This window comes from Salvelinus alpinus, chromosome 16, assembly GCF_045679555.1.
Source record: "Salvelinus alpinus chromosome 16, SLU_Salpinus.1, whole genome shotgun sequence".
NCBI classification, from domain to species: Eukaryota; Metazoa; Chordata; class Actinopteri; order Salmoniformes; family Salmonidae; genus Salvelinus; species Salvelinus alpinus.
Genome location: NC_092101.1, coordinates 1,983,823 through 2,272,180, shown reverse-complemented (window position 1 = coordinate 2,272,180; position 288,358 = coordinate 1,983,823). Strand labels below are relative to the sequence as shown.

The 288,358-nt window shown below is 42.4% G+C and overlaps 3 protein-coding genes and 1 pseudogene across 7 annotated transcripts; 1 reads left to right on the top strand and 3 right to left on the bottom strand.

Moving 5' to 3' along the window:
• Window positions 1–87,845: 87,845 nt before the first annotated feature.
• ttll7 (tubulin tyrosine ligase-like family, member 7) lies at window positions 87,846–213,843 on the bottom strand. Of its 4 annotated transcripts, none has more exons than XM_071344487.1 (22): window positions 213,566–213,842; window positions 202,293–202,366; window positions 191,824–192,165; window positions 191,128–191,259; window positions 179,368–179,489; window positions 168,095–168,162; window positions 167,775–167,933; window positions 154,135–154,357; window positions 153,375–153,539; window positions 147,042–147,200; window positions 134,479–134,573; window positions 131,468–131,615; window positions 124,822–124,895; window positions 122,453–122,588; window positions 120,406–120,492; window positions 117,297–117,531; window positions 114,741–115,039; window positions 113,774–113,908; window positions 110,845–110,925; window positions 106,140–106,300; window positions 104,006–104,179; window positions 87,846–93,125 (listed from the first exon to the last, which is right to left on the bottom strand). In XM_071344487.1, the coding sequence occupies exons 3-22, from the start codon at window positions 191,846–191,848 to the stop codon at window positions 93,005–93,007; spliced, it is 2,799 nt and encodes a 932-aa protein (XP_071200588.1). In that variant the 5' UTR covers window positions 191,849–192,165; window positions 202,293–202,366; window positions 213,566–213,842; the 3' UTR covers window positions 87,846–93,004. The 4 variants fall into 4 exon arrangements, with proteins under 4 accessions (XP_071200588.1, XP_071200587.1, XP_071200590.1 ...); XM_071344489.1 differs by lacking the exon at window positions 202,293–202,366 and adding an exon at window positions 103,502–103,516 and having other exon boundaries at window positions 93,002–93,125; window positions 213,566–213,843; XM_071344486.1 differs by lacking the exon at window positions 202,293–202,366.
• Window positions 213,844–225,295: 11,452 nt separating this feature from the next.
• prkacba (protein kinase, cAMP-dependent, catalytic, beta a) lies at window positions 225,296–249,763 on the top strand. Of its 2 annotated transcripts, none has more exons than XM_071344484.1 (10): window positions 225,296–225,640; window positions 240,394–240,455; window positions 243,759–243,887; window positions 245,214–245,312; window positions 247,160–247,242; window positions 247,408–247,534; window positions 247,739–247,834; window positions 247,985–248,107; window positions 248,411–248,575; window positions 248,916–249,763. In XM_071344484.1, exons 1-10 carry the CDS (start codon window positions 225,595–225,597, stop codon window positions 249,039–249,041), a joined length of 1,056 nt encoding a protein of 351 aa, XP_071200585.1. In that variant the 5' UTR covers window positions 225,296–225,594; the 3' UTR covers window positions 249,042–249,763. The 2 variants fall into 2 exon arrangements, with proteins under 2 accessions (XP_071200585.1, XP_071200584.1); XM_071344483.1 differs by lacking the exon at window positions 225,296–225,640 and adding an exon at window positions 237,845–238,110.
• A 20,437-nt stretch (window positions 249,764–270,200) lies between these two features.
• uox (urate oxidase) lies at window positions 270,201–280,647 on the bottom strand. The gene is made up of 8 exons (XM_071344485.1): window positions 280,513–280,647; window positions 277,867–278,079; window positions 277,321–277,437; window positions 276,903–276,981; window positions 273,608–273,794; window positions 271,760–271,883; window positions 270,831–270,914; window positions 270,201–270,544 (listed from the first exon to the last, which is right to left on the bottom strand). Exons 1-8 carry the CDS (start codon window positions 280,531–280,533, stop codon window positions 270,470–270,472), a joined length of 900 nt encoding a protein of 299 aa, XP_071200586.1. The 5' UTR covers window positions 280,534–280,647; the 3' UTR covers window positions 270,201–270,469.
• Window positions 275,497–276,383, bottom strand: LOC139540661 (DNA-directed RNA polymerase III subunit RPC7-like pseudogene; annotated as a pseudogene).
• Window positions 280,648–288,358: the final 7,711 nt, after the last annotated feature.

Genomic DNA, 288,358 nt, shown 5'->3' with positions numbered 1-288,358 from the left:
GCATAGTATCTACATCGCATAGTATCTACGTCGCATAGTATCTACATCGCATAGTATCTACATCGCATAGTATCTACATCGCATAGTATCTACGTCGCATAGTATCTACGTCGCATAGTATCTACATCGCATAGTATCTACGTCGCATAGTATCTACGTCGCATAGTATCTACGTCGCATAGTATCTACGTCGCATAGTATCTACGTCGCATAGTATCTACGTCGCATAGTATCTACGTCGCATAGTATCTACATCGCATAGTATCTACATCGCATAGTATCTACGTCGCATAGTATCTACATCGCATAGTATCTACGTCGCATAGTATCTACGTCGCATAGTATCTACGTCGCATAGTATCTACGTCGCATAGTATCTACGTCGCATAGTATCTACGTCGCATAGTATCTACGTCGCATAGTATCTATGTCGCATAGTATCTACATCGCATAGTATCTACATCGCATAGTATCTACATCGCATAGTATCTAAAGATGAATATTTTTGCTTAGAGTATTATTATATTGTTGATTGATTGTGGCTTTCCAAATATCCCAACAGTGCAATTTGTAGGGTTAGTTTTAGGTAAATGGGATTTTTCAGCCATTCCTGAACCTGTGACCAGAAACCAGCTACATACAAGAATAAAGGATCTAATGATTCTGTCTCTTTGCAGCAAAATCTGCAGTCCCGAGATGATTGTATGCCGCAAATACATAACATTCTGTTGGTGGCACGAATTTTTTATAATAATTTACATTGAAAACTAAGTTTTGTATCAGTTCATAAACTACGTGCCATGGAATCGGCACATCGGAAATCTCTTCCCAACTATTTTACAACCTGTATGGCACCGCTGTCAACAATTTGGTCTTCAAATGAAACTGGTCTGTTTTTCTATTTATGACAAAAACACATTCCCAATTTTGGTCTTTAATAGAGGGCAGACAAACAAGTTCCCTACCTTCTCCCCCTTCCATCTGCGTCCTCCATTTTTGAGTTTAACCATAATATTTGTTATGTCTTTTAAGAGAGATGAAACTGGAATTGCCACCAGCTTTGTATGGCTTGTTATAAAGGGCGATATTTTTTAAATGGTTCCAATTAAGAGGTTGTAATCTGAATAAAGGGAAAAAGGCAATTTCTGAACAAGGGGTGAGACATTCTTACTAATCTACTGGAGAACCAGTTTGGGTTTCAATATCACTTCTGTATGACTGAAGCTTTTAGTGAGAGGTGCATCAATCAACATTAAGTCTAAAAAAAAATGTTTTTAAAGGGCTATAGTAGTAAAGGCCAAATTCAATATTTTGGCAAATCATTCTTAAGTATATATTTTTCTATACCTGCAGGGTTCCTAAAATTATTTTAGAGGTTAATATTTAATCATTTTAGTCCCTGATCTCATATTGATTGTATAAATAAGCTCGTAAAAAAAATTCTGCTTGCCACTCCAACTAAAATTAAATATTTTTTGCTAATAGAATATTTTTTTTAAACTTGTAGTAGGCAGGTCCATAAGTAAATAAGTAAACTGTGATATGACTAAAGAGTTAATCAGGGTGATTTTTACACAAATAGACAGGTATTTATTTACCTTTCCATGGTTGCAAAATCGTATCTATTTTTGCTAACTTTCGATAGAAATGTGTTGTAATAAGTACATTTATTTCTTTAGGGAAATGAATACCAAGTATATTAACTTCACCATAAGACTATTTTATTTGTAAACTATAGGGTAATGTAAAAGCTTCGTTTTTTATCGATCCAATACGTAATATCTGTACGTGCTGTACGTGCCAGTTTTTATAGTACAGATGTGGGTTTTGCTCAACACTGTTGCTGTCACATTTTTACTAGAGTGGGTTTTTATAGCTACAAGTGATTTTGCAGATCCCAATGATCAAATTAATGCTCGTAATTAAAAAAATATATATTGCGAAGGGTCTCAATGCTTCTCTGGGTGGCGATGAGTGAGGGGTAAGTTATTATGCTTTTGAACTCCTGCGGTGAGGGGGCCACAACGTGGACGTTTGGAATCAGCATGACGTTCTCTGTTTGTTGTTTCTTCTGTACATTTTTAATTCCTTGCCTTGAGATTTATGGGTTGATAAGCACCCTTGAACTTTTCCAAGGGGTGATTTAAATATCCCTCTCAGGCAAGATCCTGTCTCTCCTGCATTTCTTCTCTCCCCTTACCCGCTTTATTGCTTTCCTCTCCGTCATAGTCAGGAGTTGCTGCGTGTGCTATCCGGCGCTATAGTGGCTCTTGTTTTTCACATTGCTTTTCCTGCTCTCTGTGTGTCTGAATAGGATTAAACCATAGAGTTCAAATCTTCCTGACAGCGCTCTCACAATACTGTGCCGCTATCATGAAAAATACTTCATACTGCCGTTCACCAGGGGGGAAAAGGCCAACATGACTAAGACATTGACTGCATCCCAAATGGCACCCTATTCCCTGTATAGTGCATTACTTTTGACCAGGGCCATAAGGCTCTGGTGAAAAGTAGTGCACTATAGGGAATAGGGTACTATTTGGCATGCACCCATTTTTTTGCCCTGAGACGTTAAGATGATCTATTGCAGCATTAAAATCACGCACTTAACCTAAAGTATTCTCAATCATGAAACCTCTATGATTTTTACGGTACAATATCACTAAAACACATTTTGCGATACTACAAGTGCAGTGAACAGTCAGCAAAACAACCCGAGGCCCAGAAATGGTCTAGAGTAATGGCAGAAAAATCACAGATTAAAAGATTTGTCCCATTTCTGTGGAGATTCCAAGTTCCAACCCACTAACACGAGACAGGAACACACATCATTTTTTTCACACCCTGGCTACAGATTTCAATGACTCCCCTAAAACTTTGAGCACGCTTTTCCCACTGAGCTGTGTAAAAAAAAAAAGTGAAAGTCATTTTCCCATGGATATAGGTCAGAGATTTGGACCGAATGTATTTCCCATGGATTTCCTGTTGTCTGCCTCTGCCACCTTGCCTGAAAGCCATCTGCAGCTGTGCCCGCTGAGATATAGCTGGACCCGCTTTCCTCGTTGGGCCATTACATCATCTGTTTCTACTTCCCATAGAGCGTGACTGCTCGACAGCCCATCTGTATAATTGAAATGACCTTTAAATGATTTGCTGGGAATTTTAATATTTTTGTTATTCCCCCTCGCACTAGACACATCATGTCACGAACACTCCAACATGACAGAGAAGTTGCATGACAGCATCTCGCAACGATTGTTCATTAGCTAAAATATTTGGGTGTTTGCAGTCAGGTTTACGATGGAGTTTTTGGCAAATTTATTCGCTCAAGTGTCAGTTTCTCAGTTACTTAGACAAATGTATGTTACAGCCTAACTCCTCTAAATCCTGAATTTTATAATATACACAACCTAGTAACTGAGCCTGCAGAAGGTAATTAATCACTATACATCTGATCAAAAAGCAGTGGACTGTTACTGTTGCCTCTGAAGTGAAGACAATGGAGGCCTGTGTCAGATCTTGTTCAGCTAATTGAGTTACACTAGCTAATGGCCATTTAGATCCAGAATAACAGAGGCCTTTTTCACCTGAAATGTTGGCGACAGAAAGCACAAGCCATGCTGCATTTGAATTAGTGTAGGGGGGGTGTTGTGAAAAAATAGGGGTGGGTTGACACTTTTTGCTTTGGGGAGGGTTGTGTGTATTTTTTATTGGGCACAGGGAGGGTAGTGTGTTTTTTCCCTGGTTTACATTCACTCTTTTGCAGGTTCTACTATATAATTTTCTTCCATCCTAGCCAAATGTCCTCATCTGCCTTCCCTATATCAAGGTGTTCTGGTACTTCCCTTATGCATTACGCTTTTCTGTGCTAACTTTTACTATACTGCAGGTCAGTATAGTCTACCGGATTAACGGTCTATCCCGCCCTCTATCCATTTATAGTGACAATTGTCCTACCTAGACTAGCTTACAACACCACAATGCAATGAGTAATTGCATTATTCTTTTCAAGTACGTAAACATTCTAGCCTACTCTGGGGTGCGGTGGAAATATCATTTGAATAATGGTGCAAAAGCCCTGTGATTTGAGTGTTTCATTCGATTTGGATCGGTTTTTGAGATACTACAAAAATGGCCCCGTGGATCTACTCTGGACAGTTTATAGGTCTAGAAGTGCTCGAAAGACACAGCAGCAGGTCAGTCTGGCTGTATTTTTTACTTCTGATACTGAATGCGCTGTCTGTTGCAGATCATTGTTCTCCCAAGTCGTCCTATAATAAATGTGGCCACATACTGTATGATCCCGGCAGGCCCAGTTATTCAGCGAAGCTTAACACACGCTCATGCCTCCTCTACAATCTGAGCAGCTATTCCTTGCGCACTTAGAACCTAATGCTTCAATATAACCTAAATATTTATCATGACCTTTTATATGTGGTATGAACACAACCAGTCACGATGTTGTCATCTGATTAGGCTACTTCAAAGGTCTCCTGTAGGCGTGCGCACGTTCATCCAAAATATAATTGAAGTTTTCTCAAAATGGCTTGACATTATACAATGAGGTTCCTGTCCAATCTTTTTATGTGAGTAAAGTAGCCTACGCGTCTGATTTAAAAAGAATTACTACATCATGGGAAAGTGTGCCGTTTTATTACTCTACAGATTAAATAAATGATGATGAACTGAAAGTGCACGGTGGTGAAGTTGATGCTCTTTTCAATAAATATTGAGGGTCTTATTCTGGTGACATGATTAACGATTAGACAAATAACAATAATCTCACACTTTTGTCCATAATAATCTCATAATGTGTGTGTCACAGGGGTGGGCAATTCCAGTCCTCGGGGGCCTGATTGGTGTCACAGTTTTGCTTGCTAGGGATGGAGAAAAAGTGTGTCACCAATCAGGCCCCCGAGGACTGGAGTTGCCCACCCCTGGATGTAGGCTACACCTGCACTGTATCTGCAAGCAGTTGGCTAGAGCGCAGGTGCCAATACCAGAGTGGGCCCAGTCGCTATACCTGCACAACATTTTTTTGTGACAAAAAAAACCCAACAACAGTACGCCTAGAGTTGAAAATGCGATGGAATTTAACCTCCAAAGGTATTTTTTACACTACCATCAAATACCAGGGTTGATACCATCTTTAGCTAATGATGGGAATAGGCTACGACCTGGTAACAACAATTGCAATAAGGCACACCCTTTCATCAACTACTGGATACGTTCAATTAGTTTTTTTCTGTGTTATTACCTGGCTCAAAAGGTATACCCGAATAAAGTGTAATGTGAGAACAATGTAGTTACATACTGGAGGATATACTTGTATCATGCACCTACCCTGGAGCAAGCGACGCAACGTAACCTGAAACCCAGTAGGGTAAACCTTTATAATGACTATGTAGTTACAATGTAACAGCCTTTGCAGACAATAGGCTAACCAGGAGAAATTAGGAGACAGGAGAATATTAGGTATAGCTAACCCTTTTAGTTATTTTGTACTTTTGTACTTTTAGTTATATTGTACATTTACATTTAAGTCATTTAGCAGACGCTCTTATCCAGAGCGACTTACAAATTGGTGCATTCACCTTATGACATCCAGTGGAACAACCACTTTACAATAGTGCATCTAAATCTTTTAAGGGGGGGGGGGGGTCAGAAGGATTACTTTATCCTATCCTAGGTATTCCTTGAAGAGGTGGGGTTTCAGGTGTCTCCGGAAGGTGGTGATTGACTCCGCTGTCCTGGCGTCGTGAGGGAGTTTGTTCCACCATTGGGGTGCCAGAGCAGCGAACAGTTTTGACTGGGCTGAGCGGGAACTGTACTTCCTTCCTTGTACAATATAAAGATCTTTAACAACCAACTATGTAACTACCACGTTGTTACAATGGATATACATGTATTTCCAATCTACTTACCCAGGAGCAAGCAATTTAATGTAAAGTGAATTGACATTTTAAGTACGTTGTAGTTACAATGTAACAACCTCTGCAGACAGTAGGCTAATCAGAAGAAATTAGGGGAACATTTTTAAGTTGGACTTTTCTTTAATGAATTTGACAATATTCATATTCAAACCATTCAAATTAAATTAGCCTATTATCTGCAAAGGTTGTTACATTGTAACTACATAGTAATTCAAAAGGTTATACCCTACTTTACATTAAGTTGCTTGCTCCTGGGTTGGTACATGATAATTGCATGTATATCCTACAGTGCCTCTATATCCTACATACCCCTTGACTTATTCCACATTATGTTGTGTTACAGCCTGAATTCAGAATGGATAACATTTATTTTTCTTCTCATCCATCTACACACAATATCCCATAATGACAAAGTGAAAACATGTTTTTAGAAATGTTTGAAAATGTATTGAAAATGAAATACAGAAATATCTCATTTACATATGTAAGTATGGTCACCCCTAAGTCAATACTTTGTGTTGCACCTTTGGCAGTGATTACAGCTGTCAGAACTTTCCACACCTGGATTGTGCAACATCGGCCCATTATTCTTTTCAAAATTCTTCAAGCTTGGTCAAGCTCTGGTTGTTGATCATCGCTAGACAACAATTTTCAGGTCTTGCCATGTATTTTCAAGTAGATTTAAGTCAAACCTGTAACTTGGCCACTCAAAAACATCCACCCAGAAACATTGGCCACTCAGAAACATTCTTGGTAAGCAACTCCAGTTTAGATTTTGCCAGTAGTGGAAAAAGTACCCAATTTTCATACTTGCGTAAAAGTAAAGATACCTTAATGCAAAATGACTCACATCAAAGTGAAAGTCACCCAGTAAAATCCTACTTGAGTAAAAGTAAAAAAGTATTTTGTTTTAAATATACTTCAGTATCAAAAGTACATTTTATTGCTAAAATATACTTAAGAATCAAAAGTAAAAGTATAAATAATTTCAAAGCAGGCGGTACGATTTTCTTGTTTTTGAAATTTACGGATAGCCAGGAGCACACTCCAACACTCAGACATGATTTACAAACAAAGCATTGGTGTTTAGTGAGTCCGCCAGATCAGATGCAGTAGAGATGACCATGGATTTTCTCTATAAGTGTGTGAATTAGACCATTTCCTGTCCTGCTAAGCATTCAAAATGTAACAAGTAATTTTGGTTGTCAGGGAAAATGTATGGAGTAGAAAGTAAATTATTAGCTGTAGGAATGTAGTGGAGTAAAAGTAAAAGTTGTCAAAAATATCAATAGTAAAGTAAAGCACAGATACCCAAAAAAGCTAGCTAAGTGGTACTTTAAAGTATTTTTACTTAAGTACTTTACACCACTTAATTTTGCCTTAATTCATTAATCTCCCAGTGTCTGGTTGAAAGCAGACTGAACCAGGTTTCCCTTTAGGATTTTTCCTGTCCTTAGCTCCTTTCCGTTTATTTTTTGTTCTGAAAAACTACCGTACTTAATGATGACATGCATACCTATAACATGATGCAGCCACCACTATCCTTGAAAATATGGAGAGTGGTACTCAGTAATGAGTTGTATTAGATTTGCCCCAAACATAGCAATTTGTATTCAGGACAAAAAGTTGGAAAACATTGGAAAACCTTCCTGGTCTTTGTGGTTGAATCTGTGTTTGAAATTCACTGCTCGACCGAGGGACCTTACAGATAATTGTATCTGTGAGGTACAGAGATGAGGTAGTCATTCAAATATCACGTTAAATACAATTATTGCACACAGAGTCCAAGCAACTTATTATGTGACTTGTTAAGCACATTTTTACTCAGGCTTGCCATAACAAAGGGGTTGAATACTTATTGACTCAAGACATTTCAGCTTTTAATTTTTTCTTATTAGTAAACATTTCAGAAAACATAATTCTACAATGGGGTATTGTGTGTAGGCCAGTGACCAAAAATCACAATTTAATCAATTTCAAATTCAGGCTGGAACACAACAAAATGTGGAAAAAGTCAAGGGGTGTGAATACTTTCTCATGGCGCTGTATCTACATTGTTCTTATATTACACTTGATTCGGTATAGCCTTTAATCCAGGCCATAACATATAAGTAAACAAATTGATAATGACTGGGAGTTCATGACAGGTTGTGCCTTGTTACAATATTGTCGTAACCAGGTCCTAGACTATTTATCAACCCTGGTGTTACATGTAGATTCGATGGTAGTGGCAACTTGTCGCTAAATGTAACAAGGTCAGATTTTGGTTTCAGTTATTAACCAGGGTAATTCACAGGTGTCTTTCAAGCAAGTAATTACAAAACATTAGTTACACAGTGGAACAAGAAAATATGTTACGTTAGTAATTACACAAGTGGATGTATAATTACACATTCCTTGTTCCAACTGTGTAGTAACTGATACCGCTACAACTCTATTGCCATGTAATTACATAGCAATACCTATGTAATTACCATGTTGTTACTACAGTTATTACTGTGTAATTACATAGTAATAGGGGCAACGTAATGTAAAGTGTTGCCCAAAAGCCAAACTCACTATATAAAAGTATGTCAGAAATGTGTTGTACAATATATGCCAGAAACAAAAGTGGCACTCAAAGCATTGTGGGTTATACATTTGATAAATTCTTAGTGAAATCACACCAGGCCATTTTCTTAAAAGGCTATTTTCCTCATCCCTTGCTGTTTTGAGTTGGTGTTCCCCAAAAAACGTTTAATTCAAACTCCTTTAGAAAAGGAACAACAGCGAATTGTAGAGCACCGACACGGCCGTGGGAATTGAGAGTGGAATTAATGACAATACCTGCATGCCCAGCTGCCGACCTCAAATTGCTCAGCTGTTATATGCCTCTCTATGCAATATCCTGCCATTGAGCTCTGTGAGGCATGTTAATAAACCTGTCTCTGCTGTATGGATTTCTTAACGTGGCTCGGGAAAATGCGAATAGATCACCGGCTGTATGGTCTGAATTTTTAGCACTATTTCCTCTGAAACTGTTGTTAATGGTGCCCTGAAAAATGACTGCATGCTTGCTGCGATTAAATGGGAGTCTTCGACTATACCCGAAACATTTCAAACTTAAATTACCCGGTTATATCGGAGAATGTCTACATGGCTATTTAAGCAAAATCACAAAATCAAAACAAAGGTTGCGTCTTTCGCTTGAGTGTAGCTCTGGGTGCAGTTTTTGTTTGCTTGCCAAAGCATTTTCTGCCCCTGTTATTGCCTCCAAATGAGAAAGAAATGTAGTTCCTCCCCCACGGTGAGACAGGGCCCGTCGAGATGAGGAATAGGCAGACTGCATCGTGGAGACTAACACGACAGGCCACACGATATCACTTAGCCAAAATGCATTGCCAATCTAACACGGAACCAAACTTGAAGCCACTGGAAGGAAATAATTGTAACCCAAAAAATATTGAATGTTGCTTTGGCAGTTTTAGTTCTCTCAAAAGTGTGGTTGCCTGTGGGTGGCAGTTGTTGTTGTTGTCGATGATATGATCTTGTTTTTGGTCGTTCATATTTGGGGCGTTTTCATATTTGTAAGATCAAATTAGAGCTGTCTATTTTAGATTAGTGGCCCATCCTCATAAAGGGCTTTAGATTTTGAGATGCCCCTGCCCGAGGTAGAATAAAACACAACCATGTTTTTCACATCTCTTATGAAAGTGTGATTGATAGATATTGTGACACACCCCCTAAACTCAAAAAGTGCAGAATATTGCCTGGGTGATGGCTCATGTAAGCCAATATTGCAAGCACTGATATTGCTAAAATTTGTAATAAAAGTAGTCAGGATATATTACGATATCTTAATGTATCTTGGAAATATACAGTTGAAGTCGGAAGTTTACATACAGTTAGGTTGGAGTCATTAAACTCGTTTTCAACCACACATTTCTTGTTAACAAACTATAGTTTTGGCAAGTCGGTTAGGACATCTACTTTGTGCACGACACAAGTAATTGTTCCAACAATTGTTTACAGACAGATTATTTCACTTATAAGTCACTGTATCACAATTCTAGTGGGTCAGAAGTTTACGTACACTAAATTGACTGTGCCTTTAAACAGCCTGGAAAATTTCCAGAAAATTATGTCATGGCTTTAGAAGCTTCTGATAGGCTAATTGACATCATTTGAGTCAATTGGAGGTGTACCTGTGGATGTATTTCAAGGCCTACCTTCGAACTCAGTGCCTCTTTGCTTGACATCATGGGAAAATCAAAAGAAATCAGCCAAGACGTCAGATAAAAAATTGTAGACCTCCACAAGTCTGGTTCATCCTTGGGAGCAATTTTCAAATGCCTGAAGGTATCACGTTCATCTGTACAAACAATAGTACGCAAGTATAAACACCATGGGGCCACGCAGCCATCATACCGCTCAGGAAGGAGACGCGTTCTGTCTCCTAGAGATGAACGTACTTTGTTGTGAAAAGTGCAAATCAATCCCAGAACAACAGCAAAGGATCTTGTGAAGATGCTGGAGGAAACAGGTACAAAAATATCTATATCCACAGTAAAATCGAATCCTATATCGACATAACCTGGAAGGCATCTCAGCAAGGAAGAAGCCACTGCTCCAAAACCGCCATAAAAAAAGCCAGACTACGGTTTGCAACTGCACATGGGGACAAAGATTGTACATTTTGGAGAAATGTCTCTGGTCTGATGAAACAAAAATAGAACTGTTTGGCCATAATGACCATTGTTATGTTTGAAGGAAAAGGGGGAGGCTTGCAAGCTGAATAACACCATCCCAACTGTGAAGCATGTGGCAGCATCATGTTGTGGGGGTGCTTTACTGCAGGAGGGACTGGTGCACTTCACAAAATAGATGGCATTATGATGGAGGAAAATTATGTGGATATATTGAAGCAACATCTCAAGACATTAGCCAGGAAGTTAAAGCTTGGTCTCAAATGGGTCTTCCAAATGGACATTGACCCCAAGCATACTTGCAAAGTTGTGGCAAAATAGCTTAAGGACACCAAAGTGTATTGGAGTGGCCATTACAAAGCCCTGACCTTAACCCTGTAGAAAATATGTGGGCAGAACTGAAAAAGCGTGTGCGAGCAAGGAGGCATACAAACCTGACTCAGTTACACCAGCTCTGTCAGGAGGAATGGGCCAAAATTCACCCAACTTCTTGTTGGAAGCTTGTGGAAGGCTACACGAAACGTTTGACCCAAGTTAAGCAATTTAAAGGCAATGCTACCAAATACTAATTGAGTGTATGTATACTTCTGACCCACTAGGAATGTGATGAAAGAAAAAGAAGCTGAAATAAATCATTCTCTACTATTATTCAGAATATTTCATATTCTTAAAATAAATTGGTGATCCTAACTGACCTAAAACAGGGAGTTTTTACTAGGATTAAATGTCAGGAATTGTGATAAACTGAGTTTAAATGTTTTTCCCTAAAGTGTATGTAAACTTCCGACTTCAACTGTACACTATCGTGCAAAAGTTTGTGGTCACTTAGAAATGTCCTTTTTGAAAGAAAAGCAATTTTTTTGTCTATTAAAATAACATCAAATTGATCATAAATACAGTGTAGACATTGTTAATGTTGTAAATGACTATTGAATCTGGAAACGGCTGATTTTTTATGGAATATCTACATAGGCGTACAGAGGCCCCTTATCATCAACCATCACTCCTGTGTTCCAATGGCACGTTGTGTTAGCTAATCCAAGTTTATCATTTTAAAAGGCTAATTGATCATTAGATTACCCTGCAATTATGCTAGCGAATTGAAAACTGTTATACTGATTTAAAGAAGCAATAAAAAACTGGCCTTCTTTTGACCAGTTAAGTATCTGGAGCATCAGCATTTTTGGGTTCGATTACAGGCTCAAAAATGGCCAGAAACAAAGACCTTTCTTCTGAAACTCGTCAGTCTATTCTTGTTCTGAGAAATTAAGGCTATTCCATGCGAGAAATTGCCAAGAAACTGACGATCTCGTACAATGCTGTGTACAACTCCCTTCACAGAACAGAGCAAACTGGCTCCAACCAGAATAGAAAGAGGAGTGGGAAGACCCGGTGCACAACTGAGCAATAGGACAAGTACATTAGAGTGTCTAATTTGAGAAACAAGTCCTCAACTGGCAGCTTCATTAAATAGTTCCCGCAAAACACCGGTCTCAGCGTCAACAGTGAAGAGGCGACTCCAGGATGCTGGCCTTCTAGGCAGAGTTGTGAAGAAGAAGCCATATCTCAGACTGGCCAATAAAAATAAAAGATTAAGATGGGCAAAAGAACACAGACACTGGACAGAGGAAGATTGGAAAAAAGTGTTATGGACAGACAAATCTAAGTTTGAGGTGTTTGGATCACAAAGAAGAACATTCTTGAGACGCAGAAAAAATGTATAGATGCTGGGTGAGTGCTTGACGCCATCTGTCAAGCATGGTGGAGACAATGTGATGGTTTGGGGGTGCTTTTGGTGGTGGTAATTGTAATTGCTGCAAATGGAGGATTCTTTGACGAAAGCAAAGTTTGAAGTACACTATTTATAACCTTGTCAACGTCTTGACTATATTTCCTATTCATTTTACAACTCATTTCATGTATGTTTTCATGGAAAACAAGGACATTTCTAAGTGACCCTAAACTTTTGAACGGTAGTGTAGACTTGTAAACACAGATATACTATAGGTGGAAATATAAACTACTAAAATAGATAAATGGGCTCAGAGACTGAAACTTTCATTTTTCTTCAGTCAGAGGTTCCTCTGTGGATTTTATTTGTTCAGCCCCTACTCTTGCAATATGGCTGCCACAATACGTTGTGGTTTCATCACCTGTATATGTTTTAAATAAGAGATATCTTTCAGATTTGTGTACTGTTCTTATGACCTGTACTCAATACTATGTTTGTGCAATTCAACTACTTTGGGAATATAATATGCCTGCCATAATTACAGTACACTCAAACACCTTTGATTTTAGAAAAGGCAGCAGACCGCTTGGCATGGTAACACCAAGTATTCACAAGCCTCTTTGAGGATCAATGAGGCAACTCGGAGGCTCCACGGAAAAGGAAAGAGAATCCAACTCTGGACTATGACACCATATCTCTAGCTCTACAACTTGCCCCCACTGTGGTATAGCTAGCGCCTCCAGGATTGGGCTCTTAAGTCGCCTCCTTATCATTTAGAAGTGAGCTTTGATGCATGGCTAGTCCAATATGGCTGCCAGAATCCAACATGACCTTCCGCTGGCTCACTGCATTTCACTATCCTGGCTGTCTGCCCTTGAGTTGCTGTATATGTCCCATTATGGTGTATGGGGAGAATGCAAAACACACATGATGAAAATCACACAAGGCAGGTGTACAACACATTAAACCAACACAACCTGACACTCATTGACAAGAAATACCATGAACTTAGAGAGTCTTCACATGATGATAGAAATTGCTCCTCTCTAATGTCAATGCCATCCTGAATATCCCAAAACTGTCCTTGATAGGCCCACTCCAAGATCAAATTCCCCTCTGGAAGTTACTACAGACAGAGACACCAAGGAACTGGACTGCCATATGTCAGTAGGCCATTCAACAGTCAAAATGTCATCTGGAAAGTGCTGGTGTGCATTGACATCACATGTACCTATTTTGATACCACTCATGGCCAGCCAATGTGATACCTGAAATGGACTCGCATGTAAAAAAATATTTAAAAAAGAGGTCTCCTGTTGGGTGACTCGTTCAATGGTCTGGCAAACTATTCAGTAATCCCAACATCCCTTTAAGGACATATGCATCTATGCCAAACAGGAGGCCCCTTGCGATCATCAAATGGACTATCTTTTCATAAATTAATGGAGGCGGTTTCAGTCTGAGAGTCTCTCTTCTCTAGCACCTTAGTCCTGCATCAGGAAACAACAACAAAAAACTGTCGGTGGTCCTGGAGTTAAGAGAGAACTTGGGTAAATACAATGGGGGAATTTCACTTGACATGTGGACTGACAATTTTCGAAAAATAGACACGGTGGGCTTTTGGTTTCTCTCCCTCTAAAAACAGAAATAAATTATTCTAAATAACAAACTGGCTTTATTTCGAAATGAGTAAGAATGTCTCACCCCTTATTCAAGAATGGCCTTTTTCCCTTTATTCAGATTACAATCGCTCACTTTCAGTTATTTGAAAACTAAATAATCTCCAAAATATTGTTATTTTTTAAACAAACCATAGAAAATTGTTTGCAATTTCAGTTTAATCCACCAGAAAAGACTGAACAAATAATACAACAAATATTGTGGTGTCACGATCGTGTGGAAGAGATTCGGACCAAAACGCAGCATGAGGAAAATAAGCCATCTTCTCTTTATTATTGAAGAAGGCAAAACAAAACAAAACACTTACAAACTACCAAAACAACAAACGATCGTGAAGCTAAATAACGTAGTGCACACACACAGGCTACAAACGTTCTACATAGACAATTCCCCACAACAAACTAAAGCCTATGGCTACCTTAAATATGGCTCCCAATCAGAGACAACAGAAACCAGCTGTCTCTAATTGGGAACCCATTCAGGCAACCATAGACTTTCCTAGACAACTACACACAACATAGACACAGCTAGACAACTATACTAAACATAAAGCCAACTACTCTAAATAAACCCCCTAAACCTTACAATCACCCTGGACACTACAAAACCCACATAAATACCCATGTCACACCCTGACCTAACTAAAATAATAAAGAAAACAAAGAATACTAAGGCCAGGGCGTGACATAGCCTCCCCCCTTAAGGTGCGAACTCCGGGCGCACCAGCACAAAGTCTAGGGGAGGGCCTGGGTGGGCATCTGACCACGGTGGTGGCTCAGGCTCAGGGCGAGGTCCCCACCCCACCATTGTCAATCCCAGCTTATATCTCCCCCTACAAATGACCACCCTCATATTACCCCCACTTAATCTTTTGGGTAACATCGATACAAGGGGCAGCACCGGGATAAGGGGCAACACCGGGATGAGGGACGGCAGCTCCGGGCTGAGGGACGGCAGCTCCGGGCTGAGGGACGGCAGCTCCGGGCTGAGGGACGGCAGCTCCGGGCTGAGGGACGGCAGCTCCGGGCTGAGGGACGGCAGCTCCGGACTGAGGGACGGCAGCTCCGGACTGGCTGGCGGATCCTGGCTGGCTGACGGCTCTGGCTGGTCATGGCTGGCTGACGGCTCTGGCTGGTCATGGCTGGCTGACGGCTCTGGCTGGTCATGGCTGGCTGACGGCTCTGGCTGGTCATGGCTGGCGGAAGGCTCTGGCTGATCCGGTCTGGCGGAAGGCTCTGGCTGATCCGGTCTGGCGGAAGGCTCTGGCTGATCCGGTCTGGCGGAAGGCTCTGGCTGATCCGGTCTGGCGGAAGGCTCTGGCTGATCCGGTCTGGCGGAAGGCTCTAGCGGCTCCTGTCTGGCGGACGGCTCTAGCGGCTCCTGTCTGGCGGACGGCTCTGTAGGCTCATGGCAGACGGGCGGCTTTGCAGGCTCATGGCAGACGGGCGGCTTTGCAGGCTCATGGCAGACGGACAGTTCAGACGGCGTAGGGCAGACGGGCAGTTCAGGCGCCGCTGGGCAGACGGGCAGTTCAGGCGCCGCTGGGCAGACGGGCAGTTCAGGCGCCGCTGGGCAGACGGGCAGTTCAGGCGCCGCTGGGCAGACGGGCAGTTCAGGCGCCGCTGGGCAGACGGGCAGTTCAGGCGCCGCTGGGCAGACGGCAGACTCTGGCCGGCTGAGACGCACTGTAGGCCTGGTGCGTGGTACCGGAACTGGAGGTACCGGGCTAATGACACGCACCTTAAGGCTAGTGCGGGGAACAACAACAGGGCACACAGTTCTCAAAGCGCACTATATGCCTGGTGCGTGGTACCGGACTGAGGGCACGCACCTCAGGACGAGTGCGGGGAGAAATAACAGTGTGTACAGGACTCAGGAGACGCACAGGTGGCTTAGTGCGTGGTGCCGGAACTGGAGGCACTGGGCTGGAGACACGCACCATAGGGAGAGTGCGTGGAGGAGGAACAGGGCTCTGAAAACGCACTGAAAGCCTGGTGCGTGGTGTAGGCACTGGTGGTACTAGGCTGGGGCGGGAAGGTGGCGCCGGATATACCGGACCGTGAAGGAGGACACGTGCTCTTGAGCACCGAGCCTCCCCAACCTTACCAGGTTGAATGGTCCCCGTAGCCCTGCCAGTGCGGCGAGGTGGAATAGCCCGCACTGGGCTATGCAGGCGAACCGGGGACACCACCTGTAAGGCTGGTGCCATGTACGCCGGCCCGAGGAGACGTACTGGAGACCAGATACGTTGGGCCGGCTTCATGGCACTCGGCTCGATGCCCAACCTAGCCCTCCCAGTGCGGCAAGGTGGAATAGCCCGCACTGGGCTATGCAGGCGAACCGGGGACACCACCTGTAAGGCTGGTGCCATGTACGCCGGCCCGAGGAGACGTACTGGAGACCAGATACGTTGGGCCGGCTTCATGGCACTCGGCTCGATGCCCAACCTAGCCCTCCCAGTGCGGCAAGGTGGAATAGCCCGCACTGGGCTAAGCACGCGTACTGGGGACACCGTGCGCTTTACCGCATAACACGGTGTCTGACCAGTACGACGCCCTCTTACTCCACGGCAAGCCCGGGGAGTTGGCTCAGGTATCCAACCCGGCTTCGCCACACTCCCCTTTAGCCCCCCCCCCAAGAAATTTTTGGGTGTTACTCACGGGCTTCCAGCCACTCTGCCTTGCCTTTGCCTCATAAAACCGCCTCTCCGCTTTCGCTGCCTCCAGCTCCGCTTTGGGACGGCGATATTCCCCTGGCTGAGTCCAGGGTCCTTTGCCGTCCAGGATCTCCTCCCATGTCCATGAGTCCTGTTTACTTTGCCGCTGTTGTTGGTTCCGATCATGCTGCTTGATCCTGTTGTGGTGGGGAATTCTGTCACGATCGTGTGGAAGAGATTCGGACCAAAACGCAGCATGAGGAAAATAAGCCATCTTCTCTTTATTATTGAAGAAGGCAAAACAAAACAAAACACTTACAAACTACCAAAACAACAAACGATCGTGAAGCTAAATAACGTAGTGCACACACACACACACACACACACACACACACACACACACACACACACACACACACACACACACACACACACACACACACACACACACACACACACACACACACACACACACACACACACACACAACATACACATACACATACACATACACATACACATACACATACACATACACATACACATACACATACACATACACATACACATATGCTACAAACGTTCTACATAGACAATTCCCCACAACAAACTAAAGCCTATGGCTACCTTAAATATGGCTCCCAATCAGAGACAACAGAAACCAGCTGTCTCTAATTGGGAACCCATTCAGGCAACCATAGACTTTCCTAGACAACTACACACAACATAGACACAGCTAGACAACTATACTAAACATAAAGCCAACTACTCTAAATAAACCCCCTAAACCTCACAATCACCCTGGACACTACAAAACCCACATAAATACCCATGTCACACCCTGACCTAACTAAAATAATAAAGAAAACAAAGAATACTAAGGCCAGGGCGTGACATGTGGTTAAACTCAAATATACTAATTGGTGAAAAACTTAATCAATTGGAACCTTTATCAAGTGGAAAGGGGGAAAAGTAAGGACCAACAAATGTACAGCTCTGCCATATAGACTGCAAAAGTACAAAACAAGAGAACACACATGGTTAATAGTCTGAAATGTTTATATATATATATATATATATATATATATAATGTCTTACAAGGCCTTTTCATAAGTCCACTCAAGTTTCTTCAACTGTCTTCTGACTGTGATTAGAGCAATGTTGATGTTGTGCCGTGATGCCAGGAGAGTCCAGATTGCCTTTGCCGATCGCTCATCATCTTCAACCATTAGTGAATCGATGGCTTGAATAGTCTATTTGGAAATGGAATACAATGTAAAAATGTGCAGCATACCGTAAAGACCAGCAGTCGATATATTTAAGCATTATTTCTAGCATTATTAGGCCTATTTTACAGTATTGTAGCCTAGTGTATCTGTTCACTTTCCTGGGCTTTCGCGTTCGGCGTAACACAGGCGAATAGCACTGTCCGTGACCATAATCTCCAAGTCTAACAGTATTTTACCGACTTGTGTAATTATCCTTTCTCTTCTTTGTGTTGGACAATAGACTCTTACCGAGTCAACCAAATGCATTATTTTCTATTCATAATGAATTACTATGTGAATAAATAAAAATATCAAAAATATCACTGAATGACAGAAATATTGGAATAAAGTAGGCTAATGAAGGCAACAAATTGTTGCTTACTGGAACACCCAAAGTCATCCAATTGTTATAATAGGAGTTGAAGCAATAGCCAACCTGCGTGTGGTCAACTATTTCAGCACCATTTTGCGCTGCTCTGAGACAAGCATGGGGACTTGTCTTGATAAATCAATGAGCTTTTTTATTTTCACTGAATCTCCATTTGGGTATTTTTAGACTACAATTAGGGTGTGGAAATGTTAGGATTATTTTTGCTTCACTCTTAGTCACTTAGCAGCCAACTCCCGACCGGTCACGTTGTACAGCGCCATATTTACATTTTTCTTGGAATAGAAACATGACAAACTAAAGCAATATGTAGGCTATAGCAGCCTATAGGTAGGTAAATGGTGGTTTCTTCTCTGTCTTCTCTCTCTCTGGCGGTGGCGCAATTGATGAATAATTATAAGCCTGCGCAGAGGCCCGTCAGTCACAGGCTTGATCACTTTGAGTGATCCAAATCCGACTTAACAAGAACTGCCACAGATGGAAAACTCCAGGGGTTGCTAAAATGGCTGTCCTCAAAACAGTTTGTTATGCACTTGAACTCCCCCTACTGTCCAAGTGCTTAGCTTACAGAAACGTACCACCTCCGTTGCGTATGCCGACAAACTGATCCACCGCATGAACCTTATCATCACACCAACGACATCTAGTATCCAAATTCAACATGTGTCTTCCTTAATGTTTTAAAAACTCCAGGGACACCCTCTTATGTTTATTTAAATTTGATTTAACCTTAGGCCTATTTAACCAGCCGAGTCAATTAAGAACAAATACTTATTTACAACTACGGCCTGGCAAGGGGCAAAAGGCCTGCTTGTGGGGACGGGGGATAAATATATATATATATATGTTAGACAAAACGGACAACACAGAAGACACTGGCAACAGCACAAATACAACAGCAAACCAACAGTGGATGTGCGTGTGTGTGGAGGCATGTGTGTGGTGTGTGTGTGTGAGGTAAAACAACATGCTTCCTTACATAAGGCTACGTACTGACATCGGGTGACAACTAGATACAACTGCATGTCTCAACAATCTGTTCATCTATTTGTCATTTGAACTCCTCCAGGGACACCAGGTCCTGTAGTTTTAGGTTGGCTTGGAGGGAATTCTAAGACCACCGGGCTGAGTAATAAAAGGACCTTTTTCCATACTCTGATCATTTTTAGGACTGTTAGCATAAAACAAGACTGAGATCTGAGATTGTACAGAATGTGTTTTCATTTCACGCTAGAAGAGAGGGTAGATAAAATGGCAGTTTCCCTAATAATATGTGACCAGTTGGTTCCGGTGCTGTTCTTTCAGCACAAAAATTCGAAGGGTTCTCAGATCGCTTAAAATAACCCTCATCATCAAGATCTGTTGCCGATGCCTAATAGTAGTCCTACTCGTTATTATTATTATTATTACAAAATAATATGTTCACTTCTCACAATGGTGCTTGTTTAATTAAGTTAAATCAAAGCTGAATGAATGTCTAGCAAGATCACATAATGATGAATAAGTATTTTAGATTTTAGAATAAGTATTTTAAAATAGCATATACTATAGCATAGTGCACCAAAAACACCTCAGTCGTTTCTTATCTAAAGCTGAGGAGTCAACATTTTTTCCTCATGTAGCCAACACTTAACAGCGTGCTCCACTAGGCAGGATATATGTGTTGATTGAAACAAAATAGACCTACAAGAAAGGCTTATAGTGAAATACATATTCCCATGAGACTGATTGAGATCAAATGATTGACATGCAGTTTTGACATTTCACCAGTAATTGACAGTGACGATGGCCTATTTTGAAATTAGGTATGCCTAACTTGGTGTTTGAGGGTATTAAAAGTTGACCATTTTCATGAGACAACAAGTGTGGGCATAGGCAGCCAATTGCAGTTGGAGGCTGCATTTTATGCACTGTCCTATTCTACATCTGTCGGTACAAACTTTGATTAATAAAATGATGACGTAATTTATTATATATTTTTTGCACTCCCTCACTTAAAAAACTACACTACACCACTGCATGCAGTGCAAGCTGCATCTCCTGAGAGTCTTCACCAGGGTTTCCATTAGGAAAATGTGGCACCGGACATTTGACCGGCAGCATTTTCATTTACCAGACAAGTGAGAAATTAATGATCAGAATGACAGAAATCACATTTAGATTATGGTAATTCATCTTACCAAAATATGCAAGTCGAGGATGCAAGACGTGCGTCCTTCTTACCAAATTCCAATGTTAGAGTAACTGTCCATATTTACTTTTCTTCAAGACGAGTAACGAACAGAAAAATCACTAGCCTGTCTATCTACAGATTAAGGTTTTTAATTTGAGCTAGTCAGCTACAGCAGGAAGATAATCCTGCAGCATCAGGAAATGTGAACTATTATGTGGATTATAATTATTGGGCATTCTTGTAGGGTTTGCTAGTGCAAATTAAGTCTGAAATTTCAAAGTGGAAATTGCCAACTTTAGAATACTTTTTAAAACTCAAATACACTTGGCAGGAAAATTCTCAGCAACAAAAGAGTGATCAAATTAAGATCCTACATCTGTACTATCCCTGTAGTAGAAAAGTGTCCCTATTCTATTGGTCAGCTTGTCGAGAAAGAAATGGCCTATTCCAAACAAACTCTGGGACAGTTGTGGGACGATAGATCCCAAAAGCAATGAGTCTGATCCAACTGATCAGAACGTTTATCTTAATACCTTGATAAACTATTATTTCTTCACATTATAAGTGCAGCAATGTGCAGAAGGCAGTAGACTCCCCACAAATGTTTGTTCTTTAATGCACTCCAGCCAGGTGATCTGCACATGCTCTGAGTACTCGGCTTGGGATGCTGTCTGGGCCGGCAGCCTTGTGAGGGTTAACACGCTTAATGTCTTCTTCACGTCGGCCACGGAGAATGAGAGCTCACAGTCCTGGTGAATAGCGTTGGCTCGGGTCGGCGGCACTGTGTTTTGCTCGAAGCGGGCGAAGACGGTGTTTAGCTTCTCCGATAGCAAGGCTGCAACATGGCTGGCTTTCCCCCTTATAATTCGTCATTTTATGGAGTCCCTGCCACATACGTCTTGTGTCTGAGCCGTTGAATTGCGACTCCACTTTGTCCCTCTACTGTCATTTTGCCTGTTTGAATGCCATACGGAGGGCAAGAGTCTGCCAAGAGTGTGCAAAGCTGTCATCAACGCAAATGGTGGCTACTTTGAAGAATCTCAAATATAATATATATTTTGATTTGTTTAACACTTTTTTGGTTACTACATGATTCCATATGTGTTATTTCATAGTTGTGATGTCTTCACTAGTATTCTACAATGTAGAAAATAGTAAAAATAAAGAAATACCCTTGAATGAGTAGGTGTGTCCAAACTTTTGACTGGTACTGTATTTGGGAGAGATTTGTGTTTACTACTACTGTGTGATCTTACTGGTGTGCAGGAAACCGCTAGCAGCTCTACTCCCAGTTCTGCATTACTCACTGTGACCTGTGCACCATTCGGGCCCAGGGGCCTCAGGCATACACACTGCCCCGCTGCTCCTGACCACTTTCAATTTCACTCCCCCTCTCTCACATCTGGTCTCCAGGACGGCTCCTATGAATGCTGACCTTTTAGCTCTGACTATGAGGTCAACCGATGGTGTTAATGATGGGGCCATGCTTCAGCTCCCCAAATCAGAACGGGGGGTGATGTCGAGAGGACGCAAAAAGAGAGGCTGCTTGTGGGTGTTGGAAGTTCGGGGCCAATCGGAGGTAACACGATCTGGCCATGCAGTGCTTCTTGTGTACGTACAAAGAGGCTGAGGAGTTTACCTGAGATCTCAGGGGTCAGGGCTGGATGCAATGCCACTTGGTATGTGCCAAGTCACTTCCTACCAAAGCAGCACAAGGTCAGAGCAATTTCCCCAAGTCAGGGGAGGGTCAGTGTCCCCATTTCCCTTTCATATCAGTCACTGAGGGACAGGCAGGAGAGCAAGCCCTGGCCATTGTAGAATTACTGCCTAAGTCCCAAGAGTGGTAGGTTGAGAAACATATACGGCTGTTGTTTTGTGGGTGGAGGGAAAGAGGGTTACACACTACTAAGCAGAACCCAGTCAAACCAAGCTCCCATAGTGATGGGAAACGGGCTGAAAAAGACAATGTGAAAATAAAATGGGACCGACCGGCTTAAATCGGTCTTAAGTAGCAAAATGTGAAATTGTGTTTTTTACATTGGATAAAAGTAGAGACTACAAAATGGTATGTCATACACTGCATTTGAGGAACAATGGGAAAGTAATTTTGCTTTGAAAGTTTACAAACTTGTAAACTCACCAAGAAAATGGCCTTTGAATGTTTTGGTAATACTGCTAGAGAGCCCTTCTTTGTCTTCACCCATTCAGCATTGTTCACACCCTCTTAAGCTTTAGCCCCACCCATCTCTTTAAGGGTTGATCTGAGCATTCTGTACTAACAGCAGTCAAGCAACACTGTAAAGACCTTTATTATACACAGATTCAAAATAGTTATTGATAACAAATGTGTATTTTGTGGTTATGACCCAGAGACTCTTGACCATTTCTTTTGGGACTGTCAGAAGATTTTGGAGTGAGTTCGAAGATGTTATTTTAAAAGAAACTACTATTCATGTTAATTTGAAAGACTGTGATATTATTTTGATCCAAATGATATGGACCCTGATTTAACTTTAATTGTTAATTTGTTTATTTTTCATGGCAGATTATTTATCCATAAAATTAAGTGGACTGAGAACAAACCCCTCTTCACATTGTTTGAGATATAATTTAAATATTATTTTGAGATTATCAGTAAGTGTAAAAACAAAAAAGCAATACCATAAAATTGAAAATGTATCTTGATATGTAATACCCATGTCTGTTAGGTTAATGTACTCTTGTTTGTATATTTCTGTTTTGTATTTGTTTTGTTCATAAAAATAATACAAAATAATACAAAAATAGCATTCAAGCACCCAAGCTAACTTGCTAGATACTTCCAGACACAAATGAGAGAACAGCTCACTGAACATTACTCGCCCTAGCAGAGCTGGTTAGGCTGTTATGTTATCCAGAGCATTGGTGACTGCAACTGTGCTGTCAGATTGTCCGTTCGTAAATTCAGAGCGTTTTGCTCTCGGAGCGTTAAGAGCACACACTGGACGCTCTGGCCGATGAGTGGGGTTAATCCGAACTTTCTGACCTCACAACGGCAGACAAGCACCCAAGCTAACTGGCTAACATTGGCTAGCTTGCTAGCTACTTCCAGACACATAATGAGAGAACACCCCACTCTGACCATTTTACTCACCCTAGCAGAGCTGGTTAGGCTGTTTTCATGTTATCAAGAGCATTGGTGACTGTAACTGTGCTGAAGGCAACAATTTAATTACTATTTTTTCCTGACGTTTACTGACACCGGCCATATTCAACTGGTGTTGAGCATTCGTAAATTCATCAGTTATTCTGCGCTCTGGCATATTCAGACAAGAGTGCTCTGAAATCGGAGTAGATGGCTAGACTGAATTTACGAACGCACCTGAAATTGTTACTTGCATAGTGGAGTCTTTTGTTAAGACATGTAGCTAACTAGCTAGCTAAACAATTAACCATAATCACAACTCATGATGTTACTACCCTGCATGAATCTGCAGGTAGCTAACCAACATCTATCAACAGTTGTCGCAGTGACATTCTATTGAAATGGTTACTTGCACAGTGGAGTCTTATGTTAAGTCATATAGCTAACTAGGCAGCTAAACAATTAACCACAATCACAACTCATGACGTTACTACCCTGCATGAATCTGCAGGTAGCTAACCAATGTCTATCAAAGGAGGACTGAGCACGCCCCCATTCTCATTGACGGGGCTGTAGTGGAACAGGTTGAGAGCTTCATGTTCCTTGGTGTCCACATCAACAACAAACTAGAATGGTCCAAACACACCAAGACAGTCGTGAAGAGGGCACGACAAAGCCAATTCCCCCTCAGGAAACTAAAAAGATTTGGCATGGGTCCTGAGATCCTCAAAAGGTTCTACAGCTGCAACATCGAGAGCATCCTGACTGGTAGCATCACTGTCTGGTACGGCAATTGCTCGGCCTCTGACCGCAAGGCACTTCAGAGGGTAGTGTGTACGGCCCAGTACATCACTGGGGCTAAGCTGCCTGCCATCCAGGACCTCTACACCAGGCGGTGTCAGAGGCAGGCCCAAATTGTCAAAGAGTCTTTTGTGGAGTCTTTTGTTCAGACATGTAGCTAGCTAGCTAGCTAATTTCCCACCAATATCGGACACCAAAAAAAGTAATATATATGCACATTTTGTCAAACACACTGTATATGGAAAAATCAACTGCGCGACAGACCACACATCATTTAAAATCCAACTTTTCACCTAAATTATTCATACTCATTTATATATTAGTATTAAATTGTTATCTACTTTCTCAAAACATAAGATTAATCTGTAAAACAAATAATGGGACATTATTTGGTTACAACACTGAAGAAGATGTTGGTGAAGAACCATTTTTAGAAGTCTACAGGAGGACGCACTAGGCTACGCAATGAAAAGCTGACAGGCAAGTCATATTTTTTTTTCTGGAAGGTTAGCCTACAAGGCAACTATCTAGTAAACACTTCGGATACGAGGTTGGTGTCTCTTTTTTTAACAAAATTAAATGGATATATCTTGAAATTGAACAAAATAGTAAGGTGGCCAATAACTGGGGACCGTATGCTGATAATATGGGACGTATTGTTTTTGCTAAACCACTTATCAAAAAGCTGAGAGTAGTAGTATTTCCACTGAAATGTCAAACACGCTAATTGGTAACCCGTTAGCTAAACAATGAATCATAATCCCAACACATGATGAAACTACCCTGCAATAATCTGCAGGTAGCTAACCAACCAGGTTCAATGTTAGCTAGCCAAGCAAATGGCTCTGAGATATGAATAATAAGATCATACACGTAACGTTAGCTAGCGCGCCAGCAAGCTAATGTTAGCTAGCTAACAGTACACTTTAACTTCAAATGAAACCACTTTCTTACCTGTATACATCATAGATGGACGTGTCTCCTGTCACGGATGACATGGTTGTTACGGAGTCTAGTTGATAGGTAATCGACTAGCCGGACTGTTCCCCGGACTCCACGTGTAGGGATTTGTACAATGCATGAACAAGGCTATTGAACTTGACATTGGTGTCTGTCTTTATTCCTTTATCCAACATATCATACTGAAACATGGTATCAGAAGTGGCTCGAAAAACACACGTTTGTTTTTTTTGTAGCTAAGTACAGTATAGGCACAGTTACATTCCATATGCGAACACACGTCGTTTCCTACTCCTAGTCACAACACTGATCAACTCGTTGTTAGCTGTCTAGCTAGCATCACTACCTACCTCGATGACTGAAGGCAAAGAAATCTCCTATTCCATCGCTATGGCAGCAAACATTCCGCCACCAAATCCCATGGTTCTCACAGGGGACTGGAATACTAATTGGGACAACTTCAGGGATGAATTTGAGGACTATGCGCTGGCGACCGGTCTAGAAACCCAACGAGGTCCAAGAGGCAACTCTGAGGAGTTTAATGGGCAGCGAATGCAGGCATATCTACCGGCACAATATCACCCGCACAGCACGACAACAGTGTGATGCAAAGGCTATATTGGATGCATTGGAGAATGACTTCAAACCCGCCAGAAAGGTCATTTACGAGCAGTTCGTTTTCAGAAGCTGCAAACAGGAAGAGGATGAGTCAGTACGCAGCTTTGTGACCCATTTGAGAGAAAAATCCGCCACTTGTGAATACGGGGGATTGAAAGATGAATTGATTCGTGACAAAATAGTACTGGGAATTGCAAATGAGGATACGCGCCAGCGTCTACTGAGAGAGAGAGGCTTAACATTAGTAACTGCCATCGAAATGTGCCGCACTGCTGAAGTCACTGACATGAGAATGAGAGCAATGGAAATCGAAACCCCACACTCCGACGTTGATACTGTTCACGCTGTTGCTAGGCAGACATTCAGACAAAACCAATCGAGGCAGAGTAATTCACCACGAACGGTGAACACAGAGAACCCCGTAGCATGTAAATACTGTGGGAATACACACACACGTGGACAGCACTGCCCTGCCTACGGAAAACCATGCAGAGCTTGTGGAACTAATAATCACTTTGCAAAAGTGTGTCTCAAAAGCAAAAGAAGGGTGAGTGAGGGCAAGATTCACTGTGTTGATGATGTCACTCAATGTTCAGAGCTGAACAGTGAGTGACATTTACATGCATGAATCCATTGGGGCTGTACACTCAAAAGGGAAGAAATGGTTTGTGACACTACGATTACACAACAAGCAACAACAATGTCAACTGGATTCCGGTGCTACATGCAACGTAATGAGCTACAAAGACCAAATCAATCTGGCACCTGACACACATCTGTTGCACAGCGATACTAGACTAAAGCTGTACTCAGGAGAACTAATGAGCTCTATGGGCACCTTTGAGACCAAATGTGTTATTCGGGGACGCAAACACAAGCTGGAGTTTGAGATTGTGAAAACCAGTCAACATCCTCTCCTCTCAGGCTCTACATGCGAACGCCTGGGACTGATGCAGTTCACTGTACCAAATGACCTGCACATTGTGGATCATGTCCAGCATGGACCCCTGTCCAAAGAACAACTACTCAGCAGATATGACGATGTATTCAAAAGTCCCGTTGAATCAGTACCTGGGGAGGTACACTTTGAAGTGGATGAGAGCATCACTCCAGTCCAGTGTGCTCCTCGCAATGTGCCCATTCCAATGAAAGTGGCTGTGAAGGCCCAGCTGGACAAGTATGAGGCCGATGGCCACATGACATCTGTGACCGAACCAACTGACTGGATCCGCAATATGGTCATAGTGAAAAAAACAGAGAAGCTGAGGGTCTGCATCAACCCAAAGCATCTGAACCAAGCACTGAAACGATCCCACTACATCATGCCGACACTAGAGGATGTCCTCTACAAGCTTCCCAAGGCCAGGATTTTCACCTTGGTGGATGCCCGAGATGCATTCCTTCAATGCAAGCTGGACGAAGAAAGCAGCTTCATGACTACCTTCTGGACCCCCTGGGGTCGGAAACGCTGGCTCAAGCTCCCGTTTGGTGTCTCAGTGGCGCCTGAGGTATACCAACGCAAGCAGCACGAGTTACTGGCTGGGCTCAAGGGCATTGAACCCATCGCCGATGATGTCCTGATCGTAGGCTGTGGTGACATAGACAAAGAAGCAGAATGCGACCACGATGTGAAGCTCCTGGCACTGATGGAGCGCTGCCGATCAGTTAAGCTTCGTCTTGGCCTGAAGAAGCTGCAGTTCAAGGTGAAAGACATCCACTTCCATGGCCACATTCTCTCGGCAAAAGGCCTGAAGCCGGACCCAGACAAGGTTCGAGCGATCCTCGACATGCCAAACCCGTCTGATGCAAAAGGAGTACAGCGTCTCATCGGTTTTGCAAACTATCTTGCAAAGTTTATGCCACACCTATCAGCAGTCTGTGAGCTTCTGCGCCGGTTGCTGGACAAAGACACACCATGGCACTGGCTAACCAAGCACGAGGCGGCAGTGCAGGAGATGAAATCTCTGGCTTCATCCATGCCAGTGTTGCACTACTACGACGTCACGAAGCCTGTCACAATCCAGAGCGACTCTAGCCAAAGGGGACTTGAATGCTGCCTTATGCATTAAGGCCAGCCCGTTGTGTTTGCCTCGAGAGCGCTCACCCCCACTGAACAAAACTATGCACAAATTGAGAAAGAGTGCCTCAGCATCGTCTTCTCCTGCCAGCGATTCCATCACTACTTATATGGTCGAGAGCTGGTCACCGCTGAAACTGACCACAAACCACTCATTGCCATATTCAGTAAACCTCTCCTCAACGCGCCCAAGAGGCTTCAAAGCATGCTCCTGAATCTGCAAAACTACAGCCTGAAGGTCATTTACAAGCCAGGACCAGAGATGTACATCAGCGACCCACTGAGCAGGGCAACAGCACAATGTACAGGCAGAGGCACTGCCTATCAGCGGCAGGCCATCTGTTCGCTACAGCAGGAACAACAAGATGTTCAACAGATCAATCAGGCAGACTACTTGAACGTCACAGGTCACTGCCTAGCCCAGATCAGGCAACACACTGACAAGGACGAACACCTACAGTCACTGAAGTCCATGGCTCTCGCAGGTTGGCCATACCTGAAAGAGGAGACACCTTTCACAGTGAGAGAATACTGGACCTTCCGAGATGAGATCAGCGTGCAAAATGGTGTCTTGTTCAGAGGTCAGAAGGTCATTATTCCCAAATCACTACGTCCAGAGATGCTTACCCGCATACACTCCAGTCACGTTGGAGGTGACGCATGCTACCGCCAGGCTCGTGAAACATTATACTGGCCAAACATGCGAGCAGAAATTAAAGACTTTGTCAGCAACTGTACCACATGCAACGAGTACGCTCATGAACAGCAAAAGGACTTATTCAGCCACAGACAAAAGGACTATCTTCTCATCGTTGATCACTACTCTGACTTTTGGGAAATTGAACTGCTCCCTGACTTGTCTGCAGAGACGGTCATAAAGTGCTGCAAGGCGCAGTTTGCAAGGCAAGGTCAACCTGACAAGGTAATCACGGACAATGGCCCACAATTCACTGCACAGTTCAAGCGTTCCCCCTCAGAATAGGAGTTTGACCACGTGACCTCCTCTCCAAGACACCCAAAAGCAAATGGCAAGGCAGAATCAGCTGTCAAGATTGCAAAAAACCTGTTAAGCAGGGCCTTGCGCGACAGCAACGACCCATGGAAACGATCTTACAGTGGAGGAACACACCCACTGAAAACATGGACAGCAGCCCAGCACAATGCCTTCTGTCCAGACGTCTGAAGACTACCATCCCCGTAGCTAACAAGCTACTTGAGCCCTGCGTCATGGTTGGCGTCACGGACAAACTGCATCACAGAAAGCAGCTCGCTAAGTGCTTCTACGACCGGACTGCTCGAGACCTACCAGAGCTGGAGGTGGGTGAAACTATAAGGATGAAACCGCTGCCGGGAGACCACACAGGACTTTGGAGGCTGGGCACATGCCTACAGAGAGTTGCACCACGTTCTTACCTGGTGGATGTTGGTGGCTCCCTCTATCGTCGCAATTGGGTGGATCTGCGCATAGCAGAGCAGACAAACCAGAACACACCATACACTCACCTAGATGAGCTGGATCACAGTCCAGGCCTAAGGGTAAGGGGCGCAGAATTGAGACATGAGACAACTGAAGGTGAGGCTTCTACCCCACCAAGCTCTCCAGCTCGTGGCCCTAATCCTACCCCTGTCAGAGCCAATACTTACTCACGGGTGGGTCGGCTGTGCAAGCCACCGGACAGGCTTAGTCTGTAAGCAAGAGACTGTGTTAACTTGTCCTCTGTTTATAAAAAAAAAAAAAAATGTAAAAGGAAGATGACAACTGAAAAAGAAAATGTCATGCTTTTTCAAATGTTTTGACTTGACTGTTAAGAACTTAATGTTATGCCGTTATGTTTGCACTTTCTATTGAAAAGGATGATGTTACGGAGTCTAGTTGATAGGTAATCGACTAGCCGGACTGTTCCCCAGACTCTGCGTGTAGGGATTTGTACAATGCATGAACAAGGCTGTTGAACTTGACATTGGTGTCTGTCTTTATTCCTTTATCCAACATATCATACTGAAACAATGGTTGCCCTTACAGTAGTTTGAATATGTAATCTGGAGACAGGTGTTTTCTCCATCTCCTTAGCTATCATACTCAAATTCTACTGAACTCGGTCCTCCAGAAAGTGGAGAGCAACACTTACGCAGTTTACTACGCAATATATATAAAAAAAACTGCGTTAGACAAGATTACCAACACATACTGACCAGCTCAAATAGACAGAACCATGCTATATGGTAGACCAATCCAAACTCATCTCTCGGCATGTCCAGCCCACTCATTATCTCAGCCAATCATGGCTAGCGGGAAGGTTGATCTCTTTTTCTGTGGCTAAACCAACTAGGCTCGTAATTGAACAATTGTATTTGTATTTACAGATGACATACAAGTTTGTTATTAAAGCTCAAGAAAGTTCCCATGTTCCAGAAGGCATTTCTGCCAAAAAACACATGTTGATAAAAAAAAGTTTACGTTCAAACGGCAAATATCCAAGCCAGATGTTGGTTCAGGACGGCACTGTCCAAGTAATTTTTATAGTCATGGTATAGGTGTCGAGGTTGGAGGAATCATCCATTTCCAGATTAATACATTCCCACACCGCGTTGGAGTTAAATTCAACCTTTTTTAGCATCCCTTCACCTACTTTGTAGGTGATACTGTAAGTGAAGGTGGATATATTACTGAGAATCAAAAAAACTATACATATATATTTTTTTAAATAGCTCATTTATGATTTAAGTAGCTTGACGTCGTGAGGATTATTCTGCTGAATATTATGGAGTGGTTTACATTGACCCAAATAGCAGCCTCCCCACTCGCTAACTTTTAAATCCCCAAACAAAGCAGCAGTCCAAACATAGTCAGTCCCTATTCATTGGACTGGTGTCACTTAGTCAAGATGCTTTGGAGAGGTCTCCAAAAGGCTTCTGTGAAGTTGATGGAACTGACGATGCTCACCTAAAACCTGCCACGGGCGACATCGGGAGACTCCATTTGGAGGATAATACTACTGATAAGCACCTTGATCCCCCAAGTTCCTTTCTCGTCTCTCTTCCCGAATGCAAAATGTAGTTTGGGGCTCTCGGCTCTGTACGTATTTCAGCAGGTTGGGGTATAATTAACAGATTATGATGGGCTAAATAATTTCCCCTTCGGTCAATGGAGCTTCCTCTCGGCTTCCAGGGATTGGAATGTGCAGGTGATATTGGTTTATCAAAAAGTGTGACTCTAATTGAGGCCCTGAAGAAGTGTTCGTTTTGTGAGCTGGGAATCTCAAGGTTACTTGTGTAACCTAGGTTCTCTGATATTATCAGTGAGATATCTCGAAGAGCCACAGGTCGAGTGGTGAATGAGGTGAGCCCCTCCCCTCATAAGTTTTTTGTTTTATTGTCACGTGCACACGTACATTAAAACGCCTTTCTTGCAAGCTCTTTCCCAACAATGCAGTAATCAATATGAGTAGGTATATAAAATAAAGTAAAATAGAACCAAAACCCACAAGAAATAGAAATAAGAAGAACACAAAAAGTTCCAAGGTCAGTGCCAATACCGTATTTACAATGTGCAGTGATACTGGAGTGGTAGGGGTAGATATGTGTAGGGGTAAGGTGACTAGGTATCAGGATATATGGTAAACAGAGTAGCAGCAGCGTAAATTAAGATTGTGTGTGTGCGTGTGTGTGTGTAGAGTAAGTATGAATGTGTGTGCATGATAAGTTTGTGAGCAAATGAAGAGTGTGTGTGGTTTTTGTGTGTGTGCGTGTAGTGTGTGTGTGTGCGTGTAGTGTGTGTGTGTGTTTAGAGTAAGTATGTGTGTGTGAGCAAATGAAGAGTGTGTGTGTGTGTGTGTTAGTGTATGTGTGTGTTTGAGTGAGTGTTGTCGAGTCCTGTGAATGTGCGTAAAGTCAGTGCAAAAATAAAAAGGTCAATGCAGATAGTCCTTGTAGCCATATTATTCACTATTCAGCAGTCTTTAACAATTTTCCAGGGCTTTCTTTCACACTGCCTGATATAGAGGTTCTGGATGGCAGGGAGCTCAGCACGAGTGATGTACTGCATGTAGCGCCATGCGATTGAGGACGGTGCAGTTGCCATACCAAGCAGTGATGCAGCCAGTCAAGATGGTGCAGCTGTATAACTTTTTTAGGATTTGTTGGCACATTCCAAATATTTTCAACCTCCTGAGGGGGAAGAGGTCTTCTTCATGTATGTGGACCCTTTTAAGTACTTAGTGATTTGGGCACCAATGAACTTGAATCTCTCGATCTGCTCCATTACAGCCCCGTCGATGTGGATGGGGCTGTGCTTGGCCCCCAGTTTCCTGTAGTCTATGATCAGCTGATTGGTTTTACTGAAGTTGAGGTTGTTGTCCTGGCACCACTCTGCGGGTCACTGACCTCCTCCCTGTAGCCTGTCTCATCGTCGCCGGGGATCAAGCCTACCACCGTCTTGTCGTCAGAAAACGTACTTTATGGTGGTGTTGGAGTCGTGCGTGGCCACGCAGTCGTGGGCAAGGCGCACACCTCTGTGGGGCGTCCGTGTTGAGGATCAATATGGCAGAAGGGATGTTGCCTACCCTCACCACCTGGGGTCGGCCCATCAGGAAGTCCAGGATCCAGTTGCATGGAGGGGACTATGGTGACGAGCATGGAGGAGACTATGGTATTGAACGCTGAGCTGTAGTCAATGAACAGCATTCACACATAGGGTATTCCTCTTATCTTGGTGGGTGAGGGCAGTTTGAAATGTACAATTTAGATGTCATCATCTATGGATCTGTTGGGGCAGTATGCAAATTAGAGTGGGTCTAGGGTGTCTGGGATGATAGAGTTGTGTGCCATAACCAGCCTTTCAAAGTGCTTCATGATTACAGATGTGAGTGCTGCAGGGTGGTAGTCATTGTGGCACGTAGCCATAGAGCTCTTGAGAACAGGAATGATGGTGGTCAGCTTGAGGCGGGTGGATTCCCTCTGTCCATAAGGTCTTGCAAAAAGCATAATACCTCAGACACAGAGCATTGGTAAGGAATGATCTGTTTTTGGTCACACCACTTCTTAAAAACACATTACTTGTTTCCATATAGTGAGTGTGTTGAAGGAGCCTTGGCACTCTGGATAGTCTAAATGACTCCGAGAAGCAGGCCTGTCACATCCAGATTTAACCTCTCATGGGCCAGGCACAGAGGGTGGAAAATCTCTGTTTGCTTGGGTCAGAAGATCCATGTGTAACAGGAGTTGCTAGGACTCGTCGTACAGCAGGAGAATGATCTCCGCTACCCAGCTTGCCTGGCCATTGAGGGGCTACTAAGATGAGGTATGAGTCTTCTTCCCTCACTCTGACTAGGGTGAGAAGTATAAGGCTCAGAGGAGAAAAAGCGTAAAGCAACGCGGAACGAGAGAGAGCTCGGTTTGTTGTTTTGAATGTTTCTGAAAAAGTTTTACCTTAAAAAATGGTTTGTTTGCCAGCCTACCTGTTTAATTTTGATCCCACGTATGGCCTAATAGCATTGGTTAATTCTCAAATATGAAAATAACATACAAAGAACAACATACAAAAAACAAATAGATAGCATCCGATCATAGATTCAATTTAGACTACATAAGCCTACAAACAATTACAAAGGCAAAGTCACTATAATCACAAGAATGGCTTCAGATCAAAGTCAACGTTGAGATTGAAGGGAGAAAGGGTCTTTAAAATAAAGATCCAGGCAGCCTCTCGTTTTAACAATAAATTATTGAGGTCACCCCCTCTTCTAGGGAGGGTGACATGTTCGATGCCAATATAATGCAGAGACGAAATCGTGTGGTTTGCTTCCAAAAAGTGGGCCGCAACTGGTTAAGTCGAGTTTGCCCCTATTGGTGCTATTTGTACTCAAGTAGTATTTTAATGAGTGACTTTCATTTTCTATTAACGTATCTTTACTTTTACTCAAGTATGACAATTGGGTACCCTTTGCTGACGTAAAAGCTGCCCAATCAGTTTCATGCCTGTTCTTAGTAAATTGATCAAAGCCAGCGTTATGAGCCTTAGGGGGATCTGGCCCGCCTTACCATACCTCCTTCCCCGTACAAATAAAATATTGATCATTTATGTGACCGAGATGCGCAACGACAGAAAGGCACATCAATCTCAGATGAAGCATCGGAAGGAGTGAAACAGCGGCCCTCTGTCTCAGTATGTGTAGACGATGTATTTGATGCTGTCTAGGCAGTGAACCAGCGGCCCGCTGTCTCAGTATGTGTAGGCCATGTATCTGATGCTGTCTGGACAGTCAAACAGCACCTGTCTGTCTCAGAATGTGTAGACTATGTATCTGATGCTGTCTGGACAGTGAAACAGCGGCCCTCTGTCTCAGTATGTGTAGACTATGTATCTGATGCTGTCTGGACAGTGAAAAAGTGGTCCTCTGTCTCAGTATGTGTAGACCACGTATCTGATGCTGTCTGGACAGTGAAACAGCACCTCTCTATCTCAGAATGTGTAGACTATGTATCTGATGCTGCCTGGGCAGTAAAACAGCTCCCCTCTGTCTGAGTATGTGTAGACCATGTATCTGATGCTGTCTGGGCAGTGAAACAGCAGCCTTCTGTCTCAGTATGTGTAGACCATGATTCTGATTCTGTCTGGACAGTGAAACAGCGGCCCTCTGTCTCAGTTTGTGTAGACCATGTATCTGATGCTGTCTGGACAGTGAAACAGCTCCCCTCTGTCTCAGTATGTGTAGACCATGTATCTGATGCTGTCTGGACAGTGAAACAGCGGCCCTCTGTCTCAGTATGTGTAGACCATGTATCTGATGCTGTCTGGACAGTGAAACAGCGCCCCTCTGTCTCAGTATGTGTAGACCATGTATCTGATGCTGTCTGGACAGTGAAACAGCGCCCCTCTGTCTCAGTATGTGTAGACCATGTATCTGATGCTGTCTGGACAGTGAAACAGCGCCCCTCTGTCTCAGTATGTGTAGAACATGTATCTGATGCTGTCTGGACAGTGAAACAGCTCCCCCCTGTCTCAGTATGTGTAGACCATGTATCTGATGCTGTCTGGACAGTGAAACAGCGCCCCTCTGTCTCAGTATGTGTAGACTATGTATCTGATGCTGTCTGGTCAGTGAAACAGCGGCCCTCTGTCTCAGTTTTTGTAGACCATGTATCTGATGCTGTCTGGGCAAAAAGAGTATGGCATGTCATACTATGTCTGGCCATACACAATCATGTACATGTACTTTCTACAGAAAGACAGAGGGGCGCTGTTTGGCACACTCGGATGCTTTCTCCTGTGATAGTTTCAGCAGAGGGGAAGAGGCAAAGCTAGAGGGCTTCTTACAATGCTCTTTTATGGGCATATTATGCAGACCTAAGCTTGTAGCCTGCTTTCCTTCCTTTGGGACAACGACTCCCATTGTTAGGGTGGAGACATGAGCATCTTGTTATTATTTACAGATCTCTGGTTTCAGCCTCTTGCAAATTGGAAAGGAAAGTTGGCGATTGCACAGTGCACTTAGGATGCCCCTTAAGCTCATTGATGTTTTGCCAAAATTAGATCATTTCTCCTGTGTAAATAAAAATCTGTTTCAAGTGCTTAGGCTATGCCTGTTTGGGAAGCATGACTTTTGGGCAGCACGTGTGGCAATAGGTCTAGCTGATTGAGTTGTGGCTGTCAGTGAAAAGCATCTAAAAGATGTGTGAAGATAATGTGTCTTGAGTCTTTTTTACAATGTTGCAACAAGAATAAAGGGAGGGGCGTGTGGTGTGTGGTGAAGTCTCTCTCCAGAAAGCATGCACTAGGCTCTGTGTGAAATGTTCTCCATTTGATTGTATATCTTTTTTTTTTTTTATCAATTCCCAATAAGTTACCAGTAAGCTTAAATTCATATTTATTAATTACAGTCTTTTAGCCTACCGTTTTCAATACCGGAGTGGACACTTTGTTTGTAGAGTTCACAACCTGCTACAGTTGTGAGAAGCAAGTTCTGGTTTATTTCATAACCGTAATTTATGAGTTTTGTTAATTGTTCCATTGTCTTTTGTTTGGAGTGCGCCATGTGAGCAGTGAGCATGTGTCTGGTTTCTCTCTAGGAACATACAGAGGGAGCACACGCCTGAGCAAGCATAGAAGTAGGCCTACCTGGTCTGCTGCAGTGCAAATGTAGGAAAGTCCCCATTTGGGATGTCTGATTTCTGATTGTCTTAACTCACCACGTCCACCACTAATAAGCTGAGCTTCTCATTCATTCTCATTCATTCACTCATTCATTCATTCTTCACCTCACAAAGTCAACAGAGTTAACTATTTGGCTTTTATCCTTTGCTAATAATAGCCAAATAGTTCTTGACAGTATTTGAAAAAATCTTTCCAACACTCTCCCGGCCTCGATAATCACCAACACTCGGTGTGAAAAGAGAAACATATCATGATCTGATGATCCCATACACTCTATCCAGTAGAAAAAACAGCTGTCTGTCCCAAGCTCACTGGTGCAGGAAACTGTAGGCAGGCAGGCGGAGTAGAGAGATTAATATTATTTGAATGAGATGGAATTTTCATCATATTTTATTTGACTTAGTTGATGATGGAAGTTAAAGGCGTACTGCTGCAAAGGTCTATAGGCTATCTCTGAGTTCCATGCGCTAATTTCTTTAGCCGCCAATGTATCACAGTGTAGGCTATCAACGTGTCCACATGACAGAGGCTGGTGCTCTCGCCTTAGTTGAATTTAAACTTTTAGAATTGTAGAATTTTTTATTCCGATTTGTATGACTACCCACGTGACAATGATTTTGAAAACCAAAAACGTAATTATTGAAATGAAACTGTTCCAGGAAAAAAATGTGCATATAAGAATACTGATAACTGGCACGCTGATCAGTAGAAATGGTAGGATAAATTGTAAGCTTCCACAAAATGTAAACTTACTAGCTGCTTAAGGTCTTTACCATAACACCCATAAAAAAAATCCCTTCAAATAATGTGCCCACCTATAGAAATCAAAGGCCTGTCATATTGATTTGTTCTGCCAACGGCCCTGAAACTGATGGAGAGAATAGTTTTTGACCAAATACAATGCTATTTCTCAGAAGAACAAGATGTAAAATCCCCTGTTTAGGATACCTGCGTGTTTCTGGTACCGGTTCCAACCCACATTTTCACTTATAAATCGATGTGTGGACAGATGGAAATGGAAAGGTCTTGCATTGAGTGATAGCCCTGATTCCCATGGACATGGTAGTATATTTTCTGAGCCTGTGTGACGTAGGATGTGAAATCTGAAACCACATGAAGCTGGGATGTCCCTCCTACCATCTAATTCGCTCTTCTGACTGTTCATCAATTCCTGGCTGAACACTATGTCATAGCCACTGACAAAAGCCCCTGACAATGCCTGCAATCCTTACATCGTAGTGCATCAGGAGAGAGTGGTTTGTAGCACATTCAGAGATCGATTTATAGACATAAAAATTGATTTAAACTAAACACACTTTCTGTTCGTCATAGACGGACAATATTAATATGAGATGAAAGGCGAGTTCTTATCGAGTTCAGGAAGCCAAGCTAGATCTCTGTGAGACATTCACAACGATGGGGGCAGACATTTTGATCAAGAGAGACCTTTAGAAAATATGCACATTTTGTCTGACACTAAACATACAAATACTAATTTTAAAGTTATAAGGAAGGGGAAATCTTATAGCTAGTCATTTTATAATTTGAATATACTATATTGAGAACGCATATAAGTAATTTCAAGCCTTATTCATGCAGTTTTGTTGAATAGGAAGTACATCATATAAAATGTTTCATATTTTCATATTTTTATCATATTTGTACAGTGTACTTGTGTCCTCAAAAGTGGCTACACCTCAACAATTTATAACTATTTTTACCAAAAAGGTGAGATTTTCTTGGAGTATGCAGAATTACTAGTTATTGTTTGTGGTCCTCTCATGATAAATAATTACTTTTGGGGATTACGTAGATTACATTTCTTATTACATTTAGTCCATTACATATAGTTAGTTAACTGGTGCATTACATATAGTTAGTTAACTGGTAACTGGTGCAACTAGTGACTTTCAGCATGCATTTAGAGAAGGGCACTCAAATGTTGCTGCACTGACTCAGATGACTAATGACTGGTTGAAATGAATGTACAATAAGATGATAGTTGGAGCTGTATTGTTAAATTTCAGAGCAACCTTTATGTTATTGATCATGAATTGTTTTTGAAAAACTCACTTGCTATGGCTTTACATCACATGGTTGGAGAGTTATTTATCCAATAGAAACCAGAGAGTGTTCTTCAATGGAAAGTTCTCTAATATCTGATATGCACAGTGCGGTGTCCCTCAGGACAGTTGCCTTGGGACGTTACTCTTCTCTATTTTTACAAATGATTTTCCACTGGTCTTTCACAAAGCATAACTTTGTATGCGGATGATTCCACACTCTACATGTCAGCACCCAAAGCTAGTGGGAGTTACTGTCAGCATCAGAATGGGTGATTACTAATAAACTGGTCTTAAATACATCCACAACTAAAAGCATTGCATTTAGTTCAAAACATTCTCTAGGACCTAAACCTCAACTGGAGTTGTACATAAAGGGTGTGATCATTGAGTAAGTTGCGGAAGCTAAACTCCTAGGTATAACACTGGATGGTCAATTATTATGGGTATTTACAAAGTTGCTATGAAGATGGGAAGGGGTGTTTCTCTTATAAAAATATGTTCTGCGTTTTTTACACAAAAATCAATTGTACTAGTTCAGGCTCTGGTCTTGTCACATCTTGATTATGATATGATATATATAATATACTTTATTGTCCCAGAGGTGACATTTGACTTGGACAATAGAGAGTGCTGCTGCTCTCACATAAATACATACAATCAATTGAGAATAACAACCCATCATATACCCCCGTCCCCAACCACACAAAAAGTTAATAAGTTAACGTCAACAAGGTTGTGACTAGGTGGCAGTTCCACATGATGAAGGCTCACGGGCCAGGCTCCAGTCCATCATTGCCAACTCCCTCGTCTGCCTCGATGTCTCCACTGCTGTTAAGTAGTTTTATTGTCAGGGGTACAAACAAATGTTTTTATCTGTTCAGCCTGCATATGGGCACGCTATAACGCCTCCTCGATGGCGTCAGCTGGAACTCTGTGTTCAGTGCATGTGTGGGGTCCGATATGACATTTCTGGCCTGTCTGATGATAGTCTCCTCGATAATGTCCTGGAGAGACGAGGGAAGTGCCATGCCTCTAATCTTCCCTGCTGTCTTGGTCCGTCTGTAGATTTGGGCTGCACTGTCAGGTTACCAAACCCTGCAACAATGCCATATCTTAGGATTGACTCAAAGCTGTATCTATAAAAGAGGACCATGCCTCCATAGACCCTGAGTAGATGCAGGAACTGCAAGCGCTGTTGGATGCATGAGCGAACGCTCTCCACATGGGTGCACCAGCACAGCTCACTGTCAATGTGAGCTGTGCTGCTCAATGTTCACCCTGTGTAGCACTATGGGGCTGTGGTCCCCAATGGACTTAGGGTCAAGGATAATATCCTCTGTTTTTCTTCACATTCAGTTATAGGTGATGTTCATCACACCATCTGACGAATCCTTTGATCTCTGCCCTGTAGCCATTGGTGTCAGAGCCTTTGTTTAAGAGCCCGAGGACAGCGGTGACATCCGAGAACTTAACTCTTTGTGTACAGCGTGAGAAGGATAGGGGGACTCACACAGCCCTGGGCGCCCCCCGTGGTGGTTGTCAGGGCATCAGAGAGCGTAGAGTTAACTCTGACTTGCTGCATCCTGTTGCTAAGGAAGGAGTGGTACCACCTTATTGTGAATGGGTTCGCTTTCATCTGTTTTAGCCTTCCAGTAAGATATGCACTTGGATTACATTAAAGGCGGAGCTGAAGTGAATTAACTTGAGCCTTGCGTATGCTACTGGGCTTTCTAGGTGTTTTAAGATAAGATTAACTATTGTACTAATAGGGTCATCCGTGCCACACTTCTCCCTGTAGGGGTGTCATCTCCGAAGAGCGGATGATTCTCTACCACAGGTCGACCCAGCGAACCAGTACCCCAGTCCGTCCTGATCAGCGATGCCCGATTGTCTCTCCTGGACGAATATGAATAGACTCCATCAAAATGCTGTGGCTTCCTATTCCATTTCTCCCTTCTATTTTGCTCATCAGATGGGAGCCCCTAGCACCGAGAGGGTCAAGGTTGCCACAGTTATTTCTCTCTTGACCGGATGGGTGTTTGAGTGGACCATGGCCGTCTGGGAGAGAGGAGAGGAGCCTATGAGGGTTTCATGGCTCTGTTCAGGGGGGGGGGGGGGGGGCTTTGACCCCCCCCCAGAGGGCAGAGAGGGGGGTGAGCGCCTAGTCCAACTATGGCAGGATGGCCAGACGGCGGCGGAGTACGCGCTCCCCTTTCGGACAGTGGCAGCATCCAGAGAATGGAATGACCCAGGGCTCCGCACTCTATTCAGAAGAGGATTGCGCAAAGAGGTCCAGACGGAGTTGGCGTGCCTATCCCTATTGTGAACAGGAGGGGCACTAGCTTCAACGGTGTCTGGTACGTTCTAACCAGGGATCCACGAGAGCAGAGGGACAGACCCTCGTCTCCACCCCTTAACATCACCTCATATGCACTCTCTTCTCCTTGTCCGGTTCAAGCGTTGGCTAGTCAGCCACTAGGATCCGGGACAATCACACATATCACAGCACCAGTCACCTTCACCGTGGAATCCATACATCAAGAAAGCCTTCCCTTCCTCATCATCAGTGCACCCGTACACAAGATTATCCTCAGCCTCTTATGGCTTCAACATCATTATCCCACCATCTCATGGCCGAGGATGAAAATCACTGACTGGGCACCCGAATGCCCAGAAGACCTGCCCAGAAGACCTGCTTTTCCTTTCCTTGTGGTTCCACGTCGGTTGAGAGTTTTATGGTTGCCCTTCAACCCAACATCCCGGAGGTATACCAAGATCTTTGGGAGGTTTTTTCCAAAACCCGCGCCACCTGTCTCCCTCCTCATCGCCCTGGGACTGTGCAATCAACCTGCTTGTAGGCTCTGCGCCTCCGCACGGTCGGTGGCTGAAACCAAGGCTATGGAGGAGTACATCCAGCAGGTGCTCCAGCAGGGTTTCATTCGCACGTCCACCTCCCCTACATCAGCAGGCTTTTTCTTCGAGACCATGAAGGACGGAGGGTTACGCCCGTACAGCGATTATTGAAATCTGAATTCCATCACCACGAAGTACCGCTACCCTCTCCCATTGGTGCCGGTCGCGATCAAACAACTCCACGGGGCCCGTTTTTTGGGACCAGCGGAGTGCCTACAATTGATCCGAATCCGGGAGGGGGATGAATGCAAGATGGCCTTCAGCATGATGTCTGGTCACTACGCGTACCTGGTGATGGCTTTTGGGTTAGACAATGCTCCGTCAGTGTTTCAGTCATTCGTCAATGAGGTGTTCCGGGACATGCTTGGACGGCAAGGTGGTCGTGTATATCGACGACATCCTGGTCTACTCGGCTACCTTGGAGGATCATATCGCTCAAGTCCGAGTAGTTCTGGAACACCTCCTGGCCAACCACCTATACGTCAAAGCAGAGAAGTGCCAATTCCATCAGTAGGATGTTTTTAAGTTATCAGATCGACCCACAAGGAGTCATGATGGATGAGAAGAAGATGGATGCTGATGGATGCTGTCAAGCCATGGCCAGTCCCAACCGTCCCAACCGATTCATTACGAACTTTAGCTTGATCGCCTCTCCTCTTTACTTCTCTCCTCAAGGGTGGTCCCAGGACGTTGGGGAGGAATCCTGCAGCTGACGAAGCCTTCCGCCTACTGAAGGGATGTTTCACGTCCGCCCTGCTGCTCAAACATCCAGATCCTAAACTGGCCTTCATGGTGGCGGTGGACGCTTCAGAAGTAGGGTGTGAGGGTTACCCTGTCCCAACGTCAAGGTAATCCACAGAAATTGTATCCATGTGCATATTACTCTGAAAAGCTGTCTCCTACTGAGAGGAACTATGATGTTGGCGATCGGGAGCTCCTGGTGGTGAAGTTGGCATTAGAGGAGTGGTGGAGCCAGACACTGGCTGGAGGGCGCCCAGGACCCATTTCTCATCCTCACCGACCATTAAAAACTGTATATACGGACAGCAAGGCAACTGAAACCGCGCCAAGCCAGGTGGGCCCTTTTCTTCACCAGATTTGATTTCACGCTGACATATCGCCCAGGTTAAAAAAAAACATAAAAGCCGATGCCCTGTCCTGTCTCTATGATTCGGGAGAGGTTCCTGTTTTGAGTGCACCAATAATAACGCCTTCTCGAGTTGTAGCCTCCGTGCTCTGGGACGTAGATGTGGACATTTGCCAGGCCCTGGAGAGGGAACCCGCACATGATACCTGTCCTCCTGAATGCACCTACGTTCCCACGGGGATAAGGGATTGGCTGTTGACCTGGGCGCACACAGCTGTAGTCACTGGACATCTAAGTATCACCCGCACCATTCAGTCCATCTCTGGAAAGTATTGGTGGCCCACCTTGGTGAAAGGACGTCACTCGTTATGTCAACATCCTGTTCCGTATGTGCCCAATCCAAATACCCCCGGAATGCTCCAGCAGGGAAACTCCTTCCCCTTCCCGTGCCTCAGCGTCCCTGGTCTCATCTGTCCTTTGATCTCCCTACTCTGGTCTCCCTACCGCTAGTCAGGTCACTGAGACAGCAGGTCTTCCGGCACTATGGCCTTCCTGAGGAGCCACTGCCAGGACCGGCAGGGGTAATGGGCCCAATTCCTGCCCTGGGCTGAATACACATAGAATTCATTGCGACACTCCTCCACTGGGCTGACTCCCTTCCAGTGTGTTCTGGGTTATCAGCCAGCCCTGGCTCCGTGGACTCCGAGCGAGACCCGAAGCTCCTGTAGTGGACGAGTGGTTCAGGCGCGCAGAAGAGGTATGAAACCCTGCCCACATGAGACTCAGCTGTCAGAAAGAGCAGGCAGTGTTCGAGACCCTTGCCTGATACGGTTGCCCCGCATGGACACGGATGTTCCGGTGCTGGGGCAGGGACCGTTGGCCTTGCGCTGTGCCCCTTGGGCCGAGCTAGCAGGCTCTATGGCTCCAAAAAACAGCTACAAAGTGAAACGTAGCCACATGGGCCAATAGCCTAGCTAATTAGCACAGTGCCAGCTGGAGAAAGCTAAAACTTTAACAATGTGAACGTAGTTAGCTTTTGCCTCGTGTGCTAGTAGCCTAGCTAGTTAGCGAAATGTTAGCCAAAGGAAGCTAGCGCTTTGTTTGTCTTACGCCGAACAATGTGGTTCTTGACCAATAACTAGTGAAACTAGGACGGTCGGTCTAGTCAATGCTGCACGGTATTGGGTTCAGCTAAACGAGAGAGTGAGATCGTAATTCTACCCTTCCAGGTAGAAAAGCTAGTCGGTAGGATAGCTAGCCTTCTGGTGAGCTAGCCAGGCTAGCTAAGCCTTGCAGCTACGCTAGCCAAGTCTCAGTAGCTAGCCGTGTGATGCTAGCTACCACCAGAGACAAAGGGAAGATAAAGCTAAATCTTACCCGAAGCGAAAACTTTACTTTAGGTAAAGTCACCCAACACAGACGAGAGCTGAAAAACCTGCGCTTAGTGGCATAACCTCGCGGCACACCTGTGAAAACTTGAACAGGAAAACAGGTATCAAGTCATGCTGATGATAACTTAGAGAGTAGAACTCTTTCTGAGTAAGAGAGGTGAGAATTACCAGAATGTGGGCGAGTGGTTCAATATAATAAGGGGAGGGGTTTCAAACTTCTGATATTCAAGTGAATCCCACATGTGAAATATCGAAACAAATAATTGAAAGAGAACCCCTAAGACTCAACTTCCATGGATGTGTGACTGTCCTAATATGGACACCGTACCTGACAATTACATCCTAATATAGACACTGTACCAGCCAATGGCTGAGACATTACATCTTTAAGATTGGTCTTAACGAGAGGTCATAACGGACCTTCAGGGAGCTTTTCAATGGCATACCTGATTAAAAACTCTGAACGTATAGCCTTGGCTGTCATTTACTGTATGTGTACTTGCTTCTCATCCCATTTCTTCACAATGGCATTGCACTCTCGAGTATCGTCCTTATTCTCTTTTCCCGTTCCATTTCTAAGGAACTCCATACCACATGATTGATGGAATGACAGTCAGGCTATAGACAAGAAAACACAGCCATTGCCGCCATTGCATCCAGCACCACTAAGCCGTTAACACATGATTTTATGAGAGCAACCCTCATTTATGAGAGCAATCAGTGTAACCCAATACCCCAATGGATGTCTCTGTTAGCACCCCTCTTTGTCCTATGATGATATACCGTCTATATAATGCTTTTATTGTAGCAGTGTAGTGGAGCCCAGGGAGTCATACATTGATAACAACATCAGTTCATAGAGACGATAGAGACGGTCCCCGTTCAGTAAAAGGTCACTCTCTCCCCTCTTTCCCTCCCTCCCTCTCTCTGTCTTCCCCCTCTCTCTAGCTGTCTCTCATCCCTTTTCTCTCTATCTCTCCATCTCTTCCTAAATCTGACCTCTCTCCGTCTCTCTCTCCCTTTCTACATCCGTCGTCTCTTTGGGTGATGATGAGTACCTCTCTGTGTCAGGAAACTGGATTGTCATGTTTTAACTCCACTCAAGGGATGCGTCCCAAATGGCACCCTATTCCCTACACAGTACACTACTTTTGACCAGGGCCCATAGGTAGTGCACTATATAGGGAATAGGGTGCCATTTGCACCGCCGCCGAGGTGTGCTGACAGGCGAGACAGAGGCAGCAGATGGCAGCCTGACATGCCCAAGGTCATCTGGCAAGGCGCTGTCTGAGCGCTGGATTTGAAACCCAACACTTTCTGCCCACCTCCCTTCCCTCGCTCTCTCTCTCTCTTTGCATCTCTAACTTTCCCTTCCTTTCACTCTGTCTCGCTGTCTTACACCTCTGTCTACCTCTCTTTCTCTAACTCTAACTCAACTCCCTCTTGTTTTGTCTCTCTGTCAAACACCTCTGTCTAGCTCTTTAACCCAACCTCTGTTTATTCCTTCTCTCTCCTCTACCTCTGTCTGTCTTCCACCTCTCAGTCTGTCTTTCCCCTCTCGCTCTCCCTCTCTCTTTATCCCTCCAACACCGACCATGGACCATGGAGCTACACCGCACAACCCCCCCCCAAAGGTGCCCACATGCTTTTGTTTCTAAAATGTTGCCCCGAACAGCCCTGAAAGAAGAAACAGAGAGGAAGAAGGAATACAAATCTGCTTTAATGGCCTTAACAGTGATGCAGTGATGCCTGTGAGGTACAAACACCTGAAATCCCAAAACCACACGACCACAGTTTCTGTGCCATGATGAAACACATTATTTTTGTCTTCTGGCTAATTTCTAACAGGAGTGGAGAATAGAAGTAGACAGGGTGGGAGAAAGAGAGAGAGATGCTATTATGAAATGCTGGCCCGCACTGTCCTCAACGTGTATTTGGGAGTCTCTGTTGTAAAGGCAGAGGAGCACAAGCTCACCTCACCAGGCTACAGTCAGAACTATCTGATTCAAGCTTGACATAGAGTATACAAGCAGTATTCCGAACAGAACCTAGACCACTCTAGTGTCCCAGAGAAAGTCTATATTGTGCTTTTAAATAACAAACACATGAATCTATTTTATTCTCATTAAGGAGTTGTCAAGTTGAAGGAGCTATCTTTTCCTCTGCGTGAATGAAACCTATTTAGTCTATTAATTAGTTTTGTCACAGAAGCCACTGCCATGCCGTTGCCGAGCGTGTCCATAAAACTCCATTCGCCATCCTGCCAAGAACCTGGAACCTCTCTATATTTTCAGTCTACCCTTGTGAGATTTTGCTGGTACATGACTTTATTTGCAGCTTTCACAAGCCCCCTCTCAACCACACAAACAATGTCCCGTAAGTCCACTAATGAGGTGAGACTGATACTCTGACGACAGCGAGCCTCCAAACGTGACATTTCCTCAACATGAGCAGCTCTCAAATAAATAGACAAAATTCAACCAAGCCCAAAAATGTGGGTTACTTCTTTTTTTCTATTTTTATAGCAGTCCTCTCTCCCTTAGATCACTCACTCACTACTGTTAGCCCACCACCCCCATTACTTTTTTTTATTCACATGCGTTTATCTAGTTCTATTTTGTCAAGGCTGGTGTTGCTTGAATGAGCTCTAAATGGGTTGCTGTCGCTCAGGCTTTGATGATGTCTGTCCTGCATATGGCTGCAGATGCTGTGAAAATGAACGGCACAAGAATGCAGTTGGCTGATAGGTCTTGAACCATATCACAGTGAACACATTCAATCTGTGGTGATACAGCAGTAAAGTCATGCTGAGATAGAGACAGAGAGAGAGGGGGAGAGAGAGAGAGAGAGAGAGAGAGAGGGGCAGAAGGAAAACTCTCCCTCAAATCTTCTCATCTACAAAGGTTATTTTCTGAATAGTAAGTATTCTGGCAGAAGCCGCATGTTTTTTGTTTTTCGTTTGAATAGAAATATGCATAGCCACAAACAGAAAGCATATGGAAGTATTTATGGAGACTCTTTGTTCTCGCAGTGTTGAATGTGTAATGTCAAGTCTTAAAAGCCTCTTTTCATGTGTTTTTTCCTCCATTCTCCTCCTTTTGAAAGTTTTTTACTCTGACTGTGCGAATTGTATTATAAGGTACAGTATATTACAGGCGAGCATTTGTGTAATTTGTTGCAATTAGATTTTATAAACCAGCCAGTTACTTTTGTTCTGTCCAGCCCTGCAGCAATTCACTTGCGGGAAGCCAATGTTCAATATTCAAAGTTTGTCATGCAAAAAAAAGTTTGTGCCAATAAAAAAGCAAAATGTATGTGGGCTGGGACAGTGGCAATTGTAGTTTTATCAGGATTGACATCTCATGGAGAAATGGGATTTTCTGAAAATCTACAAAGTTGTTTCTTTGCCCATTAATCTTCTGCCTCTGGAGAGCAGAGTTTGGTGCAGCATAGTCTCTTTCTGTTGTCATGTGTCTCAGAGCTGCAGCGAGCTGACTGGGAACAATAGCTGCCCCAGTGAGACACCATTTTGTTACACTCTGTGTGATTGGGGATGGGGACATATTCTTGAAAGTACAGTGACACCTAAAGGTTAATCCTACAGGCCCACTGTACCCCTGTCAGTGAAGTAAGCAATTGTCAGTGAAGTAAGCAATTGTCAGTGAAGTAAGCAATTGTCAGTGAAGTAAGAAACTTACCCAAGAACGTGTTGAAATTTTGGGGAAAGTGATGAGTTTTCACTTCTACCGCACTTAATAGTTGCAAGCACTGGCGTGGGGCGTCACATTCCCTTCCTAATGACATGCCTCGGGCTGCCTGCAGGAGAAGTGGCATTTTCATCTCACAACCTGAGAATCTGATTGGCCACAAAAATGATATATGTATTCTTTTCTTTTTTCATCGGGTTGGTGAAACCATGTAAAAATAAAAAATAAAATAAAAAGTTTTATAGTGTACGTGCCCTGAAAACCTTAATTTAAACTTTCTATTATCCTTTTATTATTTATTTTGTAAATATGTGTGTGTGTTTGTGTGTGTTAGTGTTTGTGTGTGTGTGTGTGTGTGTGTGTGTGTGTGTGTGTGTGTGTGTGTGTGTGTGTGTGTGTGTGTGTGTGTGTGTGCGTGTGCGTGTGTGTGTGCGTGCGTGCGTGCGTGCGTGCGTGTGTGCGTGCGTACGTGCTTTACCAATACAGTACAATTGTAGTATAGTATGCACCAGGCAGTCATTTGATCTGAACTTATGTTGTATTTGGTTTCAGGCACAAGCCTGCGTGCAGTCCCAGTTTTTAATATGGCAGAGCACTGTGGGTCCTAGTGTAACAATAAACTTTGTCTGAACTGTCAGCAGGTCTTAATCACTAGGATTACTGCAACACTAAAATGTTAGAATCCCGTTAATAACCCCAGTGGTGGAAAAGGTAAACAGCATTAGAGATACAGTTTAAATATTATTTTGAAATTTCAGTACTTAATTTCATCACTTGCAAATATGTCAGGTGGGGGGCATATAGACGGTGAACATCGTCAGCTGTAAGGTTTCCTCAGTTAAGAGCCAAGTGAATGGTTTATTGACTTACAAAAAAGGAATAGAATAGGTAAGACATATAAACTAACAAGAATTGACTAGTAATAATAATAATATTATTTCTGTATTAACCACAAATTTTGCATTACTGTACATTTAATAATATCTGTTATTCTTTGTGTTATTAACCTAATAAATTACATTTTAAATAATATTTTTTTCTGTGTTGTGGTTTAACTAAAAATAACTGCCTTGTTTTGTTTTAGGTCATGTTCACTGCCAATCGATTTCAACATAGATTACCCCTATAAAATAGTCATTATGGAACTTCTCTTTAAACTCTAAAACTGTCAAAATGGAAAATAAATATGTAAAAGATATGAGCCGAATGGTCTACACACTACAGTATGACACCCATATATTTAAATATCATGAATGGTGTCTAGGGGAGTGTTCACTCCTTTAAAATGCACTCTGGGATCTTAGCCACAACATATCACACAAAATGGATGGCGTGGTACACAATTGGATGACGTAGTACACAAAAACCGGGGACCCATTTTGGCATTTTCAAAACTACTGGCTATTTAAAGTTATTTAAATGTAAGTCCCTTCACTGATGGGCCCAAATATTTTACTATAGCTCCACTAAAATCTGCACTTGTGTGTACTCTATTGCCCCCTTATCTCGATTTTAAAAAGCCAGTGGATTGAAGGGCAATGTTTCAGGGAGTAAAGCGGCTTGACTCCATGGCGATAGGGTATCATGTCAGAGCCACAGCCAATGCTTACATTTTATGAAATGATTACAAATTAAGACAGAGTGTTATGATTGTAGTCTCTATTTATGTTCGGGATGCTCGTGTGTATATGAACATATTTCCATTTATGTTAGTCTCACTGTTCAGGCTATTAGGAATGGAAAAAAAGAGAAGTGGGGGGGGAGAAAATATAATTTAATTAGTTGACTGTGATGGAAATAAAGACTTAATCAATCCTCGCAATTATTTGGAAAACAATCCCTTAGCAGTAATGAGAGTACAGCCTGAGAAAGAGAAGGGGGAGTGTGAGAGAGAGAGAGAGAGAGAGAGAGAGAAAGAGAGAATGTGAGGAAGAGATGGAGTGTGTGTGTGTGTGTGTGTGTGTGTGTGTGTGTGTGTGTGTGTGTGTGTGTGTGTGTGTGTGTGTGTGTGTGTGTGTGTGTGTGTGTGTGTGTGTGTGTGTGTGTGTGTGTGTGTGTGTGTGTGTGTGTGAGAGAGAGTGTGTAAGAGGGACTGGGAAGGTAGAGAGAACGAAAAAGAGAGTAGCCTATCTACGGCGATTGAGAGAGAATGAAGGAGAAGAGAGTAAAGAGAGAGAGAGGGGAGAAAGGTAAGAGTAACATGGAGATAGTAAGTGAGAGAAAGAGAACAGGAGTGATAAGAAAATGAGAGAAAGTGAGAGAAAAATAGAAAGATACTGCTAAAATAAAGGAAACACTTCAGTCAATGAGGGATATAAAGTACTGTATATTGAAAGCAGGTGTTTCCACACAGGTGCGGTTCCTGAGTTGACTAAGCAATTAACATCCATGCTTAGGGTCATGTATAAAAATGCCCAGTTGCCCGTTAATGTGGCTACCACGGCTAGAAGAAGAGATCTCAATGACTTTGAAAGAGGGGTCTCGAAAAAGAGCATAGAGGGTTTAAAGGATGTGTGTGTGTGTCTCAGTCACCAGATCCCAAATGCATCCCATATGACACCCTATTCCCTGTACATTGCACTACTTTTGACCATGGCTCCGGTCAAATCTAGCACACTATGTAGAATATCGGGTGCTATTTGACGTGCGGAAAGAGAGTAAAATGCAATGAATCGGGGCTGTGAGTCAGCCTATCAAAGTGGAGTATCATGAAGGAATGCCCTAGACAGACATCTGCTCTGCAATGTTGCCATGTTGACAGAATCAGTTGAGCATGGTATCTTTATTTCCCAGAATGTATCTCCTTGCTAATGAAATATTCTAACCACTCCAATGTCTACTGACGTGATGTGAGCCACATGGTATTGCGATATGTGTCACGCGCAAACCCTTCCCTTCGCGTTGCTCTCAAACCCTTCCCTCTGCCTTTTGGTATGAAAACTGTGCCTGACTGGGAAGAGAAACCCTCTAGCAGCAGCTATTTATAGGAAGGATCTTGCATTTGCATCTGGAGCTTATGAGAGAAGCATGAAGGAGACAGTCAATTTGAAAATAAATAATGTACTCCGCGAACCAACACATTTGTTTTATGGACAAAAAATATATAATTTCTTCAGGATTTCTCATCTCTGCTCAAAAGGTGAAATAGACCTTAATTGAATTAAACTCTGTGAATGTTGTTCCTGTATTGCTGCTTGTGTAGGTTATTTTCTGGGACAGCTTTACAGCAAGCTAAAATCACTGGAATGCTTTTCCAACAATCTTGAATGAGTTCCCACATATCCTGAGCATTTGTTGGATGCTTTTCCTTCACTCTGCGGTCCAACTCATTCCTAACCATATCAATTGGGTTGAGGTCGGGTGATTGTGGAGACCAGGTCATCTCATGCAGCACTCCATCACGCTCCTTCGTGGTCAAATAGCCCTCACACAGCCTGGAGGTGTGTTGGGTCATTGTCCTGTTGAAAAACAAATGATAGTCCCACTAAGCGCAAACCAGATGGGATGGTGTATCGCTGCAGAATGCTGTGGTAGCCATGCTGGTTAAGTGTGCCTTGAATTCTAAATAAATCACAGACAGTGTCACCAGCAAAGCACCCCAACACCATCACACCTCCCAACACCACACATGAGGATATCATCCGTTCACCTACTCTGCATCTCACAAAGACAGTTGGAACCAAAAATCTCATATAAGGACAGATTTCCACCGGTCTAATGTCCATTGCTCGTGTATCTTGGCCCAAGCAAGTCTCTTATTATTATTTGTGTCCTTTAGTAGTGGTTTCTTTGCATCAATTCAACCATGAAGGCCTGATTCTTGCCGTCTCCTCTGAACAGTTTATGTTGAGATGTGTCTGTTACTTGAACTCTGTGAAGCATTTATTTGGGCTGCAATCTGAGGTGCAGTTAACTCTAATGAACTTATCCTCTGCAGCAGAGGTAACTCTGGGTCTTCCTTTCCTGTGGTGGTCCTCATGAGAGCCAGTTTCATCATAGCGCTTGATGGTTTTTGCGACTGCACTTGAAGAAACTTTCAAAGTTCTTGACATTTTCCGGATTGACTGACCTTCATGTCTTAAAGTAATGATGAACTGTCGTTTATCTTTGCTTATTTGAGCTGTTCTTGCCATAATATGGACTTGGTTTTTTACCAAATATAGCTATCTTCTGTATACCACCCCTAACTTGTCACAACACAAATGATTGGTTCAAATGTGAGGTGGGAAAAAATTAATGGTGGGAAATGAAAAAAATAGAATCATAAAAACAAACATTTTAAACAGTTGTAAAAAACATTCCTAGATCCTCTATCACAGGCCATAAGGATATTGCAGGTAAATCAAAGTCAGTGTTCTTCGGTTCATCACATAATGGCAAGGATAAGAAGAAAAAAACCTTGATGGATTAAACACGTTATTTGTGTTCATTCCCGCTGTTTGATATTTTGCGTGACCGCATGCATGTGTGATTTTGTATCTGCATAAGCTCAAACTGTATGTTCATCCTGCCAAAGACAAAAAAACGATGAGCCCACTGAATCCATCGCGTTCTATCTCACAAAGGACGTTACAGTGAAATATCACTGGCCCTCCCAATATCAGAGCACCCACATCCCTCTCTCTATACGCTCATACATACCGTGATATGCTTTCCCTGTGATCGCACAGCATCACATTCGTTATTGAACGTGTTAATGGGCAGAACCTAGAATGGCCATCTTCAGAGATGGCCATTCCCAAATGTCAGACGCCGGTTCTGTCCTCCCCGAACACATTAAATAGCATAATTACGGGGCTGAAACGGGGTGTGAAAGGAGTTGGGTGCTCAAGGCTTCAATGGCATGCATTTACACTTGTGTGTTGTCACATTTTGGTAGCAGCAAAGTATAAATATGTTAATGTGTGTTTACCCCATTCACCACAAGGGCACGGGTGTATTGAGAGAGGAGTTTGGTGGAGCACACTGCAGCTTTTGGAAAGAGGGGGCCGAGGAAGAGGGAGAGGCGGGGAAAAGGGGGAGGAAAAAGTAGGGGGATGTATACATTATTAAATATGGCTTCATCACATGTTCCTAGTTTCTTAGGGACTTATTATTCCGCGCCGCTTTAATGAATAACAAGAGCTAGAGAGAGGGAAGAGAAGAGAGATAAGGGCGTGATTCATGTAGCAAGTGCAGAGACCACCACCATCTGGCTTCCAAAGGTACTGCTAGCACAACAAACACATACTGTGTTGGAAATGTAGAAACAGCAACCTCCGCTGTGGCCCCGGCATTAGCATCCGACAAGGTCCTTGCCTGCCGCGAAACATACAGATTGCATTTGCTTTTGTGAAGGGTACTTGTCAAACCCATGACAGACAGATTTTATGAGCTTTCACGTTGATGTTGGAAGTCCACGTCTCATGCCCTTCTAAATGTGAGATGTTTGGGGCTTGAAGTTATCGCCGTGCCCGTATCCAAGGTGACTGGAAATAAATAAATAAACGTTTAGAGGGGGTGGGGGCAATTCTGATTTCCAACTGACCTACTTTTAGGAAGTTGACTCTCTCGCTCTCTTTAATTCCCCGATATATTATTCACTGTCTTTGCAAAATGTACATTATTAAAGTGCTTCTAGTTCTTTATTTCCAATTTTACAATCTTGGGCGTTGTAGCTCTGCTGTATTCCAACCGTTCTCTTTCCGATAATGTTATCAGTGGAAGGTGGTGCGAGAGAAAACAAGTAGCCCACGCCTTTCAGGGTTATTGAGAAAAGCTCCAGGGTTCTTTCAGTGATGCAATAGCAGAGGTTGTCAAGTCCGTTTACAGGACAGTGTGATTTGAGCTCACGCTCCCTGTTTCCCCCCCCTTTCATTTCTGCTAGGAGAGCAAAAGGTAGTGTCAGTGAAGAACCAAAGGGGAGGCTCAGCAGCCAAGAAGAAAGGCCTTAGCCTCTCTCCCCCACCATTCTACCTTCATCAAAGTCCCAAGACCTCTCGCTTGCCTTGCCTCGTGCCAGACAGCTACTGTGGGTATACGTGTTGTTGTTGTAAAAACAAAGCACATTATCCACTTTAAGTGTACATTTCTGCACTTTTCCCCAACCACTTTCCATTAGCGTTTGATAAGGATCCAAATTGTGGTTCTAGACTTGATGGTTTTGCATGGTATGGTTGGCTATGGTTATCATGGGTTAGACAGACGACCATTTATAAGTGATATTCTTCGAGAATCAACGGGTATATTTCATTCAATTGGTTAGAAACGGCTGTGTAGATCACAAAATTCAATTTTTTGCTGGGTGACAATGAGTGAAGGCCATTTGAAGAGAGTTGGATTTTCAGTGTGTGAAACACTACCTTGAAATGGATCACTGACAGTCTCCATAATATTAGACCAGTCTGCTCTGTGCCATGTCAGCTTCATTCTGTAAACCCATTTGCAGCTGTTTTAAGGCCCTTTGATATTTTATTCCCCAACACCCTTGCCAACTGGATGTCTGAAGGGCTGTTGTGTATCCACTCTCACGGGTGACAGCATAGCTATTTATTTTGCTTGGTCGAGCCTCCGAGGACAGCAAACGAGCAGATAAGCCAAAGGGATTCGGCCGGAAACTAATGGCGCACAAAGACTTCATAGACATGGCTAGCTAATGTTTATCATCACTATCAAAGGTTATGCCTCGCCATAATCCGAAGAAGGACTGTCTGTCGTGGCTGATTGAGAGGCCAAGGTGGTCGTCGGAGGGAACAGCTGTCTCGGATAGAGTAAAGGAGGAAGAGGCAAGGGGGGGTTGCGGGGGGTGGGCAGACACCTGTAACAAGTCACTCAAAGGCTGTCATCACACATCAGAGTCATTCATCATGTTTATAAAACCATTCATCTCACTCAGCCAAGGAGCAACTGTTTGTAGACTTGTAGATCACAGACTGGACCTGTCTGCTCAATGACAGGCTCGAGGCCTAATAGATCTTTTGAGAAGTCTAAGGCGTAATCCATTTTACCTTAATAGGCGTGTGTGAGCATGTGTGTGAGCATGTGTGTGAGCATGTGTGTGTGTGTTTGTGTGTGTAAGAGCATGTGTGTGTTCGTGGTGTGTGTGTGTCCATGTAGACATGAGATTATGAGAAATCAGAGATCTGTGTCCTCCTGCAATCATCAATCTTCTCTCCCTCTGATGTGCTTGGGTTATGCCGCATAGCCAGCAATCAACGTACATCAGCTTCTGTGGACCTTACCTTTGCCTGTAACCAGATGCCAGGACCTAAATCAGTCCCCTTTTGTCTGGGATGAACGATTATCCACATAAGCCAGTGTCTGCACATTTGTTGGAGGTAATCTCACAAAACATGGTTTTATTACTCTCTGTGCCTAATGGAGTTAGGCCTCTGTCCCTCGTTCACTTTGCTCCTCTCCCTCCCCTGTGAACTCATGTCATGGCTGGGAGGGTCATGTGAGGTGGGGAGGAGGAGTGTAGAGACTACTGATATTGACGTGGAAGGGGTAAGCCACTAATAATGAGAGGGAGGGGGCAGGGTAAATATTTCCATTAATAATCTAAACCTTATCTTTACAAGGCTACCATAACAGTGTACCCCCCCCCCCCCCATATGAATATCTATAAAAACAGAGGAGATCAGTCTTAAAGCTAGAATCCTTAGTTGCTATATCATTTTTTGGACTTAATGATTAATGATATATACTGATTGATTCTTGAAGAATATAACTCATATATGCACCATGAATTTAGTTCAACCGCCATACCCCATGATAACGCAAAATATGCTAGTTTTACTCTTTTTGTAAACATAGCCTAAAAACGTGGTTAAAACTATCATTTTGATATCATGGATGGTCAGTCCTTGCATCCATAGCTCTGTCTATGAATTTGAGAGTGGTTACATTTCTCCAGGTCCATCGCTCAGATGTATACCAAAACAGAGGTGGGGTGACTGCTTTGTTATTGTTGCAATGAAGGAGTCTAGCTTCAAAGTAATAACAGTGTGTTCTGAGGGGTGGGGGAGGACAGTTTAGTGCATGTTCCTGTATGTCCAACAGCATAAAAAAAATTATGCAATTACCTAAAAGCCGGTCAGCCATCAAGCGACCAGTAAACATCCCTTTTCTAAAAGCACATATCTGTGTGTGTGTGTGTGTGTGTGTGTGTGTGTGTGTGTGTGTGTGTGTGTGTGAGAGAGAGAGTGTGTAAGAGGGACTGGGAAGGTAGAGAGAACGAAAAAGAGAGTAGCCTATCTACGGCGATTGAGAGAGAATGAAGGAGAAGAGAGTAAAGAGAGAGAGAGGGGAGAAAGGTAAGAGTAACATGGAGATAGTAAGTGAGAGAAAGAGAACAGGAGTGATAAGAAAATGAGAGAAAGTGAGAGAAAAATAGAAAGATACTGCTAAAATAAAGGAAACACTTCAGTCAATGAGGGATATAAAGTACTGTATATTGAAAGCAGGTGTTTCCACACAGGTGCGGTTCCTGAGTTGACTAAGCAATTAACATCCATGCTTAGGGTCATGTATAAAAATGCCCAGTTGCCCGTTAATGTGGCTACCACGGCTAGAAGAAGAGATCTCAATGACTTTGAAAGAGGGGTCTCGAAAAAGAGCATAGAGGGTTTAAAGGATGTGTGTGTGTGTCTCAGTCACCAGATCCCAAATGCATCCCATATGACACCCTATTCCCTGTACATTGCACTACTTTTGACCATGGCTCCGGTCAAATCTAGCACACTATGTAGAATATCGGGTGCTATTTGACGTGCGGAAAGAGAGTAAAATGCAATGAATCGGGGCTGTGAGTCAGCCTATCAAAGTGGAGTATCATGAAGGAATGCCCTAGACAGACATCTGCTCTGCAATGTTGCCATGTGTGCTTGCTCATGTGTATTGTCTGCTGAATTTATCATGCCACATAAACACTGTTGTTAAGCTCTTCGGGGGCACTTTTAAGTGTGCAGAGAAAAACAGGTACCCAGTCCTTGCTTCGGGTTCAGCAGTTCACGCGGCTACCTCATGAACACGTTTTGTAACCTCTGAGAGACATTGATGACCCTCTGCTCTCCAGAGCCAAAGAAGGATTTAAATGAAATAATAAATATCCCGATATGGATCCTGAGCACACTGGGTCACACTGACCCTTCTCAGGAACCTCCAAGCCGAGCAGGAAGAGCCAGGGAAGGGGAAGGGCCACCCTGGCCGCATGCTGCTCAGGTGACCAGGAACCAGGAAACGTCTGGCCACAGGCTTGCCACCATCTGGTCTGGTCAGCATGCGAGCAATGCCAGAGCAGAGTGAACTAGAGCCGTGGAATCGGAGGGCTGAGCTGGTCAGCTCTGTTGGCGGGGACACAAAGAACATGCTGGGAGCCTGGGATTGTAGTGTGTCCAATGGTTTATATTCAGAGAGAGAGGAAGTGGAGAGAGAGAGAGAGAGAGAGAGAGAGAGAGAGAGAGAGAGAGAGAGAGAGAGAGAGAGAGAGAGAGAGAGAGAGAGGAAGTAGAGAGAGAGAGAGAGAGAGAGAGAGAGAGAGAGAGAGAGAGAGAGAGAGAGAGAGAGAGAGCGACAGCGCGAGAGAGAGAGCGACAGCGCGAGAGAGAGAGCGACAGCGCGAGAGAGAGAGCGACAGCGCGAGAGAGAGCGACAGCGCGAGAGAGAGAGCGAGCGCGAGAGAGAGAGAGAGAGGAGTGATAGAGAGCAATGATGATAGAGGGGGAGGGAGAAAGAGAGAGAGAGAAAGAAAGAAAAATAGATTGCCAGCCATTTATGTTTCATTCAGTTATGCACCGCTAAATAATTTGTATCCATTACCTGATGTACAGTATAATAAAACCTGTATGAATCCTTAGGCCCAAATTGAGTCCAACGTAAAGGCCCCAGATGATATTCTTTGCTATGCCCTGTGAAAACACAACATAGCCGGGCGGGTTAAACTCCGCAAGGGGTCGAGTTCAGGCTGAAGATGAGAGGAGCGAGGGATCATGGAAGCCTTACAGCTGGGACTGGGGGCTCTCAGGTTCACTCTCTCTCTCTCTTCCTTCCTCTCGCACTCTCTCCCTTTTCCTCTATTTGACAGGACAAGACAGGGACCTGTTTTTTTTTGTCCCTCCACTCTCTCTCTCTCTTTATTTATCCCTCTCTCTTTCCCCCTGAGAGGCATCCTGGGACATGCGGACTTTAGCGAAGCGCATCTCCAAACACCCTGTCTGTGGGCGAGCCTGTTTCTTTTACTGGCCCTGTAGGAGGCAAAGGACCAGTCGACTAGGTTCAAGAGAAGCTGAGAATGCATAGCTTCAATTTGGCTCGGGGTGGGCCATTCACCTCCGACGCCAGATTGGTTTTCAACAGCAATACTAGCTTAGCAGAGATATAGTGTTTGCACAGGGAAGGACTTGTATGAATACAGTGGTAAAACGCTGTTCTCACATTGTTTGATCTCACAGCTTAAAGGGATAGTTCAACCCAAACAGCTTAAAGGGATAGTTTAGCCCAAACAGCTTAAAGGGATAGTTTAGCCCAAATACATTAGATGGTGATAATCTGTGTAATTAATTTGAAAATGAGGCCTGCTGTAGGTTCCTCCTAATGTCTACCTGTATGTAGACAACAAATTGTGTGGGACATGGACTCAACTTAACTTTTGAGTTATGAAAATGCCAGAAAAATGTTGATTTTGGGGTGAGCTTCAGGTATTACAATAACCCTTCATATAAAATAGTAGCATGTATAAGGTCGGCACAGATCAAGTTTTAGGGCATATTGAGGATATAGCTAAAGCGTTTACTGCACTGTCTTCTCTTCTCTCGCGTATGATTTCCCTCTGTCCCCGCTACCCCCTGGAGAATGGATGGGGAGGGAAGTTTACTGGCGTCACGGACAGCTTTGGCAGATGTGAGTAGCTGTGCTCTTGAGAAGGTTTACTTAAAGGGGCCTTACAGGTGTCGTAATCAGGAGTTTCAAATCCTCCTGCTGCCTCTCCCTTAATCAGCCTCCAGGCTATTTTTACCAACCCCTTGGGCTCTTCAGCTTTTTAACTCAGAGCTGTGCCTGAGAAGGTGATCCTCTCTCTCTCTTTCACACACAGCCACATATCCAATAACCAGACCCAAAGCCAGGCAGACACAATAATAGTCACCTTCAGAGGAGTCTCAAAAAAAAATACCTTTCTCCGTTTTTTTATGTCTTTAGAATATAATAGTATAATATAATAGTTCTCTATTAAATGTGTGGAGGTGATATTGTCAGGGTAGAGACTCATCAATTTCAGGGAGACTGCAGTAGTTTATTTTCTTCGAATTTTAATATTCATCAAACGGATATTTCAGCAGCCTATTTTGAGTCGCTACTAGATCCTAACATGCAACTTTGTATACCTAACACCCCCGGAAACCTTCGTAGAACACCCCAACCCAGCCTCAAGAGTTTCCTTTTTCTTTCTCTCGCTCTCTCCATCCCCCAGTTTAATTGACATGGCTTGCGATTCAGAGAGAGGAAGAAGAAAACATGGAGGACCAGTTATCCGCTGCCGAAAAACCATAATACTTTCATCTTGGGAGAGGATGCAGAGGAGCCGGAGTCCCCGAACTCTCCTCTCACCTCTCCCTAACTCCGGCTCTGTTATGTCTGATGTCTGAGCGGAGGGTCGGTTTTATCCTGCTAAAGGCCCACTGAACGCTTGACCGTCTTGGGGCTTTACGACTCCCCCAACTCCAGAGCTCGAGACAAGTCGCTCTCCCAGGGAATGAAGTGCTCAGACAAGACAGAGGAGAGCACAGACACAGACAGTGGGATTTTGTTTTGATGGCTGGGTTTAGGCAACGAGTCAATTACACTTCCCCTGGGTTTAATACTCAGTGTAGTCTACACGTTAGTTATTAGTCAGTTGAGGATTGGGCCTTTTTTTCACTCTCTCACCCCCTTGTCTTCTTCTGGCAATTGTGAGAGAGCAGGAAGAGTATTTGTCCTCTGCTAGGATATCCTCAGAGGAAGAGACTGAAGGATGGGATCAATTAAACATCAGTGGATGCGCTTAAAGAATGGAATTCTCAGTTGAAGGAAGATGTTCTCTCTTTCTCTCTCTCTCTCCTTCCACCATCACCAAGGTTTTGAAGCTGATAATACCTCAGATCATCTGAATATTGAAGTCAGTGTGTTCAGCAATTGAAATAATTACGTGGCAAACGGAAAAACATTTTTTTCAATGATCTCCGATTTTAATGCAGAGTTGAAATAATTTCTGTTCTTTTTTTTTCTGTATGTTTGTACTCCATTTGAAGTTTCAGTGTTTTCAACTCCGGTTGAAAAGGCTTATCATCATTTCCTCTCTGAAGATTTTCCACCACCGCAAAGTCTGTGCTGAAGACTGGGTGCCTGAAAAAGTCCAGAAGCGTCAAACAAATAACTACTGTATGTGCAAATATATCTGGATCATGAAATGGCAAACAAAAATAAATCAATAATCCCGTAATGTATCTTAATATGACAGACTGTGATATAATATCGTCACCTAGAGTAGATAGTGGGTTTTATAGCAGGGTTTATCCAATAGCTCAAGGCAAATGTTGTCCTGATACTCAATGCCAAAATGCCATTTTCCTAGCATCCTTTCCTCCAGAATTATAAAGCAAACCATTCTTTCCTCATCTTCCGTGCTCTGAAATGTGAGGAGGATTCTTATGTAACACTGACGAAAAGGTTCCTTCTCTCTCTAGCCTACCTTCAATGGCCCTTGACACCGCGGTTTCGATATTAGGACGGCCTCAATCTCAGCAGGAACCTTTTCAATCGAGTTTGTCCTAATATGCACATCATAGAGTTCAATACATTTAGAATGGATCAAAGTGTAATTTTCATTGTGGATATCTATTCAATCTGAATAACAACAAATCAATGTATTTGAAGCACAGTACATTAATCCACCTCTGCCATAGGTCAATATGTGTATGTCCAAGAAGGGTAAAAACACCTAGCTAATTAAAAATAAACGATGTACTCTCATTGTAATCAAATGAATAATTGAAAGGTTGCATTAGATGTGTTACCTTCACCAGCTGTTTTACAGTACGCACATTCAATGAATCATCTGATGGAATGAGCATAGAGATCCTATTAAATTACTAGAAGGGCTAAACCCTCAAAGTTACATAATGGGGTGAAAATGGCAGCCATCTTGGTCAGAGAGAAATCCAAAACCTAAATGGAATGAATGGCAAAAGAAACATTGGTGATGGATTTCCAAGTAAAGCATGTGTTCTATCATAAATTGTGTAATGAAATTATAGTCAACCTAAAATAGTCATATAATTATAAATGCAGTTCTTCACAAATTTTTTAGCAACCCTCTGACCAACATGGCTGACCTTTGGACCATCATAACAAGGTTCGTGTCCTTTCCAATATTCTAATTCTATGGGAATGAATATGAATTAAACAAAGTGATGACATTCAATATTCACATCCCTCAATGATTGAGAGTAGGTATGATTTTTTGAACCCACCTAAGTTATTATTTATCAGTTTCTAAATCACACACCATATACGGTATGTGCAGTTGAAAGATAAGTCTGCCGTGGGTGATCTAAAAGATACTCCGACAGCAGAGTGAGTAGGAACATTCCGGCAATTATTGAAGTCTTGATTTGCCCAGGTTTGCTAAGAAGCTGGAGAGAATGTGCAGAAACAAATAACAATATTGAGTTATAAGCATAATTGAGTTCAGTTTTACTATCAAAACGTTCTTACATGATCTGGGGTGCCTCTCCCAAGTTAAATAAATAATGTAATTTCAGGAAAGGGGTCTCCATCCTTTTCTAGCATGAGAGCTACTTTTAAAAAGCCTTTTTTCCCTTCTGTATAGCTTCATAAAAGGCACATTGTTCTCTTCTCTTCTAACGAGCAACTGTTATCTGGTTCCTTGGTGTACAAGATATGTTTTCTGTTTATACACATGGTAAAAGAATGGTTACTAAACATGAAATTATATTTAGTATTTTCCTGAATTCAGTTATTTAATTTTTTTTTCTCCTGTTTTTTACTCTGAACATTACAATTATTCATAGACAAACAAAGAATATTGATGTTCTGATTCCATGTCAATGCATACAGTTTACATACACCTTAGCCAAATATATTTAAACTCTGTTTTTCACAATTCCTGACATTATATCATAAAAATGCAGTCTTAGGTCAGATAGGATCAGCATTTTATTTTAAGAATGTGAAATGTCAGAATAATAGTAGAGAATGATTTATTTCAGCTTTATTTCTTTCATCACATTCCCAGTGGGTCAGAAGTTTAGATACACTCAATTAGTATTTGGTAGCATTGCCTTTAAATTGTTTAACTTGGGTCAAACGTTTCGGGTAGCCTTCCACAAGCTTCCCACAATAAGTTGGGGGAATTTTGGCCCATTCCTCCTGACAGAGCTGGTGTAACTGAGTTAGGTTTTCAGGCCTCCTTGCACATGCTTTTTCAGTTCTGTCCACAAATGTTCTATAGGATTGAGGTCAGGGCTTTGTGATGGCCATTCCAATACCTTGACTTTGTTGTCATTAAGCCATTTTGACACAACTTTGGAAGTATGCTTTGTCCATTGTCCATTTGGAAGACCCATTTGCGACCAAGCTTTAACTTCCTGACGGATGTCTTGAGATGTTGCTTGAATATATCTACATCATTTTCTTCCCTCATGATGCCATCTATTTTGTGAAGTGCACCAGTTCTTCCTGCAGCAAAGCACCCCCACAACATGAGGCTGCCACTAGGAGACTGAACGTGTCTCCTTCCTGAGCGGTATGACGGCTGCGTGGTCCCATGGTGTTTATACTTGCGTACTATTGTTTGTACAGATGAACGTGGTACCTTCAGGTGTTTGGAAATTGCTCCCAAGGATGAACCAGACTTGTGGAGGGACACCATTCTTTTCTGAGGTCTAGGCTGTTTTCTTTTGGTTTTCCCATGATGTCAAGGTAAGAGGCACTGAGTTTGAAGGTAGGCCTTGAAATACATCCACAGGTACACCTCCAATTGACTCAAATTATGTCAATTAGCCTATCAGAAGCTTCTAAAGCCATGACATCATTTTCTGGAATTTTCCAAGCTGTTTAAATGCACAGTCAACTTAGTGTATGTAATCTTCTGACCCACTGGAATTGTGATACAGTGAATTATAAGTGAAATAATCTGTCTGTAAACAATTGTTGGAAAAATTACTTGTGTCATACACAAAGTAAATGTGCTAACCGACCTGCCAAAACTATAGTTTGTTAACAAGAAATTTGTGGAGTGGTTGAAAAAAAGATTTTAATGACTCCAACCTAAGTGTATGTAAACTTCCAACTTCAACTGTAGATTCCATCAGAAGACAATGTTTGAGGTCTGAAAAAATCCCCTTTAACTGTGCATCTAGCTGCAGCACGTCATGGCAGGTTTAACAAAACAATCGCCACCTAATTGATAAAAATAATCATGTGGTAAGCTTTCTTTGCAATTAACATTTAATTGAGAATGTTTCTGGGGAAAGTCTTTCTTTCTACCCACAGACGGTTATCATTAGCATCACTAACTGGCTACATACGTGATAGAGTGATAGACAAATGTGTGCACAAAACAGACAGACGAGGGCAAAATTGTGATTGGATAGCAGCTGGGAGCATTATGTTTATGACAGTTTGAGATGGAAGACATAAAAAATGAACGTACTTTCTGAATTCCTTGGCGAACTAATCATACATAGGTGGGCTGTGAGCTACTGGTAGCTTGCGATCTACCTGTTGGAGACCCCTGCACTAGAACAACATACTGATTTAACAATTTAAACTCAAGTCCATTTTATCCTCAGATTTAGGCCTTTGAAACTGCAAATATAACCAACAACTCTTCACCAAGAACCTGAAGAAGCAGTTTTATGAAATAGGAAAGTACATTTAAGTTTCGGAAGACCTTCAACGGTTAGAATTGTCCTCGGGGGATGTCTACCCGAAGTGTGAGCTTTAGAAGACTAGCGTCTGACTCATAATAGCAAAAAAGATAACAGCTATACTTACTGAAGTGAATTCATGCAAAATTACTACACATCATCACAACAACCAGTCCATCACAAATACACAGGTTTTCCTCCATTCTAATATGCGAGCACACGCACACACACGCAGGTGTGTGTGGAAACTACCCAGAACAGACTTGTAGGGTTGGGTAAGTTATCTGTAAATGTAATCCATAACAGTTACCTGCAGAAATTTCTAATCAGTAACGGAATTTTTAGATTACCCAAAGTCAATAACGTAATCTGATTACTTTGTTAATTTTGGATTACTTTCCCTTTAGGAGGCCTTAGAAGTAGACAAAAAGGATCCATCGAACGCATTCGGTGTGTCATCATAGTGGTCTCTGACTTGTGGTCAGACTCACTCAGATGGAACAAACTTAAACTTGCGCCTTTTTTCAATGCTGAATTGAATGTCAATGAGAAAACAGAAAGGTGTCATAATGTCTTTTTTTTCACAAACATCCTTTCTACATTTAAAAGTAATCCAAGAAGTAATACATTTTTGCTGGTATGTAACTAATTACACTAATCAGTTAATCCCCAACCCTGTGTGTGTGTGTGTCTGACTCAAATAGCTGAGTCATCCGGGAGGAGTAGCAGTGACCCGTGTCCGTCATATTGTTGTGACCAATGCGCAGCGTCCTCCTCAGACTGCACCAGAACTAATGATGACGGACAGGTCCTTGCGGTGGAGCCACACAAAGAATGAGGAAAAACTCAGACAGAAAGAGGGTGTTTTTGTAACCAAGGTTCATTTGGTGGGGATGCGCTTTTAAAAGTCCACTCTGTTTAGAGTGGATGAGGTCACAGTCTGTTAAAGCGATTCAGATCCCCATCGCTAAAATACCCACAACTGGAGTCTGGAGTAAAATAAATATGTCAAGTACTCGTCCAGCTGAGTCAGAAGAACTCAGAGATTCCCAAAGCGAGTGCTGAGCCCAGATTAACCAAATGTTTTGGGACTCTGTATTGCAGCCAGGTCAGATTAAGAATTGGGAGGGAGATGGGGGTGACAAGTGCAGAAATAAGCAACACCAGAGACTGACCAAAGGTGGAATTGGACATTTTGAAGTTACATATGCTATAGGAACGTTTGAGGGTTAACAACACCTTTGAATACGTTTGTATTTGTATAATTTGTATTTTTTTAAGATGCAAAACATTTGCTCTCCCCATAACGCCGAAGCAAAACGTTTATAAAACGGCAGATATCAAAAATAGTAGAAGAACAACTGCTTGCCTTAATTAATAACAATTAAGAGTCGATGGATGACACTGGGAAACTAGGAAGCGTTTAGTGACCTAATAGAGAAGATATAATAGATAATATGCCATTTTAACACGAGCAAAAGAGCTGAAGTGATGATTGAAAAAGAAACAGAGATCATATCCCACTGGGCACAAATTGGTTGAGTCAATGCTGTTTCAACGTAATTTGTCAACGTATTGTGACATGGAAATTTAGTGGAAAATGCATTGATTTTTGAAAAAAAAATCTGTAGTTTTAAGGGTGACGTTTCAACCACAGGATTATTTCATCATTGTAACAAATTTTCAACATAGACAAAATACACTACATGACCAAAAGTATGTGGACACCTGCTTGTCGTACCTCTCATTCCAAAATCTTGGGCATTAATATGGAGTTGGTCCCCAATTTGCCTTTATAACAGCCATCACTCTTCTGGGAAGGCTTTCCACTAGATGTCGGAACATTGCTGAAGGGACTTGCTTCCATTCAGCTTCAAGAGCATTAGTGAGGTCGGGTACTGATGTTGGGCGATTAGGTCTGGCTTGCAGTCAGCGTTCCAATTCATCCCAAAGGTTTCGGATGGAGTTGAGGTCAGGGCTCTGTGCAGGCCAATCAAGTTCTTCCACACCGATCTCGACAAACCATTTCTGGCATTGTCATGTTAACACAGGAAAGGGTCTTCCCCAAACTGTTGCCACAAAGTTGTAAGCACATAATCGTCTAGAATTGTCTGCTGTAGTGTTAAGATTTCCTATCACTGGAATTAAGGGGCAACGCCCAAACCATGAAAAACAGCCCCAGACCATTATTCCTCCTCCACCAAACTTTACAGTTGGCACTATGCATTGGGGCAGGTAGCGTTCTCCTGGCATCCGCCAAACCCAGATTTGTCCGTCAGACTGCCAGATGGTGAAGCATGATTCATCACTCCAGAGTCCAATGGCGGTTAGCTTTAAACCACTCCAGCCAACGCTTGGCATTGGTGATCTTTGGCTTGTATGCAGATGCTTGGCCAAGGAAACCCATTTCATGAAGCCTCCGACGAACAGTTATTGTGCTGACGTTGCTTCCAGACGCAGTTTGGAACTCGATAGGGAGTGTTGCAACTGAGGAAAGACGCGTTTTACACGCTACGAGCTTCAGCACTCGGCAGTCCCATTCCGTGAGCTTGTGTGGCCTACCACTTTGCGGCTGAGCCGTTATTGCCCCTAGACGTTTCCACTTTACAATAACAGCAATTACAGTTGACCGGGGTAGCTCTAGCAGGGCGGAAAATTGACGAACTGACTTGTTGGAAAGGTGGCATCCTATGACAGTGCCACATTGAAAGTTACTGAGCTCTTCAGTAAGGCCATTCCACTGCCAATGTTTGTCTATGGAGATTGCGTAGCTGGGCTCGATTTTATACACCTGTCAGCAACGGGTGTGGCTGAAATAGCCAAATCTAGTCATTTGACGGGATGTCCACATACCTTTGCATATATAGCGCATGTTGAATTTGTACCTTTGAAACAACGTCAGATCTTCAACGTTATATACACTATAGGCTGGGCAGCACCTTCTACTGGAGAGTTAATCTATAGCCATTAATTTGGTCTCCCATCCAGGGTTTTAACCAAGCCCTGCTTAGCTTTTATATTTGTCACTGACTACTACCAATGTACTATTGCAAGAATTACTATCGCAAGATCCTGACCAATTGTGCTATTTTTTTTGCGCTGATTGTAACTTATTTTGTACATCATGTTTCCGCCATCGTTTCCTATGACCGAAAAGAGCTTCTGGACATCAGAACAGCTATCACTAACTTCGATTTGGACGAGGATTTCTACTTCAATGAGTCGGAGGCAAAAGTCATGGTGATTATCCTGGACCAGGCCCAGATCCCCAACATTCGAAGAAGGAGGAGACGGCGTTATAGAGGCCGGAGTGCGGGATACCTGACAAAACTACGTCGGAGAGTGGATAAATCCCATCTACCCTCCGTTCTATTGGTGAACATGCAATCCACTGGAGAATAAATTGGATGAGCTCTGTCCAAGACTATCCTATTGTTAGCAGTTTAAGTTATTCTTCAATAACACAGGCCTCAAAGCAAATCAGGGGGAGGAAAATAGGTTTATTCGAAGAGGACAAATCATACGGGGAGGTAGATCGTCATTCTCCCCTGTCCTCAGTGATGCTCTCCAGTGATTCTCTCCCAATGTGGTTCTCTCCATTGAACAAAGGGACAGCATGTAGTTTATTACCCAGCCCTAGCCTCTGGTTGACTAATTAGAATTCATTTCAATAAAACTCTACCCTATTTCAGGTTGGGCCAATGAGAACGTTCCACACCATAAGTTCCGGACTGACATTCCTAACAGATGTTGAACTGAAAACCAACTATTTCCATTGATAATTCCCTAGTACAGAAAAAACACTATTTCCATTGATCTTTAGTACTCGTTAGTAGATTCCTGCATCAATCTTAATTGGACCAATAGAAATTGACAATGGTTTGGTCTGTACATTGAGTCTGGAGCAGGATACTTGTTATTTCGCCATTGGCCAGTTTTATTGCAAGGAATGCTAATTCGGGTTTTATTGCAAGGAATTCTAATCAGACAGCTGATGTTCTGAAAGAGCTGCAAGACCTGGATCCCTAAAAATCCACTAGGCTAGACAACCACTCTTTCGTATCGCTGAGATTCCTAAAGATTGGAAAGCGGCCGCGGTCACCCCCCTCTTCGAAGGGGGAGACAGTCTAGACCCAAACTGTTACAGACATACAGCTGAAGTTGGAAGTTTACATACACCTTAGCCAAATACATTTAAACTCAGTTTATCACAATTCCTGACATTTAATCCTAGTAAAAATACCCTGTCTTAGGTCAGTTAGGATCACCACTTTATTTTAAGAATGTGAAATATCAGAATAATAGTAGAGAGAATGATTTATTTCAGCTTTATTTCTTTCATCACATTCCCAGTGGGTCAGAAGTTTACATAAACTCAATTAGTATTTGGTAACATTACCTTTAAATTGTTTAACTTGGGTCAAACGTTTCGGGTAGCGTTCCACAAGCTTCCCACAATAAGTTGGGGGAATTTTGGCCCATTCCTCCTGACAGAGCTGGTGTAACTGAGTCAGATCTGGAGGCCTCCTTGCTTGCAAATGCTTTTTCAGTTCTGCCAACACATTTTCTATGGGATTAAGGTCAGGGCTTTGTGATTGCCACTTCAATACCTTGACTTTGTTGTTCTTAAGCCATTTTGCCACAACTTTGGAAGTATCCATTTGGAAGACCCATTTGCGACCAAGCTTTAACATCCTGACTGATGTCTTGAGATGTTGCTTCAATATATCCACATATATTCCTGCCTCATAATGCCATCTATTTTGTGAAGTGCACCAGTCCCTCCTGCAGCAAAGCACCCCTACAACATGATGCTGTCACCCCCGTGCTTCACGGTTGGGATGGTGTGCTTCGGCTTGCAAGCCTCCCCCTTTTTCCTACAAACATAACAATTGTCATTATGGCCAAACAGTTCTATATTTGTTTCATCAGATCAGAGGACATTTCTCCAAAAATCTTTGTCCCCATGTGCAGTTGCAAACCGTAGTCTGGCTTTTTTTATGGCGGTTTTGGAGCAGCGGCTTCTTCCTTATTGAGTGGCCTTTCAGGTTATGTCGATATAGGACTCGTTTTACTGTGGATATAGACACTTTTGTACCTGGGTCCTCCGGCATCTTCACAAGGTCCTTTGAAGTTGTTCAGGGATTGATTTGCACTTTTCGCACCAAAGTACGTTCATCTCTAGGATGTGTCTCCTTCTTGAGCGGTATGACGGCTGCGTGGTCCCATGGTGTTTATACTTGCGTACTATTGTTTGTACAGATGAACTTGGTACCTTCAAGCATTTGGAAATTGCTCACAAGGATGAATCAGACTTATGGAGGTCTACAATTATATTTCTGAGGTCTTGGCTGAATTCTTTTGATTTCCCCATGATGTCAAGCAAAGGGGCACTGAGTTTGAAGGTAAGCCTTGAAATACATCCACAGGTACATTTCCAATTGACTCAAATTATGTCAATTAGCCTATCAAAAGTTTCTAAAGCCATGCCTTGATTTTCTGAAAATTTCCAAGCTGTTTGACATAGTGTATGTAAACTTCTGACCCACTGAAATTGTGATACAGTGAATTATAGGTGAAATAATCTGTCTGAAAACAATTGTTGTAAAAATTACCGACTTGCCAGAACTATAGTTTGTTAACAAGGCATTTGGGGAATGGTTGAAAAACTAGTTTTAATGACTCCAAACTAAGTGTATGTAAAATTCTGACTTCAACTGTATATCCATCCTGACCTGCTGTTCTAAAGTCTTCGAAAGCCAAGTGAACAAACAGATCACAGACCATTTCGAATCCCATCGTACCTTCTCCGCTATGCAATCTGGTTCCCGAGCTGGTCATGGGTGCACCTCAGCCACGCTCAAGATCTTAAACAATATCATAAATAAAAGACAGTACTGTGCAGCCGTCTTCATCAACCTGGCCAAGGCTTTCGACTCTGTCAATTATCGTATTCTTATCGGCAGACTCAACAGCCTTGTTTTTTAATGACTGCCTCGCCAGGTTCACTAACTACTTCTCAGATAGAGTTCAGTGTGTCAAAGCGGAGGGCTTGTTGTCCGGACCTCTGGCAGTCTCTATGGGGGTGCCACAGGGTTCAATTCTCAGGCTGACTCTTTTCTCTGTATATATCAATGATGTCGCTCTTGCTGCGGGTGATTCTTTGATCCACCTCTACGCAGACGACACATTTCTGTATACTTCTGGCCCTTCTTTGGACACTGTGTTAACTAACCTCCAAACGAGCTTCAACGGCATACAACACTCCTTCCGTGGCCTCCAACTGCTCTTAAATGCTAGTAAAACGAAATGCATGCTTTCAACCGATCGCTGCCTGCACCCGCCTGCCCGATTAGCATCACTATTCTGGACGGTTCCGACTTAGAATATGTGGACAACTATAAATACCTAGGTGTCTGGCTAGACTGTAAACTCTCCTTCCAGACTCACATTAAGCATCTCCAATCCAAAGTTAAATCTAGAATTGGCTTCCTATTCCGCAACAAAGCCTCCTTCACTCATGCTGCCAAACATACCCTCAGAAAACTTGAGTTTGCATAACTATTCACCCCCCCAAAGTCAATACATTGTAGAGACTTTCTGCAGCAATTACAGCTGCAAGTCTCTTGGGGTGTGTCTCTATAAGCTTGGCACATCTAGTCACTGGGATTTTTGCCAATTCTTCAAGGCAAAACTGCTCCAGCTCCTTCAAGTTGAATGGGTTCCGCTGGTGTACAGCAATATTTAAGTCATACCACATATTCTCAATTGGATTGAGGTCTGGGCTTTGACTAGGCCATTCCAAGACATTTAAATGTTTCCCCTTAAACCACTCAAGTGTTGCTTTAGCAGTATGCTTAGGGTCATTGTCTTGCTGGAAGGTGAACCTCCGTCCCAGTCTCAAATCTCTGGAAGCACAACAGGTTTCCCTCAAGAATTTCCCTGTATTTAGCGCCATCCATCATTCCTTCAATTCTGACCAGTTTCCCAGTCCCTGCCAATTGGCAATCTGCAACCACCATGCTTCACTGTGGGGATGGTGGTCTCGGGGTAATGATAGGTGTTGGGTTTGCGCCAGACATGGCATTTTCCTTGATGGACAAAAAGCAAAATTTTTGTCTCATCTGACCAGAGTACCTTCTTCAATATTTTTGGGGAGTCTCCCACATGCCTTTTGGCGAACACCAAACGGGTTTGCTTATTTTTTTCTTTAAGCAATGGCTTTTTTTCTGGCCACTCTTCCGTAAAGCCAAGCTCTGTGGAGTGTACGGCTTAAAGTGGTCCTATGGACAGATACTCCAATCTCCACTGTGGAGCTTTGCAGCTTCTTCAGGGTCATCTTTGGTCTCTTTGTTGCCCCTCTGATGAATACCCTCCTTGCCTGGTCCGTGAGTTTTGGTAGGTGGCCCTCTCTTAGCAGGTTTGTTGTGGTGCCATATTTTTCTATTTTTTTAAATCATGGATTTAATGGTCCTCAGTGGGATGTTCAACGTTTCGGCTATTTTTTTATAACGCAATCCTGATCTGTACTTCTCCACAACTTTGTCCCTGACCTGTTTGGAGAGCTTCTTGGTCTTCATGGTGCTGCTTGCTTGGTGGTGCAGACTCTGGGGCCTTTCAGAACAGGTGTATATACACTGAGATCATGTGACACTTAGATTGCAGAAAGGTGGACTTTATTTAACTAATTATGTGATTTCTGAAGGTAATTGGTAGCACCAGATCTTATTTATGGGCTTCATAGCAAAGCGGGTGAATAAATATGCACGCACTAATTTTCCGTTCTGAATTTATTTTTATTTTTTTAAACAAGTAATTTTTTTCATTTTACTTCACCAATTTGGACTATTTTGTGTATGTCCATTACATGAAATCCAAATAAAAATAAATGTAATATACAGGTTGTAATGCAACAAAATAGGATAAATGCCAAGGGGGATGAATACTTTGCAAGGCACTGTACAGGGAGGAGGTACGACACCTGGCAGAGTGGTGCCAGGACAACCTCCCCCTCAACGTCAGCAAGACAAAGGAGCTGATCGTGGACTACAGGAAACGGAGGACCGAGCATGCCTCCATCCACATCAACCTGTAGTGGAGCAGGTCGAGAGCTTCAAGTTCCTCGGTGTCCATATCACATTCTTGAAGAAGGCATGACAATGCCACTTCCCCCTTTGGGGGCTGAAAAGATTTGTCAGAAAGTTCTTCAGCTGCATCTTGATTGGCTGCATCACCGCTTGGTATGTAAACTGCTTGGCATCTAACCGCAAGGCCCTACAGAGGGTAATGCGTACATCCAAGTACATCACTTGGGCCGAGCTCCCTGTCTTCCATACCTGGCGGTGTCAGAGGAAGGACCTAAAAATTGTCAAAAACTCCAGCAATAAACTGTTTTCTCTGCTGCCGCACGGCAACCAGTACCGGTGCACCAAGTCTGAAACCAATAGGAACCTGAATGACTTCTAACCCCAAGCCATAAGACTGCTAAATAGTTAGTATTTTGACTCATCGCATACACTGCTGTTACTGTTTATTATCTATCCTGTTGCCTAGTCACTTTATCCCTTCCTATATGTACATATCTACCTAAATTACTTCGTACCGAGGAACATCGACTCGGTACTGGTACCCCGTGTACAGTATATAGCCATGTTATCATTACTCATTGTGTATTTATTCCTTGTGTTATTATTATTATTATATATATATTTTTTTATATTTCTCTTTTTTATCTCTTTGCATTGTTAGGAAAGGCCCGTAAATAAGCATTTTACTGTTAGTCTACACCTGCTGTTTACGAAGCAAGTGATAAAAATAAAAAATTGGAGGGGGTTTGAATTATATTCACTGTTGCTATGGAAGTCATTCCAAAGGGTAGATTTAACAGTGCAAATGAAATGTCATATATCATACATTTATTTAGGTCTATATAGCATTTGCAAAGACATCAACAGCTATTGTTTCAATTCAACCCAGGGTTCAACTAAAAATAGACTACATATTGGCCTAGGTTTTGAAGCTCTGGTTGATTGCAAATGTAATCTTCAAGTTAATCACTAACACGTTGGATTCACTTCTCAATCTCAACCAAAAATCGAAGTTAATAAAGAATAGGACTAAATCAAATCAAACTTTATTTAAAGAGCATTTCAAGTTGGAGTAGCTTAGATTTAGTCCTATTCTTTAATGTATATTTTTGGTTGAGGTGGAGACGTGAATCCATTATTCATTTGTAGACAAACTTGATATTGAATTGTGTTTGGTTGTCAATTCAAATAGATATCTACATTTGTAGGAGAGTGTCACGTTCTGACAATAGTTCTTTTGTATTTTCTTTGTTTTAGTGTTGGTCAGGACGTGAGCTGAGTGGGCATTCTATGTTGTGTGTCTAGTTTTCCTGTTTCTGTGTTTGGCCTGATATGGTTCTCAATCAGAGGCAGGTGTTAGTCGTTTGTCTCTGATTGGGAGCCATATTTAGGTAGCCTGTTTTCTGTTGGGGTTTGTGGGTGGTTGTCTTCAGTCTTTGTGTGTCTGCACCAGATAGAACTGTTTCGGTTTTCACGTTTGTTTGTTTTGTATTTTGGAAGTGTTCAGTTTATTGTCTTTTTATTAAACATGATGAACACTAATCTGAGCTGCGCTTTGGTCCTCTCCTTCTTCCACAGAAGAAAGCCGTTACAGAGAGGAGATGTATCTTCCTCTTGGATAGTTCCATCTGTGCCACTGACTTAGTCTGGCTTGAATTCCAGTTTGTCTAAAAAGGTATAATTGATATGTTGTATTCACATCTCCATCTCAACCAAAAATCAAAGTTAAAGCATAGGACTAAATCAAATACATTTTTTAATGGATTTTAAATAAACATTTCCAGGCCATTTAGTTGTTCTATTAGATGAAGCACAGTGATAACGCAATACATTATTGTATAAATGCAAAGTATCAGACATTGTATTCCCATTTTAACTTTGTTTAAATGGTTGAAAGCGCAGACAACACATTTAGATGACAACTAAACCAAAAATCAGGCATTGTTTTACCATTGGAATGTGGTTGTGATGTTTACATTCCGTTTACATGTTTACATTCCGGCGCCGAAAAGAGATGGCCGCCTCGCTTCGCGTTCCTTGGAAAATATGCAGTTTTTTGTTTTTTTATGTGTTATTTCTTACATCGGTACCCCAGGTAATCTTAGGTTTCATTACATACAGTCGGGAGGAACTACTGAATATACGATTAACGTCAACTCATCATCGTTCCTACCAGGAATATGACTTTCCCGAAACGGATCCAGTGTTTTGCCTTCCACCCAATACAATGGATCTGATCCCAGCCGGCGACCCTGTGCGACGCCGAAAAAGGGGCAAACGAGGCGGTCTCGTGGTCAGGCTTCGGAGACGGGCACATCGCGCTCCACTCCCTAGCATACTACTCGCCAATGTCCAGTCTCTTGACAATAAGGTTGATGAAATCCGAGGCACGGGTAGCATTCCAGAGAGACATCAGGGATTGCAACGTGCTCTGCTTCACGGAAACATGGCTAACTCAAGGGACGCTAACGGAGTCGGTGCAGCCAGCTGGTTTCTTCATGCATCGCGCCGACAGAAACAAACATCTTTCCGGTAAGAAGAGGGGCGGGGGGGTATGCCTTATGATTAACGAGAAGTGGTGTGATCATCATAACAACACACAGGAACTCAAGTCATTCTGTTCACCTGATCTAGAACTCCTCACAATCAAATGTCGACCGCATTATCTACCAAGGGAATTCTCTTCAATCATAATCACAGCCGTATATATTCCCCCCCAAGCAGACACATCGATGGCCCTGAACGAACTTTATCTGACTCTTTGTAAACTGGAAACCACACACCCTGAGGCTGCATTCATCGTAGCTGGGGATTTTAACAAGGCTAATCTAAAAACAAAACTCCCTAAATTCTATCAGCATATCGATTGTGCTACCAGGGCTGGAAAAACCCTAGATCATTGTTATACTAATTTCCGCGACGCATATAAGGCCCTCCCCCGCCCCCCTTTCGGAAAAGCTGACCACGACTCCATTTTGTTGATTCCAGCCTACAAACAGAAACTCAAACAACAAGCTCCCGCGCTCAGGTCTGTTCAACGCTGGTCCGACCAATCTGAATGTAAGGGCTGTTGTCCTCCTCCTCCTCAGATGAGGAGAGGAGAGAAGGATCAGTGGACCAATACGCAGCAGTAGGGAAATAAGCCATCTCTTTATTTGAATACGACGGCAACACGAAAACAAAACACTTACAAAATTACAAAACAAGAAAACGACGTAGACGAAACCTGAACATGAACTTACATAACTAAACGTAGAACTCACGGACAGGAACAGACTACATCAAAACGAACGAACAGCCAAACAGTCCCGTATGGTACAGACATGGACGAAACAGGAGACAATCACCCACAAACAAACAGTGAGAACACCCTACCTAAATATGACTCTCAATTAGAGGAAAACGCAAAACACCTGCCTCTAATTAAGAGCCATACCAGGCAACCCAAAACCAACATAGAAACAGAAAACATAGACTGCCCACCCAAAACTCACGCCCTGACCATATACACATACAAAAACAACATAAAACAGGTCAGGAACGTTACACTGAATCCACGCTTCAAGACTGCTTCGATCACGCGGATTGGAATATGTTCCGCATCGCGTCCAACAACAATATTGACGAATATGCTGATTCGGTGAGCGAGTTCATTAGGAAGTGCATTGACGATGTCGTACCCACAGCAACGATAAAAACATTCCCAAACCAGAAACCGTGGATTGACGGCAGCATTCGCGTGAAACTGAAAGCGCGAACCACTGCTTTTAACCAGGGCAAGGTGACCGGAAGCATGACCGAATACAAACAGTGTAGCTATTCTCTCCGCAAGGCAATCAAACAGGCTAAGTCCCAGTACAGAGACAAAATCGAGTCGCAATTCAACAGCTCAGACACAAGAGGTATGTGGCAGGGTCTACAGTCAATCACGGATTACAAAAAGAAAACCAGCCCCGTCGCGGACCAGGATGTCTTGCTCCCAGACAGGCTAAACAACTTTTTTGCCCGCTTTGAGGACAATACAGTGCCACTGACACGGCCCCCTACCAAAACCTGCGGGCTCTCCTTCACTGCAGCCGAGGTGAGTAAAACATTTAAACGTGTTAACCCTCGCCAGGCTGCAGGCCCAGACGGCATTCCCAGCTGCGTCCTCAGAGCATGCGCAGACCAGCTGGCTGGTGTGTTTACGGACATATTCAATCAATCCTTATCCCAGTCTGCTGTTCCCACATGCTTCAAGAGGGCCACCATTGTTCCTGTTCCCAAGAAAGCTAAGGTAACTGAGCTAAACGACTACCGCCCCGTAGCACTCACTTCCGTCATCATGAAGTGCTTTGAGAGACTAGTCAAGGACCATATCACCTCCACCCTACCGGACACCCTAGACCCACTCCAATTTGCTTACCGACCCAATAGGTCCACAGACGACGCAATCGCAACCACACTGCACACTGCCCTAACCCATCTGGACAAGAGGAATACCCATGTGAGAATGCTGTTCATCGATTACAGCTCAGCATTTAACACCATAGTGCCCTCCAAACTCGTCATCAAGCTCGAGACCCTGGGTCTCGACCCCGCCCTGTGCAACTGGGTCCTGGACTTCCTGACGGGCCGCCCCCAGGTGGTGAGGGTAGGTAACAACATCTCCACCCCGCTGATCCTCAACACTGGGGCCCCACAAGGGTGCGTTCTGAGCCCTCTCCTGTACTCCCTGTTCACCCACGACTGCGTGGCCATGCACGCCTCCAACTCAATCATCAAGTTTGCGGATGACACTACAGTGGTAGGCTTGATTACCAACAACGACGAGACGGCCTACAGGGAGGAGGTGAGGGCCCTCGGGGTGTGGTGTCAGGAAAATAACCTCACACTCAACGTCAACAAAACAAAGGAGATGATTGTGGACTTCAGGAAACAGAAGAGGGAGCACCCCCCTATCCACATCGACGGGTCAGTAGTGGAGAAGGTGGAAAGTTTTAAGTTCCTCGGTGTACACATCACGGACAAACTGAATTGGTCCACCCACACAGACAGCGTTGTGAAGAAGGCGCAGCAGCGCCTCTTCAACCTCAGGAGGCTGAAGAAATTCAGCTTGTCACCAAAAGCACTCACAAACTTCTACAGATGCACAATCGAGAGCATCCTGTCGGGCTGTATCACCGCCTGGTACGGCAACTGCTCCGCCCACAACCGTAAGGCTCTCCAGAGGGTAGTGAGGTCTGCAGAACGCATCACCAGGGGCAAACTACCTGCCCTCCAGGACACCTACACCACCCGATGTCACAGGAAGGCCATAAAGATCATCAAGGACAACAACCACTGCCTGTTCACCCCGCTATCATCCAGAAGGCGAGGTCAGTACAGGTGCATCAAAGCAGGGACCGAGAGACTGAAAAACAGCTTCTATCTCAAGGCCATCAGACTGTTAAACAGCCACCACTAACATTTAGCGGCCGCTGCCAACATACTGACTCAACTCCAGCCACTTTAAAAATGGGAATTGATGGAAATTATGTAAAAATGTACCACTAGCCACTTTAAACAATGCCACTTAATATAATGTTTACATACCCTACATTACCCATCTCATATGTATATACTGTACTCTATATCATCTACTGCATCTTGCCATCTTTATGTAATACATGTAACACTAGCCACTTTAAACTATGCCACTTTATGTTTACATACCCTACAGTACTCATCTCATATGTATATACCGTACTCTATACCATCTACTGCATCTGCCATGCCGTTCTGTACCACCACTCATTCATATATCTTTATGTACATATTCTTTATCCCTTTACACTTGTGTGTGTGTGTAAGGTAGTAGTTGTGGAATTGTTAGGTTAGATTACTTGTTGGTTATTACTGCATTGTCGGAACTAGAAGCACAAGCATTTCGCTACACTCGCATTAACATCTGCTAACCATGTGTATGTGACTAATAAGATTTGATTTGATTTGATTTGATTTAGAGTGTTGAAAGCTTAGTGATGACACATTGGGAATTCAACAAACTTCTGGCTGTCTTTGAGTGAGTGAATAAAGGCTGAAATCGCAGTGATCAATGTCTCAACCAAATATTACCCAATTATCCACACCAATTACGTGGTGTGCCCAGTGGGATGTGTCTGTGCAACGGTATGGTATTCTGTCTGTTAATGTGTTAGTACATTTTTCACACAACCACGGGCCATGTAAGATCTGTCGAGCAAGGTCCAGACTCAATCAAGCCGGTAATGGGGAACGCCAGCACATTACGTTTACCACAATGTGGGTTTGAATAAACAGTCAAGGCAGGCGGGTTGGTCCAATATGCAAGGAAAATGAAGAATCTGAAATATAAAAGATATTTTGATTTGTTTAACACATCTTTGGTTACAACATGTTTCCATATGTGTTATTTCATAGTTTTGATGTCTTCACTATTATTCTACAATGTAGAAAATAGTAAAAATAAAGAAAAGCCCTTGAATGAGTAGGTGTGTCCAAACTTTTGACTGGTACTGTATATTCATCAATCTAACTGTCCACCTACTGTATCTCTTCCTATAATGGCTTCACAGAATTGTTCTAACCTAAGTTCAACATATACAGTAGACAATTAGCATCTAGTCCTCTACGTAAAAGTAAAGCAGTCTAGGCTTCAGACAGACAGAATAACACAAGGATGTCATCCTCAGTAGACAGAGGGCATGGTCAACAGCAACCCCTGGTTTAAAACCAGACCAGACAAGAGGGAGAGACAGGAGTCAAAGGTAAAAAAACACTATTGCGGCTAATTGGTCAATAAAGCCGTCCGTTCCCATTCAGAGGAGCATCCTTCACTGTGAGACCGGGGCCAGTGCTATCCCTGTGAAATTAGACATTTTTAATTACTGGAGCGAGCGTGTAGCTGTGCCTCAGCACAAGTCGGCAGCAGTACAGCAGTGAGGAAGGGAGATAGATGGAGGGATAGAAAGAGGGAGAGAAGGAGTGAGTGTAGGTGTGCTTTGAAACAGCAGCAGTCTGGCAGTGAGAGACGGAGGTATAAAGGGAAAGAGGGAAGGAGAGAAGAATTGAGTGTGGCTGGCAGAGAAGGGAGAGATGGAAGGTAGGAGAGAGATAGAGGGAGGTATGGAGCGAAAGAGAGAGGGAAGAAGGATGTAGGTGTGCCTCCAGTCGGTGGAGGAGGGAGGTAAGTAAGGGAGGGAGAGATGGAAGGAGGAAGGGAGTTATAGAAGGAGTGAATGAGTGTGGCTGGCAGAGCTAGGAGCCAGCCAGACAGCTGCTCTCCTTGTCCCCGCGCTCAGCGGTTGACTAATAGGCAGAGCGGCCCTGTCTCATGTCTCGCAGCCTGGCTGGAGGGGATGTATTGATAATATCCGCCAGGATGTCTCAATCCCCCCTAAAGGGAGCGCTGGTGGAGGGGCGGGCGAGCGAGGGAGAGGACAAGGAGTCCCTGGGTAGCCGTTTGGCTGGAAGAGAGATGGGGGAGGGGAGAGGGCGATAGAAGGGAGACAGAAAAAGAGAGAGCGGAAAAGAGACGCATGCCAATAAAGCATTTTGAATTGAATTGAGAGAACAAGTGAGAGAAATAGAAAGAGGCAGAGAGGGAGAGGGGGGCTCGGTAGAACGAGAGAGGAGGAGAGGATAGGATGCAGTCTAAGAAATGCTGGGTTGCAGGCATTGGGTCACATTTGTAGCCAATGTTGGGATAGTTAGCACTTTTTTACAATATGTATATAATAATTGTATTAATGTTATATTAGAATATGTAATGTGCAACAACATAAGGAAAGTTGAAATTTGCAGTGTACACACGTAACATGATCAACCGGAAGGACATTTACTCTCACGGGTGGCCAAACAATCGGAAAGCCACGGCCCTAATAAGCCACACCTCCTGAAAATAACCTATAGATTACATTAAAGTGAATAAAAAGACAATTGATGATTAAATTAACACATGTTTGGGTAATCCCAACAACCCAACATGTTGGGTTATTCACGCAACCCAGTGTGTGTTCTGTCCAATATTTACCCAGCACTGGGTTAACAAATAACCCAAATTGGGTGATACGTGGTGTGATAAGGAGGGGTTTTTATTCCACCGATTTTATTGAAAAACATTTCTTAAAAAGAAGCAAACAGAACGAAATGGGGATAAACATACCTGAATTTGTCCACACCTCCTCCATGCTTCACAGTGGGATCCACGCATGCGGAGACCATCAAGACTCTTCATAGAGCTAGCCTTGGTCAGGGAGGTGACCAAGAACCTGATAGTCACTCTGTCTAGAGTGGTCTAGAGTTCCTCTGTGGAGATGGGAGAACCTTCCAGAAGGACAACCATCTCCGCAGCACTCCACCAAGCAGGCCTGTATGGTAGAGTGACCAGACGGAAGCCACTCTTCAGTAAAAGGCACATGACAGCCCGCTTGGAGTTTGCCAAAAGGCACCTAAAGACTCTCAGACCATGAGAAACAAGATTCTCTCGTCTGATGAAACCAAGATCGAACTCTTTGGCCTGAATGCCAAGCGTCACGTCTCAAGGAAACCTGGCACCATCCCTACGGTGAAGCATGGTGGTGGCAGCATCATGCTGTGGGGATGTTTTTCAGCGGCAGGGACCGGGAGACTAGTCATGATTGAGGCAAAGATGAATGGAGCAAAGTACAGCAAGGATGAATGGAGCAAAGTACAGAACCTTAGACTGGGGCAAAGGTTCACCTTCTGACAGGACAACAACCCTAAGCACGCAGCCAAGACAACGCAGGAGTGGCTTCGGGACAAATCTCTGAATGTCTTTGAGTGGCCACAGCCAGAGCGCGGACTTGAACCCGATCGAACATCTTTGGAAAGACCTGAAAATAGCTGTGCAGCAACGCTCCCAATCCAATCTGACAGAGCTTGAGAGGTTCTGCAGAGAGGAATGGGAGAAACTCCCCAAATACAGGTGTGCCAAGCTTGTAGCGTCATTCCCAAGAAGACTCAAGGCTGTAATCGCTGCCAAAGGTGCTTCAACAAAGTACTGAGTAAAGGGTCTGAATACTTATGTAAATGTGATATTTCATTAATTGTATAAATTATTAAAATTAAATTATAAAAAATCTGTAAAAACCTGTTTTTGGTTTGTCATTATGGGGTATTGTGTGTAGATTGATGAGGGGGAAAACTATTTAATACAGTTTAGGATAAGGCTGTAACCTAACAAAATGTTGAAAAAGGGTCTGAATACTTTCTGAAGGCACTATATGCATGGGAGCATAATGTATTTACTGTTTTCTTCACATTTTCAAGTTCTGGTGACAAATCATGCATTCCAATTCTTGCATAGATTGTAATGGACACATGATGTGTGTAAAATACTTATTATAATGAGCTGATGCTAAGCTAATTACCAGCTATGTGTGGCACCTTGTTTGTTGACATCATACAATGCATTTTGGTTGTCACGTAAACGTCTGTCAGACCAAAGATATTATAACTACACTCCCTTCAACATGCATACTGCAAAAATACCCAGTTCGTCTTGTAACCTCTTATCTTTGGTTGATGCGAAAAACATTGCAGCGCACACAAACTACCCATTGTCAGATTACTTTCGATTTTTGTAAATAGTAATTGCTATTAGCCCATTCCTATTATGGTTTCTGTCAGCCGAGAGTTAGCTAAATACACTATAAATACAAAAGTATGTGGACACCCCTTCAAATTAGTGGATTCAGCTATTTCAGCCACACCCGTTGCGGACAGGTGTATACAATCATGCACAGTGCCATGCAATCTCCATAGACAAACAGTGGCTGTAGAATGGCCTTACTGAAGAGTTCAGTGACTTTCAACGTGGCACTGTCATAGGATGACAACTTTCCAACAAGTCAGTTCCTCATATGTCTGCCCTGCTAGAGCTGCCCCGGTCAACTGTAAGTGCTGTTACATCTAGAAGCAACAACGGCTCAGCCACAAAGTGGTAGGCCACACAAGTTTACAGAGCAGGACCGCCGAGGGCTGAAGCGCATAAAAATCGTCTGTCCTCTGTTGCAACACTCACTACCGAGTTCCAAACTGCCTCTGGAAGCATCATCAGCACAATAACTGTTCGTCGGGAGCCTCATGAAATGGGTTTCCATGGCCGAGCGGCCGCACACAAGCCTAAGATCAACATGCTCAATGCCAAGCGCCGGCTGGAATGGTGTAAAGCTCGTCGCCATTGGACTCAGGAGCAGTGCAAACGCGATGAATCACACTTCACCATCTGGTAGTCCGACGGACGAATCTGGGTTTGGCGGATACCAGAATAATGCTACCTGCCCCAATGCATAGTGCCAACTGTAAAGTTTGGTGGAGGAGGAATAATGGTCTGGGGCTGTTTTTCATAGCTCGGACTAGGCCCCTTAGTTCCAGTGAACGCTACAGCATACAATGACATTCAAGATGATTCTGTGCTTCAAACTTTGTGGCAACAGTTTGGGGAAGGCCTTTCCTGTTCCAGCATGACAATGCCCCCATGCACAAAGCTACGTCCATACAGAAATGGTTTGTCGAGATTGGTGTGGAAGAACTTCACTGGCCTGCGCAGAGCCCTGACCTCAACCCCATTGAACACCTTTGGGACGAATTGGAATGCTGACTGTGAGCCAGGTCTAATCACCCAACATCAGTGCCCGACCTCACTAATGCTCTTTTGGCTGAATGGAAGCAATTCCCCGCAGCAATGTTCCAACATCTAGTGGGAAGCCTTCCCAGAAGAGTGGGGGCTGTTTTAGCAGTTAAAGGGGGACCAACTCCATATTAATGACCATGATTTGGAATGACGAGCAGGTGTCCACATACTTTTGGTTATGTAGTTTATGACCGCTTGTGTTAGGTCACTATTTACTCAGTTAGCGCTTTGACTAATGTAGCCTACATTTTCTGGTTTAGATGAGTATTGTGTTATGTTCTGTGATTGTCTGAACATTGCATCCAAAAACAAACTGCTCACATTGAGGACATGATTTTGTAAAGAATGTGTTTGTGCAACATGTTTCTGTAAAAAAAAACAGTGACCAGCTTAAAAGCGGACTGTTGCATCAATCGTAAATGGATGTTCTAAATAAGTGTCCTAATCACACTGGTTTGAGCGTATGCTGCAATGACCACTGTAGAATGATCACACCTGTGTGTTTGTAAGTGTTAAAGGTCCTAAATTATGTCAGCACTGCTCTTGATGTTGTGCTGCTATATTTATTGACTTGGCCAAAGCTTTCAATAGGTAGACCATTCCATTCTGGTGGGTCAACTAAGAAGTATTAGTGTCTCTGAGGGGTCTTTGGCCTGCTTTGCTAACTTCCTCTCTCAAAGAGTGCAATGTGTAAAGTCAGAACATCTGCTGTCTCAGCCCCTGCCTGTTACGAAGGGAGTACCCCAAGGCTCAATCCTAGGCCCCGCACTCTTCTCAATTTACAAAAACAACATAGCTCAGACAGTAGGAAGCTCTCTCATCCACTTATATGTAGATGATAGTCTTGTACTCAGCTGGCCCCTCCCTGGATTTCGTGTTGAACGCTTTACAACAAAGCTTTCTTATGGTCCAGAAAACTTTCTCTGCCCTTAACCTTGTTCTGAACACCTCCAAAACAAAGTAATCACATACACCAGTGTGATTAGTACCTCATGCAAGTACTTATCTCAGCACATATCTAAGCTGCAGGCAAAGATTCAATCTAGACTTGGTTTCATCTATCATACTCACCCCTCTTTCATCCCAGCTGCCAAACTAACCCTGATTCAGATGATCATCCTATCCATGCTAGATAACAGAGGTCAGCGCACTTCAGAGGTTCCAACCAACTCAATGAACCATGTACACATATCGCACAGGAGCTCTCTTGGGGCAGTCCCGTTAGATCTCGTATATACAGAGAAGGTATATTTGCATGATTTAGCTTATTCATTTATAATAAATTAATCATTAATGTTTGCTTCATGTGACCGACCAATACTGGGTCATGCATGTGACAGACCAAACCTCACGAGACTTCTTCTCTCTAAGCTAGACCTTGAAACTGAGATATCTGAAAACATTTTAATGTAAGCATTTAGATTTTAGCTTCTATATAAAAATATTTTATACTCCTATTAAATTAAGGAAAATCAACACTTAAAAAAACCCAGACACTTCATAATTTCAAACCCTTAATTCTGGGTTATACAATCTAATTAGTATGGTAATACTATTATCATAATAAAGGTTATACTTCTATTAACGGGAGTGAATTTATCAAAAATACACACACATACACAGCATGTTAAATAGCACAATATAGACAAACTAAGAAAACAACACATACTGCAGCCCATTTGGCAATTTGGGATTCCAACTTCCAAACAGGGATTCCAATCAAGTTGCAGGAGTCCACTTTGGTTGTGGGGAATTATTCTTACCTACAGCGGCAATGTATTCAGCGAGATCAGTCATATAAGAAGAGAGATCTGGGACAAAGGCAATTACGGGCACAGTTGACATTATTACAACTGCCTGATTCAGGAAATCCAGACAATTGATTTACTGTATGATAAATTATTACTACTACCAATATTCTTAATACATATTTCTAACACAGATGCAAAGCGAATAACAACACAGAGTTGAAACCATTTTTTTCTCTCCCAAATTGGCTTATACTCCCCTATCATCGTGGCGATCTCACTGCAGAGTTACAGGTCGGGGAGGTAGAGGGCTAATCCTTAGGGAGAAATCCCCACCATCCAGCAGACCCAATCTGGTGAGATTTGTTATTGAAGTAAGACAAAACAACAACAGCAATACACTTCTTCATACAAAACTAGAGGTGGGGAAAACTTCAATGAATTTGGAGTAACTGTCAACCATTACCAACACATATTTCTTCCTTTTACAGGCAGGCATGTGAAGAAAATCAATTCGCATATTTACCAAAGGGCCTCAGGGGACTGGTAATCCCCCCTTTGGACACATGACTCACATCATGATTCATGCGTCCAAAAAACAACAGCACTGCCTGTTAAATCAAAATTACAATTAAAATCAGAATTACAACCCTTGATGACTCCATCTTAACTTAATTGTATCCCATAAGGTAATGGTAAAATAGACTAGAGACAGATGTCCCTCATTTAGTGGCAGCGCTCTCTCTCTGTCCTTCGCGTAGTCCGAATCACACATAGGACTATTGCTAAATTATAAACTTCTTCTTAATTATTTACACAGTGTTTACGAACCCTGACAATAGAAACTTCAGAAAATGTAATTTGTGTACAGCATTCTTTCTAACCCGTGTAAAACTCACTAAAACAAAAACAAAAATAAAAAGACCCCACACCATAAATCAAACAGAGTATTAACCACAAATAAATATTAACAGATGGGTTGTGTGGGGGTGCTGGTGTGTATGTGATAAAAAATCGTAGTTTAAAAACAAACAAAATGGCCAAGCCTTACTTAATTTGGGAGCTCCCTTAACAGCTGGATCCGGGTACCTTTAACTGCTCTCCCAAGGCACTTGCCTTAGGAAGCCTTTCAAAGGGAGAGATACAGCATCATTTATAAACATGTAAAGAAAAATAATTGGTAGCGGACATTCCATCAGTCGTATACAGAATTATACTTCAGACACATCAGATGATACAGTGTCGCATCAAGCTGAAGGCACCTTTGAAGGTAAACAATCCCAGAGCCCCTGTCTTGTAAGCATTTGGGGCGGCAGGTAGCCTAGTGGTTAGAGCGTTGGACTAGTAACCGAAAGGTTGCAAGTTCAAATCCCCAAGCTGACAAAGTAAAAATCTGTCGTTCTGCCCCTGAACAGGGTACTTCTTATGGCTGGGGGCGCTATTTTCACATTCAGATGAAAAGCGTGCCCAGAGTAAACTTCCTGCTACTCAGGCCCAGAAGCTAATATATGCATATTATTATTAGTAGATTTGGATAGAAAACACTCTGAAGTTTCTAAAACCTGTTTGAATGATGTCTGTGAGTATAACAGAACTCATATAGCAGGCAAAAACCTGAGAAAAATATCCAACCAGGAAGTGGGAAATCTGAGGTTTGTAGATTTTCAAGTATATGCCTATCCAAGATACGGTGTAAATTTGGTCCGATTGCACTTCCTACGGCTTTCACTAGATATCAACAGTCTTTAGAACCTTGTTTCAGGCTTCTACTGTGAAGGGGGAGCGAATAAGAGCTGTTTGATCCAGGTGTCTGGCAGAATGCCATGAGCTAAGTCATGCGTGTGGCCGTGAGAGCGAGCTGCGTTCCCTTTAATTTCTAAAGACAAAGGAATTTTCCGGTTGGAATATTATTGAAGATTTATGATAAAAACATCCTAAAGATTGATTCTATACATCGTTTGACATGTTTCTACGAACTGTAATGGAACTGTTTTGACTTTTCGTCTGGGCTAAGTGAAGATCATCAAAGGTAAGTGAATATTTATCATGATATTTCTGACTTCTGTTGACTCCACAACATGGCGGGTATCTGTATGGCTTGTTTTGTGGCTGAGCGCTGTACTCAGATTATTCCATGGTGTGCTTTCACTGTAAAGCTTTTTTGATATTTGACACAGCGGTTGCATTAAGGAGAAGTATATCTTTAATTCCATGCATAACACTTGTATTTTCATCAACATTTATGATGAGTATTTCTGTAAATTGATGTGGCTCTCTGCAAAATCACCGGAGGTTTTGGAAACAAAACATTACTGAACATAACGCGCCAATGTAAACTGAGATTTTTGGATATAAATATGAATTTTATCGAACAAAACATACATGTATTGTGTAACATGAAGTCCTATGAGTGCCATCTGATGAAGATCATCAAAAGTTAGTGATTAATTGTCTCTATTTCTGCTTTTTGTGACTCCTCTCTTTGGCTGGAAAAAAATGGCTGTGTTTTTCTGTGAATAAGTCCTAACATAATGATATGTTGTGCTTTTGTCGTAAAGCCTTTTTGAAATCAGACACTGTGGTGGGATTAACAACAAGTTTATCTTTAAAATGGTGTAAAATACTTGTATGTCTGAGGAATTTTAATTTTGAGATTTCTGTTGTTTTGAATTTGGCGCCCTGCAGCGTCAACTGGCTGTTGACGAGGTGAGACGCTACCGTCCCACATACCCTAGAGAGGTTAAAAGGAACCACCAGCTTTCATATGTTCTCATGTTCTTAGCAAGGAACTTAAACGTTAGCTTTCTTACGTGGCATATATTGCACTTTTACTTTCTTCTCCAACACTTTGTTTTTGCATTATTTAAACCAAATTCAACACGTTTCATTATTTATTTGAGGCTAAATTGATTTTATTTATGTATTATTTTAAGTTAAAATAAGTGTTCATTCAGTATTGTTGTAATTGTCATTATTACAAAAAATAAAAAAATCACAGATTAATCGGTATCAGCTTTTTTTGGTCCCCCAATAATCGGTATCGGTATCGGCGTTGAAAAATCATAATCGGTCGACCTCTAGTCCTGAGATGGTTATGTGGTGTGCAATGTGGAGTGTGTGTTTGTCAGTAGACGGCCCCCAGCTGCGACGACGATGCTGTAAACCACTGCCTCCTGATAAAGTCCTGTGAAGCATGTCATTGTAGATGCACACACGCACATGCACACATGCACATGCACACGGTCAAAGTGTACCGCTTTATCACATTTGAGCAAACCACCTCTCACACTCTGCTCCCAAGCCAATTTTCACTCAGGTCACAGGGATGGAGAATCAGAGATGAGGGGCATGTGGACTTGAGCGTACACTGGACCCTGGCTGCCTGCACAACTGTCTGGACCAGCATCCAGGACAGGTGAGGGTGGGAGAGAGAGAGAGTAGAAGGGGGAAAGAGGTCAAAAGGACAGTGCAGCGCAATAGCGCAGGGGATATATTTTTGGGACTAGTTGAAACACAAGGCTGGCTGTCAGTGTCTGCCTGTTTGGTGCAGAGGCCTCTGACCACGATGCAGTAGGAACTCAAGGTTGTGAACTCATCCACCTCTTCTACTAACAGAGAGAAGAAGGGAGGGAGGAAGGGATTAGGGGGAAATTCACTGCGTCATCTGAGAGGCCAGAGGAAGCTGGACGCCAGTCCGGTGTAGAGATGGCAAATAAAGGCCGGGCTCACCTGTCTTCCCTGGGGGTCCGGGTCAAGACAAGACAGGGCTGGGGGTCTCTCTCTCACACACCTTGACATGAGTGACGTTTGACATTTCCAAATGGGAAATGTGGTCCAGGTTAGGGCTAACATGGACAGCCTGTCATAGCTATGTGTCGTGTAGTCACTCTGTCAGGCTATCAAAGGCACAGAGACCAAGCTCAGTCACTCAGATGGCTCGCTTCATACTGAATATGGCAGTCAAAACGTTTCTACATGGAACCGCAAAGCACCCTTATGCCGATATAGGATAAATAATAATAGAAATTGAGAACCTCTTTTGTTTTAAGCATTTTATTGCTATGTAAACTTAAAAATCCATACCTCAACTGAAAAGGTATTACTCTTAAATAACATAAAGTTCAGGCAAAATAAAATATTTGGCATTGTGAATTAATATTCAGCAAAGTGTAAGGGGAAAATACATTTTTAGCACAGAATTCCCGCCACACCTATTAGTAAGAGAGTTGTTGTAAAACGTACAGTATACTTTATCATGAAGTCTGACTGCTTCCTATTACCGTTGAAAATCAAACCCATAAATTATGTGAGAAAAGTAACACAATCTAGCCTAGACACGTAATACTGTATTTCTCCCTATTAACATTTAAATAGTTCCTAATGAGGGTTTCTACTGTAATTGATCACATATGAACTTTAATTAACCTTAATTAAAGACCAATGGAACACATTAGTGAATGGATATGCGGTGTATTGGCACCTCACTGTTTGCACTGGCACTTGTACCTGCGGGAGTGGGAAATAGGACACAGATGCTAAAACACGCAATGGCAGCTCCTCGGGCGAGGCAAAGCACTGCAGTAACAGTACGACTTACAGAGAATCGCCAAAGAGACTCAAAAATGGACATGTGACATCATAATGATGTCATTTTCTAGTTGTAGATTGAGAACGTCTACAACCAGGTGAAGATGTCTTTCTCATGACGATATCACGTCATGGAAAATAAATCATATTCTTGTTGTTATCTGTTAAGATTTGTTTTACATAACAAGACATTTACAAAACTTCCTATTACAACCAACAGGGGTTCAAACCGGTTCAGGGAACAGAGCCGAAAACGAACAACATTGTCAGAGGAACGGAAACAGAACCAGGAACGAAAGTGATCTCCAGTGTTCCGGAACAGAACCGCTATCTATAAATCTTGAAAAACATTTAATAATGTTATTTTTACTTCAAAAAATATTCCTAAAGTCTAGTATATAATTCTGTAATTCGTTGATGTTATAATGCTACTAACAGTCTAAACATATTCCAATTCAATTCCCCACCCGTGAAAATTCAGTCACATCTCGCGCCTGCATTTATCTGACCAGTCAAAACTATTTTACTCTTTCCAGAGCAAACTACACTATCAGCGCTAATTGGAGGAGTAAAATAATGAGCTGAATGTAAAAACAAAGTTGATTTCCCATGTTCCATTTATATATGAACTATATGAACCATTACTTTTATGTGTTCGAATCGGTTCAGAACTTTATTTTCTGGTGGGATCACCGGAATGGAACATAAAAATAAGGGCTCTGCTCGGAACGATTGGAAAATAATTTTAGTTCCAACCTCTGACAACAAGTATGACATCAGAGGTGCAAATGACATAATTACATTATCGCAACCACTTTTGCCCCCCACTCATAAATAACACACACTAAATCATGTGTCATACAATCCATATGTGATACAACACATACAGTACCAGTCAAAAGTTTGCACACACTTACTCATTCAAGGGTTTTTCTTTATTTGTACTATTTTCTACATTGTAGAATAATAGTGAAGACATCAAAACTATGAAATAACACATATGGAATCATGTAGTAACCAGAAAAGTATATTTTATATTTGAGATTCTTCAAAGTAGCCACCCTTTTGCCTTGATGACAGCTTTGCACACTCTTGGCATTCTCTCAACCAGCTTCATGAGGTAGTCTCCTGGAATGCATTTCAATTAACTGGTGTGCCTTGTTAAAAGTTCATTTGTGGAATTTCTTTCCTTCTTAATGCGTTTGAACCAATCAGTTGTGTTGTGACAAGGTAGGGGTGGTATACAGAAGATAGCCCTATTTGGTAAAAGACCAAGTCCATATTATGGCAAGAACAGCTCAAATAAGCAAAGAAAAACGACAGTTCATCATTTACTTTAAGACATGAATGTCAGTCAATTCGGAAGATTGAGAACTTTTAAAGTTTCTTCAAGTGCAGTCGCAAAAACCATCAAGCACTACGATGAAACTGGCTCTCATGAGGACCCAGAATTACCTCTGCTGCAGAGGATCATTTCATTAGTTACCAGCCTCCGAAATTGCAGCCCAAATAAATGCTTCACAGAGTTCAAGTAACAGACACATCTCAACATCAACTGTTCAGAGGAGACTACGTGAATCAGGCCTTCATGGTCGAATTGTTGCAAAGAAACCACTACTAAAAGACACCAATAAGAAGAGGAGACTTGCTTGGGCCAAGAAACATGAGCAATGGACATTAGACCGGTGGAAATCTGTCCTTTGGTCTGATGATTTGTGAGACGCAGAGTAGATTAATGGATGATCTCTGCATGTGTGGTTCCCACCGTGAAGCGTGGAGGACGAGGTGTGATGGTGTTGGGGGTGCTTTGCTGGTGACGCTGTTGGTGATTTATTTAGAATTAAAGGCACACTTAACCAGCATGGCTACCACAGCATTCTGCAGCGATACGCCATCCCATCTGGTTTGCGCTTAGTGGGACTATCATTTGTTTTTCAACAGGACAATGACCCAACACACCTCCAGGCTGTGTAAGGGCTATTTGACCAAGAAGGAGAGTGATGGAGTGCTGCATCAGATGACCTGGCCCCCACAATCACCTGACCTCAACCCAACTGAGATGGTTTGGGATGAGTTGGACTGCAGAGTGAAGCGAAGCAGAAAACAAGTGCTCAGCATATGTGGGAACTCCTTTAAGATTGTTGGAAAAGCATTCCAGGTGATGCTGGTTGAGAGAATGCCAAGAGTGTGCAAAGCTGTCATCAAGGCAAAGGGTGGCTACTTTGAAGAATCTCAAATATAAAATATAATTTGATTTGTTTAACACTTTTTTGCTTACTACATGATTCCATATGTGTTATTTCATAGTTTTGATGTCTTCATTATTAGTATAAAATAGTAAAAAAAAAAAAAAAAAAACCTTGAATGAGTAGGTGTGTCCAAACTTTTGACTGGTACTGTATATGTAATTTAAGATACCCAAAAATCTAAATTAGTGTATTTAATGCGAGCGCAGACCAAAAGATTTAACAACACAAAAATTCAAGTATTTCCCATAATGCAGTTGTTCTGTCTATGGACAACGTCTGGGTGTAGAACTATAATCTATGCATGCAAGAACTACTGCTTACAGCATCATAAGCAGTATGTGGAGTAAGTCATTGGTCATGTTCCAGATCACCAATATTGCAGTCTCGCTGCACGCAGCAACCATGCGTGCCATGTCAACGACTTGGCCCAGTCGGGCGTCAGATTTCTATAAACACCTATCCAAACGTTGTGAGAATTGGCAGGCGACTGCAATGTAGTCGACCCGGTACCCGGCCACGGTGTGATATACTGCAAGGTGCATATTCAACAGGACAATATCCGAGACTCCATTTTGGCTCCCTACGGTGAGGCTGCAAAGTCAACTCATTCACTAAGTAGCAGGGATGCTTGGCTCGCTAGTTGGAAATAAACATTCTAGACGCTCTCTATACTGTGCTGCACTTGTCATTACAGACCCAAAATATAAGCTATAGTTAAAAGTTTAAGGGTCAACTGCAACCAACATTGAGCACGGTCTCAAAATAAGGTGATCTCTCGTTAAACCATCAATATGCCCTAGAATCACCCACACTGCTGATCTCAATTGCAACCACTATTGGCGTCCATATTACCCCTCCCTAAAGCTGATGTCGATGTTAACTTTAAGTCCCGGATGCTGCCAAACATGTTCAAGACTATTTAGCCCTCTGGGTATTATCTTCGGTATAAATGAAACCTAATATTTGAGCAGATTAAGCACAGATTTAAATATCTGACAATCATTCCGCACAACTGAAATTAGGTAATTCCTCGTTTACCAGCGATAATCTCTGTGGCAATTTACGCTATACATTTTATTAATGTGAAGCTTGTGTTGGTATACTTACTTTTCATTTCCAATATTTAATCCATTAATAACTTGTCTTAATACAGTATGGTAATTTCAAAAGGGGAAAAGAAACTATTCCTGAACTAAAATCAACTTAATCAAACCAATAATGATTTTGTTAATAGAAACCTATATTTTGTATTAAATTAGAGTCTAATCAAGGTATGTCAAATTACAAATTTTATTCTAATGTGGCCCAAACATAAACTTCTATAACGTACTGTATTATACTTTACTGTACTCGAGTAGAGTATAATCTCAGTAGAGTTGCAGAATAGTGCAGTTGCAGTTTAGTACTCTACTGTACTCTACTGTAATGTACTATACTCTACGTCCCTGTACTGAACTATACTCGAGTTTCTTACAATTCACTGGGTCTATATTCTTACAATAAATATTGATTCATTCAACTGATCTGCTGGTTTATTCTGGTAGTTTTTTGGTTGCAAGCTAGTTTGTTTTAACACGCAAGTGCATGTAATCTCCCATTAGTAGAGTTTTATGAAATCCAGCGCTAACCTGCAGCTGCGCATTCTACCTGTTGGTTGCAATTGACCCGATGGTTTTAAATAAGTTAGTCTTTCCTCGCTCTACTGTACTTTGGGTTGTATTGACAGGAGCATAAAGTGACTGTTAAAACAATGTAAACTAAAGCATCACATTGAAATAAGTTAAACAAATAAATTAAATACAAACAGCACCAAAATACATTTAGCAATTTTCATAGCCAGCAAAAAAAAAGCGTATTTTTTTTCTCAACAAAGGGATAACCTGTTAATCTCATTCCATCTGCATACTGCATCAGCATTCACTGCATTCATGGAACATTTTACAAAATAAATGTAAGAAACCTTGTTCTGTTAGTTTTTTCTCCTTTACAGTACCTTGACTTGTAACTGTACAGTGAGCGGATATAATACAGCAATGTAAGGTACAATGAGAGAGAGAGAAAGAAAGAAAGAGAGATAAAGCGAGATCGAGAGAGACAGAGATACAGAGAAAGACTGGGTCGGGGCACATGAGAATGACCCATTGTCTGACACTAAGTGGCGCTCAGATCAAGAGTCCTGTTGGAACATTGGAGTGTTCTGGGCTGAGCACGGGTGTCACTAATCTCGCGCATATGCTCTGGCCTTTGTGGGGCCGCTGTGGGGTCCAAGGTCCGCCAGTTCAGCCCTCTCAACGAGTTAGTTGAGGGGAGGAGGGATTGGCTGGGGGTTACAGCTCATGAGGGTGGGCCTGGGCGGTCAGTCAGAACTGACCCATCCGGGTGGTGAACAGACTGCGTGAGCGCGGCATGGCCGAGGAGACATGGCCGAAGCTGGATGAAGGCCACTTCATGATGAACTGGGAGGTCACTGGCAGCAGATACCTGCACAGACGGAGGGAAGGATGGAGGGAAGAGAGGAGGGGGAAGGTGGACAAGGGACATAATGAGGGGAGGATTAGAGGCCCAAAGGGTCACAGTGAAGAGATCATGGCCGCATTAACCCATTATCCCTGCAAGCTGACGACACATTCACGAGATGAGGATACGTCTCCCCTTTTGTTCCAGCCTAGACTAAAATACAGCACCTTTCTAATGACGAGCTATGACTATGAGATCCGCAGCCATCAAATAGACACCTGGCAAAAATATATACAGTAGGTAGAGAAGGTGGGAATAACTCCAGTGTGAGGTGAGATGGCGTGAGCAAGTGAATCTAGAGCGCCTGGATCAGTTCTAATTAAATCAAATGTTATTTGTCACATGCGCTGAATACAACAGGTGTAGACTTTACCGTGAAATGCTTACTTACAAGCCCTTAACCAACAGTGCAGTTCAAGAAATAGAGTTAAGAAAATATTTACTAAATAAACGAAAGTATTTTAATTTTTTTTATTAAATCATAAAGTAACACAAGAAAATTACATAACAATAACGAGGATATATACCTGTATCGAGTCAATGTGGGGGGTACATGTCAGTCAAGGTAATTTGTGACTATGCATAGATAATACAGCGATTAGAAGCAGTGTAAAAACAAAAAAAGGGGGGGGGGGGGGGTCAAAGCTGTTCAGGAGTCTTATGGCTTGGGGGTAGAAGCTATTTAGGTGATTCTTAGACCTAGACTTGACATTCCGGTACCCATTGCCGTGCGGTAGCAGAGAGAACAGTCTATGACAATTTTTAGGGCCTTCCTCTGACACCACCTGGTGTAGAGGTCCTGGATGGCCCCGGTGATGTACTGAGCCGTACGCACTACCCCCTGTAGTGCCTTGTGGTTGGAGGCCGAGCAGTTGCCATACCAGGCAGTGATGCAACCACTCAGGATGCTCTCGATGGTGCAGCTGTAAAACCTTTTGAGGATCTGAGGACCCATGCCAAATCTTTTCTGTCTCCTGAGGGGGAATAGGTTTTGTCGTGCCCACTTCACGACTGTCTTTGTGTGCTTGGACCATGTTAGTTTGTTGGTGATGTGGACGCCAAGGAACTTGAAGCTCTCAACCTGCTCCACTACAGCCCCGTCGACGAGAATGGGGGCGTGCTCGGTCCTCCTTTTCCTGTAGTCCACAATCATCTACTTTGACTTGATCACATTAAGGGAGAGGTTGTTGTCCTTGCACCACACGGTCAGGTCTCTGACCTCCTCCAAATAGGCTTATACAGCTCATTTAGTGCCAGCATCAGTTTGTGGTGGTAAATAGACGGCTACGAATAATATAGATGAGAACTCTCTTGGTAGATAGTGTGGTCTACAATATATCATGAAATTGTTGCATGTTGCATTAATATTTTTGTTCAGTGTAATAATAAATACACAATGGGTAACAATAACTTAGTTATATACACAGGGTACCAGTACTGAGTCGATGTGCAGGAGTACAAGGTAATTGAGGTAGATATGTACAGTACATATAACTTGGAATTAAGTGACTAGGCAACAGGATATATAATAAACAGTAGAAGCAGCGTATGTGATGAGTAAAAACTAAAGCTTGTGCAAAAAGGGCCAATGCAGATAGTTAAATAGTTAACTAATAGCTACCCGGACTAACTATTTAGCAGTCTTATGGCTTGGGGGGGTAGAAGCTGTTCAGGGTCCTGTTGGTTCTTGACTTGGTTGAGAAAGCTGACTGGTGCATCAGTACTGCTTGCAGTGCGGTAGCAGAGAGAACAGTCTACGACTTGGGTGTCTGGAATCTTTGAAAAAATGATCAGCCTTCCTCTGACACCACCTGGTATAGAAGTCCTGGATGACGGGGAGTTTGGCCCCAGTGATGTATTGGGCCGTACACACTACCATCTGTAGCCCCTTGCGGTAGGATGCAAGCAGATGCCGTACCAAGCGGTGAAGCAGCCAGTCAAGATGCTCCCAATGTTGCAGCTGTATACATTTTTGGAGGATATGAGGGCCCATGCCAAATCCTTTAAGCCTGAGGGGGAAGAAGCATTGTCGTGCCCTCTTCATGACTGTGTTGGTGTGTGTAGACCATGATAGATCCTTAGTGATGTGGACACCGAGGAACTTGAAGCTCTCGACCAGCTCCACTACAGCCCCGTCGATGTGAATGGGGGATGTGCTCGGCCCTCCGTTTCCTGTAGACCACAATAAGCACCTTTGTCTTGCTGACGTTGAGGGAGAGGTTGTTGCCCTGGCACCACACTGCCAGATCTCTCACTGTCATCAGTGATCAGGCCTACCACAGTTGTGTCGTCAGCAAACTTAATGATGGTGTTGGAGTCGTGGGTGAAAAGAGAGTACAGCAGGGGACTAAGCACGCACCCCTGAGGGATCCCCATGTTGCGGGTCAGCGTGGCGGATGTTTTGTTGCTTACCCTCAGCACCTGGGGGCAGCCAGTCAGGAAATCTAGGATCCAGTTGCAGAGGGAGATGTTCAGTCCTAGGGCCATTAGCTTAGTAATGAGCTTGGTGTTGGCACTATGGTGTTGAACGCTGAGCTGTAGTCAATGAACAGCATTCTCACATAGGTGTTTCTCTTGTCCAGGTGGGAGAGGGCAGTGTGGAGAGCAATAGAGATTGCCTCATCTATGGATCTGTTGGGGCTGTATGCAAATTGGAGTGGGTCCAGTGTGTCTGGGATGATGGTGTCGATGTGAGCCATAACCAGCCTTTCAAAGCTTTTCATGGCTACAGAGTGCAACGGGGCCATAGTCATTTCGACAGGTTACCTTGGGGTTCTTGGGCACAGGGACTATGGTGGTCTGCTTGGAACATGTAGGTATTACAGACTGGGTCAAGGTGAGGTTGAAAATGTCAGTCGGACCCTTGCCAGCTGGTCAGCGCATGCTCTGAGTACGGGTCCTGGTAATCCATCTGGCTCTGCCGCATTGTGAATGTTTACCTGTTTAAAGGTCTTACTCACATCGGCTACGGAGAGCTTGAATAAAACAGCAAACTGTGATTGATTTGCCCATTTTTGTACTTTGAAATGAATGCTGTAAACCCATTGATTGATGAAGAATATAACTTACAAATGCCTAATGAGCTTAGATCAACTGTCCTACCCCCATCAGAACCTAAAATATGATTTTGTTTAAATCCCTTGTTTGTAAACAATGTAATTGTAAACAAACGCTGTATAGCCTCAAAACATGGTTAAAACTATAATTCTGAGATCATGCATGGTCAATCCTTGCATCCATTGCTCTGCTTATGAATTTGAGAGTGGTTACATTTCTCCAGCCCCATGCCTAAGCTAATTACCAAAAAAAGTGGCGTGTTCACCACTTTGTTATTGTTTGAACTGCAGATGTCCTCTTTAAATACGAGTACAGCTCAAACAGAAACAACTCACTGTAACACTTTGCTTTCTAACTTATAAGCATGTATGCACCTGTATAATGTCTTATAACAAGGCGTATAATATGTTATTTAACTATATGTATCAACATTTCAACTCATTCAAAATGGCAAGGGACATCAATGAAGTATCTCAGGGAGAACAAAAATGGCATTTGAGTAAAAAGCTTGATCGAATTCTACAGATTTGAATGGCTAACTAATAAAACAGTTTGTCAACTAAACCATATGGATTATGGTGTGAATTAATGTTCTTCTGTTAGCTGGCAGATAACACTGTTCACTCTGACATACTTTCCCTGTAAAATATCTCCTGGACAAATTAGTCAAGCTGCTTCTTCTTCTTCTTTTTAAAGTCGACCAAAAAAAGACTTGCTGCGTCGAGGGCATCTGCCGCAACAGAGCCAGACCCAGGAGAGTTGGGCAGGATTCAAATTAACTTCATTTAGTTCAAGTAGAATGTCCTTGAAAACCACTCAAGTGGGCCGGTACTTTCGATTGCGGTTGTTAAACGACCCACCCACAGTACTACTTGGCCTGTTCTGGAGCTCAACCATTCAATGGAGCAAGGCCGGAAGAGAAGGAGAGCGAGGGAGGGCGGATTACTTAGCCAATACCCTCTCGAATTGCTGCACTGCTTCGCTACATCCTCGCAACTTCAGGGGCACTGCTTACAATGGTTTCCGATGGGACATTGACTTTTAAAAACTTACAGTAGGATGGTGTTGCAGGATTTTCTGTCACCTTTCGGGTTCATCCCTTTCCTCGTTTCTGATTATGTTGGTCTGTGTCCAAAATGGCACCCTATTCCCTAATCTGTTTAAAAGTAGTGCACTACATAGGGAATAGGGATCCATTTCTGGAAGAAGCTTTGATTTCTCCTGAAGGCTTTCCTCTGTATCTGATATCTGTTCTGTTTGAGTTTTATTACAAACCCACTAGACCGTGTTTGAAGGGGATCAGTCTGAAACGTTGGTGTGTGTTACACTTCCTGGAAGGCATAACCATATTTCTTCCACGGAACACTTGTTGGCCAATGTATGGAAATTCCACTGCAAGAAATGGAATTCAAACATGAACTATGCGGTGACGCTTGTGGGTGGTGGTTAGTGATCGTGTGTACTATTTTCCCTTTCTATTTCTCATGAATTCACACAGAGAACATTCTGTCCACACTAGGTAGGCCAATCGTGTGATATGGTCCCGACACTTTCCGAGCCCTGATCACTCTGCGGGCGATAGTTAATTGGACCCTCTGTAACACGTCTTCCAGGTCCTGGGCTTTTGATCATGGATGAGCTTCTTGCAGTAACCTGCCAGTTGAAAGTCCAGGAGAAGCCACTGCTGTGGAGCCCTGCTTCAATTCAAATCGTCAGTGTGAAGAGAACGAGCTCCAAAGTCGCAGCTGCATTATGTGGAGTACCTCCAACAGGCCCTGCACTGTTCAAGGTCTCTGTTAGCGACACAACTGCCGAGCGGAATAACAGAGTCTTGACTAAGTAAAAGAAGTGAACATGATCAAAAACCGTACGGAGAAGGTCATCTGACCGATTCCACAGACAAAACCCAATTAACCTGATTGTTATTCATAAAAAAAAATGGGGGGAAAATGAAATAAGGTCCAAAACCTTAACGGTACTGAACAGAATAATTCACATTGTACTTTTCAGCTGGATTCAAGCAACTATGGTGGATGTGTAACCAGACCAGCTCAGTACATCTTGGTCTGTTCGGCTTGGTTCAATTCACTAGCGTGAAAAGCCATCTAGGCTCACAATAATACTGTTGCGTGACTATGTCCATATGTTCTGCCCACACAGAAAGAGAAGACCTGTTCTCAGACCTACTGTATGTGATCACTGACACGTGTGCTCTGTACTCCTACCATGAGAAGTGCTTAAGTTAGAGAGTCTCTCATCACTGAGACCCACTCCAGTATGTGTGTGTGTGTGTGTGTACTGCAGAATGTATGTCCGTGTAAAATGCGTATGCGAGAGTGTGAGTGTGTGTGTGTTTGGCATGCGCGTGTGTGTTGCATATGTGTGCATTTGCGAGCACGTTAGTGTGTGTGTGTGTGTGTGTCAGGTAAGCAGGCAGCATAAGGATGCAGGTCAGGGGGTCCAGACACAACGGCAGTGAGTAGGGTATGAGTCACAGGCTAGCAGAAGGAGGTGACAGGTGCAAGATGGTGCTCTTCTCATAGGCAGACATAATGTCACCCCATCGAGACAAAGCATGTGGCTAATGACAAAATAACCGTAACCAGCCCCATGGTGGCCATGGGGCATTCACAAGTGTCTGATGGAATCAAAGGAAGGATGGCCATCGTTGTGAAACTGTGCTAAGCACGCAGTGCAATGGAAGCCATTCTGTGTCAGTGACGAGAAGAGGTTAGGTTATTGGCCGGCCAGGGCTCGCAGTCTCTTGCGATTGCATGTTGACAGGCTGCTTCCCAACAGTCTCAATTTGTTTACTTTCCTTGCCTCCTTTCCTACATAACCTCTAATCTGTCCTTTCACCAGTCAGCTGTCTTGACCTTTAGACTAAGTCTGACGAAAAAAGGAGACAAGGTGAGGAATATATCTGAGACTATTGGGACACACAGTTAGCAGGAAGGTGTGCAGTGGGGAATTGGGGGAGGGCTCAATTCCATTTTTATTTCAGTCAAATTCAGATGATGAATTGAAAGTCCAAGGGTCCAAGATGTTTGGACTCTTGAATTTTTTTTTCTTCGATTCCTGTCCAGAGTTGACTGAATTTAAATGGAATACACTTGGAAAGTGTAAACACAACTGGAGACACCTCATTACCACGATTTTGAAAGCATTATGGTAGCTAGTGAAAGAGTGTAGGAGCAGTTGCTAACTAACTGTAAATAACTTTAGCTAGCTAACTAACTAACTTGGCTAACTGTGGGGTGAAACTATTCACGGTTAGCTACAGCAATGCTCTTCGCTAGCAAACATAACGCTGCCTTTGGCTAGCTAGCTAACAAACTTGGCAAACTGTGGGGAGAAACAATGAACTTATTCACAGTTAGTTAGCTGCCACACTGCTCTTTAATAGCAAACATAATGCTGCATTTAGCTAGGTAGCTAACTAACTTGACTAGCTGTGGGGCAAAACAATTAACTTATTCACAGATAGTCAGCTACCACACTGCTCTTTGCTAGAAAACACAAAGCTGCCTCCAAAACTAGCAAGCGGTCTCTACTAACATTTGGATGTTTGGAACGTGTGGTCTTTCCAAGCATATTGAGATCAACCCTGGTGAGGACTCAGTCAGACTGTAGGCAGCAAAGGGGTGAGGCCAGAGTGAGGGGAGGAATAGAGGTCACTGAATCGAGCATAGACCTGCGTCAATGGGCGAGATGGCAGAGCAAGAGGAAGAAGAGCCATGGGCGGAGGTGGCCGTTCCAGCAGCCAATGGTGAGCTTCCGTGGTGAGCACACACACACACACACACACACACACACACACACACACACACACACACACACACACACACACACACACACACACACACACACACACACACACACACACACACACACACACACACACACACACACACACACACACACACACACACGAAGTTGAGAGATAGACCAATGTGTTATTTGAATGGACAGAAGGAAGGATACCCCTCAGGGGCTAAGCAGGTAAATAGTATTAATTCAGGCAGGTTGCTTCATTCTCTTTCATATGCATGAATTCCCCATAGGAGTGCTAAACGTGGGCCGCTGGCTGGTCGGTGCCGAACCACATATTCCCCTGGCGGTAGAGTGGTTCAATAACTGTTCCGCCATTCACTTTTCCATGCTGTATCCCTCTCATCTATCTCCCCATCTCATATTCTAAAATAATACCTGTCAATAGAAACTTCAAAATACCCTAAAAATAATTGTTTAGTCCGACACACACAAATACACACACCACCCCACACCTACCCCTGCCTCTTGCCGTTGAAAGGCGTCAAGTTCCTCAAAGATAAGGCATGGAGCTCTTTAAAAGAGATTCTTCGACAAAGTCGACTATTATGCTCTGGTCCAAAATAGTTCACTATATAGGGAAAAGGGTATCATTTGGAACGCAGACTAAGTCGGTGTATCCAGACTACGGATGTGACAAATGGAAACACTTTCTTTAAACTGCCGGTTTTCTGTTAAAACTATAAGAAAGAAATCAGACAACTCCATGTGAATTCACAATATAGATGGTCTACATCATGCTTCCCACAAAGAAAGAGAGATATTTTTTATAACTTATGCTGCTTTTGCTTTTCATGACAGTGGCGTGTGTAGCTTGCTGTTGTTGTCGTCCAATCACAAGTCATAAAACTGGCACTAGGCCACAGTCATAGAGCTAGAGCCTCAAGTTATTCGGAGATATCTAAACTAATCAATGGAAGATGGATTTAAAATGACAGAACAAAAAGTCAAATGAGAAGGACCGGCGTAAAAACAGGTAGGCTGCTACTTAATAATCTGAATGGAGTTGTTATTTACTGTAGGAAGGGGAGAAAGCGCACAGTTAACAAAGTAGCTAAAGTTACTTTTTTTTGGAAACTAATGTAGGTATTTGTTACATTTTTACTTTTCTCTTCATGATGATGATCGGGACCTAATCCAGCCTATCCAAAATCCCCCCGACCCCCCCACCCTTTTTAATGACTAAATTAGAAAGTACAAAGTGATAGCCTGTTAAATATACGCTGGTTATGAATCATCTAAAGCGTTCTGGGGGAAGGAGCAGGCGTAAGGTCATTTGTGGCGCGCCTCATCTGGCTCATAATTGAATTAAACTGGCCTCAGGGGGCTTGCTAACCTGCACGCTAATCCCAAGGTCATTACTTCCTGTTAACATTGTAGCCCTGTGTGTTCTTAGCTTGTGTTCCAAATAGCACCCAATTCCCTATATAGTGCACTACTTTTGACCAGGGCCCATAGGCTATGGTCAAAAGTAGTGCACTATATATATAGTACCAGTCAAAAGTTTGGACACATCTACTCATTCCAGGGTTTTTCTTTATTTTTACAATTTTCTACATTGTAGAATAATAGTGAAGACATCAAAACTATGAAATAACACATGGAATCATGTAGTAACCAGAAAAGTATATTTTATATTTGAGATTCTTCAAAGTAACCACCCTTTGCCTTGATGACAGCTTTGCACACTCTTGGCATTCTCTCAATCAGCTTCATGAGGAAGTCACCTGGAATTCATTTTAATTAAGAGGTGTGCCTTGATAAAAGTTAATTTGTGGAATTTCTTTCCTTCTTAATGCGTTTGAGCCAATCAGTTGTGTTGTGACAAGGTAGGGGTGGTATACAGAAGATAGCCCTATTTGGTAAAAGACCAAGTCCATATTATGGCAAGAACAGCTCAAATAAGCAAAGAGAAACGACAGTCCATCATTACTTTAAGACATGAAGGTCAGTCAATGCAGACCATTTCAAGAACTTTGAAAGTTTCTTCAAGTGCAGTCGCAAAAACCATCAAGCGCTATGATGAAACTGGCTCTCATGAGGACCGCCACAGGAAAGGAAGACCTAGAGTTACCTCTGCTGCAGAGAATAAGTTCATTAGAGTTAACTGCACCTCATACTGCAGCCCAAATAAAAGCTTCACAGAGTTCAAGTAACAGACACATCCCAACATCAACTTTTCAGAGGAGACTGAGTGAATCAGGCCTTCATGGTTGAATTGCTTCAAAGAAACCACTACTAAAGGAAACAAATAAGAAGAAGAGACCTGCTTGGGCCAAGAAACACGAGCAATGGACATTAGACCGATGGAAATCTCTCCTTGGTCTGATGAGTCAAAATGTTAGATTTCTGATTCCAAAAGCTGTGTCTTTGTGAGACGCAGAGTAGGTGAACGGATAATATCCGCATGTGTGGTTCTCGCTGTGAAGCATGGAGGAGGAGGTGTCATGCTGTGGGGGTGCTTTGCTGGTGACACTGTCAGTGATGTATTTAGAATTCAACGCACACTTAACCAGCATGGCTACCACAGCATTCTGCAGCGATATGCCATCCCATCTGGTTTGCGCTTAGTGGGACTATCATTTGTTTTTCAACAGGACAATGACCCAACACACCTCCAGGCTGTGTAAGGGCTATTTGACCAAGAAGTAGAGTGATGGAGTGCTGCATCAGATGACCTGGCCTCCACAATCACCCAACATCAACCCAATTGAGCTGGTTTGGAATGAGTTGGACTGCAGAGTGAAGGAAAAGCAGCCTGCTCAGCATATGTGGGAACTCTTTCAAGACTGTTGTAAAAACATTCCATGTGAAGCTGGTTGAGAGAATGCCAAGCTGTCATCAAGGCAAAGGGTGGCTACTTTGAAGAATCTAAAATCTAAAATATATTTTGATGTATTTGACACTTTTTTGGTTACTACATGATTCCATATGTGTTATTTCAAAGTTTTGATATCTTCACTATTATTTTACAATGTAGAACATAGTAGAAATAAAGAAAAATGAGTAGGGGTGTCCAAACTCTTGACTGGTATTGTAGGTGATAGAGTGCCATTTGGGACGCATCTTAAAAGTTTACACGTTCAAAACCAATCCCCCACCAAGTCTTATGAGGATCGACATTAAAAATAGAAGAGTTATAGAAGGGGTATAGAGGCTGGGGTCAGTTGTTGGTCAGGTGAGATTCCTGTGAAGAATCGTAGTTAGGGCGGAATGGGGATTTTTCGGGGTACAAAGGTTCGGAAATAACTTTGTGAGCTGCCAGCATTGAAAGTTTCAAATGAAAACCGTACTTTTTTAGGGATTAGGAAGGGTAGACGTGTTGGGGGTTTAAGTAGTAATATTAAAGCTTGGCAGGGGGGGGGCAACAAAGTTAGGCAGGGAAGTGGGGGGTACCACCTAGCCCAGGTATTGTTAGGAAAAACACTGAGAGAGAAAATATAAACACATACCACTTGGTTCAGGTGCTAGATAGAGAAGGAAAATGAATGAAAAAAATAATGATGTAGTGGTGTGGTGCACAACACTTGCGTAACATTCTGATCCCTACTAGAATTTTCATCAGGTCTGAGATTCGAAACATTGCAATACCCAATGGGAATCATAACGTTGTCCAAGTCTTGTGTGTTCTCTCACTAACAACTCCATATTGGGAGTTGGAGTAAAGAATTCCTTCATTTCACAGGTTTTTTCAGAAATCCCGTTTGAAGGCTTCCCAGAATCAGGAGGGGAATTAGCATAGAGACCTCCAACCAGGAATTCTGTAAAACCTGGGAACTGGGAAAGTTTCTACCTCCAACCAGGATTTCGGGAAAAACCCAGGAACGTTTCTACCTCCAACCAAGATTTTTTGAAAAGCGTACAGAATTTTACAACTCAAGATGGAAGCATATCAGTTGCAAAAATGATTTGTTTCATCAGTAGAAAACAAAGGAAGAATGGACGTTGATCCTCACCTAGTGTCGTCCCATTCGGGGCTGAGGCCGGTGAGCGAGCCCCGGGACTCGGAGACAAATTTGTAGACAACGAGGAGGCAGTCTCTGCACAGCTGCACCAGCCTCTGGCAGCACTGGAGCTCCTGCTGCGACACCACCTCGCTGCTCTTACTGAAGATGGTCTCCCACGACGAGCTGCGCCACAGAACACACAGGCACAAAGACATAAGAGGGGATAAAACAAATGCTGTACATTTAACCCCCTTTATCACACTGGCCGTTCCCCCCCGACTGTGAGGCGCTCAGAACTGTGAGAGAACTGAGGGGTCGGGGCGTTTTAATGTCTCTCCTCTCCCTCTCAATTCTTTGGGTTTTTGAACGGTTTAGAGACAGTTTTTTCTTCTTTCTCTTTCAAAGCCCTTTTCAAATTCCGACCGCAATAGTCACGGCGGCGTTTGATTGTCGAAGTTGCTCAGATGAAATATCAAACGAGGGGTCTCGTGGATCTCGAGTGTACGTTTACACCGCCTGGTCTTAGCGAGTAGCGAGGTGGGCTCCAACGCTGCATGACGCCGGGCCCCCCTGCAGCGTTTATCCTGTGGCTACGGCGGCCCACGTCCTCCGGAGCGCGCTCCCTAATTAGACGCAAGCAGCATGTGGTGCCTGAGACGCATCTGCTGGCTAATCCGCCCGGAGACTCGGACTCTCATCAAGTGAAATAAAGCCACTCACTGACTCGAACAAGGCTACAGTACGGCGCACTCGGTCATTGACAATCAATTACCAGCTGTGGCAGTTGCGGGGCAGCTATACAAAAACCCACGTAGCCCCCCACGACGAGCGCTGCTAACTGCTTACAAAAAGAATATGGAGAGGGAGGAAAAGGTTGAACCTTTATCAGCAACGAGATGAGAAGCTGGCTGCACCACAGCTGGCTCTTGAAGATGATATAATATAATGTATGTGTGTGCGTGTCTGTAGATATGTGAATAGGAGTGTGTGTGTTTCTATAAGGATGCAGTGAGATGAGTCACTATGTAGAAAGCCACTTACAGTCGGCACAAAAATGGCACACAAAAAAAGTCGGGAGAGACATCAAAGGACCTTTCTACAAACAGAAGTGAGTGAGGAAAGAAGAGTACGGGACCTACTTTAGCCCTTCCTTCCTTCCTTCCTTCCTTTCTTTCTGACACATAAAAAGCCCCGATGATAAGAAAACAAGATCTGTGGCCACATTATGCAGACTGAGAAATGTGTCTCGACTCTGATAGACACGTGTTGCTTTCATCCCTGTAGCTCTTTTCAGGATGAGAGGGACTGTCTGTCTACCCTGTCTGTCTATACGGTCTGCCTGTCTGTCCGTCCGGATGTCTGCCAGTCTGTCTGTCTGCCATCTCCACAGCAGTGCATGGCTGGGCCTGTCAATAAGTGCACCAGCTGTCATTCAAATATGCATCGGGCAGAATGTGGAGCCTAACAAATGCTGATATCATCATGCTGTATGTAGCATGGATTTCAGTTGTTACATACTTGATTGCTACATACTTCCTGGACATTTGTTACTGAAATATGCACTTAACAAGGCAGAAAAAGACACGCACAATCCCAAATCGATCCATAGTTCCTACCCTCTATGCACTTGGGGTGATCTGAGAGAATTGGAAAGGTGTAAGAACAATGGTGAAAATTCCACTTAGTCTATCAGAGGTACTGTTCTTATATTTATCACAAAAAGGGTAGCGGGTAAAGAAAAAAAACATTAAAAAAAACAAAAAAAAACATCGACAACAATATTTGAAAATAACTTTTTTTTAACTGAAACGCCACTTCAGTCTGAGTGTGTTTCAGTGTAGAAGATAGAGGGAGAGGGAAAAGTCTGTGTGTGTTTCAGTGTAGAAGATAGAGGGAGAGGGAAAAGTCTGAGTGAGAGAAAAAAAAGGGCAAGGTGGAAGTATTACCATATTGTTAATACTCTCATATCTTTGCAGGCGCGTAGGGGATAGTGGGTGGAGGTCGATATGGGATTGAGCACTACAGTGTACCAAGTATTGAAGAGAAATCAGGTATTGAGAGAGAGAGTGACAGACAGAGACAGAAAGAGAATGAGAGAGAGAGATTGATTCAGAGAGACAACAAGAGAGAGAAAGAGACCTACCCAGTGTTGGAGAACAAGTTCCACAGGCCCTGTCCGTGGCTCCAGAGCAGTCGGTTAAAGACGCGGTTGAAAAGGCGATACAAATGTAAACTGTCCACGTCCGGCTCCCTCCAAAGCCGCTGCAGCACCGAGCGTACGTTGGTACGGACGATGTCCAGAACCTTCATCAGACATTAAAGAAACAGACGGAAAAAAAGGGAAAGTGATAGGAAGAGAAAAAACGTTAGTACGTACGATGTCAAGAAACTTCATCAAACATTAAAAAAAAAACGCACAAGATAGAGGGAGGGAGAGAAACAAAATCTAAATAAATCAAGGTTTCAACAGACGCCAGAGGGACAGCATGAAAGACCACCGCAACACAATAATTAATTAAGAGTGTGTTTCCAAAGCAACACACTACTGTTATTCGTCATACTTCAATTACTTCTTCTTATTATTATCATTATTCCCACCGCTACTCCTCCTGCAGCTTTTATGTGAAACATACCATTTAACTGTATAATGTGCAGAGAGGTCTAACTTGAGTTGCTGACATATGATTTTTATAGTCATCATACTTTAAAAAAATTATAATCACTTAAAAATGCTAATTTTAACACGGAGGTCTTGGGTGAACAAAATATTACATTTTTGAAACATTGCTATTGATACACCTTTTACGATACAGAACACTCCAAATTACAAACCCTGAAAAAATCATCATCAGAGGAGGAGGTATAATAGTTAACTTTTTGTCATTCCAAAAACTCCCATTAGTTAACATGGTGGTTCAAAACTAAACGTAATTGCCTAGCAACTCAGGAACCCGTTTTATATGAACAAGTAACTCCTTTTATAAGCTGAAGTACGCAAATATTGTCAAAATAACACTTGTAAATTCAATACTTGATGTTTCCTATAGTCCTACTAATGCTTTTTTTTACTGATAAAATAAGCCGTTTATAGGGCTGCCAACTTTTGAAGAGAGCTCGGGATGAGATTTGCTGTGAATTTCAGTGGCACAACTCTTAGACGGTGGAACATTGCACTGTTTTCAAGCTCATTTCCTGCAATTCTATGTATTTTGACATGGCTTAGGCCTATGACCAGGGTGAATTGTATTGTAATAAAAACCACAGGTCAGGTGTATTCAGGATGTTTTGAACATGAAATAAACACTCATAATTCGACGACATTCTTACTTTGACTTTTTGGGGGATGAAATTTAAAGTATGCTAATAAAAAAAAATATATATATATATATATTTTTTTTTTTATTACAAAATCCTGCTTGCTCTCCAGGAGGGTTGGCCACCCCTGATCTATGTTTCCCAAGTGCTGGGTGTTTTTCAAAATCACCCAACCTTCAAGAAAAATCGAATGAATATCAAAATTCAGCTGGTTTATGCCTACTAGTTGAAGATCATTGCCATAGACAAATATGAAGCGTTTCTGAGTTGTGACCCACCATACAATCTCTGCCTAGCATGTGCACAATACTAAAATGTCAAAAATTATATTTGATTCCTGGAGCATTTAATATCCAATGCTTATTTGTATTCAAAACTGTCCATGATTGGCTGCAAAAATACATAGCCTCATATAATTCATTTTCAAAGACAGAACTAGGCACATCAGATTTCAAATATGTGATTACACTGTAGTGTAATCAGTAGTGTTCTCGCTGACAAGAGCAGTACTTTTGTGTTTTAGCCCAATGTAAAGAATGAGAATTGTTCCACTGATCAGACTAAATAAAATACAGTGCCTTGCAAAAGTATTCATCCCCCTTGGCGTTTTTCCTATTTTGTTGCATTACAACCTGTAATTTAAATGGATTTTTATTTGGATTTCATGTACTGGACAAACACAAAATAGTCCAAATTGGTGAAGTGAAAAAAATTCCTTGTTAAAAAAATAAAATACAAAAATGAAAACTGGTGCATGCATATGTATTCACCCCCTTCGCTATGAAGCCCCTAAATAAGATCTGTAAATAGAAAACATCTCATGAAGACAAGATTACGTAAACGTGCCACTACACCCTAACCAAATTATTTTTTTAATCAAACTTACACTTTGGGTTCACAATCTATTTGACCAAATGATCAGGTCACCATACCAAACCCTGCTAAAACATACTGTATTCTGCCTTTTCTTTGTCACAGCCTAAATGCCAATCACCAAACGAGGGGACTAATGCAAGTGTGGATGAAATCGACTTTAGTACATGCTGTCAAAAGGCTGCATTCTGCAATAGGGACAGGAGTAACAGCAACATTGTACACAAAACAGTGTCACTGTGCTACTCCTTTTACACTTTTATAAACTGAGCAGAGAACGTTCTCTCTCTCCATTCATCTCCACTCTAATCTTGAGGAGCATTTGTTTAAAACATGCATCTAATCTCCTTGATACCTTACATAAATAGACCAATAATACTGTATGCTTCAATGTGCTGCGGTTCACCGCGCTGTGGCAAGACAGGGCAATGATAGGTTCCGCTCATAATGTTAAATTACAGGCGCAGATGCTCCAATTTCAAAACAAATTGGAGCACAGTTGAAAGTTAACGAGCTGACTAATCAGAAAAAATAAAAGCAGTACTTTTCAATGCGTGAGATAAGAAGTGGATTGGCCGTGAGACACGCATTTGACCCTCTTCTCACGCTCTCACGGCCAAAAATGTAGCTAGCTAGCTAGTTAGCTCGCTAGCAAGTTTCTTAAGCCTCTAGTTAGCGAGCTAGCTCTGTCTTTTAAGAAATCTACTGACCACTACTGAACGGCAAAACTACTGACCACAACAACACAACTACTCACCATAACTACTGACCACAACCACAACTACTGAGCACACATCTACAGACCACAACCCCACAACTACTGACCACAACCACACAACTGCTGACCACATTACACAATTTCACTTAAAAACACTTTCTCATCTGTAAATGCCTGTATTATTACTGTAGGACTACTTAGGGTCACTGGCAATCGCGGATCATATTCAACGTAAAAAGTCCAATCCAAAAATATTTTTTTAACAAGGGGTATGGGAATATGTTCACTGTGTAGATAATGGGTAGACACTCATCTCAGAAAACCAATAGAGTTGAGTTGTTTCCCCCTGTAGAATTGCCAACATCGTGGGATCAACAGTTAGAGTTGTTTCCCACTGTAGAATTGCCAACATTGTGAGATCAAAATCATCAACAGAGGCGCGAGATAAAAAGTGGTCGCCAAGGGGCGAAAAATACTTCTGGAAAACTACACCATTTTGTAGTCTAAGCCTTTGGGACAAGCCTGGGGTTTAATGGAAGTCATCAAACTACAGCCTATACATGTAGGATATCTTGTTGTTACATTTGATGTCAATTCAATAATTGGAAAGCAATATTTATAATCGATTAGGGCGTATAGGCTATCCTATAACTATAAAACGAGCAGTTTTCCACTGCCATAACACTTTCAGCCAGCTGAGCAAGCAAACAAAGTTTCTACTGAAACTTACTTTTCTAGTTTTAACCTGAGGTTTCTAGTGTACTGGGAGTGTTCTTTCTTAGCTGGCAGGTGTGGCTGTGTATACTTGGAAGCCGATGCACACGCAACACACAGACACAAATGCATGCAAAAAGAAGCACGTAACACGCACGCGCGCACACACACACACACAGAAATCAGGCGGAGTGTGTAGGTAGGCAGTATCTGATGAAGGCTGATAGAGAAGTACAGGGACCAGAGATTGCAGGCGGTCAATGAGGGATCCCTCATCCCTCCTTTCCATTCTCTTTCATTTCAGAGCAATGTAATTGCTATTGCTGTGGAGCCTTTGATTTCTTGTCTTATTACTGATGGCCATGATGTGTGTGTGTGTGTGTGTGTGTTCCCGTGTGTGCTGGCATATGTGTGTGTGTCGATATAGGAGAATGTGCGTTTCTAAAGGCACAGATGCTCTATGAATGGGCTAGCGTAGGGTATAGAGCAAAACGCTGTCTCTATTTGACTGCTACCTCCACCATCACTAGGCAGCCTCCAATGCTAATCAGATAGCAGAGTGCTAGGATAGCTACAGGCCCTGCCAATGTATGGTGTTCATTAGAAAGGACCAGGGACAAGAGAGTCTGTAGCATTACATTCCAGCACATTCCACCACCACAGCCCACATATGAGATCAACAGCATTCATGTCATGTCAGATGCGACTTTGTTTTTGTTTACTGCTCGTTATTCCTCGCTACGTCTAGCTAAGGCTGTCAACGACGGTGATGCAAGGCATAGCCACTTGCTCCCTCCCCCTCAGTCATCATTCACTCCCCTGAACAGATCTGATCCTCCTAGTTTCCACCATATTGCTTTCACCTAACCAGATCTGTCGAGGGGACTGAATGGCGAGGCCAGAAGGGAGGAGCACGTTTTTGGAATGAAATGCATGGAATGAAATGTTTTTGATAGCATTCACTAATAAATCTGCACACATCCAGAAACGCTGGTATACTGAATTACCAAATGTCTCAATATGACAATAAAGACAAGCATTAAAGGTATAATCTGCAATATTTACAGCTGTTCAATGACAATTTAAATAAATGATATACTGTATACCCATATACTGTAGGTTATAAAAGAGTGGGTACATTTCATTATCTTTCATTATCATTTCATCATCTTCATTATGAATCAAGAGCCACTACCCAAATCAGGATAGTGGCTTTGATGACACTCACCTTCCTTTGTTTGGTGGAATCCAACTTCACCAGCCAGTAAGAGGCCACTTTGGGTTTGTGGTACTTCCAGTTGTCTAGTATCTGAGAGAGAAAAGCACAGAATAAAATCAACAATCTGCAACAATAACTCAACAATAACTGTATTATTCACCAGTTGGGACATTGTGCAAAGAGGAGTAGCCTTTGAACAAAAACTTAGACCCCCGCGCAGCATTTTGCAAAGAAAGGAGACAAAAATTAAAATGATCTCCTTTTCCTATATGTGTGTGTGTGTGATTTTCTCTCTTTCTCTAGCTTTCTCTCTCTCACTCATCCCCCCGTTCTCAGCAATCAGCTCATGGAAGCAAAAAACAATTTCTCTCCCATTTCTATTCTCCCTCTCCATCTCATCCCTCATGTTCAGCAATCAGCCCATGGAACCGGCGGGGTATTGTTACTCAAGTATTCAAACAGTTCGGGGTCTGCATTTGCGTTGTGCCTTGGAGACTAAATCAATGTCTTGCGGTAGACGCCGGGAACCGCGAACAAGGCCGGCTGCAACCGAATAGGCCTTTTCATCCAAGACGCACGACCCAAAACTATATTCTATAGACCCGGCCGCCTCAGACCACCGCACCTTTTCACAGTCTATGGCCGTCTGTCAATCTGTGGAGTCTGGTGTTAGGACGGTTATAATTGACCTGCATTTTTTTTAATTTTCTTCTTTTATGGTGTGACTGTGAATGTGTCCAATGAAGAAAGGCCTTAACCCCTTACACTCGTCGAAATTGGCCTATATGGATAGGGCCAAATTGAAATGTTTCGAACAGAAGAACTATAAAAACCATATGATTGACCATGGTAGCAAATGAAAGAGAAAACTTTACAATGGGGAAATTATCAGACCAAAGATGAGGACACAACAGTTCACCTGACACAAGACTAAATTCAAACATTACACTGTTGATTTTATGTGCATTTTCACAGCATTTGTCAATAACAAAATCTGAAAATACTCTTGATACATTCAGTAACATTAGAATAATATTCATTGACATTTTTTGAAAGATTGTATACACACGTTGGCAATAGAATAAGCTTTTAATTTATGCCCACCTGATCCAGATTCTTCCTGGAACCAAGAGGGTTCTATCTGGAACCAAAAAAGACTCTTCAAAGGGTTCTCCTATGGGGAGATCCGAAGAAAACTTTTAGGTTCTAGATAGCATATTTTTTTTTCTAAGACTGTAGCATGGAGTCATGTTTGCATTCAAGTGCGTGTTCTGGCGCAAATTATCTGCACAATGTGACAAACGTAGGCTCATTCTGTTCAGGAGAACCTGGGGTATAATGCGTGTCATCCTTCTAACTGTGGATCAACCATAACGATCGTGAATGTTGATACTGTAAATGACATGAGTTTTGAAATATGGAAATGTGAAGTGCACATTTGGACTCATGGGTGTGTGGTTTTCTTGCATGACATCAAAGCGAGTATTTTTTAAATAATATTATCCTCAACATCTTATCTTTCAAAACACATCGACTCCTCTAAGTGTATAGCATCTCCTTCACTCAGACAACAACAAATGCGCAAAAGTAGCTCAATTAGCGGGAGGGATGGAGCATCTTTGTGTCACGCGTGGTGCTCAGGTTTATAACGGCTCTCAGTCAAAACCCATACAGCGCTGTGAAGCAGAGAACCTGAGCTCTGATGTCATGTAAAAGCATGTTACTGTACAGCCACCGCGTTCCAATTTAGGCGCTTATCAATGATAAAATCTGCCATGTTCAACCCGTAGACGGGATGACGGGCTGTGAGGGGAAAGTGTTAAACTGAAACTGAGCTGAACCTATATGAAATCAAACTGACACCTAATTTACATTAACATGTACACACTTTATTTATTCTCTATTACGATGCTAACCTTGCTATTTTACCAATCGCTATGTTTGAAATGCAGTGGGAAAGAGAATAGGGTGCCATTTGGGACACAACGATTCCACATGATTGCTGTGGTTATGAATAATACTTGGCTCATGATTTGTAACAGATATCAAAATGACTTTGAAAATAACATCAATCACAAAACCATCTCAAGTTGTAATTTTCGCAACTTGAAACCACGTTTAAAGTAAAAACAGCAAGCCCCCGTGCTTTACTGTGTGACTCAGCAGGTAGGAGCAAGTCAACTATGAATATAATTTTTTTTTAAGGTGCAATATAATATTTCCTGGTTGCTAAAATTCTAATAGTTTGCCTAATTTTATTTTATGTGACAAAACAAGCAAGTGTAGAGAATCATTGTACCATCTAAACTGCTGTGAATTTTTTTTTTTAATAACCAAAAATACTGTATTTTCAGCTGTTTGAAGCTGGTGTACAAAACTGAAAGTAAAAGACAAAAACTAAACTTAAGCACGGGAAGCATAGAAATAACGCACATTGAACAGATCTATGGCTTCTTAGACTTGGTTTCAATGCGAATGACAGATCTATAACTCACATTTCTATGTGAATTTGGTCGGGTCGCCCAAAAAGTGACATATTGCAGCTTAAAGTTCACAGTCAACCACGGTGGCTCACTATTTTTACACTGTCATCTCACGAGTGAGGTAACGAGTCAGCCAGGTGCGGCTGCTCATCTGCGCACCTGTTAAGAGTTTATTAGCGGAACAGCTGGAACTGCAATTGTGTCACACGACCTCGACACCGATGTAGCGGAGGTGATCCGTCCAGGGGGAAAGAGGCATTGACAAATACACATGCGCTGAGGGGAATACAGTGAGGCTTTCTGCTGCCCACGTTTTGGCCATGGGGGAGTTTTCAAAGACAATAGGCAGTCAGGAGGCCATTGTGGAGGGGCTGGGAGGTCAGGAATAGTCCCATACTCTATGGTTGGCTCTGGTCATTGTCTCTCTTTGGAGATATATATACTTTCACACACACCTCATCCAGAACGGCCTCGGCCTCCTCCTCAGTCTTCCCCGGGAAGCGGATCCTCATGGCGCTGAGAGCGGCCAGGCTCTGTCTTGTCAGCTCTGTCTCCTGGTCTTTACTCCTCAGGATCAGCACGGGATCACCCTGCACACACAAATGTTCAAAACACATACATAAGCCAAACAAATGAACAAAACAAATAAATACAGGCCCGACAGACACACATATAGGTCAAACACACACACACACACACACACACACACACACACACACACACACACACACACACACACACACACACACACACACACACACACACACACACACACACACACACACACACACACACACACACACACACACACACACAAGGGTCAGACACACAAAGGAAAGAGAGGAGAGAAAAGAACATGAATGGGGTTGAAATGCTTTTCATCATGGGTTTCAGCTGAGATCTCAGAGAGCAGAGAGCTAGAGAGAGAGAGATGGGGTAGAAAGAGAGACGAGAGAGACAGAAAAAGAAAGAGGGAAAGAGAGACAGAGAGACAGAGAAAGACAGAGCGAGAGAAGACAGTGTGGCCATGGTAATTGGAGAGCACTCCAGCTCATCAGAGTCCATATCGCTGAGGCCTCCAGGAACAGACTGAGACTGGGCATATAGAGAGAATGGGCATAATGTGTGTGTGTGTCAAGAGAGGCCAGACACAGAGCTACATTGGGTTAGGGGGACAGCTATCTGTACAGGCTTTGAGCCGCACAGCACAGTGCCTCATCCAAAGAAGGGCCATCCACAAAATGTGGAGATAGTTTTAGCAACTTGAAAGGCTTCGTCAGGCACTATATGGTATGGTAATGGTAGCCTACTGTATGCTCCCAAGGGAGGGGGAGAAAGAGCAGGAGACAGAGAGTGTAGAAAGTGTGATTGTAGAAAGTGTAATGATAAGTGCGTGTGTGTGTGTGTGTGTTTGTAACTCACCATGTTAGCGTGGATGGTACCTAGACTACTGCTGTGCGGCACCCTGTGGGTGGAGCCGCTGCGGCTGAGCGAATGAGAGCGCAGAGAAGCGGAGCTTGGCCTAACGAGGGCCGTCGCCGCAGGAACGGAGGGCCTGGCCAGCGAGGCTCGCGTCTCATTGGTGGGTGACTGGGCGGCCAGGGAGGATATAGAACGCGGGCAGGAGATGGAGCGTCTGATTGGCCCAGAGAGGGTCGGAGAGGAGGAGGCAGAGAGGCCGGCCTTGACCGGCTTCATCAGAGGTTTCCAGTGAACCCGTCCTGAGAGAGAGGGATGAAGAAAAGGAGAAGGAAAAAAGATTACACGAAACGAAGGAATAAAGTGGTGACCTAAATAACTTAGTCCAAAGAGGGGGAACTCTCTCACTTCTCTCGCTCTCTCTCTTTTTCTCCCCCTCTCGTCTGTCCTCTCATGCTCTGCTTTTCATACTGTCCACTTTCATTCCATCGTAGGAAATGAAGTGTGGCATTCGAAGTCCCATTCCGGGACCCGACGTGGTGGCCTATTGAATGTGGCTTTCATTAATCACTAAAGCATGTGTTTCTGTGGCTGTGGGCCGGCTGCTCTCTTCCCTCCTCAGGCCCGGATTAGAGAGCAGGGCAGCGGGCCCATCCAGCCCAGTCACAGCCACAGAACCTCCCCAGGACCACGGAGCTTGAACCACCTCCAGCAGCACGTCCAGCCAGCCCAGTGTGTGTGTGTAAGCCTGGAGATTAAGGTTTGTGTGCGTGTGTGTGCGTCTGCTCGTATATGTGTGTGTCTGGACATGAGACTGTGTGTGTGTGCGTGCGTGCGTGTGTGTGTGTGTGTGTGTGTATGTGTGTGTGTGTGTGTGTGTGTGTGTGTTGCTGCTGCACCGGCGAACCTTGAGCACGGAACTTGCCAAATCGGCCACATTATAGGGCTTAGCTGAGGCCGCCCCCAGATGGGCGCTTATGGAGTCGGTAGGCGGAGGCAAAGTCACTCCAGCGAAGAGCAGCCCCTCAAATCCAGCCAAATCACTTCTTTGTCCTTCATTCTAGACCTAGGCTGTGTACAAAATGGCCCCATATTTCCTATGTAGTGCTCTACTTTTGACCAGGGCCCATTGGACTCTGGTCAAAAGTAGTGCACTATATATGGAATCGGGTGCCATTTGGGATATACCCCTAATGGAAAATATAATGCTCGAGCAGAAAACCACCCAATATTTCACAATGCAACACACAAATAGATTTCTGTGTGTTTTCGCTACCTGGACTGGGACTTTGAAACTTGGTGGAAAAGACACATTACCTTATAAAACCTGTAGGAATGTCCAACTTATCAATCTTTCCCTCTAGTTTCCCGAAGAGCACATTTCAGGCCAATTTGCTGAAAGAGTTTTCAAGGTAAGCCACAAGCCTCTCTATCTCCCTCCATTACATGCCACACACACACACACACACACACACACACACACACACACACACACACACACACACACACACACACACACACACACACACACACACACACACACACACACACACACACACACACACACACACACACACACACGATGACAACTAGTAGAATGAAAAGCCTTCCCATAGAGCCATCATCAGACGATGACCCTAATTAAAAAATATGGATTTAGCCTGTTTCATGTATTAATTAGGTAAACAAATGCATTGTGCAGATTTACATCACTAATTTAGCTAGACCGGGACCTGGCCGACACCACCAAAACCCAACACTGCAGTATATCTAGGAACTTGGCATGCTGGAGAGAAAGAGCGTGAGAGAGCGAGAGAGAGAGAGAGTGTGTATGTGTGTGTGAGGGTAACATAGAGCAATCATGTGTCTAATGCCTATGAGTATTTGCACACGTGTATTAGAGAGAAAAGGTGCGTACGTGTGTGCGTGTACGTGCATGGGCACCTACCTACTTACCAACCTCCCTGCCTGCCTGCGTGTATAGGACAGCCTAAGTGTGTGTCTGCATGCGTGCACGTGTGTGACACAAGTTTGTTTTAGTAATCATTGGACCCTTGTAGTCATCTGGAAGGCATCATGGCCAGAGAGAGCCCTCTCATAAAACAGCCTTCTCCCCAATATACCAGGACTACATCCCAAATGGAACCCTATTCCCTATATAAACTTAGTGCACTACTTTTGACCAGGGTCCATAGGGCTTTGGTCAAAAGTAGTGCACTCTACAGAGAATAGGGTGCCATTTGGGAAGCAGTCCAAGAAAGGAGGAAATGGAGAGAATGTCTGTGAAATGCCCTTCTTATAGAAGAGGCCTCTGATTGCTAATAAAGACATTCCCAGACCCCCTCCTCCATTTTACGAGGGTGTGTGTGTGTGAAGGGGGAAGGAGTGTGTGTATGTGTTTCTGTGCGTGTCTCTGTCTGTGTCTCTGTGCGTGTACGCCTGTGCATTTGTGTGTTTCTGTGCGTGTCTCGGGTCTCTGTCTGTGTCTCTGTGCGTGTACGCCTGTGCATTTGTGTGTTTCGGTGCGTGTATGGGTTGCTCTCCTCCTCTCCTCTTCACCTGAGCGCTCCGGCGACGACTTATACTTGTTCTCTCCCAGGTCGTAAGAGACACTCTTTTTCTCCCTTGTCTTCCCTCCTTCCCTCTCATCCTCCCTGTCATCCTCCTCTTCAGGGCCATCCTCGGAGCTGCTGTTGTTGACGCTGCTGCCGCTGGCGTCTCCTCCGTCGCCTCCATACTCCCTTTGTCTCCTGCCGCACGGCGTCTGGGCGCTCTCAGGCATGGAGGACAGGGGCTGACACACACACACACACACACAAAAGGAGAGACACACAGACAGAGAGACACGGACACACAGTGAGAGAGAGATGATTATGTCAGCACCCACAGACACACCCTTCAACCCTAGCCAATTACCGTCCGTCACTGTGAGAAGCAGAGGTGACACCACGGGCCCGTACGTGTGTGTGTGTGTCAGTGTGAGTGTTCATGTGTCTACAAATACGCGTGTGCATCGGTGTGTATGTGTGTCAGTGTATGACTATGTGTGTAAGTGTATGACTGTGTGTGTATCTGGTGTGTATGTGGTGTGTGTCTGTCTGTGTACTATATGTATGCGTGTTTGTGCATGCATGCATATGTGTGTCTGTCTATGTGTACTGATGTACAAACTTAATTTGAGCCAGTTTGCTACAGCAGGAAAATAATCCTGCAGCAACAGGAAATGTGAATTATTAGGTGGATTATAATTAATGGACATTTTTTGTTGGGGTTAATACATTTTTCGTTAGGGCAAATCAAGTCTGCCATTTTAAAGTGGAAATGACAAACTTAATTGGCCTTTTTAAACCATGAATACACTAATATTTTGCATTTCCTGCCGTGCAGGAAAATTCTCTGCAAAAAAAAGAGTGATCAAATTAAGATCCTGTACGTGCATCTGTGCTCGTCTGCGCACGCACATGTGAGCGTGTTCCACACGCCATTAATGTGTACACACCCAATGAGCCGCGTGTGTGTGTTGTCTCTGTAGCTGTGATTAAAGCGACGGTGGAGAGACATATTAATTAAATCCAAGCGGCCACTCAAATCCTCCTTCTTGGCCTTTGTAGCATGAATTTATCATTTCCCCCCCTCACCACCAGACACAAAAAAAGTTAATTAAATTGAATGTCTATTTCACACCATGGAAGGAACACATTGTTAGCATTAATAAAGCATTCACATCTGTTATTCATCAGCTAATTTAGCAAGCGCTTCTCGCGTACAAAATGTATGTGCAGGATGTGATCCTAGGCATGAGCTTATATACAATCACCGGAGGGGGGAACAAAGTGGCGAGAGTGAGAGAGGGGGAAGAAAGAGAGAAAGGGAGAGACAAAAATAGCAGAGGATAGAACGAGAGGGACAGAAAAAAGAGAAAGGGGAGAAAAGAAAACCATCTCTCTCTATCACCTTCTCTCTCTCTCCCCCTTCTATCAACCCTTTCTGCACTGCTTAAGTATGAATCCACGGTATTTAAATTGCTTCATTTCAACCCCTCTCTCCCTCTTTTTTCCAGATGGCCCGTAATACAGCCCCTGGGAGTGTGTCGATCCATCAGAGCACTCAGAGGAGGGCCAGCAGGCCAGTCAGTCCACGTCAGCCCGCACTTGGCATGGTCCAAAGCGACAGGCACAAATTAATTTCGACAAAAGCAATTGTGTCTGAACGAGTCGTTATCCTCGTGGAAAGGGCCCTAATACAGCAGAAAACTGTCCCATTGAATCGCTGCGCACACTTGGTGACTTACGTCCCAAGTGGCACCTTTTTCCCTGTGTAGTATTTTTGGTAAAGAATAGTGCACTATGTAGAGAAAGAGGGTGCCATTTGGGACGCAGCCCGTCGTGCGTTTCCCCCACTTCAGTGAGGGATGGGTTTAGATGTAGGGTTGTGGAGAGAAAGATGGAGAAAGGGAGATAGGGGAAAGGCGATGGGGAGAGTAATGTGCTGTCATGGGGGATGGGGGATTGTGGGGGATTGAGGCATGTGGGGTAACGGACTGAGAGAGAGGGAGAGGGGAAGTGAGGGAGAGGGAGAGCTGACAGGTCTTCCCTTAGGGGATTGGTTGTACCAGGGCCTATCTTGCTTTGACTCTCCATCTCCATTACGTGCTTTTTCTGGATCACTTTCTCTCTCTCTCTGATACCTTAAGGCAGGGGTTCCTGACCTAGGGGGCGCCAACGTTTTGCAAATACAATTTGCGATTGTTTCGACAGATCTAAAAACAACGCCAATATCTTCAATGTTTGCTAGAAGCAAGAGGTGAAATGCCATAGGAAGACATGACTGATGCACGTTGGAATATATTTGGCTTGTCTCTATGACATTCAGAAGCTGAGCTACAGCCTTCTAAAGTCGAAGAGTCAAAGAAAATGGACTTTGCTTGGGAAGTAATCTTATACCATGTGTGACTCCGTTGCTATCAATTGATCTATTCACGTTCTGTAAAAGACTATGTATAATTAAATTGAGGGTTCATATAAATGATCATAATAAAAACATATTTGGTAGGGGAATAACATTTGGAGAAATCGGGTCTGGACTTTATTTTCCTCACAATTATTATTATTACTAAAAAGCCTACCTAAAAGGCGTCATGAGTTGCAGGATGTATAATTGCAGGAAATGAGCTTCAAAACAACATTTTCCTAGGTCCCTCGAATTAAAACAAAATCAAGCTAGTGGTGTATTTAATATAGGCTATCTCAATAAACAATCATTTTAAAAAAAAGAGGGGGGGGGGTGACATTTTTCAAATGTGAAAAAGGGAAACCAGCGCTAAAAAGGTTGGAAATGCCTGCCTTAAGGCATCAGCCTTTCTATACATCTGCTTCTCTGCCTTTTTTCCTCCTCCCCTTTCTCTCAGACGTTCTCCCTCTCTCTTTCTGTGTGTTCCCTTAGGGCATCTGCCCCCTCTCTCTACCTCCCTTCCTTCCTTCATTCATTCCTCGCTTTCAAACCTCCCTCCTCCACCTCATACTCTCCTCTCTCTCATTCTTCCATCTCTCTTTTTTCTCTGTTAATAATGATAATACATGGATTTTTACAGAGCACTTTTCATGGACCCAGAGATGTTTGGAGAAGACGAAGAGGCCTCTCTTCCTCCCTCCCTCCCCCTCTATCTCACCTTGGGTCCTCTCTGCCGTGACGATTTCCCCAGCAGCTTCTCGTCGTCCAGCTCACACTGCTCCAGCAGGTCCAAGATGTCCTCCTCCTTGCACACACACAGAATACAGTCGGTTAGTACTTGATAAACCATGAATAAATAGATTCAACGGAGATGTAAATCATTCGTTCACGTCAATGGGAGACTTAACCAGAAGTTTGAGTACGAGTGCAGATCTAGAGTCAGTACAACAGCCTATGGTACCGTAAAACACGGTACCGTCAACCAAGTACCAAATGATGAATTCTATCAATTACACATTTAATCAATCAATCAATCGACAACCACTAATAAGGGTGGTAAAGCTTCTGTTGCTACTCCCGACCTGCAAGCGGACGTGAAAACTCAGGTGTTCCACTTCCATAATGGCTCAGTACCATTGCATAGCTAGACCATGGAAGACCTGGCAGAACATGTGTGGCTCTTTGGGCTGACTCTTTATTGATGTATGGGGCTGAGTCCCAAATGGCACCCGATGCCCTATAAATAGTGCACTACGTAGGGAATAGGGTGCCATCTGGAACGCGGACATGATCAAATCTGGAAACTTTATGTTCCCTGTGGCCCCAAAAACGCCGGGCCCCTTCTCCTTTTTGGCCGCGGCTGAATTAAAGAGAGAGGGTGATTAATGTTGCTTTGCTGTCGCGCACGGCACCCTCCCATTGTCTCTCAAATACAGATTAAACGTGACTGTGGTCTCTCAGATTAGCAATCAAGTAGCTTTAGGCTGCTCAAATGTCAAATGCGGGGACAAAAGTGTGTGTGTGTGTGTGTGCGTGTCTGTGTGTGTGTGTGTGTTTGTGTGCCAGGGTCATAAGGCCAAAGCTGTGTTGGCATTTGGTTGAATCCCTGATCATGAACCAACCAACCAGCGCAGCCAGCCTCTCGCTCTGCAGGAGGTTAGCTCATATAGACTCAAAGCCACATGTACATATGGCAGATCCCTCCAAATCCCTTTGCCGTGCTCCCTCCCTCCCTCCCTCCCTCCAGCTCTCGTTCCCTCTCTCCCTCCATTCCAGGCTATTGCTAACTCTCTGTTTGTCTATCTGTCTCACCCTCCCTCCTCCTAAAACTCCCTCTGTCGCTCTCTCTCTCTTCCTCCCTCGGTCTCCCTTTCTCCTACTCTCAAACACACTCGCTCCCCTTTTGCTAACTCCCTACCGGTCCAAACCCCCCAAGTATCAACCATACCACTTTACCGCTTTCTCTCGTCTCTCTCTCATACTCCTCCTTGTCTACCCACTCGCTCTCTCTCTCCCTTTCTTTATCCCTTTCTCGCAGTATAGAAACCAAACACCACCACTCCATCTGAAATGCATCATGAATAAAACTCCTCAGAAAGCATTGTGTGCATCCCAAATGGCACCCTATTCCCTACATAAAGCACAGCTTTCGACCAGAGCTCTATGGGCCCTTGTCAAAAGCACTGCGCTATTGGCAATAGGGTGCCATTTGGGATTGCAGTCCGTCTCTCCCCCAATGCCAGAGCATCCCTGCGATTTCCTTATGAACAATTATTTTCCCGATGAACGTACCCTCGCGCCACAAACCGCAGCAACACGGCACCATCACAGGCACCTTCAAATACATTGAGATCTTTGAGAAACCGCTTCAAATTAACACTGTGACGATTCACAGAGAAGAGGAGCTAAGGAATAACAGTGAACGCCCGAGACTGAGGAGAAGGGGAAAGGCCAGAGCCAGACAAAGCACCTGGAAACAAAGATGGAGGTTGTACGGGTTCGTCCTGCTTTTTAACAAATGCTATGATCAGCGGTCAATGGACGCTTTTCAAGGACAAGGTGACAAAACACGGATCGAGGAGACACTCTCTCTCTCTGCATGTATTTTTCTCTCTTCTTTTTTTTTTGCAGAGAGCATCTAAATAGAGGTGAGGGGCAAGAGAGAGATGGAGAGAGAGAGAGAGAGATAGAGAAGGCGAGTGAAAAAGAGAGAGAGGTAAAGAGAGTAGAGTGTGTGTGTGTGCTGTTCAGTCTCAGGTACATACCTTCATTCGTTTCAGAGGATTATTCATTTCCTTTTGAAGTGAGGCCGCACGGCCGGCGAGGAAGGTCTGAAAGGCAGCTGAGAGGAGGCTTTCATACTTCTCCAGGAGAAGCTTGTCATCTGGGGGGTAAATACGTCTGTGGGAGGAGAGAGAGGGAACAAAAACAATGACATAACATTAATTGAAATGAACAGTAACACCCGAGGAAAGTCAACCGGTACCTTTTTCTATTGACGTTTTTTTAGTGTAAGTTTAAGGTCCCTCCCACTGGGCACAGACGTCAGTTCAACGTACAGATTTGATTTACATTTGGTTGAGTTGTCAACTAATGTGAATTCAATGTAAAATCAACATTCAATGACATATTGAATTTAAGTTAAAAGTTGGGTGAAAAAAAAAGACTAAACTCTCTTACATTGATCACTTATTTCAAATCCAATCAGTTTTCCTCGTTGATTCAACGTCATCATATTGCATTTTTGGGTTGAAATGATGAGCAAACAATGTTGATTCAACTAGTTTTTGCACAGTGGGCTCAGTGCTAATAGACGGCTAATTGAATTGATGGTAGAGACTGGCTTAAATGTAGGATTTTGACATTTTAGCCAGTTTGCTGCAGCAGGAAAATAATCCTGCAGCAACCGGAAATGTGACTTTATAATTAATGGGCCTTTTTGCAGGGTTGATGCATTTTTCGCAAGGGGAAATCAAGTCTGATATTTCAAAGTGGAATTTACAATCTTCAGAAGCCTTTTTAAACCTCAAATAAGTTTGGCATTAAAGGAAAGTTCTCCTGCAACAGCGGGATCGAACATCTGTATAGCCAGTCATTTTGAAGCGCGAACAGCCTGCTTTGGGGTTGGAACGGCCCCCTACCCACCATAATCAAGGGGATAAACCAATGTAAATGTTGAGATCGTGGGGGGATAAAGCTGTCAATCCTTTAAGAGCTACACATGTGAGTGATGGCTCAACTCGAGAGGCAAAGTTTAGCGATGGCACTATAGGGCTCTAGTCAAAAGTAGTACACTATACAGGGAATAGGGTATCATTTGGGACGCAGGCTGTGTTTTCGCCATCGCTCATATTTTGGCCCCAGCTTTTAAACATATGGCTGCTTAATCTGCGATTTGACCCACATGTTTCTTCTGAAGGAGTTGTTCATGTTCAGAATGTTTCTGCATATTTCAGCCCTTGTTTTGATTAGTTGGGGATCGTGTAAGAACTCGCAATTACATCAGCTAAAAACTTGACCTATTTCAATGAGTTTCGACTTGACTTGTCCCTTCCCAGCCTCTTATTAAGCCCCCTACGCTGGTTAACACACACACACACACACACACACATTCACACATAAACACGCACACGCATAGACATGCACTTACACAGGCATGCACACACACACTTCTGAGAAGTTTGATAAACGAAAAACACGGTGACAGGCACTGGACCTGAGCTCCCTTTGATGCTGGTCTCTCGTCTGACTCCCGTACCTGAAGTGCATTTCATCTAATGACGGGCTAAGTTAGTTAAGAGACGCTAACGAGCGAGCCTAAATCAGATCCCGATGCCGTGTATGAATCCCAGGGGCTTGCGTCCCAAATTGCACTGTATTCCCTATATAGTGCACTATGGCCCTATGGGCCCTTGTCAAAAGTAGTGCGCTATAAAGGGAATAGGGTGCCACTTGGGACACAGTCAGGGTTTATTAGCTCGGGTTCCAGACTGGTGTGTCTGGCAGGGTTAGCTACCGACAATAATTCACAGACGCACGTCGCCATTAGACTATCCGCTCATTGAGTGTTCAGGGAAGAGGTCACTTATGCAAAAGGGAGAGCGAGCGAGAGGTGGGGGGAGAGAGCGGGAAAGAGAGACAGAAAGAGAAAGCAGAGGGATGGAGAGAGTATTAACAATGAACGAAATACAAGCTCCGACTCAGACACGTCAACGATACTATAAGGAATTGACTGGCCTACGTACGTCTTCTGAAGTCTTTATCAGAGAGAGGAGGAAGAAGAGGAGGAGAGGGAGAGTGAGAGATCAGACGCTTAATCATTCGCCTGTTCTTTTCGCATGACGTGGCTGCGCTGCCTTTGTGAACGCACGGGATCCACGACTCAAACCTCTGCAACGCACTCTCTCTCTCTTTCTTTCTCTCGATAACTCCTTGGTACCACTCACGCATAAGAGTCACAACTCAAGCCTCCGCACCCCCCCCACTCTGTCGCGTTCTCACTTTCGTCCCACTCAAACATTCAATTGATTTTCTCTCCCAATGTTATTTATCCTCCTGAGATCCCGGTGCTCCGCATGTGACCCCGTAAATGTAAGCGAAGCCCTCCTCACTCGGTGCCTCTTCCCCCCCTTACCTGTAGTTCCCCAGATGTCTCTTTTCATGCTCCTCCCGGGAGATCTGCTTGCGGACCTGAGTCAATTGCTCTTTCTGCAGAAAAAAAACAACAGGTAAAAGAAAAAACGTTGGGTAAAAAATAAACAAATATATTACCAGCCCAAATTCACCATGGGCCCGATTCAGACTTAGGAAATATACGCCTTTCCTACGCACACCTTTCCGATGCAGTTCTCTGTAGTTGGTATTCAGACTTACCTTATGCAGGCGAGTAACACACTCTACAGATGTAGCTATCTTGCACGCAGTGAAAACATTTAAATTAAACTGCTGAAAACCCTCTCGCTTGCTGGCCAACAGATTCTCTGGCTGATTTTTCCTTCAATCGGGTTGTCAGTACATCTTATCTTATCTTAAAGTGGAACTGACACTGTTTTTACTACTTTGCTGAAATGAAACCAACAGATATTTTCATATTTTCATATTATGTTTCAAAACCAACTTTATAAGAGTAAAAATAAATATTAGAGTAAAAATAAATATTAATGTTATATTTGACCCAAAATTCCATTACGTAGAGATTGGCACTGTTGGCAGAATTAAAAGGATGCAGTCAACACATGATTAATAAAATTCGACAATAAATCACTAGGTAGTCTAATAAATATTGTTATCAGTTGTAAATCACAGCTAGTACATTGTCTGCTGCCTCCAGCCATTCAGGAGATGAACTGTTTCAGATTCACAAACCCAATATTTCTGGGGGGGGAAAGGGATGACGAGGGCAGTGATTGGGAATCTCAACACAATCAATCTAGCTATGCAGTACGTGGCTAAGACTTTGGCGTATCTATTCATGTAGGCCAATTTACTTAGCAGGCTAGCAATATGAATTGGTAGCTAAGTCATTTAGCTATCTAGAACCTTAAATAACACAGAGACCTGTACTGCAGATGTTATGTTATCACCTGGACAAATGGGTGAGTGGTAGACTTCCCCCCGCCCCCCATCGTATTCACAGTGCAATTTTGACTGTCAACGAAACACTGACAAAGTATGAGAGGGTTTATCTACTGTCCCCTGTGCTAGATGTTTGCTCATCTGGCTCAGGCTAATATCGTTGTTGTTGTTGTTCTGAACAGGCTGACGTTCTCGAGAACCCAAGGCATTAACAAGGCATTCTGTCTTATCCCAAGGGTTCTCAGCCATAAGCACCGCTTACCGGTGGGACCAGGTGAACAACAATCCCGACACTCCGTTTTAACATTTAGAAACCTCAATAATCATTGCCTGTGATAAGGTTTTTGAAACATATGGAACAAATGTTTTATATCAGTGAGAAAGAATCTTAAAAAAAAAAAAAAAAAGACAATAACCATAACCCTATAAAAGTGTGAAGTAATATGAACCTTTTATTTGAATTGTATTATTTATTGCTGATATGAAAGATGATGTACCACAAGCAATGCCTGTTACCTTTCAGAACAAGGGGCCACTTAACAAAACTCCACCAGCCAGAACACACCTTCATGAACAGACGCTAAAGGTAGTTAGCGTCTATGAATGGGCTAAGGCTGAGGGAGAAGTAGTTTGTTGTTTTTGAGCAATAGGACTGTAAAAGTTCCAAAAAAGTAAGACTCCTGTTGTTTATATATTTGCAGAAAACAATTCAGGTTTCTTTTGTGACTTTTGCTACCGCTTTCTCAACACTGATCCAGACAAACTCGCGCTGTTCTGCTGCCGGTAAACACAGCCCGGCGCGGTGCAACATCAACGTGAATGGCACATTCTCGTATGGCATGGCCTATTTGTATGACAGGCCTACTCTAGCTGTGACTGGTTATGGCGCACCAGTCTGTGTAGAGTCCGGATCTGGACAAGACTGAGTTTGTATTGACCGCGGTGTCTATTAATTGCTCAAATGCATGTCTTTCACATTCATAATACGATTGCATTTTCACAAATACCTGAGTCTACGTCATTTCCAAACGTTCTATGAATGTATGAAAACATTGACATTTGCACATCTATACGTTCACTTATCACAACAGACAAACCCCCAAAAAATGACATTCTTTCTGAGGGTGTATGTGAACAGATTCGAATAAGATTTAAATGGTGCAAAATCGATGTCATTTCCACTTCAAGCCACCTTTAACCCAATGAGTCCCACCATCGTGCTGGCGTGATTTTTGGACTTCCATCCTCTTTTAAAGATTGTGTGTTTGAGCTACAGACTTCAAGGTACCGTTGGTTTTGTCTATTTCTTCTGCAATCATTGGTACCAACCATCAGTCGTGATGTGTGATTAACGGGGGATGAGCTAGAGCTGTGTTTGTGAGACAATGGCGGATCCCAAAGTGGCCCCAGGGCCGAGTCTTTTTATAAGAACGTCTGTAGAGTCAGAATGGTTTGAGCTACACACTATTAAAATACATTCTATGAAAAGCTGAGACTCATACGAACACACACGTTTATCTCTATGCAGCTCACAGGCTACACAAGAGTCATTAGAAGACAAAGGGTTCTTCTACATAGACGATCATAGGAAATCCCAGGACATAGTGTCTATAATACTGTAATAAACGGACAGTTGCTGTCACAAACTCCAAACTGTTGTCACTGACTAGTTGTATATTCATTTCACACTGAGCAAACAATTTCTGTACTTAAAGTATTCATATAATTTCATTTTTATCAGGTTTGTTTGTTGTTGTTTTCTGCTCTACATGTATCCCTGGTTGTCCTGAAAAGAAAATGGAGAAACACATCATTGTGAGGCTAAATATAATGGCTAAATGAATGTGAGATAAATGAAAAGCTGTCCTTTTCTGGGGTCTCGGGACTGATAGGGTTAAATACGGTGTACCTTTCATTCGAATTTTGTCAACAAACTCACAAGAATATATTGAGAGGACGGGTTCAAAATATTAGGGATCAATGAAAGAAAGACATTAAATATATGCATATTCGTCTCTGTTTCAGCACCAATTGGTAGATGGAAAATACTCTGATATTGTAATATATATGAACAAAATATATTGATGAATCACAAATACAGTGGTTTGATTCATCCTGAAAGTTGCCACATTCAAGTTCAATCCATGGAATATTGGAAGGGGAGAAAAGTGCACAATAGGGTAATATAATAATAATACTTCATAATGAAGAATAATAATAGTCCTATAAATCTACTCTATTCCTCACTAATCATGGAACTGTAATAACAACGGGACAGTCGTCGTGGACAGTCGTCGTGGACCGTGCGCCAGGTTTGACCTGCTACCTGTGGTGTGAGTTCCATTATGATTCAAATGGACGACATGTTCTAAATGAAGCCTAATAGCCTAATATAATACAGTATTGCTAGCGACCCTCAACAACAACTACACGGACGTAACAGAGGAAAGAAAGGTTGACAGAACTGAACGTCGCAAAATGTAGGCTACAAATTGAAAGGAAAGTAACACTAAAGTGACAGTTACACATGTACGTGGGTATTACTGACCGTGGCTCTTAATAGTAGCTAATATTTAACATAATACAACATTATTATTATTTTTTTTGGAAAAGCCCGGTCATTCAATTAGAACATTCTAAAGCGTATAAATCAACTCGGTAGGTTCAGCACTACAGCCTATCGCTTCGGTCTCCAAATGTCATCCCCGCGAATGATTTGGACACACAATTACAGTGCTTTGAGAAAGTATTCACACCCCTTGACTTCTTTCACATTTTGAGTTGTTATAGCCTGAATTTAAAATGGATTCAATTTAGATTGTTCTTGTCAATGGCCTAAACACACAATACCCCATAATGTCATGGTGGAATTATGTTTTTCAAAATTGTTTTCAAATGAATACAAATTTAAAAGATGAAATGTCTCGAGTCAAAAAGTATTCAACCCCTTTGTTATGGCAAGACTAATATGTTCAGGAGTCAAAATGTGCTTAACAAGTCACATAATGAGTTGCATGGACTCACTCTGTGTGCAATAATAGTGTTCAACGTGATTTTTTTATGACTACCACATCTCTCACATACAATTATCTGTAAGGCCCCTCAGTCGAGCAGTGCATTTCAAACACAGATTCAACCACAAAGACCAGGGAGGTTTTCCATGCCTCTCAAAGAAAGGCACCTATTGGTAGATGGGTAAAAAAATAAATAAAGCAGACATTGAATATCCCTTTGAGCATGGTGAAGTTATTAATTACACTTTGGATGCTGTATCAATACACCCAGTCACTACAAAGATACAGGCGTCCTTCCTAACTCAGTTGCCTGAGAGGAAGGAAAACGCTCAGGGGGCCAACGGTGACATTAAAACAGTTACAGAGTTTAATGGCTGTGATAGCAGAAAACTGAGGATGGATCAACAAATTGTAGTTACTCCACAATACTAACCTAATTGATAGAGTGAAAAGAAGGAGGCCTGTACAGAATAAAAAATATTCCAAAATATGCATCCTGTTTGCAACAAGGCACTAAAGTAATGTAATGCACTAAAGTAATGCAAAAAATGTGGCAAAGCAATTCACATTTTGTTCTGAATACAAAGTGTTATGTTTGGGGCAAATCCAATACAATACATTACTGAGTACCACTCTCCATATTTTAAAGCATATTGGTGGCTGCATCATGTTATGGTTATGTTTGTAACCATTAAGGACTGTTTTTCAGGATAAAAATAAACGGAATGGAGCTAAGCACAGGAAAAATCCTAGAGGAAAACCTGCTTCAGTCTTCTTTCCACCAGATACTGGGAGATGAATTCACATTTCAGCAGGAAATGTAAAAAAAAAAAGGCAAAATCTGCACTGGAGTTGCTTACCAAGAAGACAGTGAATGTTCCTTAGCGGCTGATCTGCTTGAAAATCTAGGGCAAGACTTGAAAATGGCTGTCTAGCAATGATCAACAACCAATTTGACAGAGCTTGAAGCATTTTGAAAATAATACATGGGGAAATATTGTACAATCCAGGTGTGCAAAGCTCTTAGAGACTTACCCAGAAAGACTCACAGATTTAATCGTTGCCAAAAGTGATTCTAACATGTATTGACTTACGGGTGTGAATACTTATGTAAATGAGATATTTTCTGTATTTAATTCTCAATACATTAGCAAAAAAATGGGTTTTCACTTTGTCATTATGGGATATTGTGACACAACAAAATGTGGAGTAAGTCATACGGTGTGAATCATTTATGAAGGCACTGTAAAATTCAGAATAACGGCACAGCTATTTATAGCCTACTTCACTGTGGAAGGGGCTGAAATACACGTCATGTTGATATGATTTTCAGTTCGCTTCCATATGACTTGTTCCGCTTAAATCTCCAGCGATCAAAAGGAAAAATCATCGAAAACAACTGCTATTTGTATTCACAATCACCTTCTCCAAACCGATTACTCATTTACCTAGCTCTTATCAATTTTATAAATTACAGTGTTTGGAGAACAGTATTATTTCTATCGGATTTCTATCCGAATGGAAAAAGTCGATGTTTTTTCACTTGAAACCGACAGGTGCTCAAACTTATTCATGGTTTCCACTTGTGTAAAGATGGTGGAATTACTAGGGAATTAAGTCAAGGCCAGAACATGGCATATCTGTATACACCTACGCCATACCTCCATTTATTTGATCTCCACCTGGCTTTTCCCCATGCGTAAGTTCAAGGTCAGAATACACAAAAATTGAATAATGCGGAAGAAACTTGGGGTCTGAATCCCCCCCCCCCATGCACCTCTATCTGAATAACAATGAGTGAAGGAATGCCACTTTTCTCTATTTAGAACCGGACTAATGAAGTCAGAGGCACAGAGCGGAGAAGCACAAAAGGCCTAGTGTTGAAAAGAAAGGCGTCGTCCTCCCTCCTCAACACCTGTTTTACACCGGCCCTGCCAATTTAACATTCACGTGGATTTTTTCTCCGTCATTCCCATTTTTTTACACATCAAAGAGCAATAATTGTGAGAAGGTCAGGTGGGAAATTTTACGAAGAGAGTCAGGGTTCCTCAAATTACAGTCAATGATCGGCTAAACGCCGGTACATGCCCGTACACTCATCCCTGGGTAGTGGCGTATGTATCACCCACACTTGGATATCCCCGTGCCCTTTTAAAATAAAATACAGCTTGTGTTGCCGTGTGCCCCCTCCGTTCAGAACCCTAAAGGTTGATCAATGGACTAATCAAGGGGTGGAACCCACTAGCTACTTAAACCTGACACTTAGCTCTGGAGTATGCGACAACCTCGTCCAGCCTACTTCGAACGCATGTATAATGAAATGTTACGCTGTTCGACTGAAACTTTTACTTTTATAGTGACATGGGCAAGGAAAGAGCAGTAGTTCCTCTCATTCTATCAAAAAAAACATTTCTTGTTCGGGTCGCTGCCACCGGCACAGTTAAGGCTATGCCGACATAGGTTTTATTTAGGCCTACTGTCCTTTAACACATCTCATCCATCATTCTGTCGATCTCTCCATATGTCAATATGATCTCTCCATATGATCTCTCCAATATCAATGTGCATAATCTGCTAAATGGTAAATATTATATTATATATATTATTATGCGTAAAAAATACTAAAGCAGAGGGATTTCCTACTACTGAAATTATAACAATCATTTTTCAAAGTCTTTTTTTTTTACGCACCAGTTCCTCTTTCCTCCGCTCCAGCGTGTGGCGCTGTTTTTCTGCCTCGGAGGAGGCGGCCGAGAGCTTCTTCATGGAGCCCTGGCCGTAGAGCCGTCTCTGGGCCTCCGCCTTCTGCTGGGCCAGGTTACGCTTCTTGTCGCTCGCTCTGAGAGAAGAAACCACAACACAGCAGAGACGAACAATGAGAACAGCAAACTTTCTCTTTCTTTCTCTCTCTCTCATTTAGCTTCCCTCCAATACCTTTATTGATTTACGTACTCTATAAAGTATAATTTGATTACTCTTGCAAAGCCCCCAGCCTCTCTCGTTTCTTTCAAAAACCATAGCTGCACTTGAGTTTGCCCTGGAGTAATGGAATGAATATCATCCCAAAAAGTGCAAACTCACACTCCTGACAGGCCCAATCAAATGCTCAAAGCCTTTAAAAAAAGCAAAGTTGGAAGGAGTCAGAACCATCAGAATCATATTCCTAATAAAGAAGTCAATGGGCCTAACTCTCTGACCCAGTGGGAGCAATTTATTTCAGCCACTCACTGGCCCTTTAAATGTAATATTGTGCCCTGTGGTGGGCACTGGGGTTACTCTGTGTCCTGGATTCCCCGGGAACTACCCTAGCTCATTTGGGGCGGAGGGATACGGATTGTCTTCTGACGCCTTTCTAGAGCTGGAGACTAAACCGAAAGTGATCGACACTGACCATACCGATCACTTATCGCAGGTATTTTGCTGATATTGTTCATTACAATAAGTAGCCTATACTGAAGAAATGTGAGGTTTGGAATGAAATACGTTTGCTAATATGGGTGATGGTTATGGGACAATTGATGACGACAACCATCGCACTAGTAGTAGTAGTTTAAAGGAGAATAAAAAACAACCTGTTGCACATTAAAATTGTAAACGTATCGCTCTATTTATCATTATCACATCAATTTAGGCAATATGGATTTTTCTCATATCGCACAGCTCTACATCTTTCCAATTGAACAAAGTCACAAGCCCACCCAGCCACCACGGCCCATTCCTTACAGAGGTAAGGTATTCCTATATAAAGAAATGCAACATTCTTTCACTCAGTGAACATACACTGTTTGTCTGGTGCCAGACGTTGTTTCAATGTTCTATCACCAGGCCAAGATTTATTTGTTGGGAAATAATCAAATCTCCCCTTTTTGTCTTTATGAATGCAGTAAACATCGGCAATGAAACAAATTCCTCTGATCGGGGATTAATGGTACTGTACTGCGCTAGAGCTGTTAAACAATGCTTTTTCTCCTAATGATTTTCTATACTGTACTGGGCTGACCTAGAGCTGCGTTCAATGTATCACGGTGTATCACGGTGCTGCCAAACAGATCTTTTGAAATTCTTCTGATACGGTATTTATATTGTACTGCACTGGGATAGAGCTGCGTTCAGTGTATCACTGTGCATCACTGTGTATCACTGTGACACAGTGCTGTAAACAGATCTATTGTAGGGGTGTATTTGATCCACTCCGGTGTGTAAGTCCTAATGTAGTGGCATTCCTTGTTGTTTATGGGGAGTGTATGGGCACTATATTTAGCCATGTGATGGAGAGGCACAGAGAGAGCAGAGAGCTGGAGGTCAGGTCTGGGATGATCAATCAGTGTAGAGACTCAAAGCAGCCCGGGGACAGCACAACCACAACTAGTCAGTATGGATACAATCACACACGCAAACGTGTACACACACACACACACACACACACACACACACACACACACACACACACACACACACACACACACACACACACACACACACACACACACACACACACACACACACACACACACACACACACACACACACACACACACACACACACACACACACACACACACACTCAAATAAACATTTACACACACACAAAGACACGCACAGACACGAATACATACGCCTATTTGTGTATGTGTGTACCACTAACCGGCCTCCGCCCAGTAACCTGCCCTGAACTTTAGTTACTATCCGGCTACCACCCGGTACTCAACCCGGCACCTTAGAGACTGCTGCCCTATGTACATAGTCATAGAACACTGGTCACTTTAACGATGTTTACATAATGTTTGACCCACTTCAACTGTATAGACTGTATTCTAGTCAAGGCTCATCCTATATAACTACTGCTGTACAAACCTTTTCTATTCATACACTGTCCATCATTTCTATACACACCATCATACACATAAATATTTATATTCCGGACTCTGACGTTCTACTATTTCTATATTTCTTCATTTTGGAGATTTCTGTGTATTGTTTTTGTATTACTGTACTGTTGGAGCTAGACACATAGGCAGTTCTCTACACCCGCGATAACGTCAACAATATATGTGTACGTGACAATAAAAAAAATGATATTTTATTTGGATTCCCATATACTTCCTGTCATTGAGCCATTTAAAAGTGTATCTCGGCAGATACATACATCATTTTTATTTCGAATTTTTTTCTCGCAGAAGTGGCAATAATTTAGTAGGGGTGGGCCATCGCTGCTAAAGGAATATCGGGGAAACTCTGCGCACACGCACGCGCACACACACACACACACATAGTACACCATAAAGCATACTGTAAGCAACACACACAGCGCCCGATTGAACAATGCACAAAGAGAACAACGAAGAGGGCCTAAGCTTTGTAACTCTTTTTTTCACAATCCAGCCCGTAACCCACTTTTACAAGGACTGCAGCTTTAGCAGTTGTTAAAACAAGATACAGACGCCTAGTAAACAAAGCACTCGTATACTAATGAAATCACTCTGCAACGAATAACAAGAGGGGTAGATCGTGCGCACCATCAAAAGAATTGAAAATGTTTGTGGTGAAATAAAGAGAATCAATACAAAAACCGAAAACATTTCAAAAGCCTTGGCCATGCAAAAGTTCAGCGTATGCTTTTTGATGAACTCATAATGGGCCTCGGGAGGCCGTGCGGATGATATTGTAGAAGTGTTGCTGCTACACAGCATCTACCGGCCTACCTGGTGTTGAGAAGTTTCAGTGCGTTGAGCAAGACCCCTTTCTTCACGTCGTGATCAATCTTCTGATCGGTCCCGAAGCTCGGCGCTCGATTGATCTGTGGGAGAGAATATAAAAAAATTGAATAAATCAACAGTGAAATAAAATTTGAAAAAACATGACCTATGGGCAACACTTGAATTGAATTGATTTATTTATTGTCTTAAGACATTGTACAGTTGCCCAGAGGATGAAGTACAAAGCCCAGAGGATAATATTGTAACATCCCTCTTTATGTTGTGTTTCTTATGATTATAAGAATGGATTATGCAAAATTATTCAACACTTATTTCCAATGTGGTCTTTCGCTAGTGCACTTTAGGGAGATTAGTGAGAGGAGGGAGGTGGACGTGTGTGTGTGTGTGTGTGCGTGAGTGTATGTTAGGGAGGGGGTTAGTGTTTATTGGTTGGAGGACACTCTAGAGCCTGGTCCTGTGACCTTTGACCTATCCCACATCCTGTCTGGTGGGGGCCGGGGGGGGGGGGGGCAGCTGTCACCAAATACGTGACCCCGTCGCTGTGAGCCAATGACAGCGACCGGTAGCTCGGTCCATGGCGTGCTACTGCCCCCTTTGTCCTATGGGACGCTGGCACCTCCAGCCAATACAAACAGGCTCTTATCTCTCCGTGTTTGAGGGCATCAAACCTGTGCAGCATTGTGGGTAAATTGTGCCTGACTGACTGATCTACAAATAATAAGGAGTATTTATTTATGATGCTAGATGATTTGTAGATCAGTCCGTCGGCAATGTCAACTACAATGTCGAACAAGCCCAATAACACAGTACAGTAGCTCAGTACAAGCAGCACAAGCCATATGAATGGGATAAAACGTTCAGAGGATTCACTCACAAAAGCCCTATATCATTCGTTTTCATTCTAGCAAAATTTAAGAATGGCCTCCTTTCTCTCAAAAAGGAAAAAGGGTAAAAACGTTGTCAGTCGGGGTGACGGATTCAGATATCACGCATTATACCTGACATGACAAAAGTTCTCATCCCCAGATGGTGGGGGAATTGTGAGCGGCAAAAAAAGGGGCCAGCATATCAAGGAGAGAACACTGATTGAATTCTGCCTAAAAGGGAGTTCAAATGACGGCGGCGCTGCCAGCGCTAACGGCGGGATCAGGTTTCAGTCCTTGAGCGCCACAACGAGATAACACTACTCCCCCGGTGACACGTTCGCGCCACCTCTTTACCTTTTCATACACACAGCACTGCCACCATTCGGTGCAACTAGCTTAGCGTTAGGTTGAGAAAACACACATATGCACACACACACAGACATTTCAATAATGCTCCGCTTACACAAACAAGAAAGGGAAACCTCTAGGTGCACACACTGGGTCAGTTCATTTCAATTCTACTTCCTGTAGCTCAATCGACACACTGTATTTACGTCAGCAAATGGCCCCAAGACAGAAACACTGGAAATGCTCCCTAGGTACCAAGGCTCGCCGTTTCTCTCCTGGCCCGGCCAATCACTAATCCCCAGCACAAAGGTGCTTGCTGATGTGTGCCAGGGCTTAGGGGGCGCTGCTGTAAGATCATATTTACATCACTACCTAGGCTCCATGCACCACTGAGCGTAATGTAGCTAGGGTTGGCAACAGTGAGCTAAATCAATGAATTTACTGTAGCGGCCGTAACCCTACCAGGTCCTGTTGCCCCCATTGCCCCTGGGCCCTTTGAGCACAGTACCATCGGAGAGCTGTCCCTTCACACAAGTACGTACACACACACACACACACACACACACACACACACACACACACACACACACACACACACACACACACACACACACACACACACACACACACACACACACACACACACACACACACACACACACACACACACACACACTGGGTTGAGGTAGCCGTAAAGAGCTAGCGACCTCGCCTGACCCACAGATAGCCCAGCCTCGCAAAAACCAACAAAGAGCACTCATCAAGGTCTGACAATGCAGGAGGTGCCATAGATTTACAGTGTCAGCCATTTAGCTTTTCCTATCCCAGTGTTCTCTCCCGCTCAGTCAACTATGTTTTTCCCAGTGCCTGGGAGATTTTAGCCTCATGTCCCACCTTCAGAAGAGAGAACAGAATGGGAAAGAGAAAGGGAGAAAAGTGTGATTTTCATTTATATGCCCCTCACATAGTGTATGACACACACAAAGAGAGCATGGGGGTATGTACTGTACTGTATGCTGTATGGTTAGTGCAGTTGCCATTGGTAATCGCGGCTGCGTTTTTCTTAGCTTGTCTAATTTTTCAGTGTGATTTGTGGTGTCAATCTATCACAGGGAGACCGGCAGCATAACACACTCGCTCTTTCTCTCTCTCGCTCTCTGTTGATCTCCTTCACTTTGTCTATTTTCTCTCCTTATTTCCTTTCAATCTCCTTCTCTCCTTCCCTCTCTCTCCCTCTTCTCTTGCTCTGAGTTAGGAAGTCAGGCCAGTCTGGGCCTAATGAACCCCCGCAGCCTCTAAAATCCTACTCTGATTTCCTTAAGTGTCTCAGTCAGGGGCTTAAAGAGCGCGTGCTCCAAGAGGCATTCAATAAAAACAAAAGATTACACGTTTTACCCTTTGAGTTTCTTCCCCAAATTCGCATTGACAACTCTGAATATATCAATCCAACTGCAAGAGAGTGAGAGAGCAAACGAGAACAAACAAAACACACATGTTTATATCATCGTTTTATTTATTTATTTCCCCCCGGTCGATTTCAATTCTTCCAATTTAAAGGTTGGGATCAGAGTGAATGTCAGCTAGGTACATAGTGAATCAGTTACGTACCCCAGGAAAATGTCTCTCTCTCTCTTTTTTTTTCTTGCACCTGGATACGTGTCTTTGATGCATAAGTAACCTGCCAACGTTTCTATAGGCACATGTAAAATGTAACTCTGTGGTCGGGCGTTCTGCGTGCGATTAGCCCCACGTGAATCAACCATTTGGTTTGAATCGACTTTGATGTACTCGTGCTTTAATGATCCCGATTATTAACCTTAAAGCACAAACAGAAGGGCGCACAGAACAACCCGGCGAATTCATTTGATGGATGGATTTTGGACAGTTCAGTCAAAATAAAAATGAGAGAAAAAGTACAAATTCTCCCCACATAGCTGTCTGACTCACAGTGAGCTGAACAGGGCCTTAAGGGCATTGGATAGCGCAGAGAGAGCCCTATAATAATATACGTATTAATGGATCAATGAATCAGTGCTCGTGCTCAACTCCCATTGTGTTTGTGTTTAAATACTCTGCAGACACTGAAATGCACGGACGTGATTAATCTCTCTCAGTAAGATTAGCCCGCCTTATTATGCCTGCATTAGTGTATACAAACCCTGGCTTTCTCGAACTCCGATACGGCCTCAAACACTCAGGGATATCGGCGCAGTTCAACAGCCACCAGAATGGACTGTTATTGCAGCACAAAGGCAAAAAGGGAGAGCGGTGATCCAGCTGGTCGGTCGGTTAAATGGGGCTCCGGTTTCGCCGCCTTCTCAATTACTGTTTTATTCCTTTGTGGCATTTATAATGGCTAATTCCGACAGAGAAACTTGAGCTGGGAGTGGGAGCAGTCCAGAGCATGTTAAAGGTCCTGGGACTTACCAGACCAACACTTCACAAAAAGTTACCTGTCTCGACCCGTTTTGAATGGCTTGTACACATGCTTGTCCAAGGCTAACACAGACACACACACGGTTGCTGCCCTCGCAGCCTGATGATAAATGACTAAATGCTGGTGCTCGTTTTCAACTGGCCCATATACCAGACCTGTACATTCCTAATTTGATGCTTATTCTGTGAAATAGTCATGTTTAAAAAAAAAAAAAGTGTTTAAATCACCTAACTTAGTTTTGCCATGGTTATGGACGGAGACAGACAGATCCCATGGATCATTGTAATTTTTCTTTAAAAGGGGCAATCTGCAATTGCTTCATCCAGTTTTGGACTTAACGAAAAGTACCCATTGATTCTTGAAGAATATAACAAATGGCTCATGGGCTTATTTCAACTGTCGTACCCCATCAGAAGCCAAAATATAAGCTTGTTTCACTCCAATGTTTGTAAACAAAGTAAATGTAAATAAACACTATATAACCTCAAAACATGGTTAAAACTATAATTTGTAAATCATGGTCCTTACATCCATAGATATGTCAATGAATTTGAGAGTGGTTACATTTCTCCAGCCCTATTCATCAGGTTTTCCCAAAACAGAGGTGGCGAGTTAGATTTGTTATTGTTCAAATTGCTGATTGCTGCTTTAATAAACCCCTTATCAAGCCATACAGCTGGAAGGTGAATACTGCCCTCTAGAGTTCCATAGGATAATAAATAGGCAGGGGCATGAAGGTACATATTATTCATAAACATTTAAAATATTACAGGAATCAAAAATAATGGATTTAAATCAGTGCTTATATTAATAACTTATATTAATAAAATATATTTGGGGACTAAGAAACTCAAATATAATGAAATATATACAACTATATGTATGTTTTTGAATTCTTGGAAATCAAGATGGTGGAAATGTCTTGAAAGGAGGAAAAGGAGCATGCCAATTCATTCTTAATCACACTGAATTCACCTTGAATATTTAAGGAACAAAATGTATTTCAAAGCTTTGTTGAAGTTATAGAGCAGAGGTATTCTAACAAAAAGAGTATGTTCCTGTTCCTGTTCCTTTATCCCCTAAATATTACACTTCACATTCCTACATTTATGAATATGTATGTTTAGCTCCATAAATACAAATATGATATAATATAATAAATAGGGCTTAAAATAACCAATGTTATCTTCACAGATTAAATATCATTTTAATGAAAGTTTATGCAACTACGACCTACTTATTAATCGTTTCTGAAATGAAAATAGACAGAGGTATTTTAGGGTATTGTATTTTAGGGACACTATTGGATGTGTCTGCCTTTTGATGTAGACAACTTTGGACTGGACACAGCGGCAAGGAGGGGAAGTAGCCTTCGCGCTGCGTAGAGGATAACAGCAGAAGATCAAAGTGTGTGTATGTGTGTGAGAGAGAGAGCGAGCAAGTGTGTGTGTTTGTTTGTGTGTGCTTGTGCGTGCCTTGAAAAGAGCTGCAGTATTTGTTTACGCTCGCCAGTGCAGATCATTTCCATTCACCCCCCTAGCAGTAGAAAGGATGTCTGGTTATATAGGCTCTCAGGAAGGGACAAGCGAACCAAACTCATCTTGAAACAATCGGAGAGGGGGTTAGAGCAAGCTTCGCCTGACCACCATGGGGGGGGTGGTGGCCGGAGCTGTTGCCCGTCCCAAACACCAGCAGCACGCTTGACTCAAAGCACGCCCGCCTCATTAGCTGCCAATCACTCCTTGCGACACGCCCCTGAGGTGGTGAAATGGTGGGATGGCTGAGAGAAGGAGGAGGGAGGTGGGCAATTACGCTGCAGCCTTCAACAAACAAACCCTGTAATGAGTGTGCTTCACATTGGAGAGCAGTGACATCACTCATCACTATGTGTGTGTGTGTGTGTGTGTGTGTGTGTGTGTGTGTGTGTGTGTGTGTGTGTGTGTGTGTGTGTGTGTGTGTGTGTGTGTGTGTGTGTGTGTGTGTGTGTGTGTGTGTGTGTACATATGGCGTGAGTGTGTGTTTTCAAATTCTCACACAGCACCTCTTTCAGACAGCCGCGTCAACAAAGGCGGCAAAACACTTTTGTGTGTGTGAGCTTTTTTTCGTACTTTTATCCACCTCCCATTTTGTTATGGGTCTGCTGCGTGTTTTACAAGTGTCAAGTCCCTCCCAGCTCCTCCTGAAGTATGAAAGGATGGGTTTGATGATGGGAGAGATCAGAGCAGGTCGCAGTGGCTACCCTGGAGAGAAAGAGTAACCCCTACACAGACACAGGAGTTCTGCATGCACAAAACATGCAGAGGCTGCCCTAAGGAGCTCCCGGATGTCTTTGAGGAGCTGGAGACCGGTGCCGTGGCACGAGACGCGAGTCATCCTCACAGCGACCTTCCAGGACTGCATCCCAAATGGCACCCTATTCCTGATATAATACACTACTTTTTTACCAGGGCCCATAACGTTCTGGTCAAAAGTATTGCACTATATATAGGTAATAGATTGCCACTTGAAGTCCAGCCCAGGAATGATTCCTGCTAGCTGCAAACACTTGTTCCTTTTATTTGGAAAACCAGGTGTCTTTCTTTTGATCACATACACACACAGAAAAAGAGCAAAACAGGATTTAATGAGGGCCGAACTCGACGAGTGGTCCACAGGCCAGTGTTCCCGGACAGAGAAAACCCACTAATAATTCCTTAAACAATAAATATGCTCACACCCAGGGGCTCCGGCTGTGGGATAGACATGCCAAATAATTTTACGGGACAGTTTGCATGTATATTCTCCCTTTTCGTCCTCTCGCTGTGCGCCCTGAATATTCTCTCCCGTCGCCCGCTTTTGACATTATTCGTCATGCTGGCTTAACATCTCCAGTGTGACTGGGGTCCTGGAAAGACTTGAGAAACAATGGGAAGGCGAGGGCCCTGGGGGAATGATATGGGGGGAATGATATCAGCGTCGCACCGCAATATTTAGCTAATGAGCAAAAGCATCATCCAGCATGACTCTCCCTCTCTCTCTCTCTGACCCTTTTCTTTTCGACACTATCCCAAGATACCTTTGCTTGTATCTGTTTGATTTTTTTTCAGTGGAAGTTTTATTTCCTCACAAGCCCCCAGTTTACCTCACCAGCGTTAATTATTTCCATAGATTTTTTTTCTCCTTTTCTCGCAAGTATGCAAAATGAACCCTTAAAACGATTAGAAAGCCAACAACAGTCTAACCAGTTGGTGAGCGTCGAACGGGCGATGAATGAAAAGCTGTCGAAGAGATGCAGATGCTGTGTGTGTGCGTGCGTGTTTGCCTGCGTGTGCATGTATGTGTGTGTTTGTGTGCATGTATGACTTTGTGTGTGTGCATCAACCCAGGCGGGTCAATGAAAGTGAGGTTTCTTGGGTTACACCATTTGTGTGTCTCTCCCTGTGTAATGCTGGTGTTTTGACTGTCAATAGGAGGTAGAACCGGTGTTGAAAACCCAAGGAATTAAGATAAGGATCGCACAAAGCCTGTCTTTCTCTCCCTGCTCAGCACAATGAGCCCTGCGTCTGATGTGGCTTTGGTTCGCCTCGAATCTCTCCCTCCCGCCTTCTCCATTTTCTCCTCCATCTTCAACCTAACAGCCACAACGCTGAAGTAATGCTTTGGTTATTATCGAGCAGGTGTGTGTTTGTACAAATGTACAGTCCCTTTTTTCTGAGTATCAGCACTTATTTCCAATATTTTTCAAGCTCAGTTGATTTTCCTTTGTGTCCGTTCATTGGGAAATCGCAGGAGCTCAAGACTGCCGAGGGTCTGTTCAGCTACGAGCAAGTGTCCCTAATCAAGGGTGTTTGCAACGCCACACAATGGCGAATGCCTTGTCAAAGCTGTGTGGCGCCTTTTCAGGCGTAATTGTAGGATGTGAAACGCAATCATGTTCTTTTCTTGAAACCCACCCCCAGAAAGAAACACACACACACGCACACACACACACACACACACACACACACACACACACACACACACACACACACACACACACACACACACACACACACACACACACACACACACACACACACACACACACACACAGAGCTAATCGTATTTGACATGTTCTTTAATATGATACCATCTACCTTTCAGGTAGCCATAACAATCCGACTAGAAGTTCAATACTTCACTCTAGGTGGAACGGTGCTATGCCATGGCCAGGAGAGTGCGGAGCAAGATATGGCTCGTACCTCAATCCAATGGCAGTGTACTCCTAATTATCCCATAATCCCAACTGACACGTCGAAAAGATTGAAATACTGCTCGTTTTTAATGAAACTGCTTTTGTCGTCAGCATGCGAGGCTAGCTGATGCTAAAGCAACCCATTGGATTCAAAACTTCCGGTAGCTACTCACCACAACGCTAGGCATCGCATTTACATGGAAATCCAATGGGCTACTAATAGCATTAGCTAGCCTAGCATGCTGACGAACAAGGCCGTTTCATTTAAAAACTAGCAGTGTTTCAAGCTTCTCGACGTGTCAGTTGGGATAATTGGATAATTAGGAGTGCAGCGCCATCTCCCATCACAGGATTGAGGTAGTTTTCCGAGTCATATCTTAGAGCCGTCCTTATCAAGGCATAGCACCATTCCGACTAGAGAGAAGTAATGAACGTCAAGTCAAATTCTAAAGCCAACATGCTCTGAATTGGCATGGCCTGAAGTTTCATTTCCTGGTTAAGTTTGCCTGTCAGTCTCGCCGGACCAGCTCACACAGACACACCAGGAGAGTAAAAGCACAGCATATAGAGACTCCATGTAATCTGGGCTGACACCGATAAAGTAACCTGAGATATGAAGTCTCCACAGTTAAACAATCTTTCCTAGATTATGTTGAACACATACACAGAAGCACACACAAGTGTACACACACACACACACACACACACAAAGCATACTTTTTACTGTGTGGGAATCTAAAAAGAAAACTAGAAAGTAATAGACTGGGGAGAATATTACATTTGCCCTAAAATGTTGTAATGCTTTAGTTTAATACAAATGTGTATCAGAGGGGATGGGATACAGGGACAGGGTTTGCAAATTGTTAAAATTCCAAGTGAGTAAACTTATAATTACTTCACTACTAAATTCCTACAACCACTACCATGAGCCAAGCAGCTGCGAAGAAAACTACTAAAGTTATTTTCAGGCTTCGTAGGATACGCGCTGAGCGCCGGGGAGGGTTTCTGCACTCACAAGTGTATCCTGAGTAATCACTTGAATTTTGGAAATAAATTATTGTTGCTGTAAATGTAGCGTGAAAGAGAAGCGTTTTTTGGGGGGCGCCGTGAAACTGGCAAGGATGTTAATTGATGAGAGTTAAGGCGGGCTGCTAGTTGCACTGGGGGAATCATTACTGCTGAAGTGTAACAACTGCATCCACGGCTGTTTGCCTTCTCACACACACACACACACACGCATGCATGAACACAAAAGTATGCACGCGCACACACATGGCTCCAAACTCCAAACTTGCACGGCAAAGGCATCAGCAGTCCCTGAGAGCGCCTCACTCTCTGTGTCCTTTTGTCATTCAACCACACACACACACACACAAACTCATTGTCAGGTAGGTAGTTAGTTACATGACATTTGTGTTCCACCATGACTCTCCCAGGAAGAGCGGAGCTTTTAAAACTGAGACTTTTAAAAAACTGATATTATCACCGAGGCATTTCACATCCTAGAGTGAATTTGTGAGAGGAGAACGAAAACGGCGTGCAGCACTTTGGGTTAAAGGATTTAGGTCAGTGGTCACCAACCGGTCGACCAAACATTTCTGTAAAAAGCCCAAAGAGGCTTGCGTTCCAATTTATTTTATTTGTGTCACGCTGTTTGCCATAGGTGCACTTGATTCAGCTGCCCTGCGCACCGAGTAGTTGTAGTGTTCCCATTTTTAACCATTTCATGTGTCTGAAGGTACAAACTCCCCCTACCCAGCAAGCCCGGTGCACCTATAGGTATACCGCTGGTCAATCAGATAGCTCCGAACACCATGTCTGCAGTATATACAGTCATTGGTCTGCAGCTTCCACGAGCCCAAAGTGAAGTTGATAGTCGACTCTACGGTGTGAGATTTCAAAACTTTAAAAACCATGATGAGAGAGACTGCTCTTTTTATGAGTGAATTCATGTCTAAGACTTTATTCAGCACTGTCAACACTTCATTCAACAATTTTATACGCCATTAAAACGCCCTCTCCCTATCCACTCGTGCTACAAAGTGTATCGATAGACTTGCTCGTGTCTTTTTAATAGCAAGGAATATCTCACGTTCTCTGGTCATACGAGTAACAACGTGAATTGGTGTATGAGTCAGAAATAATAGAGTGTGACTCGAGTTTCATCATTAGCGGGAAGACGGTGCCCCCTTTTTGGCCAGTCAGCACTCAGCGGAGGGAGAAGGAGGTCTGAGGGATGGTAGAGAGGCAGCCTCTCCGCTGGTCTCGCTCTCCCTCCACTGAGACTGATCATCAGACGCAGGCACCATCAGTCCAGTAAAATGATTTAAATGTATGCCTCACGAGTAATACAACAAATGATCTATTACCAGTGTGATCATATACCTCAAGTTTTGCAACATTATTTTAAAATGGTCTGAGAAGAACATTGGCAGTGCAACTCAAGAATAGTGATAATGTATCGAGCCTATAGCTTACTGCACAAGCGTCATTGCTACAGAACTGTTTTGAATAGGTTAAATGTTGCATAGGCTTACATTTTTGGGGGGCGACATTTCAAACACACATCTGAGAGGTAGATTTTGGCCTGCATTTTGACTCAGACAGTGATCTCGGCTCAGAAAAGGTTGGTGACCACTGATTTAGGTCACGCTTTAACTGGCTGACATCAGTATTGGGAAGATAGAAATCCTGGACTGGAGTTTTAGGCTCCCAACCGGAACTGGGTCAAACTGCAGTCCTGACCTGTATGTCTCTCTGTCGTGTGTGAATGAAATGAAATGTTCATGTCAAATCGCCAGTTAGCAGCTCATCCCTTATGGGAGTAATTTACCCATACATCACAATAATTCACTGTGATAATTCAGTGATGATTCTTCTGCAACGCATAGAGTAATATTATATATGTTTTTTTTTTAAATAAGTTAAACAAAAATCAGTACATAATAGTAAATAAGGTTATCCAAACAATAATTACATCCCAAGAGCTGTAAAAAAGATGCATACATACAGGCATACATAACATACACAGATAAATAAATACAGAAAAATTTAACAGAAGGCATTTGAACTCAGTCCGGCACAAAGAAAAGATTCATGTGGGAAACAGGCCTGCACACAATCTACATACACTCGTGCCATTTGCCACATAGAAGCTAAATATGTTTATAATTTAATTATAGGTAACCCTTTTTCGTTTATTCCAGGCTTTATCTAAATATTCCGCAAATGGAAATACACAATGGGCAAAAAAACATTTCAGTTTCTCCTCATCGCTCAGCCACATAATGCCGGGGTATATCAGGTGGTCTTTCTGGAATAAGAGCAAGCGTATATTGTGGTAAAAAAGGGCAATAGAGGATAAAATGAGTTTCATTATCTATTTCTTCGAGGTCACAATAGTTACATATTCTTTCCTCTTCCATTTCACCACAATATTGACCTGTGTGTGTGTGTGGTCCTGTTCTTCTATCCTCGTGGGGACCTGAAAGTCCCCACAAGGATAGTAAAACAAGGAACATTCTCCCTCGTGGGGACATTTCCCCACGAGGACAAAGACCATTTTAAGCTTAAGGGTTAGGTTTAGGTTTAAGAGGGTTTCTGTTTATGCTGGTATCAAACCTTGGGTTGCACGGGCCTATTCCAACTTTCCATTTTAAGCTTAAGGCTTAGGTCTAGGGTTAAAGTTACAATTAGGGTTAGGGGTTACGTTTAGGCGCTAGGGTTAGGTTTAGGGGTTAGGGTCAGGGTCAGGGTCAAGATTTTTTGGGGAGGTCCCCACGAGGATAGAAAAACAAGTGTGGGTATGTGTGTGATTGTGTCCATTTGTTTGCCTCTGTGTGTGTGCGGTTTGCGCCCCTCTCACAAACCGGGGTGGAGTGTAAGCAAAGTCAGCCTGTGTTTATGATAGCAGTCACTGTGAGGTAGTCACTCTCGCTGTCCCACTGATGCCACATTATTTCAGTTTATCACCGCTGTCACATTGTCAAAGTATCGGACATTTGAAACACCACAGACAGGGGTGCCTCTACTCTCTCAGACCGAGACGGGCATAACCAGAAAGATACATCATTACTCCTATCTACGTCAACTGGATGTTCACAAGCCTGCATTAGTAGCAAGTATGAACATTTTTTTAATAACAATTCACTTCTCCCACTACATATGACTAAATTAAAATGTACAATTGCAGTAGCCATGATAGTTACTTAATAACACAAGGCTGTGCGTTTTGAATGAGGAAAAAATAAAGCTGATGGGAACTGGGTCCAGATACCAGAGTTCAACATTTTCAGGGAATTCTACAATGACGGTGCAATAACCTCCCTGGAATATTCTACCTGGAAGCTTGCTCATTTTCAATGAGGGTTGGTGTCAACTCCATTTCAATTTAAATAAACAATCTAACTAAACTCCAATTTTTTAAAGAGCTTTTTAAAAGGGGCTCAACAAACTTTAAAGAATGAAGCAAGAATAAAAGGAGCAATTATTGTAAATTCTTACTACAGGAATTGAAATATCCTCATTGAAATTAAATTGTCATTTTCCATTCCTGAAACGGAATTTCAGTTCCCTTCCTGAGTTCAAACTTAATCAAAATGGCAAAGACCCCAACCATGTTTTTAATAACAACAAAAATGTGTGTGCATTTATGCATTTATGCGTGTCTCAGTGCATGTCATACCTCCAGAAGCCAGGGTTTGAGCTTGCGGTCCAGGATGATGTCAAAGCCCAGCACCTCAAAGCAGACACTGTCGCTCCCTGGTGGCTGTCCGGGGCGACACATGCGGTAGGCATGGAGGACGTGGGGCTCAGCCACTATCAGAGTCTTCACCACCAGCTCCTGTTAACAAACACAGATAGTAAGATACTATCAACCCACAAAAACCTCCTCTTCTCTTTACTCTACCTCTAATTATTCAACAATTATTCAATTATTCTATATTAGGCCTGCATTCTAAGTGGTATATGCCAGAATCTGAAGTCTGCACTGCAGAGAACTCAGACGTAAACATTTTAATTTTGTTATAAATTAATATTTAAAAAACAACATCTAATTCATTGTCTAGGTCTGAGACATAATTTTTACGTATATTATCTAATGTGTAAAGAAAAGGAAAAATGTATTGTTGATATAACTGCCTGCTCTCTCAAACACACACACACACAAACACAGACACACATAAACATGATACACACACAAGATACACACAAGCTCACAAAAGACTGCAGGCAGTGAAAAGAGCAACGTGAGGAGTAACATTAGTTAAAGCTGGTCTTTGAGTGAGTGAGTGAGTGAGTGAGTGTGAGTGTGAGAGAGAGCGAGAGAGAGAGAGAGAGAGAGAGAGAGAGAGCGAGAGACGGACAACAGGCCTAGCACAGACCAGGCCCTGTGTTCTCTTATCAGGGCTGAGGCAGGCGTGGGCTCCCCATGAGACGGACTGTGTTTCAGGGATGACCTGCGGTGTGTGTGTACTGCAGGAAGGACAGGTCTATGTGTATCTCATGTAGGCAGTGGGGGTATATGAGAGAGATGCAGGCAGGTACCCTGTAAAGAGATGCCCAGTGTAACATTGGCTTGGGTCATTCGCCAGGCTGGAGACTGGTATGTGTTTGTGTGTTTCCCCAGATGTTTGTGTTTTCAAACCAGGTAGCTTTGGCCCACTTTGGACAGAGAGGAGAAAATCTCTACTTATCAGTAAACAATCCTACAATACCTTGTTTGTTAATATATTTGTATTTATTTATACATTTATTTATACACATACATACATATATATGTATGTGTATGTATATATATGTATGTGTATGTATATATATATATATAAATATACACATACACATATACAGAAGCTAGGACGGAGTAAGTCGCACGGCACAAGTTCACAGGAGAGGCATCTGAAAGTTAATTTAGATTTTGAGCAAAATGCATTTTTTGGTAGAAATGCCTTCTGGAACGTGAACTTTTATGTGCCTGAATAACAAACTTGTACACCATCTGTAAATACAATTGTTAAATTACGAGTCTAGTTAGTTTAGCCACAGAAAAATTCAGGAACCTTCCTGCTACCCATGATTGGCTGAGATAATGGGTGGGCTGGACATGCCGAGAGATGAGTTCTGATTAGTCTGCCGTGCTTCAGTATGTGTAGATAATCCTTGCTACCGCAGCTTTTTTGAATGCGTTCCTACTGCTTTCAACAACATTGCTGCCAAAAATTTAGCAGGCGCTATCAACAAAATTCAGTGGGAAAAAGTTGATGGACTATTTTCTGCACATGGTCAGTGTGAACCGGGGTGACTTGACACAACAACGGGGCAGACAAGCTGTAGCTAGCTACAAACCAAACGGAAAAGACACGCTGCCGTAAAGTGTGCATCAATGTAAACGGGTAAGAGTTTAGCTACATAAGAGTTCAGATACTTTACATTTCAAATGTTGTCAGAAAGTCGTTTTCATTCCAAGATAAAGTGTACTGTTCGCTAGCTAGCGAACGTTAGCTTGCTGGCTCGCTAGCTAACATTACGTGTATGATCTGTGTCGTAATATCATTTGTATCTCAGAAATCCATTTGCATTGCTAGTTATAGCCTAATGTTAGCTAGCTAGCTAACATTGAACCTAGTTGGTTAGCTTCAGCTACCTGCAGATTCATCCTCCAGCATTTCATGCATAGTGGTATGCTGTCACAATCCGTTTGTACTGTAGGTATGGGTTGGGATTATGGTTCATGGTTTAGCTAGCTAGCTACATGTTTAAACAAAATACTTGCGTTGTGATTACGGCCATCTATTAGTATTTCATGAACATGTGTACATGTTTACTTAGCTAGATGTGGCTGGGGGGTGGTTATAGCATTTTTCACATGACCCATCAATTTAGACAATAACTCTAAAATATTTATGCACTATTTTATCTGGACACTTTCAAAGTCAGATTAGGATATAGGCCAAGGACTACATGAAGTGCATTTTTACCTGGAGTTTTTCCTTATTGTAAGTTACTACTTAAACCAGTTTTAGTCTTGAAATTGTTGGTTGTTTACTACACTACCTTACTCATTCTGTTTAGCACATGTGTGAATCCTTAAAGAGATGGGTGGGGCTAATAATGCTGAATTAGGAGTAGACAAAGAAGAGATGTCCAGTAGGTGTACCAAAACATTCAAGGGCCATTCTCTCAAAAGTGGGGTTACAAGTTTATCAACTTTCAAAGCAGAATTACTTTTCCATTGTTCCTCAACTGCAGTGTATGATATACCATTTTGTACTGTAGCTGTACTGTAGCTGTCTTTAATCCAATGTAAAAAAACACAATTTCTAGTTTTGCTACATAAGATCGAATTGAAGCCGGTCACATATATTTGGTGGTATTTTTTAAGTGTTTTGTTGACAGGTGCATTCGGGAAGTATTCAGACCCGTTCACTTTTTCCACATTTTGTTACGTTACAACCTTATTCTAAAATGTATTAATTAAAACATGTTCCTCATCAATCTACACACAACACCCCATAATAACAAAGCGAAAACAGTTTTTTAGAAATGTTAGCAAATTTAAACAAATTTAAAAAACAAATACCTTATTTACATAAATATTCAGCCCCTTTGCTTGGACACTCAAAATTGAGGTCAGGTGCATCCTGTTCCATTAATCATCCTTCAGATTTTTCTACAACTTGATTGGAGTCAACCTGTGGACATGATTTGGAAAGGCACACACCTGTCTAAATAAGGTCCCACAGTTGACAATACATGTCAGAGCAAAACCAAGCCATAAGGTCGAAGGAATTGTCCATTGGGGGAGAAGGGCCTTGGTACAGGAGATGACCAAGAACATGATGGTCACTCTGACAGAGATACAAATTTCCTCTGTGGAGATAGGAGAATCTTCCAGAAGGACAAACATCTCCGTAGCACTCCACCAATCAGGCCTTTATGGTAGAGTGGCCAGACGGAAGCCACTCCTCATTAAAAGGCACATGACAGCCCGCTTGGAGTTTGCCAAAGGGCACCTAAAAACTATCAGACCATGAAAAGCAAGATTCTCTGGTCTGATGAAACCAAGATTGAACTCTTTGGCCTGGCACCATCCCTACGGTGAAGTATGCTGGTGGCAGCCTCATGCTGTGGGGATGTATTTCAGCGGCAGGGACTGGAAGACTAGTCAGGATCGAGGGAAAGATGGACAGAGCAAAATACAGAGAGATCCTTGATGAAAACCTGCTCTGGAGTGCACAGGACCTCAGACTGGGGTGAAGGTTCACCTTCCAACAGGACAACGACCCAAAGCATACAGCCAAGACAACACAGGAGTGGCTTTGGGACAAGTCTCTGAATGTCCTTGAGTGGCCCAGCCAGAGCCCGGACTTGAACCCGATCAAACATCTCTGGAGTGAACCAAAAAAAGCTGTGCAGCGATACTCCCCATCCAACCTGAAAGAGCTTTGAGAGGATCTGCAGAGAAGAATGGGAGAAACTCCCCAAATACAGGTGTGCCAAGCTTGTAGCGTCATACCCAAGAAGACTCGAGGCTGTAATTGCTGCCAAAGGTGCTTTAACAAAGTACTGAGTCAAGGGTCTGAATAGTTATGTAAATTTTATATTTCAGTATTATTTTTTTTGCAAAAATTTCTAAAAAACTGTTTTGCCTTTGTCATTATGCGGTATTGTGTATTGATAAGGGAAAAAACTATTTAATATGTTTTAGAATAAGGCTGTAACGTAACAAATTGCGGAAAAAGTCAAGGGATTTGAAAACTTTCCCGAATGCACTGTACATTCTGAAGTTACTATAGGATTTGACCTGAAGATGTTAAGAAGAGATAGATGAGAGAGGCAGTGCAGAAAGTGAGTGGAGAAACGGGGGATCGAACCGCTGCCTCCAGGGGCATATGTTGTCCAGGGGCGGCAGCACTAGAACGATTGTTCAAGTCAAATCCTCAGGTCAAATCCTATAGTAACTTCAGAATCCAGCGCATAACTCAAACTTTCGTACACATGATGGCATTTATGTCAACGAGAGAATTACACAAAAATGTAAATCACATGCACATTTCTCAAGCTTGAATCCTGCCTTTTTAATAGCATCTCTGTCCTTGGCAGGGAGTGAAAGAGATTTGAGATGGTCAGATTTGTAGCTATATGAAGGATGGTTGAAAGGAAGCAGGCAGTGAAAGAATACAGTGTGTGAATTGCAGTGTGAAGAGCTATTAGGTAGTAGGTGGCAGAACAGAGTCAAGTCTCTAGAAGAGAAACAAAGAGTGCGGCCAGTGTCTTGCTGGGCCCGTGTACCGAGGATAAAGTAACTAACTAGCCGATACGGTGTACATATTAGGACAGAAACACAGGTCCGTGGAAGTTGAGTTCGAGTCCTAGTGACTCTTACTATTACACAACATCTATGGACATGTTTCTGTCCAAATATGGGCACCATAAACGGAGGGTACACAGAGGACACAGTAACTAACTAGCCGATACAGTTTCAATTTTAGGACAGACGCACCCCTCCGTGGAGTCACTGGAGGTCCTATGACACGACGTCCGTGGATATGTGACTGTCCTAACGTAGTTGACACGTTAGGTTCAATCAGTAGAGCTGGTAATGGATGGATCACTTTACTTAATTCGGTAAGCACAATATAATTCACATTGCTTCCTCTTCTATGGGCACAGCAGGAATTGATATCTGATGTCGACAATGTTCTCATTCAACAGCACAGCATCATGTCACTCCAGAGGGAAGGAGAGGGAGGTAAAGAGGATCAAGAGGGAGAAGTGGAGGGGTGAAACGTCTGAAGCGGGAGTTGTCAGCAGAATAGGCTGACAGAAAAAAAGTACGCGTTTCGGGGAGAGATGAGAGAGAGCAAGAGGTGATACACAAAAAACGTTGGACACAACAACAGCCGGGTGCAGAGAGGAGAGATGGATAGAGTAAGGGTGTGTCCCAATAATATCTCCTTTCTCCTGAAGTGTGCACTCGTTCTTAACCACCTACACATTTGAAAGCGTTGGATTGGTGCATGCACCGGTCATTTTCCTTTCAAATCCTTAAAGGAAAGTGAACAATTGTAAACCCGGAGAAAGGAGAGATGTTTCGGAAGCGCCGAGAGTTATGAAGACAAGGAGTAGAGGGTAAATTGGCAGCCACGAGTTTAAATAAGGCCTCCTATTAGGAGAAAATGGGGTTGAGAGATTAAGAAGTAAGTAAAGACAGAAGTAAACGTTTTCAAAGCTAGGGGATGTTGGAGGTTAGAGGAGAAAATATGAGGCAGGAATTCAAGAGGGAGAAAAGGTGTTTGATCTGAGGGTGAGAAACAAACAATCGGATTGAAAAGGGATGAAGGCTGATAGAATGAGAATGAAAATGAAAATGGGAGGACTGAGGGGTATACAGTGGAGAGATGATTGAATCAAATCAAATTGTATTAGTCACTTGCGCCGAATACAAATGCAAATGCTTACTTACAAGCCCCTAACCAACAACGCAGTTTAAAAAATACAAATAAGAATAAGAAATAAAAGGAACAAGTAATTAAAGAGCAGCAGTAAAATAACAATAGCGAGTCTTAATACAGGGGGTACCGGTACAAAGTCAATGTGCGGAGGCACCGGTTAGTCGAGGTAATATGTACATGTAGGTAGAGTTATTAAAGTGACTACATGCACGCATAGATAATAACAGATTACAGGAGGAGTTGAGAAACAGCTGCAACAAGCGAGATTTAAGAGAGAGAACGCAAACCAAACAAACGCCCCGATTCAGACAAGATGAAAGATACTGGAGAAAGGTGTTTGGGATGGACAAACCGCAAGCAGAACGAGTACGTGAGACTTCCAAGAGACGCCTCCACTTGTTTTGTTTCGCCCATCCAAAAGCCAAACAAGCCTGGAGGTCGTTGAATCCCTGTCATAACAAAAGTCTTCAAACCTTGGCCGTAACTGGAATGGTACGCGGATACTCAGTGGGTGTGTGTGTGTGTGTGTGTGTGTGTGTGTGTGTACCTGTGCTCACACTTACGGAAACATCGCCCCAGAACTTGGCCACGTCGTAATCGTTCATGCGCAGGAACTCAGTGAACCAACCAATGGACCTCTTGCTGCCTTTGTCTGCCGTCTCGTCCCTCTCGAAGTTCTCGTTGTGTTTGTTGACGGAGTAGTTTGTTAGATGCATGTACAGCTGGCTCTGTGGAGAGAGATGGGGGTATAATGAATGATTGAATCGTTTGAAATCCCTAGTTCAGTATGTATCGAGCGTTTCAGAGTAGAAGTGCTGATCTAGGATCAGATCCCCTCTGTCCATCTAAATCATATTCATTGTGATCTAAAAATTCAAACTGATCCTAAATATTGACCCATACGGGCCCGGGTCGGAGTTAACAAAATGTTTGCTACATTGCTGTAGTTCTTACTCTCACTCCTTTTGCTTTTAATTGCTTAATCCTGCATATTGTTACAGTATGTCCTATATCTTTTGTCTCTTCGTATGTTTTGTTCATAAAGCCAATGATAAAAGTATATTGACAAAAAAAACTTTGGTACTAAGACCAATGCCATTTGTAGTTGGGCAGTATCTCAAACAAGAAGACAAGACATCCCTGCCTACACGGCAGTAATACCATGGTCACTATATTCCCTGATACAGTAACAGGCTGGCAGTCATGGGCTGCATCGGATAATGGCACCATATGCCCTTTATAGTGTGTGTGTATTTCCGTAAGTGCGTGTGTATGTATGTGCCTGTGAGTATGTGCATCCCTGTGTGTGTATTTCACACTCACCAGGTTGGCTTCGTTGGGCGTGTGGTATTTCTCTGTGCCCATCCTGACGAGGCCGTCATTGTAGAGGAAGATGCGTAGAGGGTCACAGGACGTTACAAGGATATAGATCCTGAGGTCAAACTTGTAGCCCTCCATTAAGAACGGTTTGTCTAGGTACTCCTGCACTATGAAGTGGTCTTGAGCTTGAGCCGGTAGCTTCTCACAGTTTCGTATCAAGGAGATCCTGACAGAAGAACAACAACATAAGGACTTTGTCTCTCACTACTTCCATTGACGTAGCTTCAAATCCTCAAGTGTATTGAGAATTTGGAAACAGAAAATATGCTCTATATGAATGAGCACAAAGAAAAGGTAAGGCCAAATCTCTCTCACTAAAGCTCCGGTTGACAAGTGCTCTACACAAATATACAAACACATAAAGTCCTACGAATAACTTAAATGGAAGCCTGTATGAGCACTAGTGCAGCATCTGGAGAGGATTGTAAAAGATTGACATTTTTGGTTTAAGCAAACAGTCCAAAAGCTACAAACTCCATCCTTGGGAGCAGTAAACGAGATCAAATGCTGTCCCATGGCCTCTGACTATGTGCAGGTTAATAGAAAAGGAAATGCTTGTCCATTTCAACCTCTACTTTCATTTATTTGCTTTGGTCTCTTGTCACTGGCACTCAGGGGTTATAGTATGCAGGCTGCAGTCCCCCCCCCCCCCAGTTAGCCTGGCTTGTGGCCATTGAGTGGGGGTGAGGGTGTTTTCCAAACAGCCATCCCTAAGAAAACTTGGTCCAGGCTAAAACATATCACCATCACTCAGAGCTAAATGAATTACATACTGGTGCATCCCCCCCCTTTCTGTTTCATGGGAGTAGACCAGACATTGGATAACTATACTTTTAAATATGCTTTGTGGAAAGTATATAATTGTTTCCTATACTACTCAAATCCATCTGACATTAGATCATATTTGATCGACATGATACATTTATATCTTAACATTTTGTACATGTCCATTCTCCTGGATGTCCATTGTCCCTGGTGTAGATAATGAAGTCAAACCAAATCAACCAATGCTATTTTGTACTGATAACTATAAATAAGGTGTGACGCTCAACGACTGCATGACTCTTTCAACATGCCACTGAAAAGGTTGAAAGCTGCAATTGATTTTATGACACGTGAAAATACTGCAGAGAAATTAAAAGCCATTTCCAATCATTGCAAACAGAAAGCTGGAAGCTTAGCAAAAACAACTTTTAACCTCTTTGCCCATCTTGTTTCAAAAACACACCCTATACCATCTTTAAAGAGATAGTTTACTCGGTATACAAACAAACATGATTTCCCATCTAAATTGGCTGTAGTTCATTCAAGAAGGCAGTTTTTGGGGATATTTTGTTTCCTTTCCACAGTTAATAGACACATGTTGTTACTGTTAGCATTCTTAGTAGCAATTAACATGAACCTGTTCTTGTGCCTGTGTAATAACACTTTAATTACTTTTGGAACATTTTATTAGCATGCTGTTAAATAACACTTTGGTAATTTAATTTTAATTGTATAGCAATGAGCTGAGTTTTTGCAACTACTGTACATCAGATGAATAGTGACTTGTATGTATTATTATGCAATCATAGAGCAATTCCAAAGTCCTATGTAACAACAATGTTACTATTGTAGTAATCACAAAGTTGCTACACCTGTATAAGAACTTGATGTCAAGTGTTACTTAATTACCTTGTCTGAATATATGAAAATATATCATTTTTAAACTGCGAAAGTGGTCTACTCTAATGTTGAGATGATTCCACTAGCCTCAGGTATTTAATTCTAGACTATATATTACGATTCATATACGATAGCCCTCCAAACTATGTGGTCATGATAATATATTTAGACTAATTCAACTGCTTGTTGTGGTTTTTGGTTCTTCAGCAAATATTTGACAGCGTGTTTGTTTTGTTTTCAACTAACTTGCATGTTTTCAAATACCTTCAAATATTATAGTTTTTTTTGAGAGGTATTTAAAATATTTTGTAATATTATTTGTTTTTCTGAGACCTGTATTTGAATATCATAGAAAATAATAACCTTTAGTTGAAACTCTAAATTCAACTACCTCGAGTATTTGAAAAGTTGGTATTTTCAAATAAACTACAAAATAAAACTATTTTCTGGGTAGACAGAAGCTTTGGCCTGGATGGAGGCTGTGGGACCTTATAGGGAGGTATGGAGGCACTAAGCGACAACAGGAAAATGAGGAAACCATGTTTTTACAAGGTTTTCTAATGTTGTCCTAATCACATCCAAGGGAATAGAGGTATGGTATAGGCTAGGGCTGAACCCATTTAGTAAACTGGTCGATAGGCTGTTGGTCGACCAACATTTCTTTAGTCGAGCAGTTTATACAGTACCAGTCAAAAGTTTGGGCACACCTACTCATTCCAGGGTATTTCTTTATTTTTACTATTTTCTACATTGTAGAATAATAGTGAAGACATCAAAACAATGAAATAACACATATGGAATCATGCAGTAACCAAAGAAGTGTTAAACAAATCAAAATATATTATATATTTGAGATTCTTCGAAGTAGCCACTCCTTGCCTTGATCACAGCTTTGAACACCCTTGGCATTCTCTCAACCAGCTTCACCTGGAATGCTTTTCCAACAGTCTTGAAGGAGTTCCGGCAATTGCTGAGCACTTGTTGGTGTAACGCTCGTCGTAATCCTCGTCTGAGGAGGATAAGTTAGAAGGATCGGAGGACCAAAACGCAGCGTGGTATGTATCCATATTTATTAGAATACTTTTCTAGACGAACAAAACAATAAACAAAACGAAACCAACGACGCTAACAGTCCTGAACATGTGAACAAATGAAAAACAATGAACGCACGAACAGGAACAATCACCCACAAACAAACAGTGAGAACAGCCTACCTAAATATGGTTCCCAATCAGAGACAACGTAAAACACCTGCCTCTGATTGAGAACCATATCAGGCTAGTTAGACAACCCTAAACCAAACATAGAAACACATAACATAGAATGCCCACCCAGCTCACGTCCTGACCAACTAAACAAAGACTGAACAAACAAAATAAGGTCAGGAACGTGACAGTTGGCTGCTTTTCCTTCACTCTGCGTTCCAACTCATCCCAGACCATCTCAATTGGGTTGAGGTCGGGTGATTGTCGAGGCCAGGTCAACTGATGCAGCACTCCATCACTGTCCTTCTTGGTCAAATAGCCCTTACACAGCCTGGAGGTGTGTTGGGTCATTGTCCTGTTGAAACAAATGATTGTGGGACTAAGTGCTAACCAAATGGGACGGCGTATTGCTGCAGAATGCTGTGGAAGCCATGCTGGTTAAGTGTGCATTGAATTCTAAATAAAATCACCAACAGTGTCACCAGCAAAGCACCCCCACAGAATGACACCTACATGCTTCACGGTGGAAACTACACATGCGGAGATCATCCATTTACCTACTCTGCGCTTCACAAAGACATGGTGGTTGGAACCAAAAATCTCATCAGACCAAAAGACAGATTTCCACCGGTCTAATGTTTCTTGGCACAAGCAAGTCTCCTCTTCTTATTGGTGTCCTTTAGTAGTGGTTTCTTTGCAGCAATTCGACCATGAAGGCCTGATTCACGCAGTCTCCTCTGAACAGTTGATGTTGAGATGCGTCTGTTACGTCAACTCTGAAGCATTTATTTGGGCTGCAATTTCAGAGAAAAGTAACACTAATGAACTTATCCTTATCCAGCAGAGGTAACTCTGGGTCTTTGTGGTTTTTGCTAATGCACTTGAAGAAACTTTCAAAGTTCTTGAAATCTTCCGGATTGATTGTCCTTCCTGTTGTAAAGTAAAGTAATGTAAAGTAAAGTAATGATGGACTGTCGTTTCTCTTTGCTTATTTGAGCTGTTCTTGCCATAATATGGACTTGGTCTTTTACCAAATAGGGCTATCTTCTGTATACCACCCCTACAATGTCACAACACAACTAATTATCTCAAATGCATTAATTAAGAAGGAAAGAAATTCCACAAATGAACTTTTAACAAGGCACACCTGTTAATTCAAACGCATTCCACGTGACTACCTCATGAAGCTGGTTGAGAGAATGCCAAGCGTGTGCAAAGCTGTCATCAAGGCAAAGGGTGGCTACTTTGAAGAATCTCAAATCTCAAATATATTTTGATTGGTTTAACACTCAATTTTTTGGGTAACTACATGATTCCATATGTGTTATTTCATAGCTTTGATGTCTTCACTATTATTCTACAATGTGGAAAAATTATAAAAAATTAAGAAAAACCCTGGAATGAGTAGGTGTGTCCAAACTTTTGACTGGTACTGTATATATACACACAGTATATATTTTTTTAAGTTTCATGGTGTACAAAACACCTGCCTGATTCTCACCTGGCTGAGTGGACTAATCCATTGTGGAGGCCGTGGGGATGGCACAGTCCACCACCATAAGACATGTGCTACCAAAATTGGATATGATTATTACATAAGAAAAATGGTGCAACACTAATAAAAACCATATTATTTTATAACAAATGCACTTTCTCTGACATTGGATAGAGGTCGCTGTCCGCGGTTCTGAAACATCGGTGTGCTGTTGAATTGGCGCCTTTTCCTAGACAATGTAGATACAGTATGTGCATAATAGCAAAGTTACCCAGCATATAGGTGTTGAGAACAATGGGTCGGAGGCAGCAGTTGAGTTAGGAGACGAGAAAACAGCCCTTGCCATAATTGTCTAACTTTATTAAGACTATAGTTAACAGCCTAACTGTTAAATGTGCCTGGCATTATAAATCCTCCATGTACAGTAAGGAAATCAGTCAATTGAAAAAAAAATATTAGGCTCTAATCTATGGATTTCACATGACTGGGCAGGGATGCACCCACTGGGGAGCCAGGCCAAACCAATCAGAATTAGTTTTCCCCCACAAAAGGGCTTTATTAAAAAACATTTTGATACAACAGTAGCTAGCATGGGGAGAAGTCTGTCTATAATAAAGTGCTGCTCTGCATTCTTAACAGTACTATCAACAAGGCAGGTCCTACAGGCCCTAGTTTTGTCGCACCTGGACAAGTGTTCAGAGAATTTCAGAAAATTTGCAATTGGCTCAGAAAAGGGCAGCACAGCTGGCCCTTGGATGTACACAGAGAACTAACATTAATAATATGCATGTCAATCTCGCCTGGCTCAAAGTGGAGGAGAGATTGACCTCATCATTACTTGTATTTGTGAGAGGTACTGACATGTTGAATGCACCGAGCTGTCTGTTTGAACTACTGGCACATAGCTCGGACACACATACCCCACAAGACATGCCACTAGAGGTCTCTTCACAATCCCCAAGTCCAGAACTGTCACGACTTCCGCCGAAGTTGGTCCCTCTCCTTGTTCGGGCGGCAATCGGCGGTCGACGTCACCGGTCTTCTAGCCATCGCCGATCCACCTTTCATTTTCCATTTGTTTTGTCTTTGTTTTCTACACACCTGGTTTCATTCCCCCATTACATGTTCATATATTTAACCCTCTGTTTCCCCCATGTTTTTGTGCGTGATTGTTTCTATGTTCATTCGGTACGTTATGGCTGATTTTCGACGGGTGCTGTTTACACCCGTGCGTAATTGATTACCGTTTATTGTTGGTCAAGTGGATGTTTACCTTGTGCCTTTATTTTTAGTAAAGTACGTTGCTCACTCATTCTGCTCTCCTGCGCCTGACTTCATGCACCAGCTACACCCACCTTCTGACAGAATCACGCACCCAACCATATGGAGTCAGACAGGAGTAGGGGTCGAGGAGTGCGCCCAGCACCACGCGGCCATGCTACAACATCTCGGCACCGCCAAGGATCGCGTCCTGCTGACTAAGGATCGCTGGAAGAGAAGAGGAGTTCCTCCCGCGCCTCCACCAGCACCACCAAGGGCACCACTACTCACCCCTCCTTCACCCGGTTCCAGTGGGATTCGGCTCGCTCTTCCGAGGGTGTATGATGGGACGGCTGCGGGATGTCAGCTGGAGCTCTACCTGGAAACCGTTCACCCGGCTCCTTCGGGCCGTGAGAGCGTGTCCACCCTCGTCTCCTGTCTCTCAGTGAAAGCCCTGGAGTGGGCCAACGCAGAATGGGGGGATGGAGAAGCGGTGTAGGACCAATTCAAGGATTTCACCCACCCCTACCGGGCAGTTTTCGACCACCCGCCTGAGGGTAGAGCGAACGTCTCGTCCACCTTAGGCAGGGGACGAGGAGCGCACAGGAGTTCGCTTTAGACTTTCGGACTCTGGCCGCCGGCGCGAAATGGAGCGACTGGGCCCTGATCGATCACTACCGTTGTAGTTTATGCGAGGATGTCCGTCGGGAGTTTGCCTGCAGGGACACCACTCTCACCTTTGACCAGCTGGTGGACCTGTCCATCCGGTTGGATAACCTGCTGGCTACCCGCGGACGTCCAGATCCGGGTCTGTCGATTCCATCCCCCAGCACCACCGCTCATGGAGCTGGCTCATCCGGATCCCTCTTTGGCGTTCATAGTGGAGGTGGACGCGTCCGAGGCTGGGATAGGAGCCGTGCTCTCTCAGCGCTCGGGTACGCCACCAAAGCTCCGCCCCTGTGCCTTCTTTTTGAAGAAACTCAGTCCGGTGGAGCGAAACTATGACGTGGGGAACCCGGGAGCTGTTGGCTGTCGTCAAGGCCTAAGGGGGCTAAACAACCTTTTCTCATCTGGACTGACCACCGCAATCTGGAGTACATCCGGGTGGCGAGGAAACTTAACCCTCGCCAGGCAAGGTGGGCTATGTTTTTTTTACCCGTTTTGTTGTTTTCACCCTATCCTACAGACCAGGTTCCCAGAACGCGAAGGCAGACGCACTCCCGGCCTCTTGCCTGGTGGCACCGGTAGTGTGGGAGCTTGACGCGGACATCGAGCGGGCATTACGTTCAGAGCCCACTCCCCTCCAATGTCTGTACGTTCCGTTTGCTATCCGTGACCGTTTGATCTATTGGGCCCACAAGTCACCCTCCTCTGGTCATACGGGCATCGGTCGGACAGTTCGCTGTCTTAGTGGGAAGTACTGGTGGTCCACTTTGGCTAAGGACGTGAGGGTTTATGTTTCCTGCTCGGTGTGCGCCCAGTGCAAGGCCCCAAGGCACTTGCCCAGAGGGAAGTTACAACCCTTACCCGTTCCTCACCGGCCATGGTCGCACCTGTCGGTGGGTTTCCTAACGGATCTTCCTCCCTCACAGGGTAACACCACAATCCTGGTCGTTGTGGATCGGTTTTCGAAGTCCTGCCGTCTCCTCCCTTTGCCCGGTCTTCATACGGGCCTACAGACTGCGGAGGCCCTGTTTACACACGTCTTCCGGCACAACGGGGTGCCTGAGGATATAGTATCTGATCGAGGTCCCCAGTTCACGTCAAGGGCCTGGAGGGCTTTCATGGAACGTCTGGGGGTCTCGTTCAGCCTTACCTCGGGTTTTCACCCCGAGAGTAACGGGCAGGTGGAGAGAGTGAACCAGGATGTGGGTAGGTTTCTGCGGTCTTATTGCCAGGACCGGCCAGGGGAGTGGGCGTTGTTCTTTCCCTTGGCAGAGATGGCCCAGAACTCGTGCCGCCACTCCTCAACTAACCTCTCCCCCTTCCAGTGCGTACTGGGGTACCAGCCGGTTCTGGCGTCTTGGCATTCAGAGCCAGATCGAGGCTCCTGCGGTGGACGACTGGTTTAGGCGCACTGAGGGGACTTGGGACACCGCTCATGTGCACCTTCAGCGGGCCGTGAGGCGACAAAAAACCAGCGCAGATCGCCACCGCAGTGAGACCCCAGTGGTCGCACCGGGGGACCGGGTCTGGCTCTCGACTCGAAAGCTGCCCCTCCACCTGCCCTGCCGGAAGCTGGGCACGCAGTTTGTGGGGCCATTCAAAGTCCTGAGGAGACTGAACGAGGTTTGTTACAGGTTACAGCTTACCCCCGATTACCGTATTAACCCCTCGTTCCATGTGTCTCTCCTCAGGCCGGTGGTGGGTTGGTACACTCTAGGAGTCTGAGGTGCAGGAGGTTCCTCCTCTCCCTCTAGACATCGAGGGGGCCCCGGCGTATGCAGTTCAATCCATACTGGATTCGAGGCGTCGGGCGAGGGGCCTTCAGTATCTCGTGGAGTGGGAAGGGTACGGTCCGGAGGAGAGATGCTGGGTGCCGGTGGAGGACGTGTTAGACCCGTCGATGCTGCGGGAGTTCCACCGTCTCCATCTGGATCGCCCTGCGCCTCGCCCTCCGGGTCGTCCCCGAGGCCGATGTCGGCTGGAGCCGCGCGCCAAGGGGAGGGGGGGGGGGGGTACTGTCACGACTTACGCCCAAGTCGGTCCCTCTCCTTGTTCGGGCGGAGTTTGGCGGTCGACGTCACCGGTCTTCTAGCCATCGCCGATCCACCTGTCATTTTCCATTTGTTTTGTCTTTGTTTTCTACACACCTGGTTTCATTCCCCCATTTACATGTTCATGTATTTAACCCTCTGTTTCCCCCATGTTTTTGTGCGTGATTGTTTATGTTCATTCGGTACATTATGGCTGGTTTTCGACGGGTGCTATTTACACCCGTGCGTAATTGATTACCGTTTATTGTTGGTCAAGTGGATGTTTACCTTGTGTCTTTATTTTTAGTAAAGTACGTTGCTCACACATTCTGCTCTCCTGGGCCTGACTTCATGCACCAGCTACACCCACCTTCTGACAAGAACAGACTATGTAAGGTGCACAGAACTACATAGAGCCATGGCTACATGGAACGCTATTCCACATCAGGTAACTCATGCCAGCAGTAAAATTACATTTAAAAACTGATTAAAATACACCTTATGGAACCGCGGGGACTGTGAAGCAACACAAACATAGACACATGCATACAAACAAATGATAACATACGCATTCCACACACATGTACAGATGGATTTTGTGTTGTAGATATGCGGTAGTAGAGTAGGGGCCTGAGGGCACACATCAAATATGTTGTGAAATCTGTTATGAATGTTGTGTAATGTTTTTAAAACGTATAACTGCCTTAATGTTGCTGGACCCCAGGAAGAGTAGCTGCTGCCTTGGCAGGAACTAATGGGGATCCCTAATAAATACAAATACAAATTACACACAGAAATACTCCTCAGTTAAATCAGCTGTTGAGGTGGTTGGTCTCAGACGATCCCGCAGGTGAAGAAGCCGGATGTGGAGGTCATATCAAATAAAATGTTATTGGTCACATACACATGGTTAGCTGATGTTAATGCGAGTGTAGCGAAATGCTTGTGCTTCTAGTTCCGACAGTGCCGTAATTTCTAACAATTAATCAAACAATTTCACAACGTTCTACCTTATATACACAAGTGTAAAGGGATGAATAAGAATATGTACATATAAATATATGGATGAGCGATGGCCGTGTGGCATAGGCAAGATGCAATAGATAGTATAGAGTACAGTATATTTAGTTGAAGTCAGAAGTTTACATACACTTAAGTTGGAGTCATTAAAACTCGTTTTTCAACCACTCCACAAATTTATTGATAAAAAACTATAGTTTTGGCAAGTCGGTTAGGACATCTACTTTGTGCATGACACAAGTCATTTTTCCAACAATTGTTTACAGACAGATTATTTCACTTATAATTCACTGTATCACAATTCAAGTGGGTCAGAAGTTTACATACACTTAGTTGACTGTGCCATTAAACAGCTTAGAAAATTCCAGAAAATGATGTCATGGCTTTAGAAGCTTCTGATAGGCTAATTGACATCATTTGAGTCAATTGGAGGTGTACCTGTGGATGTATTTCAAGTCCTATCTTCAAACTCAGTGCCTCTGCTTAACATCATGGGAAAATCAAAAGAAATCAGCAAAGACCTCAGAAAATAAATTGTAGAACTCCACAAGTCTGGTTCATCCTTGGGAGCAATTTCCAAACGTCTGAAGGTACTACGTTCATCTGTACAAACAATAGTATGCAAGTATGAACACCATGGGACCACGCAGCCGTCATACCGCTCAGGAACGAGACGCATATTGTCTCCTGGAGATGACTGTAATTAGGTGCGAAAAGTTCAAATCAATCCCAGAACAACAGCAAAGGACCTAGTGAAGATGCTGGAGGACACACATACAAAAGTATCTATATCCACAGTAAAACGAGTCCTATATCGACTTAACCTGAAAGGCCGCTCAGCAAGGAAGAAGCCACTGCTCCAAAACCGCCATAAAAAATCCAGACTATGGTTTGCAACTGCACATGAGGACAAAGATCGTACTTTTTGGAGAAATGTCCTCTGGTCTGATGAGTTAAAAATAGTACTGTTTGGCCATAATGACCATCGTTATGTTTGGAGGAAAAAGGGGGAGGCTTGCAAGCCGAAGAACTCCATCCCAACCATGAAACACGGGGGTGGCAGCATCATGTTGTGGGGGTGCTTTGCTGCAGGAAGGACTGGTGCACTTCACAAAATAGATGGCGTCATGAGGGAGGAAAATTATGTGGATATATTGAAGCAACATCTCAAGACATCAGTCAGGAAGTTAAAGCTTGGTTGCAAATGGGTCTTCCAACTGGACAGTGACCCCAAGCATACTTCCAAAGTTGTGGCAAAATGGCTTAAAGACAACAAAGTCAAGGTATTGGAGTGGCCATCACAAATCCCTGACCTCAATCCTATAGAAAATCTGTGGGCAGAACTGAAAAAGTGTGTGCGAGTAAGGAGGAAACCTGACTCAGTTACACCAGCTCTGTCAGGAGGAATGGGACAAAATTCACCCAACTTATTGTGGGAAGCTTGTGGAAGGCTACCCGAAACGTTTGACCCAAGTTAAACAATTTAAAGGCAATGCTACCAAATACTAATTGAGAGTACGTAAACTTCTGACCCACTGGGAATGTGATGAAAGAAATAAAAGCTGAAATAAATCATCCTCCCTACTATTATTCTGACATTTCACATTCTTAAAATTTACATTTACATTTAAGTCATTTAGCAGACGCTCTTATCCAGAGCGACTTACAAATTGGTGCATTCACCTTATGATATCCAGTGGAACAACCACTTTACAATAGTGCATCTAACTCTTTTAAGGGGGGGGGGGTTAGAAGGATTACTTTATCCTATCCTAGGTATTCCTTAAAGAGGTGGGGTTTCAGGTGTCTCCGGAAGGTGGTGATTGACTCCGCTGACCTGGCGTCGTGAGGGAGTTTGTTCCACCATTGGGGTGCCAGAGCAGCGAACAGTTTTGACTGGGCTGAGCGGGAACTGTACTTCCTCAGAGGTAGGGAGGCGAGCAGGCCAGAGGTGGATGAACGCAGTGCCCTTGTTTGGGTGTAGGGCCTGATCAGAGCCTGAAGGTACGGTGGTGCCGTTCCCCTCAATAAAAATAAAAAATAAAGTGGTGATTGAGACTTGAGTCAGTATGTTGGCAGCAGCCACTCGATGTTAGTGATGGATGTTTAACAGTCTGATGGCCTTGAGGTAAAAGCTGTTTTTCAGTCTCTCTATCCCAGCTTTGATGCACCTGTACTGACCTAGTCTTCTGAATAATAGCGAGGTGAACAGGCAGTGGCTCGGGTGGTTGTTGTCCTTGATTATCTTTTTGGCCTTCCTGTGACATCGGGTGATGTAGGTGTCCTGGAGGGCAGGTAGTTTTCCCCGGTGATGCATTGTGCAGACCGCACCACTCTCTGGAGAGCCTTATGATTTTGGGCGGAACAGTTGCCATACCAGGCGGTGATACGTGGTTACACGTGGTCTGCGGTTGTAAGGCCGGTTGGACGTGCTGCCAAATTCTTTAAAACGACGTTGGAGGCAGCTTACGGTAGAGAAATTAACATAAAATTATCTGGCAACAGCTCCGGTGGACATTCCTGCAGTCAGCATGCCAACTGCACGGTCCCTCAAAACGTGAGACATCTGTGACATTGTGTTGTGTGGCAAAACTGCACACTTTAGAGTGGCCTTTTATTGTCCCAAGGTGCACCTGTGTAATGATCATGCTGTTTAATCAGCTTCTTGAAATGCCACACCTGTCAGGTGGATGGATTATCTTGACCAAGGAGAAATGCTCACTAACAGGGATGTAAACAAATTTGTCCACAAAATTTGAGAGAAATAAGCTTTTTGTGTGTATGGAAGATTTCTGGGATCTTTTATTTCAGTTCATGAAACATGAGACCAACACTTTACATTTTGCGTTTATATTTTTCTTCAGTGTAGGTCTAAAGTATGATGAAGATCTGAGAAGTCAGTGGTATAACTTTGATAGAAAGATAGATGATGTGGACAGGGTTAAAAAGTATTTGTAGCCGGAGCGGTTATAGATTAGAGGACATGATTGATGAGCACACATGTCAAGTAATCAAAACCTGGGTTTAATTTGGCACCAGTGGGGATCTTGTGTTTAAGCCCAACACTTTTTAACAAGCTTCGGTTCAGACACAAACAATAACTTCATTTAGTTCTCAGACTGAAAATAAATTACTGGGGAAGATATAACTTAATTTCCTGCGTCACGCTGTGCGTTTCTCAAATCTAAATCTCTCGCATCCCCCTCCAAATGGCCGAGCTAATCTCATCATCTTTCACTTTTTTAATGTATTGCAATAATTCAGCCGTTGCCGGCTTTTATTTTTTAATAAATAAGGGCTTACTGACTGTAGCATGGGGCCATAAGTATTGCTCATATCCCACAAGGACAAACAGAAATGAGTGTGGGCCAATACACACACAAGTGTTATACGCACTTCAATACCTCCATCTATTGGTGCAAAGTCAAAATACAGCCTAAGCGCCCTTAGAATACTACAAAGCTGAAAAGGCTTCTTTTCAAGCATTTACAATAATACAGACCCTGAAAAACAGCCTATACATTGTCTACATAGTATTGGAAATAATGCGTACCAAAGGAATCAGAGATTTAAAAAGAAAAAAGGGTAGCCTCGTGTGCATACTGTCTGAGCTGTAGCCAACTCTCATCTTACATCATTGCAATGGTGGGCCATAACACTAGGCTAATACTTTTTACACAACATACAGTACTTGAAAGACCCTTTGGACTTTGTGATCGACCTGGGCCGTGATAATTTGTGCAGCAACGGAAAACGTTTAAAAACTGTTTTGCAACAGACAACGAATAGGTACGTTTGTTATTGGAAAAGTCCAGGTACAGTCCCACCTTGTTCCAGGCCGTCTTCTTGCGTTTGGTGCCCAATGATAACGACCCTGCATTTGGCCTAAAACGGCTGCCATTGATTGCCTTCTGAAGGAGAGATAGAAGCAGCCTAGGGCAGCAGGGTCTATTTCTAGTCAGACCCGGTCTCCGTGGTGATCTGTGGTGATTCAACAATCACATGCAGGGACCTTCAGGGAATGGACTTGCCAGGGCGCTGATTTATGTACGGAAAGTTGAAAACGAGGCCTGCTATGAGAATCGCTTTATTCTTTCGACTGAATTACATAATTGAGGCCCTGGCACGTTATTATTTCCAAGCTTATGTCAGGGCCATCTCCCCCTGTCCCTATTATCTTTCTCTCAGGCAGTCACTTGTAACGGCCCGACAATCCATCCTCACCATCCACCCTTGACCTACCCGTGACCCATGGCTCCGTTGGCAGGCTTGACGATAAACGTCTTCTGCTTGCGTTTCCGCCGCAGCTCCTTCACGTAGTTCTGAAACTGGGTGTACTCGGCGGGGAAGATCCACGTTTTGGGAATAAAACCGTACTCCTGAGGCTGGCTCTTGATCATTCTGTGTGCGGGGAGAAGAGATAGGGAGTGGGGACAATAAGAGGAATAAATATCTTCACTGTAAAATTGTTTATATAACAAACCCCAAAGCTTTGTATAATGCTTAGCCAATTACTAACTAGTAACCAACTTAGTGGTGTAAAAGAACAGGAAAGCACTTACTTGGACATATTCCTTGCCAAACAGTCTTTCCGGCAAATCTCCCCCATCCCAGGGAAATGGTTAATTCTCTACAGAAAAAGACATGCAGACATAATAATGTTTTTGAGGCCATTGCGCCGTTTACCTCCAACTTCGCCCACCAAAATTGAAACATTAAAAGAGAAAACCCTGACGTGAGATTACAATGTTCTGACATTTATGCCCAATTACGGACTCAAAACAAAAGGTGACTGTTAGACTTTTCTTAATCTCTATTTGGTTTACCCCGTCGTTTTTTAATTTAAAACGAAAAAAGACGATCAATCTTTACTCCAAGGGGCAAGGTAATTGGTTGTGCATCGGAGCTCCGGCAATTGTAGGCAGTGACAGATGAATGAATTGCTTTGAATGCGGGAGAGAGAAAAAAGCCTGGGCTTTCTGTATTCTTTGACCAAATGAGGTTGAACAGGGGCGTTAATTAGGCTCGTATGAACTGCAGCTTGACAGCAAACTTCCCAAGTAAATCACAGATCGAGAGAAAGAAGGAATGAAGAAAATAAACACGAACACGTGTGTGAATGGAATCCGTGATTATACATACGAGACAGATGTAATTAGGTGCTCTGAGATTTGGGAGAAATCTCACAATTAGGCTGAAAGCTGTGCATGTGAGAGGCATCATGAGTGAAAATCAAAACCGTTTGTTCAGGGATTCCTTTTATTCTCCTTTTTTCTGTTGTAAGCTTATGAGACTATTGCATCTGAAAGTCGAATCATTCTAGCTATGCAAAGTATGTAGTGATACTTCAAATTGCCACTGAGAGACATGTTGAGCATATACCCTACAGAAGTAATGTTCAACCAGTTTTGTTCCAACCTACACTTCCTGTATCTTCACTTAGCTAAGCCTAATTCCCTTTGACTCTGCAGTGCTTTAATCGATCATTACTGTCCGGGGTAATCAAATAGCTGATTCCGAAGATGGATGGCTAGCACATGGCGCTAGCTGAGGAGGTGAAGTTCACACAGCAGTGAGAGCTCAAATGCAGTTGGGGCCATTTTCAAAGGAACAGAAAGACCTCTGAAAAACCTTTGTTATTGTTTTGACTGAGCATTACTGTTGACGTCTCAGTTATTTTCGAGAGAGAGCTTCTGTCTCCAACGAAGGACCTAGAGCAGTGCCTAGATCTTCTGCACAGATTCTGTCAGACTTAGGCCCTGACAGTTAATCTCAGGAAGACAAAAATAATGGTGTTCCAAAAAAGGTCCAGTTGCCAGGACCACAAATACAAATGCCACCTAAGACAGTGTTGCCCTAAAGTACACAAAAAAACTATACCTACTGTACCTCGGCCTAAACATTAGCACTTCAGGTAACTTCCACAAAGCTGTGAACGATATGAGAGGCAAAGCAAGAAGGGCCTTCTACAGAAGGAACATAACATTTTGCATCCCAATTAGGATCTGGATAAAAATACTTAAACAGTTATAGAAACCATTTCCCTCTATGGATGTGAGGTCTGAGGTCCACTCACCAACCAAGAATTCACAAAATGGGACATACACCAAATTGAGACTCTGCATGCAGATATCTGCAAAAACATCCTCAGTGTACCATGTAAAACAACAAATAATGCATGCAGAGCAAAATTAGGACGTTTCCCACAAATTATCAAAATCCAGAAAATAGCAATTCAATTCTACAAGCACCTAAAAGGAATTCTCAAACCTTCCATAACAAAGCCCTCACCTACAGAGAGATGAGCCTAAAGAAGAGTCCCTTCAGACAGCTGGTATTAGAACAAACATACCCCACAGAGCCCCAAGAGAGTATACAGAACATAGTACTATTTGGTAAAAGACCATATTATGGCAAGAACAGCTCAAATAAGCAAAGAAAAATGACAGTCCATCATTACTTTAAGACATCAACCATCAAGCGCTATGATGAAACTGGCTCTCATGAGGACCGCCACAGGAAAGGAAGACCCAGAGTTACCTCTGCTGCAGAGGATAAGTTCATTAGAGTTAACTGCACCTCAGATTGCAGCCCAAATAAATGCTTCACAGAGTTCAAGTAAGACACATCTCAACATCAACTGTTCAGGAGAATGCGTGAATCAGGCCTTCATGGTCAAATTGCTGCAAAGAAACCACTACTAAAGGACACCAATAAGAAGAAGAGACTTGCCTGGGCCAAGAAACACGAGCAATGGATATTAGACCGGTGGAAATCTGTCCTTTAGTCCAAATTTGAGATTTTTGGTTCTTAGTGAGACGCAGAGTGGGTGAACGGATGATCTCCGCATGTGTGGTTCCCACCGTGAAGCATGGAGGTGTGATGGTGCTTTGTTGGTGACATTGTCTGTGATTTATTTAGAAGTCAAGGCACACTTAACCAGCATGGCTACCACTGCATTCTGCCGCAAAACTCCATCCCATCTGATATGCGCTTAGTGGGACTATCATTTGTTTTCAACAGGACAATGACCCAACACACCTCCAGGATGTGTAAGGGCTATTTGACCAAGAAGGAGAGTGATGGAGTGCTGCATCAGATGACCTGGCCTCCACAATCAACCGACCTCAACCCAACTGAGATGGTTTGGGATGAGTTGGACCGCAGAGTGAAGGAAAAGCAGCCAACAAGTGCTCAGCATATGTGGGAACTCATTCAAGACTGATGGAAAAACATTCCAGGTGAAGCTGGTTGAGAGAATGCCAAGAGTGTGCAAAGCTGTCATCAAGGCAAAGGGTGGCTACTTTGAAGAATCTAAAAAATAAAATATATTTTGATTTGTTTAACACTTTTTTGGTTACTAAATTATTCCATATGTGTTATTTCATTGTTTTGATGTCTTCACTATTATTCCCCAATGTAGAAAATAGTAAAAATGAAGAAAAACCCTTGATTGAGTAGGTGTGTCCTAACCTTTGACTGGTGCTGTTTGTACATACTCAGTTTGTACGACCGTGCTATCGAGACAGACTGACAGACAGACCTGGCTCTCAAAAGAAGACGGGTCATGTGCACACTGCCCACAAAATGAGGTGGAAACCCAGCTGCACTTTCTAACCTCCTGCCAAATGTATGACCATATTAGAGACACATATTTCCCTCAGATTACATAGACCCACAAAGAATTTGAAAAAAAAAATCCAATCTTGGTAAACTCCCATATCTATTAGATGAAATACCACAGTGTGCCACCACAGCAGCAATATTTGTGAATAGGGCAAGAATAGGGCAACCAGTGGAGCACAAACACTGATGTAAATACAACCTATATTTATCTCTTTATTTATTTTCCCTTTCATACTTTAACTATTTGCACATTGTTACAATGCTGTACATAGACAATAATATAACATTTGAAATGTTTACTGTTAATTTCTAATTGTTTATTCCCCTTGTTTAGTTCCCTTTTTGTTTATTGTCTATTTCACTTGTTTTGGCAATGTAAATATATGTTTCCCATGCCAATAAAGCCCATTGAATTGAATTGACGGACGTCAGCAAGACAAAGGAGCTGATCGTGGACTACAGATAATGGAGAGCCAAGCACGCCCCCATTCACATCGGCGGGGCTGTAGTGGTGCAGTTTGAGAGCTTCAAGTTCCTCTGTGTCCACATTACTAAGGAATGATCATGGTCCACACACACCAACTGTCATGAAGAGGGCACGACAACGCCTCTTCCCCCTTAGGAGACTGAAAAGATATTGCCGTGGGCCGTCAGATCCTCAAAAAGTTCTACAGTTGCACCATTGAGAGCATCGTGACTATTGAGAGCATCTTAACTGACTGCATCACAGCTTGGTATGGCAACTGCATGGCATCCGACTGCAGGTGCTACAGAGCGTCGGTCGGCATCCGACCGAGGTGCTACAGAGCGTAGTGCCTACGGCCCAGTAATTCACTGGGGCCGAGCTCCCTGCCATCCAGGAGGTGTCAGAGGAAGGCCCTAACAAGTCATAGACTGTTCTCTCTGCTGCCACACGGCAAGCGGTACCGATGCACCAAGTCTGGAACCAACGGGAACCTGAACAGCTTCTACCCCCAAGCCATAAGACTGCTAAATAGTTAGTTAACCAATTGATACCCAGACTATCTATCTCCTTTGAACTCTTTTGACTCTGATACAGTTTATTGATACTGATAGCTATATGTACATATCTACCTCAATTACCTCGTACCCCTGCACAACGACTCGGCACTGGTGCCCTGTAAATATAGCAAAGTTATCGTTAATCATTGTGTATTTATTCCTCTTTTTATCATTTCTCTATTATTACTCCGCATTGTTGGGAAGGGCCAGTGAGTAAGCTTTCACTGTTAGTCTGCACCTGCTGTTTACAAAGCATATGACAAATGCAATTTTGATTCGGAGAGACCGAGAGGGTCTGTCATTATAAAGTGACTGGCACTATGACAGGCCGGCACACTCTTCATGTGATCTGGCTGTTGTACTGGAGGAGCCCGGGGACACAGCAGGGACTCTGACATGCCTCGTCTCCAAACCTCCCCTCCATCTCCTCTTCTCGGATGCCGAAGCAGAGCAGTGCGTGTAAGCAGCACTGGGCCGTGGGGGTTGAACCAAGGAAACTAGTTAAAAAGAGTTAAAGTCAAATCAAAGCTTCCTCCTGCTCCCCTCCGTGGTACACTGGCTGCTGCTGAGGCGCTCACCTTGTCTGACCGTGGCCGTTCTCACCTGGTGTGACACGACAGCACTGAAGGGTCGTAAAACTACGCAAGCAACAGGGGGCAACTCTGGCTGGTCCCTGGGCTTGACCAAGTGAGGTTGGTCACTTATTCATAGGTAAGCCAATGATGGTCTTAAAGGATTGAAACTACACTTGTTTTACAAAATATGTTGTACAGTGGCCAGAAAATGTATGTGAACCCTTTGGAATTAACTGGATTTCTGCATAAAATGGTCATCAAATTTGATCTGACCTTCATCTAAGTCACAACAATAGACACACACAGTGTGCTTAAACTAATAACACACAAACAAGTTTTCATGTCTTTATTGAACACATCATGTAAACATTCACAGTGCAGGGTAAAAAAAAAAATATGTGAACCCTTGGATTTAATAACTGGTTGACCCTCTTTTGGCAGCAATAACCTCAACCAAACGTTTTCTGTAGTTGCGGATCAGACCTGCACAACGGTCAGGAGGGATTTTGGACCATTCCTCTTTACAAAACTGTTTCAGTTCAGCAATATTCTTGTGATGTCTGGTGTGAACCGCTCTCTTGAGGTCATGCTACTGCATCTCAATCGGGTTGAGGTAAGGACTATGACTGGGCCACTCCAGAAGGTGTATTTTCTTCTGTTGAAGCCATTCTGCTGTTGATTTACTTCTGTGTTTTGGGTCGTTGTCCTGTTGCATCACCCAACTTCTGTTGACCTTCAGACAGATAGCTTAACATTCTCCTGCAAAAGGTATAGATAAACCTGGGGATTCATTTTTCCGTCGATGATAGCAAGATGTCCAGGCCCTGAGGCAGCAAAGCAGACCCAAACCATGATGCTCCCTCCGCCATACTTTACAGTTTGGATGAGGTTTTCATGTTGGTGTGCTGTGACTTTTTTCTCCACACATAGTGTTGTGTGTTCTTTCCAAACAACTCAACTTTAGTTTAATCTGTCCACAGGTGCTGGATGTTCCACAGCGAACTTCAGACGTGCAGCAATATTTTTTTGAGAAAGCAGTGGCTTCTTCAGTGGTGTCCTCCCATAAACACCATTCTTGTTTAGTGTTTTACGTATCGTAGACTCGTCAACAGAGATGTTAGCATGTTCCAGAGATTTCTGTAAGTCTTTAGCTGACACTCTAGGATTCTTCTTAACCTCATTGAGCATTCTGCGCTGTGCTCTTGCAGTCATCTTTGCAGGACGGCCACTCCTAAGGAGAGTAGCAACAGTGCTGAACTTTCTCCATTTATAGACAATTTGTCTTACCGTGGATTGATTAACATCAAGGCTTTTAGAGATACTTTTGCAACCCTTTCCAGCTTTATGTAAGTCAACAATTCTTAATCTTAGGTCTTCTGATATCTATTTTGTTCGAGGCACGGTTCACATCAGGCAATGCTTCTTGTGAATATCAAAACTCTAATTTTGTGAGTGTTTTGTATAACGTTAACCAACATCTCCAATCTCATCTCAATGATTGTACTCCAGGTTAGCTGACTCACTCAACCACTTTTTTTTTTTTTTGCCGCAAGAGAGGAGTGCCCACATTTATCCAATAGGTGTCTCCATAATGACAATCTAAAATTACTTCAACTTGTTCTCTGCAATTTTTCCATTTGATTGGTCGGACTGGAGAAGTATGTAACTAACTGCTAGTGCTAACTCCATCCCTTAGCTTTCCTCAAACTAAGATAAGAGACTATGGGACTGAGGGGACTATGGGACGATGAGACTATGGGGTTAGATATCAAATCTGGTGTTATTTGGACCTATGATTCATTAGAATATGTTTTTCAAAAGGTTGTCCAAAATGTCCAAGATGGAGGAAAATCTATCCCGATGGGTCCTTGAGGCAAATTTGATCAGCATGAGGAAAGACACCTACATATACAGTTTCAAGTCTCTAGGTCAAACGGGGTGGCGGATGAGGGTTTCAGTGAGACCGCTTATAACAGCACCGCCTATAGGCCAATCAGCGCCATTCTTTTTGACCAAGTTACTCATGTCCTCTAGTTTCTGTGTGCCAAATTAGAAATAAAGTTACCAATCTACACTGAGTATACCAAACATTAGGAACACCTACACCGAGTTGAACCCTCCCCCTAGGACTATGTTTTAGCGCGATATGGAAAATGCCTGTATCGCAGGAATCGAGGTTCTGTTATAATGTTGCAATGTTTTACAAATGCAGCATCTCACTGTCGCTTCTCTGTCAGCCCAATGTCGGTTGGAGGTTATCCACCAATCACAACCCTAGACAGCCTTTCACAAATTGTAACCACGCCGCAGAAGTGTAGCGGCAGTAAGAGTTCCACCAAAATGGAAAGTGAGGAAGCCGGCTCAGCCTCTCGTGAGGAAATCATCAAATCAAATGTATTTATAAAGCCCTTCTTACATCAGCTGATATCTCAAAGTGCTGTACAGAAACCCAGCCTAAAACCCCAAACAGCAAGCAATGCAGGTGTAGAAGCACAGTGGCTAGGAAAAACTCCCTGGAACGGCCAAAACCTAGGAAGAAACCTAGAGAGGAACCAGGCTATGCCGGGTGGAGATTATAACAGAACGTGGCCAAGATGTTCATAGATGACCAGCAGGGTCAAATAATAATAATCACAGTGGTTGTCGAGGGTGCAACAGGTCAGCACCTCAGGAGTAAATGTCAGTTGGCTTTTCATAGCAGAATCAATTCAGAGTATCTCTACTCCTCTCTATCATCCCCAAAAAGGGCAGCAATGTTTTTTCAGTAATATGGAAGTGGTTCGGGTTTAAGACGTCTGATGTTCAGCAAACGAATGTCCTGTGTGAAACGTGTCGAAAGACAATTGCTACGATAAGCAGCAGCACAACCAACCTCTTCCATCACCTGCAACTGAAACACGCGGTGGAATGGGAGGAATGCGTGAGATTACGCAATGCCGATTCCAGTCGCCCGATTCCCAAAACGTCTGCCAAAAGACAAAACTACCATAGTCGCATCCTTTTCAAACGTAATCCCTTATGACAAGAAAAGTTTGAGGTGGAAGGAGATAACGGACGCAGTGACCTACTACATAGCGAAAGATATGGTTCCAATCTTTACAGTAGAAAAGCCAGGCTTTAAGAAGCTGCTAGGTACAGTTGACCACAAATATCAGCTGCCAAGCCGCAAGTATTTCACAGAAGAAGCCCTACTGCTACCCGCGAAAGAAGAGAGAAGAGAAGCTGGCTAGTGTTTCCTATTTTTCCACCACAGTCGATCTACGGTCGAGCAGAACGTCAGAGCCATACCTAAGTTTTACAGTCCACTACATAAACGAAGACTGGAAATTGCTGACGCGCTTGAACAACGCAACGCGTTGCGCTTGGATCCGCCTGCTTTGGACACAGGATAATTAAAGTGCAACAAAAAAGTTATGTTCAGGCCAGCTGTAGGCTAATGTGTTAGTAGTTGTGTCATTCTGGCAATCCAACAGCAAATAACCACAGGCTGTTTTAATTATAACAACAAATGAACTCAATTAATACATTTTCAATCAACATGATTATATAAATTACATATTCAAACAGCAAGTGGTCAAACATTCCTAAACAATAGAATAGACATGTGTGTGGGAGGGGGGGTGGGGTGGTGTTGGTTTGACAGGTCAACTGAATGCTGTCCTTGTGACATTATTGAACATGCTGCCATTCTTAGAATCATTTGTTTCTTCATTCTTTTCAGAGAATGGTGGGAAAGACACACGAGTTGACCGTGCCATTGGGTTGTGCAAGAAGGTGGTCAGCACCTTTTCCTTCAGCTGGAAGAAGAGAGACTTGTCTGTAGCACAGGCTGAGCTCAGTCTACCCACCCACCAGCTCATCTCACAGTCCCCCAACCAGGTGGGGGTCAAGACAGAAGATGATAGAACGAATCCTGGAACAAGAAAAGGACATAGCCTGAGTCCTGGTCTCAGAGAAGAAAAGCAGGCACCTGGTGCCCAACTATCAGGATATTGATGTGTTGGAGTCAGTGAACAAAGCCATAGGCCCACTACAGGAATTCACTGACACGCTGTCTGGGGAGAACTACGTCAGCGTCTCATACCTCAAGCCTGTGCTAAACCTGTTCAACAGCAACCTCCTGTAGCCAGAGGAAGGTGAGGGCACGCTCACAAAGAAAATCAAGAGTGTATCTGTATCTCAACGACAAGTACGAAGATCCTTTCACAGTTGAACTCCTTGATATGGCCCCGCTGGTGGATCCCTGGTTCAGGACAACATATATATAGCAGATGACAAGATTGAGAGCATCAAACAAAGAGCTGTTTTGGAGCTGAAGTCTCTGCTAGCTGAGGAAAGCACACGTCACACTGGTCACAACTGTGCACCAAGAAGAAGAAAGTGAACCTGGGTCTAAGAAGGGCAAGAAAACACTTGCAAGCTTCTTCAAGAAGACAGTGCTGTCTTCTGTCACAGTCAGAAGAGGACATCAAAACTGAGTTGTCAAGTTACTTGATGATGTCCCCTGACAAAGACCCAGACAAAGACCCACTTGAGTGGTGGAAGCTCCATGAGGCCAACTTCCTGTGCATTCCTGCTATAAGTGCCCCTTCAGAGAGGGTCTTTAGCACAGGTGGGCACATTGTGACATGTCACAGGGATTGCCTCAAGCCAGAGTCATTAGACAGGCTTGTGTTCCTCGCCAGAAACTTGTGAAGAACAAAGTAAAGGAAGATATTTTGTTTGACAGAATATTTATTATACGATTTATTATTGTGCAAATTCTTAATTCTTATTTTTTTTTTTGATTTGCATACAATGATGACAGCCTGGCAAGCAGTGTTGTTCATTTGTTTTGCATAAATAGGCCTTTAATAAAGAAAATTCAATTAAGAATTATGTCTTGGCCTTTTTTAATTTGTTTAGAGAAAAACAAGAAAAATCGAGATATATATCGTGAATTGTCCAAACCTCTGAAAAAAATGTAGATATTACTTTTAGGCCATATTGCCCAGCTCTACCTCCCCCCGTCCCTTTTTCCTCAGAACAGCCTCAATTCGTCAGGGCATGGACTCACTCTACAAGGTATCGAAAGCGTTCCACAGGGATGCTGGCCCATGTTGACTCCAATGCTTCCTATAGTAGTGTACAGTTGGCTGGATGTCCTTTGGGTGGTGGACCATTCTTGAAACATACAGGAAACTGGTGTGTGGAAAAATCCAGCAGCGCTGTAGTTGTTGACACAAACCAGTGCGTCTGGCACCTACTACCATACCCCATTCAAAGGAAAGGCACTTAAATATTTTGCCTTGCCCATTCACCCTCTGAATGGCAGACATACACAATCCATATCTCAGTTGTCTCAAAGTCTTGAAAAGTCCTTCTTTAACCTGTCTCCTCCCTTTCATCTACACTGATTGAAATGGATTTAACAAGTGACATCAATAAGGGATCATAGCTTTCAACTGGATTTGCCTGGTCAGTCTACGTCAGGTGTTCTTAATGTTTTGTACACTCAGTGTATGCTTGAGTCGTTTGACTAATGTCAAGAAAAAAAACATCTGAGAATAACAATAGGTTTGCTGTGAACCCCTAAATATCGGTGAAGTAAGCAAGAATTTCCTTTCTTTTTTCGGCATAAGACCTGACTAATTCTCACTTCAAACATTGTTTTCAATAGGCTAAATTGCACACTCTTAACATGTGTTCTTGCAATTTGTAGTCTACGACATTTCAGGTTTAGATATGATAATTTATCACTAAGTAGCTTGGATGTAGTGATCGACTTTTCAAAGTCACTAAAGTAAGTACTATAGTTTAATGGTAGCATTAGTGCAGCTTAACTTCTTTCAGTGTAAAGTAATTGGTACCTCGGTAAACTACATTTTCAGAGTAGCTTCCACAACACTTGTGTGGTTAGGTTGTTGTTCTCACATCACCTGTTAGTTCGTTGTTCTCACATCCCCTATCATGATGTGCGCACTTGCTGCACTCCTCTCAATCATGTGACTCAGCTGCCTGCTGCACCACTTCCTCAACACACACACACGCCCCCCTCTGGTCAGCCCCCTCCACTCACTAACTCACTCAGCAACAGCCTGCCTCACAGTCAGCAGCAGGTCAGTGAAATATATTTATGCTTTTAAATGCATTGGTGGCTGAGGTGTAATTTAGAAGGATCCATGCTATCCGGGGTCCTTTGGACGTCCCCACCCCATTGAAGTCAAAATGTAAAATGTTTAAGTTTAGGTAAGGGTTAAGGTTAAGGTAGGGACGTCCCAAGGATCCCATATTGAACCGACCAATTTAGAAGTAGCCCAAAAACCCGCAACGAATACATTTTCACCAGCGGCATCGTTATCAAAGTAGCCCAATTTGACGGGAAAAGCACAGACATGGAAACCCTCCGATGTTCTCTGAAAAGTGTTTACCTCTATTGCGTTTGAGGCAAAGACGTACCGCATTATTTTCTAATTCATTCCTCAATACGAATTACACTGCACCCTTCCCCCTTTAGAACTTACTTCGACAAACAAACATCTTGACTTTAAAGAAAGAAACTCTACCCCACCCCAAGTGGAAGGTCACAGGCATACCGAGGCAAAGATGTGTCAAACTGTTCCCTTGCATACCTGGTAGTTCCTGAGATCAGCGATTTTCTCGTGCTGCACAGCCGAGTCGCTCCAGATGAGGTTGGCTGTCTCGTCCTCATCTCGGGTTTTCAGGAAGGCCATTTCATTGATCGCTATCCGAACTGGAAAAACAAAACAGAATTGAATAGTCACTAAGTTAGTCAAGTCATTAACCACTGGTCACGCCACATCATTTCAACGTGGATAATTGGGAAATATTTGGTTGAGACGTTGATTCAAAGAGATTTTACAACCAATTTTCACCCGCTCAAAAAGACAGCCAAAAATGTGTTGAATTTCCAATATGTTATCAATATGCTTTCAACCATTTAAAAGCACAGCAAAGTCCAAATGGGAATACAATGTCGGATATTTTTTTTACTTGTACAAAAGTTTGTGTTATCACTTTAGAGACAAATTACCTGGATTGCAGTTGAGATTACATTAAAAGCGCATGGTGCATGTGATCAATGCCGTTCGAGATTCAGCACAGATTATTACAGCAATTGTGAAGACCTCAGACCTACACATAGGAAGAAATGTATAGTTACAGTAACCTCTAAATGTGGCCATGGATGTTACTCATTTTAAAGTTGAATGCTACATTAGTTTGTAAAATAGCCTTAATTTTAGGCTATTTAATGTATTACAAAAGTAACATGGAATTGTGTTTGGTTGACAACGCAACCAAAGATCAACATTTAAAGGAAATGTATTTACTGCTTGGATAGTTCCATGGTGTGCAACTGACTTAGTCTGGCTTTAATTCCAGTTTGTCTACAAAAATTAATCATCAAAATGTTTGTTCACGTCTCCATCTCAACCAAAGATTTTTTTTTTAAGTGGACTAAATCAAAACATTAAATGCACGTTGATGACTTTTTTCTAATCCAATATAATTTTCTACCTAGATTCCGCATCACAATACGTTGACAAATGACATAAAACAATGTTGATTCAACCAGTTTGTGCCCAGTGGGTAGACATTCATCTCACTAATAATAAGTAGGTTATCTCTATTCATATATTTTTTATTTTACTTCAGTAATGCATCTCAGGCTCTATTTCTGGTTGGTGGTAAAGAGGTGCAAGTGTCAGATGCAAGTTAGTTTGCAATTTCATCATGTAAAAACTGGAGCGCTGGCATTTTCCACCGCTTATGCCAGGTTCAGCAATTTACGCTGAGTTGGGAGGGGAGGCAATATTTAAAGGTGTGTTCTTAAAGACAAGCGCAAAAGTGAAAATGTCATGCGGTGCTGAAGGGAAGTTTCAAGACCCACCAAAAGCAGGTCTTAACAGTATGGATTTATAGTCTTAACGGGTGGATTTTGAGAACGGAAGTGCAGCCTATCCAGTCGCGACGCAAAGTGCCCATCGAACAAGAGATGCGCATTTTGTGCCGGTGAATCTCGTGTTTAGAAACATAAAAAGCAATTGGTTTTCCCCCATTTCGTTTAATTTGATTAAAAACCAAGCATAGCCTACCCTCTCCTTAATCAAGGCCGGTTCAGCATCTTCGCATCTTTTTATTCTGGGCATGCATTAGCTAAGTAGCCTATGAATAAAGGGGTTTTATTCATCGGTTTTTGCCCTCATGCTTTTTCATGATTCACAACTGCATACTTCATTTCGCTAGTTTAAGTAGGCTATCCATCCGATACAATTCCATCCGATACAATTCACAGGAGCCTAGTATTTTGTATAGACGTGTGAATGTTACGGGCAAAGACATTTAGGCCTAGGTTTGCACACAGTGCCATAGAACGAGGGATGCGATTTATGATATCATGATTCTGACCCCATCCTATTTAGAAATGTTGTTGTTGTTGTTTTACAAAACAGATTGCTTGTTTTTGTTTCATTTGATTAAAAACCAAGCATAGTCTCCCCTCAAGTTTGGGAGCAGCAAAACAGGAAGCGGACATCCCCTTTTTAAGATTATTTTGCCAGCTCCCGTTATTATTTTGCCCATCATGAAACGAGAGATGACCCTCGTATTCAGAAGTAAAAGTAAGTGGCTTGTGAGAGACGACGTAGCCTAGTCGTCTCCCTACTGAATTTGAATCGTGGGAAAGCCAAATGAAAAATGTAATCAAACTCAATTGCCTTTTCTTATCCATTTTTTAAGTCCAAAAATCCAAAGAAAGATGGTGAATTGAACCCAGAACGAGCCAGAGAACTGTTAGTGTCGGAGGAGAGGAGTGAGAGGCAAACTGTTCCTGATGGCGATGCCTTAGCTAGCAGCGCTGCTAATCCCGCCAGTTCAGCATCACCACCGGCACCTCCACTAGCTAGTAGAGCTACTAGCGAGCCAGACTCAGCGGGAGAGGGAGGCAGGGAGCTGGGGGGAGGGGGGCAGTGCATCCACCGACGAAGTGCTCGGAGCAAGTGCAATTTGAAGTTCAAGAACAAGCAAACGTATAACCCCTGGCGTGTCATGCAGAATTCAAAGCTGGGCATGCAAAAAGGTAGGGAGCTTGGGTCTAGAAACGGCTGTAGGGATTAAACTAGCAAACGAGTGAGTACATTAACATCATATGCCTCAGAAGTTCAAAAAACACAAACAAAGAGCCCTCAGAAAAAAGGTTTGTGAACATGCCCGAACCAAGGCGCATATGGTGGCAGCAAGCCTTGTAGACAAGGCTAAAAAGGACACCCTGGTTATAGTTAACACTCAAAATGAAGAAAATAGACACTACAGCCAGAGTCTTGAGAACAGCCTTAGAAGGAGGCTAAACGTTACAGCCTCAGGCCTGCTCATGGCTTTGAGCAAGAAATTGACTCTCAGGAGTTAAATGGACTTGACATGGGGAAAGTCATTGTGGAAGGTTTTGAAAAATAAGGTAGGACATGTTTCTGTACTGTGAAGGTAATCTGAATATGTGCTTCCTATTATCACATAGGCAGAAGGCCTATATATTCCCATGTGTGTGTGACTCGTTTCAGGAAACGAGGCATATGTCGCGTATCCCTACTTCACAGGAACGCCATTTGAATATACTTCACATAGATTGCCAAAATCCTATCGAAAAGGTTTTGGAAAAACTGGGCCCAGATCAGTTGATGGAATTCCAATTAGTTTTTTGTAAAATGTATTTTGCGTTACATGCATTTTTAGCAAAGATGCAAATGTATCTACATGTAGATGATTGTACTAGGGTTGTGGCAAATGGACACATTTTTTTACATTTAAACTGCATTTGTGGGGGGGGGGGGGTTTCCAAAAAAATATATAAGAAAAATTCATACATTTCACAGGAATTCACAATTCAGTTGCGCTGCTGCCAACGACATAGTGGTGGAGAGTTGAACTCCTTGCATGTCGACTCCTGGGCTCGTCTTCCATTTCTGAGTGTCAAGATTAGAATCCGCTAGGAATCGATTCGGAAGATTCAGTATTTTTGGAACGGAGGAGACTGATTTGTACTTCCGAGAACACAAACACTCGCATCTTTCATAGCGAGCTAGCGAGGGACAGAGAGAGGGGAGGGGCACCATATAGGCAGGTCGACCACCAGGCAGAGAGTCAGAAACGTGCACTAGGCCTGTCTATCGGCAATGGGATGCTGTATCTTGCAATTTCATGGCTTGCAATGTCTCACAACTTCAGTAAAGCAGGGTATATCATCTATGAATAGGCTAGGATATTCTACACGTAACAGAGCAAAGACAGGTGAGTCCAAACAGTTGCAAAACGAAACAAGAGTTTCCATTGGACAAATTCAAAAATGTCCCTCCTCGTTTTCTTCCGTTAGCTTCTATTTTAAGAAAAGTTTTGCAACAGAATCGGCGTAATGAATACGCCCCCAGGCGAGCCAGTGCGAGGGCAAAAATAACAAAATGTGGCGTGCATGTAGTGCATTTGGAAAGTATTCAGACCCCGTTACTTTTTACACATTTTGTTAAGTTATAGGCTTGTTCTAAAATTCCCCATCAATCTACACACAATACCCCATAATGACAAAGCAAATACCTTATTTACATAAGTATTCAGACCCTTTGCTATGAGACACGTAATTGAGCTCAGTTGCATCCTGTTTCCATTGACTATCCTTGAGATGTTTCTAAAACTTGATTGGAGTCCACCTGTGGTAAATTCAATTGATTGGACATGATTTGGAAAGGCAAAAACCTTTCTATATAAGGTCACACAGTTGACAGTGCATGTCAGAGCAAAAACGAAGCCATGAGGTCGAAGTAATTGTCCATATAGCTCCGAGACAGGATTACGTCAAGGCACAGATCTAGGGAAGGGTACAAAAAAAATGTCTTCAGCATTGAAGGTCCCCAAGAATACAGTGGCCTCCATCATTTTTAAATGGAAGAAGTTAGGAACCACCAAGTCTCTTCATGGAGCTGGCCGCCCAGCCAAACTGAGAAATCGGGGGAGAAGGGCCTTAGTCAGGGAGGTGACCAAGAACTCGGTGGAGAGTTTCAGAGTTCCTCTGTGGAGATGGGAGAACCTTCCAGAAGGACAACAATTTCTGCAGCACTCCACCAAGCAGGCCTTTATGGTAGAATGGCCAGACGGAAGCCACTCCTCAGTAAAAAGGCACATGACAGCCCGCTTGGAGGTTGCAAAAAGGCACCTAAAGGACTCTCAGACCATGAGAAACAAGATTCTCTGGTCTGTTGAAACCAAGATTGAACTCTTTGGTCTGAATGCCAAGTGTCACGTCTGGAGGAAACCCGGCACCATCCCTACGGTGAAGCATGGTGGTGGCAGCATCATGCTGTGGGGATGTATTTCAGAGGCAAAAATGGCTAAAAACCTGTTTTTGCTATGTCATTATGGGGTATTGTGTGCAGATTGAAGAAAATGTTAAATGTAATCCATTTCAGAATGTGGCTGTTTACGTAACAAAAAGGTGGAAAAGGTCAAGGGGTCTGAAATACTTTCTGAATGCACTCTATGTCTTGGAAATCTGTCTTGCATGCCTCGCAAATTCACCAAAGTAGCCTAAAGTTTGCCTCTTCCTCTCTGGTTTTATTTAAATTAAACAACTTTACCCAGGTCTTTCCTCCACAGAGGAACTCTGAAACTCTCTAGAGACAGCAGGAGCGGTAGAGATACTCTTAATGATCGGCTATGAAAAGCCAACTGACATTTACTCCTGAGGTGCTGACTTGCTGCACCCTCGCACAACTACTGTGATTATTATTATTTCACCATGCTGGTCATTTATGAACATTTGAACATCTTGGCCATGTTCTGTTATAATCTCCACCCGGCACAGCCAGAAGAGGACTGGCCACCCCTCATAGCCTGGTTCCTCTCTAGGTTTCTTCCTAGGTTTTGGCCTTTCTAGGGAGTTTTTCCTAGCCACCGTGCTTCTACACCTGCATTGCTTGCTGTTTGGGGTTTTAGGCTGGGTTTCTGTACAGCACTTTGAGATATCAGCTGATGTACGAAGGGCTATATAAATACATTTGATTTGATTTATATAAAAAAAAATATTTCCCCTTTATTTAACCAGGTAGGCTAGTTGATAACAAGTTCTCATTTGCAACTGCGACCTGGCCAAGATAAAGCATAGCAATTTGACACATACAACAACACAGAGTTACACATGGAATAAACAAAACATAGTCAATAATACAGTAGAACAAAAAGAAAACAAAAAGTATATATATAGTGAGTGCAAATGAGGTAAGATAAGGGATTTAAGGCAATAAATAGGCCATGGTGGCGAAGTAATTACAATATAGCAATTAAAACACTGGAATGGTAGATGTGCAGAATATGAATGTGCAAGTAGAGATACTAGGGTGCAAAGGAGCAAGATAAATAAATAAATACAGTATGGAGATGAGGTAGGTAGATAGATGGGCTGTTTACAGATGGGCTATGTACAGGTGCAGTGATCTGTGAGCTGCTCTGACAGCTGGTGCTTAAAGCTAGTGAGGGAGATATGAGTCTGCAGCTTCAGAGATTTTTGCAGTTCGTTCCAGTCATTGGCAGCAGAGAACATGAAGGAAAGACGACCAAAGGAGGAATTGGTTTTGGGGGTGACCAGTGAGATATACCTGCTGGAGCGCGTGCTACAAGTGGGTGCTGCTATGGTGACCAGTGAGCTGAGATAAGGTGGGGCTTTACCTAGCAGAGACTTGTAGATAACCTGTAGCCAGTGGGTTTGGCGACGAGTATGAAGCGAGGGCCAACCAACGAGAGCGTACAGGTCGCAATGGTGGGAAGTGTATGGGGCTTTGGTGACAAAACGGATGGCACTGCATCCAGTTTGTTGAGTAGAGTGTTGGAGGCAATTGTATAGATGACATCACTGAAGTCGAGGATCGGAAGGATGGTCAGTTTTACGAGGGTATGTTTGGTAGCATGAGTGAAGGATGTTTTGTTGTGAAATAGGAAGCCAATTCTAGATTTAATTTTGGATTGGAGATGCTTAATGTGAGTCTGGAAGGAGAGTTTACAGCCTAACCAGACACCTAGGTATTTGTAGTTGTCCACGTATTCTAAGTCAGAGCCATCCAGAGTAGTGATGCTGGACGGGCAAGCAGGTGTGGGCAGTGATCGGTTGAATAGCATGCATTTAGTTTTACTTGTATTTAAGAGCAGTTGGAGGCCACGGAAGGAGAGTTGTATGGCATTGAAGCTCGTCTAGAGGTTAGTTAACATAGTGTCCAAAGAGGGGCCAGAAGTATACAGAATGGTGTCGTCTGCGTAGAGGTGGATCAGAGAATCACCGGCAGCAAGAGCAACATCTTTGATGTTTACAGAGAAGAGTGTCGGCCCGAGGATTGAACCCTGTGGCACCCCCATAGAGACTGCCAGAGGTCCGGACAACAGGCCCTCCGATTTGACACGCTGAACTCTATCAGAGAAGTAGTTGGTAAACCAGGCGAGGCAATCATTTGAGAAACCAAGGCTATCAACTCTGCCAATAAGAATGTGGTGATTGACAGAGTCGAAAGCCTTGGCCTATCGTCTAGTTCGTCTAGTTAGGCTATAACACAGAGAATAATATGTTTTGTGATAACTGCACTGCGATTTACATTTTGTGGAGATTTTTTTTTTTTTATAAATATATATATACACATACACACTGAACATAAATATAAATGCAACATGTAGTGTTGGTCAAATGTTTAATGAGCTGAAATAAAAGATCACAGAAATGTTCCACAACTAGACGGTCGATTTCTGCAGATTTGTACTCTCGATGTTGGTGACTGTTTTTGTGCTTGCCATTTTGCTAGCAGTTCTCAGCTGTTAGCAGCCAATGGCGAGCAGTTTCTTACTGGCGATAAAAAGGCATGATTGCCATCATTTTTTTGAGTCATTACTGAATTATTTAATGTCACATATCAAAGATTAAACCTTGTAAACAATTAATGGTAATTCATGGTAACCTCAAAAACAATTCATTTAGACCCAGCGTTTATTTGAAACAGGCGTTTATTTGCTGAAATGTGTGCCATTGCCCGGCATTATCACTTTTATACAACAAGTTACCAACATATTCAACTAATGATTAACATATTTTCATAAAGAAATGTGATTAATTTATTCATACTGCTTCCGGCCCAAGCCGGCTGGTCGTTTGTTCTATTGGTTCGGTTGCTAGAGACACGACCCAGTCGTTCAGTCTTTTAGTTCTGTATCTATGGACGCGACCCCTTCGTTCTTTCTAAATGTTCCATTGCCATACTGGCTGGCACCGTTATTATCCCTTACTTGCTAGCTAGCCAACTACGGCTAACATAGTCACGTCAAAATGTGCAGCCAGAATAACAGCAAAGTAGCCAACAACACAGCTAACGCAATCACTTTAAACTGAAGCTGGAAAGGTTACAAACTAGCTGCACATCATTTCACCTTTTTCAATGACATTTCTTTGTATATATCCATAAAAAATATGCCATCTGATTCATGCTGTTTCATCCTGACACGTTCATTACTATGGGACAGCTGGAGATCGAATTTGAATATGGAAACAATATTGCAAATGTTGGAGAGATAGACAGCAAGGTTAATAAAAATCTCCACTCTTGAAAACTAAATGTTAGTCTAAAGGAAATGTGAAATAATGTCTAAACTCAGCAAAAAAAGAAACATCCCTTTTTCAGGACTCTGTCTTTCAAAGATAATTCGCAAAAATCCAAATAACTTCACATATCTTCATTGTAAAGGGTTTAAACACTGTTTCCCATGCTTGTTCAATCAACCATAAACAATTAATGAACATGCACCTGTGGAACGGTCGTTAAGACACTAACAGCTTACAGACGTTAGGCAATTAAGGTCACAATTATGAAAACTTAGGACACTAAAGAGGCCTTTTTACAGACTCTGAAAAGCACCAAAAGAAAGATGCCCAGGGTCCCTGCTCATCTGCGTGAACGTGTCTTAGGCATGCTGCAAGGAGGACAGCAGATGTGGTCAGGGCAATAAATTGCAATGTCCGTACTGCGAGACGCCTAAGACAGCGCTACAGGGAAACAGGACGGACAGCTGATCGTCCTCGCAGTGGCAGACCACGTGTAACAACACCTGCACAGGATCGGTACATCCGAACATCACACCTGTGGGACAGGTACAGGATGGCAAGAACAACTGCCAGAGTTACACCAGGAACGCACAATCCCTCCATCAGTGGTCAGACAGTCCGCAATAGGCTGAGAGAGGCTGGACTGAGGGCTTGTAAGGGCCTGTTGTAAGGCAGGTCCTCAACAGACATCACCGGCAACAACGTCGCCTATGGGCACAAACCCACTGTCGCTGGACCAGACAGGACTGGCAAAAAGTGCTCTTCACTGACGAGTCGCGGTTTTGTCTCACCATGGGTGATGGTCGGATTAGCGTTTATCGTCGAAGGAATGAGCTTTACACCGAGGCCTGTACTCTAGAGCGGGATCAATTTGAAGGTGGAGGGTCCGTCATGGTCTGGGGCAATGTGTCACAGCATCATCGGACTGAGCTTGTTGTCATTGCAGGCAATCTCAACGCTTTGCGTTACAGGGAAGACATCCTCCTCTCTCATGTGGTACCCTTCCTGCAGGCTCATCCTGACATGACCCTCCAGCATGACAATGCCACCAGCCATACTGCTCGTTCTGTGCGTGATTTCCTGCAAGACAGGAATGTCAGTGTTCTGCCATGGCCAGCGGAGAGCCCGGATCGAAATCCCACTGAGCATGTCTGGGACCGGTTAGATCGGAGGGTGAGGGATAGGGCCATTCCCCCCAGAAATGTCTGGGAACTTGTAGGTGCCTTCGTGGAAGAGTGAGGTAACATCTCACAGTAAGAACTGGCAAATCTGGCGCAGTCCATGAGGAGGAGATGCACTGCAGTACTTAATGCAGCTGGTGGCCACACCAGATACTGACTGTTACCTTTGTTCAGGGACACATTATTCCATTTCTGTTATTCACATGTCTGTGGAACTTGTTCAGTTTATGTCTCAGTTGTTGAATCTTGTTTTGTTCATACAAATATTTACACATAAGTTTGCTGAAAATAAACGCAGTTGACAGTGAGAGGACATTTATTTTTTTGCTGAGTTTAGATGCTTTTTATAGTGGAGAAATTTAGAAATTGCTTGGTTGGGACAGTGGTGAGACAGTGGATTGCGCAGTCAGATGGAACAGAGTAAATCGGCATTTTAACTTCATAGATTTATCCGGTGGTAACTTGTGGAATAGACACCGGGGAATGCGGTTTTAACCAAATCAGCATTCAGGATTAGACCCACCCGTTGTATAAAGTTGTATAAGTGAGTGCACTCGCTCTGGTGCACTCATTCTATGGTCAGTATGCAGTTTATTGCACTGTGGGCCACTTTATAGTTTACTGTCAATGTTAGCATACTAGAACTTTATTGTGTAGCAGTGTATAGACTGCAGTTGTATTCTGCTATTGTCATTTATTTCCTCTTATACTGCAAAATCCTTCTAGTTAGATCTAATAGAAGCCGATTACATACAGCATATCATTTTAAGTCAGTATTGTATTCACATCTGTGTGAAGCCATATTTCATTACGTTTACATTGCATACTGTAGTAGGCTAAGCTGATTAAGCTTTTATACTGCATGCATCTTCTAGTCATAATTGCATATTATTCCTTTTTCTATTGCTTGTAGAACCACATCCTACAGTTCATTAAAGAACCTTAAAGAGTACCAGTGTGTGGTTCATGGTGGTGAGGTGACAAGCCAATTAAGACAGCATCCATAGTGCTCTACCCGGCAGCCTTGTAGTGATTCAATATATCCAACCTAGCTTAGGTATCTGAACACAGGTTTCCCCTGCCCTATTTTACAAAAAAGATAAATAAATGGCCCATAATGTATTCAAATCCCAGTGGAAACCCGAAGTATGAGAGATAGGTGGCTGGCGCACTTAGACATTAATCCAATGACTGACTATTCATTATTCAGTGACTAATTAAAAATTCATATGCCATAACGAAACAACGTATTAATTCATTTCTTGAAAGCTTTGGCAAACCTGGAGATGCTGGACCTAATGTTGCGTAATTGCACTTTAACAAGTACAAATCTTTCCAATGTGACTGTGACAGTCCAATTACACTGGAATGTCTAATGGCATTCGGCTAACCTAAAGCAAAAAAACTATGTGGGTTTGTCTGTTCCCTGAGCTGGGAGAACATAGTGTGAAGACCGGTGGGGCCAGGATTCGATCCCTCGCTGGCAGGGGGATTGCATATATGCCAAGGGACGCAGCCTTAACGGCTTTACCACTATTATGTTCCATCTTTCATCATTACCTTTAATGATATACATTTTGAACAGGTGCAAGATTAGCTCTAGTAGAAATGCTTAGTCCATCTGGTCCTTCATGTTCATTTGCTACACTAGACGGCCCGCTATGGCTACAATATGGCCAGAATGAGAGTCTCTGCACAGCGAGAGAACAGATTCACAGCACGACTTACAACTACAGTACCCACCACAACATCCCTCTACCCATCAACCTCTCTCTGTGTTGCTGACTCCATACTTTAGTCGGTGGTGGGTTCACCCCTGAGATACCATCACCCAATTTACAGAACACTTGAAAAGCGCTTACTCAGCTCTTTTACTTTCCTTGGGGAAAAATCCACTGCCAGGTTCAATCACTTCACTTGAGAATGTGTTGAATCGTCTTGGATATTTTTTTCGAACGCTTGACTCAATTAGTTATTGTTTTTCAGAGTTTCAAAAACAAACGCAATGCTCAAATGGTTTGCCAAATCAGATGGTTCAATTCATGTTTTCTGTACATTTACTGCGGCTTTTTGGGTCACCACTTAACACCAGCCAGCGATTACACGAGCCAGAAACACAAGAAAACTCCAGTTTTAGGTGGGTCACTCCATAAAAAATGTGCCAACCCACTGAGCGAGCGTTTGCCTGAATATGAGAAACGGTCTATAGGATCACATTTGTTTGCTTTGAATGAACAAATTTCCCCCCTACAATTTAAAGATGAAGCTAACATCACAACTCCGTGGCCTTGTGGTTATCGTGCCTACCCTGAGATCGGACGGTTGGAAGTTCGATCCCCAGCCGAGTCTTACCAAAGACTGTCAAAATGGGACCCGATGCGTCTCTGCTTGGCACTCAGCATTAAGGCGAAATATTAGAGGTAAGTCCCTGCGATAGATAGACTAGCATCCTGTACTTGTACATCGAGCTGCCTCACGCTACAGAAACGGGAGACAGGCTCCTATGAGCCATTCTGGCCCGCTCGTGCAAGGCAACTTAACATCACAACACAAAGCACAATATTCCCTCGTACCGATTTCATATTTGGTGCCAGCCACGTTGGCCGTAATGGTCCCCTTCTTCTTCTTGGTGCGGACCTTCCTTCTCCCACTGATCTGGTGGGAGCCCGCAGATGGCCCGTTCATGAGGGATGGTCCTTGATCCTCTGAAGGAGGGAGCCACAGTACAAGATTAGCTACAGTACAGGGGTGAATTCACTACGAACCAAAAAAAGCAAACGGGCAGAAACTCCTTTACAACTTTCCTGTTGTAAAACGTTTTGCTACGATGTGCACTAATTAATAACCCCAGTACAGGGTGGGAGGATAGGATGTAGTGATTGGTTGGTTGGATATTCATACAGCCATTGTCTACAGTCCAGTTGTGACTCAATTGGATGCAAACGGACATTCAAAAGGAAAAGAGAAAGCAGGCCCTGCTCTGTTATGCTGGAGGTGACCCTGCTATTATTATTCGCTGGGCGTGCATACATACTAGACATTGAGGCGTTGTCAGGCCCCGCTATTAAGGCATCCATCGCAGTGTGTGTGTGTGTGTGTGTGTGTGTGTGTGTGTGTGTGTGTGTGTGTGTGTGTGTGTGTGTGTGTGTGTGTGTGTGTGTGTGTGTGTGTGTGTGTGTGTGTGTTTGAGAGATAGAGAGAGGAGGGCATCTCAGCTCTATGAGGTAATTGGCAGTGTCAGGCCTGGAGAGTAGAGGTGTCATACTCACCTCCATCGTCAGGGGGAGAGGGCATCTCATGGGCCGGGGGATCAAAGGGGAGAACAGAGCACTCTGCCAGGCTAGCGGCCGAGGGGACACCGGGCAGGGCCCTCCAGAGACACTACTTATGTCTTCCCTGTCTGGACAAATTTGGTTACGGCAGCCCAGAGCGAGATCATCTGAGCACCAGCCTCTCCTCTTCCCTCAGTCTGGTCATGAAGGTAGTGAAGAGGGGACAGCAGAGGGGTGGAGGGGGAGACCGGGGAGTGGGACTCCTCCTTAGAATTCAGCACAGCCACAGTGCGTTTAGAGCCCGCAGAGAAAGTGATGGATGTGTCGGGTGTCTAGTGCCTGTGGAGGAAGAGAAGAAGAATACTTTTTTTTTTTACAGCCAAGGTTGAGGAGGAGGAGAATAACTGCTGCTTGGCTCCATGCATGCTTTGCTCTTCGCTGCCCTGGACAACCTTTCGATGTGCAGCACGCACAGATCTCACACTATATAAATCAATCTGACACGAAGCGCTGTGTCCCAAATGGAACCTTATTCCCTATGTAGTGCAGTACTGTTGACGAAGGCACATAAGGTCCAGAGTAGTGCACTATATAGGGAATAGGGTGTCATTTGGGACACATCCGAAGCGTTGCTATGGAATGAGTTCACTGTGACAGAGCTTCACTGTATGGAGCTGCGTGACTGAATACTGCACCCCTCAGGCGCTATAGCAGACGTACAGTCATGTAGTAATTAATGCAATTCCGTAATCACAACTAGCCCATATACAGGACAGCTGCATGGGAGAGTCATTAAATATTAATGCGGCTGTCAAATAAAAGGGTTTCAGGCTTGTCCCTCTTCTCTCTCCACGTCTCGTGATCGTGCCATCTGTGCCCGTTAATGGCTTGAGTGAACACAATCAGATGCAACTGTTGTTGAAAAGTAAAAGGAGGCTATCAAAATATCTGTAGCTCATTTTCTTATTTTGTATGGTGTCAATTGTGATCAACAGTATTTTTTTTCCGATTAACCATAGCTTATTTATTTCAACAACAAAAATGCCACTGTAGAGATCAACAGTAGCCTGTCGTGGTCATATTGTGAAATGCTCTTTAAGTGATTCACACATTTGCCTACACAACACAGAAAGAACAACACAAACACACACACACACACAAACATACACTACCAGCAAGCTAAAGCCAAGCAGCTCCATTGATTCCATCAAAATCAGCGTAATTAATTCAAATGGGAAAACAATCCAATCACATTACTCAAATCACTCAATAACTCCCGTTCACTTCTATCCAAACAACGGGTTGCTGTGCTCTCTACCCTCTATTCACAGTGAGGATGGAGAGAGTGCAGCGGGGGGGGGGGGGGGGAGGGAGAGAGAAAGGATGAGCTGAACTGCTGACACTACCTCTCCCCTGGGTGTTGTAGCCTACTGTTCTCTGTTTCTACCTAGAGATAGCCAGAGAGCATTCACCTCCCGGTGTCATATTACCCCTCTATGGCCCTGAGGCCCCAGGCAGATATAGGCTAGTGCCAAGGCGCTCACATTTTTTTGTTACCCCTATCCAATGTACAACCATGTTTGTTCATATTCCTAATATCTCCCATATATGAAATGAATGGTTGTGTAAAAAGATTTTTCTGCAAAAGTAAATAGATTTGGTGACATAACTGGCTGGAGGGTGGATGGGCCACATAAGCTCATGTAACCCAATATTGCAAGCTCTGATATTGTAACAGTTTAGAGAAAAACAAGTAGTCAGTTGTCTGTCCTACGTACACAAACAAACAGCATTAGGATATCGTAATGCATCTTAGAAATATAGACCTGTAAGCGCAGAGATACAATATGCGGAAATGTAAACTATGAATATTTATGACGAATGTAAGCTTTACCTCTTCGTAGCTGATTTATAGACAACTGTCCAAGTCAAATTTGCTCTCATTCAGTGCTGTATCATCCGGCCTGACAAAAATACATATAGTTGCACATGTTTTTTGATGTTTGTGGCTCGTGTAATCTGCTCTAAGGAAAACAAGTGGGCTCAGACAATTTGATTTTTTTGGGGTCCAAGGTTCCTTGAAAGATTGTTTTATTTTAGCCCCTACTCTTGTTGTCAGGGGCCACCCCAGATTATCTTTGGGGCCACCATGGATTTTGCGTCAAATGCAATATGGCTGCCATAATACCATTTGATGGAGGTTAAATCACATGTAAATCTGAATTTGGTAATCACGCCCATAGCGACTGTTTTGTTGTAAATCTAATTTATCCTGAATCCAATATGGCCCACATGATTACACTCAAACACCTTTGCCTGCGTATACACTCAGTGGCCAGTTTATTAGGTGCACCATCCCGTTCACAAAAATGATTTGCGCCTACAGACAGTGAGTCATGTGGTCACGGTTTGCTATATAAAGCAGGCAGACAGACATCGAGGCATTCAGTTACTGTTCGACTGAACATTAGAATGAGCAATACTAGTGACCTAAGCAACTTTGAGCGTGGTATGATCATCGGTGCCAGGCGCGTAACAGTTCCAGTATCTCAGAAACGTCCTCCTGGGCTTTTCACGCAAGACTGTGTCTAGGGTTTACCGAGAATGGTGCGACAAACAAAAAACATCCAGTCTGCGGCAGTCCTGTGGGCAAAAACAGCTTGTTGATGAGAGGTCGAAGGAGACAAACCTGCAAATAACGCTGCAGTACAACAGTGGTGTGCAGAACGGCATTTCGGAACGCACAAATTATCAGTCCTGCTATTGCAGCAGACGAACACACCGGGTTCCACTCCGATCTACTAAAAACAAGAAGAAGCGGCTCCAGTGGGCACGTGATCACCAACACTGGACAATTGATGAGTGGAAACACATCGTCTGGTCCGACAAAACCCGGTTCCCGGTGCTTCATGCTGATGGCAGAGTCAGGATATGTCGTAAATAGCATTAGTCCATATACCCATCCTGCGTGGTGTCAATGGTACAGGCTGGTGGAGGTGGTATAATGGTGTAGGGACTGTTTTTTTGACACGCGTTAGGGTCCCTTGACACCAATTGAACAATGTTTCCATGCCACGAAGAATTCCGGCTGTTCTGGAGACAAAGGGGGGTCCGACCCGGTGCTAGATAGGTGTACCTTTTTACACAACCGTACGTTGCCCTTGTTTATTTTGTATTGAATGTGTTATTCGGTCTTTATGAAAGGGACTCATAAGGCTCTTGGTATATCTAGGATAGGGTTTCCGTTAGAAAAATGTGGCGACGGACATTTGACCAGTGCATTTTTAAATTTACCCGACATTTAAGAAATTTACCGGACCCATATGCATGGGTTGCGTAACCAGATTACGGCGTCCACCCACGGTTCTCAGAATGAAATCCCAATGAGAAATCCCAATGAGAAATCCCATTTCGTGTATGGTAAATCATCTTAACAGAACATGCAACTCGTATGCAATGGCGTGCGACATTCTTACCGAATTCCGATGAGCAATTTGAAGATGTGCGAATACATAGGCTGTGTGTCCATAAGGCTAGGGGAAGCTTTCTCTAGAGTAAATTGAATTAAATTGCCAAAATTGTCCGTTCAGCCATCGCTCATTCATATATTTTTATGTACATATTCTTATTCATTCCTTTACACTTGTGTGTATAAGGTAGTTGTTGTGAAATTGTTAGGTTAGATTACTTGTTAGATATTACTGCATGGTCGGAACTAGAAGCACAAGCATTTCGCTACACTCGCATTAACATCTGCTAACCATGTGTATGTGACAAATAACATTGATTTGGATTTGATTTAATTAGCTTACTCCGGTCTATGCAGAGATAAATACAATCATTCAAAATAGGCTACTACACCAGAAAGCATGATCTTTTTTGGTTTTGTTTTTGTGGTTTGTTTGAACTTTCATAGCCTACAGTCGGATGGGCGCGCAAATTGGGCAGAGCAAGCGGCAAATACCAAATAGATTATTGTTGTGTTGCGACTGTCAGTGAAAAGCAGAGAGACCCAGCCAGGCATATAGCAGTATTTCTTTTTTTTTAAATCGCAGAAAAACTGTTTGGAACACAAATGGCTATTGCTGTAAAGAGAAGACAATGAAAAGACTTAATTGAGAGAAAAGTAGCCTAATATTGACCATATCCCCGGTGAGTGTACATATTCAGTCTTTGTCAATGGGTCAAACAAAATGACGATGGACGTCATTGTGTTTGTGTCTCCCCTTCTCGTAGGCCTAATACACGGATCAGACAACGTCATTTTTTCCCTTCTGTCGTAAATGTTTTATTTTTTTTGCTAATGTCTCCAGTCATATACTGTATAGTGTAGTAGAACTGTATGAAATGTGTTTATAAAAGGCTAACATTTTCCTGTGCAAAGAAAGGAGAATTTGATGTAGCCAAAAGCCTACTCTAAGCCACTGTGAACTGCATTGAACAGTCTTCTTGGCGAACAGTGATTGATTTATATAATTCGCTTAAATTATGACTATCCAATCGACTCATTACATTAGGAATAGTAGACTATTTTACATAAGTCTGTGAGGATGCGTGAAATTCTTTATTATAAAGGTGCATATTTATGGTGACAATTAGCTTCCTCAAACTTGAAACTGCCCACATGAACTTTTCCTCGGCAAACAAGACGAGTAACGAACAGCAAAATCACTAGCCTATGTCAATCTACTATCCCCCATAGTAGAATAGTTGACCTGTTCTATTGGTCAGCTTGTCCTTCAGTGCGAGAAAAAAATGGCCTATTCCAAACAGACTCTGGGACAGTTCTGGGGCGATAGATCCCAAATTCATACAACCAGTAGACCTAGGCTACATCCACCCCCCCCAAAAAAAGCAATGAGGCTCATACAACAGATCAGACCGTTTAGCATAAAATGTTGAACAACTATAATTTCTTCACATTATAAGCACAGCAATGCGCACGAAGCAGCAGGCTACGCATGAATGTTTGTTCCATAACGCAATTAGAGGGAAAACACCATTGTGAGCGGTTTCATGTGACAGAGATGAAAATAACCATTTGAAACTTAGAAAGAGCAGAGATCTAAATATGCAACAAATATCATAGGTTGCTAATATATGACTAGGATTGTGCCTTTGGTTACTGGACAGTGAAAGAAAGTTGATTTGAAAACCAATAGAACATGAGAGAAATGCTAGTTTCAATCGCATATGGAATAGAGGTCGACCGTTTAATCGGAATGGCCGATTAATTAGGGCCGATTTCAAGTTTTCATAACAATCGGAAATCGGTCATTTTGGATGCCGACTTTTTTTTCTACACCTTTATTTAACTAGGCAAGTCAGTTAAGAACACATTCTTATTTTTCAATGACGGCCTAGGAACGGTGGGTTAACTGCCTTGTTCAGGGGCAGAACGACAGATTTTTACCTTGTCAGCTCAGGGATTCAATCTTGCAACCTTACGGTTAACTAGTCCAACGCTCTAACCACCTGCCTCACGAGGAGCCCGCCTGTTACGCGAATGCAGTAAGAAGCCAAGGTAAGTTGCTAGCTAGCATTAAACTTATCTTATAAAAAACAATCAATCAATCAATCATAATCACTAGTTATAACTACACATGGTTGATGATATTACTAGTTTATCTAGCGTGTCCTACGTTGCATATAATTGATGCAGTGCGTATTCGCGAAAAAGGACTGTCGTTGCTCCAACGTGTACCTAACCATAAACATCAATGCCTTTCTTAAAATCAATACACAGAAGTATATATTTTACTTCTGTGTATTGTATATATAAACCTGCATATTTAGCTAAAAGAAATCCAGGTTAGCAGGCAATATTAACCAGGTGAAATTGTGTCACTTCTCTTGCGTTCATTGCACGCAGAGTCAGGGTATATGCAACAGTTTGGGCCGCCTGGCTCATTGCGAACTAATTTGCCATAATTTTACGTAATTATGACATAACATTGAAGGTTGTGCAATGTAACAGGAATATTTAGACTTATGGATGCCACCCGTTAGATAAAATACGGAACGGTTCCGTATTTCACTGAAAGAATAAACGTTTTGTTTTCGAGATGATAGTTTCCGGATTCGACCATATTAATGACCTAAGGCTCGTATTTCTGTGTGTTATTATGTTATAATTAATTCTATGATTTGATAGAGCAGTCTGACTGAGCGATGGTAGGCACCAGCAGGCTCGTAAGCATTCATTCAAACAGCACTTTCATGCGTTTTGCCAGCAGCTCTTCGCAATGCTTCAAGTATTGCGCTGTTTATGACTTCAAGCCTATCAACTCCCGAGATGAGGCTGGTGTAACCGATGTGAAATGGCTAGCTAGTTAGCGGGGTGCGCTAACGTTTCAAACGTCACTCGCTCTGAGACTTGGAGTAGTTGTTCCCCTTGCTCTGCATGGGTAACGCTGCTTCGAGGGTGGCTGTTGTCGATGTGTTCCTGGTTCGAGCCCAGGTAGCGGCGAGGAGAGGGATGGAAGCTATACTGTTACACTGGCAATACTAAAGTGCCTATAAGAACATCCAATAGTCAAAGGTATATGAAATACAAATCGTATAGAGAGAAATAGTCCTATAATTCCTATAACAACTACAACCTAAAACTTCTTACCTGGGAATATTGAAGACTCATGTCAAAAGTCATAAGGTGAATGCACCAATTTGTAAGTCGCTCTGGATAAGAGCGTCTGCTAAATGACTTAAATGTAAAATGTAAATGTAAAAGGAACCACCAGCTTTCATATGTTCTCATGTTCTGAGCAAGGAATTTAAACTTTAGCTTTCTTACATGGCACATATTGCACTTTTACTTTCTTCTCCAACACTTTGTTTTTGCATTATTTAAACCAAATTGAACATATTTCATTATTTATTTGAGGTTAAATTGATTTTATTGATGTATTATATTAAGTTAAAATAAGTGTTCATTGCTCATTCAGTATTGTTGTAATTGTCACCATTACAAATAAATATATAAAAATTGGCCAATTAATCGGTATCGGCTATTTTGGGCGTTTTTTTATATGCCTTGTTTTAGTATGCCTTTAAAATTGTTGATTGGGCTTATTAAAGTACATGTTTCACTCCAGCAGCAGCAAACCGCCATTTGAGCTGTATAAGCAGCTCTAGGCTAAAAAGCATTATTTCTCAACGGGATTGTTTTTTTCTCCCGGACAATTGGCAGGCAGCAATTTTATTTATCGTCTTTTTTCGGGGCCAAAAGCCGGCTATTACTGGCTTACGGAAATCCTGATCTAGGACTATGAGTGGCACTGCCATGCCTCGGTTCTGTTTGAATACCTGAAGACAAATAGCTTTTCAATGTGTGTCCATGTTTAAATCCCATTCACACAATTACAGCATATCAACAACGTCTCCCTCTTTTCCCCCACTGAAACTATACTGAACAAAGATATAAACGCAACATGCAACAATTTCAGGACACCTACAGCACCCGATGTCACAGGAAGGCCAAAAAGACAAATCAAGGACATCAACCACCCGAGCCACGGCCTGTTCACTCAGCTACCATCCAGAAGGCGAAGTCAATACAGGTGCATCAAAGCTGGGAAACATAAGAGCTGTTTGGGAAACATAAGAGCTGTGAAAAAACATGGTTGTGTTTCATTCTACCTCAGGTAGGTGTTTCTCAAAAGACAAATCCCAGGCAGGCGGACAGACAGACAGACTCCAGCTCTCCACTCCAGCTCTCCCCAGGGAGTACAAACTAGAGGTCGACCGATTAATCGGAATGGCCAATCGGTATATCGGCATTTTTGGACACCGATCATGGCCGATTACATTGCACTCCACGAGGAAACTGCGTGGCAGGCTGACTACCTGTTATGCGAGTGCAGCAAGGAGCCACGGTAAGGTGCTAGCTAGCATTAAACGTATCTTATAAAAAATATATAAATCTTAACATAATCACTAGTTAACTACACATGGTTGATGATATTACTAGTTTATCTAGCTTGTCCTGCGTTGCATATAATCGGTGCGGTGCCTGTTAATTTATCATTGAATCATATCCTACCTCGCCAAACGGGTGATTTAACAAGCGCATTCGCGAAAAAAGCACTGTCGTTGCACCAATGTGTACCTAACCATAAACATCAACGCCTTTCTTAAAATCAATACATAAGTATATATTTTTAAACCTGCATATTTAGTTAATATGCCTGCTAACATGAATTTCTTTAACTAGGGAAATTGTGTCATTTCTCTTGCGTTCTGTGCAACAGAGTCAGGGTATATGCAGCAGTTTGGGCCGCCTGGCTCGTTGCGAACTGTGTGAAGACTATTTCTTCCTAACAAAGACAGCCAACTTCGCCAAACGGGGGATGATTTAAAAAAGCGCATTTGCGAAAAAAGCACAATCACTGCACGAATGTACCTAACCATAAACATCAATGCCTTTCTTAAAACCAATAAACAGAAGTATATTGTTTTAGACCTGCATATTTAGTTAAAAGAAATTCAGGTTAGCAGGCAATATTAAACTAGGGAAATTGTGTCACTTCTCTTGCGTTCATTGCACGCAGAGTCAGGGTATATGCAACAGTTTGGGCCGCCTGGCTCGTTGCGTACTAATTTGCCAGAATTTTACGTAATTATGACATAACATTGAAGGTTGTGCAATCTAACAGCAATATTTAGACTTATGGATGCCACCTGTTAGATAAAATAAGGAACGGTTCCGTATTTCACTGAAAGAATAAACGTTTTGTTTTCGAAATGATAGTTTCCGGATTTGACCATATTAATGACCTAATGTCAGGTTTTGGCCAAGACTGTTCGGGTTTTGGTCACTAGATGTCCCCATTGCACCTTTTTTGTACCTTTTGTTTTTCTTGCTCTAATTATTGTTTGCACCTGTAGGTCATTCCCTTGTTAGTATTTAAACCCTGTGTGTTCCTCAGTTCCTTGCTCAGTGTTTGTAAGTTAGCACCCAGCCTCAGCCCAAGCCTTGTTCTTTACAGATATTTCTTTTATTGGATTTTCCAGAGGTTCTCTGGTTTAGTTCTTGTGTATATTTTGAGGTTTGTTTTTTCCCTGCTGTTTTTTACCACTTTGTGGAGTTTCTTTTGTATTTTGGAGGATTTCCATTTTTGTGCCTCTTGGCTTTATTTTTGGACATTGTGGATTTAGTTTCTTTGCCTGAAGATTTTGTTCTTTAATTAAACCACCATCTCTAGTACTGCTGTGTCTGCCTCATCTTCTGGGTTCTGACGATTATTAGTGACTGTTTCTCGCACCGGGTCCTGACACCTAAGGCTTGTATTTCTGTGTGTTATTATATTATAATTAAGTCTATGATTTGATAGAGCAGTCTGACTGAGCGGTGCTAGGCAGCAGCAGGCTCGTAGGTATTCATTCAAACAGCACTGTACTGTGTTTGCCAGCAGCTCTTCGCAATGCTCAAGCATTGCGCTGTTTATAACTTCGAAGCCTATCAAATCCCGAGATTAGGCTGGCAATACTAAAGTACCTATTAGAACATCTAATAGTCAAAGGTATATGAAATACAAAGGGTATAGAGAGAAATAGTCCTATAATAACTAAAACCTAAAACTTCTTACATGGGAATATTGAAGACTCATGTTAAAAGGAACCACCAGCTTTCATATGTTCTCATGTTCTGAGCAAGGAACGTTAGCTTTTTTACATGGCACATATTGCACTTTTACTTTCTTCTCCAACACTTTGTTTTTGCATTATTTAAACCAAATTGAACATGTTTCATTTTTTATTTGAGACTAAATAGATTTTATTAATGTATTATATTAAGTTAAAATAAGTGTTCATTGCTCATTCAGTATTGTTGTAATTGTCATCATTACAAATAAATATATAAAAATTGGCCGATTAATCGGTATAGGCTTTCTTTGGCCCTCCAATAATCGGTATCAATATCGGCGTTGAAAAATCATAATCGGTCGACCTCTAGTACAAACTCATCTATTAATCTACTACTGTATGCATCTGTCTGTATGTGTCTGTTACTGTGTGCATCTGCTATTGTGTGAGCCCAAAGCTGACCCAGCCCCACACGGCTGGGCCCTCTACCTAGACAGTAGGGGGATGGGGTGGAGAGAGCATGGGGTAGGTGTAAAGTACTGTAGAAAGAGTTACAGGTAAGCACTTTATATGTGCAGGAGTCTCCTCATTTGTACGGAGAGGGTATGAGTGAAAGAATAACGGTTTAATTCAATAAAATCGGATTCTATTACACGTTACAAGGCCTAGCCTACTTATTTATTCCAAGGACTAAGCAACCCTTAAGCAGGTCAAGGACAAGTCCTGGGTTAAATGGCAGCTGTTACTGTTATGTTCTTTTTAGGGGTTTTTAACCTTTATTTAACTAGGCAAGTCAGTTAAGAACAAAGTCTTATTTTCAATGACAGCCTAGGAACAGTGGGTTAACAGCCTTGTTCAGGGGCAGAACGACAGATTTTTACCTTGTCAGCTCGGGGATTCGATCTTGCAACATTTGATCTTGCAATCTTGCAACCATGTCATGTAATGGCATCTGCTAAAGAAAGAGAATAGTGTCTATTAGGCTAAGTATAGGCCTAGTCTGCTTTCATAATCCAGCCCCTCTCTTGCTAGGTTTCTCTGTCTGTTTGCCTTTGCCCCTCTGTCAGTCTGCGCCTCTGTCTCTGAGGTTGCCTCACGGGTTGGTAATTGCATGAACAACCACAAGAGGGCCTACTTGAATCATATTCAGGCTACACTGTGCTATTACGCAGAGTGAACGATTATAAACGAGCTAGGCCTGTAAGATAATAAATAGTATGGTACCAAAGAAAGATTCTACGTCAATTCAGAGCACAATTCCGACCATTTCTTTTTTTACAACCAGATGTTTGTCATTTTATTGACTATAGTCCTACAAAAATTATACCATACCATTTAAATGATTATCACATTATTAGGCTTCTATTTTATTGATTTTCCTGACAACATGATTTGTGCTTGCTTATTATCCACAACCTTCAGAAAACTATTTAGACGGGCAGAGGGACATAGAAAGGTGGCACTGACATGCCGAATGGCTGAGTTTCTACGGACGCTGAGCCAGAGTGAGCTCATGCCAATACCCGCCCTCTAATGCCCGATGAATTAAGGAGTCATTGTCAAGGCCAGTTCCTCTCTATCCCTCATTCACAACAAATGTGTGTTTTGTTGGTCTGTCGCAGTAAAGTGCTACTCTGGCTCCCCATCCTGTCCCATTAGCAGGGCCTAGATATGCTGGGACTTTGTAACACTGTTCTCTGCTGGTCATGTTCATTTTATGAAAATAATGGCTCACATGTCTTATTCAAGACAGGAAGGCTGACCGTTTTCTATCACACATTGTAGAATCCATAAAACAGATAGGTCACGTCTTCATTTCAAAACAAGAAATTAGCCTACGGATTCAAAACCTTTTCTCGGTCTCCCTGCACAAGAAGGAGCTAAAAAGACACAGCAAAAGGTTGAATACTTAAAATGTCTTAATAAAAATCTGAGCCATACAATAGTGTCACAACACTGTCTTTACAAAGACCCTTCAGAGCTAAAAGGATCTCCGCAAAGGATTTATGCATGTCTGCCTACACATGAAAACTTGTTTTCAAAGCAGAACGTGGAATAGAGGGGTCTGAGAACACCACTTAAAGGCCCACTCTGTGATATTTACCAGAGGTGTGGACTCGAGTCTTGAGCTAGCACAGTGAGAAGGTTTTGTGGTTTTGCGAGTGTGAAACTGAATCTGGGAAATATTTGATTATTTTGGCTATATGTCTAAAGATAGCTGTAACATCACACTAACTTAAATGTTAAAGATGTAACATATTCTGGTGAATTAATAATTATATTTGTGAGGAAGAAAAAGCCTACAGACAGATCATGCTTTCCATCTGACCAGTAAGATTGCTCTGGACCCCAGAGAAGGTGTCAATGGGACGTGATATCCGTAGTCGATATTGACTGCTAACATGAATGACTTTCAGCTCAAAATGCTGATGTGAAACAGTTTATTTCTGTATCTTGCATTTTGAAAATGCATCACCATTTTTGGCTGTAATGACAGGCCACATTTGCGCAGCGTTGGTAGGTGCATGTTCACCCTGTGCGCGAGTGCATGTGCGTGTGCTAGCTCCTTTTTGGGGGTCGCGGGTCAAAAAAAAAATGGAAACCACTGTGCTAGCGAACAGATTGCTGATTTGATGTACAGCTATTGGATCGGGTGCAGCGCAAATGTCAAATTGTAGGGGAGATGCCATAAATGAATATGCAGCTCCAAAACATTTAGGTGATCAAGAATATTAACCGTTTACTTTGCAAGTTCACCAGCAATGGGGCATCAAGCAACAATTACTAGCATAGGCCTACTGTTTTTTGGCATGAAAGTGATCATTTTCTTGTGAAACTTTTGCATTTGGAATTTGTTGTTGAAATAAATTACACCATCAAAATGTGTTGTAGACAAAATAATGAAAACGTTTTTTTGGTAGCCTCAATAAATAGACAAAGCTTTGTAGATTTGAACAAGACATTGCCTGTATATATCTTTTTTTTTTTACTTGACTTGACTCTTAGAATACACGACTTGGACTTGACTCGAGACGTTCTACTCAACTTGAGACTTGGACCTTGTGACTCGGTCCCACCTCTGATATTTACAGCTGTTCTTGGTCATATTGGCCTAGCCTACCCATTGATTCTTGAAGAATATCCCTAAATGCTTCATGAGTTTAGTTCAACTGTCTAGCCTAACTCAATCATAACCAAACGGTTGTTGCTTTTGTTTATGAAAAATGTCTTTGTAAACAAACACTTGGCTTTTTTTTAAATGGTTAAAACTATCATGGTGGTCACCTCAAGGACTGTCCATCAATCCCCATCCCTCAGCTTTATTGCAAGCTTGCCATTTTGTTGTTGTTCAAATTACAGAGTGGGGCTTTAAAGTCATGTTGGAGGGGGTTTAGCAGACAGGTCTTTCCTGTACATGTGGTACTCTCTGGCCTTGTCACTTCAGCATTCCTGAGACCTCTGGTTATCTATAGCCATTTAAAAGGGCAAAGACAGTAGGTTAGAGTGCCTTCAGAAAGTATTCAGACCCCTTGAGTTTTTCCACATTTTGTAACGTTACAGCCTTATTCTAAAATGGATTAAATTAAATACAATCCTAATCAATCTACACACAATGTCTACTAATGACAAAGCAAAAATATGTTTTTAGAATTTTTGCACATTTATAAAATAAGAAAAAACATACATTCCTTACTTACATAAGTATTCAGACCATTTGCTATGAGACTCAAAATTGAACTCAAGTGCATCCTGTTTCCATTAATCATCCTTGAGATTTTTTACAACTTGATTGGAATTCACCTGTGGTAAATTCTATTGTTTGGACATGATTTGGGAAGTGTGCATGTCAGAGCAAAAACCAAGCCATGAGGTCGAAGGAATTGTCCGTAGAGCTCCGAGACAGGATTGTGTCGAGGCACAGATCTGGGGAAGGGTACCAAAAAATGTCTGCAGAATTGAAGGTCCCCAAGAACACAGTGGCCTCCATCATTCTTAAATGGAAGAAGTTTGGAACCACCAAGACTCTTCCTAGAGCTGGCTACTCGGCCAAACTGAGCAATCGGGGGAGAACGGCCTTGGTCAGGGAGATGACCAAGAACCCGATGGTCACTCTGACTGAGCTCCAGAGTTCCTCTGTGGAGATGGGAGAACCTTCCAGAAGGGCAACCATCTCTGCAGCACTCCACCAATCTGGCCTGTATGGTATTGGCCAGATGGAAGCCACTTCTCAGTAGAAAGCACATGACAGCCCGCTTGGAGTTTGCCAAAATGCACCTAAAGGACTCAGACATGAGAAATATGTTTCTCTGGTCTGATTAAACCAATATTGAACTCTTTGGCCTGAATGCCAAACGTCACGTCTGGAGAAAACCTGGCACCCTCCCTACGGTGAAGCATGGTGGTGGCAGCCTCATGCTTTGGGGATGTTTTTTAGTGGTAGGGACTAAAAGACTAGTCAGTATCGAGGGAAAGATGAACGGAGCAAAGTACAGAGAGATCCTTGATGAAAACCTGCTCCAGAGCGCTCAGGACCTCAGACTGGGGTGAAGGTTCATCTTCCAACAGGACAAAGCCCCTAAGCACACAGCCAAGAAAACACAGAAGTGGCTTCGGCACAAGTCTCTGAACGTTCTTGAGTGGCCCAGCCAGAGCCCAGACTTGAACCTGATCGAACATCTCTGGGGAGACCTGAAAATACCTGTGCAGCAACGCTCCCCATCCAACCTGACAGAGCTTGAGATGATCTGCAGAGAAGAATGGGAGAAACTCCCCAAATACAGGTCTGCCAAGCTTGTAGCGTCATTTCCAAGGAGACTCGAGGTTGTAATCGCAGCCAAAGGTGCTTCAACAGAGTAAAGGGTTGGAATACTTATGTAAATGTGATTTCATTTTATTTGTAATACATTTTGGGGGGAAAAAAAGATTTGTCATTATGGGGTATTGTGTGTAGATTGATGAGGGGGGAAAACTATTTAATCCATTTTAGTATAAGGCTTTAACGTAACAAAATGTGGAAAAAGGGGTCGGAATAGTTCCCGAATGTAATTGTTTTGGTCAACCTTTGCACACCTGGATTGTACACTATTTGCACATTATTCTTTTAAAATTCATCAAGCTCTGTCAAGTTGGTTGTTGGTCATTGCTAGACAGCCATTTTCAAGTTTTGCCATAGATTTTAAAGCCGAGTTAAAGATACACTATGCAGAAATTGCTCCGCCATTTCCTGGTTGCTAAAATTGTAATAGATTGCTTATTAATTTCAGTTTATGTGACAAAACAAGTATAGTTTAGAGAATCATTGCAGGGCTCGACATTAACGCTTGTCCCCTGGGACAAGGGAAAAAAATTGCCGGACAAGGAGAATATAGACTGAGCTTTTCGGAATGGACAAGTAAAAAATAAAGCACAAAAAAATATCTAACAATTAATCAGATCAATTTGATGAAAGTGTACTGAAGATGCGATGTGTTGCACACTGTCAACTCCCAATCTCTGCACAGAGTCACTTGTCTATCTATCAGTGCCCTGCAAGTAGCCTAGAGATTGGGCGAAATTAACTGAGCTGCGAGTTTGGGTGGCTCTTCTGAAGTCTCTCTTTCATCACGTGTCCTTGTGTGTGTGTGCCCGCGGTTTTACCTCCGTTTTCAAATGTGTGTAGCCTACTCTCTTGCCAGTGTTATCTCTAGGAAATGGAGCGGGCGATAGCAGTCTCATAAAATAGATTTTTACAAGCACCGAAAGCTGGCCAGGCACCAAGAAAGAACCCCATTGTCCACCACAAATACCAAACCTTGAACCAGTTGCTAAAAAAGTAGCATACGAGGAAAAAGGATAAGAAAATTAATTCCGACCTGGAAACAGGAGTTTTCATGGGCTCGACCTGTCGACACAGAGGGAGATATCATGTACTGCTCAACATGTCAGATTTCCCCAATATATCAGACATGTAAGTTAATCAAAATAGTTTAAACTGTTCTAGCGAATGTTGACCCGACTGACAGGTTCACAGGCCAAGTTAGCTAACATTAGAGTCAATTAGCCACCAACAGGTTACATTGATATGCTAGCTATTCAGGGACAGTTTGGGATTTTGGTAATGAAGCACTTTAAATCTACTTCCTCGCAGTCAGATGGACTTGTGGATAACATTTGTATGTCTGCATGCAGTTTGAAGGTAGTTGATAACTAGAGTTAGCGCAATTGCTCACTAGCGTTATTGCACTAACGCTAGTTACAAATAGCTAGAAAAACTACATCTAACCAGAGATAGTTTTGGGGAGATGGGAAACTTCTAAGGAATCGTATTAATGCCCAATATGCACATTGCCCATGCGTCGTCAATGGTGCATTCTAAGCGATTCTGGGACAAGGAAAGCTCTCCTTCAAGGAGTGAATGGGAGTCAATTGGGCGCTACCTCAGAAACCCAACATTAGCATGACGATTAGCTCAGCAACCGCGTAATGCAGCATGACAACGTCAAAGCGATTGGTCGACAGTCTGCTGGTTGGGGCATTATACATTTCTCCATTCATTGCCCAATGGAATTCCTATCTCTGGTCTAACTTCTAGACTAGAGTAACCAAATGTGATAAATAGTGGATGGCCTAAACATTTGTTTTTGCACCTCTGTAGTATTGTATGAGTTTAGCGCCATCTAGGGTAAACTTGGGCATGAAAATTAATGGGGTCCCCTGAGAAAAACTAATTGGATCAAACAAATTAAGTGGTTATAAAATACAACCCTTTAGTGTCAATTAAGAAACTTTTAACGTAAACTCACCCCATTCCGTACAAATGTGCGCAACCGCAACATTCAAACGAGGCTACAGAGAACTAATGGGACTGTAGCGACTGTGTTGACTTCAAAATCGGGGGTGTGAACTACGTTTCTATTCAAGCGTTGATCGACATGGTAATGGCTCTATAGTTGAAAAGTTTAAAAAACTGACCCTCCGTTACATCGTGACGTGTCATGTCGTAACGTACAGCACGCATAAAGCAACTCCACCAGGTGTAGCACTTCTCTCATCGTTTAAAAACAAGAAATGGACAGTGACGGGGGAAAGCGGGGATACCTAGTCATTTTTTGCGTCATCATTGCATGCGATCATCATTCTCAAAGCCGCTGTTTACTTCTAAGATCACTTTAGCACCGCCCTAAAAACCCGATTCAAATTCGACACAAACCTTCAAATAGGTATGTAATGACACATTATATAAACTCTTTATAGTGTTTTATTTACATTTTAGAGGCGATAAGTTGGACAGATCGAGTGAAAAAAAGCAATTTTCCCACACAACATCTCTCCTTCTCACTATCACGCATTAGTTTCGCTTCCCCACCCGCCATTTTTTTAAAGACCCGACGGAGCTCATTGCCTTGTTGAATTATGCAGAAACGGGCAGCGTGGGGGTGATGTAATTGATTCTGTTGGAAAGGGGAGAAATTGTGATTTACAATGGTATTGACATTACAGTTGATCTGGAAGTATTATGTTTTTTGGGGCGCTAAAATAAGGTAAATTGTACGGACCAAGGCGATGTACAAAAGTGAGTGAGTTTACGTTACACTATGAGAACTTGCTATCATGTTATTACTTTGTGTTGGGACAGCCTGCAGGACATAGAATAGAAGAATATGAACACACAGCCAGTGTTAAGGGAATATAATTTATCTAAGTGGGGTCCCCTGCCTTTTCTACTGTCAATTTGGGGTGTTGCAGAAAACATTTAGGGACATTTTGATCCCTGTGCTTTAGAGATGTATCTCTTTATCTATGTACGTCGCTATGGTAACCAGCAGCTTTAATTTGCCTGGCATAGGTTGGCATAGGTTATGATTATATTCAGTATTATACAGTAATTAATCAATTCTGCCACACAAGGGAAAATGAAACTGACATATTAGTCATTTAGCAGACGCTCTTATCCAGAGCGACTTACATTTTTCGAGTGCATTCATTTTTCGTGCCTACATGTTTCGTACATCAATGATGTCACTGATGTACTGTATTCAGATTCAGTTTGTTATAATTTCCATATTGTTGGAGAGTCTCTTATGTAACCTAATCTATTTCTATCTATCTATAGGCTACTGTAGTCATCCCCACATCGTCTTTTCAGTGAAATCAGTGCACATGCACTGGGAGGGAGCAAGCGGTTTTAAGTTGCCGCTGAGTCTAAAATTAAACTGTCGATATGACTCTGGCTTCATAATGTGCTAATATAAGAAGCTGGTGTAAAGTCATGGGTATAGAGATAACCGATGGTCAGCTGGATTCTAAACTTAACCTCCTGAGCTGCAGTATCGTAACATTCTGTACATGCACATGTGTCATATCAAGACACAGCACTTCATATTCTGTGTACTGTATAAAACTCAAAGAATAAATATCTAGCCTATGGGTTTCCAACCTTTTTTTCCCAGGGCCCCCTTTTTCACATTTGAAAAATGTCACGCCCTCTTATTGTTTATTGAGATCGCCTATACCACCAGCTTGATGTTGTTTAATTTCAGGGACCTAAGAAAATGTTGTTTTGAGACTCATGAAATCGTTTAGGTAGGCTATTTAATGATTATAATAATATAATTATAATAATTAAGGAAATTCATCTCTAGAACCGATTTCCCAAATGTTATCCTGCTACCAAATATGTATTATTATGAATTTATATGAACCCTGAATTTATTTATACTGTGTATACTCTTTTACAGAAAGTGAGTAGATCAATTGGTAGTGACAAAGTCACATATTGTATAAGATTACGACCCAATCAAAGTCCAATTCTTTGACTCCTCGACTTTAGAAAGGTTGTCCCTCAGCTTCTGAATGTCATAGAGACAAACCAAATATATTCCCATGTATATCAGAGTCGCGTCTTCCTCTGGCATTTTAACACTTGTTTCTAGCCTAAAGCATCTCAGATTTTTGCATCGTTTTAGAATGTTTTTATTTTACCCCTCAAAATAAGGAAGGTCTCCCTCCCCCTATGTACACCAGCTAGGCTTGGAACAGCTGATCTAGCCTATTAGACGGACTATTTGTAGGCCTAACTAGCTATCGTATAAAAACTAGGCTATAAATATCTCGGGTCTAGAACCAAAATCGAACTTAGTGACCTGCCTTATTGTTTATAACATAATTCCTAGAGTGTTATTAACAGCGCTTTGTTTACAGAGCATGCGGATGGATTATACAGATTAATATGGATTCAAACTGTTAATCAAACGCTTAAACGCTTTGCCCTTTAATCCAGTGATTACTGTCAGATTAGAACAGGACTTCTGCATTTGAACGGGATACAGTGAGTTAACCTTTTTCGTCTGTTTTGCCTGACTAGGCTATACTGTACCTATTTGAAGACAGTCTTGCAGTGTAAAACCTCTTAAATAATTACAAAAAATGGGTATGGTTCATTTTCATTTCCAATTACTCAAAATGTATCACACACACACACACATTGGTTCACACAAGAAGATATTAGCATTTGGCAATGAGAATAATAAACAATTTCTATACAAAATCAACATGAAGACTTTCCATTTGTACATTAGATGGAGTACGCCGAATTGATAGCCTCGTTGTTTAAAGAAAATGTACTTTGATTTGTGATTTACTTTAAACCTGAATAGATAGGCTAAATAAACAATATTATTAAATACATTAACATACAGTGCCTTCGGAAAGTATTCAGACTCCTTGACTTTTATCACATTTTGTTACGTTACAGCCTGACATGCACTGTCAACTGTGGGACCTTATATAGACAGGTGTGTGCCTTTCCAAATCATGTCCAATCAGTTGAATTTACCACAGGTGGACTCCAATCAAGTCATAGAAACATTTTAAGGATGACCAATGGAAACAGGATGCACTCAATTTCAAGTCTCAGCAAAAGGTCTGAATACTCTGTATTTGCAAAAAATTATAAAAACCTGTTTTCGCTTTGTCATTATGGGGTATTGTGTATAGATTGGAGTATTTTTTTTATTTAATCCATTTTAGAAAAAGGCTGTAACGTAACAAAATTTGGAAAAAGTAAAGGGGTCTGAATACTTTCCAAAGGCACTGTATAGGCTAATAGGCCTAGGTTACACTATTATATAGATTACCCTATTAGACAAATGAAGCAGTAGGCCTATACATATAATATATAAACCTAACGTACCAGATGTAAAAGAAACGCTTGAACTGGATGCCCCACATTCTGATCATGACTAGAAAGAAAAAAACTCTCAGGGGAGGATTTCTTCTGGACTGTTCAAACAATCCAGTAAATGTAGAGGAGTTAAGTTGGAGCGTTGTCTTGTTAATAATACGGATTGGAACCAACTTCAGAGCGCAAGCTAGCTGTTAGCCAGATAAAAGCTAGCTTTACCTAGCAATAATGGAATCTCTGACAAAGTTGACACCAACAAAATTGATATGTGGTGTCTGTCGACGTTGTGGCAAGAACTTCATCTCGAAGAAAAACAGACACTATAGGCATCTGTATATGTTTCACCGGGGACTGTAAAATGTGAGGCGTATGTCATTTCCCCATGAAAACCTGACGTTTCCGGTTTCTTCTGACCCGGCTGAATTTATGGATGTGACAGTCTAACTTGTTATCTTGAAACCTTACTGATTAGCTGCATAATCAACTTGCCCTGGGGATTGTCATTTCTAGATGGGTACTGAGTGATTGCATTGTAGCAATATAATGTAGCCTAGACAACAAATAAACCACAATACTCACAGTGACACAGAAGAGTAACAAGGTATAGCCTACATCCAGTAGGCTGAGATATTACGTCAACCTTAGAAATAAAATATGACTTACTCACATATTGATATTATTCAGAGTGAGCAATAATATATTTGTGATAGACAATCATTCATGCAATACACCCATTTATCGGGGTGGCAGGTAGCCTAGTGGTTAGAGCGTTGGACTAGTAACCGGAAGGTTGCAAGATCGAATCCCTGAGCTGACAAAGTAAAAATCTGTCATTCTGCCCCTGAACAAGGCCCACTGTTTCTAGGCCGTTATTGAAAATAAGAATTTGTTCTCAACTAACTTGTAAATAATATTGTTGCCAGATGGCATCTCAAATTCTTACCAGGCCATCGGATGGCATCTCCAGGTGAGTCAATTGGGTATGGAAGGGTCGCCACACCCTAGCTCAACACCAACAATTGGCAATAGAATACTAAAATCATTCCAATCCTGATTAAATGCAGTTTAGCGATTCAAGAGGCTGACTTTAGGACCATGCGGGCGCCTGGGAACAGGAGGGAAGGCTGTTTGTAAGGCTGGCTAGCTGGCTTTATGGAGAGCGCATCGACGCATATGCTGGGAACAGCGTAACTTTGTATCTAAACAGTTCAGAGATAAAGATGGCTGTAGCTAGGTAACCCCCTTCGCATACCATAGCGTAAACTGAAATGACACCCCTGGGCATCTCAAATCATCCCGAGGCCATAGACTACTCCTTTGCCTGACAACATCGTGTGTCCTAAGAAAGTCTTACTTCAAGGTGTTCTAGGAAAGGAGTTTGATAAATCGGAGGTTCCTGTATATTAGTAAAGGGTCACCAGAATAGTTGTATTGAGGATGAGCAGATACAGTCTAGAAATACATAGTCTGTTGTGCAGGTGTCCCATGATCGGCAGAGAAACTATACAGACATGATAAATTAGCTTTATGTCAATGGGAGCTGGCCATCTCTGCTGACTGCAGAATTATTCTCATCCATCTAACGTTATAGCTAGCTTCAAATATGAAATTCAAACTGTCAGTGAGTCCCATACAACTATGTAATTGTGTGTTTTAAAAATAGATGCCACCATTGTGTCCAAATGATGCGAAAGTGTACAGTTACCAAAGATGTGTGTATACATTGACCTAGCCATGTAGCTAGTTAATTAGCCATCTAGCTAGCTAGCCAGCCAGATAGCATGCTAGCTACGGCCCCCGTTATCATCATGCAGAGTAGCCAGAGAGCCACAGGAGCAGGCAACACTTCCAGTAAGCTAAAGTGGGATGACACATAGCCAAACATGCATGAATAACAATATCATATTTGCAGACTTCTCATGCTGGAAAGAACAATAGTCTGATACAACCCTGTTATTTTAGGGGAAAAGGATAGAAGGGTAAGGTAGCTACCTTATTTTATCCAGGCAGTTGTAGCTAACGTTAGTGCTTGGATCAGCCGAAACAAATGGTGATGATGAAACCAGTAACCTATGCAGTCTCGCGTGGTTCTATGATGTTGGGGTAGATGCTAACTTTCAATATTTATAGGTAATAGGAAATCCTAATATTTCATGTAGCTATAAATACACATAATTATGTCAATATTTTGTCCTATAGCGTGCTCTCAGTTCCTGAGAAAGCGTCCAAGGGTGGGTGAAACCAATTCCTCGATAGGTGTGCATGAGTTGTAAATAATTGAATGTGTATTTATCCCTTTACGACAAATACCGGACGTATTGCGCATGACATTTTCTGATATTTTTATTATTCACATTTTTATTATTTGGCCATTGTAGAGAACGAAACGGTATGTTTTTACAATAAATATAAAAATCACAAACGTTACTGCAGTTGCTGTTTCAGTGTAAACAGGAGACATGGCAACCTACGCATACCACAGAGTTTCTATACGCAGAGTCGCAACATCGCGAGATTTCCGGGAACGACTACAAAGCAGATCAGGTCGAGGTTTGAGAAGTGAAAAATTATTCCTTAGTTCTTAGTTTTCTAGAAATCTAAAGGCCCAACCTGTGTTCGAGTCAATGTCTTAGGTAATTTAACGTGTTATTACTCAAACCTCGTGAAATTTACAAACTGACACGTTCTCATTTTCGTCAATTTTGTTTTTATTTCGAATCATTGAGTTTGACTTGACGGCTTGCACATGCGCAGTTCGGCGCAAGACGACCGTTAGCCTCGATTACGTGTTTCTGCGCGTTTAGCTAGCCAACGTCGCCATGACATTTCCTCCAAGCGTGACCGGGGATCTTCATACTGTACTGTCTTTGCGCATACGCTGTCTCTGGATACACAGCCTATGGACCACCCGGGTGCTCCTGAGAGAATTAATGGCAACACTTTTGTGTAAAGATGTCAATAATCATAATTATATTTCACTGTTAATGTGAACTTTTCTTAAGGGCAGATTATGTACTTTCTCTCCATTAGTTTGGCTTCCATAATTTGCAGAATTTGTGACTTTCATGACCATGCATTGTCAATGACCACCATGTACAATAAAACCTTAAACTAAATTGTTTACATTGTAGGAAATCTATGAAGAAATGTACCACCAGCAATGGAGCTCCAATTGCAATGGGACTTCTGATAGAACACCATGTACTGTATCAGGACAAACACGGTCCAAATCCAGTACATACCGGTACACATATGGACAAGCACTGGGGGGGTTAAAAGATAAATAATGCAGATGGTCCTTGCCAGTATGGCAGCTAATAAAGTGGTGTGTGTTAATTTTCAGTCTCTGGTCTAATGCAGGGTTTCCCAAAGTCAGTCCTGACAATGGGACGTTCCCTGTCAACGTCCCTTCTTAATTCATATTTTAGTCCCTCACACTACCCCATAATGTAGGTGGCGAAAATACACCTTATAGGTTGTAGTCTGCCAATAAACTTCAAAGAAGAAGAAGAAGAGAAAGAAAATGCCTTTGAAGAGGACAACAAAGGTCGCTGATCGAGTGGATGAGCAAAGGGTTGGAGAGTGGGAAAGCTATGGCGGCGGTGGATGTTCTGTTTGAAACCAACGGCATGTCGGGTGAAAATGAGAGCACAGACAGTGAGAATGAGTTGGCTACATTGGCTAAAAAGATAGGAAACAAGAGAAGCATCCCATTAGTTCCTTCATGAACAACCCCCTCGAGCATCCCATTGGTTCCTGATGAACACCTTCCCTCGAGCACACCATTGGTTCCAGCATGAACGGCCCCCCATTGAGCACGATATTTTCATGGGAATTCCCACATGCAGGAACGCCCCGAAATGCGGGCCGCAATTGCATCCTTTTCCAGGGGACCGCCGCTGACGACCCAATCTGCACCCATCGCATCCATCTTACATAACAACCAGGGCAGGCAGGGGTATTGAGGATGTGCAACTTTTATTTTCTGTTAAATAAATAAAATATTTTTTTTAGCAAATCCTGGCCTATGTTTGTGTTGTTACAGAAAACATATGTTGTGGTTGGAGCTCTGGATTTGCTATGCTGCATTTTTAAAACATAAATAGCAGAGATGTGCTTTGTAAAAAGCAACTTGTATTAAATTTGACGATGTTTGCCTTTTGGTGCCTTGTAGCCTACTAATTTTCAGTCAGACATATGAGGATGAATATTAAATATCATTACATTTACATTTAAGTCATTTAGCAGACGCTCTTATCCAGAGCGACTTACAAATTGGTGCATTCACCTTATGATATCCAGTGGAACAACCACTTTACAATAGTGCATCTAACTCTTTTAAGGGGGGGGGGGTTAGAAGGATTACTTTATCCTATCCTAGGTATTCCTTAAAGAGGTGGGGTTTCAGGTGTCTCCGGAAGGTGGTGATTGACTCCGCTGACCTGGCGTCGTGAGGGAGATATCTATTGAAATGTAATGTAATGTAAGGATATCTATTGAAATTATGATTTTTTTGTTTAAATAGACATATATACAGACGTAAATGATCAGGTAATGACTACAGATATGATACATTTCTGAAAATATGTGGAGTAGTTCATGCTTACATATAAAGGCTTAGATATGTCAGCATGTTGACACATACCCTTTCCGTAGTTAGAATATTCTACAAATATGTAAGCGCGTGCACGTGTATCATTTGCTTATCTTGAACGTATCTCACCACAGACATCTCCCTCGAATCATACGGTAGCAAGGAGATTTCTGAATTCCAGATTGGATGCATGTAGAAACTGTCCCATTACAGAGAATATCCTAGCTCCGTATATGAAATTAAGGACATGCGTATCTGGAACATGTCTACTTCTTATATTTGATAAAATGTCAGATATCAGGATATATGTAGATAAAGATATCCCCTGTTATTGACCCTTTTCGCTGAAGTCTCTTACAGGGTAAAGCCTAACTTTGCATGAGAAAGGAGAGACTCTTCATCAAACAACAAAAGTGTGGATAAAATGTATTTCTTCACTCCATCCACCACACTGGTCAATTGACATGCACCAACCACCCCACCTACTTCCTCAGGTATTTCATCTGCACAAAGTTCATGCGCTACCCCAGAGATAACCCGCTTGAAAAGTGCTCTGCTTTGAAGAGCCACACATGAAACATTCCACTCCGATATGTTTTTGAGGTGCAAAGCATGATTATTTTGCTTACGGACAGACATAAAATCTAAATATGACTTCTTGTGACTCTGACCGACGCCACATTATCCTCCAACACATCCCACGAAGCTGTGGAAGACCATCAACCATGAACTGTTTTTGTTTTCAAAGCAACTTTGAGAATCTTATTTGGAATGAAAAGCACAATATAAAATAAATATATTATTATCCCAGACGTCAAACGAATCTCCTAGATAACTAGGCTTGGATTTTGGAACTTGGAAGTTATCTTATTTTTTTTACACCTTTATTTAATCTTTATTTAACTAGGCAAGTCAGTTAAGAACAAAGTCTTATTTTCAATGACAGCCTAGGAACAGTGGATTAACTGCCTTGTTCAGGGGCAGAACGACAGTTTTTTTACCTTGTCTGCTCGAGGATTTGATCTTGCAACCTTTCGGTTACAAGACCAACACTAACCACTAGGCTACCTGCCGCCCCACATGGAGGAACACCCCTAATGTGGAATGCAGTTGCACACTATTGGTCCCTCGCATTCCAGACCCAGCATGGTGGTAGCATTGGTCTGTGATCCGCTCCGAACTGTTAACATATAAATCATTAAATCAAAATTGTGTTGCTATTGCAAGAAAATATTGTAATTTCACATAAACATACCACAAGGTAGCTACTCTACCTGCTTCATTCATGACGAGAAAACTAACTGGAACAAGCTAGCCATGTTAGCTAAGTTAGTTAACTAGGCAGCTTATATTAACCAGTTATACAAAATACACCTAAACGTTTTTAAAAACTCTGTCACCTTCAGACTTGAAAAAAGGGGAGGCAATTTCGTTATTTGTTAGCTAGCTAGCTAGGCTCCATGTTAAGAAATGTAACCGTTCCTGGTGTAAAAACAATGTCCTATCCTGGAGCTTGAATAAATTACATTACTAAGCTGCTCCCAAATGTACTACGTCAGGACAGGGAAATTGATTATATCGTAGTCCATATGGGTTTTAATGACATTATGAAGGGCAGCTCTGAACAGTTAAAACTGGATTTTAAGAGCTGATTGACTCTCTGCTAGACACGAACAAAAGACCCATCCTATCTGACCCTGTGCCCTCTCTGAATCGTGGAATTGAACGCTTTAGCAGGATTCTTTCTCTTCACAACTGGTTACATGATTATTGCAACTCAATGAGTATAACTTTTGTTGACAATTTCAATACCTTTTGGAAACAAAACACGTTTTATAAGGAGGATGGGATCCACGCAAATCATTTGGGTTCCTGGATCCTTTCACATTACGATATGGCTGCGTTGAGACAATGACTTATCAATTACCCAAGCCCAGCTCAACTAATGCCTACCATTGTGACGCAGAGTTGTCATAATGTCACGTTCTGACCTTAGTTCTTTTGTTATTTCTTTGTTTTAGTATGGTCAGGGCGTGAGTTGGGTGGGTTATCTATGTTTGTTTTTCTATGTTGGGTTTTTCGTTTGGCCTGATATGGTTCTCAATCAGAGGCAGGTGTTAGTCGTTGTCTCTGATTGGGAGCCATATTTAGGGAGCCTGTTTTCTATTGTGTTTTGTGGGTGGTTGTTTTCTGTGTCTGCGTGTTCCACACGGAACTGTTTTCGTTCGTTCACTTTATTGTTTTGTATTTCGGTGTTCAGTTTGATCCATTAAATATTCATCATGAACACTTACCATGCTGCGCATTGGTCCTCCTCTCTTTCTCCCAACGAAGATCGTTACACATAATGCTTCAGCAAATTTACGTTACACCAGGGGCGTCGGTAGACACAATATAAGTAACCTAATTTATGTCCTTATACAGTGAGGGAAAAAAGTATTTGATCCCCTGCTGATTTTGTACATTTGCCCACTGACAAAGAAATGATCAGTCTATAATTTTAATGGTAGGTTTATTTGAACAGTGAGAGACAGAATAACAACAACAAAATCCAGAAAAACGCATGTCAAAAATGTTATGAATTGATTTGCATTTTAATGAGGGAAATAAGTATTTGACCCCTCTGCAAAACATGACTTAGTACTTGGTGGCAAAACCCTTGTTGGCAATCACAGAGGTCAGACGTTTCTTGTAGTTGGCCACCAGGTTTGCACACATCTCAGGAGGGATTTTGTCCCACTCCTCTTTGCAGATCTTCTTCAAGTCATTAAGGTTTCGAGGCTGACGTTTGGCAACTCGAACCTTCAGCTCCCTCCACAGATTTTCTATGGGATTAAGGTCTGGAGACTGGCTAGGCCACTCCAGGACCTTAATGTGCTTCTTCTTGAGCCACTCCTTTGTTGCCTTGGCCGTGTGTTTTGGGTCATTGTCATGCTGGAATACCCATCCACGACCCATTTTCAATACCCTGGCTGAGGGAAGGAGGTTTTCACCCAAGATTTGACGGTACATGGCCCCGTCCATCGTCCCTTTGATGCGGTAAAGTTGTCCTGTCCCCTTAGCAGAAAAACACTCCCAAAGCATAATGTTTCCACCTCCATGTTTGACGGTGGGGATGGTTTCTTGGGGTCATAGGCAGCATTCCTCCTCCTCCAAACACGGCAAGTTGAGTTGATGCCAAAGAACTCCATTTTGGTCTCATCTGACCACAACACATTCACCCAGTTGTCCTCTGAATCATTCAGATGTTCATTGGCAAACTTCAGACGGGCATGTATATGTGCTTTCTTGAGCAGGGGGACCTTGCGGGCGCTGCAGGATTTCAGTCCTTCACGGCGTAGTGTGTTACCAATTGTTTTCTTGATGACTATGGTCCCAGCTGCCTTGAGATCATTGACAAGATCCTCCTGTGTAGTTCTGGGCTGATTCCTCACCGTTCTCATGATCATTGCAACTCCACGAGGTGAGATCTTGCATGGAGCCCCAGGCTGAGGGAGATTGACAGTTCTTTTGTGTTTCTTCCATTTGCGAATAATCACAGAAACTGTTGTCACCTTCTCACCAAGCTGCTTGGCGATGGTCTTGTAGCCCATTCCAGCCTTGTGTAGGTCTACAATCTTGTCCCTGACATCCTTGGAGAGCTCTTTGGTCTTGGCCATGGTGGAGAGTTTGGAATCTGATTGATTGATTGCTTCTGTGGACAGGTATCTTTTATACAGGTAAGAAACTGAGATTAGGAGCACTCCCTTTAAGAGTGTGCTCCTAATCTCCGTTCGTTACCTGTATGAAAGACACCTGGGAGCCAGAAATCTTTTTGATTGAGAAGGGGTCAAATACTTATTTCCCTCATTAAAATGCAAATCAATTTATAACATTTTTGACATGCGTTTTTCTGGATATTTTTGTTGTTATTCTGTCTCTCACTGTTCAAATAAACCTACCATTAAAATTATAGACTGATCATTTCTTTGTCAGTGGGCAAACATACAAAATCAGCAGGGGATCAAATACTTTTTTCCCCCACTGTAAGTGCACAGAATGCCTTTGTTGATCCTACAGCTATTGTATGCAGTAATCATGTGCCTATGAACCAGATTTACACTGTTAGCACTGAGCCGGTGTGCGCTAGGAGAAAGTCCACTATGTGCAGCTCACCTTGATAGCTCACCTAGATAATACCTTTGATGATACAGTGGTAGCAATATAAGGTTATAACATTTACAGAAAAGATGGAAATGCCAATGGTGGAGGTGTTGCTGATTATATTCAGAACCACATTCCTGTAAAGATTAGAGAGGATCTCATGTTAAATACTGTTGAAGTAATATGGCTGCAGGTTCATCAAGCTGCCCACTCTAGAAAAAGCTTCAAACTGTAACCAGTGCCTGCAACCTGGTTCAGGTTATCGGTCAACCTACCAAGGTAGTTACAAACAGCACAAGAATGAAATCATCAACATGTATTGATCACATATTTACTAATGCTGCAGAACCAACGTTACAAAGTTACAAGTTTTGTAGTGATTCCTATGTTGTTGATGTACTGTAAAGAATATTTGCTGGTCCATGGTGTGTAATGAGGAGCAAACAGACGCTGCACTTGACACATTTATGAAATTGCTTATTCCAGGTACTAATAAGCATGCACCAATTAAGAAAATGACTGTAAAAACGGTTAAATCCCCGTGGATTGATGAGGAATTGAAAAATGCCAACAACAAACGCTGACACTACACATCCAAGTACATTTGACCAAATTACATTTGACCAAAATTGATGTGAGATGACATTACTCCCAAGTGGCGCAGCGGTCTAAGGCACTGTATCTCAGTGCTTCAGACACCCTGGTTCAATTCCAGGCTGTATCATGATTGGGAGTCCCATAGGGTGGCGCACAATTAGCTCAGCGTCGTCTGGGTTTGGCCGGTGTAGGCCATCACTATGAATAATACTTTTTTTCTTAACTGACTTGCCTAGTTAAATAAAGGTTAAATTAAATGTGAAAAATAAATATATATAAAAATGTCACAAAAAATTATCTGTCTAACACAGTCCTTCTCAAATAGTGTTAAAACGAACATGACTTCAGATAGCTCTGGACTGAACCAAGGGCAAGACCGATTTTTAATTCTCAGTTTTTTAATAACTTCTTGAGAATACAGGGGGTGCTATTTTCCCATTAGCATAATTTGCTCTACAGATTAAACTGCCTCTTATTCAATTATTGCTCTTACTATATGCATATAAATAATACCATTGGAAAGAAAACAATCTCTAGTTTCTAAAACCGTTTCAATTTTGTCTCTGAGTGATACAGAAGTCATTTGACAGCACTTTCCATGACCAAGAAGAAAAAAGCAAGATGTGTATGCCAGCTTCAACGCTCTGCCTATATATGGTCGTGCCCCCTATGACCCGAAACACACCTCATTGGCCTTCCTCTGGGTGTCAAGAGGATGTCAGAGGAAAAATATCTTGTTTATCTGGGACTGACGTGAAATGAGAGCTATTTCTTTGGCGTGACCGACAACTTCCGGTTTTCTGATTCGCACGAGTTGGAGCTGCGATTGTGTACTGTTTTGCTGGCGTTATGGATGAAAACTATCTCCGTGTCGAATTTTGTTTGATACATGTGACCAGATCATCGTAATGTATGTTTTTTCAATATAGTTTAATCAGATTATTTGAATTTTTTCGGGAGTTTTGTAGTGTTCCGTTGTCTGAATTTATTTACGTTTGAGATCCGTGCCACTCGACCGGTACCTGTGCTAAATGGAGTGGGCAAGGAACAATTCTGAACGGAACCAACGACTCATCTTGACAAAGGACACTTTGATCAACATTCTGATGAAAGATCAGCCATAGTAAGACCCAATTTACGATGTTATATCATATCTGTTGTGCATGTGAACTGGCCGTGGGCGCCTAGCCGAATCTGCCTGGTATAGCTATGCTAATTTAGCGCTACATTTTGTTTTCGTTATAAAACATTTCATAAATCTGAAATATTGTTTGGATTCACCAGATGTTGGGCTTTCAATATCTGTACGCTGTGTATTTTTCTGAAATGTTTTAAGATGAGTAATTCGTTATATGACGTTGGTCTCTGTAATTGTTCTGGCTGGGTCAGCACTATTTCAGATTGCAGCTGCAATGTAGAACTGTGATTTATACCAGAAAAATGCACATTTTTCAAAAAAAAAACTGCTATACCATAAATATGTTATCAGACTGTCATCTTATGAAGTTGTTTCTTGGTTAGTGGCTATATATATTTTTATTTAGTCGAATTAGTGATAGCTACTGACGCAGGAAAAAGCTGTTGGGAGTAAAAATATCGTGTCCTTTGCTAACGTGGTTAGCTAATAGATTTACATATTGTGTCTTCCCTGTAAAACATTTTAAAAATCTGAAATGGTGGCTTTATTCACAAGACCTGTATCTTTCATCTGGTGTCTTAGACTTGTGATTTAATGATATTTAGATGCTACAAGTTACTTGTGACGCTATGCTAGCTATGCTACTCAGTGGGGTGGGGGGTGCTACCGGATCAGGGTTGGTGACTCGTGAGAAGTTTTAAAGGGAGCATGTTTATCTACAACACAATTGACAACCTTTGAGAAGTGGTTCAGAGACAACTCTGGGTCAGGTATAGATGCAATACAATCAAAGTCACCAAAATAAAGGTCACAAAAAAGGCCTGTTCATTGAATTTTTTTAAATTCCTCTTGTTGATAAAACAAGGTTTGGATCGAGACATCTGTATATCCCTGACACATACAATGGGACAGTGGTTACTAATATCCAAAGCAAATACCCCACTCCCAGGATATTTCTATGGAGTATTTGTAAATATGAGGTCAATCAAAGTCGATTTCGTAGGGTCCTTTATGTTTGGACGAGTGGGCTTTGTGATCAGCTGGGTCAAATTTAGATTAGTACAAAAATAATTTAAATAGTCAGCATCCTGCAAGCATCCTGCAGCATCCATGCAAGATTAAAATCTCCGGTGATCAACACCTCTGGGGTAGTAAAAATGGCAATTAAATCAGTGAGTTTGTTTAGTACACACTTCTTGGTGGAGGGTGGACGATAGATTCCTATAACTGTTATTTTTGAGTTTGAACCCAACTGAAGACTTAAAGCCAACAATTCAAACCATTTCGGACTGGAGGTAGTCTTTAACAGAGACACAGGAAGAATATTCCTTGTGTAAATAGCAACACCACGACCTTTGCCTTTCCTATCCGCCCTAAACACATTGTAACCATCCATAGAAACCTCAGAGTCCAGGGTTTTATCATTTAACCATGTCTCAAAATCAATGAAAATATAAGGATAGCCTGAGAGGCCCAGATCTTGACATGATCCATTTTAGGTAATAAACTACAAATATTAAGATGTAAAAATGTCAAACTATTTCTGCATTTAAAATCATACGTGTTTCAATACAAGTCAGATTACTTTGAGATTGTTCAGCACAACAGGAGACTCAAAGATTGGATTATACCTATTAGGAAAATTAAACAAAGTAGGAATAACAATTACATTTATCCAGTTAGCACCATTTGGCATGTCACCACTTTCAGATACATGTGGAACTCTCATAGAGACCAAAGAGGAGATGATAAAAACTGATTTACATGTAATGCTAATATTGTCCTCGCATCAATTTAGTTGACCAACAACCTTTCCAGTGTTTGATGATGACAACAGCCGGGAGCCATTTTCACCCAGGTGAATTCCGTCTTCCACAAAGTAGCCAGGCTTATTCCAGAAGGAGTCAAAATTGTTGACGTAGGACATGCCCAAGTCCTTGGTCAGAAGCATTAACCACTGGTGAAGAGACCAAAGTGAGTGATATAGGGGAACCGGTTGATAATTACATTGGTAGAAGCTTTTATAGTTTACAGATTTTTACAGATGGCTCCAAGGACCAAGTTAGTGGTCGTACAGGAGCAGGCATTTACATTACGAAATTTGTTGTGGAGTTATGTTGAAGACTAACAGATGAACTGTCAGTATACTCTGTTGAACTGTTGGCGATAGTAGTAGCTGCCCTCCAGGACGTTTAACCTGTCAGAATTGTAGTATTCTCAGATTCTGTACTGAATAGTTTGTCATCTGGCAAATGTAATAGACGTGACCTACTATTGGAGGCATTATTGTTATTATGGAGAATCGAGAGACAGGGTGTAGTGCATTCGGGAGTGCATCAAATGAGCTTTAAAAAGATATACAATTTATATTCGTGCTCCACTGGGTAGAATTGAAGCCAAATGTAAGATTAGAGCCATTATGATAGATGTATGGCAAAAGAGGTAGGACTCAGAGCCCAATGGCGGCATTTTTATGCCCTCCAAAGAAAGGTTGGTGGACTAAGATTCAAGGGTCAGATTAGGAAGGAAGAGGTAGATGTTTGCTCGGAAATTGTACATTGAATTTATTATATCCTTATATCTGGTTGGCAAGCATGCAAATGGTTTGTGTATGGTTGATGAAACAGTAAAGCATGTTTTGATGTATTGTTGTAAGTATGTATTGTTGCTCTGGCACCCCAATGGTGGAACAAACTCCCTCACGACGCCAGGTCAGCGGAGTCAATCACCACCTTCCGGAGACACCTGAAACCCCACCTCTTTAAGGAATACCTAGGATAGGATAAATTAATCCTTCTAACCCCCCCCCTCCCCCTTAAAATAGTTAGATGCACTATTGTAAAGTGGTTGTTCCACTGGATATCATAAGGTGAATGCACCAATTTGTAAGTCGCTCTGGATAAGACCGTCTGCTAAATGACTTAAATGTAAATGTAAATGTAAGTACCGGTATGTGGAAGAGAGGGAAATATAGATGTGTAGGGATTTGGGGGATGAGGGAGGGTTTGAAGTTAGTAGGGCTCTTTTTTATTTTCTTGGTAGTACAGGATTAGATAGTAGGGTTTAGTTTCTCTTAAGGTTTCTTTATTAATTTAGTCTAAACTGTGATTGACTACACACTCCAGTACAGTAGGTGGCGGCATTCACCTCAAACGTTTGTTTGCGGACCGCCATAATATTATAGAAGAAGATTAAGTGTTCGTAATTTCCGGTGTTAGCAAAAATATTGTTGTTGTTTTTTTTGTTGCGCTGGTGGAACGACAGGCTGAGGTGAAAAGCCTGACTATGTCTTTATGTCAGTGACATAGAGGTGTTACACTAATTTGCATCAAACGATAAAGTAAACTGCAAGAAAGGTCAAAGGGGTTGGCAGAGTCCCATTCGGTAGTGCAACTAACGGAATACATGTTAGTTAGCCATCCAGCTACAGTAACGCTGGCTAATAAGCAGACCATTAAGTATCTGTCTGAAGACTAATAGCTTGTTAACTACGGACCCATCAACACCATCATCGTTTCAAATATATCGCCGTGTCTTCATTTTAGTACGATGGGAAACGCTGCTACAGCTAAGAAAGGCAACGAACAAGAGAGCGGTAAGAGATTATTGCTATCTTGCCTGCAAAGCTAACTAATCATGTTCGTTATTTCAAGAGCCAAGTTGTTAAAGGATTGCAGGCTAACGTTAGGGGACGAACTGGCTTAGCTAACTAACGTAACAAACGTTAGCAACAGTGCGCTAACGTTAACGAGCTAACTAGCTAGCTACACTGACAGTTTGGTAGATGATGCTGCCGTTGTACTACCAGCGGTGCAACAGGGTGGGGGAGGGAGGGTATACTAATTCATTTGTGTTTGAGTAACGTTAGCTAGCTAAACATTTTTGCAAAGTGTCAAACAGTAAATAATAATTTACATTATTAATGTTGATAATCTGCAAAGACACTGGCTGTCCAGTTACTGTAGTTAGCTAACCAGCTACCTAATTTAGCAACTACGTAAGTAAAGTAGTTAACGTTACTATACCTAGGTAACTAACTGTTCGCTAACGTTTTATTTCAGAAAACCGCTGACAAAGTGGAACTGGCAGCGTTTTAACTACTTTGCCGATATGAAACAGACAATCATAATTTCAGTAAAAAAAAATATAACATTCCTAGTTTATAATACAGAACCAACTTTGAAGTTTTAAAAATAGGTTATTTAACTCAACATTCCATGATGTAAGTTACTGCTACACTAAGGCATTAGTCTAGTGACAGAATAAATGGATGCAGTTCAATGCATGATTCATATTCACCAATACATTTTCAGGTTGTAAATCACAGCTGGCCTGGTACATTGTTTGCTGCCTCCCATCGGGATGTACTGTTAAAGTTTCAATGACTCAATAACATGGACAAAGGTAACTAAGGCAGGGAATGTCAATTAATCAAACTAGCAAGGGCAATGATCCCAAGTCAGTCATAACTAATTTGCTAGTATATATTTATGTAGCAAGCTAAAAACAGAGCCTAATGTTAGCTATCTAGCTAACGTAAACTCGTACATCGCCTTGGTCCGTACAATTGACCTTATTTTAGCGCCCCAAAAACGTAATACTTCCAGATCAACTGTAATTTTAATACCATTGTAAAGCACAATTTCTCCCCTTTCCAACAGAATTCATTCCGAGACCTTTACGCTGCCCATTTCTGCATAATTCAAGAAGGCAACGAGCTCCTTCGGGTCTTTAAAAAAATGGCGGGTGGGGAAGCAAAACTAATGCGTTATAGTGAGAAGGACAGATGTCGTGTGGGAAAATAGCTTTTTTCACTCGATCTGTCCAACTTATCACCTTATCGCCTCTAAAATGTAAATAAAACACTATAAAGAGTTTATATAATGTGTCATTACATACCTATTTGAAGGTTTGTGTCGAATTAAAATTGGGTTTAGGGCGGTGCTAAAGTGATCTTAGAAGTAAACATCGGCTTTGAGAATGATGATCGCATGCAATGATGACGAAATAAATGACTAGGTATCCCCCCTCACTGTCCATTTCTTGTTTTTAAACGATGAGAGAAGTGTTACACCTGGTGGAGAGAGATTGTAAGACAGAAATAGTTGCTTTATGCGTGCTGTACGTTACGACATGACACGTCAAGATGTAACGGAGGGTCATTCAACTTTTCTCCAATACTATAGAGCCATTACCATGTCGATCAACGCTTGAATAGAAACCTAGTTCACACCCCCGATTTTGAAGTCAACACAGTCACTACAGTCCCATTAGTTTTCTTTGTAGCCTCGTTTGAATGTCGCGGTTACGCACATTTGTACGGAATGGGGTGAGTTTATGTTAGCTGCTAGCAGGGCGTAATGTCATTGCAGGAGTGGATGACTGACTGACCTTTTCCCCCTTGTATCGTTTTTCAGTAGCTACACAGCTAGAGATGCACGTGTCATTTTGTTAACTAGCAAGAAATGTGAATAACTTTGCTCGCTAGCTATACTGAACGACTGTTGTCCAGTTAGCATATCGCTTGTGTTCGCAAATTCACTCTGGCAAGCTATGTACTCCGATTTCAGAGCACTCTTGTCTGAAGGTGCCAGAGCGTAGAATAAGAGAGCCTACCTTGCCATGGTTGTTTGATCGGTATGACTGTAAAGTTCCCAAATATAGGAGGACTCCCAGCGTGTTGACATATGTGACCGACTGCCTCAATTCGGTCTTATGCAGCAACACTTTAAATTGTTATAAAAGTAGAGACTCGGAGCTAGAAAATGGTTTATCAAACATTGCATGCTTTGAAAGTTGATAAACTTGTAACCCCACTTTTGAGAAAATAGCCCTTGAATGTTGTGGTAGACCAACTGGAGAGCTCTTCTTTGTCTACACCAGTGGTTCCCAAACTTGTTATAGTCCCTTACCACTTCAAACATTCAACCTTCAGTTGCGTACTCCCTCTAGCACCAGGGTCAGCGCACCCTCAATTTTAGTTTTGTGCTGTCATTGTAAGCCTGCCACACACACACTATACAATATACACTGCTCAAAAAAATAAAGGGAACACTTAAACAACACAATGTAACTCCAAGTCAATCACACTTCTGTGAAATCAAACTGTACACTTAGGAAGCAACACTGATTGACAATAAATTCCACATGCTGTTGTGCAAATGGAATAGACAAAAGGTGGAAATTATAGGCAATTAGCAAGACACCCCCAATAAAGGAGTGATTCTGCAGGTGGTGACCACAGACCACTTCTCAGTTCCTATGCTTCCTGGCTGATGTTTTGGTCACTTTTGAATGCTGGCGGTGCTCTCACTCTAGTGGTAGCATGAGACGGAGTCTACAACCCACACAAGTGGCTCAGGTAGTGCAGCTCATCCAGGATGGCACATCAATGCGAGCTGTGGCAAGAAGGTTTGCTGTGTCTGTCAGCGTAGTGTCCAGAGCATGGAGGCGCTACCAGGAGACAGGCCAGTACATCAGGAGACGTGGAGGAGGCCGTAGGAGGGCAACAACCCAGCAGCAGGACCGCTACCTCCGCCTTTGAGCAGGAGGAGCACTGCCAGAGCCCTGCAAAATGACCTCCAGCAGGCCACAAATGTTTATCTAACACCCGTTAGATAAAATACGGAACGGTTCCGTATTTCACTGAAAGAATAAACGTCTTGTTTTCGAGATGATAGTTTCCGGATTCGACCATATTAATGACCTAAGGCTCGTATTTCTGTGTGTTATTATGTTATAATTAATTCTATGATTTGATAAAGCAGTCTGACTGAGCGGTGGTAGGCAGCAGCAGGCTCGTAAGCATTCATTCAAACAGCACTTTCCTGCATTTTGTCAGAAGCTCTTCGCTGTGCTTCAAGCCTATCAACTCCTGAGATTAGGCTGGTGTAACCGATGTGAAATGGCTAGCTAGTTAGCGGGGTGCGCGCTAATAGCGTTTCAAACGTCACTCACTCTGAGACTTGGAGTAGTTCTTCCCCTTGCTCTGCATGGGTAACGCTGTTGTCGATGTGTTCCTGGTTCGAGCCCAGGTAGGAGCGAGGAGAGGGATGGAAGCTATACTGTTACACTGGCAATACTAAAGTGCCTATAAGAACATCCGATAGTCAAAGGTATATAAAATACAAATCGTATAGAGAGAAATAGTCTTATTATAACTACAACCTAAAACTTCTTACCTGGAATATATTGCACTTTTACTTGATTTTCCAACTCTTTGTTTTTGCAATATTTAAACCAAATTGAACATGTTTCATTATTTATTTGAGGCTAAATTGATTTTATTGATGTATTATATGAAGTTAAAATAAGTGTTCATTAAGTATTGTTGTAATTGTCATTATTACAAATAAATAAATACAATTATTAATCGGTATCGGCTGTTTTTGGTCCTCCAACAATCGGTATCGGCGTTGAAAAATCATAATCGGTCGACCTCTACTATCTATACCATTTTTTTGACTTTTGGATGTTCTTATAGGTACTTTAGTATTGCCAGCCTAATCTTGGGAGTTGCTCGGCTTGAAGTATTACGAAGAGCTGCTGGCAGACGCAGTAAAGTGCTGTTTGAATGAATGCTTACTGTGTGCTGTACCGTATTTTATCTAAATATTGCTGTTAGATTGCACAACCTTCAATGTTATGTCATAATTCCGTAAAATTCTGGCAAATTAGTACGCAACGAGCCAGGTGGCCCAAACTGCTGCATATACCCGGACTCTGCGTGCAATGAACGCAAGAGAAGTGACACAATTTCCCAAGTTTAATATTGCCTGCTAACCTGAATTTCTTTTAACTAAATATGCAGGTTTAAAAAAAATATACTTCTGTGTTTTGATTTTAAGAAAGGCATTGATGTTTATGGTTAGGTACATTCGTGCAACGATTGTGCTTTTTTCGCAAATGCGCTTTTGTTAAATCATCCCCCGTTTGGCGAAGTTGGCTGTCTTTGTTAGGAAGAAATAGTCTTCACACAGTTTGCAACGAGCCAGGCAGCCCAAACTGCTGCATATACACGGACTCTGTTGCACAGAACGCAAGAGAAGTGACACGAGTTCCCTAGTTAAAATAAAGTAATGTTATCAGGCAATATTAACTAAATATGCAGGTTTAAAAATATATACTTGTGTATTGATTTTAAGAAAAGCGTTGATGTTTATGGTTAGGTACACATTATTGCAAAGACAGTGCTTTTTTGGGAATGCGCTTGTTAAATCACCCGTTTGGCGAAGTAGGCTGTGATTTTAATGATAAATTAACAGGCACTGCCAATTATATGCAACACAGGACAAGTTAGATAAACTAGTAATATTATCAACCATGTGTAGTTAACTAGTGATTATGTTAAGATTGATAGTTTTTTTATAAGATACGTTTAATGCTAGCTAGCACCTTACCTTGGCTCCTTGCTGCACTCGCATAACAGGTAGTCAGCTTGCCACGCAGTTTCCTCGTGGAGTGCAATGTAATCGGCCATGATCAGTGTCCAAAAATGCAGATTTACCGATTGTTATGAAAACTTGAAATCGGCCCTAATTAATCGGCCATTCCGATTAATCGTCGACCTCTAGCACAAACCCACCGTCGCTGGACCAGACAGGACTGGCAAAAAGTGCTCTTCACTGACGAGTTGCCGTTTTGTCTCACCAGGGGTGATGGTCGGATTCGCGTTTATTGTCGAAGGAATTAGCGTTACACCGAGGCCTGTACTCTGGAGCGGGATCATTTTGAAGGTGGAGGGTCCGTCATGGTCTGGGGCGTAGTGTCACAGCATCATCGGACTGATCTTGTTGTCATTGCAGGCAATCTCAATTCTGTGCGTTACAGGGAAGACATCCTCCTCCCTCATGTGGTACCCTTCCTGCAGGCTCATCCTGACATGACCCTCCAGCATGACAATGCCACCAGCCATACTGCTCGTTCTGTGCGTGATTTCCTGCAAGACAGGAATGTCAGTGTTCTGCCATGGCCAGCGGAGAGCCCGGATCTCAATCCCATTGAGCACGTCTGGGACCTGTTGTATTAGAGGGTGAGGGCTAGGGCCATTTCCCCCAGAAATGTCTGGGATCTTGGTGGAATAGTGGGGTAACATTTTACAGCACGAACTGGCAAATTTGGTGCAGTCCATGAGGAGATGCACTGCAGTACTTAATGCAGCTGGTGGCCACACCAGATACTGACTGTTACTTTTGATTTTGTCCCCCCCCATTTGTTCATGGACACATTATTCCATTTCTGTTAGTCACATGTCTGTGGAACTTGTTCAGTTTATGTTTCAGGTGTTGAATCTTGTTATGTTCATACAAATATTTACACTTGTTAAGTTTGCTAAATATCAATGCAGTTGACAGTGAGCGGACATTTCTTTTTTTGCTGAGTTTAGTTAGAAACCCATTTATCGCATTTTCAACTCTAGGCCTACTGATGGTTTTGTCACTAAAAATGTTGAGCAGGTATGTCAAATATTCCCACTCTGGCACATGCATTCTAGCCAACAGCTCGTAGATACAGTGTGAGTATAGCCTACTACATGAGATTTATTATGGACAAAAGTGCAAGATTATTTAGATTTGGCATCCAAGCATCCAAGCATCAATCATGTCACCAGAGTAAGTTCATCACCGGGCCCTTTCTCCACCTTGTGAAGTTCATCATCATTTTTTTTAATCTGTAGCCTAATAAACGGCATGCTTTCCCATGATGTTGGGACTTTTTTTAAATCCAGTATGTACTTTACTCTCATAAAAAGATTAGATGGAAACCTGGTTAATGTCAATCCATTTTGAGGATGCTGGAATTTATATTTTGGACTAATGTGCACATGCCTACAGTAGACTTTTGAAGTAACCTAATCTGAATAAAACATTGTGACTGTTGTTCATGCCACATATAACAGGTAGTACATTTAAAAAGTTCAATTATACACATTTTGGCAATTTTGCAGCATTATGGTCTAGGTGCGCAAGGAATAGCCACTGATTGGAGAGGAGGCAGAGCATGTGTTAAGCTCCCAGTAGGCCCAGTCAAGAAAGCTTATGTGGCCACGTTTATTGTAGGACGACTTGTGAGAATGATGATCTGAAAGAGACTGCACATCTCAATATCAGAAGTAAAAAAAAAAAAAAAATTGAAGTTACGAATTTGAAGTTAGCCTGAACACGAGAAAGTTGGTTTGGTGTGTCTAGCTTGAAACGGTTCAAGAGTTACTGTTGGTGTTATAATAATAGTTGTAAAAAGTTAAGAATTGTATGTTAGGATAGCCTGAAAGGTTTAAAGTTGGTTTTGTAACGTAACTGACCAAGGAGCAGGGCTATTTTAAATAGCTACCACTGTATTACTGTGGTTCTACTTCAAACCATGTTAATTTATGCAAATGTGAAATGATTAAGTATAAATAGTATCAAATGTGAATGCAATTTAAGTTGGGTCAGTCTGAACATCTCAACATTAGTTTAGCGTTGATAGCTTTATTGTGACTCGTGTCAGAAAACTAGGCGTATGTCGCACGTCACTACTTTACAGGAGAGCCATTTGAACTTTTGGCAGAAATGCCTTCTGGAACATGTGAACTTTCATGTGTCTTAATAATAAACATGTAAATGGGTACGAGTCGAGATAGCTACATTTTCAGACATTACACGTTTTTAATTTTGTAAAAGTCATTTTCGTTTCAAGTTAGTGTACTGTTAGTTAGCTTGTAAATGTTAAGTGTATGATCTGTGTAGTAATATTATTCGCATCTCAGAGCCATTTGCATTGCTAGTTATAGCCTAATGTTAGCTAGCTAGCAGTTAGCTACCTGCAGATTCATGCAGGGTAGTAACGTTATGAGTTGGGATTATGGTTCATTGTTTAGCTAGCTAGTTACATGTATAAACAAAAGACTCCACTATGCAAGTAACTATTTCAATAGAATGGTTGTCACTGCCGCAACTGTCGATAGCCAGAGCAAATTTACCAGCTAAATCTATCTACTCTTTCAGAGCACTCCCGTCCTAGTGTGCAAGAGTGCAGAATAAGAGTCAAATTTATGAACGCTCAACACCCGTTGAGTATGGCCAGGGTCAGTAAGCATTGGCAACAAAAGCGTAATTCAATTGTTGCCAGCAGCACAGTTACAGTGGCCAACGCTCTGGATAATATAAAAACAGCCAACCTCTGCTAGGTTGAGTAAAATAGTCAGAGTGAGCTGTTCTCTCATTTGTGTCTGGAAGTAGCTCGCAAGCTAGCCAACATTATCCAGTTAGCTTGGGTGCTTGACTGCTGCTGTTAGGCCAGAACGCTCGGATCAACCCTACTCCTCGGACAGAGTGTCCTGTGTGCTCTCCGAGAGCAAAACGCTCTTGAGTTTACGAACGCCCAGAGCACACTCTGGCCCTCCAGATTTTAAATTTAAGAACACGCCCGTAGTGTAAACCAGCCTTTAGTCTTGAAATCTTTGGTTGTTTAGTACATAGCCTCACATGTGAATCCTTAAAGAGATGGGTGGAGCTAAGGGTTAAGAGGGTGTGAACGATGCTGAATAGGTGTTGACAAAGATGAGCTCTTCAGTAAGTACCAAAACATTCAAGGGCCGTTTTCTCAAAAGTGAGGTTACAAGTTTATCAACATTTTTTTTATTTTTTTTTATTTTACCGTTATTTTACCAGGTAAGTTGACTGAGAACACGTTCTCATTTGCAGCAACGACCTGGGGAATAGTTACAGGGGAGAGGAGGGGGATGAATGAGCCAATTGTAAACTGGGGATTATTAGGTGACCATGATTGTTTGAGGGCCAGATTGGGAATTTAGCCAGGACACCGGGGTTAACACCCCTACTCTTACGATAAGTGCCATGGGATCTTTAATGACCTCAGAGAGTCAGGACACCCGTTTAACGTCCCATCCGAAAGACGGCACCCTACACAGAGCAGTGTCCCCAATCACTGCCCTGGGGCATTGGGATCTTTGTTTAGACCAGAGGAAAGAGTGCCTCCTACTGGCCCTCCAACACCACTTCCAGCAGCATCTGGTCTCCCATCCAGGGACTGACCAGGACCAACCCTGCTTAGCTTCAGAAGCAAGCCAGCAGTGGTATGCAGTTATTCAAAGCAGAATAACTTCCCCATTGTTCCTCAACTGTAGTGTATGATATAACATGTTCTACCTCTGAGTTTATCCAATGTAGAAAACACCATTTCAAATGTTGCTACATAAGACCTGATGGTCACAAATGGTGCAGGAGATACTCGCCCAAATGTTCAAAGTCTATGGCATTTTTATTGCCATTTGAATTGCATTGGGAGCTCATTTTAATGTTTAAGTACAAAAAGTATAAATGCTATCAAAAACATTTTCTCAAGCAATCTAAGTTTGGGCAGTCAGGCCATTTGGAAGTTTGTTTCGTGTTAACTTAAGTCGTTTAAGCGTTGGAGCAAGCGGAATAAGTCAAATAATATGAGTATGTAAGAAATCCGGAGTTGTGCATGGTTGGCATTGTGGTGTTTTAAGTAGGATAATTGTGTTGTCCCTCAACAAGATCAATAGGGGAGCTTTTTGAGCTGCGTGTCTCATGTCTTCACTGTTCTTTCATGCACAATGATGCACCTGGCCTCCACTGCCGATCAGCTACTCCTATTTGTTCTTGTGGATTCATATTAAAAATTGATGTAGCTTTTGTGTGGCATGATTGCTACTTAGCCTGTTGCAGATCTGGACAAACAATCCACCTACCACTATTGTCACTATGAATGTTGGATAGAGGGCAGAATAGACAGTCTGGTAGACTGTAAGGACTGGTGCATGACGCAACGTGGAGTGCCTGGACACAGCCTTTAGCTGTGGTATATTGGCAATATACCAGAAACCCCTGAGGTTCCTTATTGCTATTATGAAACTGGTTACCAACGTAATTTGAGCAGTAAAAATAAATGTTTTGTCATACTGGTGGTATACGGTCTGATATACCACGGTTGTCAGCCAATCAGCATTCAGGGCTCGAACCACCCAATTTATAGAAAAAGTTAATGTGGGGAAAAGCTTAGTGCATAAGGAAAGTACCATAACACCTTGATATAGGGAAGGTGTATACAATCAGGTGTGAGAATTTGGCTAGGATGGAAGAAATTATATAGTAAACCTGCAAAAGAGTGAATGTAAACCAGGGAAAAATGCACTACCTTCGTCTATGCCGAATAAAACATTTTTTTTTTTAAAGCAAAAAAAAAAAAAGGGACAACCCTCTCCTAGTTTGAACCAAATTTTGATCTGGACCCGGTTGCATAAAACATTGGAAGTGTTTCTGTTAAGAGGTCGTTGGTTGATGTTTTCCTTTTGTAACCAGAGCAGATGAAAACAACATTCACCTCCACAAATGCTGTTTACAACAGAGGCAAGGAAGGAGTGAAGGAGTGAAGAACAAAGCCTCCTTCACTCACGCCGCCAAACTTACCCTGGTAAAACTGACTATCCTACCGATCCTCGACTTCGGCGATGTCATCTACAAAATAGCTTCCAATACTCTACTCAGCAAACTGGATGCAGTTTATCACAGTGCCATTCGTTTTGTTACTAAAGCACCTTATACGACCCACCACTGCGACCTGTATGCCCTAGTCGGCTGGCCCTCGCTACATGTTCGTCGTCAGACCCACTGGCTCCAGGTCATCTACAAGGCTATGCTAGGTAAAGTGCCGCCTTATCTCAGTTCACTGGTCACGATGGCTACACCCACCCGCAACACGCGCTCCAGCAGGTGTATCTCACTGATCATCCCTAAAGCCAAAACCTCATTTGGACGCCTTTCCTTCCAGTTCTCTGCTGCCTGCGACTGGAACGAATTGCAAAAATCTCTGAAGTTGGAGACTTTTATCTCCCTCAACAACTTTAAAAATCTGCTATCCGAGCAGCTAACCGATCGCTGCAGCTGTACATAGTCCATCTGTAAACTACCCACCCAATTTACCTACCTCACCCCCCATACTGCTTTTATTTATTTACTTTTCTGCTCTTTTGCACACCAGTATCTCTTCTTGCACATGATCATCTGATGATTTATCACTCCAGTGTTAATCTGCTAAATTGTAATTATTCGATTTATTGCCTACCTCATGCCTTTTGCACACATTGTATATAGATTCTCTTTTTTTCTACCATGTTATTGACTTGTTTATTGTTTACTCCATGTGTAACTCTGTGTTGTCTGTTCACACTGCTATGCTTTATCTTGGCCAGGTCGCAGTTGCAAATGAGAACTTGTTCTCAACTAGCCTACCTGGTTAAATAAAGGTGAAATAAAAAAAATAAAAAAAAAATATCCATACTGAATGAAGCACTTAAGGGACCTCATTGGCACCCTTAATTGTTTCATTTAATTTAAGGGGGAAATTAACCTTAACATGTTTTGTGCAACTGACTTGAAGTTAAGGAAACTTTAAGGGAAAAGATGAGGGGGAAATTAACTTGAGATGTTTTGTCAAATCGGGCCCTGGCCCTTAAGACACCATGGAGCTGGCACAAGATTTGTCAGAAAATGTACCTCAATGAAGGGATTTGATATGCCACTGTACTCCATTACCCATATATCGCGCCGGGTCCACGGTGTCTTAACGTACCCATGATTGCGTTCCGACCCCAGTGCAGCTCAGTGTAAACAAGCGTAACGGTAGGGTTTGAATCTGCCCAAAAGCGTAGGGACGTACGGCTCTGTGTTCTGTAAGTGCCGGTCACTGGTCAAGTAGCCTGTAAGACTAATTTTCAGCCGGCAACTTTTTCCACAGTCAAACTGTGTTCCTTCCTAGTGCAGCCTGAGTGCCATAGATAAAAACTGGGCACAGCTTCGTCACTGTCATGGTTTCACCATTACTTTACTGAAAACCGTGTGTCTCTAGCCCAAATGGTTCAAAAGGTATGAATGTGCCCACATGGCGTACGCGCGAATGTAAAATGCACTTGCGATTGGTTTCATGGACGAAGATGGAAATATCTGTTACAAATTTAGAAAGAGGGGAGATCTAAAGATGCAAAAAACTATCATTGCTTGGTTATATGACTAGGATATTGCCTTTGACTGCTTGACAATAAAAGAAAGTTGATTTTGAAAACCAAGTTCCACACAAAGCGTTATGACTGGGGGACAGTGCCAAGAGTGTGGAAAGATGTCATCAAGGGAAAGGGTGGCTACTTTTGAAGAATCTCAAATTTAAAATATATTTAGATTTAACACTTTTGGTTACTACATGATTCCATGTGTGTTATTTCATAGTTTTGATGTCTTCACTATTATTCCACAATGTAGAAAATATTTAAAAAAATAAGAAAAACCCCGGAATGAGTAGGTGTGTCCAAGCTTTTGACTGGTACTGTATATTTTTTCTACATATTCTACAGGTGCCAGATTTATTATTTGTCCATTCTACAATGTAATCTAATAAAAATAAGGTTATCAAGTTGTAGTGATGGGCATGCAACAGACTATAAAACTCTGGAGAACTTTTATGCATTACCACTAGAGAGCAATATCACCTTTGTTAGAATAGCCTATATCATAGACCTAGATCTGTTGTTTACAAAATATTGAACGTTCTTGAACACAGTACATTGTTTTGCGATACAATGTTTTTGTACGTTTTTTTTTTTTTTACTATTTAAAAAAAAAAGCATGAGTGCTGTTAATGTCTATTATGAAAGTGAAAATAGTTTAGACATTGGTCTAGAGTTCTGATGCAGCTTTCTTTTACAAGAACTGAAGTACACTTGAACAGGAAGCCCATACCATTTTAGTATGTGGTTAGCCAAGCATCGCAGTTTGCAATTCATCACAAACAGGAAGTGTATATCACTCTGTATGGCCTCCAGTTGAAAAACGGTTTGGTTACCTTTTTAGCTGTAAGTTTGATCTAGTTGCGAAGGGAAAACGCCATTTCAATTCTAAATGGCCCAGGGAAAGGATCATTCCTTCCTAAAGCTGGACGACCTTGCCAGCCGATTCTTCAACAGGTATCGCAAAGGCAACCAAGAGCAAAAAGCCCAGGAGAGTGAGGGGCCTCATGTCTCAGAGTTCACCATCATTTGGGATAAGTTGAGTAAGTTACTGTGTGCTCTTCATGCTGTAGCTATCGAAATAGGCAGGTGTGATTTAAGTGGGTCTAATTATTAGACGAGCTCAAACTCGCAACTTGTGTAACTGCTTTTATTTGAAAATTACTGATGTCGACAAAACCCTAACCAGTAAATATTAAATTTCTAGTGAATACACCCCTGGTATCTCTGGCTACATGGACACAGAAACACTTGACTTCTTGGTGCTTTTTCTAAATCTGTCTATACCCTTTAACTGAGCCTTGTGTTTCCTTCAAACTTGTCAGGGCTGATAATTAAACCAGAGGTGAGACCAGACTGGTGGTTTAGGCTAAACTAAAGGGACACAGGGTCTGAAAAACCAAGAGCTGAATCTTAAAACACACTAAAGTTTTAACAGAAGCAAATGGTATGAAACCAGGAGGGACCTACTTGAAACTTGTTTTCATTGGCTTTTTTTTTCTTGTCGTATGACAACCATGGAACTTTCTTGATTCCTCAATGTTACTAACTATAGAAGTGTTCGGTTGAGCTTCACCGTGGATCTAAAATGGCATGGAGAGTTAGGCTAGGTCTTACACGGAGTCAGTCCCGTAAAACACTACCTAATGCTACGTGCCCTGGAATCCAGTGCCCAAAGTCAGGAGGTTATTAGATAATGTGTTAAATTCACCAGGAAAAAAACACACCAGTAACTAGGTCTATGCAACTATTTGTTCTTCTTAAAACCTTCTTTGTAACTTCGAAAGATGCATCGTACACAAACTGCACTGTCATCAACAACGTGTAATGTATATTGTAAATGCGCAGCAACATTGTTGCAGTCTCTGTTGCCTCGTCTGAAGGAGTTCTCTCTGTCCAGTCATTTTCTTTTTGCCACTTCTTGGTCAGGGAGGGTGGATGGTTTGCATTCTATTCTGAAAAAAAAAAAAAAAAAAATCCCCTCTTTCTAATGATCGGGCCTTAACAGTCCTATGTTACGTTCAATGTCAGTTAGAGGGGTCAGTGAGCTTTCGAACAGCTAGTGAGAGACGTCGTCTCCCTTACCAGTTAGGCCTACTATCGTGTCAGACATGAGAGGCCCATGGAAATAGACGCCCCTATTATCTTGTAGTTGCAGCAGTGAGCTACAACTCCTGCTACAGACAGACAGGAAGTTCTCCAACGACCAACGACATGGCTTAGGCTGCATGCAGAAACCCTGTCAGCTCAACAGCTAGCTCAGTCTTAACATATAGCCTTTTAGAGACATCATTGAGATTTAGACATATGTAGACATAGTTGGGCTCAAATCCAGTCAAGTTAGGGAATGAACTCAAGTTTCATTCATGTATTGAGAGTAGATTTTGTGAAGATTGTGGACTTTCAATTCATGAATTAAATCCACGTTTATTTATTAAACTGAGATTCCCCCCCAACTTCAGTGGTTTCAGGCTAATCCATTGGAGTTAGGCTATTTGAAATTGCACAGTCTTATGTTGTCTTCTCCAATGTCATTTTGTTGTTACATCTGACCCACTTAAGTATCTAGCTAATGTTCTTGTTTTTACATGAAACATTTCTTCCCTCTTTCTCCTCTTCGTCATTTCCATCCATGTGGGTGAATGTTCCTGAAAAACCCTTGGTGAACTAGAGACTTTTGGTATGCGCATTCTCTTCCATAAGCTGTCCTAAGTCACAGAGAGAGCAGACAGCCAATAGCCTAGATATCACCCAACAAATAGGCTAGGACTACAACCTGGCTGCTGCTAAAACAGTAGAAAATATTGCAAATGGTTAGCATTTGTGGCTTTTCTTCAATAGTAATAACATCATGACTAACTCATGGATTTAGCCAATTACTTTGTCATTCCTCTGTGACTATGGACTGCTCATGTCTGCTGTGGTTTCCGCAAAGCACTTTCTATGCCTGCACTGTAGTTAGTTTGCTGTGGCTTTTTTAAACTTTTGAATTTTTGAATTGTATTTTTCCCCCCTTGAATAGTGTTAACCCTCTGAAAGGAATGCACTGTTGTTTCTCTTTGAATTGGCTATCTATAAAGCCTGTGAGTGCTCTTTGCATCTCTTCGTTGTAAATTGCTAACTAATAAAGATGTTAAGTACAGTACCTCTCTACTTGGTACTTGACTTTGGCCTGACCTTACTATCGGTTTATGGAGTTTGATCCCCTGAACATGTTGACTGTTAGATACCCAGCAACTCTGATCTAAGTAGAAAGACAATAGGTCTATAGACCTGTTTAACCTGTGTTTATTCTGTGCTAATTGTCTTCTTTCTTCACCTTTCAGTGAAAGAGTTCTTAGCCAAAGCCAAAGAAGATTTTTTACGAAAATGGGAGTGCCCACCACAGGTAAGAGATCAGTAACAAAATACGTATTTCCCATAAGTAACAAAATACTACACTGAACAAAAATATAAAACGCAACATGCAACAACTTCAAAGATTTTATGGAGTTACACTTCATATAAGGAAATCAGTCAATTTAAATAAATTAGGCCCTAATCTATGGATTTTTACATGACTGGGAATACAGATATGCATCTGTTGTTCAGATGCCTTTAAAAAAAAAAGTAGGGGCGTGGATCATAAAACCAGTCAATATCAGGTGTGACCTTCATTTGCATCATGCAGCGTGACACATCTCCTTCGCATATGGCTGTTGATTGTGGCCTGTGAAATGTTGTCCCATTCCGCTTCAATGGCTGTGTGAAGTTGCTGGATATTGGCGGGAACTGGAACACGTCAATCCAGAGCATCCCATAAGTTCTCAAAGGGTAACATGTCTGGTGAGAATGCAGGCCATGGAAGAACTGGGACATTTTCAGCCTCCAGGAATTGTGAACAGATCCTTGCGACATGGAGTCGTGCATTATCATGCTGAAACATGAGGTGATGGCAGCGGATGAATGGCATGACAATGGGTCTCAGGATCTCGTCACGGTATCTCTGTCCATTCAAATTGCCATCGATAAAATGCAATTGGGTTTGTTTTCCGTAGCTTATGCCTGGCCATACCGTAACTCCACCGCCACCATGGGTCACTCTGTTCACAATGTTAACATCAGCCAAACTGCGGTCAGGTTAAGACCTGGTAAGGACACAAAGGGCTTCCCTGAGAATGTTTCTAAATCTAAATAAGCACGCCTCCCGTGATCCTCACAGCCTTCATTTTACCCAGCACTCTCTCCACCATTTTGGTTAACTCCAATGTTTTCTTTAAGATTGGCACTCTGCTCAGCTGCTCCTCATTAACAAACTGTACTCCTACTAGATACAAAGGGTCATTCTCATCACTGTACACTACTTTGCTCTGTTTTCCATTCTTTTGGACAATACTCCAATTCTGCTTGATTCTACCGCCATTGTATTCGGAATCCACTTCATCATCCGCTTCTGCCATCTTTCGTTCCCAGCCAGAGTGAAGTCTAACATTCGCAATGGCATATACTTTTGAGGAGATAGGGAAACGGTGCCCACGCTACGTCAATGTGCGGTGCATTCTGTGCGATTTTGCGACAAAGAGCGCACTCCATGGAGTGAAACATTAGCACGAATCTCGTCAACAAGAAGTACAACATTACCAATACTTTCTGAAATGTGAGATAATCAACTTGCTATCTGTTGTATCGTATAGCTTTGGAATCGTGGCATTACGTGCTTTTGAGGAAAATGGGTAGGTTTCTCGACATAAACACTGACTTTGAGAAAGGATTGTGTGACGATTAGCTTAGCAACTGCATGACAACGTGAAAGTGATTGGTCGACAGTCTGCTGGGTGGGGCGTCTGCTGGTCCTCCCTCATGACTCCATCTATTTTGTGAAGTGCACCAGTCCCTCCTGCAGCAAAGCACCCCCACAACATGATGCTGCAACCCCCGTGCTTCCCGGTTGGGATGGTGTTCTTCGGCTTGCAAGCTTCCCCCTTTTTCCTCCAAACATAACGATGGTCATTATGGCCAAACAGTTCTATTTTTGTTTCATCAGATCAGAGGACATTCTCCAAAAAGTACAATCTTTGTCCCCATGTGCAGTTGCAAACTGTAGTCTGGCTTTTTTTAGGGCGGTTTTGGAGCAGTGGCTTCTTCCTTGCTGAGTGGCCTTTCAGGTTATGTCGATACAGGACTAGTTTTACTGTGGATATAGATACTTTTGTACCTGTTTCCTCAAGCATCTTCACAAGGTCCTTTTGCTGTTGTTCTGGGATTGATTTGCGCTTTTCGCACCAAAGTACGTTCATCTCTAGGAGACAGAAAGCGTCTCCTTCCTGAGCGGTATGACGGCTGCGTGGTCCCATGGTGTTTATACTTGCGTACTATTGTTTGTACAGATGAACATGGTACCTTCAGGTGTTTGGAAATTGCTCCCAAGGATGAACCAGACTTGTGGAGGTCTACAATTATTTTTCTGAGTTCTTGGCTGATTTCTTTTGATTTTCCCATGATGTCAAGCAAAGAGGCACAGAGTTTGATGGTAGGCCTTGGAATACATCCACAGGTACACCTCCAATTGACTCAAATGATGTCAATTAGCCTATCAGAAGCTTCTAAAGCCATGACATAATTTTCTGGAATTTCCCAAGCTGTTTAAAGTCACAGTCAACTTAGTGTATGTAAACCTCTGACCCACTGGATATGTGATACAGTGAATTATAAGTAAAATAATCTTGTCTGTTAACAATTGTTGGAAAAATTACTTGTCATGCACAAAGTAGATGTCCTAACCGACTTTCCAAACTATAGTTTGTTAACAATAAATTTGTGGAGTGGTTGAAAAACAAATTTTAATGACTCCAACCTAAGTGTATATACACTTCCCACTTCAACTGTATCTCTGGCAACTGTACCATGTAATGCACCCTGGACTAAAGAGGCAGACAAATAGGAAAAATGTGCTAGACCCTCCGTTAAATGACACATTTCTCGAGGTAGGAATATCGCAAAAATATCTTCATTGGCTCATTCGAGAGAAGACATCCTCCCGAGTTATGACATCGGCCAGCATTCAAATCTGACATGTACGATAGACGTTTTCGCAATCTAAAAGTCGTATTCTTAACTTACAATGTTGTGAGAGCGACTTACTTACGTTGCTACGTAATACCGGCCGTATTTCTGCCTGCTTGAACACCAATAACTCACATAAACATGAAATGACCCAGAGAATCGATAGAACATCACTCAGAGATGCACAAAAACAATACAACATTAAAAATGGCTGAACCTTAACTTTAAGGATATAATTAGTGGCTAATTACAAAATACAATTCCTAATACAAAATTGCAGTTACAGGTGTTTAAAAATTCAAAAATCTCTGGCCTTTGTACTCAGCCGCACCACCTTGTTAAAAAAATCCTTGGAAGAACCCTGAACATCACTTTCTAGAGTAGCTCAAACTGCACATGCAATGCTCCAAAAACTCTTTCATGAAGCAAGATGGCAACACGCTAAAACGACACTTCCTGATCTTCAAATGTGCCACTGAGACGTCACAAAGTAAACGATGGGGTGACCACCCGTTCTTCGCAGAGATCGCATAGACAGTAAACGCTGCACAATTACCTTCATTAACGTGTGCTGCCCTGTATTGAATTTCGGCTTTAATGTCGGCTCACTGTTTGCTGTCACATTTTAAGGATGTGTTTTCCTCCTCAGAGCACAACTGGACTGGATGACTTTGACAGGCTGAAGACTCTGGGCACGGGCTCGTTCGGTAGAGTTATGTTGGTGAAGCATAAAGGAACAGAACAGTTCTTCGCCATGAAGATCCTGGACAAACAGAAAGTGGGTACCATGCATTAACATGCACTGGGTTGTGTTCATTAGGTTAGGCAACGGAAAAAGGAAATGAGTGTTCCTTATTGGGTAAGTCCAGGTAGTCCTTCCCTGTTTCAGTTTGCTTTCTTCCGTTTAGTCCCTAATGAACATGACCCTGTTTTGTTTTGAATGAAGTTGAACAAAACCTAGGCCGGTTAAATCACCTAGCACAGTAAAGTTGGCTGGTGTCAGAGAAAGCCTGGCTTTATCTAGCATGGGTTTACACTAGTTCAAAAGGAAATGGAAATACTTCTTCTCAGGTACTGTAAGGCTTGGTTAACCACAAAATACAAGTGAAACTTAATGAGACACAGTATGAGAGATCCTGTACCTTGTTATTGCACTGGTATATTTTTGGGGTTAACTTGATCCTACATCAATGCACATGATAGTCAGAACTAAACAGTTTTCACTGTTTCAGCTAAAATTAATGTGTTTGTACATTTTTAATGTGTTTGCTAGGCCCAGTGAGAGCAGGGGGAAGAAGTTAAATCGAATGAAAAATGTAAACCAGTCAGAGGCAACAATATTTTGTTAGCTACAAAGTAACTGTTTTGCCTCTCCCTTTTTTCAGCTGACTGCTTTGGGTCTGTTAACTTGAAGGATATTTTATGAAATGTCAGTCCCATCCAGGTTTCAAACAGTGACTGACGTGCCTTTTGAACCTATGACCATTTGACATTTTGAAAATGACCTCTTGACAGTTTGGCTTTAAACCTACACTGTGGTATTTTTACAACACAATGCTGTATTCTAAAGCTGTTAAAGATTAGCAATTGGACTGGCCTATGGATATTTAATTGCCCTGATCATCGTAAATGGTGCTGCCTTGTGGTGACTAGATCGCATTGGCTGCCACCAAATGTAGTAAGGATGTTCCCATGATATCGAATCTTACATTATTATTTTGCTGTGTATCAAATTAATTAAAGTGGAAAGGCAAACACTTTGTTCTCTTTATTCTCGCGTGTAGATTTGTAAGCATCACAAGTTCCCACTACTAGCATCCTGATAACAAATATGCTACAGATGTGCAGTTGCACGTTCAACGCATGTAAAAAAATAAATAAAAAAATTGACTAAAGTACTACAAACATTGCCTATTGCCCAGGCACTCATTCCTTGATCTCTAAAGTTAGCCACCACCATAAATTATTCTTTGGGATGTGGTCACATATTCTTCATTAGTGGTACACTCACATGCATTCGTTTTATCAGATGACTGGTGACCTTTCTCTGTACCATTGTGCTCCTCTCCTCATTGTTATGCCTCCTCTCTCATTGCCCTCACAGGTGGTGAAGCTGAAGCAGATAGAACACACGCTAAACGAAAAGAGAATACTGCAGGCGGTGTCCTTCCCCTTTCTCGTGAGACTAGATTATTCCTTCAAGGTATGTCAGCAGCAGTAGGATGTCCTAAAATGTGCACCATACAATTGGTGAAAAAGATAAGCAGTGTTATCCTGCTAATAGAGCTTGGATGATAAACCAAAAATGGCCTTCCTTGGTATGTCTGTGATTTTGCTACACAATGTTACTGTAAATCAGGGGTCTCAAAGAAAACCTGCAGATACCCGGCCCTCCGTGGAATGATTTGGACACGTGCTGTAGATTGTTCTAAAACCGTTAATTGGTCAACAGTAATAGCCTTTGCATTATGTTGGTTCCTGTATTATTTTGGGTACTTTTTACCTCTTTTTCTCCCAAATTTCGTGACATCCAATTCGTAGTTAGTCTTGTCCCATCGCTGCAACTCCTGTATGGGAGAGGCGAAGGTCGAGAGCCATTCTTCCTCCGAAACACGACCCTGCCAAGCCGCACTGCTTCTTAACACACTGCTCGCTTAACCCGGATGCCAGCCGCACCAATGTGTCGGAGGAAACACTGTACAACTGGCGACCAAGACAGCTTGCAGACGCCCGGGCTGCCACATGGAGTCGCTAGAGCACGATGTGACATGGAAATCCTGGCCGGCCAAACCCTCCCCTAACCCGGACGACGCTGGGCCGATTGTGCGCCGCCTCATGGTTCTCCCGGTCACGGCCAGCTGTGACACACAGCCTGGGATCGAACCCGGGAGAGTATGTTGATTCCTGCTATAAAAGTATCTGCTTGTCCCTGTTTTCCTGTCGGCTGCTGTGTTAGCGAGCCTCTCTCGCTCTCCAATGTGCGCCTGGAGGAGGGAGAGATACATTCTGAGAAACACAAGCATATGACCGTTGTTCAAAATGCAATTTTCAGAGCAACTACTGTTAGAGAGTCACAGCTTTCTGTGAGTATATTTTATTTCTCACCTCTTAATATTGAAATCATGGCACCACTTTACAACTGGAGTAAGTTGTAGTATGGTTTGGTTTTGATGTGCCCGCGGAGCGCGCCATTTGCAGTGAATAGGCCTACATCAAGTAGCCTAGCGCTGGAATTTTTTTGTAGGATAGATTAATCAATTAGCCTACATGGCTATATAGCAACAATATCATGTTTAGAGTTAGCTGTCTAGATAAGTGTTTTGAGTTCCCACTTCCTCAGGTGGTGAATAATATAGCCTATAGGCCAATATTCACAAAGAGCCAAAAATAAATCTGATAATAATGGATTCTATTTTAACCAGTTGCACAATCATGCTTTCCCTGGAAATGTTAGATAAAATGGCTTACTTTTTTAATCATAGGCTACCATCTCACCTGTCTTACTTGGCACTGGAAAATTGTCTATAGCCCTGATGCGAATGTAAAGTAACTGTCTATTGAAATCAATACAAATATTGTTGTATTTATTGTTATCCAGCAAAATAGTTACATTTATCACAATATTACTTTTTGTCCATCACGCTCAGCTCTAGCAACTCCCCCCAAAATAATTTATCGTAAAAAAGTTGGTGACCAACTTTATTTTGGTATTTTCTTCAGAGGGGGGTTTACAGGTCCAAAAACAATCAAATAGATGCATACGAAGATAACCCTGACCCACCTCCCAAAAGAAAGCATTCCTCCCATCCCACCCAGCCACAGAGGTCGCTTGTCTGTCAGTGCTGCGAAATTAGTGCTGCAGTAACATCTCTCCTTTGAACGGCTGTGTTAATTATTTATAGAAAGACCTCATTTAATTCCAATATTTATTGTAATTTATCGCTCTACTTGCAAATATGTTGGAATAGTCCTTGTACATTTTGACCAATAATATCGTTTCAATTTCAACCCAAGGTAAGTGTGTGTGTTCCAACTTTATTTGAACCATAGGATAACTCCAACCTCTACATGGTGATGGAGTACGTTCCAGGAGGAGAAATGTTCTCGCATCTGAGACGCATCGGGAGGTTCAGGTGAATCAAAAGTTTTGACACCATGTTCATAGCCTGGTATGTCTGTATACTTGAGATAGGAAATAATGGGCACAATCTATGAATTATAAGGTATGGTGCTGTGTTGTCTTTTGGTTGAATTTTTTTCCAACCAAAAGTCAACTTAAACTTTTCTTCTGTCTTCAGTGAACATCACGCACGATTTTATGCAGCTCAGATAGTACTCACTTTCGAGTACCTCCACTCGCTAGACCTTATCTACAGAGACCTGAAGCCTGAAAACCTTCTCATTGATCACCAAGGGTACATCCAGGTACGGATGCAGCGATATCCAAACCAAAGCGTATCCACATTTGTTGTCTATGAACTCTCATCGAAGACTTCTGTCTTGAGATTGAATAGCAAATAATGAGAGGTTAGATGTCACATTACCGTTGACAGTGCATGCAAATTTGCCCTATGCAAATGTGGACTGCTATTATTACATGGTTCTAACGCACTTGTTGGTCCGTTTCAGGTCACAGACTTTGGCTTTGCCAAAAGAGTAAAAGGCAGGACCTGGACATTGTGTGGAACTCCTGAGTACCTTGCTCCAGAGATCATCCTCAGCAAGGTGGGCCATCGTGTCCAATATAGCGTGCTGTACATAGTGTGTGTGACTGTTTGCAACCTACCTGTAGATTTGACTTAGTTGCCAGTGTTGTTTGCACAGTATGTGCAAAGAAAGTCGCTGAAGTTTGTTTTCTCTGCTGTACTCTGCTAGGGCTACAACAAAGCTGTAGACTGGTGGGCACTGGGAGTCCTGATCTACGAGATGGCCGCCGGGTACCCTCCGTTCTTCGCTGATCAGCCAATCCAGATCTACGAGAAGATTGTGTCTGGCAAGGTATGCAGGAATTGATGTTATGTGAGTCTGGACTGACATGTTACCGGACACCATGCGTTCTTGAACGTTATGCAAAACTAATGCATACGTATTAGTGTCCTACAAAACATTCTTCACAGGGGTGCCTATATATTTTGCTGCGGCCCCTACTGTCAAAAACGACAGAGCTATTAGCCTATATGGTGTCCCTTGATGTTCTGGTTATTTGCCAACATTGCTGTGCGTGTTTCTATCGTCCCAGTGACTTTTATCCATATTTTATAAGCTCCACAGTTAAAGCCCAGCTCCTCTCCTGTGTTCCAGGTACGATTCCCCTCCCACTTCAGCTCAGACTTGAAAGACCTGCTGAGGAACCTGCTCCAGGTGGACCTGACGAAGCGCTACGGCAACCTGAAGAATGGGGTGAATGACATCAAGAACCACAAGTGGTTCGCCACAACGGACTGGATCGCAATCTACGAGAGGAAGGTATGTCCCGATCGTTAGTTGTTTAAGTGTGAAATAACCACGGTTAGTTTGGAACAGTTAAAAAAACAGGTAACACATTATGTATCCCCAGAAAGATAGACGTTCCAGGTGTAATTAAGTATGAACTTTACCGTCATAAAAACACTGCCAGATATAACACATTTGCACTATAAAGGCTTTGCAAGGCTTGTAGGCAAGGATGTTGGGAATTCAGTGCTTTCCACCCTAACCCTCATCACCAAAATAGATTGATTGCCTTTGCCACATAAACAATGTGTAGCTGTTGTGATTGTATTGTTGTCTTTAGAGCCACTCCCACACTTGTCCTGTTGCCTTTCAGGTGGAAGCTCCCTTCATACCAAAGTGCAGAGGACCAGGAGACACAAGCAACTTTGACGACTACGAAGAGGAGGATGTCCGTGTGTCCGACACAGAAAAGTGTGCGAAGGAGTTTTCCGAATTCTAGCAAGGGGAGGCAGGTGTTCCATCAGGTCTCACATGTATTGGGATTTTTGCAGTCTGTTGAGGGTTGGAGCTGAGACATGACGCGTTCAAAACAATTGCCTAGTTCCTTCATTCCACAAGGTTGAATGAGGTCCTTCTTGCCATGATCCTCCTCGCGTGCAGTTAGCACTAAACGTATACACAGGCACATTATGCAGACACCCCTCGTGCTGCGACACAAAAATACTAGGTAGGCCACGTTTTTGTCTTTTGTCTTTTGTTTCCTGTTTTGTTTTTAAAACATTTGTTGCTTTAAAGAACCCCCCCCCTTCCCTCCATTTTAAACCAAGTGATTATTTGCAAAGCAAGACACAAACCAATGAAATGGCCATTTTACAGTGGCACAAAGAGTTACTGACTATAGTAGGTGGTATTACACATTTTAGTGATTTTTAAGTTGCTCCTAGTTCTAGTTCTTGCTAGTGACTCTTGCCAGTTCTTGTGTGTTAGGCCTACACGTCAGTGTTTGTTTTAGGTTTAATTAAACGTTCTTGGCCCAGTCTATAATCCTAAACATTTTGCTGTCCTTAAGAAGTAGACTGTGTCTTTCTGCATAATATAAATATACAGTATCTTTTTACAAAGAAATGGATGTCAGAAAGGAAAATACTCATAACAATACCACAGTCACATGGGCATGCAGTCCTTGATGAGGGGTACAGTAGTAGCAAACCTAATTACAAAGCAAACACCTGTGATATGTTTAATTTATCATTTGTAGCAATGTTTTACTTGTTAGGTCATGGGGCATTTTATTTAAAAAAATGTAACCTCCGAGTAGGTATTGTATTCAAATTAAGATGACGTGAGATTATATATTTTAAGGAACAACAACGCCAAGAGGGGTAGGAAATGTATGGGCTTTAACTACACTGAACAAAAATATAAACGAAACATGCAACAATTTCAAAGATTTTACTAAGTTACAGTTCATATAAGGAAATCAGTCAATTGAAATAAATTCATTAGGCACTAATCTATTGATTGCACATAACTGGGAATACAGGTTTGCATCTGTTGGTCACAGATACCTTAAAAAAAGTAGTGGTGTGGATCAGAAAACCAATCTGGTGTGACCACCATTTGACTTCGCATAGAGTTGAGCAGGCTGTTGGTTGTGGCCTGTGGAATTTGTCCCACTCCTCTTCAATGGCTGTGCAAAGTTGATGGATATTTACATTTAAGTCATTTAGCAGACGCTCTTATCCAGAGCGACTTACAAATTGGAAAGTTCATACATATTCATCCTGGTCCCCCCGTGGGGAATGAACCCACAACCCTGGCGTTGCAAGCGCCATGCTCTACCAACTGAGCCACACGGGACCATATTGGCAGGAACTGGAACACGCTCTCGTACACATCGATCCAGTGCATCCCAGACATGCTCAATGAGTGACATGTCTGGTGAGTATGCAGGCCATGGAAGAACTGGGACATTTCAAGCTTCCGGGAATTGTGTACAGATCCTTGTGACATGGGGTCACATGAGGTGATGGCGGCAGATGAATGGCACAATAATGGCTCTTGTCATGATATCTCTGCATTCAAATTGCCATCGATAAAATGTAATTGTGTTCGTTGTTTGTAGCTTATGCCTTCCCATACATATAGTTGAAACCTGGATTTAGCTGTGAAGAGCACACTTCTACAGCGTGCCAGTGGCCATCTAAGGTGAGCATTTGACCACTGAAGTCGGTTACTGCAGTCAGGTCAAGACCCTGGTGAGGACGACGAGCATGCAGATGAGCTTCTCTAAAACGGTTTCTGACAGTTTGTGCAGAAATTATTTGGGTGTGCAAACCCAGTTTCATTAGCTGTCTGGGTGGCTGGTCCCGGACGATCCCGCATGTGTAGAAGCCAGATGTGGAGGTCCTGGGCTGGCGTGGTTACACGTGGTATGCGGATGTGAGGCCGGTTGGACGCACTGCCAAGTTCTATAAAACGACAGCTTATGGTAGGGAAATGAATATTAAATTCTCTGGCAACAACTCTGATGGACATTCCTGCAGTCAGTATGCCAATTGCACGCTCCCTCAACTTGAGACATCAGTGGCATTGTGTTGTGTGACAAGAGTGGCCTTTTATTGTCCCCAGCACAAGGTGCACTTGTGTAACGATCATGCTGTTTAATCAGTTTCTTGATATGCCACACCTGCCAGGTGGATGGAATATCTTGGCAAAGGAGAAATGCTCACTAAAAGGGATGTAAACAAATTTCTGCACACAATTTGAAATAAACTTTTTGTGGGTATGGAAAACTTCTGGGGACTTATTTCAGCACATTAAACATGTGACAAACACTTTACATGTTGCGTTTATCTTTTTGTTCAGTATAGAATTACTGTATACCACGGGTTCTCAAAGTGGGGTACTGCAGGGGGTCCGTAGCCAGGTTTTATACACATATACAGTACCAGTCAAAAGTTTGTAGACACCTACTCATTCAAGGGTTTTTCTTTATAATTACTATTTTCTACATTGTAGAATAACAGTGAAGACATCAAAACTATGGAATCATGTACAATAGTAGCCAAAAAAAAGTGTTAAACAAATATATTTTATATTTGAGGTTCTTCAAAGTAGCCACCCTTTGCCTTGATGACAGCTTTGCACACTTGGCATTCTCTCAACCAGCTTCATGAGGAATGCTGTTCCAACAGTCTTGAAGGAGTTCCCATATATGCTGGGCTGCTTTTCCTTCACTCTGCAGTCCAACTGATCCCAAACCATCTCAATTGTGTTGAGGTCAGGTGATTGTGGAGGCCAGGTCATCTGATGCTGCACTCCATCACTCTCCTTCTTGGTCAAATAGCCCTTACACAGCCTGGAGGTGTTGGGTCATTGTCCTGTTGAAAACAAATGATAGTCCCACTAAGCGCAAATCAGATGGGATGGCGTTTCGCGGCAGAATGCAGTGGTAGCCATGCTGGTTAAGTTTGCCTTGAATTCTAAATAAAACAGTGTCATCAGCAAAGCACCATCACACCTCCTCCATGCTTCACGGTGGGAACCACACATGCGGAGATCATCCATTCAACATCTCTGTGTCTCACAAGAATTTAACATTTGGACTCATCAGACCAAAGGACAGATTTCCACCGGTCTAATGTTCATTGCTCGTGTTTCTTGGCTCAAGCAAGTCTCTTATTGGTGTCCTTTAGTAGTGGTTTCTTTGCAGCAAATCGACCATGAAGGCCTGATTTCATGCAGTCTCAACTCAAATCAAATGTATTTATATAGCCCTTACATCAGCTGATATCTCAAAGTGCTGTACAGAAACCCAGCCTAAAACCCCAAACAGCAAGCAATGCAGGTGTAGAAGCACGGTGGCTAGGAAAAACTCCCTAGAAAGGCCAAAACCTAGAGGAACCAGGCTATGAGGGGTGGCCAGTCCTCTTCTGGCTGTGCCGGGTGGAGATTATAACAGAACATGACCAAGATGTTCATAAATGACCAGCATGGTCAAATAATAATAATCACAGTAGTTGTCGAGGGTGCAGCAAGTCAGCACCTCAGGAGTAAATGTCAGTTGGCTTTTTATAGCCGATCATTCAGAGTATCTCTACCGCTCCTGCTGTCTCTAGAGAGTTGAAAACAGCAGGTCTGGGACAGGTAGCACGTCCGGTGAACAGGTCAGGGTTCCGTAGCCGCAGGCAGAACAGTTGAAACTGGAGTAGCAGCACGGCCAGGTGGACCGGGGACAGCAAGGAGTCATCATGCCAGGAAGTCCTGAGGCATAGTACTAGGGCTCAGGTCCTCCGAAAGAGAGAATTAGAGAGAGCATACTTAAATTCACACAGGACACCGGATAAGACAGAAGAAGTACTCCAGGTTTACCAAACTGACCCTAGCCCCCCGACACAAACTACTGTAGTATAAATACTGGAGGCTGAGACAGGAGGGGTCAGGAGACACTGTGGCCCCATCCGATGATACCCCCGGACAGGGCCAAACAGGAAGGATATAACCCCACCCACTTTGCCAAAGCACAGCCCCCACACCACAAGAGGGATATCTTCAACCACCAACTTAGTATCCTGAGACAAGGCCGAGTATAGCCCACAAAGATCTCCGCCACGGCACAACCCAAGGGGGGGCGCCAACCCAGACAGGAAGATCACGTCAGTGACTCAACCCACTCAAGTGACGCACCCCTCCTATGGACAGCATGAACAGTTGATGTTGATGTGTCTGTTGAATTGTGAAGCATTTATTTGGGCTGCAATCTGAGGTGCAGTTAACTCTAATGAACTTATCCTCTGCAGTAGAGTTAACTCTGGGTCTTCCTTTCCTGTGGCTGTACTCATGAGCCAATTTTATCATAGCACTTGATAAAACTGTCTGTTTTTGAAATGTTCCGCATTGACTTACTTTCATGTCTTATAGTAATGGACTGTTGTTTCTCTTTGCTTATTTGAGCTGTTCTTGGACTTGGTCTTTTACCAAATATGGCTATCATCTGTATACCACCCCTACCTTATCACAACACAACTGATAGGCTCAAACACATTAAGGAAGGAAATTCCACAAATTAACTTTTAACAAGGCACACCTGTTAATGGAAATCCATTCCAGCTGACTATCTCATGAAGCTGGTGGAGAAAATGGCTAGATTGGGCAAAGCTGTCAAGGCTAAGGGTGACTACTTTGAAGAATCTCAAATATAAAATATATTTTGATTGAACACTTCTTGGTTACATGATTCCATGTGTGTTATTTTATAGTTTTTGATGTCTTCACTATTATTCTACAATGTAGAAACTAGTGAAAATAAGAATCCCTGGAATGAGTAAGTCTGTCCAAACTTTTGACTGGTAGTGTGTGGATAGTAGTGTGTGGATATTTATCCACACACAGTGCATTTGGAAAGGATTCAAACCCCTTGACTTTTTCAACATTTTGTTACGTTACAGCCTTATTCTGAAATGTATTCAATTGTTTTTCCCTCATCAATCTACACACAATACCCCATAATGACAAAGCAAAAACAGGTTGACATTTGTGCAAATTTATTATATATAAAAAACTATCACATTTACATAATTATTCAGACCCTTTACTCAGTACTTTGTTGAATCACCTTTGGCAGCAATTACATCCTTGAGTCGTCTTGGGTGTGACGCCACAAGCTTGGCACACCTGTATTTGGGGCGGGGGAGCGTTGCTGCACAGCTATTTTCAGGTCTCTCCAGAGAAGTTAGATCGGGTTCAAGTCCAGGCTCAGCCTGGGCTACACAAGGACATTCAGAAGCTTGTCCCAAAGCCAATCCTGTGTTGTCTTGGCTGTGTGCTTAGGGTTGTAGACCTGTTGGAAGGTGAACCTTCGCCCCAGTCAGAGGTCCTGAGTGCTCTGGAGCTAGTTTTCATCAAGGATCAATGTACTTTGCTCCTTTCATCTTTCCCTCGATACTGGCTAGTCTCCCAGTCCCTGCTGCTGAAAAACATCCCCACAGTGTGATGCTGCCACCTCCGTGATTCACCGTAGGGATGGTGCCAGGTTTCCTCCAGGCGTGATGCTTGGCATTCAGGCCAAGGAGTTCCATCTTGGTTTCATCAGACCAGAGAATCTTGTTTCTCAAGGTCTGAGATTCCTTTAGGTGCCTTTTGGCAAACTCCAAGCTGGCTTTCGTGTCTTTTACTGAGGAGTGGCTTCCGTCTGGCCACTCTACCATAAAGGCCTGATTGGTTGAGTGCTGCAGAGATGGTTGCCCTTTTGGAAGGTTCTCCCATCTCCACAGAGGATCTCTGGAGCTCAGTCAGAGTGACCATCAGATTCTTGTTCACCTCCTGGACCAAGGCTCTTCTCCCCCGATTGCTCAGTTTGGCCGGGCTACCAGCTCTAGGAAAAGTCTTGGTGGTTCCAAACTTCTTCCATTTAAGAATGATGGAGGCCACTGTGTTCTTGCGGACCTTCAATTTTTTGGTACCCTTCCCCAGATCTGTGCCTCGACACAATCCGGTCTCAGAGCTCTACGGACAATTCCTTCGACTTCATGGCTTGGTTTTTGCTCTGACATGCACTGTCAACTGTGGGACCTTATATAGACAGGTGTGTGCCTTTCCAAATCATGTCCAATCAATTGAATTTACCACAGGTGGACTCCAAGTTGTAGAAACATCTGAAGGATGATCAATGGAAACAGGATGCACCTGTGCTCAATTTCGAGTCTCATAGCAAAGGGTCTGAATACTTATTTAAATACATTTGCTAAAATTTCTTAACCTGTTTTTACTTTAATTATGGGTTATTGTGTGTAGATTTTTTATTTTTATTTAATACATTTTAGAATAAGGCTGTAACGTAACAAAATGTGGAAGAAGTAGTCTGAATATTTTCCGAATGCACTGTACACACTACATATCTGAAAGTATCTGGACATCCCAAATTAGAGCCACACATTTGCTGACAGGTGTTTTAAAATCGAGCACACAGCCATACAATCTCCAAGACAAACATTGGCAGTCGAATTGCCCGTACTGAAGTGCTCAGTGACTTTTTAATATGGCACTGTCGTAGGATGCCACCTTTCTAAAAAGTCAGTTTGTAAAATTTCTGCATTGCTGGAGCTGCCCCGGTCAACTGTAAGTGCTGTGAAGTGGAAACGTCTAGGAGCAACAACGGCTCATCCTCTTAAGTGGTAGGCCACACAAGCTCACAGAACGGGACCACCAAGTGCTGAAGCGTGTAAAAATGGTCTATCTCGGTTGCAACACTCACTACCTGGGTATGGCAGATGCCAGGAGAACACTACCTGCCGAATGCATAGTGACAACTGTAAAGTTTGGTGGAAGAGCAATAATGGTCTGGGGCTGTTTTTCATGGTTCAGGCTAGACCCCTTATTTCCAGTAAAGCGAAATGCTTAATGCTACAGCATCAATTATATTCCAGATGATTCTGTGCTTCCATCTTTGAGGCAACAGTTTGGGGAAGGCCCTTTCCTGTTTCTGCACGACAATGCCCCCGTGCACAAAGCAAGAGCCGTACAGAAATGGGTTGTCGAGATCAGTGTGGAAGAAGTTGACTGGCCTGCACAGAGCCCTGACCTCAAGTCCATTGAACACCTTTGGGATGAATTGGAATGCTGACTGCGAGCCAGGCCTAATCGCCCAACATCAGTTCCCTACCTTACTAATGCTCTTGTGGCTGAATGGAAGCAAGTCTCCGCAGAAATGTTCCAACATCTATTGGAAAGCCTTCCCAGAAGAGTGAAGGCTATTGTAGCAGCAAAGGGGGGACCAACTCCATATTTAATATCTGTGGTTTTCAAATGAGATGTTCAAAGTTTTTTTGTACGTAAATGCAGTGTAATTTAAGCTTTAAAACTGCAACGTTTTATCTCTGCCTCATGGCAAAATGTGTAGAATTGCAGAATATTAGATTTAAAGCTGCTACAACAAAAAATTGCTCTGCTCCATGACAAAATGTCTGGAATTGCAAGAAATTAGCCTAAACTGATCATTTTCTTTCCAATGCCAAGAGGCGGACCTTTTTAAATGTTAGTTCCCCGGGCTGAGACGGTTCGTCCAGCCATGCACTGCAGACGTCATTGAGCACGGTTACATGCACACAATAATCAGATTATTGTGGATAGTGAGGTTAATATAATAGTTTGTTTATAACGTTTACATGCTTTGCAAGAACGATTTTGCTGTTTACATGGACACATCTGGACTTTGAATAAATGCAGAAAATCGCCATTCACAAACGTTCTACCACACTGACCATGCAAAGACAATTTGATTCTGAGTTCGGACATGTGTATGGTAAATTTGAATGTGAAAACTTTAAGATGCATACTTTCAGTTTTTCCCGAACTCACTTAACACACGCATAAGAGGGAAGCTTACGCTACCCAGTACTTGCTAATGTCAGATCAAATAACCTCTGGAACGTCAATGAAGATGTTTAAATGTCCTAATTATTTGAAAGATTGCTCTGAAAACCAGGTTTTATTCTGCGTGTGCTTACTTCGATTATGACCTTACACAGATAAGCAGAGTAAAGTGTTCATTTACATGACTAATGCCATACTCGGCCTTCTGTCATAAGCAGTTTAATTTCAAATTATTAGTGTGCATGTAAACATACTCCAAGTAAAACTAATTTTAGGCTATTTTTATCGCACTCAAGTTGTTCTGATTTATGAGGTTGATTTAATTTGCTGTCACAAAACGGGTCCCTGTACCCAAAAAGCTTGAGAATCCCTGCTCTATACAATAGGTTGTCTTTTTGGTAGCACATCCGAAAACTGCAGAAGCTTTTAGTTGTTTTGAATTGAAGGAAAAGGGAAAACTATATTTTGGTATTTGTTTCATTAGTCCATTGTTAATTCAGTCCCAAAATGTTTTCCATGTCAGCAGAAATATAGCCGGTATGATGCAATGCGCAACATCATATGATGCAAAATGAAGCAGTATTTCTGTATTTTGAAAGTTACTTATTTTGAAAACTTCATTGCTGACATGCAAAACATTTTGGGACTATATTAACAATGGAGTAATGAAATGGAATTTTCCTTTAATACATTTTTTCCTTCAACTGTTCAAATGTAAATGGTTTAGTTGCTTTAATTTTGTCAGAGGTCACATAGCTGTGTCTGTGAAGCAGTGTTGGTTACATGGGCAGGTTCAGTCTCACCTTTTTGTTTGAAGTGATCATTTAGCAAAGCACTCAGAAGACATTGTGTAACTGCCATTTCTATTTTTATTATTTTTTACTCCTGCATGTCTGTTTCCATTCATTACCTCCATACAACAGTGTACTTTTGCGACTCCCTTGTGTGGGTATTGAAGATGTTGTATTTTCACAAACTAAAACATGATTTCACATGCAATTTTTTTTCTTGGGTTTCAGCTCCTTTTCATACGGCATTTTGTTCATCTCATTTCAGAGGAACAATTGTTTTTTTATGTAGGCTATTTTTTTTTATATACGTATTAGAGATACATTTATTAGATATCTTTTTATGTTTAAACTTGCATAGTTCCCGGTATGTTTGAAGGTTCTGTCCGTTTTATTTACTGAAAAGTGTTTAGACAAACAATTGTGTGTGTATATATATATTTATATATATAAATAATTGTTTGTCTAAAAAATTTTCAATATTCAATAATTTTCCTATATATATATATGGGTAAATAATATTTCATGAAATAAGCTACTTTGCAATCTTATGCCTTGTTAACATCCTGGGTATTAAGCATGTGTCAATCCAATCTCTAAGAATGCGTTAATCCATTTTCCCAAACGGTATGGTAAATTTACAGCAACTTGTAAGTTTGAATGATGTGTGTAATGTCTGTTGCAAAGTTACTTGTAAATTAAGGCACTATTTCCTGAGCTACCAGACACTCCTTGCAGATGAAAAATGTTTCAATGTATAACTCATTTATAGTCACACGCATACCAGTATAGGCCATAATATGAAAAATCGCTGTATTTAGTTTTTGGGATATGTTGCACAATGTCATTTAGAAGGCCACTTTTCCCCACCCATATTTACCTGTTTGCTAGAGAAGTATAACATAATTTGCTGTATCAGATTTTATGGAACAAAAGATGTCACTGTAGTACATTTATAATACATTATATTTTGTATATAATTTGACTGAAAAGATGCTGTATGCAATAAATGCTGCAGTGACATTCATGGACAATAAGGTTTTAATAAAGGCTGGATGTCATGTTTTTTGTTGTTGTTGAATATCACATTAACATTACTCTTACTGATATGCTTGGAAATAACATACATTATTATGTGAAATGTCTTGTGTTTTTTTGGTTTCACCTTGAAGTTGTGCACAATTTTGAGATTATTTTCTTGTTTAAATGTGAATCCAGATTTTATGCAAGTAATTCATGTTGTTTAAGGTTGTATAGATAATTCACATTCACCTGTTTTCTTCCAATCTTTCACCAAAAGTATGCTATAAGGAATTGTCCACTGATTTGATGTTTGTGGTGTATTTTCATGAAAATCCTGACATTTATGAACCTTTAATTTAAAAGTGTAAGTCATATGTGATTGTTACATTGTTTTTAACAAAAATATAAACGCCACATGTAAAATGTTGGTCCCAGGTTTCATGAACTGAAACAAAAGTATGTTACATACACACAAAGATTGTTTCTCTCATTTTGTGCACACATTTGTTTGTATCCCTGTTAGTGAGCATTTCTCCTTTTCCAAAATAATCTATCCACCTGACAGGTGTGGCATTTCAAGAATCTGATTAAACAGCATTACACAAGTGCACTTTGTGCTGGGGACAATAAAAGGCCACTCTAAAAATGTGCAGTTTAGTCACGCAACACAATGCCACAGATGTAACGTTTTGAGGGAGCCTGAAATTGGCATGTTGAATGCAGGAATGTCCACCAGAGCTATTACCAGATAATCTATGGTTCATTGCTCTACCATAAGCCCCTTCGAACATTTTAGAGAATTTGGCAGTATGTCCAACCGGCCTCACAACCACATGTAACCACGCCAACCCAGGACCTCCACATTCAGCTTCTTCACCTGTGGGATTGTCTGAGACCAGCTACCAGGACAGTTGGTGAAATTGTGGGTTTGCACAACCAAAGAATTCCAGGCAAACTGTCGGAAACAGTCTCAGGAAAGCTCATCTGCGTGCTCATTGTCCTCCTCAGGGTCTTGACCTGACTGCAGTTTGGCGTCGTTTTTTCTTATTTAAAATTCTTATTTACAATGACGGCCTACCCCGTCGAAACCCTAACCCGGACGACGCTGGGCCAATTGTGCGCTGCCCTATAGGACTCCCAATCATGGCCGGCTGTGATACAGCCTGGAATCGAACCAGGGTTTGTGTAGTGACGCCTCTAGCACTGAGATGCAGTGCCTTAGACTGCTGCGCCACTCGTAATTGACTTCAGTGGGCAAAGGCTCACCTTCGATGGCTACTGGCACGCTGGAGAAGTGTGCTCTTCACTGATGAATCCTGGTTTCAACTGAACCAGGCAGATTACGTGTATGCGGGCGAGCGGTTTGCTGATGTCAACGTTGTGAACTGAGTGCCCCATGGTGGGGTTATGTTATGGGCAGGCATAAGTTAAGGATAATGAACACCATTGCATTTTATTGATGCCAATTTTAATACACAGAGATCCTGAGACCCGTTGTTGTGCCTTTCATCCGCCGCCATCACATGTTTCAGCATGATAATGCACAGCCCCATGTCACAAGGATCTGTACATAGTTCCTGGAAGCTGAAAATGTCCCAGTTCTTTCATGGTCTGCATACTCACCAGACATGTCAGCCATTAAGCATGTTTGCGATGCTCTGGGTCGACGTGTACAACAGCGTTTTCCAGTTCCTGCCAATATCCAGCAACTTCGTACAGCCATTGAAGAGGTGTGGGACAACATTCCACAGGCCACAACCAACAGCCTGATCAACTCTATGCGAAGGAGATGTGTCTGTTGCACCTCATGAGGCAAATGGTGGTCACACCAGATACTGACTGGTTTTCTGATCCACACCCCTACCTTTAAAAAAAAAAAAAAAGTGTCTGTATCCACCAAATCCATATCTGTATTCCCAGTCGTAAAATCCATCGATTAGGGCCTAATGAATTTGTTTCAATGGACTTACATTTTTTTAAATGTATTGTAAGTTTTTGTTCAGTGTTTCTCAAAATATAGGGAGAAATCTTCCCCAATTCAATTTCCTTAGGTTTTTCTCTAGGGTCAGCAGTTGTCCAGGTTGTGACACTTGACATCTCTAACATTAAATCATTGTCCCTGACCATTTTGTTTCTATGTTACAACCTGTGTTTACACTTTGCTACTTACAACCATGTCATCCTTACATGATGACAAAACCGGCTCCACGTGTTCACCCATGACTGCGTGGCCAAGCACGCCTCCAACTCAAATGCAGACAACACAACAGTAGTAGGCTTGATTACCAACGATGATGAGACAGCCTACAGGGAGGAGGTGAGGGCTCTGGGAGTGTGGTGCCTGGAAAACAACCTCTCACTCAACTTCAACAAAACATAGGGGATGATTGTGGACTAAAGGAAACAGCAGCGGGTGCACCCCCTATCTACATCGACGGGGCCGCAGTGGAGAAGCTAGAAAGCTTTAAGTTCCTTGGCATACACATCACCGCCAAACTGAAATGGACCACCCACAGTGTTGTGAAGAAGGCACAACAGAGCCTCTTCAACCTCAGGAGGTTAAAGAAATTTGGCTTGACACCTAAAACCCTTTTTACAGATACACAATTGAAAGCATCCTGTCGGGCTGTATCACCGCCTGGTACGGCGCCCGCAACCGCAAGGCTCTGCAGAGGGTGGTGAGGTCTGCCCAACACATTACCGGGGGCAAACTACCCGCCCCCCAGGCCACCAGCAGCACCGGATGTCACAGGAAGGCCAAAAAACTCATGAAGGACATCAACCACCCGAGCCACTGCCTGTTTACCCCCGCTATCATCCAGAAGGCGAGATCAGTACAGGTGCATCAAAGCTGGGATGGAGAGACTGAAAAGCAGCGTCTATCTCAAGGCCATCAGACTGTTAAACAGCCATCACTAGCACATTAGAGGCTGCTGTCTATAGGCATAGACTAGGAATCACTGGCCACTTTAAGGAATCGAACACTAGTCACTTTAATAATGTTTGCATATCTGGCATTACTCACATGTGTATACACGGTTTTCTATACTATTCTACGGTATCTCATTCACTTAATGGTTACATATCTTGCATTACTCATCTCATATGTAAATACTGTTTTTTTACAATACTAATCTACTGTATCTTAGTCCGTTCCGCTCTGACATCGCTCGTCCATATGTACAGTTGAAGTCGGAAGTTTACATACACTTAAGTTGGAGTCATTAAAACTCATTTTTCAACCACTCCACGAATTTGTTAACAAACTATATTTTTGGCAAGTCAGTTAGGATATCTACTTCGTGCATGACACAAGTATTTTTTCCAACAATTTTTTACAGACAGATTATTTCACATAATTCACTGTATCACAATTCAAGTGGGTCAGAAGTTTACAAACACTTAGTTGACTGTGCCTTTAAACAGCTAGGAAAATTACAGAAAATGATGTCTTTGGCTTTAGAAGCTTCTGATAGGCTAATTGACATCATTTGAGTTAATTGGAGGTGAACCTGTGGATGTATTTCAAAGCCTACCTTCAAACTCAGTGCCTCTTTGCTTGACGTCATGGGAAAATCCAAAAAAAATCAGCCATGTCTGGTTCATCCTTGGGAGCAAGTTCCAAACGCCTGAAGGTACTACGTTCATCTGTACAAACAATAGTACGCAAGTATAAACACCATGGGACCACGCAGCCGTCAAACTGCTCAGGAAGAAGACGCGTTCTGTCTCTTAGAGATGAACGCACGTTGGTGTAAAAAGTGCAAATCAATCCCAGAACAACAGCAAAGGATCTTGTGAAGATGCTGGAGGAAACGGGTACAAAAGTATCTATATCCACAGTAAAATGAGTCCTATATTGACATAACCTGAAAGGCCTCTCAGCAAGGAAGAAGCCTCATCTCCAAAACCGCCATAAAAAAGCCAGACGACGGTTTGCAACTGCACATGGGGACAAAGATCGTACTATTTGTAGAAATGTTCTCTGGTCAGATGAAACAAAAATAGAACTGTTTGGCCATAATGCCGGGGCAACAGGTAGCCTAGTGGTTAGAGCATTGGACTTGTAACCGGAAGGTTAAAAATCTGTCGTTCTGCCCCTGAACAAGGCAGTTAACCCACTGTTCCCTTGCCGGCAAATTTATTTATATAGCCCTTCTTACATCAGCTGATATATCAAAGTGCTGTACAGAAACCCAGCCTAAAACCCCAAACAGCAAGCAATGCAGGTGTAGAAGCACAGTGGCTAGGAAAAACTCCCTAGAAAGGCCAAAACCTATGTGATACCTTTGATATTACTGAAACCGACACCTTTATGTCAATCACTATTGTGATAATTTTTCAAGAACATGTGAGAAAAAAATCAGAATAAGGGGGAAAAATTGATACTGTTACATGTTTGGAACATCAAATCGCAATACAATCGCAGTATCGAATCGCAATATATATAGAATCGTGAGAATACAATACATATTGTATCGGCACCTATGTATCACAATAATATCATATGATCCCAATTTCCAGCCCTAATGCTGAGATCCCATAGAATCAAACAGTTCCTCCATTAGTCAGAATATTCTGTTGCTATACATTTTTAAACTGCAGCTATCAAAATTGATTAAAACAATTGATGATCAAAATGTATAATCAAAATTAGATAGTAATGTGTAAAGCAGGGTTGGGATTAATTCCATTTAAATTCCAGTCAATTCAGGAAGTACACTGACATTCCAATTATCCTCAATGTTTTTAACTTCTTATGGCTGGGGGCAGTATTGAGTAGCTTGGATGAATAGGGTGCCCAGAGGTACCCAGAATAAACTGCATATAATATGCATATTATCAGTATATTTGGATAGACAACACTTTGAAGTTTCTAAAACTGTTTGAATGATGTCTGTGAGTATAACAGAACTCATATGGCAGGCAAAAACCTGAGAAAAAATCCAACCAGGAAGTGGGAAATCTGAGGTTTGTAGGTTTTCAACTCTTGGCCTATCGAATACACAGTGGGATATTGGTCATATTGCACTTCCCAAGGCTTCCACTAGATGTCAACAGTCTTTAGAACATTGATTGATGCTTCTACTGTACAGTGGGGGCTCATAAAGGCTGTTTGAGCCAGGTGTCTGGCAGAGTGCCATGAGCTTGTGACGCTCGTTCACGTGAGAGCGAGCTCTGTTCCATTGCATTTCTACAGACAAAGGAATTCTCCGGTTGGAACATTATTGAAGATTTATGTTAAAAACATCCTAAAGATTGATTCTATACATCGTTTGACATTTTTCTACGGACTATAATGGAACCTTTTGACTTTTCGTCTGCTCCTAGTGAACGCGCGTCATGAATTTGGATTTGTGAACTGAACACGCTAACAAAAGGACATAAATGATGAACTTTATCGAACAAATCAAACATTTATTGTGGAACTGGGATTCCTGGGAGTGCATTCTGATGAAGATCATCAAAGGTAAGTGAATACTTTTAATGCTATTTCTGATTTCTGTTGACTACACAACATGGCGGATATCTTTATGGTTGTTTTGGGCTCTGAACGCCGTACTCAGATTATTGCATGGTTTGCTTTTTCTGTAAAGTTTTTTTGAAATCTGACACAGCGGTTGCATTAAGGAGAAGTTTATCTAAAGTTCCATGTATAATACTTGTATTTTAATCAGCATTTATGATGAGTATTTTTGTAAATTGATGTGGCTCTCTGCAAAATCACCGGATGTTTTCGAGGCACATTACTGAACATAACGCGCCAATATAAACAAAAATTTTGGGATATAAATATGAACTTTATCGAAACAAAACATACATGTATTGTGTAACATGAAGTCCTATGAGTGTCATCTGATGAAGGTCATCATAGTATAGTGATTAAATTTATCTCTATTTCTGCTTTTTGTGACTCCTGTCTTTGGCTGGAAAAATGGCTGTGTTTTTCTGTGACTTGGCGGTGGCCTAACATAATTGTTTGTGGTGCTTTCGCTGTAAAGCCTTTTTGAAACCGGACACTGTGGTGGGATTAACAACAAGATTACCTTTAAAATGGTATAAGATACTTGTATGTTTGAGGAATTTTAATTATAAGATTTCTGTTGTTTGAATTTGGCGCCCTGCACTTTCACTGGCTGTTTTCATATCGATCCCGTTAACGGGATCTCATCCATAAGAAGTTTTAAATAAGGACAATTTGGAATTGGAATTTGGTTTACTTTTTTAATTGACTGGAATTTAAATGGAATTGACCCTGGTGTAAAGACACAAATTCAACTTTCAAGCCTTTTGCAAATGCAGTCATTGTCGATTTCTTACCAATGATGTTTAGAGGAATTGTCATAGTATCTGACCAATTTGAGATTACATTGGAATGTGGATACATTTGCAATGTTGTTTCTCTCTCACCACAAACACATTTCAGCATTTTATCTTCAGCAATTCCTCAACGAAAAAAATCAACTACACTGATCGAGCAAGCACAGCAGGAATATAAGACCAAGGACAAAGAAGAAAAAAGCGCTCGGAGAGATAAGAAAGCCTTTGTCCAGGAACTGGTCAGCGAAACAGAACAAGCTGCAGCAAGAGGAGAACTGTATAAGAGGTAACAACCACACAATGCCAGTCAAAGACGAACAAGGTAAAATGATAACAACTAAAAAGGAACACGCTACAAGATGGGTCCAGCACTTTGAAGAGGTCCTCAACTGGCCAAAGCATAATGACCCAGCAGATCCACCACCATTGGATGACATCCATTGCATTAATACCAGTCCACCAGATGAAGCAGAGGTCAAAGCAGCCATAAAGGCTATGAAGAGCGGCAAAGCTCCAGGGATTAACTCTCTGCAGGCTGAACTTCTTAAAGCTGCTGTCAACACAGCTACCAAGGTGCTGACTGGTATCTTTTGTAAGATCTGGGAGCACAACGTCATACCACAAGACTGGAGTAATGGCCTTGAATTCAAGCTGCCAAAGAAAGGAAACCTCAGCGAGTGTGACAACTGGCAAGATACTGTATAACACTCCTCTCCATCCACAGCAGAATCTTCTTCAAAAGGATTGATACGGCTGTCGATGATAAACTCAGGCAAGAACAAGCAGGGTTCCGCAAAGGAAGAGGCTGCATCGGCCAGATCTTCGACCTAGGCAAAATCATTGAGCAGTGCCCCTTTACATCAGCTTTATTGATTTTAAGAAGCCATTCGGTTGTGTTCACCGTGAGAACTTGTGGAAAATCCTCGGAGCCTTCGGAATACCTCCCAAATATTGTCGACTTTATTGGGAAGTTCTATGAACACTTCGAGCATAGTGTCATCCTTGATGATTCTCTTACAGAGTCACTTCAGGTTAAGTCTGCTGTAAGACAAGGCTGCATCCTCTCTCCAATCCTTGTTTTGTCACCATCAACTGGGTAATACATGAAATAACATCGGACAATGCCTGAGGAATCCAGTAGAACCTCTTTTCACATCTAGAGGACATCCACCTCCAGGAAAAGTATAACAGATGCAGCATGTATGCTAAATAGATTGGTGTCCATATCAACATACAGAATACCCAAGTCATGTGCATTAATACACCACCAACACCTCCAATTATCATCCATGGAGAGGCACTTGACATGTCGACAGCTTCACCTACTTGGAAGCCTCATCAGCATCGACAACAGAGCCAAAAAAGAGATCAACACCCTGCTGAACAAAGCCAGAGGTGCATTCAGTAGACTCTGTCCCGTCTTGAGCTCAAAATAGCAATGTAAAGTCACTGCTTCTGTATGGTTAGAAGTGCTAGAGGGTAGTCAAAACGGAGATGAGCAAGGTTGAGGCCTTTCATAATGGCTGCCTCTGCAAGATCTCAAACATATTTTGGCCAAATAAGATCTCCAACGAGAACCTGTATTGGACGACGGGCTGCAAGAAAATTGCCCTGGATATCAACGTACGCAGGTTCCGTTGGCTTGGTCATGCGCTTAGGATGTCACCAGAAAGGATCCCCAAAGTTGCCCTCAGATGGACACCAACCAGAAAGTGCAAGCAAGGCAGGTCAAAAACTACATGGCGAAGGACAGTGGTGGCTGAGGTGGAAGAGATCGGTCTCTCACGGGACAGGGCCCAAGCTGTGGCCAAAGACAGACTAAGTAGAATAAGAATATTGCTGTCTTATGATCCGCCGGGACGAAGAGGACTAAGTATGTACAAACACATTTTGCCTTTTGCATGATGGTTTTCCAATCAGTCTCATCATGATTAATGGTAATCTTATAGTCTTAAAAATCGTAATTTTATTCTAATTATACTGAACAAAAATATGAACGCAACGTGTAAAGTGTTGGTCCTGTGTTTCATGAGCTGCAATAAAAGATCAGAGAAATTGCTTATTTCTCTCAAGTTTTGTGCAGAAATTTGTTTACACCCTTGTTAGTGAGCATTTCTCCTTTGCCAAGATAATCCATCCACCTGACAGGTGTGGCATATCAAGAAACTGATTAAACAGCATGCCAATTACACAGGTGCACCTTGTGCTGGGGACAATAAAAGCCCACTCTAAAATGTGCATTTTTGTCACACAACACAATGCCACAGTTGTCTCAAGTTTTTAGGGAGCGTGCAATTGGCATGCGGACTGCAGGAATGTCCACCAGAGTTGTTGCCAGAGAATTTAATGTTAATTTCTTTACCATAAGCCGCCTCCAACTTTGTTTTAGAGTATTTGTCAGTACGTCCAACCGGCCTCACAAGCGCAGACCATGTGTAACCACGCCAGCCCAGAACCTCCACATCCAGCTTCTTCACCTGCAAGATCATTTGAGACCAGCCACCCGGACAACTGATGAAACTGAGGAGTATTTATGTCTGGAATAAAACCCTTTTTTGGGGAAAAACTAATTCTGATTAGCTGGGCCTAGCTCCCTGGCTCCCTGCCCCTGCCCAGTCATATGAAATCCATAGATTAGGGCCTAATGGATTTATTTCAATTGACTGATTTCCTAATATGAACTGTAACTCAGTTGAAATTGTTGCATGTTGCGTTTGTATTTTTGTTCAGTGTAGTAATGAATCCTGTTCCCAAAAGGTTCGCTACCTATTATTTTCCTTTTCCTGTCTTTTGGATTCTTTGCGTAAAGTGTGGACAGAGCTGCAAAGGTATTGCATGCAATAGGCTAGAGTCAACATTGTGATAGTTGTCTGTTCATCGCCTAGCTTTATTAGATTAGTAGATGCTTTTTTAAAGTTTCTTAAAACAGTGATTGCATCCACAATTGTTGTTTTCATAGCATGTTGGGAGTTAACGTAATCCAGCGTATTTGTTAGCCTATACAGTCAGATCTTTCTTTTCAACTCACAGTTCAGACCTGAATGATTATATTGTATTTGCAGATTGATTAGACCTGCTAAAGTATTACTTTTACTCAGTACAAATGTGGTAGTTGATTTGTTTATTCAACGGCTGTATTTTTTCTGTAGTAGTTAGTTACATTACTTTGATTTTGCCATTTAAACTCCAATTGAAATATGTTGTAGCGATATTGTTAGAGAGGGGTAAATGCTCTGCACCTGCTAATTATTGCAGGTCTTTATTTTTGCTACATAGATTTATTATATTTATCAAACATGTTTATTTCAAAGAGTGTGTTGCCATGATTGTGCACTCCTTTTCCTTTGTACCTTTATTTATACAGAAACTCCCAATTGAGAACAAGGTCTCTTTTTCAATGGTGCCCTGTGTTACAACAATCCAAACAGTTTAAAGAGATACAATTACATACAGAGCCGAAATTATATACATTTGTTATTCAGTTGAAGTCGGAAGTTTACATACACTTAGGTTAGAGTCATTAAAACTCGTTTTTCAACCACTCCACAAATTTCTTGTTAACAAACTATAGTTTTGTCAAGTCGGTTAGGACATCTACTTTGTTTATGACTCAAGTCATTTTTTCAACAATTGTTTACCGACAGATTACCTCACTTATAATTCACTGTATCACAATTCCAGTTGGTCAGAAGTTTACATACACTAAGTTGACTGTGCCTTTAAACAGCTTTGAAAATTCCAGAAAATTATGTCATGGGTTTAGAAGCTTCTGATAGACTAATTGACATCATTTGAGTCAATTGGAGGTGTACCTGTGGATGTATTTCAAGGACTACCTTCCTCACGAAGGAGTAGCGTTCTGTCTCCTAGAGATTAATGTACTTTGGTGCGAAAAGTGCACATCAATCCCAGAACAACAGCAAAGGACCTTGTGAAGATGCTGGAGGAAACGGGTACAAAAGTATCTATATCCACAGTAAAACGAGTCCTATGTCTACATAACCTGAAAAACCGATCAGCAAGGAAGATGCCACTGCTCCAAAACCATCATAAAAAAGCCAAACTATGGCTTGCAAGTGCACATGGGAACAAAGATCGTACTTTTTGGAGAATGTCCTCTGGTTTGATGAAACAAAAATAGAACTGTTTGGCCGTAATGACCATTGTTATGTTTGGAGGAAAAAGGGGGAGGCTTGCGGCTTGCAAGCCTCCCCCTTTTTCCTCCAAACATAACAAGAACACCATCCCAACCGGGAAGCACGGTGGTGGCAGCATCATGTTGTGGGGGTGCTTTGCTGCAGGAGGGACTGGTGCGCTTCACAAAATAGATGGAATCATGAGGAAGTAAAATTATGTGGATATATTGAAGCAACATCTCAAGGAATCAGTCAGGAAGTTAAAGCTTGGTCGTAAATGAGTCTTCCAAATAGACAATGACCCCAAGCATACTTCCAAAGTTGTGGTAAAATGGCTTAAGGACAACAAAGTCAAGGTATTGGAGTGGCCATCACAAATCCCTGACCTCAATCCTTTAGACAATTTGAAAAAGCGTGTGCGAGCAAGGAGGCCTACAAACCTCAGTCAGTTACACCAGCTCTGTCAGGAGGAATGGGCCAAAATTCACCCAACTTATTGTGGAAGGCTACCCGAAACGTTTGACCTAAGTTAAACAATTTAAAGGCAATGCCACCAAATACTAACTGAGTGTATGTAAACTTCTGACCCACTGGGAATGTGATGAAAGAAATAAAAGCTGAAATAAATCATTCTCTCTACTATTATTCTGACATTTCACATTCTTAAAATAAAGTGGTGATCCTAACTGACCTAAAACAGGGAATTTTTTCGAGGATTAAATGTCAGGAATTGTGATAAACTGAGTTTAAGTGTATTTCGCTAAAGTGTATGTAAACTTCTGACTTCAACTGTATATTTATATTTGTTGTCTTATAAAATATGAATTATATGTAATTGCACACACAATTATTTGATCAATTGCAATTGGTGTAAAGCAAAAGTTTCACCTTGACTCGTCTTTAGGATAAGATTTACCATGTGGGGTGAATCACTTTCTACACTTGAAATTCTTAATTGCAGAACATGAACAAACTTGTCTCTGCAATTTCAGGGAAGTAATATTGTTGGCAAGGATACAGTTTTGTACATTTTTTACTTCACTTAACATGTGCCTGGGTAGTGTTCATTAGGGCACGCAATGGAAATACATTTGCAACAGAGAAAAAAGTGGACAGGTTAGTCCTCCCTGTTTCAGTTTGTTTTTCTTTCTGTTTGGTGCCTAATGAACACAGCCTTGTAGATTGATCAGTATGCTGTGTTTGGAGAGATCTTAACCGATGGTACATTAATTATCGTTTTCTTCTCACTGTGATTAAAGTATTTTCGGGTAGCTTTGTGTTCCTTTTCATAGCTTTGCTTGTGGCTTCCTGCGTACTGTGCCCATGATGTTCCCTGAAGGATTGTCCAATGGCAGAAGAACCTTGAAGGAAAAGGCACTGCGTTAACGAGATATTCAACCCACAGTGAGCAACCAGTGGTGATGAAGTTGTTCAATTGTAGAAATGCTGCCAACTGTTGTCGTAATAGTTGTAACATCACACTTTTTTCAAATTTTTCCGATATACAATTTAGTGTAAAAAAAATTGAAATAGAGGAAGAACGCATAACAAATCATTTTCTGTCTATCTCTTCCTTAAAGGTAGGTCAAGGAGAAGCATCGACTCGAAGCAACAGGCCATCTGAGTATCTCTCCGGTTGCAACTCACTTCGTTGTTGTTGGTGAGACCCATTTTCGTCATGTCAATGGTGAAATAATGTTGGTTAGGCATGACTATCTCAATCTCTTCAATCTGAAACAGACATACACAGTAACACTTAGTGTTTTGAAACAAGGGCCCATATTCTTAAAGCGTCTCTGAGTAGGACTGCTGATCTAGGTTTTCCCTTTTTGATCATAATGATTGATATAGCATGGACAGGGGGAGAATCTGATCCCACATCAGAGATTCTTTATGAATAGTTTTATTTATTTGCACCAAGGAAAAACAAGTGATAGACAATACTGCTATTTTATTTATTTTTTAATACTTGTGCAGGTGTGGTTGGAAGCCAAATAACAAATAAGAAAACCTAATAATTATAAATGTATAAATTAATTGATCAGTAATCACGAAAAATACAAACACTATTTGTTTTGTTTAAAAGTGTGTATGCATGTGTGTGAGTGTGTGAGAGTTAGGCTATATACTGTCCCTAAACTAGAGGAAGAGGGCAGATAGGCTTTATCAGCATGCAGTTTGCACTCTAGCTTCCGTCAGAGTCAGATTAAAGGGACGTTACAAGCCCAAATACAAAATTGACAGTGTTTTCAGACCTCAAAAGTAGCCTAATGTCAAGATGACAGATCCCTCGACATCAGTTGTGTAGATCTAGCTATATTCCTAAATGAATGGAAAAGATAAGCCCCCTATATCTACAAATTACACAGTGCTTATATTTTCCATTCCATTTTTGATTGTGGCATATCGTTTACATTGCTATGATCTATAAAACAGATGGCCTAGGACATGAATTTATCTCAACAGAACACTACTACTCTAAAGGTTTGAAAACATCAGACAAACTTTCATTTTGGAGTGGAATGTCCATCATGTTGGACATAAAGTGACTTCTTGTTTATTCTGCGTGAACCTACCTCAGGCACCCTATCCAGGACTATGACCTGTGTGTCGTAGAGGGTCTTCTGCACCGAGGGAGAGTACTCTCCACGATCGTATGGGCCAGCAAACTTCTCAATTATTGTCTCCTTGACAGAGTTCCTGCAAAAAACAGTAGAATATTGAATATTTCCCCAAGCTTATCAGTTTGTTCATTATTTCACAAGTTGGAGGCGTGCATGGCCACTCAGTCATGGGTGAACAGGGAGTACAGGAGAGGGCTGAGCACACACCGCTGTGGGGCCCCAGTGTTGAGGATCAGCGAAGTGGAGGTGCTGTTTCCTACCTTCACCACCCGGGGGCAGCCCGCAGGAAGTCCAGGACCCAGTTGCACAGGGCCCCGAGCTTAATGAGGGCCCCGAGCTTAATGATGAGCTTGGAGGGTACTATGGTGTTGAAGGCTGAGCTATAGTCAATGAACAGCATTCTGACGTAGGTATTCCACTTGTCCAGATGGGATTGGGCAGTGTGCAGTGCGATGGCGATTGCATCGTGTGTGGATCTATTGGGGCGGTAAGCAAATTAAAGTGGGTCTAGGGAGTACAGGAACATTGGTCGACATCTTGGAGCAAGTGAGGATAGCAAACTGGGAAAGGGAGAGATTGAATATGTCTGTAAAAACTCCAGCAAGCTAGTCTGCGCATGCTCTGAAAACGTGGCTAGGGATGCCGTCTGGGCCGGCAGTCTTGCGAGGGTTAACACGCTTAAATGTCTTACTCACGTCGGCCACGGAGAACGAGAGCCCACAGTCCTTGGGAGCGGGCCACGTAGGTGGACTGTCTTATCCTCAAAGCGGGCGAAGAAATTAACAAATTTTCTTGTTTAAAATCCCCAACTACAGTAAATCAGGATATGTGGTTTCCAGTTTGCATAAAGTCCCATGTAGTTCCTTGAGGGCGGTAGTGGTATCGGCTTGAGGAGGAATAAACACGGCTGTGACTAAAACCGAAGAGAATTCTCTTGGGAGGTAATACGGTCAGCATTTGATTGTGAGGTATTCTAGGTTGGGTGAACAAAATACATTGAGTTTATGTATGTTATCACAATCACACCATGAATAGTAAATCATGAAACATACACCAGCGCCTTTCTTCTTTCCTTTCTTCTTCCTGTCTGCACGATGAACTGAGAACCCAGCTGGCTGTATTGACGGGGACAGTATTTCCCGAGAGTTCTATGATTCCGTGAAACATAGTATGTTACAGTCCCTGATGTCTTTCTGGAAGGAAATCCTCACCCTGAGCTTGTCTACTTTATTGTCCAGAGACTGAACATTAGCGAGTAATATACTCGGAAGCGGTGCATGGTGTGCACGCCTTCTTCTCCGCCGGTGGCGTCTTGGAGCAGCCTTTGGGGTAAGTTCAATTGCCCTGGGGGGTACAAACAAAGGATCCAATTCGGGAAAGTTGTATTCCTAGTCGCAATGCTGGTGAGTTACCGCCGATCTGATATCCAAAAGTTATTTCCGGCTGTATGTAATAACGCAAAAAACTTTCTGGGATAATAATGTAAGAAATAACACACAAAAAAACTAAATACTGAATAGGTGCTTAGGAGCTAGAAGCAGAGCTGCCATGTCTATCGGCGCCACCTTGCAGCTTACTGTTGTTTCAAAGTAGATTTGTTTAAGAGTACCAATAATCCCTCTGTGTGACCCTGATTTAGCCCACTGCAGTAAAAGGTTAATCGACAGCTTTGTTTCCAACGTGTAAATGATATCTGTTTTACATATCACAGGTGTTAGGTCAAGAGTATTATGGGGCACTATGTACAGTATTAATGAACTGAACTGTTCTTTTACACAGGTCATTAACTCAGGGAATTACCATGTGCTGTCAAAGTTGACATTCTGGACCTTGTTGTAGCGCCACCTGGCGTAGACAGAGGTACAGAAACACCTGTCCTTGGCCTCCTGTAGAGTGGTGAAGCGGTCTCGGAAGAAGCCCTCGAAGCCAGACTGAGTGGTCTTCAGCACCTTCATGTTTTTCACGCCACTGTGAAGAATAGGACTCTCTGTGGGGGAATGTTACAGAGGGAAAGACCAGGGTTGTTTAGGGCAAACAACAACAAAAAATGTTTTAAAGTATTTTGCAATGGAAAATGAAAATCCCTGTTTTTAATTTTATTTTCCATGATTGAGTCTTTGAATGAAGAGATTGAGACAAAACTGTCCAGTTTGAGTGTTTGTTGCAGCTCGTTCCAGTCGCTAGCTGCAGCGAACTGAAATGAGGAGCGACCCAGGGATGTCTGTGCTTTGGGGAGCTTTAACAGAATGTGACTGGCAGAACGGGTGTTGTATGTGGAGGATGAGGGCTGCAGTAGATATCTCAGATAGGGGGCGTGAGGCCTAAGAGGGTTTTATAAATAAGCGTCAACCAGTGGGTCTTGCGACGGGTATACAGAGATGGCCAGAATACAGAGGAGTAGAGTGCAGTGACGTGTCCTATAAGGAGCATTGGTGGCAAATCTGATGGCAGAATGGTAAAGAACATCTAGACGCTCGAGAGCAAGCTTACCTGCCGATCTATGAATTCTGGTTAAATGAGTAGTAAACAGACTGTGGACCGTGTTTTTTATAATAATAATTATTATTATTTGAGGCGAGGGCTTATTTTTGTCCTGTTACGCACAAGTATGTAATAGAAATGTGTTTGTTTATCCCAACACCCCCTGAGACACCCACCGGAAGTGGGGTCATAACCAGTGTCTAGCGTCCCTAGAGCAATTAGTGGCAAGTGCCTTGCACAAGGGCACAGCGACAGATTTTTCAACTTGTCAGCTTTGGGATTGTAACAACCATTCAGTTACTGGCCCAACGCTTTAACCTTGAGGCTACCTTCCGCCACGTTTAAGTGTTATTAATGTTGTTTGGATGAGAATTTCTCAAAGTCCAACGGTAAGAGAGCAGAAGACTTGGGAGTAAAGAAATAAACAATGCCTTTTTTTAATGCTAGTCATGCAATGGAAACTTTCTGCCCCTAGATTAGGTTTGGGTTTCAAGGGTTTTCTTTTCGCCGTGGAGGATCACACTATTCCACTATAAATGGCCCTTTACTCGGCAATGGTGAATAACTTTTTTTGTTTTCTGCATAACCTACGAACTACACACAGTGAACATAAACCACCCCTTGATTTGCCTTGGAGTAATATGCCATCTGCTGGTTGATACAAAACACAACTATTTGCTAGGGTTCTTTAAAATGTATTTAGAGAATCAAATTCAACACTTTCACATTTTCAAATCGCATAACAGAAATGTCACATTACAGAAATAAAATATTTAAAATGAACAAAGGTCATTTTTCGATTAGCCTAAGACATTGAAAACTGTAATCAAAACCTTTGTCGTATACACTTAAAAAAAATATTGTTACACCAAGGAACTGTAAAAGATAAAATACCTTTCTCTAAAACATGCCTTTACTCTAAAAACCCTAGATCACTGCAATTGCGCATCATTTGTTAATTAAAACCATAAAATCTAGTATTGAAGTTATAAAAGGAAACAATGGCCTGTAAATAAATCAGCTCCCATTACTACCTCAACATAGCTGAAGAAAGGGGAACAGTCAGCATGACTAATTAGTATCTTTGGCACTTTAAACCACCACATACAACAAGCCTGAGTATTCGCTCTAGACATCTTCATTGAGCAACTGTTTCCACCATTCTTTACATGTTTTAGACTATAGCTGTCAAGGCTGAATAGCAGCAACCCTTCAATGTCTGTCATCATGGCCAATGACTCCACAAGTAATTAAAATTCTGTAATTGCGTCCACCGGGAGGATTAAATAAGGCCTCCTCTTCTAGTCTATTTAGTGTTATCAGCACTCTTACGGTCTCTCAGTAAGTAGCATCGTCCATGTTGTCATCGCTGTCCCCTCCAAACTCCTCTCTGTTGATGTAGTCAGTATCCTCTTCAAAGTCTTCCTTGTAGTCCTCTTCCTCTGCCTGTTCTTCTTCCTCGTTCGTCTTCTTTTTCTCCCCGTCTTACTCTTCCTCAGAGTTCGCCGCCTCTTCTTTCTTTTCGAGAGTCTCCAGCTTGGTGAGAATCTCACTCTTTTCCCACAAGAGGTTTCTTTGGTCGTTTAACTTGGAGTGGATGTCTTTTAGCCAGAGGCTTTCTTCACTTTAATGCAAAGCTCTTTAGGCAATCTGCTCCAGTCTGAACTCCACTCAATGGCACTGTCCTTGGGCTCTCCGATCTGGTGCTTATTTATCAGAGTAGCGATCGACATCTCTTTTGTGAGCAGCCCGTCTGATGTAGAAGGGCAGGGTCTTGTTGGTGGCCCTCAGCTCCTGATTCAGAGCCAGCATGTACTCCACCTCCTCTCCTGTCTGCAGGGGCACAGGCTGGACTGGCATTGGAAGGAAGAGGGGTGAGGGCTTAAAGGTGGTGGGGGGCATGCTGTCTCCCCTTCCTATGCCCAAGTCCTCCAGGTTGAAGGTCATGTGACCCCTGCCTCTTCCAGCCATGACGATGAGTCTGTAGCTTTGTTTACAGACAGCTAGTAACTAGTCAGGTAGCTAGCACTCAATGACCACATGGAAGTCCATACAGAATAGGAAAGCTAGTTACAGTAGCTATAGCATTTCACCCTTGCCCTACTGACTGCTGTATGGGCTTGGGTTCTTGAGAGTTACTTTCACACATGATTACACCAAAAAATTTAGCAAGCAAAATGTCTAGCTAGCTAGCTGTGATATTTGAACTGCCATCCAGTGACCTCTCCAGAGCAGCATTGTGGTTGTTGTACAGCCAGCTACCTAGCTAGTATTGGCTGGCATTCATGCTAGCTAGCTTAATTGGACAAGTATAGATTGTACCTCCCTGTTTTACTCAGTTTCAGAGCATTTTCTTCGGTTTGGTGCCTAATGAATATGACGTTGCTTTTAGGTTCACCACTCATCATTCAAAGTAAACCTTCATACATTTTAGCTTCATACAGATTTGATAATAAGTTGTTCATGTGCTAAAGGTAGATTCTGATGGTAAGATATCTTTCACATAGCTGTGTTCTAGTATGTAAAGTGATGTTATTAGCTCACTAGTTCTATGTGCTTGAAATAAGACGTTACGGTACTGTGACATTTTCAACTTTGTGTGTGTTTTGCTCACCATTGTGATTCTGTTCGACTTCACAGAAGCGCCAGGATTCAGGGCTGTAGATGAATGCATGTGCATGCTCGACACCATTCTGTGCAAGAAAGACGAGCCTCATTTAAATGCATCACTATTAAATGTCACTTAATCCATGTATACTTTTACAGAGTATACACGGGTCTCACATCTAAAAGCGTATAGCATCATAGACGTCATTCCAAACAACTTCCTTCTCCCCTCAAAGTGTCCCCGCAGAGCTGAAGGGACTGAAGTGTTGGCGGTATGGTGATATCGCAACCTATTTCACACCCCAATAGACTAAATGTTGATTGCACCCTATTGCTTTCACCTATCTAGACCCTTAAGATGTCAACAAGTCGTCAAAGAAAGGCTTTGTGTTTTGGATTTTGAATCCAGCCTTACTCTACTGTACCTTCTCCAGTCTCCTCCATGGTGCCTCCTCAATCTTCACATTTACCCTGGTCACATGATTGAAAGCTGTCAGGAAATGTTTGCTGATGTCCATGGCGAACTGCTCTATGGTCAAAACCTAAACAAAACACAGACTTAGTATCACTGAGGTGTCCTGTATTAAAGTCAATTGGAAAGACATAAATATATGAAATTAGATTTGGCCTATCTTTCCATTTCAAGTGAGACTGATGCATTTTTGTTGAATTTACACAACAGAGTATGACAAATGCTAGCATGGTGGAACCTCTTAGAAAGATTGGCGCTGCAATCAGGCTGGTTTCAGGTTAGAGAAATGCACTCATCTTGACATTAGACCACCCTTTAGGGGTGTCTAACAAACTGATATTGAAGTGAACTATATCACTAAGACATTTTGGCTACCCATTCCATTTGCAGTGCTTTCATTCATTCAGCGTTCTGCCGTCTACTTTTCAGATGATCATAGCTGTCTTCCCAAACCTTTAAACTCTTTCTATGTATCTGGTGTGAGTGCACAACCACGTACTCCCTTCAGCTTAGCCAGTGCATGGACAGTGTTCTTGACAGTGTCAGTAGGGATGATGTCCGAGTTGTCACCGGTCAAGTAGTCCTTGCGGGACTTGAGGGTGAGCTCCACATTAGCCGTCAGCTCAGTGATGTAGTGGTGAGTTCCCTCTCGTCTGATATACAGCACCTTGACCAGATTCTTGCCATAGCCGGTCCGCACAAACTCCACATTCTACAGAAACGTCAGAACATTGGGGTTGGTTGCACAAAGTGCTGTGACAGTGATAATGATAATTATACATTTAATTGATATACCGCTTTTCATTACATGAAGAATCTCAAAGATGCTTTTAAAACAAAAATGAAGTTGATAGTTCATATTCAGTAGACATTGTAACCAATGTTAACTCAAAACATTTTTGGCACTGAGCAAATTTCAGGTCTGCTGAGCGGAAACTTGAACATTGTAAAAATCTGTGCAACTTCCGACGCGCATTTACTGTGAACACTGAGGCTGTACTCGCTTTAGGTCACAGCCAAGTAGGCTGCTGTGACTATTTGATCATAATGTAGACCCACCACAGTGGCCTACCATCAAAGACTTTTGACAAAAACATGCAGGGCTTGACATTAACCTGTCTATCCACTTGTCCTACAGACAAGGTGACTGAAAATGTTGTGTTGTTTGATACAAGAAACCACTTTACGAAATAAAAATAATTATTATTACCTTACCATTATTAGAGAGAAACAGACAAATTATGCTACCCCCTGCTTATTGGCAACTTAGCTTATTCAAGACCATCTCAAAATACACTTTAAGACATAAAAAGCTCTTTACCTGATTTGCTTTTCAAATATGGCTAGAAATGCACACATTTTGTGATACTGTAGGAAGAAACCACTCCCCCATTGTTGACTAGAAATTAGCTATAACTGGGCTAATAACTCAGTAACTAGCAAAGAATATGAACAAATGTACACACGTGGCTACAAAGTGCTATAAACACAGTCCGGTTCAAAGTGAATGGCACAGATCCATATATGGCAATGGCTATTTGCATATAGGCCTACTGCAGCTCTGATTGGTTATGGTGCGCTGGTCTGTGTAGAGTATGGGCCTGAGTCGGGCCTGTCATTGCAATAGAAGTGTACTCCAATGCGCTCTGCCTACAAGAAAATGTCTTGCATAGTTAGTTTTGCATACTAAGTCGTGCATAGGTCATTTTGGTTTGGTTTGTTACATTGAAAGTGGCTAATATTGCATTGATTCGAGCATCATTCCCACAGTAGAGTGAAAGGGGAGAACTCTAGAAAGTTGAGTGAAGTTCAAGCTCTTGCTTCTTTGTGCTTGCTGATATTTCTTCTGTGTGGCAGTCCAAGGGGAACTGTACAGCTTAGAGGAAACATTGATTGTAACCTATTGCAGCATATCAACAGTGTTACAATTAACTTTTCACCTGTGTATCTATTGTGTAATGGTACTACTTCTGCCTTATTACTATGAAAATATGTTGGATGCATACTAATGTTTATCTACAATCTGTCTGAAGACCCTATATTATAAGAGATAAAAACCAATCTGATATTTGTGGCATATCAACATGTTATACTGTATTGTGTTATATTGGGCCGGACACTCAAGAAATGTTATTCCATTATTGTTAGGTTCTAATTCTCAAAGTAAATACTCAATGGACACTATGAAAGCTAAAACCAAGTTTATTCTTCCCAGAGGGTCAATACAGCTGCATTAGACAAAAACATATTCACACAAGCACTGAAATTTCTCCTTTCTCCTATGCTGTCTCCTCCTACACATCTGAACAGCCAATGCATCTCTGTTGCTAGACAGAACCTTAGTGATATCTGTTCTTCCTCACTTCAGCTGACCTGACCTCTACCCCAAAGTGCTCACTCCTCCCCAACTCAAGGCTGTCATGGTTATTGGTACCAGACTGTGTCTCTTCAACCCCCAGAGGATCCCTGATGGCTAACAATAACATATCCAGACATCATGTAAATATTGTACTTTATCCTCTCTCCCTCAGTGACATAACTAATTATATTTCATATTCTCAGAACCCAACACTACTAAATAGTATAGTATAGACTAAAGAAACCGTATAGACCAGGAGTAGGCAACGCTGGTCTTGGAGTGCTGCAGGCACTTCATGCTCTTGATTTAGCCGACCTGGAAGACCAGGTGTATTTAATTTAGGCAATCACTGAACTGATCAAATAACTCAGTTGGTCAGGTGTGTTGCCCAGTTGGAACAAAATCCTGCAGTAGCTGCAGCACTCCAGGGACAGGGTTGCTTGTATAGACAGTAGAAAGCTATCATAGACAGTAAGAGCTATTTGCACATGAAAATGTTATGGAATGCACCTTTAATAAAAATTCCATGAATTATGACAATTATTTAAGGCTTGGTAAAAGTTGAATGGATTTAAATTGGGGATTAACAAATAGTTTTTTTATGTTGAAAGTAACCACCCTATTGTCAGACAGAGAATGCGGTTTGGCTCAATGGTCATTGACCCCACACAACAAATACTTAGTATTTATGTTCTGAAGAAATCTAATGGGTCAATGTTAACAAGACAACAAGAATTGCAAACTTGACTTAAGACATACAAACCTAAAAGATAAAAAGTTCTGTACCTGAGTTGAGGTAGTTGCCATGGTGTCTGTGCCTCCTCCAGTCTCCTGATGTTCGGTAGTGTCCTTGTCTGCAGCAAGAGTGGAATTTGGCTATGATGGAGGATTTTGTAAAGAAGGTGGTCTTACCTGTTGTCATTTTAGCAGTTACGCAAGTAACTGTCAGTTGACAAATGTTGTCATATCTTTCAATTATCAACCTGTAAGCATTTGCCTTAGAAAAATATATTTCTTTGATAACCCGTGGGTCAGAATTCTGATAGTTCTCAAGATTATGTTGAGAGTTATGTCCCAAATTTTTTTTACTAGAAAAGGAATGTTTCAATCAGAAACAATACATGCCTACATCAGATATAGTGCCTTAAGAATGTATTCACACCACTTGACTTTTTCCACATTTTGTTGTGTTACAAAGTAGGATTAAAATGTATTTAATAGTAATTTTTATGTCAACGATCTACACAAAATACTCTGTCCATGTAGTGGAAAAATTCCAACATTTGTAAAAAAATATATATAATTACAAATAAAACACTAATGTATCTTGATGACATAAGTATTCAACTCCCTGAGTCAGTGATACAGCTGTGAGTCTTTCTGTGTAAGTCTTGTTCACATTGGCAGTTTGAAATGACTCATCCATTTTTTTGGGCGAATCTGTTCTTTTTCCTGCAGTCTGAGCACCCCAAAAGCATATGGAATCAGATATTTCAAGCCACATTTCAAACCACCTTCGTAGGTGCTTTGAAGTTGGGTACAAATATGATTCCTGGCTATGTGACTTGTGTCTGAACGATCAAATCTGATTTATTTGCACAGAAGTGGTTTTTAGACTGTTATTTGGCATATCTTGTTTCTCGCTAGCTACTCTGTTGACAATTTCACAAGAACATGTGGTAGCTAACTAGCTCGTTTTGAAAGTTAAATCATCATATCCTTTGAGGCTTTAAAAGTGTTCTTATACTATGATTTTGAACATTCAAAACAACTGGGAAATGTCCATGTCACCTTAGCTTGCTCCATAACTTCTGAGTGATAGGAAGCTCGAGCACCACCACCAATCAGCCTACACCACTGTGCACACACCCGCCATTACTGTTGTCTGAACACACACAAATCAGATTTTGTAACTTGTAACTTGATGTTTGGACAGTCAGTAGTCCAAAACGGATTTGAAAAACAAAACGGATTTGAGCATTAAGGCCTTCAGTGTGAACAAGGTTTAAGAGCTTCTTAATTCTTCAAGCTCTGTCAAATTAGTTGTTGATCATTGCTAGACAACCATTTTCAGGTCTTGCCATAGATTTCCAAGCAGATTTAAGTCAAACCTGTAACTCAGCCACTCAGAAACATTCACTTTCTTCTTGGTAAGCAACTCCCAGTGTAGATTTGGCCTTGTGTTTTAGGTTATGGTCCTGCTGAAAGGTGAATTCATCTCAGTGTCTGTGGGAAGCAGACTGAACCAGGCTTTCCTCTAGGATTTTGCCTGTGCTTAGCTCCATTCCGTTTCTTTTTTTGTCCTTAAAAACTCCTGTTCTTAATGATTACAAGCATACCCATAACATGGAGCAGCCACCACTATGCTTGAAAATATGGAGAGTGGTACTCAGTAATGTGGTCTATTGGATTGGCCCCAAACATAACACTTTTTTATTCAGGACAAAAAGTTAATTTCTTTAGTGCCTTTTTGCAAACAGGATGCATGTTTTGGAGTATTTATATTCTGTACAGGCTTTTCACTCTGTCAATTAGGTTAGTATTGTGGAGTAACTAGAGTGTTATTGATCCATCTTCCGTTTTATCCTATCACAGCCATTAAACTGTGAAATTCCTGAGCAGTTTGCCTCCTCTCTGCCAATTGAGTCAGGAAGGATGCCTGTATTATTTTAGTGACTGGGTGTATTGATACACCACCTGAAGTGTAATTAATAACTTCACCCATCTACCAATAGGTGCCCTTCTTTGTGAGGCATTGGAAAACCTCCCTGGTCTTTGTGGTTGAATCAGTGTTTGAAACTCACTGCTCAACCGAGGGACTTTACAGATAAATGTGTGGGGTACAGAGACTAGGTAGTTATTCAAACTGCATTGTTGGTTAAGGGCTTGTAAATAAGCATTTCACTGTAAGGTCTACCTACACCTGTTGTATTTGGCGTATGTGACAAATACAATTTGATTAAACATTTTTTGCACACAGTGGGAGTCCATGCAACTTGTTAAGTTTAGGAGTACAAATGTACTTATTTAGGCTAGCCATAACAAAGGGGTGGAATACTTATTGACTCAAGACATTTCAGATTTTCATTTTTAATTAATTTGTAAAAAAATTCAAAAACATAATTCCACTTTGACATTATGGGTATTGTGTGTAGGCCAGTGACACATCTGAATTTAATCAATTTTAAATTCAGGTTGTAACAAAATGTGTACAAATTTAAGGGGTGTGAATACTTTATGAAGGCACGGTATATACTGTATGTATAAGCCCTTTAGCCCTTTATTCCAGCATTAACATCATAGGTTCTAAAGACTCAATGAACTGCACAAAACCATACTACATGCACTCAATGTGATTATTTTTAGAATAGTATAACATTCCCCCAAGAATATCACTGGATATTTTACGACAATGTCGTATAATATTTTTCTTGAGAAAAATGTCTAGAACATTCTAATATCCACGGAGGTATTCCCTTTCCAGCAGCTTCTTATCACATCCCCTGGCTACTTGTAGGGATCCACACTGTCAAGTGACCCCAGTGATAGTGTCAAACTACTAGTGCTGAGCGATTGTATTTAAACAATTTATTCTTTTTTTTCTGTGAGCTCAATGCGCACATTGTGCTGCAGTTTCTCTCACAAGAGATTAATCAATCATGCCCGAACTGTGCGATGTACTAGGGAGTTGTAGTTTCCAATAGACCATGTTCTACATAGTTCAGCGCAGAAAACGTGATAATTAACAACAATGACCATAATCCATTGCACGGCTACTTGTCCAGTCTGTTTCTTTTACGCCTGCTACATAAGAGACAAGAATGTGCAAGCAGTTGCTTCTAGGTATAGCGCCCCACAGTGGAGGTGTCGTAATACCGATAAAACATAGCGGCCAAACAGGGAAATGGTTCCAGTCATTTTTTCCACCATTCATTTTTCTCATGGGGGATTTTAGAAACACTTAAAATAAGGGCTGTGTTTCATCTAGGCTTACCCTGGCGTGACGTTTTGGTAACCATGTAAATCTCTCTCGGACAAGGTGGCTTATCAATATATTCGAGTCAAATCAAATACAGTTTTATTTGTCACATGCACATGGTCAGCAGATGTTAATGCGAGTGTAGCGAAATGCTTGTGCTTCTAGTTCCGACAGTGCAGTAATATCTAACAAGTAATCTAACAATTCCCCAGCAACTATCTAATTCACACAAATCTAAAGGGGTGAATAAGAATATGTACACGTATATGGACGAGCGATTGCCGAGCGGCATGGGCAAGGTAAAATAGATGGTATAAATTACAGTATATACATCTGATATGAGTAATGTAAGATATGTAAACATTATTAAAGTGGCATTATTTAGAGTGCATTGTATGAAGTGACTAGTGAGCCATTTATTAAGTGGCCAGTAATTGGGTCTCAATGTAGGCAGCAGCCTCTCTGAGTTAGTGATTGCTGTTTAGCTGTCTGATGGTCTTGAGATAGAAGCTGTTTTTCAGTCTCTCTGTCCCAGCTTTGATGCACCTGTACTGACCTCACCTTCTGGATGGTAGCGGTGTGAACAGGCAGTGGCTCGGGTGGTTGATGTCCTTGATGATCTTTTTGGCCTTCCTGTGACATCAGGTGCTGTAGGTTTCATGGAGGGCAGGTAGTTTGCCCCCAGTGATGCGTTGTGCAAACAACACCATCTGGAGAGCCTTGCAATTGAGGGCGGTGCAGTTGCCGTACCATGCGGTGATACAGCCCGACAGGTTGCTCTCGATTGTGCATCTGTAAAAGTTTGTCAGGGTTTGGGTGACAAGACTAATTTCTTCAGCCTACTGAGGTTTAAGAGGCGCTGTTGCTCCATTTTCACCACACTGTCTGTGTGAGTGGACCATTTCAGTTTGTCTGTGATGTGTATGGCGAGGAACTTAAAACTTTCCACCTTCTCCACTCCTGTCCCTTTAATGTGGATGGGGGGTGCTCCCTCTGCTGTTTCCTTTAGTCCACGATCATCTCTTTTGTTTTGTTGACGTTGAGTGGTAGGTTGTTTTCCTGACACCACACTCCGAGTGCCCTCACCTCCTCCCTGTAGGCTGTCTCATCGTTGTTGGGAATCAAGCCTACCACTGTTGTGTCAAACTTGATGATTGAGTTGGAGGTATGCATGGCCACGCAGTCGTGGGTGAACAGGGAGTACAGGAGGGGGCTGAGCATGCACCCTTGTGGGGCCCCAGTGTTGAAGCTCAGCGAAGTGGATATGTTGTTTCCTACCATCACCCCCTGGGGGCGGCCCGTCAGGAAATCCAGGACCCAATTGCACAGGGCAGGGTTGAGACCCAGGGCCTCCAGATTGATGATGAGCTTGGAGGGTACTATGGTGTTGAATGCTGAGATGTAGTCAATGAACAGCATTCTTTCATAGTTATTCCTTTTGTCCAGATGGGATAGGGCAGTGTGCAGTGTGATGGCGATTGCGTTGTCTGTGGACCTGTTGGGGCGGTATGCAAACTGAAGTGGGTCTAGGGTAAGGTAAGGTGGAGGTGATATGATCCTTGACTAGTCTCTCAAAGCACTTCATGAAGACAGAAGTGAGATCTACGGAGCGATAGTAATTTATTTCCGTTTTTTTGCCTTCTTGGGTACAGGAACAATGGTAGCCATCTTGAAGCATGTGGGGACAACAGACTGGGATAGGGAGCGATTGAATATGTCCGTAAACATACCAGCCAGCTGGTCTGCGCATGCTTTGAGGACGCTGCTAGGGTTGCCGTCTGGACCAGCAGCCTTGCGAGGTAGCCCGGTGGCTGAACCGATTCCGACAACATATCCCGAGAGAGCCATGTTTCTGTGAAACAGAGAATGTTACCATCTCTGATGTCTCTCTGGAAGGCAACCTTTGCTCGAATTTCGTCTACCTTGTTGTCAAGACACTGGACATTGGCTAGTAGTATACTCGGGAGCGGTCTACGGAGCCTGGCCAGGTGGCCGCTTTGTCTGCCCCTTCTGCGTCGTCATTGTTTTGGATCGTCTGCTGGAATTAGCTCCATTGTCCTGGATGGTGGTCCGAACAGAGGATCGGCTTCGGGAAAGTTGTATTCCTGGTCGTAATGTTGGTAAGTTGACGTTGCTCTTATATCCATTAGTTCTTCCAGGCTGTATGTAATAAGACTTAAGATTTCCTGGGGTAACAATGTTAGAAATAATTCACAAATAAACAAAATACTGCATAGTTCCCTAAGAACTCGAAGCGAGGTGACCATCTCTGTCGGCGCTTATAAGCATCAAAAACTATATTTTTATTTTTTCCCCTCGCTCAACTTTTTTCATTCAACTTTTTTTCATCCCGGACGCTTTATCTGGACATGGTTCGTTAGGACCTCCACCAGCCGAAGCTAAGTAGTAACATAAACATTATGCCTTTTGATTGGAGTCACTACACTCATAATATACAGGAGAATGATCGCCTTATGGTAAGGATAGCTGTGTTGCAAGCCTTGCACCAGATGCAATCATTAGGCAAGGGTCATTTAAGTGTAGGAAAGGATGAAACAGCGTCTGTGCCACCAATCAGTACAAATAGAAGTATAAATCCCCTCGCACAGTCCCCGCAGCCGGACAATTTTCTCATGGCTTCTGGAAGGAAATGCTGTAGGAATGCTCAACCGGTGTCGCTCATTCAGCCGACAGAAACTTTCAACCGGTTCTAGCCATTAAGTCTAATACTGCGGGTAATGGAGTCGCCAAGGACTAGGGTTTTCAATTTGTCAGAGCTAATGGTGGGAGGCTTCGGCATCTCAGACCCCGTAACGGGAGGACATCTTACTTGCAACCTGACTTGCAACATCTTAAGGATCCGCCCCTTATTTTAAATTTTCGACTAAAATCACATACCCAAATCTAACTGCCTGTAGCTCAGGTCCTGATGCAAGGATATGCATATTCTTGGTACCATTTGAAAGGAAACACTTTGCAGTTTGTGGAAATGTGAAAGGAATGTAGGAAAGTATAACACAACAGATCTGGTGAAAGTTAATACAAAGAAAAAAACAATCGTTCTTTTGTATTTTTTTGTACCCACATCTTTGTTTTGCAAGAGAAAGGGCAGGTATTATTCCAGCCCAGGTGAAATGTAGGTTTTGGCCACTAGATGGCAGCAGTGTATGTGCAAAGTTTTAGACTGATCCAATTAACCATTGTATTTCTGTTCAAAATGTTGTATCAAGACTGCCCAAATGTGCCTAATTTGTTTATTTATAACTTTTCATGTTCAAAATTGTGCACTCTCCTCAAACAATAGCATGGTATTCTTTCACTGTAATAGCTACTGTTAATTGGACAGTGCAATTAGATTTAAGCTTTCTGCCAATATCCGATATGTCTATGTCCTGGGAAATGTTCTTGTTACTTACAAACTCATGCTAATCGCATTAGTCTACGTTAGCTCAACCGTCCCAATAAAGGGATACCGATCCCGAAGCCTGATGAATTTACTGTGTTAAATGAGGCCTCACCTCCTGGTTACACTAGTGACCATATCCCCGGCGCATCCCGCAAAGGCGGAGGTGTCGCTAACATTTACAATAGCAAATTTCAATTTAGTTTTCGTCTTTTGAGCTTCTAGTCATGAAATCTATGCAGCCTACTCAATCACTTTTTATAGCTACTGTTTACAGGCCTCCTGGGCCAAATACTGCGTTCATCACTGAGTTTCCTGAATTCCTATCAGACCTTGTAGTCAGGGCAGATAATATTAAATTTTTTGGTGACTTTAATATTCACATGGAAAAGTCCACAGACCCACAAAAGTCATCATCGACTCAGTGGGTTTTGTCCAACTGCCCCCCGGCAGTCCAACAATCTATGTAGGACTGCCGGGTATGTTAAGCATATCCCAGTTTAGGTCACCTAACAGAACGAACTCTGAAGCTAGATGGGGATCGATCAATTCACAAATGGTGTCCACGGCACAGCTGGGAGCGAGAGGGGGGGGGGGGGGGTGAGAGACTCAGTGAGAGACTTATTTCTGGAGAAATACATTTTTTTATATTAGAAGTTCAAACTTTTTGGGTATAGGCCTGGAAAGTATGATAGAACTTTGCTGGCTATCTCTGCAGTAGATTGCAACTACTCACCCTTTGGCAGTTCTAACTTGACGGAAAATGTTGTAGTTGGGTATGGAAATCTCCTAATTTTTGGTGGCCTTCCTAAGCCAGGATTCAGACACGGCAAGGACATCAGGGTTGGCGGAGTGTGCTTAAGCAGTGAGTAAAACAAACTTAGGGAGGAGGCTTCTGATGTTAACATGCATGAAACCAAGGCTTTTTTGATCACAGAAGTCAACAAATGAGGGTGCCTGGGGACACGCAAAGCCTGGGTTTACCTCCACATCACCCGAGGAACAGAGGAGGAGTAGGATGAGGGTACGGCTAAAGGCTATCAAAACTGGTCGCCTAGAGCGTTGGGGACAAAGAATAAAAGGAGCAGATTTCTGGCCGTGGTAGAATAGATTCAGGGCATAATGTGCAGACAGGGGTATGGTGGGGTGCGGGTACAGCGGAGGTAAGCCCAGGCACTGAGTGATGATAAGAGATCTCTGGACATGCTGGTTATAATGGGTGAGGTCACCGCATGTGTGGGTGGTGGGAC

Coding starts and splice junctions, on each gene's coding strand:
- ttll7 (XM_071344487.1), bottom strand. CDS start 191,848: ATGCCCTCTCCCCCTGACGATGGAG. Junction 154,358..167,774: donor AACGGAGCCATGGGTCACGG/GTAGGTCAAGGG, acceptor TTCTTCTGTCAG/GATCTCCTTGATACGAAACT. Junction 106,301..110,844: donor ATTCCACCAAACAAAGGAAG/GTGAGTGTCATC, acceptor TGTCTGATGAAG/GTTCTGGACATCGTCCGTAC.
- prkacba (XM_071344483.1), top strand. CDS start 237,960: ATGGCCCAGGGAAAGGATCATTCCTTCCTAAAGCTGGACGACCTTGCC. Junction 247,535..247,738: donor ATCACCAAGGGTACATCCAG/GTACGGATGCAG, acceptor GGTCCGTTTCAG/GTCACAGACTTTGGCTTTGC. Junction 247,835..247,984: donor CAGAGATCATCCTCAGCAAG/GTGGGCCATCGT, acceptor GTACTCTGCTAG/GGCTACAACAAAGCTGTAGA.
- uox (XM_071344485.1), bottom strand. CDS start 280,533: ATGGCAACTACCTCAACTCAG. Junction 270,915..271,759: donor TCCTGGATAGGGTGCCTGAG/GTAGGTTCACGC, acceptor TGTCTGTTTCAG/ATTGAAGAGATTGAGATAGT. Junction 270,545..270,830: donor GTCTCACCAACAACAACGAA/GTGAGTTGCAAC, acceptor TTTTCCTTCAAG/GTTCTTCTGCCATTGGACAA.